The sequence below is a fragment of the Mustelus asterias genome, chromosome 23, assembly GCF_964213995.1.
Source record: "Mustelus asterias chromosome 23, sMusAst1.hap1.1, whole genome shotgun sequence".
Lineage (NCBI taxonomy): Eukaryota > Metazoa > Chordata > Chondrichthyes > Carcharhiniformes > Triakidae > Mustelus > Mustelus asterias.
Genome location: NC_135823.1, coordinates 64,892,881 through 65,167,880, shown reverse-complemented (window position 1 = coordinate 65,167,880; position 275,000 = coordinate 64,892,881). Strand labels below are relative to the sequence as shown.

The following is a 275,000-nucleotide window of genomic DNA, read 5'->3' as shown; positions in this document are numbered from 1 at the left end:
CCGGAGCACCCGGAGGAAACCCACGCAGACATGGGGAGAACGTGCAAACTCCACACAGACGGTGACCCAAGCTGGGAATCAAACCCGGGTCCCTGGCACTGTGAGGCAGCAGTGCTAACCACTGTGTCACTGTGCCACCCACCTCATTGCATTCTGAATGCAATGCCACTTGTGACATTAATAAATAAAAAAAGACAGATGCTGCTTGATTTCCTTACCAAAGCATATAACATGCAGAAACAGAGAATGCTGGAAAATCTCAGCAGGTCTGACAGCATCTGCGGAGAGAGAATAGAGCCAATGTTTCGAGTCTGGATGACCCTTCACCAGAGCTAAAGACAAAGAAGATCATAGAATCATAGAGTCTCTACAGTGCAGAAGGAGGCTATTCGGCTCATCGAGTCTGCACCAACCACAATCCCACCCAGGCCCTATCCCCATAACCCCACATATTTACCCTGCTAATCGCCCGGTTCCTGCAGGCAGCAGGGACCAGTTTCGCTGCCTGGAGGCAACTTCCAAGCAGCAGATTGGGGCAGGGGTGCAGTGCACCAGACAGGCCTACAGGCCCTCTCTGCTGGCTTGGCTGCATAGGCCACACCGCAGAATGCCTGGATCTCAAACATTAATAATCGTATACACCTATCTCAACTATGTCTATGATGTGGCAGAGGCAACATTTCCATAGAATCATAGAATCCCTACAACCCCACCCAGGCCATATCCCCTTAGCCCCATGTATTTATCCCGCTAATCCCCCTGGCCAATCCACCTAACCTGCACATCTTTACACTGTGGGAGGAAACCGGAGCACCTGGAGGAAACCGACGCAGATACAGGGAGAACGTGCAGACTCCACACAGACAGTCACCTGAGGATGGAATTGAACCAGGGTCCCTGGCGCTGTGAGGCAGCAGTGCTAACCACTCTGCCGCCCAAAATAGGGCGAGATCCATACTGTAAGGCTGGGGGGATGTAATGGACAATGATGTCATAGACAAAAGTACAAACGGAATGTAAATGGTGGTGATAAAGACTGAGAATGGTGCTAACAGTGTCCATTAAGAGGTTGGAATGTGTAAATGTAAAAGTATAGAGTGTCAAAGGACAACCTGAGGGAACGTGGCACATGGCCCTAGTGGGGTAGTGAGGTTGGCATCCAGCATACAGACTGGATGGGTGTTAGATCGGGGATTTGAACATAGATAAAATTGTAGCAGAGGTCGGAATTTCATTCATTTTTGTCAGAGGCCATTATCATAATGAATAATGAATATTCTACCTGCACATCTTTGGACCGTGGGAGGAAACCGGAGCACCCGGAGGAAACCCACACAGACACGAGGAGAATGTGCAAACTCCACACAGACAGTGACCCAAGCCGGGAATCGAACCCAGGTCCCTGGCACTGTGAGGCAGCAGTGCTAACCACTGTGCTACCATGCCGTCCACCTCATTGCATTCTGAATGTAAGCCTACTTGTGACACTAATAAATTAAAAAAAAACAGATGCTGCTTGATTTCCTTACCCAAACCTGAGGCCAGAATTGAACCCAGGACCCTGGCGCTGTTGAGGCAGCAGTGCTAACCACTGTTCCACTGTTCCCACCAGTGGAGATACTGGTGTCATTTTGCAACACTTGTGTTGAAGGCACACGCCTTCAATTTTCCCGTACAAATTGGATATCCAATTTTGATCCGCTGTGAATTTCAATGCAAAGTTATTTGAAGGAATGGCCTGCAGGTTAAAGTCATGCGTCCAAATCACTTTTGCAAAATTTGTGATTATTTTTGGCCAATTTTGCGACTGAAAAATGTATGTTTGGCTCATGAGAAACCAAGATCGCCCTTTGTCCAAAGGTGTGCAGGTTTGGTGGATTGGCCATCCTAAATTGCCCCTTGGTGTCCCAAGGTGTGTCGGTTAGGGGGATTAGTGGGGTAAATGCGTGGGGTTATGGGGATGGAGTGGGCCTGGGTAAGATGCCCTGTCGGAGAGTCAGTGCAAAGTCGATGGTCTCCTTCTGCACTGTAGCGATTCGATGCTTCTATGGATTTTGCAGCCTTGGCTCATAATGCTTTGCTAACTTTTACTGTAGGAGCCCGTGATTTGTATAGCCCCACTCTACCGTGCTGATGCAATGTCTTATCATGACCGCTTTGGGCCTTTGCACTTCACTGGGCCTTTGCTCAGCTGGGGGTGTGGCCAGTAGCTGCAGAGGTGGCATGAGCCATGACTGAAAATTCTAACAGGGTTAGACAGGGTAGATTCAATAAGAATGTTCCCGATGGTGGGGGAGTCCAGAACTAGGGGTCATAGTTTGAGGATAAGGGGGTAAATCTTTTAGAACTGAGGTGAGGAGAAATTTCTTCACCCAGAGGGTGGTGAATGTGTGGAATTCACTCCCACAGAATGTAGTTGAGGCCAAAACATTGTGTGATTTCAAGAAGAAATTAGATATAGCTCTTGGGGCAAAAGGGATCAAGGGATATGGGAGGAAGGGGGGGATCAGGATATTGAATTTGATGATCAGCCATGATGAAGATGAATGGCGGAGCAGGCTCGAAGGGCCGAATGGCCTACTCAAAGAACAAAAAGCAAAGAAAACTACAGCACAGGAGCAGGCCCTTCAGCCCTCCAAGCCTGCACCGACCATGCTGCCCGACTGAACTAAAACCCCCTATCCCTCTATTCCCATTCTATTCATGTATTTGTCCAGACGCCCCTTAAAACTCACTATCATATCTGCTTCCACTACCTCACCCAGCAGCAAGTTCCAGGCACCCACCACGCTCTGTGTAAAAAAACTTGCCTCGTACATCTCCTTTAAACCTTGCCCCTCACACCTTAAACCTATGCCCCCTAGTAATTGACTCTTCCACCCTGGGAAAAAGCTTCTGACTATCCACCCTGTCCATGCCCCTCATAATCTTGTAGACTTCTATCAGGTCGCCCCTCAGCCTTCGTCGTTCCAGTGAGAACAAACCAAGTTTCTCCAACCTCTCCTCATAGCTAATGCCCTCTATACTCCTCCTCCTAGTTTCTATGTTTATATGTAAAAGGTAATCTTTGTCAGCAAGGAGCCAGAGTTGCGTTCTTCAGGCACAGAACTGGCCACAAACAAAGATCAAAAAGAATTTGAAAGCATTGCTTAAATTTACTAGCTAGTTCTTTAAATAAGGTTTTATTCAAAGTCACAACTGATCAATACTGGGTGTCTGATTTATATGCACCAAATGAGGAAGGAGTATAGGCCTTGAAGGCGTGCAGATTCTACCCACGAATATGTAGGTTTCTCAATGTTTTTGCCAAGGGTTCAGACACAAAGTACAAATTAGGCCGATCCTGGAAGTGTTTGCGAGCCCGGAACACTAATGGTTAGCTATAGGCTGGCAACATGTCTCATTAGAGAGCAGACATGACAATTCGGCACCCGGGTTTCCAATACCTGCTACCTCTGATATGGATGTCGGGTTGGTGAATGTAGGACACAGAAGCCAAGTCGGTTATCACTCTGCGCACAAAGCATCATCCTTTTTAATAGGCACTAACATCCCCCACGTTGCTGCCCTTGCTCACACATCCATCCACACAATCATTACCAAGTCAGAAACCTCTCAGAACACTGCAAACTCCTACAGAATTTGCTCAGGTGAAGTCAGGTGAATTATTATTGTTTTGCTGTGTTTTTAAAAAAATCATTTATGGGATGTGGGTGTTGCTGACTGGGCCAGTATTGCATTTGTTGCCCATCTCTGAGGGCATTTAAGAATCAAATACATTGCTGTGGGTCTGGAGTTACATGTAGGCCAGACCAGGTAAGGACGGCAGATTTCCTTCCTTAAAGGACATTAATGAACCAGATGGGTTTTTGCAACAATCAACAATGGTTTCATGGTCATCCGTAGATTCTGAATTCCAGATTTTTATTGAATTCAAATTTCACTATCCTGCCATGGTGGGATTCGAACCCGGGTCCCCAGAGGCATTACCCTTGATCTCTGGATTACTAGCCCAGCGACAAAACCACAACACCACCACCTCCCCCAAACTTGGACGGCTCCAAATAGACTATGAAGCAAGTGCAATCTATTGAAAGATTGGAGATATAATGATGAGGAGCTTCCAGTTCCCCTGAAGGTGCCTTGTCAGGTGACCTGGTCACGTGTCTTGATCTGGTGGAACACAGGTTCGAATCCTTGCTCAACCTCTGTTGCCAGATATTTGGCTGGAATTTTACCGGAACGCCCACCCCGGAATTGGGGCAGGCAGAACTGCACTCTCTGTTGGCCTCGGGCAGGATCTTACGAGCCTCGGGCAGGCGAGGCGGTAAAATTCCGGTATTTGTTGGGGATGATTTCAGTGCTCCAGTAAAAGTTAATGGAACATTCGCCTATGAGGTCAACTTGAATTAGGAACAGAGCGTTACCTCCATGGCAGAAAGGTGAGTTATGTATCATATTCTACCTTGGGTAACGGCTAAAGTCAGAGAACATCGAAACATAGAAACAAGAAGCAGGAATAGGCCATTTGGCCCTTCGAACCTGCTTCACCATTTATCTTGGTCATGGCTGATTATCAAAATCAATATTTTAGGGGAGGTGATGGCCTAGTGGTATTATCACTAGACTATTAATCCAGAAACTCAGCTAATGTTCTGGGGACCCGGGTTCGAATCCCCGCCGCGGCAAATGGTGGAATTTAAATTCAATAAAAAGAAAAATTACCTGGAATTAAGAATCTACTGATGACCATGAAACAAAGAACAAAGAAAATTACAGCACAGGAACAGGCCCTTCAGGCCTGCACCGACCATGCTGCCCAACTGAACTGAAACCCCCTACCCTTCCAGGGACCATATCGCTCTATTCCCATCCTATTCATGTATTTGTTCAGATGCCCCTTAAAACTCACTACTCTATCTGTTTCCACTACCTCCCGCGGGGATGGGCAATAAATGCTGGCCAGCCAGCGATGCTCATGTCCCACGAATGAATAAAGAAAAATATTCTGATCCCATCTTCCCCCATATCTTGATCCCTTTAACACCAAGAGCTATATCTAATTTCTTGAAATCGCACAACGTTTTGGTTTGAACTACTTTCTGTGGTAGTGAACTCCAAAGATTCACCAGTCTCTGGGTGATGATATTTCTCTTCACCTCAATCCTAAAAGGTTTACTACCCCTTATCCTCAAACTATGACCCCTCATTCTGGACTTCTGAATGATTGTTGGCAATCTTATCCATTCCTTATAGCCCAAGTGCTGGACTGCCGGTAAATTAGACATTAATGGCTATTTTCTTTATCCATTTGATGACTTTGTCAAAAGTGCAAATATGTGTGAAGTAATGATAGGAAAGGCTAATGAACTACTTATCCAGGTTTAGAATTTCTGTGATCATTCCTGTCCATAAACATATTTAGAAAGGTTGTTAGCAGTCTTGGGCAGAGCAGGAGCCATACCAAGCTGTGATACAACCAGAAAGAATGTTTTCTATGGTGCATCTGTAAAAGTTGGTGAGAGTCGTAGCTGACACGCCAAATTTCCTTTGTCTTCTGAGAAAGTAGAGGCATTGGTGGGTTTTCTTAACTCTAGCGTCACACTGACTCAAAACAGTAACTCTGTTTCTCTCTCCAGATGCTGCCAGACCTGCAGAGATTTTTCCAGCATCTTTTCTTTCTTTTATTTCTTGGAGGACAAATTAGCCTGTCTCCATTCTTGTTGCAAGTCTCTCCTCATGACGACAGTTTTTGATCCCATTGTCCTCTAAGGGAAGCTGGATCTACCACGCAAAATAATTCATAATCTAACCATGAGTCAACTCTCATCTGGGAGGTAGTTTTCTCTCCGTGCTGTTTGTTTTCAAACACACCTACTAATACATCCATTTTCAATTCAGGTTTGCACTGTTTTAACATTAGCACTTAACTCACTTATTATTTTGTTTATTAGTGCCACAAGTAGGCTTACATTAACACTGCAATTAAGTTACTGTGAAAATCCCCAAGTTGCCACACTCCGGCGTCTGTTCGGGTAACACTGAGGGAGAATTTAGCACGGCCAATACACCGAACCAACACATCTTTTGGAGTGTGGGAGGAAACTGGAGCACCCGGAGGAAACCCATGCAGACGCGGGGAGCACGAGCAAACTCCATACGGACAGTGACCCAAGGGAATCGAACCCCGGTCCCTGATGCTGTGAGGCAGCAGTGCTAACCACTGTGCCATCATGCTGTCCATAATTCAAAAGAGTTGGGTAATACAGAAGGGTAATGTTCGTGAAGTCATCACCCAAGGTGCCAAAGTTGTGCATAAAAGAAATTAAACAGCTTGATGTAGAATTGTTTGTATGAGAAATGGAAATATTGCATTGGCCCTCTGCTTTTCCGAGATTAAGATTGAGAAATATTTTTCAAACTGCTTGATATTGAAAGTGAAAGACGTCCCGCGTTAACACACTTGCCTTTCTTGCCTTCATTGTGCTATTTCCCAGGAAGTAGAGTGACCATATACTGTTCATGGATGCTGCCAATGATGCTTTGTTACTGGCTATTGGGAGTGAGATCCCAGCGCACCTCCGTTATGTTGAATGCCACAGCAGGCATCCAAAACTGGAAATACTCAGCTGTTCAGGCAGTCTCTGTGGAGGCAGAAGCAGAACTAATGTTTCCGGTTGATGACTATTCATTGGAACTGGAAGTACTAAGAAAATTGCCAGCTTCTGCGCAAATTCAACAACACTGGCATCTACCCAAAATATGTGGCACATTGGCCAGGTATGGCACATACGCAAAAAGACAAAGTCAGCCTGGCCAAATTACCACCTCGTCAGTCTACTCTGGATCATGTGCAAAGTAATGGAAGGTATCATTGATAGTGCCCTTGAACAACACTTCCTCAGCAATAACCTTGTTCACGGATGCTTAGTTTGGGTTCTGCCAGGGTCACTCAGCCACTGACATCATTACAGCCTTGGTCCAAACATGGACAAAAGAGCTGAATTCCAGAGGTGAGGTGAGAGTGACTGCCCTTGACATCAAGGCAGCATTTGACCAAGTGTAGCATCAAGAAGTCCCAGCAAAACTGGAGTCAATGGAAATCAGGGGGAAAATTCTCCGCTAGTTGGAGTCAACCCAACACAAAGGAAAATGCTTGTGGTTGTTGGAGGTCAATCATCTCAGTCTTGGGAATGAGGATGAGGCAAGGGGAATGGGAGGAAAGAATAAGCACAGTAAGAAGTCTCACAACACCAGGTTAAAGTCCAACAGGTTTATTTGGTAGCAAATACCATAAGCTTTCGGAGCAATGCTCCTTCGTCAGATGGAGTGGCCTCTGTTCTCAGTATTTGCTACCAAATAAACCTGTTGGACTTTAACCTGGTGTTGTGAGACTTCTTACTGTGCTTACCCCAGTCCAACGCCGGCATCTCCACATCAGGAAAGAATAAAGACAGAGATCATTATTATTAGTGACACGGAAAGACGAATGGTTGCTTCCAAACAGAAAAGACAATGCTATTGAAGAGATGTGGAGGGATCATTGTCATGCAGCTAACATAACAAAATGTATGATTTCTACATTCTTGGGGAATGTTTGTCCTTGAAGAACTCAACTGAGAGCCTCACAGTCCGCTAACATGATCCTGTTGCTGCTGAACATCTGAACTAAAGAAGATGTTATGGTGGATCACTATAAACACACTGAAGAGGATATCAATTCAAAAAGAGCAGTGTTCCTCGCCTATCTCTGCATTGTGATGCTCCTACAACCAGGGGGGCTTCAATACGTCCCAATCCATAATTAAAATGGGGCATGATGTGGAGATGCCAGCGTTGGACTGGGGTGGGCACAGTAAGAAGTCTCACAACACCAGGTTAAAATCCAACAGGTTTATTTGGTATCACAAGCTTTCAGAGCACTGCTCCTTCATCAAGTGAGTGGCCACTCACCTGATGAAGGAGCAGTGCCCTGAAAGTTTGTGATACTAAATAAACCTGTTGGACTTTAACCTGGTGTTGTGAGATTTCTTAAAATAGGACAGGCAAGGTAGCCGGAATATTACACTGATTTAAAATCTATTTTAATTTTGCATTTCATAGTTGGCACCTTGATAGAGTCAACAGCTGTAGTGAATCAAAGAGTTCCTACAGTGCAGAGGAGGCCTTTCGGTCCATCGATTCTGCACTGACTGATGTCCAGGCTTATCTCGTAACCCCACATATTTACGCCGCTAATCTCCCTAACCTATATATCTTGGGACACTAAGGGACACTTTAGCATGGCCAATCCACCTAACTTGCACATCTTTAGACTGTGGGAGGAAACCGGAGCACCCGGAGGAAACCCACGCAGACACGGGGAGAACGTGCAGATTCCACACAGACAGTCACCCAAGGAATTGAACCTGGGTCCCTGGTGCTGTGAGGCAGCAATGCTAACCATTATGCCACCGATGTCAGGGTGCTCTCCCTAAAATAATTCAAGTTTCTATCCCTCCCCCATCTTCTCCTCCATTTCCAGCCCTCTGCCTGGATCCCATGAACCATTCCTGGTGTAAGAGAATACACGGGCAAGATGTTCACGGGCCTCCGAAGATGCTACTTGGTCTGGCTCTTCGGCCCTGCTTCTATGGGGATTAAACTAAACAATGGTGCCCATTGCTGGTGAATGGTGGCAGTCAGAAACTCAGCCCATGGGAAATCATTGCGGGGCCTCAAGAGTCCTTCTTCTCAGAGGGATAAAAAGATTCCTGTGCTGCTTCAGTTTATTGGCTTTAATCGGAGCCTGGAGTTCAAAAACAGGGAAGTTATGATAAACTTGTATAAAACATTGGTTTAGCCTCAACTTTTTGTTATTCTTTCATTGGGATGTGGGCATTGTTGGCAAGGCCCATCTCTAATTTCCATTTCAGAGGGCAGTTGAGAGTCAACCACATTGTTGTAGCTCTGGTGTCACATGTAGGCCAGACCAGGTGAGGATGGCAGATTTCCTCCCTTAAAGCTCATTAGTGAACCAGATGGGTTTTTCCGACAATCAAGGATAATTTCATGGTCACCATTACTGAGGCTGGCCTTCAATTCCAGATTTTACTAATTAAATTTAAATTCCACCAGCTCCCTTATCGGGATTTGAACCCGTGTCTCCAGTGCATTAGACCGAGTCCATTTCAGAACACCAGACTTTAGGAAGGATGTGAAGGCATTGGAGAGGCTCCAGAAAAGATTCATGAGAATGGTTCCAGGGATGAGGAACCACAGAATCGCCGAAGTACAGAAAGAGGCCATCCAGCCCATCAAGTTTGCACTGACTCTCTGAAGGAGCATCCTACCCAGGTCCACCCCTTTACCCTATTCCCATAACCCTGCACATTTATCATGGCTAATCTACCTAACCTACACATCTTTGGACACTAATGGGCAATCTTGTCATGGTCAATCCACCCAACCTACACATCTTTGGACACTAAGGGGCAATTTTACGATGGCCAATCCATCTAATCTACACATCTTTGGACACTAAGAGGCAATTTAGCATGGCCAATCCACCTAACCTATACATCTTTGGACTTTAGGTGAATAGATTGGAGAACCAGAAGAAAAAATGCTGGAAAATCTCAGCAGGTCTGGCAGCATCTGTAAGGAAAGAAAAGAGTTGACGTTTTGAGTCCAGATGACCCTTTGTCAAGGCTCGGTTGGAGAAGTTGGCATTGTTCTCCTTGGAGAAGAGGTTGAGAGGGGATTTGATGGAAGTGTTCAAAATCTTGAGGGCCCTGGACAGAGTAGATGGGGAGAAACTGTTCTCATTGGTGGAAGGATCGAGAACCAGAGGGCACAGCTGTTAGGTACTTAGCCAAAGAAGAAAAGGTGACACCAGGAAAAAGCTTTTGGGAAGAAGTGAGCTTGGAATGCACTATCTGAGAGTGTGGTAAAGGTCGGGTCCACTGAAACTTTCAGAAGGGAATTGGATCATTATCTGCAGACAATAAGATTGCAGGACTGTGGGGAAAAGGTGGGGGCGTGGGGGAAAGGTGGGGGTGGAGGAAAGGTATATGGGGGAAGGTGTGAGGGGGGGAAGGGGTGGGGGAAAGGTGGGGGGAGGGGGGTAAGGTGGGTGGTGGGGGGAGGGGTGTAAGGTGGGGGTGGGGAGAGGGGTGTAAGGTGGGGGTGGGGGGAGGGGTGTAACGTGGGGGCTGAGGGGAGGGGGTAAGGTGGGTGGTGGGGGGAGGTGTGTAAGGTGGGGGGAGGTGTGTAATATTGGGATATATTGGCCATGGAGGGAGTGCAGAGAAGGTTCACCAGGTTGATAGCAGAGATGAGGGCTGTTGATTATGAGGAGAGACTGAGCAGATTGGGTTTGTACTCGTTGGAATTTAGAAGGCTGAGGGGGGATCTTATAGAGACCTATAAGATAATGAAGGGGCTGGATAGGGTAGAGGTGGAGAGATTATCTCCACTTAGAAAGGAAGCTAGAACTAGAGGGCACAGCCTCAAAATAAAGGGGGGTCAGTTTAGGACAGAGTTGAGGAGGAACTTCTTCTCTCAGAGAGTGGTGAATCTCTGGAATTCTCTGTTCACTGAAGTGGTGGAGGCTACCTCGTTGACTATGTTTAAATCACGGATAGATGGATTCCTGATCGGTAAGGGAATTAGGGGTTATGGGGATCAGGCGGGTAAGTGGAACTGATCCACTTCAGATCAGCCATGATCTTATTGAATGGCGGGGCAGGCTCGAGGGGCTAGATGGCCTACTCCTGCTCCTATTTCTTATGTTCTTATGTAAGGTGGGGGAAGGGGGGTAAGGTGGGTGATGGGGGGAGGGGTGTGAGGTGGGTAGTGGGGTGTAAGGTGGGTGGTGGGGTATAAGGTGGGTGGTGGGGGGAGGGGTATAAGGTGGGTGGTGGGGGGAGGGGGGTAAGGTGGGTGATGGGGGAGGGGTGTAAGGTGGGTGATGGGGTGTAAGGTGGGTGGTGGGGGGAGGGGTGTAAGTGGGGGTGGGGGAGGGGTGTAAGGTGGTGATGGGGGAAGGGGAGTAAGGTGGGTGGTGGGGGTAAGGTGGATGGTGGGGGAGGGGTGTATGGTGGGTGGTGGGGGGAGGGGTGTAAGGTGGGTGCTGGGGGGAGGTGTGTAAGCTGGGGGTGGGGGGAGGGGGTAAGGTGGTGGTGGGGGTAAGGTGGGTGGTGGGGGAGGGGTGTATGGTGGGTGGTGGGGAGGGGTGTAAGGTGGGTGGTGGGGGGAAGGGTGTACGGTGGGGGTGGGGTGGGGAGGAGGGTAAGGTGGGTTGTGGGGGGAGGGGTGTATGGTGGGGGGTGGGGGAAGGGGGGTAAGGTGGGTGGTGGGGGAAGCGGGGGGGTAAGGTGAGTGGTGGGGGGAGGGGTATACGGTGGGGGTGGGGGAAGGGGGGTAAGGTGGGTGGTGGGGCAAGGGGGGGTAAGGTGGGTGGTGGGGGGAGGGGTGTAAAGTGGGGGAGTGGCGTTCGGTGAATTGCTCTTGCAAAGACAGCCGGCATAGATACGACGGGCCGAATGGCCTATAATTCTATCTCGGTTCTCCCAGTCTTTCAGGACTTGCTTCTCAAATGGATTTAAATCTTGATTAGAAAAAAACTCCTCCCTCCCCCGAAATAAAGCAGCAGAAAAATCGAATTTATAACAAGTGTGTTGTAAAAATTGGAGAAGGCGCCTCCCCCTCCCCCCACCCTCACCCCCACTCTAACCCTCCCCCCCACCCTCCCCTCACCTCCACCCTCCCCCCCCACCCTCCCCCTCACCTCCACCCTCCCCCTCATCCCCACGCTCACTCTCATCCCCCCTCACCCCCACCCTTACCCCCATCCTAACCCTCACCCCCCACCCTCACCCTCACCCCCCACCCCCACCCTCACCCCCACCTCCACCTTCACCCCCATCCTCCCCCTCCACCCCCTCGAGGTTTACTGGTAATTTCGTGCTGGTGATTTCATGTGGGGGAAAAGGGGGAGAGGAAGATCCCAGAGCCGCGAACACAAGAGACAGACAAGGGGAGGAAAGCGGGACAAGTGGCCTGTGCCATCGATTGGAATCTCCCCCAAGGGTTAAAGCGATGTATCGGCGGAAAGAAAATGAATTAAATAAAAGGAAAGGGAGTGTGAAACCGGAAGAAATGTGCGGCTGACGTTACTGAGTTGTGCTCCAGCTCTGAATGATCACTGGGCTTTGCTGCTGTTTCACTCCTCCGGCTCTGGGCTCCCTCGCCAGGCAACTCCAGCTCGCCTCCATAAGCTTCAGGATACAGGATTCCCTCGGTATCCAGAGGGCGACCTCCCTTCCTCAGCCATCTCAGAATCCACTCTCCTTTTCTCCCCCCTCTCTCTCTCCTCCTCCTCCTTTCTGATTCTTGGGAGAGGAAAGGCAGGAGGTTGTTTTGGATTCCGGAGACGCCTTTCTTGCTGGCGTTGTGCGTGACATAGAGACAGACAGACACAGAGAGAGAGAGAGAGCTCGGGGCGGTTACATTGCGAGGGACTGGTTTTAAAAATTTTAAATAATAAATATTCGCCACATTCTCCGGGGAGCACACCGAGGAAACAATGGAGCAGGGACAATTCTGAACGGGTAAGAGGTTTGCCTGCTGAAATCATGCTTGTCCCTTTCCTGGCGTTGTGTTGCAGAGCAGATGTTCATTTCTGGTTTAATTGTATATAAACCGCGACCATGTCCAGGGTGCGCAGAAACCTGGTCCTGGCAGATGTGATGTGGCAGAGCATGTTGCAATATTAGATACAAGGAAAATAGTGTTGGAATGAGATAGCTAGCGTGTGTTTGTGTGTCTGTGTGTTTCTCTGTGTTTCTGTTTGTGTGTGTTTGTTTGTGTATCCGTATGTGTGTGTGTTCGTGTATCCGTATGTGTGTGTTTGTTTGTGTATCCGTATGTGTGTGTGTTCGTGTATCCGTGTTTGTGTTTGTGTGTTTGTGTATGTATGCCTTTGTGTATGTGTGGGTGTATCTATGTGTTTGTGTATCTGTGTGTGTATCTGTGTCTGTGTGTGTATCTGTGTGTGTGTGTATCTGTGTGTGTATTTGTGTGTATCTGTATATGTGTGTGTTTGTGTATCTGTGTGTTTGTGTATCTGTGTTTGTGTATCTGTGTGTGTCTGTGTGTATTTGTGTGTGTGTTTGTGTGTGTGTGTGAGAGAGATATGCATAAGAGTGAATTGAATAAGATAATGCTCTGCATGTTAGAGAGTGAATGTGTGAGAATGGCTGTGTTGGCTGTCAGAGAGAGTGTGTATGTCTGAAAGGTATTATGTGTGAGAATTTAATTCAGAGAATAGTAGATGATATATGTGCGAGACAGGTGTGTATGTCAGAGTAGGATACACATGCCTGAGAATGTATGCCCGTGTGTGGGAGAGAATGAGTGGGCGAGAAATGTAGGAAGAATTGACGGCGGAATGATGCCAACATTGAGAAGGTTGGATTAGTGAATGAAGGGGGATTGGGGGAATGAGCGAAATGGGAGTAGCAGAAGCAGATAGGATTAGAACTACTGCTTCTGGAGCAGATAAGCACCAACGCGGACTGGTTGGGCCGAACGGACTTTTTCCGTTATGTAATTCTATGCATTATGATGTGGTAGGAGAGAACATGTGTGTGGAATATAAGAAAGGGATGCGTGTACATGTGTGCATGAGACAGCGGAGTGAGATGTATAATTCTGTCTCTGCGGGCGAGAGAGAGTTTATAGGGATGAGGTTATTCAAAAATGCGGGAACATTTCGCGTTGGAGAGTAAGGATTTGTGGGTGAGGGTCTGTGACAAAGGTTGGAGAGGGGGGAACAGGAATGTGTGTGTGACGAAGTGTTCTGGAATGAGTATCTGGCCATGTGAATAAATGCCGAAGATTGATAGGCTGTGTTTATGTGACGGTCAAGGTGCATGACATGGAGAGTGTGAGGGAACATGTGGGCAGTTGAGTTGTGAGTAAACCCTTTCTTCCTTGTATATTTGTTTCCTTATTCGTTCGTATTGGGTGGGAGATGGTCTCCCAAATTGTCCCATGGTTTGGCATTGAGAGTGAGCAACGCCCCCCCCCCCCATCTCCCCATCCCCCCTCCCCACTCCTCCGCCCCCATCGCGGGACACAGGCAGGGGGGAACTGGGCACCAATCCATGTTGTTTCAGTTCAGGCGCTGGATGGTAGAAATTCCAACATCAGTCAGAGCTGACGGTGAGAATCCAACTGGAACTGAAATGTGGACACCTATCACTGGGTCAAACAATGTGATTTATTGAATTGAAAAAAAACCCACCTTAATTATCAATGCGTTAAATATTGGACAGTCAGTCAGTGTATGTGTGTGTTTTAGTGTGATGGGGTTTCTCTCAGTTAATCTTTATGGACCTTGAGTTTGTGTGTTGCTACCACCGTTCCTGTTGTGTCAATAGACTGAGACACCTGTGGAACTACCAATACAGGGTCCCTGGCTGATATGGTATGCGGCGAATATTTTTCACAGTTTCAGAATTCACGCAGCTTTTGGTGAAGGTTGCTGGCTAATTACTGTACTGTTCCGTGAATGCTTCAATCTGCTCTCCTTTAAGTGATGGGTCTGAGCAGGTCTGTTTATCGAATAATCTTAGTGTTGCATGGGGGAGGTCAGATTAGTGCGCCTTCACACACATCTTTAGTGCCACATTTTTTTCGACCAGGGGCCTGCCTAACAGTCAGTCAGTGGACGGGGCTGAATTACAGTCCACGGACCGAAAATGAAAGACTGGAGGTGCTGAAAGGACAGCTCCCTTTCAATATATTGTTCCTAGGGCAGAACCCAACGAGCAGGAATCTGATTGGAACGAAAGCTTTATCTCGAGTGCTCAAATCCATAGAATGCAAGAAACAACAATCACATACTTTCTGGAAATGTATCGTAATCGTTCTTATTTTAATAAAATCGCCTCAACTCCCACAGGCCACATTCTCTTTATTTGAACCCAGCCTTTTCCCATTTAAGTATATTTATGGAGCCGTTTTATTCATATTAATATGCTCGAGAATCTTTCTTTTATTAAGTTCCAATAATTTTACTTTGATTTTGAAATATACCATTCTTAACAGGGGGACAACGGTAATAACGCAACTTTCATTGTAATTGGTTAGTTTCAGAATTGAGATTGATCTATATTTAAGTTTTAAGTTTATTTATTAGTGTCACAAGTAGGCTTACATTAACACTGCAATGAAGTTACTGTGAAAATCCCCTACTCGCCACACTCCAGCACCTGTTCGGCTACACTGACGAAGAATTTAGCATGGCCAATGCACCCAACACCATGGGGTGGTACGATGGCACAGTGATTAGCACTGCTGCCTCACAGTGCCAGGGACCTGGGTTCGATTCCCAGCTTGGGCCATTGTCTGTGTGGAGTTTGCACATTCTCCCCGTGTCTGGGTGGGTGTCCTCTGGGTGCTCCGATTTCCTCCCACAGTTCAAAGATGTGTGGGTTAGGTTGATTGGCCATGCTAAATTGCCCCTTAGTGTCAGGGGAATCAGGAGGGTAAATATATGGGGATAGGACCTGGGTGGGATTGTGGTCAGTGCAGACTTGATGGGCCAAGTGGCCTCCTTCTGCACTGTAGGATTCTATGATTCTTTGTATCCTTGGTGCCTATTAGCTCCTTTGGACAGTAAATCTCCTCAAACCTTAGTGTCAGGGAGATTAGCAGGGTAAATATGTGGGGCTACAGGGATAGAGGCTGGGTGGTGTTGTGGTCGGTGCAGACTTGATGGGCCAAATGGCCTCCTTCTGCACTGTAGGGATTCTATGATTCCAACCAGCATGTCTTTTGGACTGTGGGAGGAAACCAGAGCACATGGAGGAAACCACACAGACATGGGGAGAACGTGCAGAACAGGCAGTGACCCAAGCCGGAAATTGAACCTGCATCCCTGACACTGTGAAGCGGCAGTGCTAACCACTGTGCTGCCAATTTATTGGGAATTAAAGGGATATGGGAAAAAGGTGAACAAGTGGAATGAAGATGTACAGATCTGCCATGATCTAACTGAATGCAGGAACAGATGTAAGGGGCTGGATAAGTCTGCTCCCATTTCTATGTTGCTTCTATTAATGCTCAATGGAGTGAAGCTGATTTGAATTACTGATTGGAGTCAGCTGGCCACAGCCACTGAAATGATCTGAAGACAAAATAAGTGAAAACAAGAAACTTAAAACCAACAGGCCATGTTTAGAGCAATGTGATTTCTGCTTTGTTCCTCAAGCCAACTTCATTTTGGTTAGTGAGAGGCAGACAGTGAAAACTCAGCACCATTACATTCAACCACTTTTAAATAGGGCACGGTGGCACAATGGTTAGCACTGCTGCCTCACAGCACCAGGGACCTGGATTCAATTCCGGCCTTGGGTCACTGGCTGTGTGGAGTCTGCACATTCTCCTCATGTCTGTGTGTGTTTCCTCCGAGTGCTCCGATTTCCTCCCACAGTCCGAAGATGTGTGGGTTAGGTGGATTGACCATGGTAAATTGACTCTTAGTGTCAGGGGATTAGCTAGGATAAATATGTGGGGATACAGGGATAGGGGCTGGGTGGGATTATAGTCGGTGCAGTCTCAGTGGGCCGAATGGCCTCCTTCTGCACTGTAAGGATTCTATGATTCTTCTATGAACCTTTATCTTTCTGTAATTTTGTCACTCACAGAATCCCCGCGTCAGGTCTCCTGAACTCTTTTAAAATATGAAACCTCCAGTAAAAAAAGGGGCTGAATGGCTCGATTTTTTTGCATCATTGCTCAAAGTAAACAACCCCCTCTCTCTACCCCCAACCTGCACCCACAGACTGGAATGGCCCAACCTTTCCCAACACACTTAGATTTCCTTGAAGTGTTGCATTTTACCTGCATCATCATTCAAATGTATCTACTTGTCAATAGCTCATCTCCTTTAGTGTTTCCTTTCTGGAGCTCAGCTCCCCAGGCACCCTTAATCCGAGGGGCCATTAGTCAGGTGTCACCCTTGAGAGGATGCTGGCGGTCTAATGGGCTGGGGCATGATATCTGAGCCAAGTTCCAACGTTCATCTAACACATCATTTTGATAAGGATCAGGAAGGCTTGCCTCACTTTCTTGTCGCTCAGTGGAGAGTGTTGAGTTTTTTGATTATTGTTGGAGCTGCACTCAATCAGCAAGTGGGGAGTGTCACATCACACTCCTGACTTGTGCTTCTAGCTGGTGGACAGGCTTTGGAGAGTTGGGAGTTGAGTTACTTCCTGTGGATTCCTAGCTTCTGATTGGCCTGCTTTTGTAGCCACGGAATGTGCCAGTTCGGTTTCTGGTCAATGGTAACCAATAGATCTTGATAATAGGGGATTAAGTGATGGTAATGCCATTAAATGTTAAGGATTCTCTGTCAAATGGATAGTCTTCCTGCTTTATGATTCAGACCTGTCCGGTTAATTAGGATGGACTAGAGACAGAGGTGGGGCGCTAGTTAGATTCCCAGGGAGTCACCGGCTTGTTCATGGACGAAAAGAAATTGGTTTAGGTTGGAGGGTCACAGTTTTTTTTTTTAACTGGTCGGTGCAACATCGTGGGCCGAAGGGCCTGTTCTGCGCTGTAATGTTCTATGTTCTATGTTCTATGTGTTTCACTGCGTTCCTGCTATTTTCTGATGCCATAAATGTTGGGCTTGATTTTCTGCCTGTTGGATTTATAATCAACTCAAGGCATGAATTAATAACTGGAACTGGCGGTGATGAGGTCGGCACATCGACGGCTCTGTGAAGATCACGGGTTATATGGGCATCTGGCACCGTCTGCCAAGCAAAGGTCAAAGCGTCTCTCGCAACAAATGATCCATTAATCTCCACTGTTCAGCCGGGGGGTGGGGTGGGGGGGGGGGCGGTGGTGGGGAGGAGAGGGATTGCAATCCATCCAGGCACAGCGGCGCCTCGGCTTTCCCAGTGACTCGAGTCAGTTCAGTGGCTTGTCTTGGGTGCAATCATCAGTCAGCGAGCTCTGCTCAAACACAGCTCGACACATCAAACACAGCGTCCCAGGGAGTGGTGGTGCTGGCTGGGCAGTTTGCTGGAGTCTCTGGCTCGGTGGTCGCTGTCCATGGTGCTGAAGCAGCTCCGCTGTGTATGGATGTGAACGAGGCGCTGTCCGCGGTGCTGATCTCCGCGGTGCTGAGCGACTCGCCGTTCAGGGAGGCTCTTGGCTGACTTCCTGGCTGCTCCTCAGCCCTTGTGATTGGAATTTGGAAAATTTTCAGCCATATTCCGAGCTTTGTGGCGTGTCTGTGCTTCTCTGTGACCCTCCCCCCCAACTTACACAGCGACCGGAGAGGGACATTTCCAGGCAACCGCCCCCCTCTCTCCACGCCCTCTCCTAACTCCTCTGGGCACTGGCCGCCTCCTCTTGAATTTACTGAAAGGTTGGCATGATTGCGGGCTTAAGCAAGACTGGCACGGCGACCAGAATGATCCCAAATTGACCGGGAAGACCACGGAGAGTCGAGGCCCCTCCCCCCCCCGCCCCCCAAGGGAACCGGGACAAACGGAAAACCGACTGGAGCGACTTGTGCCTGGAATCAGAATTTTTGATGAGCGTTTGAGAGTGGAAAGGGACCTTGATACATTCAAGGCCTGTGAATATTTATATATGTCACCGCTCAGTTAAACTGAAACCGAGTCCTCGCCAAACTGACAGATTCAGAATTCGGTGAGATTTTAATGTTTTTTTTTAGCCCCGCTTTATTATTCCCCTGGGTAATATTGTTCAGTAAATACTAAGATTGCGATCGAGACGGTGCGTGAAAGAAAGATTAAATGGACAATTGGCAAGTAAAAAGAGAGCAGATATTGAAAGATGAGAAGACGGTCTATGAATAGACAGGGGCATTCATGCTGACAGGGCAAGAGATGATTATACTGTATGGAGCCAGAGAGAGAGAGAGAGAAAGGGAGGGCGTACTAGGCTGGTTACTGAGAAATAATAGCGTGCCAGTGTCTGTGAGTGAGTGAGTTAAGGGGAGATGCGTTGTGTAAACGTGAGAATGTGCGCTGGCCTACATACGAAGGAGAAATGGAGAGGGTCAGCTGAAAGAACATGTGTCAGATACACAGAGGATTTCCAACAAAATAGAAGTGTACACCTCACCGTGAAAGCCGACGTGGCAGCAATGTGTTTATATGCATCTGCGAAATTGTATGCGACTTTATATGACTATATGCGTGAAATCACTTTTGCAATTGAAAATATATGTTGTGTAGATCTCAGCGTTCAAATGAAACACTCACAGTGTGCTGGTGTGTGAGTGCATGTTGTGTGCAGGAGTTCTGATTACTCTGGGTGTGTATGAGCCTGAGACTGTGTGCGTCTGTAAGGTTCTGGGGCGTGTGTTGGTATGGGAGTGTGCATGTAAGTATAGGCCAGACGGGGTATATAGGTCTGAGAGTGTGTATGAATTTGGGAGTATGTTTGAATCTGGACTTGTATATATATGTCTGGGGATGTATATAAATCTAGTGATGCGCATGAGTCTGGAGGTGTATATGAAACTAGGGGTGCATATGTGCCTGGTCTATATGAGCCTGGGTGTATATGAGTCTTGGTGTATATGAGTCTGGGATGATATGAGTGTTGGGTGTATATGAATCTAGGGGTATGTATGAGTGGGTTGTATAAGAGTCTAAGTTGTATATGAATCTTGGGTATATATGAGTCTGGGGTTGTATATTAGGCTGGGGTGTATATGAGTCTAGGTTTTCTTTATTCAGTTAGAGGATGTGGGTGTCGCTGGCTAGGCCAGCCTTTGTTGCCAATCCCTAATTGTCCTTGAGAAGGTGGTGGTGAGCTACCTTCTTGAACTGCTGCAGTCCATGTGCTGTTGGTACACCCATAGTGCTGTTAGGGAGGGAGTTCTAGGACTTTGACCCTGTGACAGTGAAGGAATGGCAACATATTTCCAAGTCAGGATGGAGAGTGGTTTTGAGGGGAACTTGCAGGTGGATTGCTGTTCCCACCACCCTTTCTGCACCCTCTCCTATCCTTCTCCACTATGTACTCTATGAATGGTATGCTTTGTCTGTATAGCACGCAGGAAACAATACTTTTCACTGCATACCAATATATGTGATAATAATAAATCAAATCAACTCAAAATCATAGTTGTCTGCTGCTTTTGTCCTTCTAGATGGTTGCAGTCATGGGTAAGGTAGATTGTGGCCTAAGGAGCATTGTGAGTTTCTGCAGTGCATTTTGTAGATGGTACACACTGCTGCCACTGTTCATCAGTGATGGAGGGAGTGAATGCTTATGTAATGGATGCCAATCAAATGGGCTGCTTTGTCTTGGATGGTGTTGAGTGTTTTGAGTGTTGTTGGAGCTGCACCCATTCAGCAAGTTGAGAGTATCCCATCACACTCCTGACTTGCGCCTTCTAGCTGGTGGACAGGCTTTGGAGAGTTAGGAGTTGAGTTACTCCCTGTGGATTCCTAGCTTCTGACTGACCTGCTTTTGTAGCCACAGACGGGGGCAGTTCAGTTTCTGCTCAATGGTAACCCCCAGGATCTTGATAATAGGGGATTAAGTGATGGTATTGCCATTAAATGTTAAGGGGCGATAGTTAAATTCTCTCTTGTTGGAGATGGTCATTTCCCGGTACTTCTGTGGCATAAATGTTACTTGCCACTTGTCAGCCCAAGCCTGAATATTGTCCGGGTCTTGCTGCATTTAGACCTGGACTGCTTCAGTACCTGAAGAGTCATAAATGGTACTGAACATTGTGCAATCATCACATTTTCACATCTGACCTTATGATGCGTGGAAGGTCATTGATGAAGCTGCTGAAGATGGTATAATCAGACAAAGTCAGCATGGATTTACAGAAGGGAAATCATGCTTGACTAATCTATTGAAATATTTTGAGGATGTGATTAGTAGAGTTGACCAAGGAGAATCAGTGGATGTGGTTTATTTAGACTTTCAGAAGGCTTTCAACAAGGTCTCGCATAATAGACTGCTTTATAAAGTTAAAGCACATGGGATTGCAGGCAATATTTTGAGATGGATAGAAAACTGGTTAGCAGATAGGAAGCAAAAAGTTGGCATAAATTGATCTTTTTCTGATTGGCAGTGAGTGACTAGTATGTTTCCGCAGGGATCTGTGCTGGGACCCCAACTGTTCACATTATATATTAATGATTTGGAAGATGGAACTGAATGTATTATCTCCAAATTTGCAGATGATACAAAGTTGGGCGGGAGGGTGAGCTGTGAAGAGGATGCAGAGATGTTTCAGCATGATTTGGACAGGCTGAGTGTGTGGGCATATGCATGGCAGATGTAGTATAATGTGGATTAATGCGAGGTTATCCACTTTGGGAGCAATAATAGGAAGACAGATTATTACTTGAATGGGTGTAAATGGAGAGAACTGGATACTCAATGAGACTTTGGAGTCCTCATGCACTGAAAGTAAGCGCGCAGGTACAGCAGGCAGTAAAGAAGGCAAGTGGTATGTTGGCCTTCATAGCAAGAGGATTTGAGTATAGGGATAGGGATGTTTTGCTGCAATTATATAGGGCGTTTGTAAGGCCACACCTTGAGTATTGTGTGCAGTTTTAGTGTCCTTGTCTAAGGAAGGATGTCCTTGCTATAGAGGGAGTACAGCAAAGGTTTACCAGGCTGATTCCTGGGATGGCATATGAGAAGAGACTAAGTCAGTCACTGGAGTTTAGAAGAATGAGAGGGGACCTCATAGAAACTTATACAACAGGGTTAGAGAGGTAGATTCAGAAAGAATGTTCCCAATGGTGGGGGAGTCCAGAACTAGGAGTCATAGTTTGAGGATAAGGGGAAAACCTTTTAGAACTGAGGTGAGGAGAAATGTGTGGAATTCACTCCCACAGAAAGTAGTTGAGGCCAAAATGTTGTGTGATTTCAAGAAGAAATTAGATATAGTTCTTGGGGCTAAAGGGATCAAGGGATATGAGGGAAAGGGGGAATCAGGATATTGAATTTGATGATCAACTATGATCAAGATGAATGGTGGAGCAGACTCGAAGGGCTGAATGGCCTACTCCTTCTTCTGGTTTCTATGTTTCTATGGTTGGGGCTAGGACACTACCCTTTAGGAATTCCCGCAGTAATGTCCTGCAATTGAGTTGATTGACCACCAACAACCACAACCATCTTCCTTTGTGCCAGGTATGACTCCAACCAGCAGAGGGTTTCTCCCCTGATCCTATTGTCTCCAGTTATGCTCTGGTTCCATGATGCCACACTCAGTCAAATGCTGATAAGGGCAGTGACCTCACCGCACCTCTGAATTTAAGCTCTTTTGTCCATGTTTGAACCAAGGCTATAATGAGGTCAGGAGCTGGGTGACCCTGGCAGAACCCAAACTGAACGTCAGTGTGCAGGTTTTTGCTAAGCTTGTGCCACTTGATAGCACTGTAGTTGACCCTTTCCATCATTTTACTGATGATTGAGAGTAGACTGATGGGCAGTAATTGGTCGGGTTGGAATTGTCCTAGTTTTTGTGTATAGGACATAATTGGGCAGTTTTTTACAATGTCAAGTAGACGCCAGTGCTGTGGCTCTACTGGAACAGCTTGGCTAGGGGCACGGCAATTTCTTGAGCACTGGTTCTCAATATTATTGCTGGAAAATTGGCAGAGCCCAAAACCTTTGCAGTATCCAGTGCCTGCAATCATTTCTTGATATCATGTGGTTGAAGACTGGCATTTGTGATGCTGGGGAACTTCAGAGGAGGAAGAGATGGATAATCTACTCGGCATGTCCGTTTTAAAATTATTGCAAATGCTTCAGCCTGGTCTTTCTCACTAATGTGCTGGACTCCTCCATCATTGAGGAAGGGCTATTTGTGGAACCTCCTCCTTTAGTGAATTGTAAAATAGTCCACCACCATTAATGACTGAATGTGGCAGAACTGCAGATCCATTGGTTGTGGGATCACGTAGCTCTATCTATCACTTGCTGTTTATGCTGCTTGCCACAAAAGTAGCCCTGTGTTGTAGCTTCACCAGACTGACACTTCATTTCTAGGTATGCCTGGTTCTGCTGATGGTACGCCGTCTTCATTAAACCATCTTGAGGTGTATAGATATCTGGGAGTGTGTATGAGTATAGGAGAGTATATGAGAGTCTGGAGTGTATATGGGTCTGGGGATGTGTATATGAGTATAGAAATGTATATGAGTCTGAGGTCTATATGAGTCCGAAGAGTATATGAGTCTGGGGTGTAAATGAGTTTGCGGTGTAAATGAGTTGTGGATGATATCTGGGTGTGTATATGAGTCAGGAGTGTAAATGGATCGGGGGGCATGTATATGAGTCTGGGGGTGTATATGTTTGGGGGTGTGTATCTGATTCTGGTGATGTGTTTATGAGTCTCGGGCTGTATATATGAGTTTGGAGGTGTGTATATGAGTCTCGAGTGTAAATGAATCTGAGGCGGATATATGTTTGGGGTATGTATATGAGTATAGAGGTATATATGAGCCAGATATGAATATGTGTCTGGGGGTGCGTATGAACCCAAGGTGTATATAAGTCTATGGTGCAAATGAGTCTGGGGTTGTACGTGAGATCTGAATGTGTAAATGAGTCTGGGGATGGGTATATGAGCCTTGGATTGTGTATATTAGTCTGGCAATGTGTGTATGAGTGTGGGTGTAAATGTGTCTGAGGTATATATGAGACAGGAACTAAAATGGGTGTGTGGCTGTGGACAAAAGTCTGGGTGTGTGTGTATATATCTGGGGTGAATATGAGTCTTGGATATATATGAGTCTGGATGTGTATATGAGTCTGGGGAGTGTATCTCAGTCTGGGAGTGTATATGAGTCTCAGGGTTTGTATATGGGACTGAGTGTACATATAAGTCTGGATGTGTATATAAGTCTGTGGTGTGTATGATATGAATCTGGTGGTATATATGAATCAAGAGTGTATATGAGTCTTGGTTAAGTATGAGCCTTAGGTGTATGTGAGTCTGAGGGTATGAATATTAGTCTAGGGATGTGTCAGTCAGTCTGGAGACTATATGATTCTCTGGTATACATGAGTCTTGGATGTATATGAGTCTTGGGGACTATATGAGTCTGGGGGTGTATATGAGGCTAGGGTGTATTTAAGTCTGAGGTGTATATGAGTCTGCGGATGTGTACATGAGCCTGAGGTGTATATGAGTCTATGGTGTAAATGAGAATGAGATATATATGAGTCTGGGGGTGTATTTGAGTCTGGTGGACTGTATATGGATATGTGGTGTATTTATGTGTCTGAAGTGTATATGAGTCAGTGGGGTAAATGAGTTTGAGGTGTATATGAATTTGGGGGTGTATTTGAGCCTGGGCGAGTGTATATGAGTCTGTGATGTATATAAGGCCTCAGGTGCATATGAGTCTGTGGGTGTGTATATGAGTCTCAGAGTATTTCTGAGTCTTGGAGTGTATATGAGTCTGAGGGAGTTTATGCATCTGGTATATATGAGTCTGAGGTAAATTAATCTGGGTTGGATGTGGATCTCAGAAAGTATCTGCTTTTGGGATGCATAGGAGTCAGGTGTATATTAGTCTTGGGTATATATGTGTCAGAGGCGGTTTTTAAAAATAAATTTAAGGAATGTAAACATGGCTGGTGAGGCAAGCATGTATTACCCATCCCTAATTGCCCTTGAGAAGGTGGTGGTGACTTGTCTTCATGAACTGCTGCAGTCCATGTGGTGTAGGTACACTCACAGTGCTGTTAGGGAGGGAGTTCCAAGATTTTAAGCTAGCAACAGTGAAGAGGCTGCTATATTTCCAAGTCAGGATGGTGAGTGACTTGGAGGTGAACTTGCAGGTGGTGGTGTTCCCATGTATCTGCTGCTCTTGTCTTTGTAGATGGCAGTGATTGTGGGTTTGAAAGATGCTGTCGAAGGAGCCTTGTGAGCTTCTGCAGTGCATCTGTAGATGGTTTGCACTGCTGCTACTGTAAGTCGGTGGTGGAGGGAGTGAATGTTTGTGGAAGGGATGCAAATCAATTGGTTGCTTTGTCCTGGATGGTGTTCAGCTTCTTGAGTGTTGTGAGCTGTACTCATCCAGGCAAGTGAAGAGTATTCCATCACACTCCTGACTTGTGCCTTGTAGATAGTGGGCAAACCTTTGGGGATTTAATTTCTGCAGAATTCCTAGCCTCTGACCTGCTCTTGTAGTCGTAGTATTTATATGGCTGGTCCAGTTCAGTTTCTGGTCAATGGTAACTCCCAGGACGTTGATAGTGGGAGATTTAGTGGTGGTAATGCCATTGAATGTCAGGATGATGGTTAGATTCTCTCTTGAAGGAGTTGGTCGTTGTCTGGCACTTGTGTGGTGAAAATGTTACTCACCACTTGTCAGCCTAAGCCTGGATATTGGCCAGGTCTTGCTGCATTTGGACATGGATTGCTTCAATATCTGAGGAACTGCGAATGGTGCTGCACATTGTGCAGTCATCAGCAAACATCCCCACTTCAGACCTTCTGATGGAAAGAAGGTCATTGATGAAGCAGTTGAAGATGGTTGGGCCTTGGACACTACACTGAGAAACTTCTGCGTAGTCCTGGAACTGGTCTCCAATAACCGCATCTATCTTCCCCTGTGTTAGGTATGACTCCAACCAGTGGAGCTCTTTCCCCCAATCTTCCTTGACACCAGTTTTGCTAGGGCTCCTTGATGCCACACTCAGCCAAGTGCTTGAACCAAGGCTGTAATGAGGTCAGGAGCTGAGTGACTCAAACTGAGCATCTGTGAGCAGGTTATTGCTGAGTAAGCGCCACTGGATAATACTGTTGATGCCCGCTTCCATCACTTTACTGATGAGTGAGGGTAGACTAATTGGGTGGCAATTGGCTGGGTTGGATTTGTCCTGCTTTTTGTGTACACGAATTACCTGGGCAATTTCCTACATTGCCGGGTAGATGCCAGTGTTATAGCTGTACTGGAACAACTTGGCTAGATGTGTGGCAAATTCTGGAGTGCAAGTCTTCAGTACTATTGCTGGAGTATTGACAGAGCCCACAGCCTTTGCAGGATCCAGTGCCTTCAACTGTTTCTTGATATCATGTGGAGTGAATCGAGTTGACTGGAGACTGGTATCTGAGATGCTGGGGACCTCTGGAAGAGCCTGAGATAGATCATCCACCCGGCACTTCTGGCTGAAGATTGTTGCGAATGTTTCTGCCTTATTTTTTGCACTGATGTCCTGGGTTCCTCCATTATTGAGGATGGGGATATTTGTGGAGTTGTTTAATTGTCCACCACCATTCACATGTGGCAGGAATGCAGAGCTTAGATGGTTTTGGGATTACTTAGCTCTGTCCATCGCTTGCTGTTTATGCTGTTTGGCATGCAAGTAGTCAGGCGTTGTAGCTTAACCAGGTTGACACCTCATTTTAGGTATGCTTGGTGCTGCTCCTGGCATGCCTTCCTGCACTCTTCACTGAACCTGGCTTGATGGTAATGGTAGTGTGGAGAATATGCCGGGCCATGAGGTTACAAATTGTGGTGAGTACAATTCCGCTGCTGTTGATGGCCCACAGTGCCTAATGGATACCCAGTCTTGAGTTGCTAGATCTGTTTGAAATCTATCCATTTAGCACGGTGGTAGTACCACCATGTTTATGAGTCTGGTGTGGCTATGAGTCTGAAATGTATATGATTCTGGTGTGAATCTCAGTCTGGGGTGTATATGCATCTTGGGTGTATATTAGTCTGGGATCGTATATAAGTCTGCGGTTGTATTTGAACTTGTGAGTGTATATATTAGCCTGGATGTACCCAGCAACCGCCAGAGTGTGGCGACTAGGTATTTTCACAGTAACATCATTGCAGTGTTAATGTAAGCCTACCTGTGACATTAATATCTTTAAATTTTAAACTTATGAGTTTGGGGTGTATATGAATCAGGTGTATGAGTCTGGGGTTGTATATGAGTCTGAGAGTCTATATGAGTCAGGTATATATGAGGCTGGGAGTGTATATATAAGCCTGGGGTGTATATGAGCCTGGGTTGTGTATTAGTCTGGGGTGTATATGAGTCAGGTATATATGAGTCTGGGCTTGTATCTGAGTCTGGGGGATGCTCATGCATATGGGTTATATATGAGTCTGGGGATGTAAATTAGATTGGGGTTGTGTAGGAATCTAGGAATATTTATCAGTTAGGTATGTATGAACCTGAGGTTGTATCTGAGTCTGGGAGTGTAAATAAGTCCTTGGATGTACTTGAGTCTGTGGGTGTATCTGACTCTGGGGTGTTAATGAGTCTGTGGCTGAGTATATGAGTCTATATCTTGAATGTACATGACTCTGGGGTTAGACATGAGTCTGGGGTTTTGATGAGTCTGTGGATGTATATATTTTTGAGTGTATATGAGTCTGGATTGTATGTGTATCTGGGTGTGTATATATTTTTGAGTGGATATGAGACTGGGTGTACATATATTTTTGAGCGTATATGAGTCTGGGTGTGTATATATTTTGAGTGTATATGAGACTGGGCTGTATGTGAGTCTGTGGGTGTATATATTTTTGAGTGTATATGAGTCTGGGTTGTATGTTGAGCCTATATAACTTTGTGTTGGGTGTATATAAGTGCGAGTCTAAGGGGCTGTAATTGAATCTGAGTGAGAGTGTGCGAGAGCTCAGAGTGAGTCACAGCCCCTCTGTCTCCAGAGAGCCGAGCGGTAAAAATATCCTCCAAACGGTTCAGTCTGACGTGGGGATCTGCAGCTTGGAGCCGATGGGCGGAGAGGAGAGAGAGAGAGAGAGAGACCCACACGGCACCAAAAAAAAACACCGCAGTCCTGCCGCAGTCTTCCCAGATTTCATGTTCCAATGGATGCGATCGGGGGGAGGAGGGGGGGGGGGCGTGGTGGTATCCCTGTGATCAGCAACATGGGGATGTGTTTGGAACTGAACAGACAGTAAGGGAGGTGTGAGCTCTCTCTGAGAGAGAAAGATAGAGAGATAGCGAGCAGATGGCAATTGCAGCTCTGAAGACGCCCATTCAGAAGCTGGTGTGTGCTGAGCATCTGGATGGTTTACTGGGGGGGGTGGAGGGGGGGGGGTGGAGAAGGTGACTGACCCTCCCACATTGTCAACCACATTTGGAAACAAGACTTCTGCTCTGCAAGGAGTGACACAAAGTTGCCACTCCCTTCACCCAGGACATTTATTCCCCCCCCCCCCCCCATCCCCTCCCCTTTAATGAGTCCAGCCCAGGCTGAAATACTATGTGCTTTTTGTGTGTCCCTTTAAAAAAAAGAGCAACATCGAGAAGGAACACTGGGGAGTAATTTAATCCATCAGATACTCCCCCCCTCCACCCTCCCCCCCCCCCTTTCCCCTGGGTGTAACCAAGTCACTGAACACTGAGTGAATTGAATGTGTCCAGGGTTAGGGCAATGGGCCCCCGCTCCACAAATCATTCAAACACAGTAACACTGATCTGTAATGAATGTAATGTCTTGTAACTGAGTATTGTAAATATGGATGTTTTTGGCACTGTTTGTAATTATTAGAAATGTCGTTTCTGCAATACTTTATTTCAGAGTATTTATGAATAAAGTATATTTTGAAATTAAAATAAAAACACGGCAACCTGGGGCTGCTTACAAATATAAAACAACACACAGCCAACATATTCTGGAAATATATACAGGGGGGTGGGGGAGGGGGGGATTAACAGAGGCGTTTGTCTGCTAAATATGACTTTTATTTTTCTTCCCAAATTCATCCCTTCATTCCTTGTAGATAAAGGATGCTGTACTATTGGTGGAGGTGATATAACAATTCTAATGGCAGGAGTTCCATTGATAAAGTGTGTGCTTTGTAATTCAACACAACTCTTGGTGTGTCTGAGTGTGTTGTTGGATTAGTGTGTGTGTGGGGGGTGTTGAAGGGGAAGAAGCCACAGTCGCTTTATTCTGAACTCATTCCTGTTCCCGCCCAGGGCTTCACTCATTCTCTGCCATCAGCACTTGTGGCGATGCCTCCTCGGACTATTTTTAGCTGCAGCATCGGGACTGTCAGCGCCTGGTGTCCCTGGGACTGTGGGGCTGGACACCGGAGCCGGCTCTAGGTGAGAGCGGCAAGTAAGACAAACTGCCTTCTCTCTCCGGCTTGGATGGAGGGAGAGGCTGGAGGGAGATGGAGATTTAAATGTCTGCAGGTCCATCACACAGAGGCTCCGGGGGGCAGGCGGAAGGCTGCAGGAGCAGAGAGATTGGATTGCTTTGTTTGTGTGTGTGTGTACGACAGAGTCAGTGTGTTTGCATGTGAGAGTCAGTGTGTGTGTGAGAGAGGGTGTGTGTGAGTGTGGGGGAGAGGGTGTGTCTGAGAGAGAGGGTGTGTGTGTGTGTCTGTGCATGAGGGTGTGTGTGAGTGAGTGTGTGTGTGTTTGTGAGTGTGTGGGCGGATGAGTGTGTGTGAGGGTGTGGGTGGATGTGTGTGTGTAAGGGCGTGTGTGTGTGAGCGCGTGTGTGTGAGGGTGTGTGCGTGCGTGTGTGAGGGTGTGAGGGTGTGTATGTGTGAGAGGGTATGTGTGTGTGAGAGGGTGCATGTTTGTGTACATGAGAATGTGTGTCTCTGTGTATGTGTATATGAGAGGATGTGTGTATGAGAGGGTATGAGTTTGTGTATGTGAGACTGTATGCATGTGAGAGAGTTTGTATTTGTGTGTGTATGAGAGGATGTGTTTGTGAGTGTGTGTATTAGCATGCGAGTGAACATGTGTGAGTGACTGTGTGAATGAGTGCATTTGTGTGTGTGAGTGAGCATGTTTGTGTTCATGTGTGTTTGTATGAGTGTGTTTCTGTATGCGTGTTTGTGAGTGTGAGTGAGCATGTTTCTGTACGAGTGCGTTTGTGTATGTACGAGTGTGTTTGTGAGTGCTTGTGTTAGTGTCCCTGTGTTTAAACAGTCAGATGTAATGAAAGCAGCTCAAGCATCATGAAACTGTAAAGAGGGAGAGAAGCCAGAGGGAGCGTGAGGAGAATATTCTTTCCTAAATTCAGGCGGAATATCTTATGCAATCCTTTAATTTTCTGAAATCAGTTGCATTGCACCAATATTGATATCTTATTCAGACAGTTTCCCCTCCCCTGGAAGTTCTTTAATTTCTTCCAAGGACATAGAAACATAGAAAAAACTACAGCACAAAAACAGGCCCTTCGGCCCCACAAGTTGTGCCGAACATACCCTACCTTCTAGGCCTACCTATAACCCTCCATCCTATTAAGTCCCATGTACTCATCCAGGAGTCTCTTAAAAGACCCTATTGAGTTTGCCTCCACCACCACTGACGGCAGCCGATTCCACTCGCCCACCACCCTGTGTGTGAAAAACTTCCCCCTAACATTTCCCCTGTACCTACCCCCCCCCCCCCCCAGCACCTTAAACCTGTGTCCTCTTGTAGCAGCCATTTCCACCCTGGGAAAAAGCCTCTGAGAGTCCACCCGATTTATGCCTCTCAACATCTTATATACCTCTATTAGGTCTCCTCTCATCCCACATCTCTCCAAGGAGAAAAGACCGAGCTCCCTCTGCCTACCCTCATAAGGCATGCCACTCAATCCAGGCAACATCCTTGTAAATCTCCTCTGCACCCTTTCAATCTTTTCCACATCCTTCCTGTAATGAGGTGACCAGAATCAGGTAGGAAAGCTGTGAGGAACCTCATTAGAATGAGCGTGACTGAGGCCCATGAGAGTCACCTCTGAAACTGACTATGAGCCAGTGCAGGAGGTACTTGGTGAAGCTGTGAAACTAAATCCATCTTGTATTATCAGGGCCTGCCTTTCAGAATGTGAGATATCTGTTCAATAGGATTCCTTCTCCAAATTCACCAATTCTCCCTCACTAGCCTTCAATTGTGTTTCCTACTCGGGGTCCTTGAGGGTCAGGGGGTGGAAGCAGGGGGGAGGGGGTGGGAGTGGGGGGGCGGGGTTGGGAGGGGGGTTGGGGCGATGAGAAATCTATTGTTTTACTTTGCTGTGTGGGGCTCTATCTGGATCCTTTGTCAAGCTGACCGATTTGAAACAAGTTCTGAACAGACCTCAGTTTGATTTGAGAATTAAGTTGGTATCGAATCACTTGCATTTCTTGGCTATATAAAGGGAAGGGGGTTTCACCCCCCTCCCCCTGTTAGTGGACAGGTAAAATATCAGCCATGATTGAATGGCGGAGCAGACTCGATGGGCCGAGTGGCATAATTCTGCTCCTATGTCTTGTGGTCTTATAGGTACGCCCCTACATTTCTCCCTTAAATGTTGTCAGAGTCGTACTGTTACTCTAAAGTAGATTTATCACCGGGTGTTTCCTGGAATTCTCGGGGAAGAGCCTGATCTAAGATAGACGTTTGCTGCCTTTCTCACAACCTCTCATGGTATTGAGTAGATTAAATCAACTGAATGGCTTTCATGGAAGCTTTCTGCAAATCTGGAGCTTGTACCGTGTGCGTTCTCAACAGATTTACATCATGTCTGTGCCTTTGGTCATTTTACAGTGGACATTTTTCTGAATCAGTCATTGCTGTAACATAGATTGGGAATTAAGGTCGACTGATGTAAATAGGAAGTGACAATTGTCTACTGGCCCCTGGTTAGATTGGAACTGAATGCTGCCTAGCAACAAAAGAGCAGAAAATGTTTGATTGGTTGAAAATATCAAAGGGGAACCAATGCTATATTTTAAGATATAATTAGTCGTTTCTTTACACCAGATTGGAACTGGATTGAGTGACTTTAAAGAAGTGATGCATTTAAGTATCATCAGAGAAATGCTAGAATTGAACAGCTGTAATACTGTCCCAGAACAGTGGCGATCGGTGGGTATGTCGTAATGGAGCACCAGGACTTGATCTCTTAATTGCAGAAGATAATGGAGGCACGTAATGTACAACAGGTACAGTCCAGGCAATGGACATTCTAATGGAGACATGTAACCTACAGCAGATACTGTACAGGCAATAGACACACGAATGGAGATAGGTAATGTACAACAGATACAGTACAGGCAGAGACTGAGACTGAGATTTATCATTTGATCCACAAACATCCACAGGGATAGTCAATGAACACCCAACATTAGATCAATCCTCCATCAAAATATTACACCACAGGCATTCACCATGGTAACCAACCTGCCGTTTACTTTTAAATGTAAGATTGAAGCAATGTTAGTTTCCCCTTGGAAGTTTCTTCCTACAATATATTTTCTTTCCCTTCCTAGGCTGTATGATATATTTTTCACTGCCTTACTAATTTCAGATTGATTATGTTTGTTTCTGTATCTTTGTTCGTGTTTGCCAGTATTGAACTCTTCCTTCTATAAAGTATTTCCTTTATGCCTGTATAGTTCCTCTGCAACTATTATCCAGGATTTCTTTTGTCATGAAATTTCTCCTGCATGTCACACCAGGATAAAACTGAGTTCATAGAATCCTACGGTGCAGAAGGAGGCCATTCGGCCCATCGAGTCTGCACCAACCACAATCCCACCCAGGCCCTATCACCGTAACCCCATGCATTTACCCTAGCTAGTCCCCCCTGACTAAGGGGGCAATCTAGCATGGCCAATCCACCGAACCCGCACATCTTTGGAGTTTGGGAGGAAACCCACGCAGAGGGAGAATGTGCAAACTCCACACAGACAGCGACCCAAGCCAGGAATCGAACCCAGGTCCCTGGCATTGTAAGTCATAGAGTCATAGAGGCAGCAGTGCTAACCATTGTGCCACTGCTACTGCTGAGTTCTGTCAACCAGTAGCAAGTCTGGTTGCATGGCATTTCCTTCACCTGTTTAAGAGGCTGTCTTCGCTCTTTATAGAAACACAGATATCACTGCAACAGAAATGACCAACACTTGCAATCTCTACAGTTGTTGCGGGGGGAGCTGGGGAGACGGTGATGTGAATGGTGCCACAGTGGGAATGCCACTGGATGAGTAATCCGTAGACCCAGGCTCATGTTGTAGGGACATGGGTTCAAATCCCACCATGGCAGCTAGTGGAATTTAAATTCAGTAAAATTAAGAACATAAATTTCATAGAATCCCTACATTTGGCCCATCGAGCCTGCACGACCACAATCCCACCCAGGCCCTATCCTCATAACTCTGCTAATCCCCCTGACACCAAGGGGCAATTTAGCATTGCCAATCCATCTTGTGGAGATGCCGGCATTGGACTGGGATAAACACAGTAAGGAGTCTAACAACACCAGGTTAAAGTACAACAGGTTTATTTGGTAGCAAACGCCACTAGCTTTCGGAGCGCTGCTCCTTCGTCAGGTGAGATCTCCCACTCACCTGACGAAGGAGCGGCGCTCCGAAAGCTAGTGGCATTTGCTACCAAACAATCCATCTTCACATCTTTGGACTGTGGGAGGAAACAAGAACACTCGGAGGAAACCCATGCAGTCACAGAGAATGTACAAATGTGACACAGACAGTCACCCAAGGTTGGAATCGAACCCGGGGCCCTGGTGCTGTGAGGCAGCAGTGCTAACCACTGTGCCACCGTGCCACCCTCAGTCTCAGAAATCTCAGAAGAGGCGACAAAGAAACTAGCATCGCATTGTCGCAAAAACCCATCTGATGTCCATTAGGCAGGAAATCTGCCCTCCTTACCCGGCCTGGCCTACACGTGACTCTAGATCCTCAGCAATGTGGTTGTTTTCAATTTTGTTTGATTTGTTATTGTCACATGTATTAGTGTACAGTGAAAAGTATTGTTTCTTGTGTGTTATACAGACAAAGCATGCCGTTCATAGAGAAGGATAGGTGAGAGTGCAGAATGTAGTGTTACAGTCATAGCTAGGGTGTAGAGAAAGATCAACTTAATGTGAGGCTGGTCCATTCAAAAGTCTGTTGGCAGCAGGGAAGAAGCTGTTCTTGAGTCGGTTGGTACGTGACCTCAGACTTTTGTATCTTTTTCCCGAAGGAAGAAGGTGGAAGAGAGAATGTCCGGGGTGCGTGGGGTCATTGATTATGGTGGCTGCTTTTCCCGAGGCAGCGGGAAGTGTAGACAGAGTCAATGGATGGGAGGCTGGTTTGCCTGATTGATTCGTTGACTCTTAACTGAGAGATTGCTCAGTCCAAGAGCAACTAGGGATGGGAAACACGTGCTGACATGACAGCACGTGATTATTATTATTGTTATTATCTATTATTATTATCTAAATGGAAAGAAATTACAACATGCTGCTGTGCAGAGGGACCTGGGGGTCCTTGTGCATGAGACGCAAAAAACCCAGTCTGCAGGTGCAACAGGTGATCAAGAAGGCAAATGGGATGTTGGCCTATATCGCAAGGGGGATAGAATATAAAAGCAGAGATGTCTTGCTGCATCTGTACAGGGCATTGGTGAGGCCACAGCTGGAATACTGTGTGCAGTATTGGTCCCCTTATTTGTGGAAGGATATATTGGCCTTGGAGGGAGTGCAGAGAAGGTTCACCAGGTTGACACCAGAGATGAGGGGTGTCGATTATGAGGAGAGACTGAGCAGATTGGGTTTGTACTCGTTGGAATTTAGAAGGCTGAGGGGGGATCTTATAGAGACCTATAAGATAATGAAGGGGCTGGATAGGGTAGAGGTGGAGAGATTATTTCCACTTAGAAAGGAAGCTAGAACTAGAGGGCACAGCCTCAAAATAAAGGGGGGTCAGTTTAGGACAGAGTTGAGGAGGAACTTCTTCTCTCAGAGGGTGGTGAATCTCTGGAATTCTCTGCCCACCGAAGTAGTGGAGGCTACCTCGTTGAATATGTTTAAATCATGGATAGATGGATTCCTGATCGGTAAGGGAATTAGGGGTTATAGGGATCAGGCGGGTTAGTGGAACTGATCCACTTCAGATCAGCCATGGTCTTATTGAATGGCGGGGCAGGCTCGAGGGGCTAGATGGCCTACTCCTGCTCCTATTTCTTATGTTCTTAAGAATAAAAGGCAAAATCGGTATAAAATTGTGTAATCCACTGCTGGATGAACAAGGTTCAACATTCAAATACTGTTACCTGCAAAGTGTTGAAGGATCATTATTGTGCATGGATGATAACTGGTTAATAATTTTTGATTGCTGCCTGGAGGTTTCAAAACCCACATATTGCCGCAGTTTGTTCATTACCCTGAAAGAAAGCATTTCTCTAATGAAAGAGCAAATCAGTCCTTCAACCATTCTAATGTGACAACGGGAAACAGATACATAAGTCAAAAGAATAAATGGAAATTAACCTTCCTTAAACCTGTACATGGAAATCAGAATTGAGACTAAACTAATCCAGATGTGATTGTGAGTTGAGCTCTTGTTTTGTCAGATCAAAAACAGAACTGATATGTAGCCCAAAGCACTACGATGTTAACTTTTAACCAGAATGTTACATTTTCCCTCTTATTTCCTTGAATTCTTCATAGAATCATAGAATCCTACAGTGCAGAAGGAGGCCATTCGGCCCATCGAGTCTGCACTGACTACAAACCCACCCAGGCCCTAACCCTATAACCCCATGCATTTAGCCTAGCTAGTTTCCCTGACACTAAGAGAGAATTTAGCCTGGCCAATCCACCTAACCCACACATCTTTGGACTGTGGGAGGAAACCAGAGCACCCGGAGGAAACCCACACAGACACGGGGAGAATGTGCAAACTCCACAAACACGGTGACCCAAGTGGGAATCGAACCCGGGTCCCTGGTGCTGTGAGGCAGCAGTGCTAACCACTGTGCAGTCTTCTTGTGATTTTCCTTCGTGATGACAAAAAGGCAAAATTATTACCATATTTTCCGAAAGAGTCAGTGTCAGAAATTCGTAGCAGAATTTTCCTGTTTGGCCCGCCACGGAAACTGGATTTTCCGGTCTTGGGGCGAGCGCGGCTGGAAAATCCCGCCCTCTGTTTGTCACTAGATCGGTTCTGCGATTCTTTTTTAATTCGTTAGTGGGACGTGGGTGTCGCTGGCCAGATCAGCATTCATTGCCCATCCCTATATTTGTCCTTGAGGAGATGGTGGCGAGCTGCTTACTTGAACCGCTGGCTCATTTTAACAAGTCTGTACTTGTGTCGCTGGGACCATTTCAATCCGCAATCTACATGTGCTACTCCCAGATTGCTGAAAAATTCTTCGTGTAACATGCACAGAAATGTACTTTCGCCACATCAGGTATTTAACAAGAAAAGGCACCAGTAGGAGACAAATCCATCTTGGACAGTCCAGTATTAATGAACGACAACCTGACATTCTCCCCTATCTCACAAGGGTGGCACGGTGGCACAGTGGTTAGCGCTGCTGCCTCACAGCGCCAGGGACCTGGGTTCGATTCCTGGCTTGGGTCACTGTCTGTGTGGAATTTGCACATTCTCCCCGTGTCTGCATGGGTTTCCTCCGGGTGCTCCAGTTTCTTCCCACATTCTGAAAGATGTGCTGGTTAGGTACATTGACCCAAACAGGTGCATGAGTGTGGTGACTCGGGGAATTTCACAGTAACTTAATTGCAGTGTTAATGTAAACCTTACTTGTGAAGAATAAACAAAATTTTAACTTTTATCTCACACAGGCGGCACGGTAGCATAGTGATTAGCACTGCTGCCCCACAGCGCCAGGGACCCAGGTTCGATTCATGGCTGGGGTCACTGTCTGTGCGGTGTTTGTCCGTTCTCCCCGTGTCTGCGTGGGTTTCCTCCGCGTGCTCCGGTTTCCTCCCACATTCTGAAAGACGTGCTGGTTAGGTGTATTGGCCGTGCTAAATTCTCCCTCAGTTACCCGAACAGGTGCCGGAGTGTGGCAGCTAGGGGATTTTCACAGTAACTTCATTGCAGTGTTAATGTAAGCCTAATTGTGGCTCTAATACATAATCTTTAAACTGTTCAGTAGGATCAAATGGCCCTCAGACATTTTCCTCCCTCCAAACAGGGAAAAAATTATCAAATTTAAAATAATATTGTATTTGGGAGGAGGGGGGGGGGAGCAAAAGATCACAACCCCCCTCTTCTTAACCCTGGTGCTATTACCTCAATTCCACTCACGGATTTCACTTGTATTATGATGCAACTAAACTAATTTGAAAATCACAATTTATATTCCATGAGGAAAAGTTATGTGAGGAAACTCTTATGATATAAAGACTTAAGGTAAGCCGGTTAATAGTAATTGTCTTTGGGTCCCGATTTCTCGTGGCTCCCACCAAGGTGTAGAATGTCACTGATGGAGGGCACAAATTGGAAAGTCTGTCCCAAGCCCTCTGCTGTCATCCTGCTGTGTAAACCAGCTTGTGATCTGAATGATAAACTGGCACTGGGTTTGAGCCTGGTTAGTACACATTATTCACTTTCGGTTGGGCACAAACATTTTGTAGCCTTGGGTAAATGTTTGACCCTGTCACGCATGTCACCTTTATCTGTAGGTGCATGAGGCGTTCTAGAATCTGGCTCACTTAAGTAAGTAACTTTCTTTAAAGGGCATTGTTGTTTGAGTGTTTTTCAGTGTTGTATTTATAAATCAATGTTGCCTCAGTTTGCTCTGAATGTTGGTTGGTTTTTCTGGGCGGTTGACATGTTTTGTATTTTAGTCCAATATTTTCCTTCAATATTTTTATTGCCATTTTAAATTGCATCATTCAAAGTGGTGAGCATGGCAATGTGTGTGTGTGAGTGTGTGAGAATGTGTGTGTGTGATGTGTGTGCATGTGTGTGTGCGTGTCTGTGTGCATGTGTGTGTGTGTATGTGTGTGTGCATGTGTCTGTGTGCGTGCCTGTGTGTGTGACTGTGCGTGCCTGTGTGGGTGTGTGAGTGTAAGTGTTTGTGTGATGTGTGTGCGTGTGTGTGTGTGTCTCTGTGCGTGTATGTGTGTGTATGTGTGTTTGTGCATGTGTCTTTGCGTGTCTGTGTGTGTGTGTGTGTGTGTTTATGTGTGTGAGTGTGGGTGTGCGTGTGTGTGTGAGTGTGAATGTGTGTGAATGTGAGTGTGCGTGTGAGTGTGTTTGTGAGTGAGTGAGTAAGCGAGTGTGTGTGTGTGTGTGTGTAGGGGTGGGGGGTTGCTTTCTCATAGTACCGTACTGGTGAGGGTGAATGGTTAACAAAGACAGCCGCCAGTGTTCTGGGACTCGGATTAATTGGACTTTTTACACATACTTGGACATGGAAGTAGATTTAATCATAACTTAAAAAGGGATTTATATAAATGATTTGGTTGTGAACGGTTAGTAAGTTCTGGATGATACTAAATGAGGAGGTATCGTTGACTGTGAAGAAGCTTATCAAAAATTACCGGGGGATCTTGATCAGTCAGGGAAGTGGGCCGAGAATTGGCTAATGGATTTCAATACAGATCAGTGTGAGGTGTTGCATTTTGGAAAGTCAAACCAGGGTAGGATTTTTACAGTGAATGGTAGGGCCCTGGGGAGGGTTGAGGAAAAGAGGGACCTAGGAGTACAAGTGCATAGATTGTTGAAAGCGGTGTCACAGGTAGACAAGGTGGTGAAGAAGGTGTTTGGCACACTGGCCTTCATCAGTCAGAGCATTGAGTATTGGAGTTGGGAGATTATGTTACAGTTGTATAAGTCGTTGGTGAGGCCGCACTGGGAGTATTGTGTACAGCTTTGGTCGCCCTGTTATAGGAAAGACATTGATAAACTGGGAAGGGTGCAGAGAAGATTTACCAGGATGTTGCCAGGACTAGTGGGCCTGAGTTATAGGGAGAGGTTGGCCAGGCTAGGACTTTATTCCTTGGAATGTAGGAGAATGAGGGATGACCTTATTGAGGTGTATAAAATCATGAGGGGCAGAGATAGGATGAACACACAGTCTTTTCCCAGCGAAAGGAATTGAGGGCATAGGTTTAAGATGAGAGGGGGAAGATTTAAAAGGGACCTGAGGGGCAACTTCTTCACACAGAGGGTGGTGCGTGCATGGAATGAGCTGCCAGAGAAAGTGGTTGAGGCGGGTACAATAGCAACATTTAAACAGCATTTGGGTAAGTACATGGATGGGAAAGGATTAGAGGGATATGGGCCAAACGTGGCAATTGGGACTAGCTGGAAGGGCACCATGGTCGGCATGGATTAGTTGGGCCGAAGGGCCTGTTTCCGTGCTGTATTGTTCTGTGACTCGATGACTCTATGTACTTGAAAAGAATCAGAAAATGCCAGGCTATGGGAAAAGAATGGGACTAAATGGATAGCTCTTTCACAGAGCCAGCACAGGCACGTCAGGCAGAATGGCCTCATTATGTGCTGTGTGAATCTACAATTCTATGACAAAGGAGGCCTGTCTTTTGGCCACTTTTACTTCCCCAGACAGACTGTCGCAGAGATGTACCATCTGTTACTGAAAGACCTGCAGACAATAGCTGGAACTGCAAGCTTTTCCACATCAAAGTGAAGGCTACACTAACGTGTGTGGACTCCATGCTATCACATCTGCATCTCAGGGGACATCTGCACCACATAAGGCAGCCTATAATAGAGTACACTGATATCAAGCGGGTGACATAATGTCAGACTTACAGTTGTATGCGGCTGTGCTGTCACCACTTTGTCGTGGCAGGGAGGCATCAGCTGGAGAGGGTGCAGAGCTTTCAGTGTTCCCTTCAGTGTGAAGTGCCAGGGCTGGTATTATGTGGGCATCTGAGCTCCTCGTCACAACCACATTGTCAACATGACAATGTCAAGTTATGTTCAACTGATATCTGACCACAGAAGCGTAACTACGCATAACAATGCTACTGTTATGTATATGACATAAGGTGACTGCCATTGTGTTATGTACAAAGCAATGGCGATTGGTATTATATGTGTGTGTATGTATATATATATATTCTATATATATAGAATCCGTGCCTAGTATATATATATAAAATCCCAACAGTGCAGAAGGAGGCCATTCGGCCCATTGAGCCTGCACTGACAACAATTCCACCCAGGCCCTGTCCCAGTAACCCCATGTATTTACCCTGCTAATTTCTCTGACATTAAGGGGCAATTTAGCATGGCCAATTCACCTAACCCGCACATCTTTGGAATGTGGGAGGAAACCGGAGCACCCGGAAGAAACCCTCGCAGACAGTGGCCCAAGCCGGGAATCAAACCCGGGTCCCTGGCACTGTGAGGCAGCAGTGCTAACCACTGTGCCACTGTGCCACCCTGTATATGCAGTAGATATCTGAGTGTGTTAAATGATTGTTGCTAAAAACTTTCAGCTCATTCACACCTTGTTTCCCATGTCAAATCCCACACCAATCATCTCCACTCACTACCCTTATGCTGACATTAGGTCCCAGATCACCAAAGACTACAGTTTAAAGATCTTACCCTTGTGTTTAACTTTCTTCATGGCGCCACATCTCGATATCTCTGTCCAACCATATTCCGAGCTGAAGCGGGCAATTTATTAGATGTAATTCATGCTAAATGTGCCAGAAGTCGCTGAAACCCTCAGGCTCAGGTTGAGAATAGTATGCATGACAAAAACACAGAGATTAGCCCCTTTTCTTTTGGAAAACAAACTCTTAAGCTCTGAAGAGATTTTGTTTAATATACAGTACTCCTCCATGTTGAACACCACTTGCAGTGAAGGCGGCAAGGGTGCAGAATGTACTCTGGGTGGGGACTTCAATATCCATCTCTGAGCAGCTCAGTAACATCACTAAAAACCAAGCTGACCGGGTTCTAATGGACATAACTGCTCAACCGAGTCTGTGGCAGGCGGTGAGGGAACTAATAAGGGGGAAAAACATACTTGACCTCACCCTCACCAACCTGCCTGCCGCAGATGTATCTGTCTATTACAGTATCAGTTAGACCATAAGACCATAAGACATAGGAGCAGAATTAGGCCACTCGGCCCATTGAGTCTGCTCCATCATTCAATTATGGCTGATATTTTTTTCATTCCCATTCTTCTGTCTTTTCCCCATAACCCCTGATCCCCTTATTAATCAAGAACCTATCTATCTCTGTCTTAAAGACACTCAATGACTTGGCCTCCACAACCCTCTGTGGCAAAGAGTTCCACAGAGTCACCACTCTCTGGCTGAAAAGTAATCCTCCTCAGCTCTGTTTTAAAGGATCGTCCCTTTAGCCTGAGGTTGGAGCGACCACCACACAGTTCTTGTGGAAGTGAGGTCTCACCTTCACATTGAGGATACTCTCCATTGTGTAGTGTGGCTCCACACCCTGCTGAATGGGACAGACTTCAAACAGATCTAGCAACTCAAGACTGGGCATCCACGTGGCGCTGTGGGCCATCGGCAGCAGCAGAATTGTATTCAACCACAATCTGTAACCTCATGGCCCGGTATGTCCCCCACTCTACCGTTACCACCAAACCAGGGGATCAACCCTGGTTCAATGAAGGATGCACAAAGGGATGCCACGAGCAGTGCCAGGCATTCCAAAATATGAGGGGTCAACTTGATGAAGCTACAGCTTTCTTGCCAAACAGCCCAAGCTTAGATATTGCTAAAGTCTTGCTGCATTTGGACATGGGCTGCTTCAGTATCTAGGAGCTGTGAATGGTGCTGAACATTGTGCAATCATCCATGAACATCCCTACTTCTTACCTTATGATGGAAAGAAGGTCATTGATCATAGAATCACAGAATCCCTACAGTGCAGAAGGGCCATTCGGCCCATTGTGTCTGCACCAGCCACAATCCCACCCAGGCCCTATCCCCGTAACCCCACATATTTACCCCGTTAATCCCTTGACACTAGGGTCAATTTAGCACGGCCAAGCAACCTAACCCGCACATCTTTGGACTGTGGGAGGAAACCGGAGCACCCGGAGGAAACCCACGCAGACACGGGGAGAATGTGCAAACTCCACACAGACAGTCATCCAAGGCTGGAATTGAACCTGGGTCCCTGGTGCTGTGGATCAGCAGTGCTAACCCCTGTGCCACCTTGCCTCCAGGGACCTGGGTCAATGAAGCAGCTGAGGATGGTTGGGCTGAGGACACTATACTGAGGAGCTCCTGCAGTGATGTCCTGGAATTGAGATGATTGAGGCTACACCTCAGGTTCCTCAAGATCTCCAATATCACAGATGCCTTTAGTCAATTCAATTCACTCCACGTGAAGTTAAGAAATGGCAGAATGCACTGGATATTGTAAAGGCTAGTGATCCTGACAATATTCTGGGAATATTACTGAAGACATGCTTCAGAACTTGCTGCACCCCTAGCCAAGCTGTTCCAGCACAGCTACAACACTACACCTAACTGTCAATTGGAAAACTTGATCATAGAATCAAGCTTTATCATGCGATCCTAGAATCAGAATTTATGTCACACTATTTGTAACTCCCACAGTTGCGTGGACCTGCAGAGTTTCACTGGCTGTCTTGTCTGGAGACAATACACATCTTTTTAGCCTGTCTTGATGCTCTCTCCACTCCCATTGTTTTGTTTCTTAAAGACTGGATTAGTTGTAAGTATTCGCATTCCAACCATGTAAATTGAGTCTGTGTCTTATAAGTTCTGTTTGTGAACAGAATTCCCACTCACCTGAAGAAGGGGCTCAGAGCCTCGAAAGCTTGTGTGGCTTTTGCTACCAAATAAACCTGTTGGACTTTAACCTGGTGTTGTTAAACTTCTTAATTGGAAAACTGCCCAGGTATGTCTTGCACACAGCAAACAGGACAAATCCAACCTGGTCAAAGACTGCCCCATCAATCCACTCTCGATCATGAGTAAAGTGATGGAAAGGGTGAGCAACAGTGCTATCAAGCAGCATTTACTTAACAATAACCTCCTCACTGACATTCACCTTGGCTTTCACCAGGGCCACTTAGCATATGACCACATTACAGCTTGGTTCAAACATGGACAAAAAAGAACTCCAGGCAGACAGTCATCCAAGGCTGGAATTGAACCTGGGTCCCTGGTGCTGTGAAACAGCAGTGCTAACCCCGGTGCCACCTTGCCTCCAGGGACCTGGGTCAATGAAGCAGCTGAGGATGGTTCAAACATGGACAAAAAAGAACTCCAGAGCTGAGGAGAGAGCGACTGCCCTTGACATTAAGGCAGCTTTTGGTCAAATATGGCATTAAGGAGCCTTGGCACAACTGAAGCCAATGGGAATCGGGGGAAAACCCTCTGCCGGTTGGAGTCACTAGAGTTGTTAGGGGTCAATCATCTCAGCGCCATGTCCGTATCCAAATGCAGCAAGGCCTGGACAATATCCAGGCTTGGGCTGACAAGTGGCACTCATGCCACACAAGTGTCAGTGACCAGCTCCAACAAGAGAGAAAAACTGACCATCTCCCCTTGAAACCCAATGGCATTACCATCATGGAATCCCCCATGATCAACATCCTGGAGATTACCACTGACCAGAACTGGACTAGCCACATAAATCCTGCAGTGAGGAACTTACTCCCAGCTCTCCAAAGCTTGTCCACCATCTACAATGCACAAAAAAGGTCAGGGTGGAATACTCACCACTTGGCTGGGTGAGTGCGGCTCCAACACCAGTCAAATGGCACCTTAAATCTTCACTCCCTCCACCACCAATGCACAGTAGCAGCACTGTGTGCCATCAACTACATGCACTGCAGCAACTCACCAAAGCTGCTTTGACAGAGAGCATATTACAGCGGTGCAGAGGGAGGACAATTCGGAGGAGTCGTGTAGCGAGTCACTCTGGGTGGAGCTTAGAAACAGGAAAGGCGCAGTCACTATGTTGGGGGTGTACTACAGGCCCCCCAACAGCCCAAGGGAAGTGGAAGAATGGATCTGTCAGGAGATACTGGATAGGTGCAGGAAATATAGGGTTGTTGTAGTGGGAGACTTCAATTTCCCTGGTATAGACTGGAAATCGCTGAGGGCAGGGACTCTGGATGGTGAGGCATTTGTAAAATGTGTACAGGAGGGTTCGTTGGAACAATATGTGGACAGCCCAACTAGAGAGGGGGCTATACTGGACCTGGTGCTGGGGAATGAGCCCGGTCAGGTCTTCAAAGTTTTGGTAGGGGAACATGTGGCAAATAGTGACCACAATTCTGTTAGCTTTAGGATAGTGATGGAAAAGGATGAGTGGTGTCCCAAGGGTAAGGTGTTGGATTGGGGGAAGGCTAACTTTATTGGGATCAGGCAGAAATTGGCAGCTCTTGATTGGGAGAGGCTGTTTGAGGGTAAATCCACATCTGGTATGTGGCAGTCTTTTAAGGAACGGTTGTTAGGGCTACAGGACAAGCATGTGCCTGTAAAAAAGAAGGATAGGAAGGGTAGGATTAGAGAACCGTGGATAACCAGGGAAATTGAGGGACTGGTCAAAAGGAAAAGAGAGGCGTATGTTAGGTCCAAGCAGCTAAAAACGGAGGGAGCTCTGGAGGAGTATAATGAAAGTAGGAAAATACTCAAACGGGGAATTAGAAGAGCAAAAAGGGGTCACGAAATGTTCTTGGCAGACAGGATTAAGGAGAATCCCAAGGCATTTTATTCATACGTTAGGAACAAAAGGGTTGTAAGGGAAAAAATCGGACCTCTCAGGGACAAAAGTGGGGACTTATGCTTGGAGCCCAAAGAGGTAGGGGAGATCCTAAATGAATACTTTGCGTCGGTATTCACTAAGGAGAGGGATGTGTTGACTGGGAGTGTCTCGGAGGGGAGTGTTGAACCGTTGGAGAAAATCTCCATTACAAAGGAGGAAGTGTTAGGTTTGTTAGAGAATATAAAGACTGACAAATCCCCAGGGCCTGATGGAATCTATCCAAGGCTGCTCAGGGAGACGAGAGGTGAAATAGTTGGGCCTCTGACGCAAATCTTTGTCTCGTCACTGGACACAGGTGAGCTCCCAGAGGATTGGAGGATAGCCAATGTGGTCCCGTTATTTAAGAAGGGTAGGAAGGATAACCCGGGTAATTATAGGCCGGTGAGCTTGACGTCCGTGGTGGGGAAGTTGTTGGAGAAGATTCTTAAAGATAGGATGTATGCGCATTTAGAAAGGAATAAACTCATTAACGATAGTCAACATGGTTTTGTGAGAGGGAGGTCATGCCTCACGAACCTGGTGGTGTTTTTTGAAGAAGTGACCAAAATGGTTGACGAAGGAAGGGCCGTGGATGTTGTCTATATGGACTTTAGTAAAGCATTTGACAAAGTCCCTCATGGTAGGCTAGTGAAAAAGGTTGGATCCCATGGGATAAAGGGGGAGGTGGCTAGATGGGTGGAGAACTGGCTTGGTCATAGAAGACAGAGGGTGGTAGTGGAAGGGTCTTTTTCCGGCTGGAGGCCTGTGACTAGTGGTGTACCGCAGGGCTCTGTATTGGGACCTCTGCTGTTTGTGATTTATATAAATGATCTGGAAGAAGGAGTAACTGGGGTGATCAGTAAGTTTGCGGACGACACAAAACTGGCAGGACTTGCAGATAGTGAGGAACATTGTCAGAGGCTACAGAAGGATATAGATAGGCTGGAAATTTGGGCAAGGAAATGGCAGATGGAGTTCAATCCTGATAAATGCGAAGTGATGCATTTTGGTGGGAATAATGTAGGGAGGAGCTACACGATAAATGGAAGAACCATAAAGGGTGTAGAGACGCAGAGGGACCTGGGTGTGCAAGTCCACAGATCTTTGAAGGTGACGTCACAGGTGGAAAAGGTGGTGAAGAAGGCATATGGCATGCTTGCCTTTATAGGACGGGGCATAGAGTATAAGAGTTGGGGTCTGATGTTGCAGATGTATAGAACGTTGGTTCGGCCGCATTTGGAATACTGCGTCCAGTTCTGGTCGCCACACTACCAGAAGGATGTGGAGGCTTTGGAGAGAGTACAGAGGAGGTTTACCAGGATGTTGCCTGGTATGGAGGGGCTTGGTTATGAGGAGAGATTGGGGAAACTGGGGTTGTTCTCCTTGGAAAGACGGAGGATGAGGGGAGACTTAATAGAGGTGTATAAAATTATGAAAGGCATAGATAGGGTGAACGGTGGGAAGCTTTTCCCCGGGTCGGTGGTGACGTTCACGAGGGGTCATAGGTTCAAGGTGAAGGGGGGGAGGTTTAACACAGATATCAGAAGGACATATTTCACACAGAGGGTCTTGGGGGCCTGGAATGTGTTGCCGGGCAAGGTGGTGGAGGCGGACACACTGGGAACGTTTAAGACTTATCTAGACAGCTATATGAACGGAGTGGGAATGGAGGGATACAAAAGAGTGGTCTAGTTTGGACCAGGGAGCGGCGCGGGCTAATTGTTCCTTGTTTCTCGTTTCAAGGCTTCATTCTACGATCATCTTGCTGGTGCCAGTACAGAGTGAGACTGCGGATAGTTGGGAACCTGTCTCGGGGGCAGGGAATTCATATGGTGTTCGTGGAAGTGGAAATGACTAGGGTTGGGAAGCATTTTCCGATCGGGGCCATTGTGATCTCCTGGATTCGTTTCGATCGCCTCAGGGGGTCGGAGAGGAATTTCCCAGATTTTTTTTTCCCCATATTGGCCCTGGGGTTTTTCACTCTGGGTTTTCGCCTCTCCCTGGAGATCACATGGTCTGGAATGGGGGGGTGGGGGTAAGTTAATAGGTTGTAATGAACAAAGCATCGTAGCTGTGAGGGACAGCTCGGTGGATAGGATATTGGTATGTAGATAGGCTGGAAAATTGGGCGGGGATCCTGGATTCAGGATTCAATCCTGGACCGGGGAGCGACGCGGGCTTGGAGGGCCGAAGGGCCTGTTCCTGTGCTGTATTGTTCTTTGACAGCACCTTCCAAATCATTGACCTCTACTACCTTGAAGGACAAGAACACGTGATGCATGGGAACACCACCAACTGCAAAATCCTCTCTAAGCCATTCTCATCTGGAATTGTATTGACATTTCTTCACTCTCACTGTATCAAAATCCTGGTCCTTCTTTCTTAACAGCACTGTGGGTGTTGCTCCATCAGATGCACTGCGGCAGTTCAAGAAGGCAAATCATCATCACTTTCTCAAGGGCGGCATGGTGGCACAGTGGTTAGCACTGCTGCCTCACAGCGCCAGGGACCCGGGTTCGATTCAGGCCTCGGGTCACTGTCTGTATGGAGTTTGCACATTCTCCCCGTGTCTGGGTGGGTTTCCTCTGCGTGCTCCGGTTTCCTCCCACAGTTCGAAGATGTGCGGGTTAGGTTGATTGGCCATGCTAAATTGACCCTAGTGTCAGGGGGATTAGCAGGGTAAATATATGGGGTTACGGGAATAGGGCCTGGGTGAAATTGTAGTCGGTGCAGACTCGATGGGCTAAATGGCCTCCTTCTGCACTGCAGGGATTCTATGATTCTATGAATTAGGGATGGAGCAATAAATGCTGGCCTAGCCAGCAACGTCCTTGTCCTGTGAACAATAAAAATAAAGCTGGGCGTACTTAGATCAATTTGAAACCTATTTCTTCATTAACAAGCCATAGTTCCTCTTGAGTAAACCATGCCCTTGGGTTCACATCCAGCTGAAATAGAGATTTGCTCTGTCTAATGCTGTCTATCCCAGGTGTTGAAATGAATTGCTCCCTCCCAGTTGAAACAGTGAATGGATTCTTCACTAAATAGTTGGTTCAGAACCTAAATCTGTATTTATCACTTTTATGATGCTGTCTATTTTCTTTAGTGGGAAAAATAAATCCAAGAGTTAATTGAATAGAGCAATGTTAACAAGAGATTAATTTCTAATTGAGCAAGTGTTATGACCAGGATGGGAGGGGTGCACAGTTTATATAGCCCCACACTTCACAGGTAGAATCATCAGTTTAAAAGTTTAATTCACTCACCAAAATGGAAAATTATCTACCTTCACTACTGTTAGACCCAGAATAAAATAAATTTTAACTCAGCTTCTTTCAGTAAACTCAAAATAATTTATTACGAAGCAAAACCTATTTTTTAAAACAAGTTGCAAGAACTGGTTGACACATAATTGTAATCTGGAAGTATTACTATCTAACCCCTTTAAAAATCCCCAGCATACATATACAAACACAGGACAAATAGATAAAGATCTCTGCAGAGTTGGACAGTTGAAGAGTAGGCTTTGAAAGAAAAGGATAATGCTCGCAGGGCTCTAATGTTGTCGATCTGGAGCTCCTTCGTGTGCAGATAGACCGCAAGTCCCAGTAGAGGGCTGGATGTTCTCATCAATGGAGCCTAGGCGTGGAGGAGAATATGACCGGATCAATTAATCTTGTCTCAATCTCTCGGGTTTCCCGAAGCCATAGAAACATAGAAGATAGGAGCAGGAGGGGGCCATTCGGCCACATAAGGAGATATTAGATCAATGACCTAAAGCTTAATCACAAAAGTTAAGTGTTGAGGAGTATTTAAAGGAGGAAAGCAAAGTATAAAGTCAGAAACATAGAAACATAGAAGATAGGAGAAGGAGGAGGCCATTTGGCCCTTCTAGCCTGCTCCGCCATTCATCACGATCATGGCTGATCATCCAACTCAGTAACCCAATCCTGCTTTCTCCCCATAATCTTTAATCCCAATCGCCCCAAGTGCTATATCCAGCCGCCTCTTGAGTACATTCAATGTTTTGGCACCAACTACTTCCTGTGGTAATGAATTCCACACGCTCACCACTCTCTGGGTGAAGAAACGTCTCCTCATCTCCGTCCTAAATGGTCTACTTAGAATCCTCAGGCTATAACCCCTGGTTCTGGACTCCCTCACCATCAGGGACATCCTCCCTGCATCTACCCTGTCTAGTCCTGTTAGAATTTTATAAGTCTCAATGCGATCCCCCCTCATTCATCTGAACTCCAACGAAAACAATCCTAACCTAGTCAATCTCTCCTCATACATCAATCCTGTCATCCCCGGAATCAGCCTGGTAAACATTCGCTGGACTCCCTCGAGAGCAAGAACATCCTTCCTCAGAAAAGGAGACCAAAACTGCACACAATGTTCTCAGTGTGGCCTCACCAAGGCCCTGTATAATTACAACAACACATCCCTGCTCCTGTACTCAAAAACCTCTTGCAATGAAGGCCAACATATCATTTGCCTTCTTTACGCCTGCTGTATCTGCATGCTTACCTTCAGTGCCTGGTGCACAAAGGATACTCAGGTCCCGCTGCACACTCCCCTCTCCCAATTTACAGCCATTCATGCAGTAATCTGCCTTTTTGTTTTTGCTCCCAAAATGAATAACCTCACATTTATCCACATTATACTGCATCTGCCATTGATTTACCCACTCATCCAACCTGTCCAGATCATCCTGGAGGATCTCTGCATCCTCGTCACAGTTCACCCTCCCACCCAACTTGGTATCATCTGCAAACTTTGAGATGTTACATTTTGTTCCCTCATCCAAATCATTAATATATATTGTGAATAGCTGGGGTCCCAGCACCGATCCCTGTGGCACCCCAATAGTTACTGCCTGCCAATTTGAAAAGCACCCATTAATTCCTACTCTTTGTTTCCTCTCTGCCAAACAGTTTTCTATCCTTTTTAATACACTTCCGCCAATCCCAGGCGCTTGCATGATAATCTCTTAGATAAGTTCTACTAAAATAAGGATACCCAGCTGAATACTGGTAACCACACTATCTCAGGCAGGACAAGGAGAATACAGACTGGGCAGCTTCTCACTTTCTCAGTTCAGTCCCAACTGAATTCAAAAAAACAAGTTCAAAACTTCAAGCTCTTCTCTGCCGTGTGATTTCCAGTAAATCTAACCAATTACGATAACTGCAGTGCAAACAAGCACAGAGCTCTTCCCTCTCAGGTACCATGATGGGCAGAGGATTTCTTGGTAAAGGTATTCTTGCTTTCAGTTCAAAGGTGACCTAATGCCCTTTTTGTAAACCATATCCAAGTGTCCAAATAATGCCATGTCCTTCCATATTTTAAACAAAATATTGTTGAAATAACTCCTCCGAGGCCGGTGTCCCTGCATCAAATTTAGATTTATTCACATAGTAAGCAACACTCAGACAGATACTTCCTCATACAGAGTACCCGGAGTGCCTGACACTCCACATTATGAACACATGCAGGGCTCCCTGATTGAACAAGTTATTACTGCCTTAATCAGGGAGCTCGTATTCCAAGAGGGCCACATCATGGGCCTCATTATAGTCATTACAGTTGTCCTGAAAGATGTGAGTCATAAAATCATAGTGGTTTACAGCGTGAAAACAAGTCCTTTGGCCCAACTTGTCCATGCCGCCCAGTTTTTACCATTAAGCTAGTACCAGTTGCCTGTGTTTGGCCCATATCCCTCTATACCCATCTTACCCATATAACAGTCTAAATGCTTTTTAAAAGATAAAATTGTACCCGCCGCTACTACTATCTCTGGCAGCTTGTTCCAGACCCTCACCACCCTCTGTGTGAAAAGAATTGCCCTCTGGACCCTCTCCCCTCTCACCCTAAACTTATGTCCTCTACTTTTAGACTCCCCTCCCTTTTGGAAAAGATGTTGACTATCTAGCTGATCTATGCCCTCATTATTTTATAGACCTCTATAAGATCATCCCTCAGCCTTCTACGCTCCAGGGAAAAAAGTCCCAGTCTATCCAGCCTCTCCTTATAACTCAAACCATCAAGACACGGTAGCATCCTAGTAAATCTTTATGCATTCTTTCTAGTTTAATAATATCCTTTCTATAAGAGGGTGACCAGAACTGTACACAGTATTCCAAGTGGGGCCTTACCAATGTCTTGTACAACTTCAACCAGACGTCACAACTCCTGTATTCAATGTTCTGACCAATGAAACCAAGCATGCCGAATGCCTTCTTCACCACTCTGTCCACCTATGACTCCACTTTCAAGGAGCTATGAACCTGTACCCCTAGATCTCTTTGTTCTGTAACTCTCACCAATGCCCGATCATTAACTGAGTAAGTCCTGCCCTGGTTCAATCTACCAAAATGCATCACCTCGCATTTATCTGAATTAAACTCCATCTGCCATTTGTCAGCCCACTGATTCCAACACAGGTTACCTAGGTGTGATACTGCAATTTAGAAAACTTCTTCTGCATCTTAAAACTTTCAATGCCATCATCATCCCATCAACTTTGCTTTATCCAATGAAAATGTGCGTGTGGGTGGACTTGGTGCGATGCATGCCTTGGTCAAATAGCTTGCATCTGGCTTCACCGTAGAAGGCTGAGCTTATTTTTTCACATAACAGTCACGAATGCGGCGCACATTAAGCTCACTCAGAAAAATCACGAGTACCTAGAGGATGGGAAATACCAAAGTCACATTGTTGCATGGGACAGTAGTCCCGATCTTTGCTAAATCATTAAAAATAACAATGGCATAGTTCATAACTCAGTTAAAGAATGAAAAAATCTTTTTGATGCAGCCTTGCACATTATGTATAGAATAAGACAAATGATTCAGTGCAACAAAGAGTGAATTTTGACGCAAAGCCCATGCCTTTTGGGCCTACATCTGTGCAGAGGTAGAGAGTGGCATTTGATACGATAAATGCACTGTGTCAGAAGGATTGGGGAGTAGGGAGAGGGATAGGGAGGTGATGATTGGAGCACTGCTAAGTTATGACAGATATGCTTCTTATGATTTATCAGGGGAGCTTGCTTTCCAGCTGGTTTGTCAGACATTGGGCCTACTCAAAGGGAATCGGAAGGCCAATCATAATGCGTGCAGCCTCCTCTGCTGCTGCAATGGTTGACTAATGTATCCAAGTGGAAGCCTGAAACAATCATTAGGCCCCTCACCTCTGCCAAGTTGATGTGTCTGGCTGCTGAAGGAACAGAATTCAACTCACACAGAGTGGGGCAAAGTAGAACTGGGGGTCTCTTGCTGACTCCACAGTCCTGGCATCCCATTATTGTCTGATCCATGCCCCCCTCCCTTAACTCAGGGCATCTGTTATAGTGGTCTGAAATTTATTATTCTGCTGGGAAGCAGGACACTAAAATGCAAGTGGATGCATATGTAGTTTATAGTTTATTTATTATTGTCACAAGTAGGTTTACACTAACACTGCAATGAAGTTACTGTGAAAGTCCCCCGGTTGCCACGCTCCGGCATCTGGTCGGGTACACTGAGGGAGAATTTAGCATGGTCGATGCACCTAACCAACACGTCTTTCAGACTGTGGGAGGAAACTGGAGCACCCGGAGGAAACCCACGCAGACACGGGGAGAACGTGCAGACTCCTCATAGACAGTGAGGCCGTGAGGCAGCAATGCTAACCACTATGCCACCCTTAGTTGAGGCCTACAGGGGGCCTATCTTCAGGCTGACTTGGGGTCTCTCTGTCACGCATGTTCTTCTTGCACCAAATTTGGGCCTGGATGCTATGACTATACTCTTCCTGGTAATGATTTGATTTGATTTATTTTATTGCCACATGTATTGGTATATACAGTGAAAAGTATTGTTTCTTGCGCGCTGTACAGACAAAACATAGCATTCGTAGAGTAGAGAAGGAAAGGAGAGGGTGCAGAGTAAAGTGTTGCAGAGAGGGTGAAGAGAAAAATCAGCTTAATATATAATTGGACCATTCAAAAGTCTGATGGCAGCAGGGAAGAAGCTGTTCTCGAGTCGGTTGGTACGTGACCTCAGACTTTTGTACCTTTTTCCCAATGGAAGAAGGTGGAAGAGAGAATGTCCGGGGTGCGTGGGATCCTTGATTGAGTGGGCTGTTTCTCTGAGGCAGCAGGAAGTGTAGACAAAGTCAATGGATAGGAGGCTGGTTTGCGTGATGGACTGGGCTACATTCACGACCCTTTGTAGTTTCTTGCGATAGGAAGGATGCTTTCTATGGTGCATCTGTAAAAATTGGTGAGAGCCGTAGCGGACATGCCGAATTATGGTGCATTTTGAGATGTTCTGTAAGGCGATGAATTAATGCAAATTTGTGCTTTTAAACCAGTACTATCCACCCGCTTGGCTCAATTCCTCCAGCGCTTGGATATTTAAATGATAAACTCTCACTCCTGTCTCCCTTACTGTTTCCAAATGCAGTCTTAACCGTCCTCTGCCCTGTATCAGGTTGGGATGTCTCCTATCTTTATGTCAGCACTGAGCACCTTGGTAGGAGTCAGCAAGAGGGTTGTTCACAAGTGGTCTGGAGGAGTGGCAGCTGACAGGGAAAGCTGCCAGGAGTGCACAGGTTTTATAAAGATACAGAGCGCTCACTGGAATGCAAGGCATTCGAAAAACCCATCAGATAAAAACACCCCACCCTCGATCATCATCTATTTAGCCTGAGGGTCAGCCGTGTTCAGTAAGGAGTGTGAACAGACAATGGCCGTAATTGTTTGCACTGGATCCGCATGCTTTAAAACACTGATTTACATTTCTAAATTTAAACGCAATCTATTCAATGGTGAGCCAGTTAATGAAGAAATGCTGGAGGCTCAGATTTCAATGAGCAACAAATGTGAGTGCTGCTGTCTGACCTGCTCTATGTCTCCAAACCTCCCTGTTTGGTTAAGGGGGGGTGTGGAAATGCTTGTGATGTCCTTTGTACCTACAGAGATACCATTGCTGCCAGAGGGTTGATGCTCCCAATGTCTGGCAGATGACATGTCAACCCCTTTGCCATCACAAGAACAAAGAAAAAGTACTGCATCCGAACAGGCCCTTCGGCCCTCCAAACACGTACCGATCATGATGTACCGAACTAGACTAAAAAAAAACCTTCTGCCCTTACTCGGTCCGGAAGGAAAGCATCCTTCCTATCGCAAGAAACTACAAAGGGTCGTGAATGTAGCCCAGTCCATCACGCAAACCACCCTCCTATCCATTGACTTCGTCTACACTTCCCGCTGCCTCAGAAAAACGGTCCACTCAATCAAGGACCCCACGCATCCCGGACATTCTCTCTTCCACCTTCTTCCATTGGGAAAAAGATACAAAAGTCTGAGGTCACGTACCAACCGACTCGAGAACAGCTTCTTCCCTGCTGCCATCAGACTTTCGAATGGTCCAATTATATATTAAGCTGATTTTTCTCTTCACCCTCTCTGCAACACTTTACTCTGCACCCTCTCCTTTCCTTCTCTACTCTACGAATGCTATGTTTTGTCTGTACAGCACACAAGAAACCCATCCAGATACCTCTTAAAGGTTGCTAATGTGCCTGCTTCCACCATCTCCTCTGGCAGCGCGTTCCAGGCACCCACCACCCTCTGCAAGGAAAAACCTCCCCGCACATCTCCCTTAAACTTTCTCCCTCTCACCTTGTACCTGTGCCCCCTTGTAATTGACATTTCCACCCTGAGGAAACAGCCTCTGACTGTCCACCCTGTCTATGCCTGTCATCATTTTGTAGGCCTCTATCAGGTCTCCCCTCAGCCTCCATCTTTCCAGTGAAAACAATCCTAGTTTATTCAACCTCTCCTCATAGTCAACACCCTTGAACCAGGCAACATCCTGGTGAACCTTCTTTGCACTCTCTCCAAAGCTTCCACATCCTTCTAAAGTAAAATAAAGTTTATTTATTATTCACAAGTAGGCTTATATTCACACTGCAGTGAAGTTACTGTGAAAATCCCCCAGTCGCCACACTCCGGTGCCTGTTTGGGTACACTGAGGGAGAATTTAGCATGGCCAATACACCTAATCTTTGGAATGTGGGAGGGAACCGGAGCATCCGGAGGGAACCCACACAAACACAGGGAGAACGTGTAGACTCTGCATAGACAGTGACCCAAGCCGGGAATCAAACCCGGGTCCCTGGTGCTGTGAGGCTACGCTGTGAGGCAGCAGTGCTAACCAATGTACCACTGTGTCGTCCTGTAGTGTGGCAACCAGAACTGCACACAATACTCCAAATGCGGCCTAATCAAGATTTTATATGGTTGTACCAGCCTGAAACACGGAACTGATTCCTGGCCTCGGGGACCTCACATGTCCATCATTCCAAGCAACAGCTGACATGAACGGTATTTGCCGTCATTTTTAACCTTTCTCTTTTTGTGGAGGAGAGAAAATTAATGTTACGAAAGGGCAGAAATGACACACCAATTCCCATTAGCCACCTCCCCTGTACAGTGAAATTGGAGCTTCCAGCCTTGCAGTTGCCCTCAAATGCTGTTGTTTGGTTCCAGGCATATGAGAGCGCATTGTTTAATCCCTTTGAAGCCCAATCCTTCTCTAATTCCAGAACTGAGCCCCTTTCTTGGCAACTGCACAATCTTAATTTATGGATATGGCTTGTCAGTGCCTGATTCTGTGTGGTATTAGAAACTCATCCTGTTTGAGACACTGAAACAGTAAAGTTGCATCTATAATAAAGTCTTGCCATAATGAAAGTCAGCCAATGATCCTCCAGCTCAGCAACAGACTATGAGTCTATTTTACAGATGCACCATAGAAAGCATTCTTTCTGATTGTATCACAACTTGGTATGGCTCCTGCTCTGCCCAAGACCGCAAGAAACTACAAAAGGTCGTGAATGAACCCCAATCCATCACGCAAACCAGCCTCCCATCCACTGACTCTGTCTACACTGCCCGTTGCCTCGGCAAAGCAGCCAGCATAATTAGGGACCCCACCTACCCCAGACATTCTCTCTTCCACCTTCTTCCCTCAGGAAAAACATACAAAAGTCTGAGGTCACGTCCCAACTGATTCAAGAAGAGCTTCTTCCCTGCTGCCATCAGATTTTTGAATGGACCTACCTTGAGTTGATCTTTCTCTACACCTTAGCTATGACTGTCACACTACACTCTCTCCTTTCCTTCTCTATGAACGGTATGCTTTGTCTGTATAGTGCGCAAGAAACAATACTTTTCACTGTATGTTAATACATGTGACAATAATAAATCAAATCAAATCAAATCAAATGAGTCACCTGGCCTGAGCTGATATGTTTTTGATTTGATTTGTTTTATTATTGTCACATGTATTAACATACAGTGAAAAGTATTGTTTCTTGCGTGCTATACAGACAAAGCATACCATTCATAGAGAAGGAAAGGAGAGAGTCGTAGAATGTAGTGCTACAGTCATAGCTAGGGTGTAGGGAAAGATCAGCTTAATGCAAGATAAAGGCAAGTACGTTGTCATTTAGATCCCTTTTTAACAGTTACACAGGGTGTTTTTAGCCTCAATCCTTTTGTTTTAAACAAAAATTGCTTAAACAATGATTGCTAATGATATAAAAGCAAAATACTGCAGATGCTGGAATCTGAAACAAAAACAGAAAATGCTGGAGAAATTCATCACCTCTGACAGCATCTGTGGAGAGAGAATAGAGGCAACGTTCCGAGTCTGGGCAGGGTCATGGTTGACTCTATTCTCTCTCCACAGAGGCTGTCAGACCTGCTGAGATTCTGCAGCATTTTCTGTTTTTTTTATTGCGAGTGATATCGTTGGAGAACTGAGAGTTACCGGGGGACAAATGAATATCAGGGAAAGTGCATCCATGAGGAGGGAAAGCTGCAACCTTTTGGCAGCACAGTAGCACAGTGGTTAGCACTGCTGCCTCACAGCGCCAGGGACCCGGGTTCGATTCCCGGCTTGGGTCACTGTCTGTGTGGAGTCTACACGTTCTCCCCGTGTCTACGTGGGTTTCCTCCGGGTGCTCCGGTTTCCTCCCACAGTCCAAAGATGTGCGGGTTAGGTTGATTGGCCATGCCCCTTAGTGTCAGGGGAATCAGGAGGGTAAATATGTGGGGATAGGGCCTGGGTGGGATTGTGGTCGGTGCAGACTTGATGGGCCAAGTGGCCTCCTTCTGCACTGTAGGGATTCTATGATTCTTTGTATCCTTGGTGCCTATTAGCTCCTTTGGACAGTAAATCTCCTCGAACCTGTCAGCATTTGCAGTGAGATCTACGAACACAAAGCACGAGGCAGAATGCAAATCACGTTTAAATGTGAGTGATGTAAAATGGGTGAAATTTCTAAACTCTCATAAGCAAACCGTTTGCCATATGAGTGAGGGTTGACAGGTTTGCAATAAACAGAAATGATTAAAGATGTCCAAACCAGAAGCATGTGTAACAGCAATGTTCATAGTTACAAATTAAACTAGTTATATATTGGCAGGAACCCATTACGCATCAAGATTAGCTATGAGGAGAGGTTGGAGAAACTTGGTTTGTTCTCACTGGAACGATGGAAGTTGAGGGCGACCTGATAGAAGTCTACAGATTATGAGAGGCATGGACAGAGTGGATAGTCAGAAGCTTTTTCCTAGGGTGGAAGTGTCAATTACTGGGGGGCATAGGTTTAAGGTGCGAGGGGCAAAGTTTAAAGGGGATGTACAAGGCGAGTTTTTTTACACAGAGGGTGGTGGATACCTGGAACTCACTGCTGGGGGAGGTAGTGGAAGCAGACATGATAGTGACTTTTAAGTGGCATCTGGACAAATACATGAATGGGATGGGAATAGAGGGATATGGTCCCCGGAAGGGTAGGGGGTTTTAGTTCAGTCAGGCAGCATGGTCGGTGCAGGCTTGGAGGGCTGAAGGGCCTGTTCCTGTGCTGTAATTTTCTTTATTCTTTGTTCTCTGTGAGTTCTTGATTTTGACATTGGACCTCTAAAAATCAGGCCTGTGAGTGTGAAAGAATGTTCTGGAGGGTTCATTCGATCCCAGTGGCTGAGCATTTCTTCAAAATGTAATTATACCTCTGTTGCTACTTTAATCTAAATGTGTGTCCACAGTGGGTGTTACATGTCGATTTCTTGGGTCTGCCCATATTTGCATTGTGAATGGAACCAACCACATGGAGATCAGGTGTAAACCCAGCCTTTTGGTTAAGACCCACATGACAGATCAAGCCCGAGATCAGGTTCTTTTTTTAAATTCATTTGTGGGACATGGGCGTCGCTGGCTGCCCATCATTTATTGTCCATCCCCGAGGGCAGATGGGAGTCAACCACATTGCTGTGGCTCTGGAGTCACATGTAGGCCAGACCAGGTAAGGACAGCAGATATCCTTCCCTAAAGGACATTAGTGAACCAGATGGGATTTTCTGATAATCGACAATGGTTTCATGGTCATCAGTAGATTCTTAATTCCAGGTAATTTTTATTGAAATCAAATTCCACCATCCGCCATGGCGGGATTCGAACCCGGGTCCCCAGAATAACAGCTGAGTTTCTGGATTAATAGTCTAGCGATAATACCTCTCGGCCATCGCCTTCCCTATATCATATGAGGAGCAGTTGAGGAGTCTGGGTCTATACCCGATGGAGATTAGAAGGATGAGGGGGGGGGATCGAATTGAAACTTACGGAATACTGAGAGGCCTAGATAGAGTGGACGTGGAGAGGATGTTTCCACCAGTGGGAGAGACTAGAACTCGAGGGCACAACCTCAGAATGAAGGGACACTCCTTTAAAACTGAGATGTGGAAGAATTTCTTCAGCCAGAGGGTGGTGAACCTGTGGAACTCATTGCTACAGAGGGCTGTGGAGACCAGGTCATCAGGTGTCTTTAAGACAGAAATAGATAGGTTCTTGATTAATAGTCTAGTGATAATACCACTAGGCCATTGCCTCCCTCTTGTTAGCTTGGATCTGGTTTGGCTGGGTTAGGTTGATTGGCCAATGCTAAATTGGCCCTTAGTGTCAGGGGGCTTAGCAAGGTAAATATGTGAGGTTACGTGGGGATAGGGCTTGGGTATGATGGTTGTTGGTGCAGGCTCGATGGGCTGAATGGCATCCTTCTGTAGAGGTTCTATGATTCTAGTCTGTCTCTCTTGTGGGTGACTGTGATTTGGATTCTATTTGATTTGTTTTTTGGGGCAGAACTTGAGGAAACCTATTTCTTCAACTGCATTCCTATTCAGGAGACTCTTCTCTGGGTTGTTGCTGTAACAAGGCCACCTGTAAATGAGCACAAGTCCTTACCCTGACTCCCATTTCTCTACCAGCAGAACTGGCCAGGTGGGATGTTGGAAGGGTGGGTGGGTGAAAGTGGCATTGCCAGTTCACTGCCACTGAGTGTAAGTAAACTGCTGGATTTTAGACTAGTACTCTAGGATCAGGTGGCACGGTGGCACATTGTTTCACACTGCTGCCTCACGGTGCCAGGGACCCGGGTTCGATTCCAGCCTTGGGTCACTGTCTGTGTGGAGTTTGCACATTCTCCCCGTGTCTGCGTGGGTTTCCTCCGGGTGCTCCGGTTTCCTCCCACACTCCAAAAATCATAAAATCATAGAATCCTACAGTACAGAAGGAGGCCATTCAGCCCACCGAGTCTGCACCGACCACAATCCCACCCAGGCCCTATCCCTGTATCTCCATGCATTTACTCCAGCTAATCCCTCTGACACTAGGGTCAATTTAACATAGCCAATCCACCTAACCCACACATCTTTGGACTGTGGGAGGAAACTGGAGCACCCGGAGGAAACCCACGCAGACACGGAGAGAATGTGCGAACTCCACTCAGACAGTGACCCAAACCAGGAATTGAACCTGGATCCCTGGCGCTGTGAGGCAGCAGTGCTAACCACTGTGCCACCGTGCCACCCTAAGATGTACAGGTTAGGCAGATTGGCCATTCTAAATTGCCCCTTGGTGTCCAAAAATGTGTAGGTTAGATAAATTAGTCATGGTAAATGCAGGGATAATGGGGACAGGGCGGAGGGGAGGGTGTGGAAGGGATGCTCTTTCGGAGAGTCGGTGCAAACTTGATGGGCTGGATGGCCTCTTTCTGAAGCTAGAGATGTGCAAGTTAAATTGGACATGCGCAAGGATGCCAAACAGTAAAAATAGTATTCTTGAAAAAAGACACATGTTGTTGAAGCTTTTAAACTTACACTCATCAGGACAGAATCACGAGAATGCTAAATTTTGAAGGGAACACTAATTTGAGGGAGCTAATTGATTGGCAAATGGCCTCCACCAATCAGAATCCACTGGCCAATGAATCAGCACTTTCTTCTCATGCAGTATAAATTGTTGTTTCCTTTGGGATTCTTGTGATTCAGTCCTGATGAGTGCAAAATGAAAAGTTTTAGCAACATAACTGTTTCATCAGCAACAGTACTTTCCCACTGGTGTTAAGATGTCTGGTATTCAGTCCTATGAAGCCAATGGAACAGAACATGGAACAGGGGGTATACCAGGTGGTGCACCAGTGCACTGTCCCTATTTAATAATGCCACTGAGATTGGAACTCACTTTCTAACAGCACTGTGGGTCTGGCACAAGATGGACCGAAGTGGTTCAAATCAAGGGCCATTAGGGATGGGCAACAAATGTCAGCCTTGCCAGCGATGCCCATATTAAGTTTAAGTTTATTTATTAGTCACAAGTAGTCTTACATTAACACTGCAATGAAGTTACTGTGACAATCCCCTCGTCGCCACACTCCTGTTTGGGTACATTGAGGGAGAATTTAGCATGGCCAATGCACCTAACCTGCACATCCTTCAGACTGTGGGTGGAAACCGGAGCACCCGGAGGAAACCCACGCAGACACGGGGAGAACGTGCAGACTCCCCACAGACAGTGACCCAGCCGGGAATCGAACCCAGGTCTCTGGTGCTGTGAGGCAGCAGTGCTAACCCACTGTGCCACCGGGCTGCCTCATCTCATGAAAGAATGAAAAAGAAGTCCAATTTCACACTCCCTCTTTCATGTCAGAGGTACAATGGGAAGGGACACTCGGTTCCTATTGGAATCTCACTGGACATCATCCCCGTATTCAGGGATTTGATCTCTTGTTTCTTCCCATCTAGACAATACTTTTCATTACATTTGTTCAGAATTCTGACTTCTGAAGCATCACCAGTTCCCAGAGAGCAGCAGGTCCAAGCCCCATCCAATAAAGAAGAACCCAAAGCTTGAACAGGCGCAACCCTCTTCAAAGATCTTGAAGGCATGGGACGCAGATTCCTGGATAAATGCCCACCAAATCAGCCAGGGATCTAATCAGTGCTGCCTGAAGGGAAGTAAAACAACCCTTGGACTGCAAACCACAACACAAAAAGTTCAGCAATCCCACCAGGTCTATCAAGGCATCAAGGAGCCCGAGCAAAACTGGGATCAATGGGCATCAAGGGGCAAACTCTCCGCTGGTTGGAGTCATACCTGGTACATAAGAAGATGGTTGTGGTTGTGGAGGGTCAGTCATCTCAGCTCCAGAACATCGCTGCAGGAGTCCCTCAGGGTAGTGTCCTAGACCCAACAATCTTCAGCTGCTTCATCAATGACCTTCCCTCCATCATAAGGTCAGAGGTGGGGATGTTCGCCGATGATTGCACAATGTTCAGTACCATTCGTGACTCCTCAGATACTCAAGCATTCCATGTTCAAATGCAACAAGATCTGGACAATATCCAGGGTTGGGCTGACAAGTGGCGAGCAACATTCACGCCACACAAATGCCAGGCAATGACCATCATTAATAAGAGACACTCTAACCACCGCCCCTTGACATTCAATGGTGTAACCATCACTGAATCCCCCACTGTCAACATCGTTGAGGTTACCATTGACCAGAAACTCAACTGGATTCATCACATAAACACAGTGGCTACAAGAGCAGGTCAGAGGCTAGGAACACTGCGGCAAGTAACTCACCTTCTGACCCCCCCAAAGCCTATCCACCACCTACAAGGCACAAGTCAGGAGTGTGATGGAATACTCCCCACTTGTCTGGATGGGTGCAGCTCCATCAACACTCCAGAAGTTTGACATCATCCAGGACAAAGCAGCCAGCTTGATTGGCACCATGTCAACAAACATCCAATCCCTCCACCACCGACGCTCAGTAGCAGCAGTGTGTACTATCTACAAGATGCACTGCAGCAATTCACCAAAGATCCTTAGACAGCACCTTCCAAACCCATGACCACTTCCATCTGGAAGGACAAGGGCAGCAGATACATGGGAACACCACCACCTGCAAGTTCCCCTCCAAGACACTCACCATCCTGACTTGGAAATATATCACTGTTCCTTCGCAGTCGCTGGGTCAAAATCCTGGAATTCACTCCCTAACGGCATTGTGGGTCAACCCACAGCACATGGACTGCAGCGATTCAAGATGGCAGCTCACCACCACCTTCTCAAGGGCAACTATGGATGGGCAATAAATGCTGGCCAGCCAGCAATGCCCGTGTCCCATGAATGAATAAAAAAAAGGTAATAGAATTGTAGCATACCTACAGTGCAGAAGGAGACCATTTGGCCTATTGAGTCTGCACCGACTCTCTGAGAGAGCATCTTACTCAGACCCTATCCCCGTAACTCCACATATTTACCCCACTAATCCCCCTAACCTATACGTCTTGGGACACTAAGGGGCAATTTAGCATGGCTGATCCACCTAACTTGCACATCTTTGGAGTGTGGGAGGAAACTGGAGCATCCGGAGGAAACCCATGCAGACATGGAGAGAACATGCACACTCCACACAGACAGTGACCCAAGGCTGGAATTGAACCGAGGTCCCTGGCACTGTGAGGCAGCAGTGCTAACCACATGCCACCATGCCATCCCTTGTACAACTGTGCCACCCCTACACTTGGTAGTCTCTCCCTTTCCTTCCTACCTAAGCTTGGGCATCAAAACACTCTTCACCCTCTTAAAGCAACACTTGCATAGTTAACATTTCACCCGGTTTATTGGTGACTCTAATTCCATGTCCTGCACAATGGTTACTATTTCCTTAACACCAATTACTGTCTACAACTCAAAAACACTTCCTCTACTTTACCAGCTACATACCTGCCCATCATACCTCTCCCCCCATGCTAATTGACACACACATCTCACTGAAGGACTTGCTCACATTAATGCCCTCAAAGGTAGGCCACCACGATGGGCATATCCACCTTTAAACCTTCACCTCCTTTCCGGCAAAGACTGCTGAGCTAATGGGCACTCACTCTGACTTCTGTATTTAACTCCTGCATTTCTAAGTGAGTGGGAAAACCCCTCCAGGGTCCATGATTCAAATATGCTAAATAGGCAGTTGACTATATTTTTGACCATGAACTCTGACTTTAACGGCCAGGTTTTCTGTATCATGTGCAACTGTACAAGACATTGGTAAGGCCACATTTGGAGTACTGCGTACAATTCTGGTTGCCCTGCTATTGGAAGGATGTTATTAAACTAGAAAGGGTGCAAAAAAGGTTTACAAGGATGTTACCAGGGCAGGAAAGTTTGAATTATAAGGAGAGGCTGGATAGGATGAGACTTTATTCCCTGGAGCGTAGGAGGATAAGGGGGTGACCTTATAGATGTTTATAAAATCATGAGGGGCAGAGATAAGATGAATAGCCAAGGTCTTTTCCCCAGGGTGGGGAGTCCTACGGTCATCCTCATTGAGATGGCCATTGGAAAGGGGCTCATTGAGATGGCCATTGGAAAAGGGACTCATTCAGATGGTCTTTGGAAAGGGAACTCATTGAGATGGACATTGGAAAGGGCACTATGGCCATTGGAAAGGGGACCCATTGAGATGGCTGTTGGCTGAAGATGCGATTCAGGTATCTGGACTACTCTGGGGTTTCAGTAGCAGCAAGGATGTCCAGAATAATGGTGATACCCAGTACCTATCACTGCAGACAGGACTGGGCAGCAGGGGGAGCAAGGTGAGACCCACACTGCACCTTCAGAGGAGGAGGAAGAGCAACAGGATGAGGAGAAGTCTGATGTGGCCAGGGTTCCTGTGACCCCCTCAGCTCATGGCCAGCGTTGCTTGGGAAGGATTCGTACAGGCATGATTGAGTGAGTCCACGCCTGTGCTGCCAATGGCACACCAATGCTGAACAGATCGGGCAACCTCCTGCCCCTTTAACACAGACCATTCCCATAGTCAATAATCCAGCGATCCCACTGACACTCTTCCTCCTTTCTCAAGGCTGATGTCTACTTGAGAGATGAGAGACAATCACGGACTTGACTGAATGATGCAGATACAAAATGGACGTTATGGTACAGAAATATTGACAATAAAAGTGACAAATTAACACACTTTCAAAAACATTTGAGTGATATCCCCTGTGAAACTATAAAACATTCCCCTTCCTTTTCCTTGTGGACATTCTCTCTTCCACCTTCTTCCATCAGGAAAAAGATACAAAAGTCTGAAATCATGCACCAACCGACTCAAGAACAGCTTCTTCCCTGCTGCCATCAGACTTTTGGATGGACCTACCTTGCATTAAGTTGATCTTTCTCTACACTGTCGAGAAAGTCCTCCAACTTTCTCTATGACTGTAACACTATATTCTGCACTCTCTCCTTTCCCTCTCTATGAACGGTATGCTATTGTCTGTATAGGGCGCAAGAAACAATACTTTTCACTGTATACTAATACATGTGACAACAATAAATCAAATCAATGAATGCTATTCCCTCAGCTCAGGGCAAACTGCTTGTTCCTTTACTCTGGGGGCTGAAATATCTGTGCTGAGATCTTCAGGGATCTGGAGCTTGTGAATATCCCAAAGAACACTGCTCCACCTGCACCTGTGCAGAGGCAGACTCGCTCTCTGGGGCAGGAGGGCAGCATGTGGAGCCCTGGCTGAGGGGTTGATGGAGGGGGGAGGGTGGCATGGAAGGGGAGAGGAATGGGAGTAATTTCAGCAGGGTTCTGTGTGTCCTTTCTCCATCTTTCTTCGCATGGTCCACCTAAGCTTCTCCAGAAGTACAAGCTGGAGAGCACTTTGCTGCATTTGATTGAGGCACGGAATAGCCAATGTTGGGCTTTCCCCATCCTTATTTGAAGTGGCAGATTAAATGTGGATACTGTTGGTGAGGGACAGCATACACACAGTTGCTCCATGGAGGTGGATTCCAGAGAAAAGGCTTGAGACGTCATGAGGCTCATGTAGAGATGGACTCCTCCAATCCCTCCAATCGTGTATACTGCCCCTAGAAAGAATGACAGGACCTCACATGTTTTCTGCTGCTGCTCCAGAATAGTCCTTTACATCAAGAACATTAATTACTGATGTTCAGAATCTCTGTCCAGCTAAGCAGAGCTGGGAGGGCCCTTTGCCAATTCTGTAACTAGGCATCTGGGAGATTCCCATCACCATGCATTCTCCACTCCACTGTTCATCCTCTCCATCTGTCAGGGGAAGATGACTGAAGGGCTACACCAACTCCCCCCCCCCCCCCCCACCCCACCACTCCCCAATGCCCCCCCTCCATCCCCCATTCCAACCCCCATGTAATCTCTCCAAATTGTTTTGATTTGATTTGATTTATTATCGTCACATGTATTAGTATACAGTGAAAAGTATTGTTTCTTGCGCGCTATACAGACAAAGCATACCGTTCATAGAGAAAGAAAGGAGAGAATGCAGAAGGTAGTGTTACAGTCATAGCTAGGGTGTAGAGAAAGATCAACTTAATGCAAGGTAAGTCTATTCAAAAGTCTGATGGCAGCAGGGAAGAAGCTGCTCTTGAGTCGATTGGTATGTGACCTCAGAGTTTTGTATCTTTTTCCCGACGGAAGAAGGTGGAAGAGAGAATTGTACTCTCTTCTGCAAAAAAAAGATGAATGAGTCTGAGAAATGGCCTTTATGTAGTGGATGGAAGGACAATTGTGGAGGGTGGTGGTGAGGGATGGGTGTGAGATGGCAAAAAGATGAAGGTGAGTTGTTAGTGGTGGCTGGTTAGCTGGAAGGTGCAACAAGAAGGGGTGGCACGGTGGCACAGTGGTTAGCACTGCTGCCTCACAGCACTAGGGACGCGGGTTCGATTCCTGGCTTGGGTCACTGTCTGTGTGGAGTTTGCACGTTCTCCCCGTGTCTGCGTGGGTTCCCTCCTGGTGCTCCGGTTTTCTCCCACAGTCCAAAAGATGTGCTGGTTAGCTGCATTGGCCATGCTAAATTCTCCCTCAGTGTACCCGAACAGGCGCCGGATTGTGGCGACTGAGGGATTTTCACAGGAACTTCATTGCAGTGTTAACGTAAGCCTACTTGTGACTAATAAACTTTTTTATTTTAAAGAGAGAGGAATAAGTGGAGTTGCAAAGTGTGTTGGTTTGAGGTGTACTGTACAGGAGAAGGCTTGGGATTTCAGTGTGAGGGGGTTAGCTCTTTAATCAGGAATGCCACAACTTTCCCATCTTGACAAGGTCATTGAGCCATTTGCGGCACTCTATCCATGAATGAGGGCACACACTCCTGCAGCTCACCATCTCAGTCACATCCAGCCACGCCTGCTTTGTCTTCAGAGGCTGACCTCTCCCTCTCATCTGATCACTGAATCATAGAATCCCTACAGTGCAGAAGGAGGCCATTCAGCCCATTGAGTCTGCACCGACCTCAATCCCACCCAGACCCTACTCTTGTAACCTCTCATTTTCACCCTGCTAATCCCCCTGACACTAGGGTTAATTTAGCATGGCCAATCTACCTAACCCGCACATCTTTGGAGTGTGGGAGGAAACCGGAGCACCCGGAGGGAACCCACGCAGACACAGGGAGAATGTGCAAACTCCACACAGACAGTGACCCGAGGCTGGAATTGAACCCGGGTCCCTGGTGCCGCGAGGCAGCAGTGCTAACCACTATACCACCGTGCCACCCCAATACTGATGGGAACAATATTTCTCTGTGTGTCCCTATAGCTTGCAGCACGTCCTTCAGAGAAGTCTCAGGAAACTGGCTTTCCATGTTGGAACTCTATCAGTAAAGTTGTGTGTGTGTTTTTCTCTCTTGCAGAATGGATTCATTCTGTCACCCACTGAGTATCTTTTAATGATGAGGCTTAACCATTCTGGTATGGGTTGCAATCACACGTTCAGTTCTAATTGGCCGGGACGCTGAGAGTCAGCGTGTTAATACTGTAGCTCAGTTAAAGAACTGCGGCAAAATATACTCGGGTTCCTGACCTGCTGCCGACCTCTCCCACCATGAGCGGGTTCAAGCATTAAAAATCAAACTAACTCTATTCGCAGTAAAAGTTCCAGGTCAATAAAGGCAGTAGTCCAGGCTGATAAATCTGTTAACAAAAATTAATGGAATTCCACATTTTATCTCAAGATGCATAGAATATAAAAGCCATGAAGTAAGGAAAACCTCATTTTCTGTGCACATTCTTTTTGATTCATTAATGGGATGTGGGCGTCACTGGCTGGCCAGCATTTATTGTCCATCCCTAATTGCCCTCGCGAAACCATGAGACTTGATTACCTGTAAAGACTCGCATTCCAAACATCCTTCACATTCCAATCTGTCATTATCTTGCGATTGTGTCTTTGCCTATATATGCCGTGTTTGTGAACCTACCTCTCCACTCACCTGATGAAGGAGCAGCGCTCCGAAAGCTTTCAAATAAACCTGTTGGACTTCAACCTGGCATTGTGAGACTTCTTACTGTGTCCTTGAGAAGGTGGTGGTGAGCTGTCTTCTTGAACTGCTGCTGTCCATGAGGTGTAGGTACCACCACGGTGCTGTTAGGGAGGGTTGTTACTTGCCACTTGTCAGCCTAAGCCTGGATATTGTCCGGGTCTTGCTGCATTTGGACATGGACTGCACCAGTATCTGAGGAGTTGTGAATGGTGCTGAACATTGTGCAATCATCGGTGAACATCCCCACTTCTGACCTTATGATGGAAGGAAGGTCATTGATGAAGCAGCTGAAGATGGTTGGGCCGAGGACACTAACCCTGAGGAACTCTTGGAGAGATGTCCTGGAGCTGAGATGACTGACCCCCAACAACCACAACCATCTTCCTTTGTGCCGGGTATGGCTCCAACCAGCGGAGAGTTTTCCCCCGATTCCCATTGATTCCAGTTTCGCTAGGGCTCCTTGATGCCACACTCAGTCAAATGCTGCCTTTATGTCGTGGGCAGTCATTCTCACCTCACACTAATGGAAGATTTGATTTGATTTATTATTATCACATTGTTTCTTGCGTGCTATACAGACAAAACATACGATTCATAGAGAAGGAAAGGAGAGAGTGCAGAATGTAGTGTTACAGTCATAGCTAGGGTGTAGAGAAAGATCAACTTAATGCAAGGTAAGTCCATTCAAAAGTCTGACAGCAGCAGGGAAGAAGCTGAAGATATTGAATCAAAGCAGTTAAAGAGTTTAAAAGCATTAGAATGAAGTTTGAGAAGCATAGAGCGAGAGTAAGAGATAGAATTAGAACGTATGCTGGGCACAGCTTGCAAGAAGTCTCCTCACTCCGGCTCCATCTTGGAAAAATAGTGCTGCAAATCTCACTTCATTGTTGAATCAAAGATAACAATGTGGCTCAGATAAAATGATAATTACTACTCGCCCTGGACTACTAGAATGTTGATGCTTTAGGGAGTGTACCATTCAGTTCATTGGGGTGCTGCTTGGTATGAGGAAATACAAATATAACTTGAGAAATTAACATAAAAACATAAAAGATAGGAGCAGGAGGAGGCCATTCGGCCCTTCGAGCCTGCTCCGCCATTCATCACGATCATGGCTGATCATCCAACTCAATAGCCTAATCCTGCTTTTTCCCCATAACCTTTGTGCCAGTTGGTGCTCTTTGTTCCTTGGAAGGGCCATATTGGACCTGAAATATTAACTTGTTTCTCACTCCACAGATGCTGCCAGACCTGCTGAGTTTTTCCAGCATTTTCTGATTTCACTAAGGAATTGGGGCATTTTTGTTAGACCAATGCAGATTCCAGGATGATACGGTAGAAGTATTTAAATGATTGAAGTATGGGACAGGGTAGATAGATCGAATCGTTACAACAGTTCCTGTTTCTGGTAGTTGAGGAGTCAAAAATGAAAGGATACAAGATTAACTTTGGAGTATTTGAAACAGAGAGCAGGAGAAACCCCTTTGCACAGAGAGTTGTGAGGGTGTAGAATTCCACAGTTAGTGGGCAAGACAAAAGTCAGGCTAAGATTAAATACTACATGGAATAGAGTGGCACAGTGGTTAGCACTGCTGCCTCACAGCGCCAGGGACCTGGGTTCACTTCAGGCCTCGGATCACGGTCTGTGTGGAGTTTGCACGTTCTCCCCGTGTCTGCGTGGGTTTCCTCTGGGTGCTCCGGTTTCCTCCCACAGTCCAAAGATGTGTGGGTTAGGTGGATTGGCCATGTTAAATTGACCCTAGTGTCAGGGGGCTAGCAAGGCAAATACGTGGGTTTACGGGAATTGGGGCTGGGTGGGATTGTGGTCGGTGCAGACTGGATGGGCCGAATAGCCTCTTTTTGCACTGTAGGAATTCTCTGATTTTTGATTCTATGAATAGAGGGAAGAAGTAAAAAGATTTGAGCTCCTTCCTTGAGGAAGGATGTGGTGGCACTGAAGGCAGTTCAGAGGTTCACCAGATTGATTCCGGGGATGAAGGGGCTGTCGTACGAGGAGTAGTTGAAGAGCTTGGGCTTGTACTCGCTGGAATCCAGAAGAATGGAGGGGGTGGAGTGGGGGGATCTGGTTGAGGTATATAAAATGTTAAAGGGGATTGATAGGGTGGACGTTGAACAGATTGTGGTGGACCTCAGTTGTGCCTTTGTCCTATATGGACCACCGTTGTGTGTGCTTGTCATACCTGGACACATCCCCTTCCAGTTTGGGTCCTCTCCTCAGCACCTAGTATAAAGGTGGCTGTCTCCTCCCCCTTGTTCAGTCCAGGTCGGTTATTTGTTGGGATCTGCTCCTGATTCTGTTGTGAATAAAAGCCTACACTTATATTGGCATATCGGTAGTCTTTCGCCTTATTGATAGCGCATCACAGATGTTCCCCCTTGTGGGACAGTCCAGAACAAGAGGTCATAGATATAGAGTGAGAGAAAGTGGGTTCAAAACTGAGAGGAGGAGAAACGACTTCTCTCGGAGAGTTGTGAATCTGTGGAACTCGCTGCCCCAGAGCGCAGTGGAGACAGAATCAATCAACAAGAAAGACATAGATATGTTTCTGAGAAAAAGCAGGATGAAGGGCTATGGGAGCAGACAGGAAAGTGGAGCTGAGACCAGGGTAAGATCAGCCATGGATCACGTGAAATGGCGGAGCGGACTCGAAACGGTGAATTGCCTATTCCCGCTCCTACTAATGTCCCTTCAGGGAAGGAAATCTGCCGTCCTTACCTGGTCTGGCCTACATGTGACTCCAGAGCCACAGCAATGTGGTTGACTCTCAACTGCCCTCAGGCAACTAGGGATGGGCAATAAATGCTGGCCAGCCAACAATGCCCATGTCCCACAAATGAATTTTTAAAAATTCCTGTGTTTCTATTTGATTGACTATGGGAACAGAGCAGGTAAATGTGAGCTGCTCATGTGGAGGTAAACACTAACATGGACTGCTTGGGCAGTGTAGACAGTTTCTGTTGCTGTAGCTTTTTAATATTTCTATGTATTTTGATAATTATTTCTCATGTATTGACCTATGATCTTGGTTTGCCTGCAGTGAATTTGAGAAATGTCTACACATAGCTCCAGTGACATCAAGCCTCCCTGCATGCCTAGGAACGGACTAGTCAAGATTCCAGCTCAGTCCAATGGATTAGGATCAGCCAGTATCACCAAAGGAACCCCTGCCGCTAAAAACCGACTGTGCCAGTCCTCTTCCATTCCGACAGTGCTACCGCCACCTCTACCGAACCACAGTGAACTGGCTTCACTGGCACAGGCAGCCCACGTGCCTTCATCGTCTCTGTGCGGAGTGACTGACACGATTCCACTGGTGGAACCAAACTCTAACAAGACCTTGCCAAGTACATGCCAGCCATCAGGGTCCAAAAGGAAACTATCGATCTCCTCAATGGAAGGACAATTGCCCATATTGGACGAGAAGATCATTAATCGGCTTTTCTGGTACTTTTCCTCTTGCGAGAGATGTGTTTTGGCACAGGTGTGTAAAATATGGAGAAAGGTCCTGTATCAGGTCAAGTTCTGGGAAGGCATCACACCCATCCTTCACGCAAAGGAGCTGTACAATATCCTTCTCAATGGAGAAAAGGAGTTTGTCAACCTGCAAGGATTTGCTATCCGTGGCTTTGATTCTTTCTGCCTGATTGGAGTCTCCGACCTGGACATCTGCGAGTTTATAGATAACTACCCTCTGTCCAAGAAAGGCGTGAGGTCTGTGAGCCTGAAAAGATCAACCATTACTGACGCAGGACTCGAGGTGAGATGGCAATATTCCTATTTAATATTGACTCGGTTACTCTGTGGTAGAGTCTCCCCCCCGCCGGCATTCATAGAGTCATTGAGGTTTACAGCATGGAAACAGACCTTCGGCCCAACTTGTCCATGCCGCTCTTTTTTAAATCTCTAAGCTAGTCCCAAATGCCTACATTTGGCCCATATCCCTGTATACCCATCTTACCCATGTAACTGTCTAAACACTTTTTAAAATACAAAATTGTACCCGCCTCTATGACTGCCTCTGGCAGCTCGTTCTAGACACTCACCACCCTCTGTGTGAATAAAATGCCCCTCTGGACCCTTTTGTATCTCTCCCCTCTCACCTTAAACCTATGCCCTCTAGTTTTAGACTCCCCTACCTTTGGGAAAAGATATTGACTATCTAGCTGATCTATGCCCCTCATTATTTTATAGACCTCTATAAGATCACCCCTCAGCCTCCTACGCTCCAGGGAAAAAGTCCCAGTCTATCCTGCCTCTCCTTATAACTTAAACCATCAAGTCCCGGTAGCATCCCAGTAAATCTTTTCTGCACTCTTCCTAGTTTAATAATATCCTTTCTATAATAGGGTGACCAGAACTGTACATAATATTCCAAGTGGGGCCTTACCAATGTCTTGTACAGCTTCAACAAGATATCCCAACTCCTGAATTCAATGATCTGGTCAATTAAATCTTGTAAGAAGTTTAACAACAACAGGTTAAAGTCCAACAGTTGGACTTTAACCTGGCGTTGTTAAACTTCTTACTGTGTTTACCCCAGTCCAATGCCGGCATCTCCACATCACAATTAAATCTTGCCAACCCAGGGTAAGATTCTAATTTCCTTCAAGGTAGTCTCCCATGGGCCATATAGGGAGTGGGTCATATAAACCATTACCCTGAAAATAGTTAATAAGTACACATCGCAACCAGGTTTCCATCTCCTTAAATGTTGACCCTTCATCCATTTGGTCCTGGTGTGTTTTGGCTGTTGGGAGGCAGGGGGTGGTGAGGTGGCTGGGGAGGGGTAAGGGGTGGGGAGGGGGCTGGTGGAAAACATCTTTCTAAGAGATACACACAATAAATGAAAACACCAAAACTCTGTTGACGGCTGAAACATTTCTTTCTGTTTGTAGTTAGCCTCTATGTGGTGTCATTGATTCTGCTGAGCTGCTCTTTACTCAGGAGAGGTTTGGAAATTACATTTCAAATAATTTGATTTGATTTATTATTGTCACATGTATTAGTATAGAGTGAAAAGTATTGTTTCTTGCACGCTATACAGACAAAGCATACCGTTCATAGAGAAGGAAAGGAGAGAGTGCAGAATGTAGTGTTACAGTCATAGCTAGGGTGTAGAGAAAGATCAACTTAGTGAGAGATTGAATTAAAGCATTGTTGGAGAGTTTAAAATAGTTAGAATGAAGTTTTAGAGGCATAGAACAAGAGCAAAAGATAGAGGGGTTATGGGAGGCATAGACGGGGTGGACAGTCAGAGGCTTTTTCCCCAGGGTGGAAGTGTCAATTACAAGGGGGCACAGGTTCAAGGTGAGAGGGAGAAAGTTTCAGGGAGATACACGGGGCAAGTTTTTCACGCAGAGAGTGGTGCGTGCCTGGAATGCATTGCCAGAGGAGGTGGTGGAAGCAGGCACATTGGCAACATTTAAGAGGCATCTGGATGGGTCCATGAATAGGGAGGGAATAGAGGGATATGGACTGAGTAAGGGAGGAAGGTTTTTTTTAGCTTACTTAAGGCGTCATGATTGGCACGGGCTTGGAGGGCCGAAGGGCCTGTTCCTGTGCTGTACTGTTCTTTGTTCTTTGTAATTAGAAGTTATGCTGGCCACAGTTTGCAAGAGGTCGCCACACTCCGGCGCCATCTTAGCTCCAATGGTACATAGAAATAGGTGTTAGAACTATAAAAGAGGTGATTTCAATGTGGAGACAGCATATAATTTGCACCTATATGTTAAAAGCCTGGTCCAAGGTATTATTAAGATAACATAACATCAAAGGGAAAGGACAGTATAACTACAGGAGGATATCTAAGAACAGAAGGAGCAAAGCAGCTACCATCATTTGATTTTGATTTGATTTATTATTGTCACATATATTAACATGCAGTGAAAAGTATTGTTTTTTGCGTGCTGTACAGACAAAGCATACTGTTCATAGAGAAGGAAACGAGAGAGTGTAGAATGTAGTGTGACAGTCATAACTCGGGTGTAGAGAAAGATCAACTTAATGTGAGGTAGGCCCATTCAAAAGCAGGGAAGAAGCTTTACTTGAGTCGGTTGGTACGTGACCTCAGACTTTTGTATCTTTTTCCCGACGGAAGAAGGTGGAAGAGAGAATGTCCGGGATGCATGGGGTCTTTAATTATGCTGGCTGCTTTGCCGAGGCAGCGGGAAGTGTAGACAGAGTCAATGGATGGGAGGCTGGTTTGCGTGATGGATTGGGGCTACATTCACGACTTTTTGCAGTTTCTTGGGCAGAGCAGGAGCCAGACCAAGCTGCGATACACCCAGAAAGAATGCTTTCTGTGGTACATCTATAAAAGTAGCCACGTTCAGCTGGAGAATGCAGGCTCTCCCCAGAACAATTTGTTGCTCAAAGCTGCTGTTTACAAAAAACTCTAACAGAGAAAAATAGCCTTGCTGAACTGAAGGCGATCTCCCCAAAATAGACCCATCCCAGTACGAAACTGGCACGGAAGATGCTAACATGGACTCTGCTGCAGACAAATGCTTAGAACAAATATTCCAGTAATATTTTTAGGTCCTGAGTTTAATTCCAGGCTTTGAGTGGGTGATCTGTAGTCACAGACCCTGAATATTTTAACCCGTGACGCTTCATTATAATCTGACTGGCGGGTTTCCCATTGAACCGGCTGATCAGAAACGCATCCGCTTCCCGGGAGCCATTTCCCACGGATCAGCCAGTCACCTGTTTAAAGCAGGAATGGGCCACTTAAAGAGAGGTTGCTTCCCTTGTGGCTGTTGGTCATCTCCAAGGTGCCGGACAAAGATCCTTCTCTCCGCTCAGTCACAACAACAGGTCCTCAGAAGCCTCCGCGGACCGACGTGAGGAAGAGAAAGTCCCCCGGCAACTCTGTGTCCATAAAGCATGGAGGGAGAGTTCAGAGGTTATGAGCTCCAAGATTGTCATTCCCAGGACCTGGACTCAAGCACGTCACTGACCAACAGGAGCGGCAAGAGTGAGTACGACTTTTCATTTACTCTAGAATCTACACTAATGCTCTACACTATTCTCCACAACACGTGGCAGCAGTCCTTCACACCCTTCTCCTAACACTATCAACAATTCCTCCACCTTTGTCATGTTCCTCGTCACCCAACGCAGGGTCAAAGATGCTCTCACAGACATATACTCACTTCATCCATATGTCCTTCACACCAACTCTGAACAATCTTCTCCTCCCATTGATTAGAGTATGGACATTCACCAACTTCAGGGCGGCACAGTGGCACAGTGGTTAGCATTGCTGCCTCACAGCGTCAGGGTTTGATTCCCGGCTTGGGTCATTGTCTGTGTGGAGTCTGCACGTTCTCCCCGTGTCTGCGTGGGTTTCCTCCGGGTGCTCCGGTTTCCTCCCACAGTCCGAAAGACGTGCTGGCTAGGTGCATTGGCCATGCTAAATTCTCCCTCAGTGTACCCGAACAGGCGCCGGAGTATGGCGACCGGGGGATTTTCACAGTAACTTCATTGCAGTGTTAATGTAAGCCTACTTGTGACACTAATAAATAAATTTTAAGCTTTTACTTTCAACCATGATCCCTTCCTCACTTCACACTTTGCAAACCCGCAGCCCATTCAACACCGTCTCATCCTGTTTACCTCTTATGTCTTTGCACAGCCCTGCATCTCTCCATTCTCCTTTTCATTGCCTGCTCATTATCTCTTGCTCTCCCTCTCTCTCTCTGCAGGAAAAAAATGGTTCAGGGAGCAAGACTGGGGGAGGACCAGTGACCTCCTGATCTGGGAGCAGCAACCTGTGAAATCTGTGGGGCTGCCGAAGCTGTGTGCAATGGGTATATCAATATCTGGAGTTTCACTGGACAGGGTCTCTGATAATTACTTGTACCTCCTTCATTAAGCGCTGGACAAACACATATTGAATTAACTTCAACACATTAATTTACACTGTGAATGCGCATGTTTCTCTCTTTCTCCTTTCTCTTTCTTCCAGGGCTTCCTCAACAGCCTAGAACCCACAAAGTTGGCACCTCAGAGGAGGAGGATCTCTCCAAGAGGGCAACACCAAGCACTCCACCTCACCCAATCAGCAACACAGAAACTGGCACTCTGCCCAGGTTAGAGAGTGAGTTAGGGTGGTCTGTATGTGGAGATGAACCGAGCATTAATGCTCATAAATGGGCACTAATGATAGGAACAGTCCAGGAGACACCCTTGCTGAACTGTGAGCTCCTCTGCTAGGTCTGCATTGAACAGAAGGCTGTTTGCCTCATTCGAACAGTTGTACGAGATTTTGATGGTCTTGCCAAGTTATCTCTACTTCTGAACATGTGGAGGACTTCTCTGACTTTAGTGCCATCTTACATGGCAACAGCACTCTTCAATCTAACCAGAATGTTATGGCCACCTCCCAAGACACTGCACCCAGGCCCTTGCAGCATGGGTCCATGTTTGCATGTTTGGCAGCTTCTGGGGAAACTCAAGTGACTGTCTTGTAGATTCTGCAGTCAAGTCCGCACTCCACCTTGGACAGGTAGGCCTGTTGTCTTACAGAGGCAGAGACCCATCCTGGTGGGAAAGTGGACAGGGGTCAAGAGGCCATTCATCTTCTCTACATTTCCCTCTTGCAGGTAAGTAGCAGTGATGAGCCCGTCCCCATTGGAGGGACAGTGAGGTAATGGGAGCGTGGCATGTTACTCTCTCTCAGGATGTCAGCATGTTTGATCCCTTACCACCTCCCAGTTAATCCCCAAAACTGTACCAGAAAGCCCGTTCAGCCAGTCTGCTGAAGTCAAAGTGCTGCCAACCGCAGCTGTGCCTCTAGGGCTCATTCAACCAGAAATTAATGGCCGTTGCTTTCTCAAAGACCCCCGCCTGAGCGACAGCAACTCTGCACCAGCTCTGACAAAGTATGGAGTGCAGGGAAGGGAAATCTTCTGTTGAGAAAAACACTACAGGCTGAGGACTTCAATGTTAAAGGTTCTGAGTTCAATCTTCTGTTTGTAAATAAATTCAGCGCCATGTTCACATTTGCGAGATTGGTGTAGGATCTGTTTTTATTGCAGATGGTTAGTTTATAGAGGACGGAATCCTATATAAGATCCTTTCTAAGATAGAAAGGCTCATAGAATCCCTACAGTGCAGAAGGAGGCCATTCAGCCCATTGAGTCTGCACTGACAACAATCCCACCCAGGCCCTAACCCGGTAAACCCCACGCATTCACCCTACCAGTCCCCCTGACACTAATGCTCAATTTAGCATGGCCAATCAACCTAACCCACACATCTTTGGAATGATCAGGATGACACTGTTATATAGCTGGGCAGGATGGTTTGACAGTCATTTCAAACAGAATAAAGGAGGTAATGAAAGGGTTAAGAAGTATTGATAATGCAGAGGGGTTAAGGATTGATAATGTAGAAAGTTAAGGATTAATAATGTAGGGGGTTAAGAATTGATAATATAGAGGGTTAAGGATTGATAAAGTAGGGGTTAAGAATTGATAATGTAGAGGGTTAAGGATTAATAATGTAGAGGGTTAAGGATTTATAATGTAGAGGGTTAAGGATTGATAATGTAGAGGGGTTAAGGATTGATAATATAGAGAGTTAAGGATTGATAATGTAGAAGGTTAAGGATTGATAATGGAGAGAGTTAAGGATTGATAATGCAGAGGGGTTAAGGATTGATAATATAGAGGATTAAGGATTGATAATGTAGAAGGTTAAGGATTGATAATGGAGAGAGTTAAGGATTGATAATGCAGAGGGGTTAAGGATTGATAATGTTGAGGGTTAAGGATTGATAATGTAGAGGGTTAAGGATTGATAATGTAGAGGGGTTAAGGATTGATAATATAGAGAGTTAAGGATTGATAATGTAGAAGGTTAAGGATTGATAATGGAGAGAGTTAAGGATTGATAATGCAGAGGGGTTAAGGATTGATAATGTAGAGGGTTTAAGGATTGATAATGTAGAGGGTTAAGGATTGATAATGTAGAGGGTTAAGGATTGATAATGTAGAGGGTTAAGGATTGATAATGTAGAGGGTTAAGGATTGATAATGAGGTCAACAGAAGATTTGAGAGTTCAGGGGGGCGATTCTTCCCAAAAGATTCTAAGTGTCGAATTTGCATGAAAACTGGAGTAAATCCTGCTGGTTTTTTCAGCGGGATTTCAGAATGAATCTCCCACACTCTCACACTCTGCACTGGAAAGCGCCTCAGCCTGAATCATGTTTAAAATCTGTGCGTGGGGCCTATCCCCGCTGGAAAAGCCGGCAGCATAGCGCTGAGTGGGCCACTGCGCATGCGCTGATCTGTTAGCGCTGAGATCGACGCATGTACAGTGGCCCTGCATTCCCTGCCTCCCAGTTGCTGGCCAACCCCACGACCCCCCCATCAGTGCCCCTCCGAGTTCTGAGCCACCCATGGCCAGATCGCTGGCCTCCCGGACGCGTCCATGCCAGCCTCGGCCCCACGCCCACCCCCAGCCCACCTCGATGTCCCCACCACCCCCGTAGCCCTGATCTCCTGATCCCCCCCACCGATCCCCTCCCTCTAATGGCAGCCTAAAACTCTACGCCCCCCCTTCAGTCCTGACCCGCCCTGAGCAGGGTGACCCCCCCCACCACCCGCCCCGGTCCCTGATGGCCAGCCCTGATAGCTGGCCTCCCTCCCTCTGTCACTCAGCCCGAGTGCAGAGAGCAGTGGGATCTTCCCACCCCTACCGATCACCCCCAGGGGCCCCACCACCATCAGGCCCCAACCCCATTAGACCCTCCCCCCTTCTTTGGCATTGCCCGATTTCCATGGAGCAGTGCCAAGATGCTCCCTGGGCATTAGTACTTTGCCCATTGTGCAGTGCCAGGGGGCCAGGCTGGCACTGCCAAAGTGTCAATGCCCAGGGAGTACCCCGGAGCCCAACCCTCTGGGGGGGGGGCCTTGATTTTCCCCCCCTTCACTCCAGCGGGGTTGGGCCTTCAGCTTCCCGCAAGTGGGAAGCTATACTAAAGCCTGGTGGAGTGAATCACTCCTGGCGGGGAGGACAATGGTGGCGGGGGGGGACCGGAGAAGGAGACACTATGGGGCCCAGAGATTTCAGTCCCGGGCCCACTAATGATATTTAAAATCGATGGACATGGTGATTTAAATAAATTATTCAGCTCCGCGTCGATTTCTAGCAAAGAGCTGTCAGAGCCGGAAATCCAGTTACTGGAGACGCCCAGAAGCCGTGACGTCTCGCTGGGAGCCCGAGAAACAGCCTCCCCTCGAGTCTCCCAGCCCGCTGCGTTACAAAAGCAGCGCAGCGAGAGGGGAGAATCACGCCCCCCCCCCCCCCCCCCCCCTCCCTTATTCCCCCAGGCCTCGCTGGCTGCCAGATGTACCTGAACAGGCGTCGGAGTGTGGCAACTTGGGGGTTTTCACAGTAACTTTATTGCAGTGTCAATGTAAGCCTACTCGTGGCACTGATAAATAAATAAACTTTAAACTTGTGTTCACCACAGGCTTGTGGTTTTGTTTGACTTTATTTTGTGCAATAAAAGCACTCTTCCTTTCCAGCTGACTCCTGGAGTTCGGACAGACAGTGGCATCACAAAGATCATGAGGTGGAGCTGCCGCCGTTGGACTGGGGTGGGGCACAGTAAGGAGTCTCACAACACCAGGTTAAAGTCCAACAGGTTTATTTGGAATCACCAGCTTTCGGAGCGCCGCTCCTTCATCAGGTGAAAGTTGGGTTCACAAACACGGCACATATAGACAACGACACAATTGCAAGATAATGGTTGGAATGTGAGCTTTTACAGGCAGTGGAAAGAGGGATAATCACAGGTTAAAGAGGTGTGAATAGACCTCCTCTCACCTGAGGAAGGAGCAGCGCTCCGAAAGCTCGTGATTCCAAATAAACCTTTTGGACTTTAACCTGGTGTTGTGAGACTTTGCACAAAGTTCATGGTGGGACATTCACATCGGGTGTGGGCTGCCAGTGGATTTCGGTGATTTTAACTTTATGCCCAGCGCAACCCGCTGAGGGGGTAGAGTTAAAATTAGCACCTTATGATTTATTTTCCCCAAAAACGTCTGCTTATGTTATGAAACAGGGTTACTTTAAATGCTAACAAATGCATACATAACTGAACAGAACTGAACAAGCTGCAAAAAATCAAAATGCTCGTGGAACAACTGTTTAGCGGGTTTTCAATTATTGCTAAATTGCACATTAATGTAAATTATGTTTTCCATCAAAAGCTGGGAAAAGAATTCTTCTGGTGATAAAATCCTCTTCCCTGATTTATTAAGTTCAATGCAAATCAAAAATGATTTAAAAAGCACTTTAAAATAAAGTCGATGATAATTGTGTTCGAATCATTAATTGATTAACGGCATCCAACATTCCTGCAAGTCTCGTTCCTCAAATTCAAGAGTCTTTAGGTCTCAAGATCCTTCAGGACTTTGAGATTCTTAGATCTTAACAGGTCGGCTAATCGACTCAAGAACAGCTTCTTCCCTGCTGCCATCAGACTCTTGAATGGACCTACCTCATATTAAGTTGACCTTTCTCTACACCCTAGTATGACTGTAACACTATATTCTGCCCCCTCTCCTTTCCTTCTCCCCTATAGAATTCTAGAATCCCTACAGTGCAGAAGGAGGCCTTTCGGCCTATTGGGCCAGCACTGACCACAATCCCACCCAAACCGTATTCCTGTAATCCCACATACGTACCCTGCTAATCCCACTGACACGAGGATCAATTTAGCATGGCCAATCAACCTAACCTGCACATCTTTGATGTGTGGGAGGAAACCGGAGCACCCGGAGGAAACCCACGCAGACATGGGGAGAACGTGCAAACTCCACACAGACAGTGGCCTGAAGCCGGAATTGAACCTGGGTCCCTGGCGCTGTGAGGTAGCAGTGCTAACCACTGTGCCACCCCTCTATGTACTCTATGAACAGTATGTTTTGTCTGTATAGCGCGCAAGAAACAAAGGGTGGGAGCTTACGGCCTCGCTCGTCCCGAAACCATAAAATCCCGCCCGAAGTCAATGGACTGTCCCCATGTCCGCCTCTCGCCCGCTCCGATTCCCATGGTGGGCGGGGCGGTAAAATTTTGGCCAATACTTTTCACGATATTCCAATACATGTGACAATGATAAATCAAATCAAAGTCTCTCAAATTCCCATGTGCTTCAGATTCACATTGGAAATTGAATATTCTAACAGGTCCTATGCTGCCAATCCAATATTTGTTGGACCCGTTGCCACAAATCTAACATTGCTTCAAACCCTGCATTATTGATGCATTAGCTCAGCAGGTCCTACATTACAAACCTGACATCCTCCAGGTTCAGTTATCAAATCAATATTCCTTTATATCCTACCTCGCATTGGGTAAGGTTTCCTCTTTGTACCATGTGCAAGGAAATCTTAAACCTGTTTATATAAAGAATGCATTTATGATTTTGTTATTTCAAGGGCGCAGAAGGATTTGTTCCCCTCTCCCACCGACCCCCCTGGTACTTAGGAATTCCCTGCTGTGTATCTATAGTATCAGTAGCGGCTTCTTGCTGAATTGAAAACTGCCATTCAATCTTGGTGCTTAAGATGAACATAAAATGCTTGAATATTATTGAACCCCCCCCCCCCCCCCCCTCCCTCCACCTCTGAAAGACAGTTTTACTCAGGGTAGATTCGGGAAGAATGTTCCCGATGGTGGGCGGGAGTACAGAGACAGGGGTCATAGTTTGAGGATAAGGGGTAAACCTTTTTTGGACTAAGGTGAGGAGTAATTTCTTCACCCAGAGGGTGGTGAATGTGTGGAATTCGCTACCAGTCGAGGCCAAAACATTGTCTGATTTGAAGAAGAAATTAGACACAGCTCTTGGGGCTAAAGGGATCAAGGGATATGGTAGGAAGGGGGGTATCAGGATATTGAATTTGATGATCAGCCATGATGGTGAATGGTGGAGCAGGCTCGAAGGGCCGAATGGCCTACTCCTGCTTCTAGTTTCTATCTTTCTATGTTAAAATGCTGGGAAAACACGATGGATCCCAATTTGCATATATTTAAATATCATTATCAGCCCTTTATGCATGGTAATCCCGCTACATTAAATTGTCCATCTGCGTTGGCCTGAATCACAGCAGGCCTCCACAATGTACACCTGGTGATTAGAACCCATTGAAGTGAGGGTGAGTACAGTCCATGCAGGGAGAGGGTCATGCCAGGGCAGTACCCTGACACTTACCCCAGGCACTTCCTCCAGTGCTAGAGGGGTGTCCCGTGGGGAGAGTCATTTGCCCAGGGTTCCATTTTTGTAAGGGAGTGGAGGGCTCCATGATGGTTGAAGTTTAAGTTTGCTTATTAGTGTCACAAGTAGGCTTACATTAACACTGCAATTAAATTATTTTGAAAATCCCCTCGTCGCCACACTCCGGCACCTGTGCGGGTACACTGAGGGCGAATTCAGCATGGTCAATGCACCCTAACCAGCACGTCTTTCAGACTGTGGGAGGAAACCGGAGCACCCCTGGAGGAAACCCACGCAGACATGTGGAGAACGTGTGAACTCCACACAGACAGTGACTCAAGCCGGGAATTGAACCCGGGTCCCTGGCGCTGTGAGGCAGCAGTGCTGACCACTATGCCACCGTGCCCCGGTGGTGGGGGGCAGAATTCCATGAGTCCCCAGTGGTAGAGGGCCATGCCCGGGCGATACCCTGACACTTAACCCGGGCACTGCTCCTGGCACCCAGTGATGGGTGTAGGGGGGGGGGGAGGGTATGAGTTCCATAATGGGGGTGTTCCGTGGGTGGGGTGTTTCTATTTTTATTCTTTTACATTGGGGTGCCTTTCAAAAATCCGAATTTGCATGCCGGGGACTCAATCAGAGCTTACCCCGCCAGCGTTATGTCGTGGGAACCACCCTTTACAATTTTTTTCTCTCCATCAGTGTAAAAATACGGCGGGAAAACCTGCCAACGCTGACGGCATGCCACACCCACTTTTCCTGCCCATGGTGACACTTTGCCACAAAATGGCCAAATTCCATCCCTAGATTTCATAGTTTCTGCTTTGTTCAGATATTCAATTGTTAACATTTCTTTTACCATTTAGGATATAGCAAATTGGATTATTATCTAAACGGAAAGAAATTACAACATGCTGCTGTGCAGAGGGACCTGGGGGTCCTTGTGCATGAGACGCAAAAACCCAGTCTGCAGGTGCAACAGGTGATCAAGAAGGCAAATGGGATGTTGGCCTATATCGCAAGGGGGATAGAATATAAAAGCAGAGATGTCTTGCTGCATCTGTACAGGGCATTGGTGAGGCCGCAGCTGGAATACTGTGTGCAGTATTGGTCCCCTTATTTGCGGAAGGATATATTGGCCTTGGAGGGAGTGCAGAGAAGGTTCACCAGATTGATACCAGAGATGAGGGGTGTTGATTATGAGGAGAGACTGAGCAGATTGGGTTTGCATTCGTTGGAATTTAGAAGGCTGAGGGGGCATCTTATAGAGACCTATAAGATAATGAAGGGGGTGGATAGGGTAGAGGTGGAGAGATTCTTTCCACTTAGAAAGGAAGCTAGAACTAGAGGGCACAGCCTCAAAATAAAGGGGGGTCAGTTTAGGACAGAGTTGAGGAGGAACTTCTTCTCTCAGAGGGTGGTGAATCTCTGGAATTCTCTGCCCACTGAAGTGGTGGAGGCTACCTCGTTGAATATGTTTAAATCACAGATAGATGGATTCCTGATCGGTAAGGGAATTAGGGGTTATAGGGATCAGGCGGGTAAGTGGAACTGATCCATTTCCGATCAGCCATGATCTTATTGAATGGTGGGGCAGGCTCAAGGGGCTAGATGGCCTACTCCTGCTCCTATTTCTTATGTTCTTATGTTCTTATTTTAAAGAGACCACCAGTTATAATCATCCATCTACTTATTATAATACCCTGTGAATCATGTGACAGTTTTACAGTGCAACAATTATAGTCCTTCAGTCTTAAACTATTATCATTCTATCATCACCTTAGTCTATCATTACTGTGTGGTTCCCATTTTATCCAGACTCTGATAGCTATCCCACTGAATAATGTATTATAGGGTGGCACGGTAGCACAGTGGTTAGCACTGCTGCGTCACAGCACCAGGGACCTGGGTTCCATTCTCGGCTTGGGTCACTGTCCGTGTGGAGTCTGCACCTTCTTCCCGTGTCTGCGTGGGTTTCCTCCGGTTTCCTCCCGCAGTCACGAAGATGTGCAGGTTAGGTACGTTGGCCCTTAGTGCCAGGGGGACTAGTTGGGGTAAATGCATGGGGATAGAGTCGGGTGGGATTGTGGTCGGTGCAGACTTGATGGGCTGAATGGCCTCCTTCTGCACTGCAGGATTCTATACAGCCAGTGAATACAGGTTTGTTTTAGCCTAATCATGTCGTTCAAATGATTCCAGTAAACTATTCAAATTTTGCTTGAAAGATTAATGACATCACCTGAATGGTGGCACAGTGGTTAGCACTGCTGCCTCACAATGCCAGGGACCCGGGTTCAATTCCCGGTTTGGGTCTCACTGTCTGTGCGGAGTCTGCACGTTCTCCTCGTGTCGGTGTGGGTTTCCTCCAGTTTCCTCCCACAGTCCGAGAGATGTGCTGGTTAGGTGAGTTGGCCATGCTAAATTCTCCCTCAGTGTACCTGAACAGGCGCTGGAGTGTGGGCGACCAGGGGATTTTCACAGTAACTTCACTGCAGTGTTAATGTAAACCTACTTATGACATTAATAAATAAACTTTGAATCAGATTAAATTATGATCTCATTACTTTCTCGCCCTCATGCTTAATATTGTGAGAAATGTAAATATATAGAGATAAAAATATACAGGTGAACCAGTCACCTACCCCATAGCTAGGGAGGGCCAACAGCTGTGGAGAAAAATGAGAGGAAATCCTTTAATACCCAACGCTCAATGATTCAACAAAATACCTGTGAAGTTCTTCAAAAAGAATCTACAAATAGTAATTAGTTTCACATATGCAACATAATCTGTGTGTGTGGCCCTTTTATGTTCAGACCTAAGCAATGGATGTCCCCATCTTGTGTGCATCTCTCTCCAGTGCTTACTCCTGTATGTAGGAAAACATTATCAGGTTGGAGTGACTTGTTACAAGACGTGCACAGAGAATGCACTGGAACCCTGATCAAAAGTTCATTCATTTGTGTCACAAGTAGGCTTACGTTAACACTGCAATGAAGTTACCATGAAAATCCCCCTCGTCGTCACACTCCAGCGCCTGTTAGGGTACACTGAGGGAGAATTTGGCATGGCTAATGCATCTAACCAGCACGTCTTTTAGACTGTGGGGGGAAACCGGAATACCCGGAGGAAACCCACGCAGACACGGGGAGAACGTGCAGATTCCACACAGACAATGACCCAAACCGGGAATCAAACCCAGGTCCTTGGCACTGTGAGGCAGCAGTGCTAACCACTGTGCCACCGTGCCGCTCCTCTGAAGTGAATACTGCTATGTGTGATTAAAACACTTAATTATCCTGTGGTCTTTTACAGTGTCTCCATTTGGCAATGAAATGTGGAATATGTTTGAATCAAATCTTAAGTTTTGAAATATCATTGAGACCTGGGCATAGCAGCCCTGTGGCCCTGTGCTGTAATTGTATAACATGTATTATCTCGACTCCGATTAGGCAATGTCGGTATGTTAGCCAAAATAACCATCTGATTGGGGTGGGAATATGTTTTATTCTATGATCATCAAAAGAGATTCAGAGATCAGAATTTCATTTTGTGCCTTTCCACAGAGTTGATGCAAAAAATATTGCACCAATAATTTGATTTAATTTGATTTATTATTATCACATGTATTAACATACAGTGAAAAGTATTGTTTCTTGTGCGCTATACAGACAAAGCATACCGTTCATCGAGAAGGAAAGGAGAGAGGGCAGAATGTAGTGTTACAGTCATAGTGAGGGTGTAGAGAAAGATCAACTTAATGCGAGGTAGGTCCATTCAAAAGTCTGATGGCAGCAGGGAAGAAGCTGATCTTGAGTCGGTTGGTACGTGACCTTAGACTTTTGTATCTTTTTCTCATGGAAGAAGGTGGACGAGAGAATGTCCGGGGTGCGTGGAGTCCTTAATTATGCTGGATGCTTTTCCGAGGCAACGGGAAGTGTAAACAGAGTCAATGGATGGGAAGCTGGTTTGCATGATTGATTGGGCTTCATTCATGACCCTTTGTAATTTCTTGAGGTCTTGGGCAGAGCAGGAGCCATACCAAGCTGTGATACAACCAGAAAGAATGCTTTCTATAGTGCTTCTGTAAAAGTTAGTGAGAGTCGTAGCGGTCATGCCAAATTTCCTTAGCCTTCTGAAAAAGTAGAGGTATTGGTGGGCTTTCTTAACTATAGTGTCGGCATGGGGGGACCAGGACAGGTTGCTGGTGATTTGGACATCTAAAAACTTGAAGCTCTTGACCATTTCTATTTTGTTCCCATTGACGCAGACAGGGGCATGTTCTCCACTATGCTTCCTGAAGTCCATGACTATCTCCTTTGTTTTGTTGACATTGAGGGAGAGATTATTGGTCATCGCACCGGTTCACCAGATTCTCTATCTCTTTACTAATACTAAATACTCACCATTACTCTCTGATTTACCTTGTGTTCTCTTCTATATTTTGACCCGTAGTGATTTCCTGCACTATAAGCTTTGACCATCCAATTGGGCTAGCCAGTTAAAGGAATTGTTTGAACAAGAGAAGACCAGTACAAACTCCAGACAGGGGCGGCTATTGGGATAACAGCTCACTAGTTTGACATGAGTTTAACACTGGTATTGTGAATGATCGGCCTGCTTCTATGATTGTCCTTGATATACACCTTCAACTATAGGGGTTTTGATTAACAGTGATTGACTCTGATTTACAGACTCACCCATGTGGGTTCATGATTCATGCTGGTCTATCAACGTATGCATGCGGGTATGTATAGACAACGCTGCCACAGACAATATAGTAACATATCCCAAGGCAAACACGAAGAGCGATTATTAAGCAAAATTTGACACCAAGCCATGGAGGGAGATGTCAAGATATGTGACTTAAAGCTTGGTCAAAGAGGTAGGTTTTAAGGAACATCTTAAAGGAGGCGAGTGGGGCCAAGAAGCAAAGAGGTTTAGAGAGGAAATGTCTGTGCAAAACCACCAATGATGAAGCAAAGGCACGGGAGGTGGTGGTGGTGGTGTTGTGGTATTTTCACTAGATTAGTAATCCAGCAACCCAGGGTAACACTCTAGGGATCCAGGTTCAAATCCCACCACAGCAGAAGGTGAAATTTGAATCCAATAACAATCTGGAATTAGAAGTCTACTGATGACTATGAAACCGTTGTCAATTGTTGTGAAAACCCACCTGTCCTTTAGGGAAGAATTCTGGTGCATATGACTCTTCTTCAGAACTGGGCGGCACGGTGGCACAGTGGTTAGCACTGCTGCGTCACAGTGCCAGGGACCCGGGTTCAATCCCAGTCTTGGGCCACTGTGTGGAGTTTGCACATTCTCCCCGTGTCTGCGTGGGTTTTCTCTCAGTGCTCCAGTTTCCTCCCACGCTCCAAAGATGTGTGGCTTAGGTTGAATGGCCATTGCAAATTGCCCCTTAGTATCAGGGGTATTAGGACTGCAAATATGTGGGATTACAGGGATGGGACCTGGGTGGGATTGTTGTCGGTGCAGACTCGATGGGCCAAATGGCCTCCTATCTATGAAGGAAATCTGTCATCCTTACCTAATCTGGCCTATATGTGGCACCAGTTGTCACAACTCTTCACTCACCTGAAGAAGGAGCAACGCTCCGAAAGCTCGTGCTACCAAATAAACCTGTTGGACTTTAACCTGGTGTTGTGAGATGTCTTACTGTGAGGCAGCAGTGCTAACCGCTGTGCCACTGTGCTATATTGGCCTTCATGGTGAGGGGATTTGAGTACAGGAATAAAGATTTCTTGCTCCAATTGTATAGAAATCTGATGAGACTGCACCTGGAGTATTGTGTGCAGTTTTGGTGTCCTTTCCTATGGAAGGAGATACCTGCCATCGAGAGAATGCAATGGAGGTTCACCAGGCTCCTTACCGGGATGGCGGGATTGTCTTACGAGGAGAGATTGAGGAAGCTGGAGCCGTATTGTTCAGAGTTTAGTAGAATGAGAGGTGATCTCATTGAAACTTACAATATTTTTACAGGTGTAGATAGGATGGTTCCCCTGGCTGGTGGGTCTAGAACCAGGGGATATGGTCTCTGAATAAGGTGCAGGACATTGAAATGGCGATGAGGAGGAATTTCTTCACTCAGAGAGTGGTGAACCTTTGGAATTCTCTACCCCAAAGAGCTGTGGAATCTCAAGCATTGAACGTGCTCAAGACAGAAATCAATAGATAGCACAAGAAAGTGGCATTGAATTAGATCAGCCATGATCTAATTGAATGGAAGAGCAGGTTCAGTGGGCCGAATGGACTACACTTGCTCCTATATTAACTGTAAGAAGTCTCACAACACCAGGTTAAAGCCCAACAGGTTTATTTGGAATCACGAGCTTTCGGAGCGCTGCTCCTTCATCAGGTCGGGCGGCACTGTGGCACAGTGGTTAGCACTGCTGCCTCACAGCGCCAGGGACCCGGTTTCGATTCCGGCTTGGGTCAGTGTCTATGTGGAGTTTGCACGTTCTCCCCATGTCTGCGTGGGTTTCCTCCGGGTGCTTCGGTTTCCTGCCACAGTTTGAAAGACATGTTGATTAGGCACGTTGACCCGAACAGGTGCCGAATTGTGGCGACTAGGGAAATTTCACAGTAACTTCATTGCCATGTTAATGTAAACCTACTTATGACTAATAAAATAAACTTAACTTAAAAAAACTTAGGTGAATGATGAAGAAGCAGTGCTCTGAAAGCTCGTGATTCCAAATAAACCTGTTGGACTTTAACCTGGAGTTGTGAGACTTCTTACTGTGCCCACACCAGTCCAACACCGGCATCTCCACATCACAGCTATATTAACTGGTAAGCTGGAAGGCCAAATCAGGCTTAAATAGAATTACTTCTGGAAGCAAATAACTTTCAGAGCAACAGGGGTAGGTATTGTTTTTATCGCAAATGTTTTTTTTAACCGTGCTAGGAGTCAGTGGGATTTAAAAACTACATCGGGGCAGCCGAATAGATCCTTAGGGCAGATTGAGGCAAACTTTCAGAGTGTGACCGAGCTTTTAAATGGTTCATTTAAAAGTCTTCCCTTCAGTGGACAAGGCTGGGGCTTTCATTATTGGAACGTACAGTTATGAGTGTCGATTTGGATACAGATATAATGCTGGAAAGAATACGAGGTCTGAAAAGACTCTGAGATAATTAGGAACTGTGCTCGGTGATCCATTGGCTTTAACAGTTTGTTAGTCACAGCTTGTTGTGATGGGCTGCAGGGAGGCTGATGTTGTGCCAACATTCTAAAAGGGCAATTAGTCATTACCAGGAAATTAGAGAGGAATTACTTTGACTCTGGTGATTGGGAAGTTGCAGGAAGGGATCATTAGAGGTACTCTGACCACATGGACAGAGGAGATACTTCCAACATGGCTCCTTGGAAAAGGCAGACATCTTTTACTGGATCCGGCTGAATTCTCTGTGGAAGTTGTTAAATTGAGGGTTGAAGGCAGCGTAGTCGACTGAATACTTGGGGTTTTAAAAGCTATCTCTCAAATAGGCTAATTTATAAGTTCTGTGGGATTGGAGGAAGGGGGGACAACAAATTAGTTGCACTCTTAAAGGCAAAAGGTTGTTGATAATGGGATCACAGAATCACTACAGTGCAGAAGGAGGCCATTCGGCCCATCGAGCCTGCACCAACAACAATCCCACCCAGGCACTATCCCCGTAACCCTATGTATTTACCCTGTTAATAAGTGGCAATTTAGCATAGCCAATCCACATGACCCATGCATCTGTGGACTGTGGGAGGAAACCAGTACACCTGGAGGAAACCCACGCAGACACGGGGAGAATGTGCAAACACCCGCACACAGGGGGCGCTATTTTACGACCTCGCTCAGGTGAGGCTCGTAAAATCCCGCCCGAGGCCAACGGAGAATTCTGTTCTGCGTAAGATTCCAGCTAGACAGCCACCCAAGCCGGGAATCGAACCCAGGTTCCTGGCGCTATGCGGCAACAGTGCTAACCACTGTGCCACCCTGTCGCCCGTTCAGTATCAGTTCTGTACAGAGATCAGTTATTAGTGGAGTTTCGCAGGGATTGGTGGAATCATTGCTCTTTTCAATCTTTATTAATGACTAAGATGATGGAATTGGAAACTTCTCTGCTTGCTTGCAGACGGTGCAAATAATTGTGTGAGTATTAGAAACTTGGATGAGATGAAACAAGTACAAACCGATCTAGATATGATGGAGAAAGGGTCCACATCTGGCAGATGTCAGTAATGCTCTTTGCAATGTTTATAAATGACTTGGATGAAGGAATAATGAGTTGTATGTCCATGTTTGCAAGTTAGGAGACTTAGTAAGTATTGTGGATGGAAGTGGGAAGTTGGAACTAACTTTTGCTCCAGCAATAAATTAACTCGTAAATATGGGCGGCATGGTGGCACAGTGGTTAGCACTGCTGCCTCACAACGCCAGGGACCAGGGTTCGATTCCCGGCTTGGGTCACTGTCTGTGTGGAGTTTGCACATTCTCCCTGTGTCTGCATGGGTTACCTCCGGGTGCTCCGGTTTCCTCCCACAGTCCAAAGATGTGCGGTTTAAGTTGATTGGCCATGCTAAATTGACCCTAGTTTGGAGGGGATTAGCAGAGTAAATATGTGGGATTACAGGGTCTGGGTGAGATTGTTGTCGGTGCAGGCTCGATGGGTCAAATGGCCTCCTTCTGTACTGTAGGGACTCTATGATTCTACAATAACAAGGAGTAAGCAGGACAGGGAAGGAGGGAAACTTAACAGATAGAAAATCTGGAAAGACGGACCTCTCAGAGGTCCTGCTGGGTTTAGTGGCAGGGCAGGTATAATGGTTTCCTGGCAATAGCCAGCCACACTGAGAGATTGGCTGGCTGTCGGGCAGGTAGGTGGCCATGGAGTGGCCTAAAAGTGAATCGGGACATTGAGGAGGAGGGAAGACAAAAATTGGAGGTTAAAACATGAATCAGGGATGGTGGGATGACGGGTTGAGGGACTGGAGAGAGTCAGACATTGAGGATCTGATAGTTGCTCGTTGAGTGTTGACCGATCTAGGGGGGTTGGATTGTGGGACAATTTACAGGTTAGCTTGGGGGCCAACATTTCTTTATTAGTCACAAGTAAGGCTTACATTAACACGGCAATGAAGTTACTGTGATATTCCCCTAGTCGCCACACTAGGCAACTGTTCGTGTCGATGCACCTAACCAGCACATCTTTCAGACTGTGGGAGGAAACCGGATCACCCGGAGGCAACCCACGCAGACACGGGGAGAACGTGCAGACTCCGCACAGACAGTGACCCAAGCCGGGAATTGTACCCGGGTCTCTGGCACTGTGAGGCAGCAGTGCTAACCACTGTGCCACCGTGCTGCCCACGAGTGAGTTCCATATTCATGTAGTCTCTGGCTGAAGAAGTTTCTCCTGAATAACCGACTGGATTTATCAGTGGTTGTCCTAGATTTATGGCCTCAAGTGTTCTAATCAAGTGCAATCAAGCTATTTCTTCCATTTTTGTGCAAATCTAGGCAACTGGAGTTGGTATAGGGCTACCACTTTGTGATTGTACTTTGCTTTAAATGTTTAGCACTTAATTCATTGCTCTTACTAAGAGTTTCCCTTGTGAAAGGCTTGTTGGCAGGTTGCAAGGCTCCAAAATTGCTGGAGTCCTAATCGTAACCTCCTTGGGCAATGTAATGGCTCAGGGCGGCACGGTGGCACAGTGGTTAGCACTGCTGCCTCATGGCATCAGGCAGACGGGTTCAGTTCCGGCCTAGGGTGACTGTGTGGAGTTTACACCTTCTCCCCGTGTCTGCGTGGGTTTCCTCCGGGTGCTCCAGTTTCCTCCAAAGATGTGCGGGTTAGGTGGATTGGCTGTGCCAAATTTCCCTTTAGTGTCAGGGGGATTATTTTATTTATTTATTAGTCACAAGTAGGCTTACATTAACACTGCAATGAAGTTACTGTGAAAATCCCCATGTTGCCACACTCCGGCGCCTGTTCGGGTTAATGCACCTAACCAGCACATCTTTCAGAATGTGGGAGGAAACCGGAGCACCCGGAGGAAACCCACGCAGACACGGGGAGAACGTGCAGACTCCGCACAAACAGTGACCCAAGCCAGGAATTGAACTCGGGTCCCTGGCGTTGTGAAGCAGCAGTGCTAACCACTGTGCCACCGTGTCGCCTCTGCAGAGTAAATTCTTGGGGTTATGGGGATAGGGGCTGGGTGGGATTGTGGTCGGTGCAGACTCGATGGGCTGAATGGCCTCCTTCTGCACTGTAGGGATTCTTTGATTCTATTGGTGCCTAACCCCTACCGTCTCCTCCTGTGGTGCGTACACTCCTGGCGATGGTGGGGTGGGAAGAGGGCAGTGTCATCTGTCCCATTAAGGGAGTAGATTTTCTCCCCCACTATGCACAGTACAGCTTTCAGCCATCATTCCCCACTCTGTGAAACCTAACTCTGCTCCATGAACATCTGTCCCACCTCCCATTCTTAATTCAACTGTTTAAATACTTCCAAATCATACTTCACAACGAGTAAGTGAATTTCCTTTTCATTAGCTGGCACGGTAGCACAGTGGTTAGCATTGCTGCTTCACAGCTCCAGGGTCCCAGGTTCGATTCCCGGCTCGGGTCACTGTCTGTGTGGAGTTTGCACATTCTCCTCGTGTCTGCGTGGGTTTCCTCCGGGTGCTCCGGTTTCCTCCCACAGTCCAAAGATGTGCGGGTTAGGTTGATTGGCCAGGTTAAAAATTGCCCCTTAGAGTCCTGGGATGCGTAGGTTAGAGGGATTAGCGGGTAAATATGTGGGGGTAGGGCCTGGGTGGGATTGTGGTTGGTGCAGACTCGATGGGCCGAATGGCCTCCTTCTGCACTGTAGGGTTTCTATGATTTCTATGATTAGCTGTTCTGTTTAGCGAGAGATATAGTGCATATTTCAGTCTTCAGGTTGAAAATCAGCAAAATGGTATGTAAACCAGCAAGCATTAATTCCAGTCGCCGGAATTCTACCACCCCACCTGCCACGGAATTTTGATTTGATTTATTATTGTCACATGTATTAGTATAGAGTGAAAAGTATTGTTTCTTGCGCGCTATACAGACAAACCATACCGTTCATAGAGAAGGAAATGAGAGGGTGCAGAATGTAGTGTTACAGTCATAAGAACATAAGAACTAGGAGCAGGAGTGGGCCATCTGGCCCCTCGAGCCTGCTCCACCATTCAATAAAATCATGGCTGATCATTTTGTGGACTCAGCTCCTCTTGCCCACCCGCTCACCATAACCCTTAATTCCTTTAGTGTTCAAAAATTTATCTATCCTTGCCTTAAAAACATTCAATGAGGTAGCCTCAACTGCTTCACTGGGCAGGGAATTCCACAGATTCACAACCCTTTGTGTGAAGAAGTTCCTCCTCAACTCAGTCCTAAATCTGCTTCCCCTTATTTTGAGACCATGCCCCCTAGTTCTAGTTTCACCCGCCAGTGGAAACAACTTCCCTGCTTCTATCTTATCTATTCCCTTCATAATCTTATATGTTTCTATAAGATCTCCCCTCATTCTTCTGAATTCCAAAGAGTATAGCTCCAGTCTCTCCTCATAAGCCAATCCTCCAACTCCGGAATCAACCTAGTGAATCTCCTCTGCACCCCTTCCAGTGCCAGTGTATCCTTTCTCAAGTAAGGAGACCAAAACTGTACACAGTACTCCAGGTGTGGCCTCACCAGCACCTTATACAGCTGCAACATAATCTCGCTGTTTTTAAACTCCATCCCTCTCGCAATGAAGGACAAAATTCCATCTGCCTTCTTAATTACCTGCTGCACCTGCAAACCAACTCCTTGAGATTCCTGCACAAGGACATCCAGGTCCCTCTGCATAGCAGCATGCTGCAATTTTTTACCATTTAAATAATAGTCCATTTTGCTGTTATTCCTACCAAAATGGATGACCGCACATTTACCAACATTGTACTCCACCTGTCAGACCCTTGCCCACTCACTTAGATTATCTATATCCCTTTGCAGATTTTCAGCGTCCTCTGTACGCTTTGCTCTTCCACCCATCTTAGTGTCATCTGCGAATTTTGACACACTACACTTGGTCCCCAACTCCAAATCATCTATGTAAATCATAAACAATTGTTTACCTGAGGCACACCACTAGTCACTGATCGCCAACCAGAAAAACACCCATTTACCCCCATTCTTTGCTTTTTGTTAGTTAACCAATCCTCTATCCATGCCAGTACATTACCCATAACACTGTGCACCTTTACCTTATGTAGCAGTGTTTGGTGCGGCACCTTGTCAAATGCCTTCTGGAAATCCAGATACACCACATCCACAGGTTCCCCATTGTCCACTGCACACGTAATGTTCTCAAAGAATTCCACCAAATTAGTCAAACATGACCTTCCCTTCATGAACCCATGCTGCGTCTTACCAATGGGACAATTTATATCCAGATGTCTCGCTACTTCCTTGATGATAGATTCAAGCATTTTCCCTACTACAGAAGTTAAGCTAACCGGCCTATAGTTACCTGCCTTTTGTCTACCTCCTTTTTTAAACAATGGCGTCACATTTGCGGTTTTCCAATCTGCGGGAACCACTCCAGAGTCCAGCTAATTTTGGTAAATTACCACTAGTGCATTTGCTATTTCTCCCGCCATCTCTTTTAGTACCCTGGGATGCATTCCATCAGGATCAGGAGACTTGTCTACCTTTAGCCCCATTAACTTGCCCAAACTACCTCTTTCGTGATAATGATAGTTTCTAGGTCCTCACCTGCCATAGCCTTCCTGTCATCAATTTTTGGCATGTTATTTGTGTCTTCCACTGTGAAGACCAACACAAAATACCTGTTCAATGCCTCAGCCATTTTCTCATTTCCAGTTACTACCTCCCCCTTCTCATCCTCTAAAAGACCAATGTTTACTTTCGCCACTCTTTTTCGTTTTATATATTTGTAGAAAGTTTTGCTATCTGTCTCCCAGTCAAAGCTAGGGTGTAGAGAAAGATCAACTTAATGCAAGGTAGGTCCTTTCAGGGAAGCAGGGAAGAAGCTGTTCTTGAGTCTGTTGGTACGTGAGCTCAGACTTTTGTATCTTTTTCCCGATGGAAGAAGGTGGAAGAGAGAATGTCTGGGGTGCGTGGGGAATCAGAGCCGGCGAGGGAGGGCCAAAGGAAGTGCCCGTTGACCTCGGGCGGAAATTTCCCGTCTCGCTCGAGCGAGGCCGTAGAATCCCGCCCAATATTTTTTAACCCTTGATGTCGAACTTACTGATGTTCCGATCCTAATTAACAAGAAGAATATTTGGCCATTAATGATGTGACTTTTAAAAATCCACCAAACTAGAATTATGAAGAATTCTAGAAATGTTCTAGGCCAGTGCTGGACAGGATGGAGGCTGTACACAACCTGTGGGTTCCTTCATGTCTCCTCTGACTCCTTTGTTTTCCTTGCACATCCGTGGGGTATAGCTACAAACACCGGCAGCTCTCCTCATGCTTGATTTCCCCTGTTCACGGCCCTCCACTCTTGGCATTCCTGATGGTCAATTCTGACAAGGGGAAAAGACTGGATTTCTTTGCCAGTCTGTGGGCCCCTCACCATAATGCTGTCTGACATTGAACTCTGCCAATGTCTACCAGCTAATACAGTCCCATTGCCACAGTGTTTAAGGGTCTGGGGACATTTTGCTACATTAAAGACACTATATAAATCTAAGTTGTTGTTGTACGGGTGGCACGGTGGCACAGTGGTTAGCACTGCTGCTTCACAGCGTCAGGGACCCGGTTTTGGTTCCCGGCTTGGGTCGCTGTCTGTGTGACGTTCTCCCCGTGTCTGCATGGGTTTCCTCCAGGTGCTCCGGTTTCAAAGAACAAAGAAAATTGTAGCACAGGAACAGGCCCTTCGGCCCTCCAAGTTGGCACTGCCCATGCTACCCGTTTCCTCACACAGCCCGAAAGATGTGCTGGTTAGGGTGCATTGGACACGCTAAATTTTCCCTCAGTGTACCCGAACAGGCACCGAAGTGTGGCGACTAGGAGATTTTCACAGTAACTTCATTGCAGTGTTAATGTAAGCCTACTTGTGACACTAATAAATAAATGAATTGTCATTTTTCTTCCATCAGTACAGACGATTACACAGAGAAACATAGAAACTAGAAGCAGGAGGAGGCCGTTCGGCCCTTCGAGCCTGCTCCGCCATTCATTTTGATCATGGCTGATTATCGAATTCAATATCCTGATCCTACCTACCCCCCATATCCCTTGATCACTTTAGCTCCAAGAGCTATATCTAATTTCTTCTTGAAATCACACAATCGTTTGGCCTCAGCTACTTTCTGTGGGAGTGAATTCCACACATTCACCACCCTCTGGGTGAAGAAATTTCTCCTCACCTCAGTTCTAAAAGGTTTATTCGTTATCCTCAAACTATGACCCCTAGTTCTGACTCCCCCCCCCATCGGGGACATTCTTTCTGAATCTACCCTGTCTAATCCTGTTGGAATTTTATAAGTTTCTATGAGATCCCCTCTCACTCTTCTAAACTCCAATGAATACAATCCAAACTGATTTAGACTCTGGGTCTGTACCCAATGGAGTTTAGAAGGATGAGGAGGGAATCTCATTGAAACTTACAGAATACTGAAAGGCCTGAATGGAGTGGATTTGGGGAAGATGTTTCCATTAGTCGGAGAGACTAGGATCTGAGGGCACAGCGTCAGAGTAAAGAGAAGACCCTTTAGAACCGAGATGAGGAGGAATTGCTTCAGCCAGAGGGTGGTGATTCTGTGGAATTCATTGCCACAAAGGAGGCCCGGTCATTGAGTGTATTTAAGACAGAGATAGATAGGTTCTTGATTGAATCATATAATCCCTACCATGCAGAAGGAGGCCATTCGGCCCATTGAGTCTGCACCGACCACAATCCCACCCAGGCCCTATCCCTATAACCTCGCGCATTTACCCTCCTAATCCCCCTGACATTAAAGGGCAATTTAGCATGGCCAATCCACCTAACCCACACACCTTTGGACTGTGGGAGGAAACCGGAGCACCCGGAGGAAACCCACGCAGACACGGGGAGAACGTGCAAACTCCACACAGACAGATTGGTAAGCAGATCAAAGGTTATGGAGAAAAGACGGGAGAATGGGGTTGAGAAATTTATCAGCCATGATTGAATGGCGGAGCAGACTCGATGGGCCAAATGGCCTAATTTTGCTCCTATATCTTGTGGTCTTATGGTCTCATATGACAGACCTTCCCTCCCAGGAATCAACCTGGTAAACCTTCATTGTACTCCCTCTATAGCAAGGACATCCTTCCTCAGGTAAGGACATCAAAACTGCATCATTACAGGTGAGACCTCACCTCATGCAGGTACATTTGTCAAAGATTCAATTGCCTTTCTTCCATTGTTTGGAATCTACAAATGTTATGCAGATAGTCTGAGCTGATGGGTGTGTGTGCCCTTTATTGCTCAGTTATGGATTGTTTGCAGCCCTTTAACCCGTGGCTGACCTATTCTGTCCCTGGCCATGTGCCCAGGATTTGAAGGATGAGAGCATCGTTCATCCTGAAATTAGGGTCGCCGCCCTTCCTAGATTGTCCTGGAATCTCCAGGTATTGAAGATCAGACACCAGGACACTGCTGGTTTGATTTGATTTGATTTAAGAACATAGAACATAAGAAATAGGAGCAGGAGTAGGCCATCTGGCCCTTCGAGCCTGCCCCGCCATTCAACAAGATCATGGCTGATCTGAAGCGAATCAGTTCCACTTACCCGCCTGATCCCTATAACCCCTAATTCCCTTATCGATTAGAAAACTATCTACCCGTGATTTAAACATATTCAACGAGGAAGCCTCCACCACTTCAATGGGCAGAGAATTCCAGAGATTCACTACCCTCTGAGAGAAGAAGTTCCCCCTCAACTCTGTTCTGAACCGGCCCCCCCTTATTTTGAGGCTGTGCCCTCTAGTTCTGGTTTCCCTTCTAAGTGGAAAGAATCTCTCCACCTCTACCCTATCCAGCCCCTTCATTATCTTATATGTCTCTATAAGATCACCCCTCATCCTTCTAAACTCCAACGAGTACAGACCCAATCTGTTTAATCTCTCCTCATAAGCTACACCCCTCATCTCCGGTATCAACCTGGTGAACCTTCTCTGCACTCCCTCCAAGGCCAATATATCCTTTCGCAAATAAGGGGACCAAAACTGCACACAGTACTCCAGTTGCGGCCTCACCAGTGCCTTGTACAGTTGCAGCAAGACCTCCCTGCTTTTATATTCTATCCCCCTCGCGATAATGGCCAACATTCCATTCGCCTTCTTGATCACCTGCTGCACCTGCAGACTGAGTTTTTGCGATTCATGCACAAGAACCCCCAGGTCCCTCTGCACAGTCGCACGATGTAATTTTTCTCCATTTAAATAATATTCCAATTTACTATTATTTCTTCCAAAGTGGATAACCTCACATTTGCTAACGTTATATTCCATCTGCCAGATCCTCGCCCACTCGCTCAGCCTATCCAAATCTCTCTGCAGACTTTCCGCGTCCTCCACGCAATTCGCTTTCCCACTCACCTTCGTGTCATCAGCAAACTTGAATACCCTAGATTCAGTCCCCTCCTCCAGATCATCTATGTAAATGGTAAACAATTGAGGCCCCAGCACCGATCCCTGCGGCACGCCACTGGTCACCAACTGCCAACCAGAAAAGCACCCATTTAACCCAACTCTCTGCTTCCTGTTAGATAGCCAATCCCCAATCCACGCCAACACCTTACCCCTAACTCCGTGTACCCCAATCTTCTGCAGCAACCTTTTGTGAGGCACCTTATCGAACGCCTTCTGGAAATCTAAAAACACCACATCCTGTTCCCCTCTGTCAACCGCACTAGTGACATCTTCATAAAAGTCCAGTAGATTTGTCAAACACGACTTTCCCTTCATGAATCCATGCTGCGTCTGCTTGATCGAACCATTCTTATTCAGGTGCTCTGTTATTTCCTCTTTAATAATGGACTCTAGCATCTTCCCAACTACGAATGTTAAGCTAACCGGCCTGTAGTTACCCGCCTTTTTATTATTATCACATGTATTAACATACAGTGAAAAGTATTGTTTCTTGCGCGCTATACAGACAAAGCATACCATTCATAGAGAAGGAAAGGAGAGAATGCAGAATGTAGTGTTACAGTCATAGCTAGGGTGTAGAGAAAGATCAACTTCATACAAGGCTGTGTTCTCAGCCCCCTACTACACTCCTTATACACCTATGACTGTGTGGCCAAATTCCCCTCCAATTTGACTTTCAAGTTTGCTGATGACACCACCGTAGTGGGTCAGATCTCAAACAATGATGAGACAGAGTACAGGAATGAGATAGAGAATCTGGTGAACCGGCGATTTTTACATACCTTCATCTTGTAGCCTGTTATGTCTTGCAGACCTTGCCATAGTTGGCGGGAGTCGGTGTGGCTAGCCTGGGACTCTAGCTTGGTCCGGTACTGTCTTTTGGCATCTTTGATGGATCTTCTTAGATCGTATCTGGCTTTCTTGTGTAAGTCAGTGTCACCTGACTTGAATGCCTCTTTTAAACAATAAAAAAAGAGTTTTTAAACTCTTTAAACTCTAACCCTTTGAAGTCAGTGCGTCACAAGGATGGACGTGTTGGTGACTAATGGTTGGAGTGTGGGGGAAAGCCATGTGATGGAACCTCCAGGAATACATTTAATCACGATTCGCAACTCTACCTGCAGTCGGTCCATTTTTGCACAGAGGTTTTTGATTTGATTTGATTTATTATTGTCATATGTATGAATATGTCATACATTATTGTCATATGTATTGTCATATATATTGTCATATATACAGTGAAAAGTGTTGTTTCTTGCGCGCTATACAGACAAAGCATACTGTTCATAGAGAAGGAAATGAGAGTTTGCAGAATGTAGTGTTACAGTCATAGCTAGGGTATAGAGAAAGATCAACTTAATGCGAGGTAGGTCCATTCAAAAGTCTGATGGCAGCAGGGAAGAAGCTGTTCTTGAATCGGTTGCGTACATGATCTCAGACTTTTGTATCTTTTTCCTGATGGAAGAAGGATGTGGAAGCACTGGAAAGAGTGCCAAGGAGATTTACCAGGATGCTGCCTGGTTTGGAGGGTAGGTCTTATGAGGAAAGGTTGAGGGAGCTAGGGCTTTTCTCTTTAGAGTGGAGGAGGTTGAGAGGTGACTTAATAGAGGTTTATAAGATGATGAGGGGGATAGATAGAGTGGACGTTCAGAGATTATTTCCTTGGGTGGATGTAGCTGTTACTAGGGGGCATAACTATAAGGTTCGTGGTGGAAGATATAGGAGGGATGTACGAGGTAGGTTCTTTACTCAGAGAGTGGTTGGGGTGTGGAATGGACTGCCTGCTGTGATAGTGGAGTCGGACACTTTAGGAACTTTCAAGCGGTTATTGGATAGGCACATGGAGCACACTAGAATGATAGGGAGTGGGATAGCTTGATCTTGGTTTCGGAAAAGGTTCGGCACAACATCGTGTGCTGTTCTGTTCTATGTTCTATGTTCTAGAGAATGTCCGGGGTGTGTGGGGTCCTTAATTATGCTGGCTGCTTTTCCGAAGCAGCGGGAAGTGTAGACAGAGTCAGTGGATGGTTTGCGTGGTGGATTGGGTACAATTCATGACCTTTTGTAGTTTCTTGCGGTCTTGGGCAGAGCAGGAGCCACACCAAGCTGTGATACAAGCAGAAAGAATGCTTTCTATGGTGCATCTGTAAAAGTTGGTGAGAGTCGTAGCTGACATGCCAAATTTCCTTCGTCTTCTGGTTTGCAAGTGACCCTCATAAAAGATGAATGGACAATTTAAACCTTTACACTAGAGACTCCAAAACAGTGAGGAAATACTGCTGAGGTTTTACCGCAAGAAGGTTTTCTTGTTGAAACCAAAGAAGTTCCCCAGTTTCAAACAGTATACATTTTGTTAAACTTTTGAAACACTTTCCATTTGAGATATTATGCAAAAAGTAACATTCAATCCTTGGAAACCAGGAGGCGGGATTTTGCAACCTCGCTCGTCCTGAAGCCGTAAAATCCCACCCGAGGTCAAAGGGCCTTTCCATGGTCCGCTCTTTGCCCGCGCCGATTCCCGTGGCCGGCAGGATGGTAAAATTCCAGCCCATTTCTTTTTTTTGGAATTAGCTACAACTTGCTATGTGTGCACTGTTTCATTGCCTCGCCAATGATGATAATGGCCGGAATTCTCCGGCTGTTCACACCAGCAGGATTCTCCAGTCCCGCTGCAGTGAATGAAGATTTGGCTGAGCGCCAAATTCTCCGTCCTCTCTGGCAGCAGTGGCAGGACGTGAATGGCCGGAGAATTGGGGCCCATGTGTCGAGATGCTGAGGAACCTAGACTGTGGAATTTCCCCGTTAAGCCTCTCCGCCACATAACCTCTCTCTTCTCCTTTAACTCACTCCTTAACATCTTCCCCTTTGAACAAGCGTTTGGCTTTTGATATCCCTGTATACCACTCATGTCATATGTTCCCTGAAAATGTTTCAGGGAAGCACTTTGGGGATGTTTTAATTGAATTAAAGGAGCTGCACGGATGCAACTTGTCATTGTCTATTCATGTGTAATTTTTAAATATTTGTTCATGGGATCTGGTTGGGCCAGCATTTATTGCCCATCCCTAATTGTCCTTCAGAAGGTGGTGGTGAGCTGCCTTCTTGATCCGCTGCAGACCATGTGGTGTAGGTACACCCACAATGCTGTTAGGGAGGGAGTTTCAGGATTTTGACCCAGCGACTGCGAAGGAATAGCGATATATTTCCAAGTAAGAAGTTTAACAACACCAGGTTAAAGTCCAACAGGTTTATTTGGTAGCAAAAGCCACACAAGCTTTCGGAGCTCTAAGCCCCTTCTTCAGGTGAGTGGGAATTCTGTTCACAAACAGAGCTTATAAAGACACAGACTCAATTTACATGAATAATGGTTGGAATGCGAATACTTACAACTAATCAAGTCTTTAAGAAACAAAACAATGTGAGTGGAGAGAGCATCAAGACAGGCTAAAAAGATGTGTATTGTCTCTTTTTAGCCTGTCTTGATGCTCTCTCCACTCACATTGTTTTGTTTCTTAAAGACTTGATTATCATAGAAGAATCATAGTTGTAAGTATTCGCATTCCAACCATTATTCATGTAAATTGAGTCTGTGTCTTTATAAGCTCTGTTTGTGAACAGAATTCCCACTCACCTGAAGAAGGGGCTTAGAGCTCCGAAAGCTTGTGTGGCTTTTGCTACCAAATAAACCTGTTGGACTTTAACCTGGTGTTAAACTTCTTACTGTGTTTACCCCAGTCCAACGCCGGCATCTCCACATCATGATATATTTCCAAGTCAGCATGGTGAGTGACTTGGAGGGGGACTTGCAGGTGGTGTTGTTCCCACGTATCTGCTGCCCTTGTCCTTCTAGATGGTAGTGGTTGTGGATTTGGAAAGAGTGTGGACTCTTTGTGAGTTCCTGCAGTGCATCTTGTAGATGGTACACACGGCAGCCACTGTGTGCCAGTGATAGGAGGAGTGAATGTTTGTGGATGGGGTGCCAATCAAGTGGGTTGCTTTGTCCTGGATGCTGTTTTTGGAATTGCACGCATTCAGGTAAGTGGAGATTATTCCATCACACTCCTGACTTGTGCCTTGGATAGGATTTGGGGGGAGACAGGAAATGAGTTATTTGCCGCAGGATTTTGACCCTCTGGCCCGTTTTTGTACACACAGTATTTATATAACTAGTTCAGTTCAGCTGCTGTTCAGTGGTAACCATTGGGATGTTTACGGTGGAGGAATTCTGCAATGGTAATGCCATTGAATGTCAAAGGGGAGATGGTTAGATTCTCTCTTGTTGGAGATGGTCATTGCCTGGCACTTATGTGGTAGGAATGTTACTTGCCACTTGTCAGCCCAAGCCTGGATATTGTCCTGAATTTGTGCTATATTTGAATGTACATTCATATACACTCCTGCACTTGAGTGTGCCTGCACTGTAGAGACGAAGATCATGGGCATAAGATTAATCAATCAGATCTATTAATCAGACTTATTCGCATATAAAAAAGGCAGCTTTTAAGATCCTAATCTTCTGTCTGAAAATTTGGAATAATTTTAGTTTATTATTTTTCTTTATTATGTTTAGCCCTATCTTTTGCCCACGTACCATGGTTTACTGAATGCTGTCTTTGATACACCCTGTAGAAGGTTTTCAGTGAAGCAATCTATGAATTATTAAACCCTTTTTTGGTATTTTGAAATCAGCGATGACTTTATGGTTTTAATTATGTTGCCATGGAGGTGCTATCTGTCCCTTGCTATTTTGTATATTTGAACATTGCTCCTGATAGTTTATCATGCCACTTGGATTTACGCCCACGCAGAGCTATTCCCCTTAGTGTTCCGTGATGGTAATCTTCCACATGGAGGTTTGGATTGCTTTTTCTCCTCAGAACTAGGACAGATATTAATAGTTTGAGCTGAACTATGCAAGAGGGGCTTCCATACACTTCGCATAGCTTTCACGCACTCTGAAAAGGGTGGCTAGAATTTTACCGCCCCGGCCGCCACGGGAATCGGAGCAGGAGACAGACAGACAATGGAAAGGTCCACTGACCTCAGGCGGGATTTTATGGTTTTGGGATGAGCGAGTCTGTAAAATCCCTTTACGCTGTGTTGAGTCTACATGCGCTGTAGACATGAGAATCATGGGCATGAGATTGATCAATTAGATCGATTACACTGAGTTATTTGCATAAAGACAGCTTTTCAAACCCTAACTTTCTGTGTGACAATTTGGAATAATTTTAGTTTAATTTTTTCATTTAATCATGTTTGATGGGGCTGGCATTAGTGATTAGAGTTAGGGTTAGGAGTTAGGGCCTGCGTTGTGTTAGGGCAAGCATTGAGTTAGGGTTAGGAGTTAGGGCTATCGTTGTGTTAGGGTTAGGAGTTAGGGCTAGTGTTGTGTTAGGGTTAGGAGTTAGGGCTAGTGTTGTGTTAGGGTTAGGAGTTAGGGCTAGCGTTGTGTTAGGGTTAGGAGTTCGGGCTATCGTTGTGTTAGGGTTAGGAGTTAGGGACAGCGTTGAGTTGGGTTAGAAGTTATGGCCAGCATTGAGTTAGGGTTAGGAGTTAGAGCCAGCATTGAGTTACCGTTAGGAGTTAGGGCTAGTGTTGTGTTAGGGTTAGGAGTTAGGGCTAGTGTTGTGTTAGGGTTAGGAGTTAGGGCTAGCGTTGTGTTAGGGTTAGGAGTTCGGGCTATCGTTGTGTTAGGGTTAGGAGTTAGGGACAGCGTTGAGTTAGGGTTAGAAGTTAGGGCCAGCATTGAGTTAGGGTTAGGAGTTCGGGCCAGCATCGAGTTAGGGTTAGGAGTTTGGGCTATCGTTGTGTTAGGGTTAGGAGTTAGAGCCAGCGTTGTGTTAGGGTTAGGAGTTAGGGCCAGCGTTGTGTTAAGGTTAGGAGTTAGGGCCAGCATTGAGTTAGGATTAGGAGTTAGGGCTATCATGTTACGATTAGGAGTTAGGGATATCATTGTTAGGATTAGGAGTTAGGGCTGGCATTGTGTTAGGGTTAAGAGTTAGGGCTAGCATTGTGTTAGAGCTCGGAGTTAGTGCCAGCGTTGAGTTAGGGTTAGGAGTTAGGCATACCGTTGAGTTAGGGTTCGGAGTTAGAGCCAGCATTGAGTTAGGGTTAGGAGTTAGGCATACCGTTGTGTTAGGTTAGGAGTTAGGGCTCATGTTGTGTTAGGGTTAGGAGTTAGGGCCAGCGTTGTGTTAGGGTTAGGAGTTAGGGCTATCGTTGTGTTAGGGTTAGGAGTTAGGGACAGCGTTGAGTTAAGGTTAGGAGTTAGGGCTCGTGTTGTGTTAGGGTTAGGAGTTAGGGACAGCGTTGTGTTAGGGTCAGGAGTTAGGGCTATCGTTGTGTTAGGGTTAGGAGTTAGGGCTAGCGTTGTATTAGGGTTAGGAGTTAGGGCCAGCGTTGAGTTAGGGTTAGGCATTCGGGCTATCGTTGTGTTAGGGTTAGGAGTTAGGGCCAGCATTGAGTTCGGGCCAGCGTTGAGTTAAGGTTAGAAGTTCGGGCTATCATTGTGTCAGGGTTAGGAGTTAGGTTTTGGGCTGTTGTTGGTGGTTAAAGTTAGAGTTAGGGTTAGGGTTAGGGTTAGTGGTTAGCGTTAGGTTTAGGGTTGGAGTTAGGGCTGGGGTTAGGGTTAGGATTAGGGTATCACAGGACCCACAACATGAAGTGGGGAAGTCCTATAAGAAAGGGAGCTGCTACTGGAAGCATTGATGATTGACAGTCCGAGTCTATTCGGTGAAGCTCAGGGATAAATATCGTGCAACGTAACACAGCTTTGCTGAACCATTCTCTCTGCATTAGGGTTAGGGTTAGAGGTCAGAGGTTTCCATGGTTGGAATTCTATGGCTCTGTCGGCGATGGACCATTCAAAACTCCACTGGCTTTGCCGGCAGGAGAGGCTGTAAAATTCCGCCCATCCGGAGAGGCGATTGTTGTAGAGGGGCCGACCTGGAGCAGGGGGAGACAAACATTGTGGTGGAAACCTTGGGGAAGCTGGAATGTGGCCGGGAAAGTCTCATCATTAAGAGTCAGGTTCGATACTTTTCAAAAATAACCCCAGTGTTTAAACTGATTTCTGATAGGGTTCACTCTGCCCTGCTGATGACAAATCTCAGTTGTCACATTCCCCCAGTGATTTGATCTGATTTGATTTATTACTGTCACATGTATTAGTATACAGTGAAAAGTATTGTTTCTTGCGCGCTATACAGACAAAGCATACCGTTCATAGAGAAGGAAAGGAGAGAGTGCAGAATGTAGTGTTACAGTCATAGCTAGGGTGTAGAGAAAGATCAACTCAATGCAAGGTAGGTCCATTTAAAAGTCTGATGGCAGCAGGGAAGAAGCTGTTCTTGAGTCGGTTGGTACGTGATCTCAGACTTCTGTATCTTTTTCCCGATGGAAGAAGGTGGAAGAGTGAATGTCCGGGGTGCATGGGGTCCTTAATTATGCTGGCTGCTTTTCCACGGCAGCGGGAAGTGTAGACAGAGTCAATGGATGGGAGGCTGGTTTGTGTGATGGACGGTGCTTCACTCATGAATGACCTTTTGTAGCTTCTTGCGGTCTTGGGTAGAGCAGGAGCCATACCAAGCTGTGATACAACCAGAAAGAATGCTTTCCATGGTGCATCTGTAAAAGTTGGTGAGAGTCGTAGCTGACATGCCAAATTTCCTATTTCTGAACACTCATTCTGCAGTGAATGGAGCCACCCCCCCCCCCCCCCCCCCTCCTCCGAAGCTGCATCCTTGGTTAGCCCGGCTGAACTCCTTTCAAAGATTCAGGCCAGGAATTTAACACAGAAAAGCAGCATCTGAGGCTGCCTCGGCCTTGCCTGATTATGGAAGCCCCAAATGGGGCTTAGCAAATTAATTGCCTTCTGTCTCATTAAGGAAGGATGTCCAATGGCCCCCGAGAGTTGTCAGCCAATCAGAGGGCTAGCAGCTCTTCAGTCTCAGCAGCGCCACCGGCCACTGCAGGGAGTGCAGTCAGTTCTGAAACATCTACATGGTAGAGGCCCTGGAGTACAATTGAGATGGTGGTGCTCGCTGGGCCCTGGCAAGAGGGAAGGAGGGACTTGTTGGTTGCGAGCTGAGGGTCTTTCAGCTGGAAGGTCTGGGCTGCTGAGAGTCATAACAATTCCATTTCTACAAAGTCTCATCAAAAATGAAATCCATACATTTGGGTCCACGATGAATCCTTACAGTTCAGTAAGAGGCCATTCGGCCCATCAGGTCTGTACCAACCACAATCCCACCCAGGCCCTATTCCCGCCACCCCATGTATTTACCCTGCTAATGCCCCTGAAACTAGTCCTAATTTATCATGGTCAATCAACCTAACCCGCACATCTTTGGAGTGTGGGAGGAAACCGGAGCACCCGGAGGAAACCCACGCAGACATGGGGAGAACGGGCAAACTCCACACAGACAGTGACCTGAGGCCAGAATTGAAACTGGGACCCTGGTGCTGTGAGGCAGCAGTGCTAACCACTGTGCCACCGTGCCACTCTCATTTTCTGCAGTGTCCCTGTCAGGAAAGCCCCCTGCTCTGCACCAGCCGAGCATGCAGGGAGGTGGGTTAGTGGTCTTCCCATATGGCCAGGTGCCTTACCTGGGAAAACACCCTCAATTGGTCCTTAATTGTCTGCTTAAGGATCAGAAGGCAGGGAGGCAATGGGCCCGTCACCTTCACTGCTCCACCCAACTTTCCATATCCCACTCCCTCCCCACATCCCAATGAGGATGAGAATGTTCCCGATGGTGGGGGGAGTCCAGAACTAGGGGTCATAGCTTGAGCATAAGGGGTAAACCTTTTAGGACTGAGGTGAGGAGAAATTTCTTCACCCAGAGGATGGTGAATGTGTAGAATTCACTACCACAGAGAGTAGCTGAGGCCAAAACATTGTGTGATTTCAAGAATAAATTAGATGTAGCTCTTGGGGCAAAAGGGATCAAGGGATATGGGGGGGAAGGGGGGAATCAGGATTTTGAATTCGATGATCAGCCATGATCAAAATGAATGGTGGAGCAGGCTCAAAGGGCTGAATGGCCTACTCCTGCTTCTGGTTTCTATGTTTCTATGACCCTGTAACATCCTGACTTTAGGGTGCATTTATACTGCAGCTGGACTGTAGATGCTTTGCTTCCCACAGACGGGCAGCATAGTGCCACAGTGGTTAGTACTGCTGCCTCACAGCATCAGGGACCGGGTTCGATTCCCAGCTTGGGTCACTGTCTGTGTGCAGTTTGCACATTCTCCCCGTGTCTGCGTGGGTTTCCTCCGGGTGCTCCGGTTTCCTCCCACAGTCCAAAGATGTGCGGGTTAGGTGAATTGGCCATGCTAAATTGTCCCTTAGTGTCAGGGGGACTGGCTAGGGTAAATGCATGGGGTTATGGGTATAGGGCCTGGGTGGGATTGTGGTCGGTGCAGACTCGGTGGGCCGAACGGCCTCCTTCTGCACTGTAGGAATCTATGATTCTGTAATTCCACTGTGCAACCATATAATGAAGAATTCGGATTGAAGATGATGCAGGAGTAGTAAGATTCTGGAAGAAGCCGTCTGCTTCCCCTGTACTTGAGATTCACCTTGGGCAAGTGTAGTGTAAAGCTGAAACTCCCTTTATATCAACACTGCACTGTAATTACACACTTGAGTTTCATTATCCCAATGATGTTTAACGTGGTTGGGACAAACAGTTACATAGATTCCTATATTAATTCATGCTACAGGCACAATGGCAACATCAAACCATTGCAGTCTTATACACAGCAAATTAGCATCATTCTTTTAAGTCAAATGAGTTTGACAGCAGCCACCGCCAGAAGGAGAACGCCAACAATAAAATATATTCAATGTACCGGGACAGGCATTAAAATTCAAATTGCAATTGGAAGTCCAAGGAAGATAAAACTCCATCTGTTATGGTATAAACTCAGTGAGAGAAATCAAACACTGTGAAAACGTTCGGATGTAACTGATCAACATTAAGAATAAAAAGGAAGAATCATAGAATCCCTACAGTGCAGAAGGAAGCCATTCGGCCCATCGAGTCTGACAACAATCCCACCCAGGCCCTATCCCCGTAACCCCACGCATTTACTCTAGCTAGTCCCCCTGACACTAAGGGGTAATTTACCATGGCCAATCAACCTAACCCCCACACATCTTTAGACTGTGGGAGGAAACTGGAGCACTCGGAGGAAATCCACGCAGACACGGGGAGAACATGCAAATTCCACACAGACACTGCCCCGAGGCCGGAATTGAACCCGGGTACTGTGAGGCAGCTGTGCTAACCACTGTGCCACTGTGCCGCCCAACTGTGCCACTGTGCCGCCCAACTGTGCCACCGTGCCGCCCAAGAATATTGGAGGGAACTTCACCGTCACTTCTGGTTACTACGAACTTGCAAATTAGGAGCAGGAGTATGCAATTGGTGAGAAGTTCCCCCTTCCTTCACTTTTTTTTTTGCATTTTCCCCTTTCTATCCATGGTGGGTGCTGTTGGTAGTAACATTATGTCCAACAGTTAAGCATTGAGGCAGCACAGGGGCACAGTGGTTAGCACTGCTGCCTCACAGCGCCAGGGACCCGGGTCCGATTCCCGGCTTGGGTCACTGTCTGCGCAGAGTCAGTCTGCACGTTCTCCCCGTGTCTGCTTGGGTTTCTTCTGGCTGCTCTGGTTTCCTCCCACAATCTGAAAGATGTGCTGTTTAGGGTGCATTGGCCATGCTAAATTCTTCCTCAATGTACTTGAACAGGCGCTAGAGTGTGGCGACCAGGGGATTTTCACAATAACTTCATTGCAGTATTAATGTAAGCCTACTTGTGACACTAATAATTAATTAATAAACCTTAAATAAACATTACTGTGGTCAAAGTTTTTCATCTTCACTCATCAGAACAGTTTGCAATATGGTTGCGCTGTCTGATGCCTTCTGCAAATGTTAGATTAGAGAGTTCCCAAGGGCCATCAGTATGGAGGGGGCATCTTTTTTCTTGGTAGAAACTTTACTGGGGCATGAAACCTCTGGCTCTCTTAGCCTCCTTGGACTGCTGCTATGGGACCACCTCTAGTGAGTTGGCGGGCCCCACGTGTGGCGGGGAATGATCCAACAGGGGAAAAGTTCTATCCTCGTTGGAAAATGTTCCCCAATATAGCCCTTGTGGCATAATAGGCCCCCAACCTTGCTATCATCTTGAAAGTCGTGACTTTTCTCCTTGCCCACTTCTGGAACCTTTCCCCAGGACAGGGGAATGTATTGGGGAAGGGGCTATTCCAACGATATCCCCATAATTTTCCAAGTCCCACCCTACCACACAAATAACCACCTCCATCCCTGTCTCCCTGAAAACCCAGCCCCATATCTTTAGTCTAGGGCTTTGCTTAACTGTTAGGGTGGCAGAGCACTACTGCCTCACAGCACCAGGGACCCGGGTTCAATTCCAGCCTCGGGTCACTGTCTGTGCGTAGTTTGCACGTTCTCCCTGTGTCTCGGTGGGTTTCCTCCGGGTTAACCCAATGCTTAACTGTTTGACATAGTGTTACTACCAACAGCACCCACCATGGATAGAAAGGGAAAAAGGCAAAAAAAAGAGAAGGAATAGGGAACTTCTCACCGATTCCCTATTCCTGCTCCTATTCCCCAGTAACATGATTACTATGCCAAGGTCTTCTCATTTTAGTTATGAAAGACATGCATAGATCTGTAGCTGTTTGACAACACCAGATGGTTTCAACAGACTCTGAAATATTTTAGTCGTCTGAACCGTAGAGCCACAGGAAGTTTACAGCACAGAAAGAGGCCATTCGGCCCTTTGTGTCTGCACCAGAAGTTTACCATTCTGAAATCAGCTTTTATGGTTTTAATTTAGTTGTCCCTTAGGTGGTGATTTCGAAGTAAATTTGGTACAGGGTGGTCCCACGCATTGCGATAGGAACATTATCCACTGGATTGTTGTCACGTAGTCCTCGATACAAACACAACCAATTGTCCTGCAAGTCATCTTACATTGGCTCCAATTAGTTTAGTTTAGTTTATTTATTAGTGTCACAAGTAGGCTTACATTAATGCGGCAATTATGTTACTGTGAAAATCCCCTAGTCGCCACACTTTGGCGCCTGTTCAGGTACACTGAGGGAGAATTTAGCATGGCCAACCCACCTAACCAGCACGTCTTTGGACAGTGGGAGGAAACCGGAGCGCCCGGAGGAAACCCACGCAGACACGGGGAGAACGTGCAAACTCCACACAGACAGTGACCCAAGCTGGGAATCGAATCTGAGTCCCTGGCGCTGTGATAATTACAGTAAGAAGTCTCACAACACCAGGTTAAAGTCCAACAGGTTTATTTGGTAGCAAATACCATAAGCTTTCGGAGCACAGCTCCTTCGTCAGATGGAGTGGATATCTGTTCTCAAACAGTGCAAACAGACACAGAAATCAAATTACAGAATACTGATTAGAATGCAAATCTCTACAGCCAGCCAGGTCTTAAATGTACAGACAATGTGGGTGGAGGGAGCATTCAACACAGGTTAAAGAGATGTGTATTGTCTCCAGACAGAAGAGCTAGTGAAATTCTGCAAGTCCAGGAGGCAAGCTGTGATAATTATCATAGAATCCCTATAGTGCAGAAGGAGACCACCTGGCCCACACCGACCACAATCCCACCCAGGCCCTATTCCCGTAACACCAGATATTTACTCTGCTAAAACCCCTGACACTAAGGGGCAATTTAGCATGGCCAATCAACCTAACCTGCACGTCTTTCGGATTGTGGGAGGAAATCGGAGCACCCGGAGGAAACCCCATGCAGACATGGGGAGAACGTGCAGACTCCATACAGACAGTGACCCGAGGCCGGAATTGAACCCGGGTCCCTGGCGCTGTGAGGCAGCAGTGCTAACCACCGTGCCACCCTAAACTGCTCTAGGTGAGACAAACAAAATCCTGTTGAATGAAATCTGCTTTAAGGCACATAATCTCTGGTTCCTCGTGCCAAGGATCTGAATTATCTCAAGCAGGGATAAGGCAAATATCCGCGAATAGTTTTGTGGCCATGTCATTTCCACAGTATGCATGTTAGTTCGACTTCCTCCAAGATTGTTTTCTTTAAGCCAGTTCCCCTGATGTCACTGACATGCCCACAACGTCCACAGGGGATCCATCCGGTTGTACCTCTGACGAGAAGCAGCCAGAAATGCCAGGGAAACAACGTCAATAGCTGAGAGTGACCACGTGTACCTTTCTCTGGGGACCTTGCTGGTCTCCCGCCAGGGTCGGGCTGGGAAAGTCTCCATCGAATTTCAGGGCCAGCGTATCGTTTCTTATTAAAGAGATGCAAAAAAAATCAGGCTAAAGTTTATCGTATAAACAAAAGGCAATGGACTCCAGATGCTGCAAATCTGAAATAAAAACAGAACACGCTGGAAACCGCAGGCAGGTCAGGCAGAATCAGGAGAAAGAGCAGATAAATTAACATTTCCAGCATGGATCCTTTGTCAGAACTGGAGCAGGCGAACGGAAACGAAAAAGAAAGAGTGAAGAAATAGTATGACCTGTATAGTATTGAAATGGAAAACAGTCAATGGTTAAATGAATAACTGGGCTACCAGGAGTGGAGATAAATTTGAGGTTACTTATGACAGTAAGCTTAAGGGTGGAAAATGAGAAAGGAACAGCAAAAAGGAAAAAAAAAGGCATCAGAATGACTGATAGTTTGACAATTGCACTGAGGAAAGTTGGATCATAAAGCTAGATTATAAGCCTCATACACTTGAATCGAGATGCAAGAACCACAGCTACGTTGTAAAGTTCAAAAGAGTGACTTTCTTGTATCGCTGCCAACTCAAATCCATAGTAATCGCAGCCTCAAGACTCCCATTAGCTTCCTTTTGGATTGCACGTACGCTGGGCTGAATACACACCAGACATTATACTATTGGATTGGACATTTGCTGTATTGAGTTGCATGCCTTCATTGTGCTGCCCTATAGATGACATGACAAATCTTGCTTCACTTAACTGATTAAGCTCACATGGACGGACCTTTATCACGCCATACACTTAATAGGAACCAAAGGAAACTGCTTTCCCACAAACAATTGGAAGTTTTTAATTATTTACCCAGTTAATCAAGTGTGGGACTGTGCAGCGCTTAGAGCGATTCCCGAAACTAATTAGAACATTTTTTTCAGAATCCCTACAGTGCAGAAGGAGTCCATTCAGCCCATCGAGTCTGCGCCGACCACAATCCCACCCAGGCCCTACCCCCATTACCCTAGCTAGTCCCCCTGACACTAAGGGGCAATTTAGCATGGCCGATCCAACTAATCCACCAACATCTTTGGACTATGGGAGGAAACCTGAGCACCCGGGGGAAACGCATGCGGACACGGGGAGAATGTGCAAACTCCACACAGACAGTGACCCGAGACCGGGATTGAACCCGGGTCCCTGTGAAGCAGGGCCTCATTTGTTATTCTGAGCGAGTGGAGTTTCTCACGAGGGTGTAAAGTTTGAGGTGCTGGGTATGAGTTCTCTCGTTTGCACCATCTTACTGGCAGGCACATTGGCAATAGGCCCCGAGATTCCATTGCGATTCTGCTCCTGAGGGAGATTGGCAGAAACCCGAGAAATCGGCACTGATGGCCCATTGGCAGGTGTTCATAGAAAAATAGAAAATAGAAGCAGGAGTAGGCCATTCGGCCCTTCAAGTCTGCTCCACCATTCATTATGATCATGGCTGATCATCAAAATCAAAATCAATCACTTCAGGGCGGCACGGTGGCACAGCGGGTTAGCACTGCTGCCTCACAGCGCCAGGGTTCAATTCTGGTCTCGGGTGACTGTGCGGAGTCTGCACATTCTCCCTGTGTCTGCGTGGGTTTCCTCCAGGTTCTCCGGTTTCCTCCCACAGTCCAAAGATATGCAGGGTAGGTGGATTGGACATGCTAAATTGTCCCCTAGTTTCCCAAATATATAGGTTAGCAGGGCAAATATGTGGGGTTACGAGGTCAGCCTGGGTAAGAGTCAGTGCAGACTTGATGGGCTGAATGACCTCCTTCTGCACTGTAGGGATTCTATGAATATTCTGATCCAGCCTTCCCCTCCCATATCTCTTGATCCCTTTAGCCCCAAGAGTTATATCTAATTTCTTCTTGAAATCACACAATGTTTTGGCCTCAGATACATTCTGTGGTAGAGAATTCCACACATTCACCACCCTCTGGGTGAAGAAATTTCTCCTCACCTCAGTCCTAAAAGGTTTACCCCGTAGCGTTATGTTGCAACTGTACACAACTCTGGTGCGGCCGCACTTGGAGTACTGTGTGCAGTTCTGGTCCCCACATTACAGGAAGGATGTGGAGGCTTTGGAGAGGGTGCAGAGGAGGTTTACCAGGATGTTGCCTGGTATGGAGGGGAGATCCTATGAGGAGAGGCTGAGGGATTTGGGATTGTTTTCGCTGGAAAGGCGGCGGCTAAGAGGGGATCTTATTGAAACATATAAGATGATTAGAGGTTTAGATAGGGTGGATAGTGATAGCCTTTTTCCTCTGATGGAGAAATCCAGCACGAGGGGGCATGGCTTTAAATTGAGGGGGGGTAGTTATAGAACCGATGTCAGGGGTAGGTTCTTTACCCAGAGGGTGGTGAGGGATTGGAATGCCCTGCCAGCATCAGTAGTAAATGCGCCTAGTTTGGGGGCGTTTAAGAGATCCGTAGATAGGTTCATGGACGAAAAGAAATTGGTTTAGGTTGGAGGGTCACAGTTTTTTTTTTAACTGGTCGGTGCAACATCGTGGGCCGAAGGGCCTGTTCTGCGCTGTAATGTTCTATGTTCTATGTTCTATCCTCAAACTATGACCCCTAGTTCTGGATTCCCCCACCATCGGGAACATTCTTTCTGCATCTACCCTGTCTAATGTTACTTTCTGGCGGGGGGGGGGGGGGCGGGTTCCCTAGTCTCCTGCTGGTGTAACAGTGGGACCCCAGTAGAATCATTGCAGAATTTCAGGCCTAGTGCCTGCAACTGGAACTATAGTACCTCAGGGAACCATAGACCTAAAGCAAAATGTGCTGATCCTCGGTGCCACCCTAAGACTGATTCAGTCTCTCTGGGAGCTGGTGAACACAATGATTTCCACCACTTTGTCAGATGTTGTGGCACCAACTCAGGTGAAATAAAACCCTCGCTGCATGTCATCAATTTTTTTTCCCCTTGTTTGTTCTAAAATGCTTGGTCATCTGCTTTCTGCCATCTTCTGAGAGGTGGCATTTTAACCCACAGGCCCTTTTGAGATGGAGGACATCACAGCACCCATTTGGAATTTTCCACTAACTTTGATTTTTGCAAGGAATAAATGAAGACAGTAAGAAGTCTGACAACACCAGGTTAAAGTCCAACAGGTTATAGTCTAACAAGTTCGCAGAAACTTGATGTCTGTGTCGACATGCGCGATCTTCTTGGAGATCCTCTCCAATTTGAGACGGCGGTTTGCGGTGTCGGTGGTAGCCATGATGTGGAGATGTCGGCGTTGGACTGGGGTGGGCACAGTAAGAAGTCTCACAACACCAGGTTAAAGTCCAACAAGTCCAGCAGGAAGCCACAAGATTAATTAGGGATGGGCAACAAATCCTGGTCTTGCTAGCGACACCCACATCCTGTGAAAGAATCATAGAATCATAGAATTCTACAGTGCAGAAAGAGGCCATTCAGCCCATCGAGCCTGCACCGACCACAGTCCACCCAGGCCCTATCCCCATAACCCCACACATTTATCCTAGCTAGTTAGTCCCCCTGACACTAGGGGCAATTTACCATGGCCAATCCACCTAACTCACACATCTTTGGAGTGTGGGAGGAAACCGGAGCATCTGGAGGGAACCCACGCAGACACGGACCCAAGCCGGGAATTGAACCTGGGTCCCTGGCTCTGTGAGGCAGCAGTGCTAAGCAGTGTGCCTCTGTGCCACTCCAAAAGAAGTATTATTGTGGAACCTGTACTAGCCAAGGTGATTACAGTCAGTTTTCCAGTTCCTAGAAATGGTTATTTAATTTTCACTGCCTTTGAGAAACCGTGGACCTTTTGCCTGGTACTGGCCGTTGAAATACTTTATTGTTGTCATTCCATAACAGCACTGAAATCCCTCACCAAAACAACAGTTCAAACAGGTGAAAAACCTTACTCTACCAGAGATTTTCTGCAATTTCAGAAGAATGATCCAACTGCAGGAACCTACTCTAAAATAACTTTTTTATCGTAAGGGTGGCACAGTGGTTAGCACTGCTGCCTCACAGCGCCTGGGACCCGGGTTCGATTCCAGCCTCGGATAATCTGTGTGGAGTCTGCACGTTCTCCCCGTGTCTGCGTGGGTTTTCTCCGGGTGCTCCGGTTTCCTCCGACACTCCAAAGATGTGCGGGTTAGGTGGATTGACCATGCTAAATTAACCCTAGTGTCAGGGGGATTGGCAGGGTAAATATGAGGGGTTACCGGAATAGGGTCTGGGTGGGATTGTGGTCGGTGCAGAGTTGATGGGCCAAATGGCCACTTTCTGCACTGTGGGGATTCTATGATTCTATGAGCATGAACATTGATAATATTTAAAGGGACTCACTGGTCGCCTGTGGCGTTACTCATGGTGATTCAGGGTCCTGAACATTGGTGTCGTTCCAACGTTTGGGAAGGATCAATGTAAGTCAGTCTTTGATTTGATTTTGATTTGATTTGATTTATTATTGTCACATGTATTAGTATACAGTGAAAAGCATTGTTTCTTGCGCGCTATACAGACAAAGCATACCGTTCATAGAGAAGGAAACGAGAGAGTGCAGAATGTAGTGTTACAGTCATAGCTAGGGTGTAGAGAAAGATCAACTTAATGTGAGGTAGGTCCATTCAAAAGTCTGACGGCAGCAGGGAAGAAGCTGCTCTTGAGTCAGTTGGTATGTGACCTCAGACTTTTGTATCTTTTTCCCGACGGAAGAAGGTGGAAGAGAGAATGTCCGGGGTGCGTGGAATTATTCTGGCTGCTTTGCCAAAGCAGCGGGAAGTGTAGACAGAGTCAATGGATGGGAGACTGGTTTGCGTGATGGATTGGGCTACATTCACGACCTTTTGTAGTTCCTTGCGGTCTTGGGCAGAGCAGGAGCCATACCAAGCTGTGATACAACCAGAAAGAATGCTTTCTATGGTGCATCTGTAAGAGTTGTGAGAGCCTTATCAGCTGGGCTGGCATCACATGTTAAAAGATGATGAGTTAAATACCCTGTGAAGCACATTTCATAGTGAAGGAGGGTGTGTGCACTGAGTAACAGTAGAGGTTGGTTAGTGTGTTGATCCCTACGATACTCAATGGTGTAAAGGGACAATGGCAATGAAACACCTTTCCTGCCCTTCTCAGATCATTGAGCTTTTCCTGCTCATGTTTGCTGATGTTGAGAGAAGTACCAGTCAGTGCCACACAGAGCGGGAGCCATACCAAGCTGTGATACAACCAGAAAGAATGCTTTCACCAACCCCCGACCCCACCACATGGTTTGGACAACATTATTTTGGGATTCGCTCCCATAAGTTCTCAGCGGCCTTTCTCTCCTTTGCCGCATTTGATCTACGAAGAGGATGGCAGTCTCTCTCAAACGCTGTGCTTTTCCTTTTCGCCCCCGTGGACTAATCCTTTCTGTCAGCTCCTGCAGTTGGATCATTCTTATGAAATCGCGGAAAATCTCTGGTAAGACATCTTTGTACATAAGCTGACGTTTGGTACGCTTAATGATTGACGCTTACTGTTCGCACAACTGTTGCAGCTCTCCCCCTGTAACTGAGTCATTTTAAAGATTGCTGGACCAGTTTATTTCTCTGTCCCCTGGAGGAGCAGTGCTCCTGGCATAACACTGAGTTTGTGAAGGAGATAATCCCACATTTTACAGCAGGGTCAACTCTGCAACACATCGCTCGGCAGTCATCCAGTCTCTGAAGCACAAATGCAAGATAACTAGCCCCATGGACTTTGAGAGGGAATTGGATTTGGCCCCAGATTCAGCATTGTGCATGCAACACGCATCAGCTAGAAGAGAGAGACCTGGAGTGTTCCCAAAATTAGTTATTGGCTTTAGTGTTACCACCCCCTCTGTATTTTTTAGGAATGGGAGATTACTCTTCTGGACGCCACTGTGAGCAAGGCAGGAGAAAAATCATAAGGTCATAAAAAAAAAGTGTTTCCTTTCTCCATTTGCTTTCCGTTTATTATTAATAAAACATATTGGAGATGGGAAAATTGGCTGGAGTAGTTAGAAACTACAGGTCATACAAGCAACAATGGTGAATAGTTTAGCACAGAAGGAGGCGTTCAGCTCTCACCAACTTCTACAGATGCACCATAGAAAGCATTCTTTCTGGTTGTATCACAGCTTGGTACGGCTCCTGCTCTGTGCAAGAAACTGCAAAAGGTCGTGAATGTAGCCCAATCCATCACGCAAACCAACCTCCCATCCATTGACTCTGTCTGCACTTCCCGCTGCCTCGGCAAAGCAGCCAGCATAATTAAGGACCCCACGCACCCCGGACATTCTCTCTTCCACCTTCTTCCTTCAGGAAAAAGATACAAAAGTCTGAAGTCATGTACCAACTAACCCAAGAGCAGCTTCTTCCCTGCTGCCGTCAGACTTTTGAATGGACCTACCTTGCACTAAGTTAATCTACACCCTAGCTATGACTGTAACACTACATTCTGCACTCTGTCATTTCCTTGTCTATGAATGGTATGCTTTGTCTGCATAGCGCGCAAGAAACAATATTTTTCACTGTATGTTAATACATGTGACAATAATAAATCAAATCAAATCATTGAATCTACTGTTATGGTTCAGGTCAGACACTCCAATGAGTTTTATGGAGCCTGCCTGAATCATAAGTTTTGCATCTTGAATTTGGCTAGGATAATCATGGGATGTTCACTTCAGGTATGATTCAAAAGACCCACTAGGGAGCTTTTATCAAACAAGGAGAGTATAGTTAATATGTATAGTAAGAAAATTAGCAAAAACCTTAATCAATTACAAACAAGAAACAAAACAATCACTATAATGTATAACCCTTAATGAATATATATAAGCTGTCCCAATCAAACCAAAATCCTTGCCATAGACAAAACCCTTTAAACAGATTCAATACAGCTCACGTGATAATGGAAGTTGAGGCCTTTGGTTAAAGTCTGCAGTTCTCTGGATTCACTCTGAACAGTTTGAGGACAAGGCAGCTACCCAAAACACCAGAGAGAGACTCTGGTCCAGCCCCCAACAACAGCAGATTTTCATCCTTCAGGTAAAGAAGATCTTGTTTTCAGCTAACCAACAGAAATTTCAAAACAACAGGGAGAGAGGGAAAACATTTCTTTTTAGCTTGCTGTCCCTTCTAAAACTAAATTTCAAACCTGCAGCTCCAAACTGAAAATGAAAGAAAAAAACTGTCCAAAAACACATGACTGTCCTCCGAACAATGCAGGATCATAAAACTAATCCCAGAGCAAACACAAACAACCCTCTTTAAACCACTTAAGTAGCAATAAAAGGACACATTGTAGTTAGCCCGGCAACAATGACATCACTGAAGCTGTGAGAGCTGCAGGAATCATGTTTTAAAAAAATATATCTTAAAGGTATACTAATGTCACACCATACTAGCTCTGTTGAAGTCCAGTTAGTCTAATTCCCTATCCCCGTATCCTTACAATTTCTGCTCCTTCAAGTATTTATCCAAGTTTGTTGTGAAGACTACCACAGAAGCTGTACCAAGAAACTACAAAACGTCTTGAATGTAGTCCAATCCATCAGGCAAACCAGCCTCCTATCCTTTGACTCTGTCTACACTTCCCGCAGCCTCGGTGAATCAGCCAGCATAACTAAGGACCTCACGCACCCCGGACATTCTCTCTTTCACCTTCTTCCATCGGGAAAAAGATACAAAAGTCTGAGGTCACGTATCAACTGACTCAAGAACAGCTTCTTCCCTGCTGCTATCAGACTTTTAAATGGACCTACCTCGCACTAAGTTGATCTTTCTCTACACCCTAGCTATGACTGTAACACTACATTCTGCACCCTCTCCTTTCCTTCTCTATGAATGATATGCTTGGAAAAATGTTGGAGAACGCAAGATTCAGTGAGGGAAGAACTGAGGGAGATCAACATTAATTGAGAAATGGTGCTGGGAAAATTGATGGGATTGAAGGCGGATAAATCCCCAGGGCCTGATAATCTCCAAACCAGAGTACTTAAGGAAGTGGCTCCAGAAATAGTGGATGCATTGGTGGTCATCTTCCAGGATTCTATAGTCTCTGGAACAGTCCCTGCAGATTGGAGGGTAGCTAATGTCACTCCAATATTCAAAAAGGGAGGTAGAGAGAAAACAGGGAATTATAGACCAGCAAGCTTAATATCAGTAATGGGGAAAATTCTCGAATCCATTATCAAGGATTTCATAGCAGAGCATTTAGAAAGCAGTGGTAAGATCAGACATGCTTTGTCATGCTTGTTGGAATTCTTTGAAGATGTAACTAGTAGAGTTGACAAGGGGGAGCCAGTCGATGTGGTATATTTGGACTTTCAAGAAGTGTTTGATAAACTCCCACACAAGAGATTATCATGCAAGATGAATGCGCATGCAATTGGGGGAAGTGTATAGAGATGGATAGAAACCTGGTTGGCAGAGAGGAACCAAAGAGTAGGAATTAATGCATGCTTTTCAAATTGGCAGGCTGTAACTAGTGGTGTGCCACAGGGATCGGTGCTGGGACTCCAGCTATTCACAATATGTATTAACGATTTGGATGAGGGAAAAAAATGTAACATCTCAAAGTTTGCCGATGATACCAAGTTGGGTGGGAGGGTGAACTGTGACGAGGATGCAGAGATCCTTCAGAATGATCTGGACAGGTTGGGTGAGTGGGTAAATCAATGGCAGATGCAGTATAATTTGGATAAATGTGAGGTTATTCACTTTGGAAACAAAAACAAGGCGGCAGATTACTACCTGAATGGCTGTAAATTGGGAGAGGGGAGTGTGCAGCGGGACCTGGGTGTCCTTATGCACCAGTCACTGAATGTAAGCATGCAGGTGCGGCAAGTGGTAAAGAAGGCAAATGGTATGTTGGCCTTCATTGCGAGAGGTTTTGAGAACAGGAGCAGGGATGTGTTGTTGCAATTATACAGGGCCTTGGTGAGGCCACACCTAGAGTATTGTGTGCAGTTTTGGTCTCCTTTTCTGAGGAAGGAAGTTCTTGCTCTCGAGGGAGTGCAGCGAAGGTTTACCAGGCTGATTCCGGGGATGGCGGGACTGATGTATGAGGAGAGATTAACCAGGTTAGGATTGTTTTCACTGGAGTTCAGATGAATGAGGGGGATCTCATAGAGACTTGTAAAATTCTAACAGGACTAGACAGGGTAGATGCAGGGAGGATGTTCCCGATGGTGGGGGAGTCCAGAACCAGGGTCACAGTCTGAGGATTCGGGGTAGACCATTTAGGATTTGATTTGATTTGATTTGATTTATTATTGTCACATGTATTTATATAGAGTGAAAATTATTGTTTCTTGCGCGCTATACAGACAAAACATACCGTTATTGGAGAAGGAAAGGAGAGAGTGCAGAATGTAGTGTTACAGTCATAGCTAGGGTGTAGTGAAAGATCAACTTAATGCAAGGTAAGTCCACTTAAATGTCTGACAGCAGCAGGGAAGAAGCTGTTCTTGAGTCGGTTGGTGCGTGACCTCAGACTTTTGTATCTTTTTCCCGAAGGAAGAAGGTGGAAGAGAGAATATCCGGGGTGCGTGGGATCCTTAATTATGCTGGCTGCTTTGCCGAGGCAGCGGCAAGTGTAGACAGAATCAATGAATGGGGAGACATTTCTTCACCCAAAGAGTGGTGAGTCTGTGGAATTCATTACCACAGGAAGTAGTTGATGCCAAAACATTGAATGTATTCAAGAGGCGGCTGGATATAGCACTTGGGGTGAATGGGATCAAAGTTTATGGGGAGAAAGCAGGATTAGGCTATTGAGTTGGATGATCAGCCATGACCGTAACGAATGGTGGAGGAGGCTCGATGGGACAAATGGCCTCCTCCTGCTCCTATCTTCTATGTTTCTATGCTTTGTCTGTATAGCGCACAAGGAACAATACTTTTCACTGTATACCAATACTTGTGACAATATTAAATCAACTCAAATCAAAACACTGCATTCCAAACTCTAAACACTTGTGTCAAAAAGCTTTTTCTCATGACATCTTTGGTTCTTTTGCCTAATCCTACTTTACACTAACCCTTAAATCTAGGTCTTCTGAACATGGCTTTGTGGAAGTTTGGTAGGAGAGGGAGTTTGGTAAATTTCTTTTGTACTCCATGTCTCTCTTTCCAAAATCTATTTATCCCATAGAACAGAATCCCATAGAATCCCTACAGCGCAGAAGGAGGCCATTCAGCCCATCGAGTCTGCACCAACAACGATCCCATCCAGGCTCTCAGCCCGTAACCCCAAGTATTTTACCCACTAATCCCACTGACACTAAGGGTCAATTTCCATGGCCACCTAACTTGCACATCTTTGGAGAGTGGGAGAAAAGGGGAGCACCCGGAGGAAACCCACGCAGATATGAAGAGAATGTGCAGACTCCGCACAGACTGTGACCCAAGCCGGGAATCGAACCGAGGTCCCTGGTGCTGTGAGGCAGCAGTGCTAACCACTGTGCCACCGTGCCATCCTTAAAATTAGAATCCACTTGTCAATCAATCAGCACCCTTTTTTCTTATTGTATTAATTGTTGTGATCATTTGAAATTTGGCATTCTTGCATTTGTCCTGATGAGTGCAAGACAAAAAACTTTAGCAACCACTGTGCCACTGTGCCACCCATAATAATGAGGGTGGCGAGCATTACAGGAGCACCAACAAGAGGCCTGAAAGTAGACCATCCTGCAAACCTTCCTTATTTCTTCTTGTCTTTTCCATTATAATTCCACATCAGACTTGCCTGTTTGGGTACACTGAGGGTGAATTTAGCACGGCCAATGCCCCTAACCAGCAGATCTTTCGGACTGTAACTTTATAATTGGGGTTGTTCTGCTTAGGGCAGAGAAGGTTAAGGGGAGATTTGATGGTGTTCAAAATCTTTATTTGATTAAATAAAGTGTAACTGTTTCCAATGGGTAAAATGCTGATAACTGGAGAGCAGAGATTGAAGAAGCTTGGCAAAAGAATCAGAGATGACAGAAGGAAACACTTATTTAAGAGATGAGCAGTTAGGATTTAGACTGCACTGTCTGATTGGGTGGTGGATACTTTATTTTTATTCATTCGTGGGACATGGGCATCGCTGGCTGGGCCAGCATTTATTGCCCCCCCCCTAGTTGCCCTTGAACTGAGTGGCTTGCTGGGCCATTTTAGTTTATTTTAAGTTTATTTATTTATTAGTCACAAGTAGGCTTACATTAACACTGCAATGAAGTTACTGTGAAAATCCTCTAGTTGCCACACTCAGGCGCCTGTTTGGGTACACGGAGGGAGAATTTAGCATGGCCAATCCACCTAACCAGCACATCTTTGGACAGTGGGAGGAAACCGGAGCACCCAGAGGAAACCCACGCAGACACAGGGAGAACGTGCAGACTCCGCACAAACAGTGACCCAAACCGGGAATCGAACCCGGGTCTCTGGTGCTGTGAGGCAGCAATGCTAACCACTGTGCCACTCAAATTTAGGGGGCATTTGAGAGTCAATCACATTGCTGTGGCTTTGGAGTCACATGTAGGCCAGATCAGGTAAGGAAAGCAGATTTCCTTCCACTAAAGGACATTAGTGAACCAGATAAATTGTTCTGACAATTGACAATGGTTTCATGGTCATCAGTAGATTCTTAATTCCAGATATTTTTTATTGAATTCTAATTCCATCATCCCATGGCGGGATTTGAACCTGAGTCCCCAGAACATGAATGGTCTAGTGATAATACCACTAGGCCATCACCTCCCATATGGGATCAGTAGTCTTCGAAAGGGAATTGAATGAAACCTCAGTAACGTGTTTGGAGTTGTCAACCTTACTCAGGCATCACTGTCTTAACCTAGAGTTGGCAGGCACAGTTGATGCTAAAGCTTGCTGAATGGAGGAGTTCTAGCATCTACACCTCTCTTTTTTAGAGAGGTTCTTCAACAGTAGTTAGCTCCCTCATTAACATAATGTCCAAAGACGTGCAGGTTAGGTTGAGGGGCGGCATGGTGACACAGTGGTTAGCACTGCTGTCTCATGGCACCAGGGACCCGGGTTCGATTCCCGGCTTGGGTCATTGGCTGTGTGGGAGTCGGCATGTTCTCCCCGTGTCTGCGTGGGTTTCCTCCGGGTGCTCCGGTTTCCTCCCACAGTCCAAAGATGTGCGGGTTAGGTGGATTGGCCATGTTAAATTGACCCTAGTGTCAGGGGGACTAGCACGGTAAGTATGTGGGGTTACGGGAATAGGGCCTGGGTGAGACTGTGGTCAGTCATTGGGCCGAATGGCCTCCTTCTGCAGTGTAGGGATTCTATGGCTTCTAGGATTCTATTATAATTAAAGGCCAAACGTCTGAGGCATCTACCCTGGGGCCTGAAACATGTTCACTCTGACTTTAGCACGGGAACTGATGTGAAGCAGATTGGGTACGGGCTGTCCTGCTATATTTGTACATGGGCGCAATGACTCGCCTAATATCTTTAATTGATGCTTTCCCTGAAAAATGTTTGCATGGGGATTTTGGATGTTAAGCGTTGATATAAAAAGTGGAATTTTAAAGATGAACAGGGGAATTCTCTTGCCCGATATTTATCCCTTAACCAACAATTTTGTCAAATTTTACTTGAGCAGTTTTAAAAGCAAATGCTGATAATGTCATTGAGATATGGGCGGCACGGTTGCACAGTGGTTAGCACTGCTGCCTCACAGCGCCAGGGACCCGGGTTCAATTCCAGCCTTGGGTCACTGTCTGTGTGGAGTTTGCACATTCTCCCCGTGTCTGCGTGGGTTTCCTCCGGGTGCTCCGGTTTCCTCCCACAGTCCGAAAGACGTGCTGGTTAGGTTGATTGGCCATGCTAAATTGGCCCTAGTGTCAGGGGGTTAGCAGGGTAAATATGTGGTGTTATGGGAATAGGGATAGGATTGTGGTCGGTGCAGACTCGATGGGCCGAATGGCCTCCTTCTGCACTGCAGGGATTTTGTGATATTTGGCATCAAGGCTTATTGGACCTGACAATACAAAGAAGCTGGACAAATGCAATCATACTTTGCCTTTAGCTATCATGGACAGGAAGGTGGAACGTCAACTGATGGAGAAAACAGTGTCACTTGGAATGTGAAACCAGTATCATCTGGGGTATGAGGCCAGGGTTGCTTAGGATGTGTTCAATTCCTGCAGAATAATCAGTCAGTAACTGCCAGGTTGATCATAGAATCCTGACAGTACACCGAGTCTGCACCGACCACAATCCCACCCAGGCCCTATCCCCGTAACCCCACGTGTTTACCCTGCTCATCCCCCTGACACTGAGGGCAGGATTTTATGGCCTCGCTTGTCCCGAAACCGTAAAATCTCGCACAAGGTCAATGGACCTTTCCACAGTCTGCCCCTCGCCCACTTCGATTCCCATGATGGGCAGGACGGTAAAATTCCGGCTTAAGGGGCAATTTAGCACGGCCAATCCACCTAGCCCGCACATCTTTGGAGTGTGGGAGGAAACCGGGGCATCCGGAGGAAACCTATGCAGACATGGGGAGAATATGCAAACTCCACACAGACAGTGATCCGAGGCCGGAATTGAACCCGGGTCCCTGGCGCTGTGAGTTAGCAGTGCTAACCACTGTGCCGCCCTTAAGACTCGAACGAGCAATCTTCTGATTTCAGCACAATACACACCCAAGTCAGCCACCCTATCCATTAGGCCATGCGACCAACACCAGTGATTGTTGCCATTTCAATGGCTATAAAGACAAGTCAATATTATCATTGTAGATGTGATTAATTCAATCGGATTCCAAAGCACAGAAGCAGTTGGCCCAACTGCAAGCCTGTGTCTTTGCTCCTCACATTCTTCACCATTTGATTTGATTTGATTTATTATTGTCACTTGTATTGGGATACAGTGAAAAGTATTGTTTCTTGCGCGCTATACAGACAAAGCATACCGTTCATAGAGAAGGAAAGGAGAGAGTGCAAAATATAGTGTTACAGTCATAGCTAGGGTGTAGAGAAAGGTCAACATAATGCAAGGTAGGTCCATTCAAAAGTCTGACGGCAGCAGGGAAGAAGCTGTTCTTGAGTCGGTTGGTACATGACCTCAGACTTTTGTATCTTTTTTCCCAATGGAAGAAGAGAGAATACCCGGGGTGCGTGGTGTCCTTAATTATGCTGGCTGCTTTGCCGAGGTAGCAGGAAGTGCAGATCGAGTCAATGGATGGGAGGCTGGTTCATCTCCCCCTATTAGCATATCATTCTATTTCTTTCTCTCTCATTGTCCTTCACCTTAATGCACCTATGCATCTGGACACTATCCCTCTGCATTTTCATTCTTCCATCTATTTTCAGCAAACTCTTCTACCCTGTTAATTCCCAGCTTCCAGCAGCAGGAAACAGCTCAAATAAATCAATCGTTTTCCTTCCACAGCCAAGTTGGTTGCCTTCCAGAGACAGCATTACCAAGGCTTTGATATTAGTGCAGTAAAGGGTGACCAGTTGCTAGAGTGCTCAGAGATGGATTGCATTTTTGAAAAATAACTGGGATTAAAGGCTGTAGTAATCCCACTGGAACATTTGCTTCAGTCTGTTTCTTCTGCGCCTCCACCTGTATTTTATAGAAGAATCATGCTCAAAGTGCAGAGTTCCACTCGCCTCAAGCTTTACTGTTAGCGTGACTTTCAGTCCACATTTTATTTATTTTTTAAACTTGCACATAGAATCATCACAGTATGATGCAGAAGGAGGCAGGTTTTTTACACAGAGGGTGGGTGGTGACTGGAACTCGCTGCCGGGGGGAGGTAGTGGAAGCAGATACGATAGTGACTTTCAAGGGGCGTCTGGACAAATACATGAATAGGATGGGAATAGAGGGATACAGTCCCCGGAAGGGTAGGGGGTTCAGACGGGCAGCATCGTCGGTGCAGGCTTGGAGGGCCGAAGGGCCTGTTCCTGTGCTGTAATTTTCTTTGTTCTTTGATGGGGAAAAATGTTAAATGGTAATCTCTATAAAATGTCCTAATTGCTCACCGCTCCTTAAAGAGGATTAAAATACAGCAGAATCAATGGAAGTCCCACAGCCAATGAGACTGGGCATCCCATATACACGTCAGGCACATTAACGTTTAACCATCTGCTCATGCTTTTAACCTCTTAACTCTTAATAACATCAAAGCCTAAGGGACCATTCTTAATCGTCATCATTTACAAGGAGTTTTCAGTGTGGCTAGTGCTAGATGGGTACATTTAGATGTTGTAATGTGTATTGGGATCTGTTACTCTGGGGATCCTACAGAATAATTCGATTTTTTCTCCTTTTTCTTCTATTTGTTGCTTATATGACAACAATCTGGAATAGTTTCTCGGTCTTTTGGCTAAGATCAAATGTTAGATCAAGCCCAAGATGGGGTGAAATGCCTTTTCTTGTCAGCTTGGATCTTGTTTGTATCCCTTCCCTTGCAGGGACCATGAATTGGATTCAATTGGATTTTGAATTTGGTTTTTGGAGCAAGCAAGGACTGGATTTGAAGTTTATTTATTAGTCACAAGTAAAGCTTACATTAACGCTGCAATGAAGTTACTGTGAAATTCCCCTGATCGCCACAGTCCGGCGCCTGTTTGGGTCAATGCACCTAATCAGCACATCTTTCAGACTGTGGGAGGAAACTGGAGCACCCGGAGGAAACCCACGCAGACACGGGGAGAACGTGCAAACTCCACACAGACAATGACCCAAGCCGGGAATCGAACCCGGGTTCCTGGCGCTGTGAAGCAGCTGTGCTAACTATTGTGCCACCCCCTATTTGGGTTTGCCCGGTCCACTCTGAGCATCGGCTTTGTAACTTTAAGGACAGAGTAAAAAAAAACTTAGAAAAGAACATTCTGGAACAGCTTTTGTTACGAGTCTGATGTGTGATATCGGCAGATTTCACTTTGATAAGAGTGATGAACCCCCAAATAGTTTTTTTGACCTTATATTGGGAGTTTGGAGGTGGGAATCTCCAGTTCCCAGCAGGCCTCAGTGTTCCCATAGAAGCGTCGGTCGAGGAATGGCCACACATGGGGCCACACATGTGGGCGGCATGGTAGCACAGTGGTTAGCACTGCTGCTTCACAGATCCAGGGTCTGTGTGGAGTTTGCACATTCTCCTCGTGTCTGCGTGGGTTTCCTCCGGGTGCTCCGGTTTCCTCCCACAGTCCAAAGATGTGCGGGTTAGGTTGATTGGCCAGGTTAAAAAATTGGCTCTTAGAGTCCTGGGATGTGTAGGTTAGAGGGATTAGCGGGTAAAATATGTGGGGGTAGGGCCTGGGTGGGATTGTGGTCGGTGCAGACTCGATGGGCCGAATGGCCTCCTTCTGCACTGTAGGGTTTCTATGACATCTGCAGTTGGTCCATTACCACCATCTTCAGGCTGGTAAATGGCCCGGTGCACAGTTTGTTTGTGTTATCTTTTCAGCAGCAAACTGGGCTTGTGCATCTGCGCAGAAGATCAGAAATCAAACAGTGCGAACAAGAGGTCAGGTGACCGGGAAGAGGAGCGCCATTCGCAAAAAGGATGTCCAAAGGAGCAGGACATGGGGGTGGGGGCAGTGTTGGGGATAAGGGGCAGGTCCCAAATCATGAAGAAAGTCCAAAACCAGGGAGTGAGACAGAAAGAGGTCCCAAGAAGGCAGTCTAGTTAAGGTACAGAGACAGGAATCTTAAACAGGTCTTGTGGAATAAAATTAAAAGTAAGGAGCAGAGCAGTTTATTCCAAGTTAAAGAGAAAGCTGTGGAGATCAGATCTGAAGGAAAGTGGGCTTGAGAAGACCGGGGCAAGTAGCCGAAGGTCGGTGATTCCTAACTCTGGTGCAGTGGAGTTCTGCTTGGCATGGACGAATATCTGAGTGCGTGCATGGAAGGTGACGTTTGAGTCCACTCGCTGATCCAGGGGAAAGGAACAGTGGAAGGTGAGACTGAAACTCCTTGTTGAAGTGATTCTTGCAGTTAATTTCAACACAGTGGCCAGGAGTTTCTGCTTTGAGCACAGTTGGCAATTGGAGGACAATTTGTACTTAAAATGCTTGTTTCAGGAAGAAGACTTTTTGCTCAAGATTCAACTCAAACTAAGTCTTCTGTGATCCAACAAAACTGGGCAACAATTTCAAACATAATATGAAAACAATTGCATTATTGCAAATTCCTATATTTAGTACTGGTAACCAGGTGCAGTTTTAATTAATTACTTCTTTTTTTAGCATACTTTCATACCCACATTGCTTGTTACCCTTTGGGGAATAGTGGGGAAGTGGTGGAAGGATTCCAGAGCTGATTCACGGGGTGGCACAGTGGTTAGCACTGCTGCCTCACAATGCCAGGGACCTGGGTTCAATTCCCAGCTTGGATCACTGTCGGTGTGAAGTCTGCACGTTCTCCCCGTGTCTGCGTGGGTTTTCTCCAGGTGCTCTGGTTTCCTCCCACAGTCCAAAGATGATGTGGAGTTGCCTGTGTTGGACTGGGATGGGCACAGTAAAAAGTCTTACAACACCAGGTTGAAGTCCAACAGGTTTATTTGGAATCACGAGCTTTCGGAGCCCTGCTCCTTCATCAGGTGAGTGGACTCCTCACACTCCTCACTCCTCCACTCACCTGATGAAGGAGCAGTGCTCCGAAAGTTTGTGATTCCAAATAAACCTGTTGGACTTTAACCTGGTGATGTGAGACTTCTTACTGAGTCCAAAGATGTACGGGTTAGGTGGATTGTCCATGGTAAATTGCCCCTTAGTGTCAGGGGGACTAGCTAGTGTCAATGCATGTAATTATGGGGATAGGGCCTGGGGGGATTGTGGTCGGTGCAGACACGATGGGCCGAATGGCCTCCTTCGTCACTGTAGGGATTCTATGATTATCAGCCCATTTAACTGCGTTATGAACACATCTTCTGTGGACAACATGTCCCGGCGTTGGACTCGAACCTGGAGCTCCTGGTCCATGTTAGGGGTGCTACTACTTCACCACGCAGCCTGCACCGCAGTTTTATCAATGGAACTGAAAATAAGCAATTTTTAATCCAAGTGTCTCGTTCGCTACATGTGAATAATCTAATTCTTATACCTGAAAATGACTGAGAAAAACTACACAGAACCACTTGCCAGTTATGTGTGTGTACATTAGTCATCTTAGAGTAAATTAGAAAATAAAGCTTTTCAAATGTGTCTACAATTGTCTTTGTACCTAAAGAAACAGCTGAACCTCCTCAGCAACCTGCAAGTGAGGGGCTAGACCGGTTTTTGGGATGATTTGGCTTCCAAGAGACATTTTTTAACCGGTGCAAGATTAGAGCAACTTGATTTGTGTTGGATGTAAGATGTTCTTGAAATTCCCCAACATTCTGCACTGGTTTGACCGATTTGGAATGAGGGGCACTGGGGAGGAAAGTCAGTGTAACCCAGTGGAATGTCCTCCTCAGCTGTGTCCTTGGAGAATGTGCTAATCAAAGTCAAATCTGCACATTGACTGTGTGAGATCACTTTGGCCCCAGCTGCAGTCAGGTTTTAACACTGACGTATCGTTGAACACTGCCTTTGTTTTATTCAAGCACGGACATGTAGGTCTGTGCGTTCCATCATTCAGTGCAATAATGTAGTCATTCTGAGAGAGATCTGTCAAGTCTATGTAGAAAGGAAATTCAACCTACATATGTGCCAATAAAATAAGTGTTGGCAGTGCTGTGTTACAGCTCATAGAAACATAGAAACTAGAAGCAGGAGAAGGCCATTCAGCCCTTCGAGCCTCCTCTGTCATTCATCTTGATCATGGCTGATCATCAAATTCAATATCCTGATCCCCCGTTTCCCCCCATATCCCTTGATCCCCTTAGCCCCAAGAGCTATATCTAATTTCTTTTTGAAATTGCACAATATTTTAGCCTCAACTACATTCTGTGGTAGTGAATTCCACACATTCACCACCCTCTGGGTGAAGAATTTCTCCTCACCTCAGTCCTAAAAGGTTTACCCCTTATCCTCAAACTATCCTAGTCCTGGACTTCCCCAATCGGGGAGTCTGGATTGCTGTGGCAACACACACATTTTACATGGTATGTCTGGAGCGTGATTGAAATGTAGAAACGTAGAAGATAGGAGCAGGAGGAGGCCATTCGGCCCTTCGAGTCTGCTCCGCCATTCATCACAATCATGGCTGATCGTCCAACTCAATAGCCTAATCCTGCTTTCTCTCCATAACCTTTGATCTCATTCGCCCAAGTGCTATATCCAGCTACCTCTTGAATACATTCAATGTTTTGGCATCAACTACTTCCTGTGGTAATGAACACCATCGGGAACATCTCCCTGCATCTACCCTGTCTAGTCCTGTTAGAATTTTATAAGTCTCTATGAGATCCCCCCTCATTCGTCTGAACTCCAGTGAAAACAATCCTAACCTAGTCAATCTCTCCTCATACATCAGTCCCGCCATCCCCGGAATCAGCCTAGTAAACCTCTGCTGCACTCCCTCGAGAGCAAGAACATCCTTCCTCAGAAAAGAAGACCAAAATTGCACACAATCCTCTAGGTGTGGCCTCACCAAGGCCCTGTATAATTGCAACAACCCATCCCTGCTCCTGTACTCGAAACCTCTCGCAATGAAGGCCAACATGCCATTTGCCTTCTTTACTGCCTGCTGCACCTGCATGCTTACCTTCCGTGACTGGTGCACAAGGACACCCAGATCGTGCTGCATACTCCCCTCTCCCAATTTACAGCCATTCGGGTTTCTTTTTATTCATTTGTTGGACATGGGCGTCGCTGGTTGGCCAACATTTATTGCCCATCCCTAGTTGCCCTTGTTCTGAGGGCAGTTGAGAGTCAACCACACACTGCTGAGGCTCTGGAGTCACATGTAGGCCAGACTGGTCAAGGACAGCAGGTTTCCTTCCCTAAAGGACATTAGTGAACCAGATGGGTTTTTCCAACAATCGACAATGGTTTCATGGTCATCAGTAGATTCTTAATTCTGGATATTTTTTTATTGAATTCAAATACCACTATCTGCCGTGGCAGGATTCAAACCCGGGTCCCCAGAACATTAGCTGAGTTTCTGGATTAATCGTCTAGCGGTAATACCACGAGACCATCGCCTCCCCGAGTAATCTGCCTTCTTGTTTTTGCTTCCAAAGTGACTAACCTCACATTTATCCAAATTATACCTCATCTGCCATTCATTTGCCCACTCACCAACCTGTCCAGATCATGCTGAAGGATCTCTGCATCCTCGTCACAGTTCACCCTCCCTCCTCAACTGAGGGTTGATTGAGGCTCCAATGTTCTTTCCATCTCATAGCTGAACATGAATCTCTCCCACTATCACCACTTGCCAAAGGCACGTGTTGGAAAGATTTGCAGCTTGACACTCAATGTGTTTGGTTGTGTTATAAACACATTTTCCTTGGCCATCAGGTTCTGGGGTGGGACTCGAACCCAGATTTTCTGGACCAAAGAATGATAGAATCATAGAAACCCTACCGTGCAGAAAGAGGCCACCTGGCCCATCGAGTCTGCACCAACCACAATCCCACCCAGGCTCCAACCCCACATCCCCACACATTTACCCGCTAATCCCTCTAACCTATTCATCTCAGGACAGTAAGGGGCAATTTTAGCATGGCCAATCAACCTAACCCGCACATCTTTGGACTGTGGGAGGAAACCGGAGCACCCGGAGGAAACCCTCGCAGACACGAGGAGAATGCGCAAACTCCACACAGACAGTAACCCAAGCCGGGAATCGAACCCAGGTCCCTGGAGCTGTGAAGCAGCAGTGCTAACCACTGTGCTACCGTGCCACCTAAGAGGTAGGGACACTGCCCACTGTGTCACTGGATCTCCCTTAATATAAGGATTAGACCTCCAGATTTTACATCATACGTTACTCCAGAGCAAGACATAACTGCAGTTCCAGAATAGGCCACGGTTCCTGGTGGCGCTAAGAGAACTGGCAGCCATTTAATTAGCCAGCAGCTCTTGATACTGGAATTTCTTCCCCAAGCTTGGGGGGTCGGGGAGTGGGGGGTGCGGTTGGGGCGGCAGTTAGGTCTGAAGCTAATTAACACCCACTGAATGTTGGGTGGCCGCTGGGTAGCCCGTGGAAACGTGGAGAGGGCTTACCACTTACATTTATGCCTGGGTTGAAGGTCGAGGTGTGCGTAGGGATCCCTGGTGCCATGTAAAATTCTGCTCAACATGTCTGAAGCACTTTGAGATGTTTCTGAGTGAAAATGCGCCATATAGAGTCATAGAGGTTTGCAGCATGGGAACAGGCCCTTCGGCCCAACATGTCCATGCCGCCCCTTTTTTTTACCACCAAGCCAGTCCCAGTTGCCCGCGTTTGGCCCATATCCTCCTATACCCATCTTACCCATGTAACTGTCTAAACGCTTTTTAAAAGACAAAATTGTACCCGCCTCTACTACTACCTCTGGCAGCTTGTTCCAGACACTCATCACCCTCTGTGTGAAAAAATTGCCCCTCTGGACACTTTTGTATCTCTCCCCTCTCACCTTAAACCTATGCCCTCTAGTTTTAGACTCCCCTGCCTTTGGGAAAAGATGTTGAATATCTAACTGATCTATGCCCCTCATTATTTTATAGGCCTCTATTAGATCATCCCTAAGTCTCCTACGCTCCAGAGAAAAAAGTCCCAGTCTATCCAGCCTCTCCTTATAACTCAAACTGTCAAGTTCCAGTAGCATCCCAGTAAAACTTTTCTGCATTCTTTCTAGTTTAATAATATCCTTTCTATAATAGGGTGCCCAGAACTGTACACAGTATTCCAAGTGGGGCCTTACCAATGTCTTGTACAACTTCAACAAGACGTCACAACTCCTGTATTCAATGTTCTGACCAATGAAACCAAGCATGCCGAATGCCTTTTTCACCACTCTGTCCACCTGTGACTCCACTTTCAAGGAGCTATGAACCTGCACCACCAGATCTCTTTGTTCTGTAACTCTCCCCAGCGCCCTACCATTAACTGAGTAAGTCCTGCCCTGGTTCGATCTACAAAAATGCATCACCTCGCATTTATCTAAATTAAACTCCATCTGCCATTCATCAGCCCACTGGCTCAAGTGATCAAGATCCCGTTGCAATCCTAGATAATCTCTGTCACTGTCCACTATGCCACCATATAAACCTTCCTTTATTAATTAAAGGGGAGGTGATGGCCTAGTGGTATTATCACTAGACTATTACTCCAGAATCTCAGCTAAATGTTCTGGGTCCCAGGTTCGAAACCTGTCAGGGTATTTGGTAGAATTTGACTTCAATAAAAAATATATGGAATTAAGAATCTACTGGTAACCATGAAACCATTGTCGATTGTCGGAAAAACCCAGCTGATCCTTTGGGGAAGGAAATCTGCCGTCCTTACCTGGTCTGGCCTACATGTGACTACAATGCGGCTGACTCTCAACTGCCCTCTGACATGGCTGAGCCAGACACTCAGCTCAAGGGCAACTAGGGATGGGCAATGGGCCCAGCCAGCGATGCTCATGTCTCCCGACTGTATTAAAGAAGGCAGGAGAGGTAAATGGTGAAGTGGTTTCTCATTCTTGTTAATTATTTCTGATCAATGTGTTGTTCTAGTGCAGTGAAGATTCTGAGCTCACTTTGCCTGAGTGATTCACTGCAATACCTTTCTGTAGGTCGATACATTACAAATTCTCAGTCGCTGTCAGCCCTCTATGGCTTTGTTCTCTTCGAAGTACTGAAAGTGAAGTTATAGATGTGGTCCTTAAACTGCAACAGCGAGTCATTGATTATACGGCACAAGCTTTTTGTCAGAGTGATCTCAGCCTTGGTAATGCCCCAGTCTCAGTAACTGTTAGTACACGTCAATCCATTGGTTCACTGATTAAAACTTTTGATTTTGATTTCATAGAATCATAGAAACCCTACAGTGCAGAAAGAGGCCATTCGGCCCATCGGGTTTGCACCGACCACAATCCCACCCAGACCCTACCCCCATATCCCTACATATTTACCCACTAATCCCTCTAACCTACACATCTCAGGACACTTAGGGCAATTTTCTTTTAGCATGGCCAATCAAACTAACCCGCACATCTTTGGACTGTGGGAAGAAACCGGAGCACCCGGAGGAAACCCACGCAGACACGAGGAGAATGTGCAAACTCCACACAGACAGTGACCCAAGCCGGGAATCAAACCCAGGTCCCTGGAGCTGTGAAGCAACAGTGCTAACCACTGTGCTACCGTGCCACCCCATTTGATTTGATTTGATTTATTATTGTCACATGTATTAACATACAATGAAAAGTATTGTTTCTTGCGCGCTATACAGACAAAGCATACCGTTCATAGAGAAGGAAAGGAGAGGGTGCAGAATGTCGTGTTACAGTCATAGCTAGGGTGTAGAGAAAGATCAACTTAATGCAAGGTAGGTCCATTCAAAGTCTGACAGCAGCAGGGAAGAAGCTTGTTCTTGAGTCGGTTGGTGCGTGACCTCAGACTTTTGTATCTTTTTCCCAACGGGAGAAGGTGGAAGAGAGAATGTCCGGAGTGCATGGGGTCCTTAATTATGCTGGCCATTTTTCCGAGGCAACGGGCAGTATAGACAGAGTCAATGGATGGGAGTGGTTTGCGTGATGGACGTGGGTGACCTCAATATGTTTCAACAAGACAGCATTGGGAGACTATCCTTTGCTGAGAATATTGGTGTACAGATAAACTAGATAAACTATGAGATGCATGGTGGCACAGTGGTTAGCACTGCTGCTTCACAGCGCCAGGGACCCGGGTTCGATTCCTGCCTTGGGTCACTGTCTGTGTGGAGTCTGCACGTTCTCCCCGTGTCTCATAGAATCATGGAAACCCTACAGTGCAGAAAGAGGCCATTTGGCCTATCGCGTCTGCACCGACCACAATCCCACCCAGGCCCCAGCCCCATATCCCTACATATTTACCCGCTAATCCCTCTAACCTACGCATCTCAGGTCTCTAAGGGGCAATTTTTAGCATGGCCAATCAACCTAACCCGCACATCTTTGGACTGTGGGAGGAAACCGGAGCACCCGGAGGAAACCCACGCAGACACGGGGAGAATGTGCAAACTCCACGCAGACATGTCTGTGTGGGTTTCCTCTGGATTTCCACTGTGCTGCCCTTAAAATTAGTGTCCACTTGTCAATCAATCAGCACCCTTTTTTCTTATAGTATAAATTGTTGTGATCATTTGAAATTTGGCATTCTTGCATTTGTCCTGATAAGTGCCTCGATTTTCAGCAAATTCAATTTCTGCATTACCAAGCCAGAGTGAATGTTCTAAGGTCAGTGGAGAGGCCTTCTTGTTTTCAACATAAGGGGTGACCCTGCAAGAATTCCCAAACCCTTTAAGAACTTGGACCCATAGAAAAGACATCCAGATGCGGGGAGGCCTCCGGGGTCTAGTGCAGGACTCACGGCCTTTAGTCAGGTTTAGTTCACCTGCAAAGAGCAGGGAGGCCAAAACGGACATATTCAAAGAACAAAGAGCAATACAGCACAGAAACAGGCCCTTTGGCCCACCAAGCCAGCGCCGAGACGAGGGTTTCTATCCCTCTGTCCGCCTCTGTTCTGGTTGTATCACAGCTTGGAATGGCTCCTGCTCTGCCGAAAACCGCAAGAAACTACAAAAGGTCGTGAATGTAGCCCAATCCATCACGCAAACCAGCCTCCCATCCATTGGCTCGGTCTACACTTTCCGCTGCCTCGGAAAAGCATAATTAAGGACCCCACGCACCCCGGACATTCTCTCTTCCACCTTCTTCCGTCAGGAAAAAGATACAAAAGTCTGAGGTCATGCACCAACTGACTCGAGAACAGCTTCTTCCCTGCTGCCGTCAGACTTTTGAATGGACCCACCTCGCATTAAGTTGATCTTTCTCTACACCTTAGCTATGAACGTAACACTACATTCTGCACTCTCTCTTTTCCTTCTCTATGAACGGTATGCTTTGTCTGTATAGCACGCAAGAAACAATACTTTTCACTGTATACTAATACATGTGACAATAATAAATCAAATCCAATCATGTGCTGTAATGCCCCTGATCTGCAAGATAGCGTGTTTTCTGATTTAGCACGAGCAATGCCACAGGAGGTCCTCAAACAAAAAACATGCACCATCCCTTTCCTGGTTGTCGCGTTCCTCCATTGCGCTGTAAATAACAACAGCAACTTGCATTGATGTAGTGCCATTAACAGAATAAAATGTGCCATGGCGGCCGCCTCTCACACTCCAGATGTTGCAGACCAGACATCACGCCTCAGGTGTCACGTCCCAAACAGATGTTTTCACAGCTGGTTGAATTTCACGAGTGATTGACCAGAAACAGAGAAAGAGAAAAGAAAGTTCTGAGAATTAACCCTTTCCTAAACCACTGGACTGCTTCACTCCTTGGAGAAGCTGGGTCAGGTATCATCTGTGCTTGATATTTTGTCCTTCTAACTAGTTCCAGCAGGCAAATGTTTACACCTTTCTTAAGAAAACATTCACTGCTAAATACAGCACCACACATAAGATAATTCTTTGACTTCAGCTGAAGTACAAAAAATATAATTGTGCATGTAGATTCCTATGTTACTTTCTGTGACCAGTTTAAAGTTTATTTATTATTCGTCACAAATCGGCTTCCATTAATACTGCAATGAAGTTACTGTGAAAATCCCCTCGTCGCTGCACTCCTGTTCGGGTACACTGAAGGAGAATTTAGCACGGCCAATGCTCCTAACCAGTACGTCTTTCGGACTGTGGGAGGAAACCAGAGCACCCGGAGGAAACCCACGCAGACATGGGGAGAACGTGCAGACTCCGCACAGACAGTGAACCAAGCCGGGAATCGAACCCGGGTCCCTGGCGCTGTGTGGCAGCAGTGCTAACCACTGTACCACCGTGCCGCTCCATAATTGAAGTAATATAGCAAAGGATGTCTATATTTTACAGTGCGTTGGGCCTTATCAATGAGACGTTATAATATCATACTTAAAAGCATCAGCAAGCCTGGGAGATTTTCAATATAATAATTTGCTCTATCTCATTCTATTTTATTTGATTTTTAACTGTTCTCTATCTTTTCTTTCTTTATTATCTTTCTTAATTTTTCTTCCCCCCCCACTCTTTCCTCCTACTTCATCCCCCTTCCCTTACCTTTTCTCCCCCCTGCTTCCCATTTTCTACATTCTAGCTCTGTCCCATTCCCCCCACAAGTTCATCTGTCTCAGCTTACAGCTTCTCTGCTGTTTGGCCATTCACACCTTCTATTCTCTCTATGGACTGCCATTAGCAGCCTTTCCCCTTGTTTCTGTGGCTATGACTCATCTTACATTCCCTCCCCCTGCAGTATAAATATCTCCCACTTTCAATGCCTTTTAGCTTTGACAAAGGGTCACCTGGACTTGAACCGTCTGCTCTTTTCTCTCCTTACAGATGCTGCCAGACCTGCTGAGATTTTCCAGCATTTTCTCTTTTGGTTTCAATACAATGACCATCCACATGTCTATAATTTAAAAAAGTTACTTATCTGCAAGCATCGATTTATTGAGACCTTCCATTGGAGACCTCTGTTCACAGCAGGGCAAGCTTCAGTGACTTCTTGTAGATCCGCATTGCTTGAGATTGCATGAGCTTCTGATCCAGGGGTGCCCTCAGATAGAAAGATCCGCTGAAGACTGAGCGTGTTTAACGGGTCCCAACTTTTCTCGGCTAGTCCATGACACCCAGGTCGATCTGAAATGTCAACCTCTGTTGAATTGGCTGTGACCACATCAGATTAGCTCGCGGCAGCCCCCGTAACCTGTGCAATTGAAGGAGTTCCCAGTGTAAAAGGGAGATATTAAATGGAAGTCTGCAGAAGAAGAAAGCAATTGTCCAATCAAAGGTACTTGCTTTATAAAGCACATACAGTTCTGATCGCCTTTGCCTTACGGTTAGACACCTGTACATAACTTTTGCTGAAGAAAATTCCACTAATTTTCATTTCATCAATTGCATAATTCATTAAAATATGTAATCAATATTCCAGATTAACTGACTCATAGAATCATAGGCTGGAATTGTACTGGCACGCCCCCACCCAAGGCTCATAGGATCATGCCCAAGGCCAATGGTGAATGCCGTTCTGCGAACGAGGTGGGAGTGCTGGTAAAATCAGGGCCATAGAATCCTACAGTGCAGAAGGAGGCCTTTCGGCCCATCGAGCCTGCACCAACAACAATCCCACCCAGGCCCTATTCCCGTAACCCCATGTATGTACCCTGCTAATCCCCTTGACACCAAGGGGCAATTTAGCATGGCCAATCCACTTAACCTGCACATCTTTGAAGTGTGTGAGGAAACTGGAGCACCCGGAGGAAATCCACACAAGACACGGGGAGAATGTGCAAACTCCACATAGACAGTCACCTGAGGCCGGAATTGAACCTGGGACCCTGGCGCTGTAAGGCAGCAGGGCTAACATCTGTGCCACCGTACCATGAAAGCAAATTGTGGACAACCGGTTTTGCTGAGGAACTGGAGGATCATGCATCAAGCAAGATCTTCACCAATGTTGTCAGGCATCTCATGGAGAAGTTGTAAAACGCATTTGAATTGTTTTATTTTCTTCTCAGCTGTGAATACATATTATAGTAGGAATTGGCAGCTGGTCACTTTACTGCCATGACCATTTTCTTAGCTAGCGTAGAACGTATTGACGCCATCTGTTGTAAAGACTCTGCCTGTCATTTTTCGTAATCTCTTTATAATACATGCAGCAGTTGATTAATCTGTAATGTGCTTAGAGCTTAACTGTAAGCACTGGACATGGATATTTGTATGAAGATAACTTAGAGATATTGAGCTTTCCTAACATTTCCACTCATATTAATAATGAAAAGGCATAAAGACCAGCCATGATATAAGACAGTAGACTCTCTGAAGTTCTGCTGTCAAATCAGGTCCATTGTTAATTAACATAAAGGAATGTGACAACAGGCAGTCAGCTGATTGATTAAGTATTTTCATGAGGAAAATTAAATGATTCAAATCAAGAATACAATCATACATATTCATAGAATCCTTACAGTGCAGAAGGAGGCTATTCGGCCCATCGAGTCTGCACCAACAACAATCCCACCTAGGCCCTATTCCCGTAACCTCACATATTTACCCCGCCAATCCTTCTCACCTACACATCCTGGGCACTAAGGGGCAATTTAGCACGGCCAATATACCTAACCCACACATCTTTGCTCTGTGGGAGGAAACTGGAGCACCCGGAGGAAACCCACGCAGGCACGAGGAGAATGTGCAAACTCCACACAGACAGCGACCCAAGCTGTGAATCGAACCCAGGTCTCTGGAGTTGTGAGGCAGCAGCGCTAACCACTGTGCCAGCGTGCCACCCCACGCTCTAGAAATTTTATGAATTGATTCACAAATAAATTTGTTGATTCAGTTATTTATGAGTTTCAAATGCATTTATATCTGTGTAAATTAATGCAATTTAGAAATAGATTAAAAATTACACATTATCTGAACGGTGATGATTAAACTTAAATGTAAAAAACAAAATGTTAGTTTTTCTACATACATTGGAAACTAATCCTTAAGTTTTCTGACCTTCACTTGAATACTTTTCACTGTATCCCAATACGTGACAATAATAAATCAACTCAAATCATATCAAATTTAACGTTAAATCTTAAAGTAAGACAGGACAACGACCCTGAGTATGATCACGCAAGAGCTTTCTGAATCAGAAACACAGAATTCCAAATGTTACCACCTTTGCTAATCCAGCTGATCATGGTTGACTCGGGTACCAGGAAAAGAATCCATTTTGGGAAACGTAGTCATTCCAATTCAAAAGAAATGAGGTGGCACAGTGGTTAGCACTGCTGCCTCACAGCGCCAGGGACCCAGGTTCAATTCCGGTCTTGGCTCACTGTCTGTGAGGAATTTGCACATTCTCCCCATGTCTGCGTGGGTTTCCTCCGGGTGCTCCGGTTTCATCCCACAGTCCAAAGATGTGCGGGTTAGGTTGATTGTCCGTGCTAAAATTGACCCTGTCGGGGGATTAGCAGGGTAAATATATGGGGTTACGAGAATAGGGCCTGGGTGTGATTGTGGTCAGTGCAGACTCGATGGGCCAAAGGACCTCCTTCTGCACTGCAGGGATTCTATGATTCTATGGAGGATGTTCACATCCTTTCTTCAATCGTTACCACAGAAAGCAGTTGAGGCCGAAACATTGTGGGCGGGATTTTCCGGCCAAGCTCACCCCAAGAATGGAAAATTCCGCCCAAGGTCAACAGACCGTTGCATGGTATGTGTCTGCTACAATTCCCGTGGTGGGTGTTACCGGAAAATTCCATCCTGTATATCTTCAAGAAGCAGTTCGATATAGCTCTTGGGGCAAAATTGATCAAAGGATGTAGGGGTGGTGGGCGGGATCAGGGTATTAAGTTGGATGATCAGCCATGATCATAATGAATTGCGGAGCAGGCTTGAATGGCCTACTCCTGCTTCTATTTTCATTTTAGAATCCCTACAGTGCAGAAGGAGGCCATTTGGCCCATCGAGTCTGCACTGACCACAATCCCACCCAGGTCCTATCCCCATAACCCCACATTTTCACTCTGCTAATCCCCTGACACTAGGGTCAATTTAGCATGACCAATCAACCTAACCCGCATATCTTTGGACTGTGGGAGGAAACCGGAGCACCCGGAGGAAACCCACACAGACACGGGGAGAATGTGCAAACTCCGCACAGACAGTGATCTGAGGCTGGAATTGAACCTGTGTCCCCTGGCGCTGTGAGGCAGCAGTGCCAACCACTGTGCCACTGTGCCGCCCAACACTGGACAATACTGCAGTACACCTGATTGCTGTGATACTCCTCAGGAGGTGGAGGGTGCGGTGACAGTTCAGTTACCTCATTGAATAATGGGTGGCACGGTGGTTAGCACTGCTGCCTCACAGTGCCAGGGACCCGGGTTCGATTCCCGGCTTGGGTCACTGTCTGTGCGGAGTCTGCACGTTCTCCCCGTGTCTGCTTGGGTTCCCTCCGAGTGCTCCGGTTTCCTCCCACAGTGTGAATGACGTGCTGGTTAGGTGCATTGGCCATGCTAAATTCTCCCTCAGTGCACCCGAACAGGCGCTGGAGTGTGGAGACTAGGGGATTTACAGTGTGGCAACTAGGGGAATTTCAGTGTGGCGACTAGGGGAATTTCACAGTAACTTCATTGCAGTGTTAATGTAAGCCTTACTTGTGACGAATAAATAAACTTTTAAGTGCAGTGCCAATTTGAAGTGATTGGGGGTGTGCAGGTAAGGACTTGTTGCGACAGTATTTCATACTCTCTCCGCTCTCTCTGTTCTCCAGGTAATGTTGGAGCAGATGCAAGGACTTGCTCACCTGGAGCTTTCAGGCTGCAATGACTTCACAGAAGCTGGCCTCTGGTCCAGCCTTAATGCACGGATTACCTCCCTGAGCGTCAGCGACTGCATCAACGTGGCGGACGACGCCATCGCCGCCATTTCGCAGCTGCTGCCGAACCTTACTGAGCTGAACTTGCAGGCCTATCATGTGACGGACACGGCCATGGCCTATTTCACTGCCAAGCAAGGGTACACCACACACATGCTGCGCCTGAACTCCTGCTGGGAGATCACTAACCACGGCGTGGTGAACATGGTGCACAGCCTGCCCAACCTCACCACCCTCAGCCTCTCCGGCTGCTCCAAGATCACCGACGACGGGGTGGAGCTGGTGGCGGAGAACTTGCGGAAGCTGCGCAGCCTGGACCTCTCGTGGTGCCCACGTATCACCGACATGGCGCTGGAGTACATTGCTTGCGATCTGCACAAGCTAGAGGAGCTGATATTGGACAGGTAGACCAAAGGCTAAATCTGCGTTGGATTTAATAATGTGGGCAGTTGATGGGCTAAAGTAAAAAGCATTAAGTCGGGGTCTCAGGTGATTCATTCAGTAAATATGAATCAGCACAGAGTAAAGATTCACCCTTGCGACAGATTGCAGGGGCTTTAATTTCTGGCAAAAAAATCTCTAAACGCATTTCTCAAAACATCTTTGATAGGATGTGGGAGTCACTGGCAAGGCCAGCATTTATTTTCCATCCCTTATTGCACTGGAACTGAGTGGCTCGTTAGACCATTTCCAGTAGACCATTTCCAGAGGGGCAGTGAAGAGTTAAGAGTTTAAAGGGAGACGATGGCCTAATGGTATTATCGCTAGATTATTAATCCAGAAACTCATAGTATCCTACAGTGCAGAAGGAGGCCATTCGGCCCATCGCGTCTGCACCGACCACAATCCCACACAGGCCCTATCCCCATAATCCCATGCATTTACTCTAGCTAGTCCCCCCTGACACTAAGGGGCAATCTTAGCATAGCCAATCCACCTAACCCGCACGCCTTTGGACTGTGGGAAGAAACCGGAGCTCCCGGAGGAAACCCATGCAGACACGGGGAGAACGTGCAGACTCCACACAGACAGTGGCCCAAGCCAGGAATCAAACCCAGATCCCTGGCGCTGTGAGGCAGCGGTGCTAACCACTGTGCCACCGTGCCACCCATCTTACTCTTACCTCTGCCACATTCTCCAGCCTCGCGTCACTCCTGTGCTCTTCAGCTCTCTATTTCTGTCCATCTCATCCTCTGGTGAAGGCCGAAAACAGAATGTTTACGGGACTTATGCAGGTGAAGATTAGCCCGTTTGTGCTAAATACGCAAGCACTGGCCCCATTGAAGGCCCGTGCGCTGATAAGCATTTTCCATTGCTTGACAGAGCTTTATGGAACCTTAATTTTAACAATTTAACTTCCACAACAGTCGTTGGAGCAAAATCCTGGAACTCCATCCTTAACAACATTGTGGGTGTACCTCCACCACATGGGCTGCAGCGGCTCAAGAAGGCAGCTCACCACCTTCTTCACAAGGGGCAATTAGTGATGGACAATAAATGTTGACCCAGCCAGTGATGCCCACATCCCATAAATGGATAAAAAAGAACAGATGACTGGCCCCATTAGTTATTTCTTTGTCCCATGATTCACCCTGTGTGTGCACATGTCTGTGTGGTTGACTATGTTAGTATCTATTGTCGCTGCAGAACCATTTCTTTTGCTTAATGGTTTACAATCGCTGTTGTCTGTGAAGTTCAGTTGTGAATTGGGAAACTTGAAGAGGCAGGGGGGCTGATTCTGGGCTTGATAAAGAAAATGAGGAACAACAGCCACAATACACTGCAAAGCTGACAAATATTCATATTCACAAACTGTTTCAAATTGGACTTAGATTTCAGTTTCTAATTTTATTATAACGGTGTATTGTATATTCACTGCCGCTGTTTCAATGTCTTACTGAATTATGTCTTACTATTTGCTGTCATGTACACCAGGAAGTCAAACAACCAAACCCCTTTGATTATCAGAACATTGAATACAGGAGTTGGGACATCCTGTTGAAGTTGTACAAGACATTAGTAAGGCCACATTTATACAGTGTACAGTTCTGCTCACCCTGTTATGAATGGCAGCTGGAGTTTAATTTAGATAAATGCGCGGTGATGCATTTTGGTAGATTGAACCAGGGCAGGACTTACTCAGTTAATGGTAGGGTGTTGGGGAGAGTTATAGAACAAAGAGATCTGGGGGTACGTGTTCATGGCTCCTTGAAAGTGGAATCACAGGTGGACAGAGTGGTGAAGAAGGCATTCAGCACGCTTGGTTTCATTGGTCAGAACATTGAATACAGGAGTTGGGATGTCTTGTTGAAGTTGTAAAAGACATTAGTAAGGCCGCACTTGGAATACTGTGTACAGTTCTGGTCACCCTATTATAGAAAGGATATTGTTAAACTAGAAAAAGTGCAGAAAATATTTACGAGGATGCTACCAGGATTTGATGGTTTGAGTTATAAGGAGAGGCTGGATAGACTGGACTTTTTTCCCTGGAGCATAGGAGGCTTAGGGGTAATCTTATAAAATAATGAGGGGCACAGATCAGCTAGATAGTCAATTTCTTTTCCCAAAGTTGGGGAGTCTAAAACTAGAGGGCATAGGTTTAAGGTGAGAGGGGAAAGATACGAACGGATCCAGAGGGGCAATATTTTCACAGAGGGTGGTGAGTGTCTGGAACAAGCTGCCAGAGGTAGTAGTAGAGACGGGTACAATTTTGTCTTTGAGGAAGCATTTAGATAGTTACATGGGTAAGATGTGTATAGAGGGATATGGGCCAAACGTGGGCAATTGGACTTGCTTAGTGGTTAAAAAAAAGAGGGCGGCATGGACAAGTTGGGCTGGACGGCCTGTTTCCATGCTGCAAGCCTCTATGACTCTACGACTCCATCCACAACATAACACATGCAGATGGATCAGCGAGTATGTTTCTCCGTATCTCTTCTAATTAACTTATACCAGCACTACTGCAGACCATCGGAGATGTTTTAAATCTGTCAGACACTTTCAACGGATTAGCAAAGAATGCCAAACACTTTGTTTGAGTGTGCTTTACACTGGACAGAGAATGTACCCAGTTTTGGTTCCTCTGCCCTTCAGCAGGCGGTTGGAAGAAATGGCAACCATTCGAACAGATGTTGGCTCATTTATACAAGTTTAATAGTTTTATCCATGCAAATGAGCCACTCGGCCTACGTAAGTGATCTGCCTCAGTAAAGACGTGTGCAACATGGTACATGGGGTCATGCTTCAGCATGGGGTGAGGGGGTGGAATAATCCCCTGATAATCAGATACAGAGAAAGAGCCTTTTCCAGGAGTCAATGCTGCTTGATCCATAGCACATGACCATTGCTAAGGCATAGCTCAGCATTACTAAAGGAGGGAATCATTGCTCTGAAGACAGGAAATGCTATTGATTGTTGGGAGGAAATCAATGATGTTAACCATTCAGAAAGATCAAACCTACATCATTGAACGACAAAAGGCCACCCAGGATATTTGCCCACAAGGCTTGAGCAAATCATTGCCCTGATCATCCACTTTCACTGCGACTATGATGTAATCTGTACCTCGAAGGCTGTTAAATCATAGAATCCCTACAATGCAGAAGGAGACCATTCAGCCCATCGAGTCTGTACCGACCACCATCCCACCCAGGTCCTATTCCTGTAACCCCATGCATTTACACTGCTGATCCCCCCTGACACTAAGGGGCAATTTATCATGGCCAATCAACCTAACCTGCACATCTTTGGACTGTGAGAGGAAACCGGAGCACCCGGAGGGAACCCACGCAGACACGGGGAGAACGTGCAAACCCGAGGCAAGAATTGATCCCGCGTTCCTGGCGCTGTGACGCAGCAGTGCTAACCACTGTGCCACCGTGCCAACAAAAGATCTGGTAAGTCGTGACTAAGTTCTGACTTGCTTTTCAATAAAAACGGCTATCTTTGTTGTAAAATATGTTCAATCACTTATATTTACTAAGAATATGCGGTAAAGTCAACTGATCATTTCTTGTTAATCACTTATAGTCAATCATTTAGAATATATTGCTGTTGTGATATTAGAAAGCTATGCAAAGTTCAAATTCTGATTATGTTAGTTATTTTATCTTTCCACAGGTAAGCTCACCAATGAGATGATGCAGGAGAATGTCACAATTTCAGAAGATGAAGGAATAGGCATTAGGATGCCTCCATCAAGAAGGACTAGGGCATATGGTCAAAGACCCAAGCTGGCTGCAGTGCTGTTTAGTAACAGGGAACATATCACATACGACTAGAACCTTCCCTTGAGTCATTATGTTCTGCAGTGCATGATGTAAGCGATGCACCGAATATTAGGGGTTGGGCCTTGCTGACTGGACAAGCGCTGCCATTTCCCACCGTTATTTCACACTGAACGTGTTGGAGCAGGCCTTTTGTCATTTACATGTTCTAATGTAATGTGCATATCGTGCCAGACTTCATAAAATCCATGCAGTGCAGAAGGAGGCCATTCGGCCCCTCAAGCCTGCACCAACTCTCCAACAGAACATCTTACCCAGGCCCTATCCCCGTAACCCCATGTATTTACCCCCCTAATCCCCCTAACCTACACATCTTGGGATACTAAAGGACAATTTAGCATGGCCAATCCTTCTAACCAGCACACTAGGAGTGTGGGAGGAAATCGGAGCACCCGAAGAAAACCCACACAGACACGGGGAGAATGTGCAAACTCCACACAGACAGTCACCCAAGGCTGGAATCGAACACGGATCTCTGGCACCATGAGGCAGCAGTGCTAACCAGTGTGCCACGTGCCACTGCTTAATGCTCCAGCAGGAATGCCTACGGCCTGGTAGCAGTGGAGACTGATCTATAGGATGCTATAGTTAAGAAAGCCCACCAACGCCTCTACTTTCTCAGAAGACTAAGGAAATTTGGCATGTCAGCTACGACTCTCACCAACTTTTACAGATGAACCATAGAAAGCATTCTTTCTGGTTGTATCACAGCTTGGTATGGGCTCCTGCTCTGCCCAAGACCGCAAGGAACTACAAAGGGTCATGAATGTAGCCCAATCCATCACGCAAACCAGCCTTCCATCCATTGACTCTGTCTACACTTCCCGCTGCCTCGGAAAAGCAGCCAGCATAATCAAGGACCCCACGAACCCCGGACATTTTCTCTTCCACCTTCCTCCGTCAGGAAAAAGATGCAAAAGTCTGAGGTTACGTACCAACCAACTCAAGAACAGCTTCTTCACTGCTGCCATCAGACTTTTGAATGGACCTATCTTACATTAAGTTGATCTTTCTCTACACCCTAGCTATGACTGTAACACTACATTCTGCACTCTCTCCTTTCCTTCTCTATGAATGGTATGCTTTGTCTGTATAGCGTGCAAGAAACAATACTGTGGCTGGCCTCTTGGAAGTAGGAAACTCCCCCTGCAGGACCCAGAAAAACCTGACAGCAGACAGCTTGACTGGGAACTAACCCTGATGAGGTTCCCAGAAGTGGCTGGAGCAAGATTAATACTGGCACCCAGCTGGCAGACAAGCCCACCGAGGCAACTGTTAAATTCCACCCATTGTTCAAGACATCGCTGTTCGTAGCATCCTTTTGGTCCATCAGTCTAATACACCTCATACCTTGACTGTTGCTTTGTGGAAATTCACTGAATGAGGATTCCTTGCAGAAATCAACCCAGTTCTTGGAAAAATGTTGATGATTAGAACAACTGCACACAGCTTACATGCATAATAACTAACAATATGCCATGCATAATTAGTATTCAACCGCTTCATATTTTTACATTGTGTTTATCTTTTTGAATATAGGGGCAACTAATTATAACACTTTGTAGAGAATTGCTAATTTATACTATTTCATTTTTATACAAAAATAAGAGGAAGATCTATAATTAAGTATTACAGTAAGGTTATCCAGTACATAGAATCATAGAGTGCAGAAGAGGCTCTTTAGCCCATTGAGTCCGCACCGACGTATTAGAAACACCTGAACTCCCACCTAATCCCATCTGCCAACACTTGGCCCATAGCCTTGTATTGCGCCTATAATATTTACCAACTAAGCTGAATAAAGAACTTTGTTTAATCATTTCTTATTGTTGTTTGGTGGCACTGAACGTGAGTATCAACTAAACAAGAAGTTGTGAGATAGCCATTCCCTGGTTCATTCTCCATGGCAATGACTTGACCAGTCAGGGATGACCTGCATGGTTTCAATTTAAACAGAAGCTTGGCAGTTAACTGTTACCTGGTGCATACTCCGTGGTGGCAAAACTTCTGCCAATCAGAGTCCACATGCCAACCAATCAACACTCGCTTCTCATGCAGTAAAATTCTTGTTCCCTTTGGAATTGGTACTCTTGTGAATATGTCCTGATGAGTACAAAACAAAAAGCTTTGACAGCATTTCCCTTTTTTCAGCATTAATCATTTCTTGTTTGAAAGTTTCCCTCTTTATTACCTCCTTCATTTTGGAAATGTGCATCAGAATGAAATGTCCTCAAAGCAAAATAGCTTCTCCTCTATTTGACACTCGTTACTCTTGTTGAACCTGTAGTATTCCTATAATGGATATATGCCACATAAAGTTTTACATATAAATTTTACACAAATCGTGTTCAAGTTTTCTTAGTGGGGCATCTTCCCTTAACTTTCAACAGCATTACTCACTGAACCCCTCACCATCAACATCCTGGGGTCACTATTAATCAGGAACATAACTGGGTCAGCAATATGAATGTAGTGGCTACAAGAAAGGATCAGAGACTGAGTATTCTGCTGTGAGGGACTCGTGTCTAGACTCCCCAAAGCCTGTCCACCCCTTACAAGACACAGGTTTGGATAAGTCTGGATAAGTGAAGCTCCAACAACACTCAAGAAGCTCGACACCTTCCAGGACAAAGCAGCCTATTATGCTGGCACTCCATCCACCCCTTTATATATTCACATGTGTACTATTTACAAGATGTGGTGCAGCAACTTGTCATGGCATCTTTGACAGCACCTCCCAAACCTGCCTAGAAGAACAGAGACAGCAGGTACATGGGACTTCCAGCACTTGCAAGTTCCCCTCCAAGTCATACACCACTTGAATATATATTACCATTCATTTACTGATTAAAATGAGCCAATACTTCAGACTCTTGCAAAACATCTTTGACATCCTTGTATGCTCTCTCATATGCTGTTGTACAATCCCATGACTGTTCCACATGTAGTAAATTATGCAATGGCTTTAATAATGTAGCTAAATTAGAGACAAATTTGTCATAATAATTTACTAACTCTAGAAAGGGCCTCAGTTGGGTCAAATCATCGGACGGGGTACTTCTAAAATAGTGTCCATCTTTTTAGGTGCTTTATGTAGGCTTTTACTATCAATAACATGACCCAAATACTGGGCTGATGTTGGAAAAAGTCACACTTTTTTTTCTTGATTCACAGACCATGTGCTTGGGGACGTTCCAATGTTGCTTCTAAATTATTCAAGTGCTCTTGTTCACTGGACGCTATAATTTGAATATTATCCAGGTAACATTGTGCACTAGAGAGCCAATTAAAATCTGATCCATTGATCTTTGAAAGGGAAGATTGCCAAAAGGCAATCTTTTTCAATGAAAGAGACCTGTATGAGTTACGATGGTAAGCAACGGTTGTGATTCAGTGGCTACATTCATCTGTAAACGTGCTTGTGAAAAATCAAACTTGCTGAATTTCTGCCCACTCGATAAGCCAGCAAACAAATCTTCAATTAAGGGAAGCAGATATTGTTCAGCACACAGCTTGATTTATGGTGGCTTTAAAACCACCACAAATACGAACTGAGCCATCTGGTTTCATGACAGGTACGATGGGGGTTGCCCAGTCGCTCATTGTAACCAGCTTTAACATATCACTGTTAACAGTAAGCGTGCAGGTATAGCAGGCAGTAAAGAATGCAAATGGTATGTTGGCCTTCATAGCGAGAGGATTTGAGTAAAGGAATAGGGATGTTTGATTGCAATTGTTTAGAGCATTGGTGAGGTCACACCTTGAGTATTGTTTTCAATTTTGGTGTCCTTATCTGAGGAAGGATGTCCTTGCTATAGAGGAAGTACAGCAAAGTTTTACCAGGCTGATTCCTGGCATGGCAGGTCTGTCATACGTGGAGAGATTAAGTTGGTTAGGATTATATTCACTGGAGTTTAGAAGAGTGAGAGGGGATCTCACAGAAACTTATAAAATTCTAACAGGGTTAGACAGGGTAGATTCAGAAAGAATGTTCCCAATGGAGGGGAGTCCAGAACTAGGGGTCATAGTTTGAGGATAAGGGGTAAACCTTTTAGAATTGAGGTGAGGAGAAATTTCTTCACCCAGAGGGTGGTGAATGTGTGGAATTCACTCCCACAGAATATAGTTGAGGCCAAAACGTTGGCTGATTTCAAGAAGAAATTAGATATAGCTCTTGGGGCTAAAGAAATCAAGGGATACGGGAGGAAGGGAGGGATCGGGATATTTAATTTGATGATCAGCCGTGATCAAAATGAAAGACGGAGCAGGTTCGAAGGGCCAAATGACCTTCTCCTGCTTCTAGTTTCTATGTTTCTATGTAGCAAGCCGTACTAATCTTCTTCGAAGTTGGGACGAATTGCATTTAGCACCATTCTTGGATTTGAGACATTTTGGTTGAATATTAGGCTTTATCCCCTCCAAAAACTTCCCCAGGCCTCTCCTGGGCCTACTTCCGGTTTTGAAAAAAACCTCCGATTTTAAACCCAAAATTAACTGAAAAAATAAATAATTAATTCTGCACTGTAGATTCTATCATTCGAATGACATCACCACCAAATCATATAATCAGCTCTTAAAGCAATTGTGCAACCATTTAAATATATAACAGTTTATTAAGGTTTAAATTAGTACAGCAAGGAGGCATTAAATTAATTCAAAATTAACTAAGAAAATAATTAATTAGTTATTTAATTAACATACAATAAGGATGGCAGAGCAGGTGATGAGATTTAACTGAAGGGTGTCGGGGCTTCTGGATGCCAGTGTGATCCAGAGCAAATGCATCTGCAGTTAAGCGTCTGTAGCTTCAGGAATTTTAGCTCAGAATTATTGATCTGCAGTGGACACTGCTACACATCAGGAAGGGGGAAAGTTAACAGGATATTTTGTTCCAGAAGGTGGAAGGGTAGGATCTTCTGTTTTGGTCAGCGGTCAGGGATAGGAGGGTGTAAGTAAGGCAGGTAAGGGGAATGGGAAGGTAGAGAAGGTGGAGAAGCCTCAGCCTCTACAATTTTCCGACAGGCTCGAGGTGCTTGCAGCCTGTAAGAATGAGAGTGGGGACTGTAGTGTGGATGAGCAAACTGACCATAGCACAATGGTACAGAAAGCCATAGAAGCTGGGGAAGCTAACAGGAATGTAGTGGTAGTAGGAGGCATTATAGTGAGGGGAAAGGACACGTTTCTGTGCCGCTGTGAGTAAGAGTCCTGACGACTGTGTTGCCTGCCCAGAGTCAGGGTTCAAGACATCTGCTCTGGGTTGGAGAGCAATTTGCAAAGATTCAGTAGTCGTGGTTCACGTTGGTACCAAAGAAAAAGGTAGGATTCGGAAACAGATTCTGCTTAGAGAGTATAAACAGCTTGGGGTTAAATTAAAAATCAGAGCCTCAAAGATAATAAGCTCTAAATTCAGGCCATTGGAGCTTTCCGAAGATGGTACTAGTAGGATAGATAAGGGAGAACCAGTGGATGTGGTCCATTTGGATTTTCAGAGGATTTTCGATAAGGTCCCACATGGGAGGTTAGTAAACAGAATTAGAGCACATGGGTTGGGGGAAATATACTGGCATGGCTTGAAGATTGGTTAATGGAGAGAAAACAGAGCACAAGGATAAACAGATCATTCTCAGGTTGGTCGGCTTTGACTTGTGGGCGACTGCAAGGATCAGAGCCTGAACCCCAGCCATTCACAAATGATATCAATAATTTGGATGTGGGGACCAAATGTAATATTTCCAGATTTGCTGATGCCACCAAACGTGATGGGAATGTGAGTTGTGAGGATGCAAAGCTGCTTCAAGGATATTTGTGATGTGGAGATGCCGGCGTTGGACTGGGGTAAACACAGTAAGAAGTTTAACAACACCAGGTTAAAGTCCAACAGGTTTATTTGGTAGCAAAAGCCACACAAGCTTTCGGAGCTCTAAGCCCCTTCTTCAGGTGAGTGGGAATTCTGTTCACAAACAGAGCTTATAAAGACACAGACACAGACAATGGTTGGAATGCGAATACTTACAACTAATCAAGTCTTTAAGAAACAAAACAATGTGAGTGGAGAGAGCATCAAGACAGGCTAAAAAGATGTGTATTGTCTCCAGACAAGACAGCCAGTGAAACTCTGCAGGTCCACGCAACTGTGGGAGTTACAAATAGTGTGACATGAACCCAATATCCCAGTTGAGGCCGTCCTCGTGTGTGCGGAACTTGGCTATCAGTTTCTGCTCAGCGACTCTGCGCTGTCGTGTGTCGCGAAGGCCGCCTTGGAGAACGCTTACCCGAATATCAGAGGCCGAATGCCCGGTCTTGGGTAGGTGCCTCCCGGAACTCACACTGGGATGTAGTTTTTGCAAGGCTTCTTTCTGTATTGTTTCCTTATTTTTAGAAGATGTGTGCTCTTTAAGTCTCAGGATAATAAACTGATTTGGACAACCTTAAAGGTTGCCCACCATACTTCAGGGGAGAAATACAATTTGTGATTTCTAAATCAGTGGAATAGCTTTCTGAAAACTAAGCTCAATTTATATTACCAATCTGAGCCACAAATGGCCCAAAGTATCAGTGACATGTTGCAAAGCTTCAAGAAATGTACATTTGCAGAAAACAAGTGCAGGTATCTAAAGCATTTATCGCTCAAAGGAAACACACTGGGAGATTATAATCTGTGGTGTTGTGCCCCAAAACACATTGGCCGGACTTTTACCGCCCCGCCCGCCACGGGAACCGAAGGGGGCGAGGGGCGGGCAATGGAAAGGTCTGTTGGCCTCGGGTGGGATTTTACAGTCACGGGTTGAGTGGGGCCATAAAATCTCACCCGGTCTCTCAGATGTGGGTTGATGGCTAGTTTAGGATTCTGGTGGTTGAATCCAGATGATTGGTGACGCCATGCCTGGAATATTGTGTGCAGTTTTGGTGTCCTTATCTGAGGAAGGATGTCCTTGCTATAGAGGGAGTACAGCGAAGGTTTACCAGGCTTTGACAAAGGGTCATCTGGACTCGAAACATCTGCTCTTTTCTCTCCTTACAGATACTGCCAGACCTGCTGAGATTTTCCAGCATTTTCTCTTAAGGTTTACCAGGCTGATTCCTGGGATGGCAGGTCTGTCATATGAGGAGAGGCTAAGCCGGTTAGGATTATATTCATTGGAGTTTAGAAGAGTGAGAGGGGAATCTCATAGAGACTTGTAAAATTCTAACAGGGTTAGACAGGGTAGATTCAGAAAGAATGTTCCTGATGGTGGGGGTGTCCAGAACTAGGGGTCATAATTTGAGGATAAGGGGTAAACCTTTTAGAACTGAGGTGAGGAGAAATTTCTTCACCCAGAGGGTGGTGAATGTGTGGAATTCACTATCACAGAATGTAGTTGAGGCCAAAACATTGTATGATTTCAAGAAGATATTAGGTATAGCTCTTGGGGCTAAAGGGATTAAGGGATATGGGGGGAAGGGGGGATCAGGATATTGAATACTATGATCAGCCATGATCATATTGAATGGCGTAGTGGACTCGAAGGGTCGAATGGCCTACTCCTGCTTCTAGTTTCTATGTTTCAGTGAAGGTTGAGAGGCCTATTCCATCCAGGCTGACATGTCTCCACTACTTGGAATGTGAATGTGGAATCATAGCAAAATTCCTCAGTTGAAACTTACAGATAATCAAGTCTTGACAGGTACAGACAGTGCGAGTGGAGAGAGGGATAATCACAGGTTAAAGAGGTGTGAATTGTCTCAAGCCAGGACAGTTAGTAGGATTTTGGAAGCCCAGGCCAAATGGTGGGGGTTACACATAGTGTGACATGAACCCGAGATCTGGTTGAGGCCGTCCTCGTGCGTGCGGAACTTGGCTTACTGACTTCTCACTGTACCCACCCCAGTCCAACGCCAGCATCTTCACATCGAAGCTTACAGAGTAATGAAGAGTTGTTAGACCTCTTCCATCAATAATTTAATTTTTTTATTAAAAAGGGGATATGGGGAACAGGTGGGGAGGTGGATTTGAGACCAGGGAGAGATCAGCCATGATCTGATTGAATGGCAGAGCAGGCTCGAAGGGCTGAATTTGCCCACTTCTCCTCCTAATTCTATGTTTTCCTAATAGATGTGATTATTAAATTTTAGAATTAAATAGGACAAGAAGGCATACGGCATGCTTGCCTTCATCGGCCGGGGGATTGAGTTTAAAAATTGGCAAGTCATGTTGCAGCTTTATAGAACCTTAGTCAGGCCGCACTTGGAATATAGTGTTCAATTCTGGTTGCCACACCACCAGAAGGATGTGAAGGCTTTGGAGAGGGTACAGAAAAGATTTACCAGGATGTTGCCTGGTATGGAGGGCATTAGCTATGAGGAGAGGTTGGAGAAACTTGGTTTGTTCTCACTGGACGACGGAGGTTGAGGGGCAACCTGATAGAAGTCTACAAGATTATGAGAGGCATGGACAGAGTGGATAGTCAGAAGCTTTTTCCCAGGGTGAAAGAGTCAATTACTAGGGGACATGGGTTTAAGGTGAGAGGGGCAAGATTTAGAGGAGATGTACGAGGCACGTTTTTTACACAGGGTGGTGGGTGCCTGGAACTCGTTGCCAGGGGAGGTAGTGGAAGCGGATACGATAGTGACTTTTAAGGGGCATCTGGACAAATATATGAATAGGATGGGGATAGAGGGATATAGTCCCCGGAAGGGCAGGGGGTTTTAGTTCAGTCGGGCAGCATGGTCGGTGCAGGCTTGGAGGGCCGAAGGGCCTGTTCCTGTGCTGTAATTTTCTTTGTTGTTTGGGAATAAATAGTGTGAGATATTACACTCATTAGGGTAGAAATTATGATGATTGCCATGTAAATACGAAATACATTTCTCCCTCTCTGTGCTGTTTTTTGCTGCACTGTTAATTCTCCAAGTCTCATATAAGAACAGCACCAATTGTAATCTCTGCTCTGTTTTGTCAAATCAGCTCATTCTAAAGCAAAGAGAAGGGACTCAGCATTGTTTCTCGCTTTGGTTTGCTATAATCTAGCCATGTGATGCTGGCTGACACAGAAGTAAAGAGACAGATTGGTTAATTACAAAATGTGAGTCAGTTCATGTGACCAAGAGGATAAAGATGGCTTTGTAGCCTTTCGATGAGGCTGCAGAATCAGATTCTATTCTTGTGATGGGTTGGGGATCAGATTCCACCCTTGTGACTGAGCATCAAGTCCTTGTGATGGAACATAAAGTGCAATAGTTGCCACAGCTTTGCTGGGAACTTGTATTACATGAGGCAAACCAAAGAAAGTCACCAGTCACCTTTATTGAAATTGGCAATAAAATGGTGCATTGGGCCCACACGAGGAGTTGGTCATGTATCATGATGCTGACAGTAGCAGTAGCTTTAGCCCCTGGGCAATAATAAAAATGAAACACCCGCTCTGTGCATATAAAAAAATGCTTACTTTCCCTCCAACTGATGTTTAACAGAACAGCAAGGGAAACAGCCTTGGCCAGTGTTGGAACAAAGAACAAAGAAAATTACAGCACAGGAACAGGCCCTTCGGCCCTCCAAGCCTGCACCGACCATGCTGCCCCACTGAACTAAAACCCCCTACCCTTCCGGGGACCATACCCCTCTATTCCCATCCTATTCATGTATTTGTCAAGACGCCCCTTAAAAGTCACCACTGCATCCGCTTCCACTACCTCCCCCGGCAGCGAATTCCAGGCACCCACCACCCTCTGTGTAAAAAACTTGCCTCCTACATCTCCTCTAAACTTTGCACCTTAAACCTATGCCCCCTAGTAATTGACTTCAACCCAAAGCTTCTGACTATCCACCCTGTTGTTGCCTCTCATAATCTTGTAGACTTCTATCAGGTTGCCCCTCAACCTCCGTCGTTCCAGTGAGAACAAACCAAGTTTCTCCAACCTCTCTTCATAGTGTTAATGAACGCATGCACAGTAACCAACAATACCAATGTCTCTGGAGCGGTTACAGACGGTGCCTCAGTGAGACCAACAGTCTCAGTTCCCTCCCACTACGATGAAGATAGCATTTGACTGATATTGTCAAAAATCCTTTTGCTTCCCCAATTTCATAGAATCCCTACAGTGCAGAAGGAGGCCATTTGGCCCATCGAGCCTGCACCGACCACAATTCCACCCAGGTCCTATTCCCATAACACCCCATATTTACTCTGTTAATCCCCTGACACTATGGTCAATTTAGCATGGCCAATCAACCTAACCCACGCATCTTTGGACTGTGGGAGGAAACCAGAGCACCTGGAGGAAACCCACGCAGACACGGGGAGAATGTGCAAACTCCACAGACACTGCCCCAAAGCTAGATTTGAACCCAGGTCCCTACAGTTGTGAGGTAGGAGTGCTAGCCACTGTGTTACGGTGCCACCCAAGTAAAATTATAAAAAAATAGACTGTTAAATTTTGGGCGTTTGCAGTTCTACCATCTGGATTGCCTTTCAAAACATAACATTTTCAGGTTGACATAATTTTATTGGTTAATTCCTGATTCCAATCAAATTGAGAGTTTGAACCACATAACCAAGATAATAACTGCATCTCACGATCACAGACAGCAGTAGGAATTGAGGAAATGGGAGCCGGAGTAGGGTACTTGGCCCTTATTGCTCTGTCAGTCAATCCGATCACCACTGGATCTTCCATCTTAACTCCATCTTTCCACTGTATCCCAACATCGCTTAAATTAAATTTGGCATGGTGATGGTTACACCTCGTGGGGTTAGGAGTCAGGGCCTGAGTTGCACATTTAAAGAAGGACCCCACTTGACTTCTGCCAGGTGTCTTTGTTGCCCCCCTGAATAGAGCAGGTTAAAGTCGAAGGCGGCACCAGGATCACTGTGGGCCATCAGTGAGTGAGTCCCAGTGGTGATTTTAACTGCCCACCAGGAATCCATCCAGTGAGTGGTGGTTACAATTTCCCCGACAGTTCCGTTTAGTCTCAGCTGGATTTGACCTCAGGCTTTAAAGCTAGCTGCCTTTTTAGTTTTTAACTGGCTGTCTTGTTGAGTTCTCTATCGAAGAAAAGGAGCAAGGTTTCAGTTCTTAGAGTCGAAAGGCAGTGTTGAAAGTCATCGTGGTACGTAGTGCGAACACTGCACAGGAGGTTGGATCGAGACAGCGTTCATCTTTTGTCTAGCTATCACATTTGTCTATCTTGCTAGAGGTCAGTTTTATCACGGATCTTTATCATACGGCCTGCGCGGGGAATGGGTCTTGCTGGTTAATCAAAAATGTCAGTTAAAAGAGAGTTCCGTTTACCAATAAAATACAACTTAATACATGTAGCCTGAACTGATATGCAAGTACTCAGGAAGTAAAGAACATTATTTTGGAACACATACATGGGCGCCACGGTGGCACATGATTAGCACCGCTCCCTCACAGCGCCAGGGACCCGGATTCGATTCCCGGCTTGGGTCACTGTCTGTGTGGAGTTTGCACGTTCTCCCCGTGCTCCGGTTTCCTCCCACATTCTGAAAGACGTGTTGGTTAGGTGCATTGATCTGAACAAGCATCGGAGTGTGGTGACTAGAGAAATTTCAGAGTAACTTCACTGCAGTGTTAATATAAGCCTACTTGTGACTAATAAAAACTTTAACTTCTCATTTCTAATCTTCAACAATACATTAAAACATAAATGAAACTATAAAACAACACTGTTCTGTAGACAGCTATGGACTCCGGATAACTTTGTAATTACTTTGGGGTTAGTAAAGGGACGATTATTTTTAGGGAAGCTTCAGAAATTCCAGTTAGAAACATAGAACATAGAAGAAACATAGAAAAACTACAGCACAAAACAGGCCCTTCGGCCCCATAAGTTGTGCCGAACATATCCCTACCTTTTAGGCCTACCTATAACCCTCCATCCTATTAAGTCCCATGTACTCATCCAGGAGTCTCTTAAAAGACCCTATTGAGTTTGCCTCCACCACCACTGACGGCAGCCAATTCCACTCGCCCACCACCCTCTGTGTGAAATCCTTCTCCCTAACATTTCCCCTGTACCTACCCCCCCAGCACCGTAAACCTGTGTCCTCTCGTAGCAGCCATTTCCACCCTGGGAAAAAGCCTCTGAGATCTATGCCTCTCAACATCTTATATACCTCTATTAGGTCTCCTCTCATCCTACGTCTCTCCAAGGAGAAAAGACCGAGCTCCCTCAGCCTATCCTCATAAGGCATGCCACTCAATCCAGGCAACATCCTTGTAAATCTCCTCTGCACCCTTTCAATCTTTTCCACATCCTTCCTGTAATGAGGTGACCAGAACTGAGCACAGTACTCCAAGTGGGGTCTAACGAGGGTCTTATATAGCTGCATCATTATCCCTAGGGAATTGGTGGAGTGTTGGATGACACAATTTTGTGTAGTGGATTCAATAATAAGATTTGGAATACTCGGAATTAAAGGTACTTTCAACGGGGTACATATGAGTTATTTTATGAGCTTTATTTTTATTGAAGAACTCAACCTTCTTATTCATATTTGCTGTGCTTTTGTGTTACCCTGGCGATGGTCAAATATAGCATCCATAAGGTACCATACTCATGTTGTCACACAGCCCTACAAGCGCCAGCTCTTTTCATTATGTTGTATATTCTCCAACTCAGAAATACATGAGACCACAAAGCTACTTACCTGACCTTGCTATAGAGGGAGTACAATGAAGATTTACCAGGCTGATTCCTGGGATGGCAGGTCTGTCATATGAGGAGAGATTAAGTCGGTTAGAATTATATTCATTGGAGTTTAGAAGAGTGAGAGGGGATCTCGTAGAAACTTATAAAATTCTAACAGGGTAGATTCAGAAAGAAAGTTTAAAGTTTATTTATGAGTGTCACAAGTAGGAATGTTCTTGATGATAAGGGGAGTCCAGAACTAGAGGTCATAGTTTGGGGATAAGGGGTAAACTTTCTAGGACTGAGGTGGGGAGAAATTTCTTCACACAGAGAATAGTGAATGTGTGGAATTCACTACCACAGAAAGTAGTTGAGGTCAAAAGGTGTGATTTCAAGAAGAAATTAGATGTTGCTCTTGGGGCTAAAGGGATCAAGAGGTATTGGGGGAAGGGGGGATCCAGATATTAAATTCGATGATCAGCCACGATCAAAATGTGATAATAATATCATAATAATCGTAATGTTTTCTGTGCCACAATTCAAGCATGGGGATTTATTTAATTTTATTCTTAAATGCAAATTTGATTTCCTGACAAGCCTATTTGGCACTCAAAACTTAAAGTTAAAGTTTATTTATTATTGTCACAAGTAGGCTTACATTAACACTGCAATGAAGTTACTGTGAAAATCCCCTAGTCGTCCCAGTCTAGCACCTGTTCGGGTACACTGAGGGAGAATTTAGCATGGCCAATGCACCTAACCAGTACGTCTTTCGGACTGTGGGAGGAAAAGTAGTTTATTTATTACTCACAAGTAAGGCTTACATTAACACTGCTCCTCAGCACGTCTTTCGGACTGTGGGAGGAAACCGGAGCAACCGGAGGAAACCCACACAGACACGGGGAGAACGGGCAAACTCCGCACAGACAGTGACCTGAGCTGGGAATCGAACCCGGGTCCCTGGCGCTGTGAGGCAGCAGTATCGCCCTCATTTCTATGTATTCTTTAAGTATCGTCCTCCTTTGATGTTCATGAAGGGTGCTAACTACAGAGGTCCTCTATGCGGAGGAATTGTGTTCGCAGGCAGGCAGTTAGTCTGCCTCTGTACTCTCACTTTAACTTTAATTGGAAATGTGAAACTGCCTGGTGATGGCTGATGAAATAATGATGTATGATCGTGTTTCGCAATGAATGAGGTCACAGTGGCAGCAGCTTTCCTGGAGAATAATAGGAACCTGTTTCATGTGTTGGGCAGACAAGTGATTGATCAACGACCCCACCCAAATGGATCATGTTTTTCCCGGAATCCTAATCCTAGCACACAACAAGGAACCTTCTCGCGAGGATGGTAACCAATTAGCACATAAACGATACCCTCCCGCCAATGCATTGCTTGTATCCTATTGAACGTAGACATGTCCTTTAAACTTCTACTTGCTGGGCAACTCAACTATTATAACGGGGTCATTAGTTTATTTATTAGTGTCATAAATAGGCTTACATTAACACTGCAATGAAGTTATTGTGAAAATCCCCTAGTCGCCACACTCCCGGTGCCTGTTCAGGTACACTTAGGGGCATTTTAGCACGGCCAATCCACCTATCCGCACGTCTTTCGGACTGTGGAAGGAAACTAGAGCACCCGGAGGAAACCCATGCAGACACTGGGAGAATGTGCAGACTCCGCACAGACAGTGACCCAAGGCCAGGAATCGAACCCGGGTCCCTGGCGCTGTGCGGCAGCAGTGCTAGCCACTGTGCAAGCGTAGGTCAATAATCGAATTCTGGGTGGCATGGTGGTACAGTGGTTAGCGCTGCTGCCTCACAGCGCCAGGGACCCGGGTTCGATTCCCAGCCTTGGGTCGCTGTCTGTGCGGAGTCTGCACATTCTCCCTGTGTCTGTGTGGGTTTACTCCGGGTGCTCCGGTTTCCTCCCACAATCCAAAAGATGTGCTGGTTAGGTGCACTGGCCATGCTAAATTCTTCCTCAATGTACCCGAACAGACGGTGGAGTGTGGCGGTTAGAGGATTTTCACAGTTACTTCATTTCCCATCCATTGACTCTGTCGACGCTTCCCGCTGCCTCAGCAAAGCAGCCAGCATAATTAAGGACGCCACGCACCCCGGACATTCTCTCTTCCACCTTCTTCCGTCGGGAAAAAGATACAAAAGTCTGAGGTCACGTACCAACCGATTCAAGAACAGCTTCTTCCCTGCTGCTGTCAGACTTTTGAATGGATTTACCTCACATTAAGTTGATCTTTCTCTACACCCTAGCTATGACTGTAACACTACATTCTGCACTCTCTCGCCTCCTTCTCTATGAACGGTATGCTTTGTCTGTATAGCGTGCAAGAAACAATACTTTTCACTGTATGATAATTCATGTGACAATAATAAATCAAATCAAATCATTTTTAATGTAAGCCTACTTGTGACACTAATAAATAAACTTAAATAAATTTAAAATAAACTTAATCTGGTTAACTAACGGTCAAATACATGATTCACACTGGACCTAAGGATAGAAAGCTGATCAGATACTAGATTTTGCCGCACCTTTTAATCAGTTCCCCGACTCAAATCTAGCATAAAACATTCTACCGCATTCATTAGATATTCATTAATACGGTATTAGAGGGTAGATTTCTAATCAAGGGGCTCAGGTCAAGATTAGTAGTCATGATATCAATCTTTCAGGTTCTGAAAGAAATAATCTGTAGTTGATTGTCAGAACGTAGATTACCGAGAGAATAATGGCTATCTGAAAGTGATTGCGAGAATGTAATCTCCTCAAGAGTCCAGCTGGCATTTATATTAACTCTCTGAACGCTGTGATGAGATTACACTCGCAATCCTCTCCTGTGTAGCCATTATTTTTACTTAGGATTTTTCAGGACAGGTTTAATTCTATCTTCATTTTGGAGTTTTCTTTCTTCCCTGGGTGTAGCAGAAATAGAATTTAAAGAGTCAGATTCCTCGTGAAATAGCGCTCAAAACACAATTATTTACTATTAAGTTCCAGGTTAGTGACAGTCGCGATAAGAATGCATTGTTTTCATTACACGGAGAATCCGATGAGACGGTGTAGTGTTTTACATCATTTCATTATGTGTACCTTTGTAAATAAATTGGCAAAGGTTTACCAAATACGTTTTCATTAGGCTGGTGCCCTTTGAGTTTGCAGTTGATTACTGGGAAATAAAACACTGTGTTTATTATAACCAACAATGAAACAGCTTTCGGATATAGAGTGCATGAATCATTGGAGCTAACGGTCGTAACACAGAGACAAAAGAGATATACCATTCCAATCAAAGTGTGCAGATCGTGCTTTCTGCTTGACTTGCAAGATTAATGTGACTGGTACGGAAGCTGAGGGGCGACTTGATAGAGGTCCACAAAATTATGAGAGGCATAGACAGCGTGGATAGTCAGAGGCTTTCTCCCCAGGGTTTAAGGGCCGACTACAAGAGGGCGCAGGTTTAAGGTGAGAGGTGGTAAGTTTAGGGGAGATGTGCGGGGAAATGTTTTTCACACAGAGGGTGGTGGGTGCCTGGAACGCGCTGCCAGTGGAGGTGGCGGAAGCAGCACTTTAGCAACGTTCAAGATGTATCTCGATAGCCACACGAGCGGGAAGTGAACAGAGGGATAGAAACCGTGTATCGGCGCGGGCTTGGTGGGCTGAAGGGCCTGTTCCTGTGCTGTAATCTTCTTTGTTCTTTGGTGGATCAGACATCAGAAACTAACCCCTTAGGAAGGTGTATGGAATCTTAATAGAACCAATTTTAATTTAACCTGCCCATCGAGAACTTGAGGTTATGGAGACCACTGGTTTGATGTTCCTTATTCACTTGTTCACTTTAAAATCAATGCAGAATAATATCAGATGGAATGTAACCCCAGCATTCCACCAGATCCCTTGGGATTCCTGTCCCATGCGTTGGGTTAAGATTACACCCCAGTTTGAGTCTGTGCAGTTCTAGGGCCCACGCTTCCTCACTTCACTGAGATGCTATTGATTTCTATTACGCTTCCACCATTAAGGCCGATCCTGTTTCACCTAGAAATGAATTTGACCTCAGGTCACCAAAGGTCAGTGAAACTGATACACGTTAAGCATTAAATGCACTTTTTTACTTACCCGCAAAAGCTACACAAGCTTGTGGCACTAAATATTAGAGTGATGCGGTCAGACACTCAATGTAAAACGATCCACACTATTTTAGGTTCCAATGAACGTATCTTATATTCTTATAGAAATAAAAGTGTGAGCATTAAAAGTTAATAGAATAAAATGGAGAATATTGGAAATGAAGAGGAGATACAGTCAGCATCTAAGAGAGTACATTAAAATCATAGAATCCCTATAGTGTACAAGGAGGCCATTCGGCCCATCAAGTCTGCACTGACCACGATCCCACCCAGGCCCTATCCCCATAACCCCATGCATTTACCCTAGCTAGTCCCCCAACACTAAGGGGCAATTTAGCATGGCCAATCCACCTAACCCGCCTATCTTTGGACTGTGGGAGGAAACCGGAGCACCCGGAGGAAACCCACGCAAACACGGGGAGAACGTGCAAACTCCACACAGACAGTGATCCAAGCTGGGAATTGAACCCGGCTCCCTAGCGCTCTGAGACAGCAGTGCTAAGCAGTGTGCCACCGTGCCGCCATTAGGTAAACGCCTTCACCAGAACTCCTGACTTAATCCCTTGCTTGGAAAACCTACTCGAGGTTCTGAAAGATTTTATCCTGCAATCATCAAAATGGTTTTTCAGATCCGTATGAAATTCTGTTTTCAAACAATTTGACATTTGAATAGATCTTATTATTGAGGGAAGTAGGACTGTAAAGCAAAAGCTTGCTCGATAATTTGGCTATGCTGCAAAAGTGTCATTATTAGTAACTAATTCTGAATTAATAGCAGAATTTCTTGCAAAATTGGCTATTGCAGCTTCCTGGAGAGAGACTGCAGCAGCAAGATATGAGTGTATTGTGAAGCAAGTTTAACCCTGTGCTGTAACCTCAACTTCAGGTAGTCAAGAAGGCATACGGCATGCTTGCCTTCATCGGTCGGGGCAATGAGTTTAAAAATTGGCAAGTCATGTTGCAGCTTTATTGAACCTTAGTTAGGCCGCACTTGGAATATAGTGTTCAATTCTGGTTGCCACACTACCACAAGGATGTGGAGGCTTTGGACAGGATACAGAAAAGATTTACCAGGATGTTGCCTGGTATGGAGGGCATTAGCTATGAGGAGAGGTTGGAGAAACTTGGTTTGTTCTCACTGCATCAACGGAGGTTGAGGGGCGACCTGATAAAAGTCTACAAGATTATGAGGGGCATGGACAGAGTGGATAGTCAGAAGCTTTTTCCCAGGGTGAAAGAGTCAATTACTAAGGGGCACAGGTTTAAGGCACGAGGGCAAGGTTTAAAGGAGATGTACGAGGCAAGTCTTTTACACAGAGGGTGGTGGGTGCCTGGAACTCGCTGCTGGGGGAGGTAGTGGAAGCAGATACGATAGTGACTTTTAAGGGGCATCTGGACAAATACATGAATATGATGAGAATTGAGGGATATGGTCCCCGGAAGGGTAGAGGGTTTTAGGTCAGTGTCGCCTGACTTGAACACCTCAGACCTGGACTTCAGCAAGCAGTGCATATCCCTGTTCATCCATAGTTTCCGATTGGGAAACACATGGATTTGCTTCTTTGGCACACAGTCTTCTACACACTTACTAATGAAGTCAGTTACTGTAGTGGCGTACCCGTTCAGACTGGTTGCAGAGTTTTTAAATACAGACCAGTCCACTGACTCCAAGCAGTTCCGTAGGAGATCATCCGATTCCTCAGACCGACATTGCACGACTTTCTTTGACGGATTCTCCCACTTCAGTTTTTACTTGTAAGCCGGGAGCAGGAGCACAGCCTTGTGGTCTGATTTACCGAAGTGTGAGTGGGAGAGCTGTAGGAATGTTTGATACTTGTGTAGCAGTGGTCTAGGATGCTTGGGCCTCTGGTGGAACAGGAGACGTGTTGGTGGTAACTTGGTAGTAAGCTCTTGAGCTTGGCCTGATTGAAGGTGATGGCCTAGTGGTATTATCGCTGGACTACTAATCCAGAAACTCAGCTCATGATCTGGGGACCTGGCTTCGAATCCCGTCATGGCAGATGGTGGAATTTAAATTCAATTAAAAAAAAAATCCAGAATTAAAAATCTACTGATAACCGTGAAACCATTGTCGATTTTCGGAAAAACCCATCTGGTTCTCTAATCTGCCATCCTTACCTGGTCTGGCCCACATGTAACTCCAGAGTCACAGCAATGTGGTTGACTCTCAACCGTCCTTTGAAATGGCTTAGCAAGCCACTCAGTTGTACTGCAGCGTTTCAAGAAGGCAGCTTGCCACCACCTTTTCAAGAGCAACTAAGGCAGTGATGCCCATGTCCCACAAATGAATAAAAGAAAAAAGAAATTGACACAATGGGCAGAATTTTACAGCCCCACACCAGACAGAAACAAAGTGAGGCAGGGCTGGTAAAATTGTGGGGTTCCGTGGCAGATGGAACTCTGTCACAGCTGCCTGCCCATGCCCTGCATCTGGAAATGTTACTGATGGCGGTGTTGAGATTGGGTGGGGAGGGGTGAACCGGTTCCCCTTTATTCCTCCTCGATTGGTCACAACAAAAGTTTGCTTTAAAATGTATTTTCCCCTCTCGATAAGGGGCCAATCAAACCTGGCTTTCCTGAGTCAAAGAAACGACAAGTTTATTAGTTACTAAACGCAAGAAAAATAATAGATGTGAAAACACACACACAGATATCAGAAATTAGAGTCCAAATAAAAGTTAAAAGGATAGTTGATCGAGTTCTTTGCTTGTCCCTGAGGTATAGATTGTTGACACCATGGCCATTCGTAGTTATCTGGTTTCCTTTAAAACCTGGAGTTGAATTGAAGTTCAGGTAACTGCTGGAGAAAATCTTAGTGTCAGAGAGAGAGAGATTCCTTACTGCTTCCTTCAGCAGGTCTTCCAGAAGACACCAATGTCTTCTCTCTGTGACTGGCTTGGCAAAACTAGTTCTTAAACCTCCGGTTTGTATATTCTAAGAAAGGAATTTGATTAGCCTATCTTGCGGTCAGTGTTGTCAAACAAGTAATCACAGTTCTGACCTTTTGTCTCTGAGACTTTTGACACATTTCGAGATAGTAGGAACCTACAGGAGATGGGGTTATTTTGTCCTCCACAGGTGTCTGTTGGCATCTAAGGAGCTCGTTGGCAAATTCCGTTGTCTGAGCAGAATTACTGTTGATTTAAGTCTAGCACTTGTTATTTTAATGCCTTCCTTTCAAGACTCTCATTTTGAAATGGACCTTGACACCCCCTGGAAGATAAAAAGCAAATGTTTTTCTGTCGACAATTCCACTAACTCTCCCTTGGAAGTTTAGCATCAGCAAGAGTAAGCTACATTTTTATAGTTTCCAGTCTATGGCCAGTCATAGAATCCCTGCAGTGCAGAATGAGGCCATTCGGCCCATTGAACCTGTACTGACAACAATCCCACCCAGGCCCTATACCCACAACCCCGTATTTACCCTAGCTAGTCCCCTGACACTAAGGGGCAATTTAGCATGGTCAACGCACCTAACCTGCACACCTTTGGACTGTGGGAGGAAACCAGAGCACCCGGAGGAAACCCACGCAGACACGGGGAGAACATGCAAACTCCGCACAGACCCAAACCAGGAATCGAACCCGGGTCCCTGACGTTGTGAGGCAGCAGTGCTAACCACTGTGCCACCGTGCCGCCCAGTTCTGAGAATCCCCTTTCACTATGACAGTCAGAAGCATCATTGGAAACAAACCCGTTGCTAATCCCAATTCTCTGGGTCTCAATATGTGGCTTCCGAGTTGAACAGAAAGAAAATCAAATTAATAATTCATCTATTCAATTCAGGAACCTTGTGACCGTCTGATTCCTTGAACAGCAAGCCTGCGGTTCTTTACTTGCAACCCTACATTGCTGATTAAATCAAGTCGGCAGTTAGTCGATCCATGCAACCATTGTTGAAACTCTTCTTCCTGGGCGGCACAGTGGCACAGTGGTTAGCACTGCTGCCTCGCAGCGCCAGGGACCCAGCTTGGGTCACTGTCTGTTGCGGAATCTGCACATTCTTCCCGTGTCTGCGTGGGTTTCCTCCGGATGCTCCGGTTTCCCCCCACAGTCCGAAAAATGTGCGGGTTTGGTGGATTGGCCATGCCAAATTCTCCCTTAGTGTCAGCGGGACTAGCAGGGTAAATCTGTGGGGTTGTGGGGATAGGGCCTGGAGTGGGATTGTTGTCGGTGCAGGCTAGAAGGGCTGATTGGCCTCCTTCTGCACTGTAGGGGTTCTACGGTTCAAAGCGCCTCCACCATTTTGCACAGTCTGCCAAAATGGTCAAGCACAGAAAACCCATTGTTCTTCAGTGAATGGATATGTCTTGTTGGAAACCTGTAACCTCTTAGTACCCAGAGAGTGGTGAATGTTTGGAATTAACTACCACAGAAAGTAGTTGAGGACAAAACATTGTGCGATTTCAAGAAGAAATTAGATATAGTTCTTGGGGCTACAGGGATCCAGGGATACGGAGGGATCAGGATATTGAATTTGATGATCAGCCATGATCAAAATGAATGGTGGAGCAGGCTCGAAGGGCCAAATGGTCTACTCCTGCTTTTAGTTTCTACATTTCTAATGTTGTATGCTTTCAAAAATTTCAACATAGATCACAATTCCACACTTCCAACTTAACTGGGTCTCACTCATGGCCCAGACTAGTCACAAAATTGGAGTCTTTGGAGGAAAAGATTTTTAAGATACAGCATTGCCTCAGGTCTAAATAAAAAAATCAGAAGCAGAACGGGTAAACACACTTCTTTATTCAATTGGGTCAATTGCAGGTGACGTCACTGCATGACAAGATATTGTTGAGTCATCTGCCAAATTTGTCATGTTGTCTTGTCCAGGGTGAGATCATCTTTTGCTTGTAGATCAGAGAGTGAATGATCTGCAACACCAATTCTGTCGTGAATGAGCTCAGACTTTAAATCTCCATATTCACACAGAGTCATAGAATCCTGCAGTGCAGAAGGAGGCCATTCGGCCCATCGGGTCTGCACCGACCACAATCCCACTCAGGATCAATCCCCATAACCCCATGCATTTACCCTAGCTAGTCCCCCTGACACTAAGGGCCAATTTAGCACGGTCAATCCACCTAACCCGCACATCTTTGGACTGTGGGAGGAAACCGGAGCACCCGGAGGAAACCCATGCAGACACGGGGAGAATGTGCAAACTCCACACTCAAGCGGGAATTGAACCCTGGTTCCTGGCGCTGTGAGGCAGCAGTGCTAACCACTGTGCCACCGTGCCACCCTCTGCAATCCAGCAGAGATCAGAAATGAAGGAGGTTCCCTGGGAATCTCTTAAACTTAGCTCTCTTTCCAATATTTTGTTGAATTTCAAGTTGAAATAAACATCAAAGGATCTAAAAACCTCTTCAAATTTCAGTTTTTTTTACAAAAACAACAAAATATTGGAAAGAGCTAAATTTAAGAAGGAATGATGAGGAGGTGCCAGCGTTAGACTGAGTTGGACTCAGTAAGAAGTCTCACAGCACCAGGTTAAAGTCCAAGAGGTTTATTGGGAATCACGAGCTTTTGGAGCACTGCTCCTTCATCAGGTGAAAGTTGGGTTCACAAACATGGCACATATAGACAACGACACAACTGCAAGATAATGGTTGGAATGCGCGTCTTTACAGGTAATCAAGTCTTTACAGGTACAGACAGTGGAAAGAGGGATAATCACAGGTTAAAGAGGTGTGAATAGACCTCCTATCACCTGATGAAGGAGCAGCGCTCCGAACGCTCGTAATTCCAAATAAACCCGTTGGATTTTAACCTGGTGTTGTGAGACTTCTTACTTTAAGATGAGACTCCTGGGGAACCGGTTGCCTCCTTCATTTCTGATCTCTGCCGGGTGGCAGAGGGTGTGAATATGGAGATTCAAAGTCTGAGCTCATTCGCGACAGAATGTGTCTTCCAGATGATACACTCTCTGACCTACAAGCAAAAGGTAATCTTACCCTGGTCATGACAATCCAGCTGGTTTTGACTGTCTGAGCCACGTGAACAACACAGTACCATCCTAAATGGAGAAAATACAACCTGGGGCAAAAGACAACCTTCAGTTCAGCTTATCAGGTCACAAAGACACAGGGACGATCCAAGTCAGGGAAAGTAATTCCTGAACCACCCAGCAGGGTGGCACAGTGGCACAATAGTTAGCACTGCTGCCTCACAGCACCCGGACCCGCGTTCGATTCCCGCTTGGGTCACTGTCTGTGCGGAGTCTGCACGTTCTCCCTGTGTCTGCGAGGGTTTCCTCCGGCTGCTCCGGTCTCCTCCCACGGTCCAAAAAATGTGCTGGTTAGATGCATTAGCCATGCTAAGTTCTCCCTCGGTGTACCCGAACAGGCGCTGGAGTGTGGCGACTCGGGATTTCCACAGTAACTTCATTGCAGTGTTAACATAAGTCTACTTGTGGCACTAATAAATAAACTTAAACAGAATGACTTGCCAGTGCTGTAATGTGAAGTGTCCCAACAGGAGAGATCGGTGTCCTATAAGTACAGCCCAAGGGACACTTTAAATTATGCAAGTCAAAACTCCAGCACTGCACAATACCCCAAAGATAAAGCCAAGTGAGTGGATAAGAACACGGCAGGTAGAATATAATATGGGTAAGTGTGAAGTTAACCACTTTGGTGGGAGAAATGGAGGTGCAGAGTATTTTTTAAATAGGGAGAGATTAGCAAGTGTTAATGTCAAAAGGAACCTGGGTGTCTTTGTTCATAAGTCACTGAAAGATAACATGTAGACGCAGCGAGCAATTTGGAAGGCAAATTGTATGATGGCCTTTATCACACGAGGATTCAAGTACAGGACTAAATATGTCTTACTTCACATCCAAGATGGCACCGGAGCGAGGCGACTTCTTACAAGCTGTGCCCAGCGTACCTTCTAATTCTATCTTTTACTCTCGTTCTATCCTTCTAAAATTTCATTCTAACTCTTTCCATTGAGTTGATCTTTCTCTATACCCTAGCTGTGACTGTAACACTACATTCTGCACTCTCTCATTTCCTTCTCCATGAACGGTATGCTTTGTCTGCATAGTACGCAAGAAACAATACTTTTCACTGTATACTAATACATGTGACAACAATACATCAAATCAAATTATATAGAGTCTTGGTTAGACCATGTCTGGAGTATTGTGTACAGTCTTGATCTCCTTGCCTGAGGAAGGATATACTTGCCATAGAGGGACTGCAACGAAGGCTCACCAGACTAATTTTGGGATGCCATGACTATCCTATGGGGAGAGATTGAGGAGACTGGGCCTGTATCCTCTAGAGTTTAGAAGAACGAGAGGTGATCTCATTGAAACTTACACAATTCTAAAGGGTAGGGTAGAAGCAGGAAGGATGTTTCCCCTGGCTGGGAGAGGAGCAGGGGTGCTGATGGGTCTAGAACCAGTGGACACAGTCTCAGAATAAGGGACCAGCCATTTAGGACTGAGATGAGGAGGAATTTCCATTTTCAGAGGATGGTGAATCTTTGGAACTTTCTGCCTCAGGGGGTTGTGGAAGCTCAGTCATTGAGTCAAGACAGAGATCAATAGATTTCTGGATAAAGAACAAGGAACAGTACAACACAAGAACAGGCCCTTCGGCCCTCCAAGCCTGCGCAGACCATGTTGTCCTATCTAGACCAACCGCCTGTATCCCTTTATTCCCCACTTGTTCATGTGTCTATCCAGATAAGTCTTAAATGTCGCTAACGTGTCTGCCTCAACCACCTCACTTGGCAGTGCATTCCAGGCCCCCACCACCCTCTGTGTAAAAGACTTCCCCCGCACATCTCCGCTCACCCTTTCCCCCCTTATTTGAAGTTGTGCCCCCTTGTAATTGTCATTTCTGCCCTGGGAAAAAGCTTCCAATTGTTCACCCTATTCATACCCCTCATAATTTTATAAACTTTATAAACTTCTATACTAGTGACAGCAAGGCATATGTGAATAGCACAGGGAAATAGCATTAAGATAGACGATCGGTCATGATCTAGTTGAATGGTGGAACAGGCTCGAGGGGCTGAATGGCCTCCTCCTGCCTTCCTATAGGTTTGCAACCTGAAATACTTAAGGATTTGAGCCATGACATCTTCGAGGTCCTCACCAGTGAACTAAAGACAAGGGATTCAGCTTGCTTTGTCCTGCCAGGTGTGTGTTAATAATACATTTTTAAAAGTAAGCGTATTTTCTTGAGCTGTACAGCAACAGAGTAGAAGCTTTTCAAAGAGAAGGCTTGTAATTTGGAGACAATCTGTTGAGATGAGCACGGGGGCCGCACACTGCGGAGGAGGGATTAATTTTGCCAAGAGAAACACTTCCATGCGGAAGCTTAACTCAACCTGCACACGCCTATGAAGGGACTATAATGAGGACATTCTTTCCTATGTTAATTCATTATTAAAGTAACTTCCATTCCGCTGACAACAAGCATAATTAAACATCCGTTCTACAAATTTGCCACCAAATATAATGAGAACTGTCTTTCCAGAATATAAACTTCTTATTCCTCAGAGTGCCATTCTAACGGTGGAGGCTGGGCTTGGCTTTGCATGGAAGTAGCAGAGGGCACGAGAAAAGACAAAAATTTCTCTTAATGTGGATATTGCATATTCAATTAAAATGAGTTATTTGAGTTGGGTCAGAAAGGAGAAAGCATAAAAGTTATCTGTCATGCAGCACTAGCCATCAACTGCTCCTTCAGAAATGTGCATACAAATTTGGTTTGATAGAGAACGGACAATTAATCAATCTTTTCATGAAGGGAAGTGAGTTAGAGCATTCATCCTTTCCCATTATTTAGCAATACGTAGGCCATTCAGCCCATTCTACCAATCAGTTAGATCATAGCTGATCCGTAACTTAATTCAATTTAGCTGGTTTAGTTCCACATCTTTTAAGTTTTTTTTTAGTCATTGGTAGGACATGGGTGTCGCTGGCAGGCCAGCATTTATTGACCATCCTTAATTGCCCTTGTTCAGAGGGCAGTTGAGAGTCAACCACATTGCTGTGGCTCTGGAATCGCATATAAGCCAAGTAAGAATGGCAGATTTCCTTCCCTAAAGGACATTAGTGAACCAGATGGGTTTTTCCGACAATCGACAATGGTTTCCTGGTCATCAGTAGATTCCTCATTCCAGATTTTTAAAATTAAATTCAAATTCCACCAACTGCCGTGGTGGGATTCGAATCCATGTCCCCAGAACATTAGCTGAGTTTCTGGATTAACGGTCTAGTGATAATAAGACTAGGCCATCGCCTCCCCAATATAATACCTTTCCTCCTCCAGGTACTGTGCCCTAAGGGGGCATTGGTGACCATGGACTTTCATTGGATTGGTTCATGCTTGGCAAAATATTGCAGTGGCTTGCCATTGCCTTCTGCTGACCAGGAAACTCTGACTCCCGCTCTTCCCGCCTTCCATCAGGTGCATTGGAAGGATTTATGGGCTGTTCGTCAATCCCGTTTGGCTATATTCAGAAACATGTTGTGTTGCCATCACGTCCTGAAGTGGGGCTTGAACGTTGAGCCTCTGGCCCAGAGGTAGGGCCGCTACCACTTACCTGACATTTTCAGTTTTTAAATTTTTGATTCGATTTGATTTATTATTGTTATTATTGTCACATGTGTCACAATGAAAAGTATTGTTCCTTGCACGCTATACAGACAAAGCATACCGTTCATAGAGAAGGAAAGGAGAGAGTGCAGAATGTAGTGTTACAGTCATAGCTAGGGTGTAGAGAAAGAGCAACTTAATGCAAGGTAAGTCCACTCAAAAGTCTGGTGGCAGCAGGGAAGGAGCTGTTCTTGAGTCGGTTGGTTCGTGTCCTTAGAGTTTTTATCTTTATCCCAACAGGATAAGGTGGAAGAGATTATGTCTGGGGTGCGTGGGGTCCTTAATTATGCTGGCTGTTTATCCAAGGCAGCGGGAAGTGTAGACAGAGTCAATGGATGGGAGGCTAGTTTGAGTGATGGACTGGGCTTCGTTCACGACCCTTTGTACTTCCTTGTGGTCTTGGGCAGAGCAGGAGCCATACCAAGCTGTGGTACAACCAGAAAGAATATGGCGCATCTGTAAAAGTTGGTGAGAGTCGTAGCTAACACACCAAATTTCCTAAGTCTTCTGAGAAAGTAGAAGCATTGGTGGGCTTTCTTAACTATAGTGTCGGTGTGGGGGGGACCAGGACAGATTGTTGGTGATCTGGACACCTAAAACCTGAAGCTCTCAACCATTTCTACTTAATTCCCATTGATGTAGACAGGGGCATGTTCTCCTTTACGCTTCCTGAAATCAATGACAATCTCCTTCGTTTTGTTGACATTGAGGGAGAGATTATTGTCGTCCCACCAGTTCACCAGATTCTCTATCTCTTTCTTCCGAGTCTCAGTAGTTTTATTTGGGGGGAGAGTGTTCAGTGTTTTCTAACATCACCCCAAAAGGTCCCGCTTTAATTTTAAGGTTATTTCTCCTCGTCCTGGACATCCTCATCATAGGAAATGCCATTTTTCTGCCTAACCGATCAAATGTTTTAATCACTTTGATCATGCCCATTAGGTCACCCATTTATTTTCCACACTCAAAGGAAATGAAGTCTACTCGACACAGCCCGTCCTCAGAATGTAAGGTTTTAGCCATGGTTATCATTGGTTATTTTAGAAATTGTGATTTCTGTTATGACAATTGTAATTTTGCCACATTTGTACATTTCTATAATTCATTCCTGGGACATGGTTGTCACTGGCTGGGCCAGCATTTATTGCCCATCCCTAGTTGCCCCTTGAGAAGGTGGTGGTGAGCTGCCTTCATGAATCGCTGCAGTCCATGTTCTGTGGGTTGACCCACAATGCCGTTAGGGAGGGAATTCCACGATTTTGACCGAGTGACTGTGAAGGAACGGCGATACATTTCCAAGTCAGGATGGTGAGTGACTTGGAGGGGAACCTGCAGGTGATGGCGTTCCTGCTGCTGTTGTCCTTCTAAATGGAAGTGGTCGTGGGTTTGGAAGGTGCTGTCTAAGGCTCTTTGGTGAATTGCTGCAGTGCATCTTGTAGATAATACACACTGCTGCTACTGAGCGTCGGTGGTGGAGGGATTGAATGTTTGTGGAAGGGGTAGCAATCAAGTGGGCTGCTTTGTTCTGGATGGTGTCAAGCTTCTTGAGTGTTGTTGGAGCTGCACCCATCCAGGCAAGTGGGGAGTATTCCATTACACTCCTGATTTGTGCCTTGTAGATGGAGGACAGGCTTTGGGGAGGCAGGAGGTGAGTTACTCACCGCAGTATTTCTAGTCTCTGATCTGCTCTGATAGCCATTGTGTTTATGTGGTGAGTTCAGTTGAGTTTCTGGTCAATGGTATCCCCAAGGATGTTGACAATGGGGGATTCAGTGATGGTTACACCGTGACACCATTTGTGATATTCATCCAATCGAGTCTTCAGCGATTTCACGGCATTTTATGGAATTGGTCAGGGAGTTCATTCACAGACGAGATTTGCAACAGTTTTCAGCCACTTAGAATTGTGGATAAACGTTCACCCTTCACTTTGCTGTCCATTTCTCTTGGTGAGGAGCAGTTGGTACCCGTCAAAAGCTCTACCCTCTCAATTGAGAAATGTTTTCAGATTAGTCTCTTCCGCTAAAATTAGACTGTGTTGTTGCCGACGCCACCCCTAGATAGAGCACTGCACGCGTAAGCGCTGAATCAGAGGGTGGAATTTACTGGCACGTGTGCCCGAGGTTCGTACGATCCCGTCCGAGGCCAACGGAGAATTGGGGGGGGGGGGGGGGCTGGGGGGGAGCGGTGGGCGTGCCGGTAAAATTCTGGTCAGAGTGTTGCCGTGCCATGCCAGTGCCAAGCAACAGGGAGGGAGGTGGCTTTCTGCAACAAAGATGGTGTTGCTCATATATTCACAGGGCGGAAACCCCGGAGCAAACCCAGCAACTACTGCAAACACCAACAGTCGGGGCACGGTGCTGCGGTGGCAGAGCATGGCAGAGTTGGTTGGCTGGTTTGTGCGACTTAAAGGCAGCGGCGGCATTTCCAGGGCGGAGAGGAATTGGGTTATGGAGGAGGAACTGGTGATGACTTCAAGGAGGCCCATGTGATTGGCCTCTTGGAGTATGAGCTCCCTGATTGAGGCTGCACAACCTTTTCCGTTTCCTCAAAAACCCTTTGTTGATGTTTTGTTTGCACTTCAGTCCCACGTTCCTGATCTACGGGCACCCAGTGCGGAGGTGGGGGGGGCGGCAGGGAAGGAGGAGGACCTCTTCATGTACCTGCTCCTGGGCCTGGTGAGGCAAGCCATCTACAGGTCCAGGCAGCGGGCGATCGAGGGGGTCGTCCAACCCAACTGTCTGCCCCGCTACCGCGGCTATATTCGCGGCCGGGTGTCCCTGGAAAGGGAGCATGCGGTGTCTGAGGGCAGTGTTGAAGCCTTCCATGCCCGCTGGGCACCACAGGGACTGGGGTGTATTATTGACCCCGTTAATCACATTTTAATTTGATGTTTAAGTTTCCTTTCTGCTTTGTTTTTTGTTTCGGGCGGTTCCCCTCCTTTTAAGGAGCTGCCCCTTTTTGAGTTGTCCCGAAGTTAATTTGATTTTGTTTATTTGATTGGGGAAAGAAAGAGTTCCCTGATTGAGGTCATGATTGCCTGTCCAATCAGGGAGCCTCACCTCTATATAAAAATGGGAATGTCAGGGCTACTGGCACTCCGGATTCTGACTGTGTACCTGGAGCATTCTTGGAGTGGAATAGAGTTTGCAAATAAAGGGAATCTGGTGAAAGGACCCTGGACTCTGAGGAGTTATTTCAGAAGCTCTTTCTTTCCCCAATCAAATAAACAAAATCAAATTAACTTCGGTCACCCGGAGGAAACCCACGCAGACACGGGGAGAATGTGCAGACTTCGCACAGACAGTGACCCGAGGCCAGGAATTGAACCCGGGTCCCTGGCGTTGTGAGGCAGCAGTGCCAACCACTGTGCCACCGTGCCGCCCATATAGATCATCATAGATCATGATCATAGATTTTTGATTTGCATATTTTAACAGCCTCCCCCCGAAGTCTGTGAAGGAGTAGGTAGCGCCCATTTAAAGTGGATTCAGGTCGGTGCACAACTGTCAGTTGACTGCTTTCGGATTGAGAAAAATGAGATTGGAAGTGTTTCCACTGAATGTTAATGTTGACACTGATTTCACATCACAGTTAGCAGGGCCAAATATTCTCCTGTTGCACCAGAGTGCGGACATCTGAAGCTCCTTCCCTGAAGTCCTGCTGGAGGCAATGTTGCGTCTGGAATATGTACGCTGCCCATCGGTAGTTGGGTGCATTACCAAACGATGAAAATGATGGAAACATGTCTTGCAACCTATTATGTGTCTTTGCTGCAAGGCAATGTTGGATGTCAGAAATGCCACACGATCCTAGCATCAGAATCTTAACTATCTGGCCCTCGGGCGATTGAAAATTTAACAGGCCTTCTTTGTCTGGTTCAATCAATCACACTCAGCAAACTGGGAGAATTTAAAACATATTTTTTCACCTCACCTGAGGTAGGTCAACAAAACGAAGGAGATAGTCATCAACTTCAGGAAGCGTAGTGGAGAACATGCCCCTGTCTACATCAATGGGGACGAGAGCTTCAAGTTTTTAGGTGTCCAGATCACCAGCACCCTGTCCTGGTCCCCCCCATGCCAACACTATAGTTAAGAAAGCCCACCAACGCCTCTACTTTCTCAGAAGACTAAGGAAATTTGGTATGTCCACTGCGACTCTCTCCAACGTTTACGGATGCACCATAGAAAGCATTCTTTCTGGTTGTATCACAGCTTGGTATGGCTCCTGCTCTGCCCAAGACCGCAAGAAACTGCAAAGGGTAGAAAGAAAGAAACTTAAGCAAGGAGGGCCAGAAGGGGTCACGTAAAATCATTGGCCAGCAGGATTAAGGAAAATCCCAAGGCTTTCTATACATACATAAAGAGCAAAAGGGTAGCCATGGAGAGGGTTAGTCCTCTGAAGGACAGGGGAGGGAATCTATGCATGGAGCCAGAGGAAATGGGCGAGGTATTAAATGAGTACTTTGTGTCAGTATTCACCAAAGAGAAGGACTTGGTGGATGATGAATTTGGGAAAGGGTGTGTAGATAGTTTGAGTCATGTTGAGATCAAAAAGGAGGACGTATTGGGATTCTTGAGAAATATTAAGGTGGACAAGTCCCTAGGGCCTGATGGGATATACCCCAAAATACTGAGAGAGGCAAGGGAGGAAATTGCTGGGGCCTTAAGAGAAATCTTTGTATCCTCACTGGCTACAGGGGAGGTCCCAGAGAACTGGAGAATAACCAATGTTGTTCCTTTGTTTAAGAAGGGTAGCAAGTATAAACCAGGTAATTACAGGCCGGTGAGCCTGATGTCAGTGGTAGGGAAATTATTGGAGAGGATTCTTCAAGACAGGATTTACTCCCACTTGGAAATAAGTGGATGTATTAGCGAGAGGCAACATGGTTTCATGAAGGGGGGGTCATGTCTCACTAACTTGATCGAGTTTTTCGAGGAAGTGACGAAGATGATTGAGGGTAGGGCAGTGGATGTTGTCTACATGGACTTCAGTAAGGCCTTTGACAAGGACCCTTGGTGCAGAAGGTGAAGTCGCATGGGATCAGAGGTGAGCTGGCAAAGTGAATACAGAACTGACTCGGCCATAGAAGACAGAGGGTAGCAGTGGAATGGTGTGTTTCTGAATGGAGGCTTGTGACAAGTGGCGTTCCTCAGGGATCAGTACTGGGACCTTTGCTGTTCGTGATATATATATAAATGATTTGGAGGAAAATGTAACTGGTTTGATTAGTAAGTTTGCGGACCACACAAAGGTTGGTGGATTTGCGGAAAGCGATGACGACCATCAGAGGATACAGCAGGATATAGATCGATTGGAGACTTGGGCAGAGAGATGGCAGATGGAGTTTAATCCGGACAAATGTGAGGTAATGCATTTTGGAAAATCTAATAAAGATAGGAAATATACAGTAAATGGCAGAACCGTTAAGAGCATTGATAGGCAGAGGGATCTGGGTGTACAGGTACACAGGTCAATGAAAGTGGCAACGCAGGTGGAGAAGGCAGTCAAGAAGGCATACGGCATGCTTGCCTTCATTGGCCGGGGCATTGCGTTTAAAAATTGGCAAGTCATGTTGCAGCTTTATAGATCCTTAGTTAGGCCGCACTTGGAATATAGTGTTCAATTCTGGTCGCCACACTACCAGAAGGATGTGGAGGCTTTGGAGAGGCTACAGAAAAGATTTACCAGGATGTTGCCTGGTATGGAGGGCATTAGCTATGAGAAGAGGTTGGTCGTGAACAAAGCCCCATCACTCAAACCAGCCTCCCATCCATTGACTCTGTCTACACTTCCCACTGCCTCGGAAAAGCAGCCAGCATAATTAAGGACCCCACGCACCCCGGGTATTCTCTCTTCTTCCATTGGGAAAAAAGATACAAAAGTCTGAGGTCACGTACCAACCGACTCAAGAACAGCTTCTTCCCTGCTGCCATCAGACTTTTGAATGGACCTACCTCGCATTAAGTTGATCTTTCTCTACACCCTAGCTATGACTGTAACACTACATTCTGCACTCTCTCCTTTCCTTCTCTATGAACAGCATGCTTTGTCTGTATAGCACGCAAGAAACAATACCTTTCACTGTATACTAATACATGTGACAATAATCAATCAAATCAAAGGAAACTCTGGTCAGAGAAATACAGCCAAAAGGTGGAGTGAGGAATGTGTGGACGAGGTGGTTCTACCCCCATGGTAGCCAACGAGAAAATGTGCCTCAAAACCGTTAAGCAACTAAAGGGACAAGGTTTAAAGGAGATGTACGAGGCAAGTTTTTACACAGAGGGTGGTGGGTGCCTGGAACAAAAGAAAATTACAGCACAGGAACAGGCCCTTCGGCCCTCCAAGCCTGCACCGACCATGCTGCCCGACTGAACTAAAACCCCCTACCCTTCCGGGGACCATATCCCTCTATTCCCATCCTATTCATGTATTTGTCAAGACGCCCCTTAAAAGTCACTATTGTATTTGCTGCCACTCCCTCCCCCGGCAGCGAGTTCCAGGCACCCACCACCCTTTGTGTAAAAAAACTTGCCTCGTACATCTTTAAACCTTGCCGCTCGCACCTTAGACCTATGCTCCCTAGTAATTGACTCTTCCACCCTGGGAAAAAGCTTCTGACTATCCACTCTGTCCATGCCCATCATAATCTTGTAGACTTCTATCAGGTCGCCCCTCAACCTCCGTCATTCCAGTGAGAATAAACTGCCCATGCAGAACCTGCAGGTGCCTCTTTGCAGCAGCCCCTACATCTGTACACATCCATTCTGCACTACTGATCAAAGCTGATTATCGAGCTTATGGTCAAATTTGCTTCCCAACTATTGCACTGAAACTGAAAGCACAAATAGACTGATGAAAATGTTTGGCTTTGTTACAGGCAGCGACTGAAAGGTAATTGAATTATTTATACAACCCGGCTACACATCTACTGTCAAAGTGAAAGGCCAGATTTTCAAACATTCACTCCCTCATTGCATGGCTGTCGCATTGCAGGAAAAAAATATGATTTGGGTTTTTTTTCTTTTTGCTTCCTCTGTATTTTTTCAGCAACGAATTGCAAAATGCCGGCTGTAATGAATCTCCGCAACCAATTAGAAACAGGTCCTCTAACTTATAAGTCGATGCAACTTTTACAGATGCACCATAGAAAGCATTCTTTCTGGTTGTATCACAGCTTGGTATGGCTCCTGCTCTGCCCAAAACCGCAAGAAACTACAAAAGGTCGTGAATGCAGCCCAATCCATCACGCAAACCAGCCTCCCATCCGTTGACTCTGTCTACAGTCCCCACTGCCTCAGCAAAGCCGCCAACATAATTAAGGACCCCACACAGCCCAGACATTCTCTCTTCCACCTTCTTCCATCGGGAAAAAGATACAAAAGTCTGAGGTCACGTACCAACCGACTCAGGAACAGCTTCTTCCCTGCTGCCATCAGACTTTTGAATGGACCTACCTCGCATTAAGTTGATCTTTCTCTACACCCTAGCTATGACTGTAACACTACGTTCTGCACTCTCTCTTTTCCTTCTCTATGAACGGTATGCTTTGTCTGTACAGCATGCAAGAAACAATACTTTTTACCGTATACTAATACATGTGACAATAATAAATCAAATCCAAAAATCAAATCAAATTCGGTGCAAACAGATACCAGGAAGGCAGAAGAAAAATTGATTCTTGTACATTGTTGGAAGGTCAACATTTGTTGCCAATCCCTAGTTGCCACAGAGAAAGTGCTGGTGTGCCACCTTCTTGAAACACTGAAGTCCATGTGGTGAAGGTACTCCAACAGCAATGCAAAGTAGCGAATTCCATGATTTTGACCCAATGACAAATCTGTTCAAGACTGGATGATGTATGACTTGGGGAACTAGGAGGAGGTGATGGTGTTCCCACACGACTGCTGCCCTTCTTCTAGGTGTGATGCGGAGATGCCGCCGTTGGACTGGGGTGGGCACAGTAAGAAGTCTCACACCAGGTTAAAGTCCAACAGGTTTATTTGGTAGCACGAGCTTTCAGAGCGCTGCTCCTTCATCAGGTGAGTGGAAAGGTGGGTTCACAAGCACGGCATATAGAGGCAAAGACACAATTACAAGATAATTACAGATTGGAATGTGAAGAATGGTTCGAATGCGAGTCTTTACAGGTAATCAAGTCTTTACAGGTACAGAAAGTGTGAGTGGAGAGAGGGGTAAATACAGGTTAAAGAGGTGTGAATTGTCTCAAGCCAGGACATAAGAACATAAGAAATAGGAGCAGGAGTAGGCCATCTAGCCCCTCGAGCCTGCCCCGCCATTCAATAAGATCATGGCTGATCTGAAGTGGATCAGTTCCACTTACCCGCCTGCTCCCCATAACCCTTAATTCCCTTACCGATCAGGAATCCATCTCTCCATGATTTAAACATATTCATCAAGGTAGCCTCCACCACTTCAATGGGCAGAGAATTCCAGAGATTCACCACCCTCTGAGAGAAGAAGTTCCTCTTCAACTCTGTCCTAAACTGACCCCCCTTTATTTTGAGGCTGTGCCCTCTAGTTCTGGTTTCCTTTCTAAGTGGAAAGAATCTCTCCACTTCTACCCTATCCAGCCCCTTCATTATCTTACATGCCTCTATAAGATCACCCCTCAGCCTTCTAAACTCCAACGAGTACAAACCTAATCTGCTCAATCTCTCCTCATAATCTACCCCCCTCATCTCCAGTATCAACCTGGTGAACCTTCTCTGCACTCCCTCCAAGGACAATATATCCTTTCGCAAGTAAGGGACCAAAACTGCACACAGTATTCCAGCTGCAGCCTCACCAATGCCTTGTACAGATGCAGCAAGACTTCTCTGCTTTTATATTCTATCCCCCTCGCGATAAATGCCAACATCCCATTTGCCTTCTTGATCACCTGTTGCACCTGCAGACTGAGTTTTTGCGACTCATGCACAAGGACCCCCAGGTCCCTTTGCACAGTCGCATGTTGTAATTTTTTTCCATTTAAATAATAATCCAATTTGCTATTATTTCTTCCAAAGTGAATAACCTCGCATTTGCCAATGTTATACTCCATCTGCCAGATCCTCGCCCACTCACTCAGCCTGTCCAAATCTCTCTGCAGACCTTCCGCTTTCTCCACGCAATTCACTTTCCTACTTATCTTCGTGTCGTCAGCAAACTTTGTTACCCTATCCTCAGTCCCCTCCTCCAGTTCATCTATGTAAATAGTAAACAGTTGAGGCCCCAGTACCGATCCCTGCGGCACGCCACTAGTCACCATCTGCCAACCAGAAAAGCTTCCTGTTGGATAGCCAATCCCCAATCCACACTAACACCCTACCCCCAACTCCGTGTGCCCCAATCTTCTGCAGCAACCTTTTGTGAGGCACCTTATCGAATGCCTTTTGGAAATCCAAAAACACATCTACCGGTTCCCCTCCGACAACCACACTAGTCACATCTTCATAAAAATCCAGTAAGTTCGTCAAACACGACTTTCCTCTCATGAATCCATGCTGCGTCTGCTTGATTGAACCATTCTTATCCAGATGGCCTGCTATTTCTTCTTTAATGATGGATTCCAGCATTTTCCCAACTACAGACGTTAAGCTAACTGGACAAACTGTACAAAACTCTGGTGCGGCCACACTTGGAGTATTGCGTACAGTTCTGGTCGCCGCATTATAGGAAGGACGTGGGAGCATTGGAAAGGGTGCAGAGGAGATTTACCAGGATGTTGCCTGGCATGATGGGAAGGTCTTATGAGGAAAGGCTGGACTTGAGGCTGTTTTCGTCAGAGAGAAGAAGGTTAAGAGGTGACTTAATAGAGGCATACAAGATGATCAGAGGATTAGATAGGGTGGACAGTGAGAGCCTTTTTCCTCGGATGGTGATGGCTAGCACGAGGGGACATAGCTTTAAATTGAGGGGTGATAGATATAGGACAGATGTCAGAGGTAAGTTCTTTACTCAGAGTAGTAAGGGCGTGGAATGCCCTGCCTGCAATAGTAGTGGACTCGCCAACATTAAGGACATTTAAATGGTCATTGGATAAACATATGGATGATATTGGAATAGTGTAGGTTAGATGGGCTTTAGATTGGTTTCACAGGTCGGCGCAACGTAGAGGGGGCGAAGGGACTGTACTGTGCTGTAATGTTCTATGTTCTATGTAGGACAGTTAGTAGGATTTTGCAAACCCAGGCCACATGGTGGGGGTTACATGTAGAGTGACATGAACCCAAGTGATGACCTTCTAGGTGATGAAGTTAGGATATGCTGCAGAGGAAGTCTTGCTGACATGCTGAATGAAGTGCATCCTATAGGTTGGACATGTGACAGCCATACTCGGCTGATGGTGAAGGGAGTGCATGTTTAAGCGAGTGAATTGGGTACCAATCAAACTGAATGCTTTGTCCTGCATGGTGTCGAGCTTTTCAAATGATGTCGCAGCTCCAGCCATCCAAATGTGGCGTATATTCCATCACAATCCTGACTTGTGGTCTTGTAGGTAGCGAAGAAGCTTTGATAATTCGGAGGTGAAACTCCCTCCATCCACTTCACTGATGATTGGGAGAGGCAATAGGATGGTAATTGGTTGGGTTGGGTTTATCATGCTTTTTGTAAATGGGCCTTTTGATACCTGGGAAAGTGTCCAGCACTTCCTGTATGGCGACTAGGGATTGCCAACAAATGCTGACCTTACCAACAATGCCCAAGATTCGATTTTCTGCCTTCCTGGTATATGTTTGCACCTGATTTGCATTGACTTATAACTTGGAGGACCCGCTTCTGATCATAAGAAGTCTCACAACACCAGGTAAAAGTCCAACAAGTTTATTTGGAATCATGAGCTTTCGGAGCGCTGCCCCTTCCGCAGGTGAGTGGATGAAAGAGCAGCGTTCCGAAAGCTCGTGATAGCAAATAAACCTGTTGGACTTTAACCTGGTGTTGTGAGACTCCTTACTGTGCCCCACCCCAGTCCAACACCGGCATCTCCACATCAATGGCTACCACTGTTTCTGATTGGTTGTGGAGATTTATTGCAATCTGAATTTTGCAATGCGTTGCTGAAAATGCAGAGGAGGCAAAAAGAAAAATAAATACAAAACATAGATTTGCTGTGATAGGTTGGCTCAAGTTAGTTCAGGAGCACAGGTCTGTAGCGTTACTGGTCTGTTTTTGGGATTTGTGTGCGATTAACACAGCCATTTCGTGCTGTTACTTGCAGTGAATTGAATTAGCTAAAGATTAGCATCTTTGATGGTTGGGGACCTCTGGGAGGGGAAGAAAAGAAGCAGAACATTTGGTAACAAAGAAATGACTCAGGAGGATTCAATGCAATGTTTGCATATGTTTGCTTTGCCTTGTTTTATAAGAGAAACTTCAAGGACTCTAGAGGGAAGGTGGCACAGTTATGACAGCACATTGGAGTGATAGGAATTGGGTCTGTGCCTAGCGTTCCGTGCACAGTGAGTTCTCAATCTTTTCGAGGCTATCATTGGTAGGTGGTGAGCAATTAAGGTGAGGTTGTAGACAAAAATGCGTGTGTCAAAATGTGCTCTGGTATTCCTCCTGGACCAGTGTGTGAGCGACGCTGATACAGGATTTGATGCAGGTCATCTGTCTGTTTCATCCACTGGGGAATAGCACACAGCCAGAACTCAGGATGTGGATGTGACTGGGGATCTAAAAAAAGAAATAGCGGAGGTAAATAATGAAAGTGGAGAATTAAGAGGGATCATAAATTTAAGGAAGTGTGCACGTCAATATTCTGATTTTAACTTCAGATCATTTGGGCAGTTTAATTGCAAGATTCAATTCCTTTGGGTCTATTTTCGTTATTCTGGTTCCCCTGATTCTCATGGAGGCTTTGTTTCTGTGTTATATGGAAAACAAAAACTCAAGGATATAGAATCTCAGCATTTGCCACGTGCCAGTCACAGCAAGCAGCACCCCTTGTTCATGGCTCCTGTCACTGAATAGGGTATGAGTGCCCCCTGCAGTCAGGATTTGTGTGTGCTCCAACTATTCTATTTGGTCGTTCATATGGGAGGGTTGTGCCCAGCCCTCCCATATGAGCGAACTGGGACATAAAAGGCACTAACAACAAAAGGTTAGTATTTTGAATAATGTTGGTAATAATTATCCCCTTAGAGAATACAGTGTGTTCAGTCAGTGATTAAATTCTGCCCTCGGGGCACAGGAGTGGGATGCATGAAATTGTAAACAAGGTTTTTGGCTTCATGCTCTCATGTTATCTTCCTGCCCTTACTGTTCCTCCCCTCTCCGGCCCACTATCCTCCTCAGCTAGTTCAAAAACCCAGAAACATGTTCCATTCAGGTACCATTGGGAACCAGAGTTCTTGTTGCAGCAACATTGGAAGGGAGAGCTCCACTTATTTACAGAATCCTATCTGACACCGGTCTCCTGTCCTAGCAGCAGTTTAACAACAATAGCAAGAACAGTGTAATCTTGGAGGGTCAGGGTCCAACCAGCAAGCTTCGTGATTTCACAGAATTGAATCATAGAATCCCTACAGTGCAGAAGGAGGCCATTCGGCCCATCGAGTCTGCACCGACCACAATCCCACCCAGGCCCCATCCCCATGCATTTACCCGAGCTAATCCCCCTGGGCAATTTAGCATAGTAAGAAGTTTAACAACACCAGGTTAAAGGCCAATCCACCTAACCCGCACATCTTTTGAATTGTGGGAAGAAACCGGAGCACCTGGAGGAAACCCACGCAGACACGGGGAGAACGTGCAGACTCCCCACAGACAGTGACCCAAGGCCGGAATTGAACCCAGGTCCCTGGCACTGTGAGGCAGCAGTGCTAACCACCTTGCCGCCGATTTGGTGTGTGACATCCCCCCCACCGCACGCTGATGCTGCATTTGTTATTTTAATTATGTTTGTTCCGCCACTTGGGTTATGTATTCAGAATCCCTAAGTTAATTTATCAGTGTCACAAGTTGGCTTACATTAACACTGCATAGAACATAGAACATAGAAAGCCACAGCACAAACAGGCCCTTCGGCCCACAAGTTGCGCTGATCATATCCCTACCTCTAGGCCTATCTATAGCCCTCAATCCCATTAAATCCCATGTACTCATCCAGAAGTCTCTTAAAAGACCCCAACGGGTTTGCCTCCACCACCACCGACGTCAGCCGATTCCACTCACCCACCACCCTCTGAGTGAAAAACTTACCCCTGACATCTCCTCTGTACCTACCCCCCAGCACCTTAAACCTGTGTCCTCTCATAGCAACCATTTCAGCCCTTGGAAATAGCCTCTGAGAGTCTACCCTATCCAGACCTCTCAACACCTTGTAAACCTCTATCAGGTCACCTCTCATCCTTCGTCTCTCCAGGGAGAAGAGACCAAGCTCCCTCAACCTATCCTCATAAGGCATGCCCCCCAATCCAGGCAACATCCTTGTAAATCTCCTCTGCACCCTTTCAATGGCTTCAACATCTTTCCTGTAATGAGGTGACCAGAACTGCGCGCAGTACTCCAAGTGGGGTCTAACCAGGGTCCTATAAAGCTGCAGCATTATCTCCCGACTCCTAAACTCAATCCCTCGATTAATGAAGGCTAGTACGCCGTACGCCTTCTTGACCGCATCCTCCACCTGCGAGGCCGATTTAAGAGTCCTATGGACCCGGACCCCAAGGTCCTTCTGATCCTCTACACTGCTAAGAATGGTACCCTTCATATTATACTGCTGCTTCATCCCATTGGATCTGCCAAAATGGATCACTACACACTTATCCGGGTTGAAGTCCATCTGCCACTTCTCCGCCCAGTCTTGCATTCTATCTATGTCTCGCTGCAACTTATGACATCCCTCCAAACTATCCACAACACCACCTACCTTGGTGTCGTCAGCAAACTTACCAACCCATCCCTCCACTTCCTCATCCAGGTCATTTATGAAAATGACAAACAGCAAGGGTCCCAGAACAGATCCCTGGGGCACTCCACTGGTCACTGACCTCCATGCAGAGAAAGACCCCTCCACAGCCACTCTCTGCCTTCTGCAGGCAAGCCAGTTCTGGATCCACAAGGCAACAGCCCCTTGGATCCCATGCCCTCTCACTTTCTCAAGAAGTCTTGCATGGGGGACCTTATCGAACGCCTTGCTGAAGTCCATATAGACCACATCCACCGCTCTTCCTTCGTCAATGTGTTTGGTCACATTTTCAAAGAACTCAACCAGGCTCGTAAGGCACGACTTGCCCTTGACAAAGCCGTGCTGACTACTTTTGATCATACTAAACTTCTCTAGATGATCATAAATCCTGTCTCTCAGGATCCTCTCCATCAACTTACCAACCATTGAGGTTAGACTCACCGGTCGGTAATTTCCCGGGCTGTCCCTGTTCCCTTTCTTGAATACAGGGACCACATCTGCAATCCTCCAATCCTCCGGAACCTCTCCCGTCTCCATCGACGATGCAAAGATCATCGCCAAAGGCTCCGCAATCTCCTCCCTCGCCTCCCACAGTAACCTGGGGTACATCCCATCCGGTCCCGGCGACTTACCAACCTTGATGCCATTCAATAGTTCCAACACATCCTTTTTCTTTATGTCCACATGCTCGATCCTTTCTGTCCACCGCAAACCAGCAGTACAACCACCCAGATCCCTTTCCACCGTGAATACCGAGGTAAAGTATTCATTAAGCAGCTCTGCCATTTCTAACGGTTCCGCACAAACTTTTCCCCCTTCACCTTTTAAGGGTCCTATGCCTTCACATCTCATCCTTTTACTCTTGACATATTTGTAGAAAGCCTTGGGATTCTCCTTAATCTTACCCGCCAAGGTCTTCTCATGACCCCTTCTCACTCTCCTAATTTCCTTCTTAAGCTCCTTCCTACATCCCGTATACTCCTCTAAATCCTTAACACCTCCTAGCTCTCTGAACCTTCTGTACGCCTCTCTTTTCTTATTCACCAGGTTCATCACAACCTTCGTGCACCACGGTTCCCGTACCCTACCAACACCCCCCTGTCTCATCGGAACGTTGTCATGCAGAGCTCCAGACAAACATTCCTTGAAAATCCTCCACTTTCCTTCGGTACTTTTCCCCAAGAATGCCTCCTTCCAATTTACCCGTCTAATTTCCTCCCTGATGACACTGTATTTCCCTTTACTCCAGAGAAACACTTTCCTAGCCTGCCTAATCCTATCTCTTTCCAATGCTATCGTGAAGGAGATAGAATTATGATCGCTATCCCCAAGCTGCTCACCCACCGAGAGATCCTCCACCTGTCCAGGTTCATTAGCCAGCACCAGATCAAGTACAGCCTCTCCTCTAGTAGGCTTATCCACATACTGTGTCAGGAAACTCTCCTGGACACACCTAACAAACTCCTCTCCATCCAAACCCCTAGCCCTAGGGATATTCCAATCTATGTTTGGGAAATTAAAATCTCCCATCACGACAACTCTGTTATTCCTACATCTCTCCAGGATCTGTTTCCCCATCTGCTCCTCAACATCTCTGTTACTATTGGGCGGCCTATAGAAAACACCCAGCAAAGTTACCGACCCCTTCCTGTTCCTAACCTCCACCCACTGCAGTGAAGTTACTGTGAAAATCCCCTAGCTGCCACACTCCGGCGCCTGTTCGGGTACACCGAGGGAGAATTTAGCACGGCCAATGCACCTAACCAGCACGTCTTTCAGACTGTGGAAAAAACCGGAGCAGCCGGAGGAAACCCACGCAGACTCGAGGAGAATGTACAAACTCAACACAGACAGTGACCCAAGCCAGGAATCGAACCCAGGTCCCTGGCGCTGTGAGGCAGCAGTGCTAACCACTGTGCCACCATACAGTGCTGAAGGAGGCCATTCGGCCCATCGAGTCTGCACTGACCACAATCCCACCCAGGCCCTATTCCTGTAACCCCACATATTTACCCTGCTAATCCCCCTGACACTAGGGGCAGTTTAGCCTGGCCAATCCACCTAACCTGCACATCTTTTGGACTGTGGGAGGAAACTGGAGGAAACCCATGCAGACACGGGGAGAACGTGCAAACTCCACACAGACAGTGACCCAAGCAGGGAATTGAACCCGGGTTCCTGGCGCAGTGAGGCAGCAGCGCTAACCACTGTGCCACTGTGCCGCCCCTTGAACTCCTATTACAACTCGCACTGCCCTACGCATGCTACCCAATCCCACTGCCTTTCGCTGTTGCTTCTGGAGAGAGGGAATAAATTCTGGCAATCTATAGTCTTATTTGTTTGAGAGTCCTCAGTTGTGTACTCAATTTACATCGACATGCTTCAAGCCTCAGCATTTTTAAGTGATTAATTTTAGTAGACTTATCAGAATAATTTACTAAATCCACATTGGCTGCTTCTCTTAAGCTTTGGAGTTTGAACATTCATGGCTTTCCAATAAATGTTGTTCGTCATTTTCCCCAAGAGAGATGCAAAGATAACTTGCCCATAATTCTTTGAACCATATTTTACTGCATTTTGAGTACCAGGGTAACCACGGCAATGATGATTTGCATTTATTTGAAAACACAAAATATTCCAAAGCACTTGACAGAGAAGGGGAAATGGACAACAAGCCATGGGAGATAGGTTAGCGGAGCTGACGGAAGGTTAGGAAATATGGCTGAGGTGACTGTAATCTCTGCCAACACAACTGGGGTACAGGAAGGACAGAAATAAAGAGCTGAAGAGCACAGGAGTGACGCGAGGCTGGAGAATGTGGCAGAGGTAAGAGTAAGATGGGCGGCACGGTGGCACAGTGGTTAGCACCGCTGCCTCACAGCGCCAGGGACCCAGGTGTGATTCTCGGCTTGGGTCACTGTCTGTGTGCAGTTTGTACATTCTCCCCGTGTCTGCGTGGGTTTCCTCCGGTTTCCTCCCACAGTCCAAAAGATGTGCGGGTTCGGTTGATTGGCCATGCTGAATTGCCCCTTAGGGATTAGTAGGGTAAATAGGTGAGGCTACGGGGATAAGGGCTGGGTAGGATTGTGGACGGTGCAGACTCAATGGACCGAATGGCCTTCTTCTGCACTGTTGGGATTCTATGATTCTATGAATGTGGCAAAAGTAAGAGGGATCAAAGCTGTGGAGGAACTTGAAGACAAGGACAAAGATTTGTAATTGGATGTACTGGCCAACCAGGTGCCAATCACCAGGAGTGGCTGATCGATATTCCGAGTTTAGTGCAGCACTGTAAGTATTCCAGTCGAGAGGTGACAAGAGTCCAGATGAGGGTTTCAGCATTGACAGGTTGGTATGAGGTGGAGGCGGGCAATGTTTCGGTCGTGGAGAAGATGAGGGCAGTGAACCCGAGGTGATGCTTGAAAATTAATCCAAGGTTGCGCATACTTTGCCAGGGAGGGGGGAATGGTATAACTGACAAGGGATTAGAGATAACAAGATAACCTTCACACTGCTCCAGTAAATTAGACACAGTTCAAGTTTATGCTATCCTTTAGATCACTAAACAGAGCCTCGCCTACTTTCATTTCCCTGAAGATTCGAGACTGTACACCCTTTAATGTAACGAGGTCAGTTACAGAGGGGACACAAGTTAAAAGTGAGGGGTGGGAGGTTTAGGGTGGGATTTGAGAAACAATTATTTTACTCAGAGGGTGGTGACGGTCTGGAATGCACTCCCTGGGAGGGTGGTGGAGGCGGGATGCCTCACATCCTTTAAGAAGTACCTGGATGAGTACTTGGCACACCATAACATTCAAGGCTATGGGCCAAGTGCTGGTAAGTGGGATTAGGTGGGCAGGTCAGGGCCTTTCATGCGTCGGTGCGGACTCGATGGGCCGAAGGGCCTCTTCTGCACTGTAGTATTTGATGATTCTGTGAACATAATGTGAAAAATAATTCCTTAAGTTCTACAATAATGTGTATTCCACTGATCTCTACATTAGTTATTAGTTGCTGAGTCAAAATGGCTAAAGCTGGTAAGTGCCATTGTTAGTAAAGAATATCGTGAATAATCAATACACGTTTCTGTCACTAACTCATCCTGCGTAATTACAGGGCTCTTAACATAAAAACATAGAAGATAGGAGCAGGAGGAGGGCATTCGGCCCTTCGAGCCTGCTCTGCCATTCATCACGATCATGGCTGATCATCAAACTCAATAGCCTAATCCTGCTTTCTCCCCATAACCTTTGATCCCATTCACCCCAAGTGCTATATCCAGCCGCCTCTTGAATACATTCAATGTTTCGGCATCAACTACCTCCTGTGGTAATGAATTCCACAGGCTCACCACTCATTGGGTGAAGAAATGTCTCCTCACCTCCATCCTAAATGGTCTGCCCCGAATCCTCAGACTGTGACCCCTGGTTCTGGACTCCCCCACCATCGGGAACATCTCCCTGCATCTACCCTGTCTAGTCCTGTTAGAATTTTATAAGTCTCTATGAGATCCTCCCCTCTATGAGATCTCCCCCCTCTTCCTTTGGTTTAGTTGATAAAGGCAGTATGTACCTGGTCCAGGAACACCAGAAAATGCATCTTGCTGTGCTTGTTTAGTGGGTTTAAAATGGATGCTTAATGCTCCAATATGGCACGTGGTGTACATGCACTCAATCTGTACAATGTGTGCCCTCTGCCATATTAACAATGGCTCCTCCATAATGTCTAGGATATATGACTGAAATTGGAATGAAAATTCATTATGAGAACTCTCACTATTTTTATGTTCGTGTGGTTTTCCCCAAGTGGCAAAAGATGCAGGCTCGACCTGTTCACAGAAATGGGGCAATAGTTATTTCTGTCTTCTCACTTCAGTTGTGGGCAGTCCAAGGAGCAAGATCTGGTGACTTTCTTGAACCAGAAGATCCCTCAGTTCAGAGAATCTAAGGTCCCAGCAGAAAGTTAAAGAGGACCATTCTTTGAGGTTAACCCTTGACTGTGTTCCAGCTTGTCCTGCAGGAGGAATGGGAATAAGTTCATGTATTCCCTCTTGAAGAGTTCCAAAGATGTGTACGGCAGCTTAGCACAGTGTGCATGTTAAGAGGGAGAAGCAGTGGGCAACAAAAGGGGTGTTGTTCTGAGGGCAGTAGCTGGCATTGAGAATCTGAGTGCAAATGGCAGGCTCGGTGGAAGTGACCATTATGGACTGAAGAAGATTGGCTTTGCCCCCCCAACAACTGGGAAGGGAGTGCACTAGACCACCCATGATGGCAAGCTCTGCTTCACCAAGGTGTAGCTCAGTGGTTCCCAAAGGGTGCGGCACGCCACACTGGCGAGAGAGGATGGCAAGTGTGGCGGGAAGATTCAAGGACAATCAAAGAAACATTTAAACATGGTTTAAACAAGCATTGTTTTATACTTTCTGGATGGTCCCATGATCGTATTATAAAGTAGTTGTGTTCTATGTTATGAATCAAGCACTGCTAGGAGTTGTTTTTTTTTAAATGTATTTCTTATCAATAAAAAATTCGGTGTGGCGCGAGCAAATTTTTATTCCGAAAGTGCGGCCCAGTGAAAAAGGTTTGGGAACCACTGGTGTAGCTGGTGTTGAAGCAGGACAAATGATAAAGAGCGATGACATGTGAACAAGAAGAAAGCTTAAGAAGGGTCAGAGCCTTTCATTGACCATGGACTGACCGACTGACTGACCAATAACTGACTGCTGACGTGGGGTGTGGTTTTTGGATTTCTTTCGTTTCTCCCTTAGCCTTTTACTTTCCCTTTACCACCTCCTCTACCTTCCACTGCGTTTACCCTCCCTCTTATTCTCACCCCCTTTTTCTCTCTATCTCTACTCTAGGATTCCATGGCAAGCATTTTCCTCACTCTGAAGGACCGCCATTAGACTAGAATCAGGGATGCTTCAAAGAAGAATAGGAAAATTCTCCCCGGTGTGCATTTATCCCTCAACCGATACCGCCAAAATAGATTCTCTGGTCTTTCACCTCATTGCTGCTTGTAGGTTTTACTGTGCACATGTGGACTTTCATGTTTCCTATATTACAACAGGGACTACACTTCAAAAGTTCTCATTGGCTGTACATTGCTTTGGGACAGCCAGATTAAAGTTTAAAGTTTATTTATTAGTGTCAAAAGTAGGCTTACATTAACACTGCAATGAAGTTACTGTGAAAATCCCCTCATCGCCACACTCCAACGCCTGTTGGGGTACACTAAGGGAGAATTTAGCACGGCCAATGCACCTAACCAGCACGTCTTTCGGATTGTGGGAGGAAACCGGAGCACCCGGAGGAAACCCATGCAGACACGGGGAGAACATGCAAACTCCACACAGACAGTGACCCAAGCCAGGAATCGAACCTGGGTCCCTGGCGCTGTGAGGCAGCAGTGCTAACTAGATAGGTCAAGATAGGACAACGTGATTGGCGTAGGCTTGGAGGGCCGAAGGGCCTGTTCCTTTGCTGTACTGTTCTTTGTTCTTTGGAGTCTGTGAAATGTTGCAGGGAATACACAGGCAGCATTTTTGGCACATTTGCCACTTGCATCTCTCCGGCCAGTCTGTTTGGAGCAGATTTGTTTCCAGGCTGCTCCTGTTTCTGCTGCTATAATTATCAGGAGTTGACCTTGAAACCCGTCCACAAACACACTTCGCCTGAGAAAATGAGCCATTTTGTTGCTTCTTAAGCTGATTAATTGAGTGCTCAGCAGCAGACACTTTTGTCACACGATAGTAAACAAAACTTTGATGAATGGGCTCAGGTTCCTGTGTAATTTATTCCAATAATTCTGACCATAGCTGTTTCTTCCTGCTCCTGCCCATCCTGCTTAGAGAAAGGGACTGAGGAGGAGAGTGTTTTTGGCATTGAAACTGGACTGGCTTTATCACAGGAACTTAATTATGTTTTTTAAACGTACTGGTGAAAGCAATAGCTGTGCCGAGGAAACAAATGTTTCAGGATTATTGATCATAAAACAATAATGTCTAATGGGTTTTTGCAAAGTAAAGGCGTGACATTATTGTAAGCCAGGTGCCAGAGTCAATCAAATTGATATTGACACATAGAGAGAATATAGTCGACTGAAAGCTGTTTCTTGCTACCTGCATGACCCACAACCCTTTTACCCCCGGGACCCAGTTTCATTGATAACGGCACAGTGGCACAGCGGTTAACACTGCTGCCTCACACTGCCAGGGACCCGGGTTCGATTCCCGGCTCGGATCACTGTCTGTGTGGAGTTTGCACATTCTCTCCGTGTCTGCGTGGGTTTCCTCCGGGTGCTCCGGTTTCCTCCCACAGTCCAAAGATGTGTGGGTTAGGTGGATTGGCCATGTTAAATTGCCCCTTAGTGTCAGGGGAACTAGCGAGGGCAAATGCATAGGGTTATGGGGATAGGGCCTGGGTGGGATTGTGGTTGGTGCAGACTCGATGGGCCGAACGGCCTCCTTCTGCACTGTAGGATTCTATGATTCTATGTTCAGCATTATGTGAATTAATTTCTCCGCACGTGCCCAATATAAGAAAGCCATTCTGTAACCTGCTGCTTCTCAATCGAAAAATAGGAGGCAGCAACAAACGAGATAACCCTAAATGCACACTTTGGGCGAAATCTTCTCACGTTCAGGATTCCGATGGTAGGACCGAAGGTGCACGGCACTGCCACCTGGAGGCGGAGCAGTTGGGCACATGCAGTCACATGGCAGCCAGCCAATTGGATACGCAGAGACGAGGGCCTTGGCCAATCACGCGGCAGGGACGGCCAGGAAGTCGCCAACCCCGCTGCTACCCAGTGGGGCCGAATGGCACCTGAAATCAGCATCCACCTTTCCCCCATTCAGCAGCATTAGTTTGGCAGTTTGTGAGGAATTTGTAATCTCTGGATCTGCTGACACTTACACACGGACCTTTGTAAGATTACTCTCGCTGGAATCTGGATGCAATGATGGTGCCGCGGCCTGCCTGGTGTGTTGCTCTATCGTGCCTACCCTACCTTTGGTGACACTCTAACCCCCACCCACCCCACCCCACCCACTCCAGCCCAGCACTCCTCCCTCCCCGGAGGAAACCCATGCAGACACGGGGAGAACATACAAACTCCACACAGACAGTGACCCAAGCCGGGAATCGAACCCGGGTCTCTGGCGCTGTGAGGTAGCAGTGCTAACCATTGTGCCACCGTGCCGCCCAGAGCTAGGGTGTAGAGAAAGACCATTGTTAGAGAATTTAAAGGAGTTAGACCTTCTATCCACCCCAGCAAACTCCCGCCACTGAATTATTCACCTTACCCACCATGACTCATTGGTCATCCCCCCAGCACACTGGAACTGCCCAACAGTCACCCTGACTTCTCATCCGTGATCCTTGATCTTTCCTCCATCATCCTTGACCTATTTTCTGTTACCGTCAACTCCCAGCACCTCACCCTTCACCTTTCCTGTATAACCCTTGATTTTGATTTATTATTGTCACATGTATTAGTATCCAGTAAAAAGTATTGTTCCTTGCGCGCTATACAAAGCATACCATTCAGAGAAGGAAAGGAGAGAGTGCAGAATGTAGTGTTAGTCATAGCTAGGGTGTAGAGAAAGATCAATTTAGTGTGAGGTAGGTCCATTCAAAAGTCTGACAGCAGCAGGGAAGAAGCTGTTCTTGAGTCGGTTGGTACGTGACCTCAGACTTCTGTATCTTTTTCCTGACGGAAGAAGGTGGAAGAGAGAATGTCCGAGGTGCTTGGGGTCCTTGAGTTGGCTGCTTTTCCGAGGCAGCGGGAAGTGTAGACAGAGTCAATGGATGGGAGGCTGGTTTGCGTGACGGGCTGGGCTACATTCACAACCTTTTGTAGTTCCTTGCGGTCTTGGACAGAGCAGGAGCCATACCAAGCTGTGATACAATCAGAAAGAATGCTTTCTATGGTGCATCTGTAAAAGTTGGTGAGAATCTCAGCTGACATGCCAAATTTCCTTAGTCCTCTGAGAAAGTAGAAGCGTTGGTGGGCTTTTTTAACTGTACTGTTGGCATGGGGGGACCAGGACAGGTTGTTGGTGATCCGGACAGCTTAAAGCTCCCCATATTCCAGATTGATCTTTCCTGTGTGGTCCTATGTTTCCTCTCTACGTCCCCTTTTGGGCGGTCTCTTGATTATTACCAACCAATCGATCAGGGTTTGATCACCCTGATCAATAGAGTCCAATCAAGTGGTGCTACACCGATCTCTGGATATGTACCCAATGGCCATGCCTGGAGGTGCTGGAGGCACGTAGGTCACATACCTCCCTCCCAAATAAGCGGTTAAGGCTCCCTTATGTCTGGTAAACAAGTATGTTTGAATAGAGAGTGTCCATTGCCTTTGGGATGGCCTATTTCCCGTGTATTCTGTAGTTTGGAGCTGCAACCTGGTTATCTTTGTCATTTAAGGCTACAGCCTGTCTGTTTCTGTATTTGGCCAACTGTCCCAGCATGCTTTGTAAATCGCCATCTTAGATGGCCCGTTTGGCCACATATCATTTATAAAACACCCACAAACTCCCTGTAACTGTATAAAATTTAGTTGTACAGTTAAACAGATGAAACGTGTGATTTAAACATACAGACTGCAAGAAAGAAACTATTTACAGAGAACATTCACTGCTGATGGCTCCAGGTTTCTGTCTTATGCAGGGCCTCGGTTCCTCAATGCAGTCACTGATGAGGCTTTTCAGGCTTGTTCTGTTGCCCAGCACCTGGCCGCGGCCCTATTCTCTCACTCGATCTCTCCTGAGGCCTCTCAGACTCGGGTGCCTCCAGTTGGTTTGACTAGAATTAATCAGGAATTGTTTTTAAGAAGATACCACCAATCACCAGCAAGTAAGAGGAAGGATAAATAAAGGGAAGTTATGGGCCTCGCACCTAGTGGCTTCCCTTGGAACAAATACATGGGAACACATGGATCCATGGGAACACCACCACCTGCAAGTCCCCCTCCAAGCCGCTCCCCGTCCTGACTTGGAAATATATCGCCGTTTCTTCGCAGTCGCTGGGTCAAAATCCTGGAATTCCCTCCCTAACGGCATTGTGGGTCAACCCACAGCACGTGGACTGCAAGAAGGTGGCTCACCATCCCATTCTCAAGGGCAACTAGGGATGGGCAATAATTGCCAGCCAGCGACGCCCGTGTCCCACGAATCAATAATTTAAAAAAAATCAAGTTATCTGATGAAGAGTTGGAGGAATTTAATGAGTGAATATGAAAGTGTTATTTCTCCGATTCACTGACTAGATTTTCAGCTTTTATCTTCAGGGGATTTCCAACTGATTCTGAAATAGTAAATATAGAATAACAACTTCCTCCTGTTGCTTTCTCATCGAACTCTGTTGATATCCTGAGGTCATCTCTGCCAGGTAACTATTCTCAAATCTAAAAATCAATGCAACATTTATACTGTACCCCCCAACCCCTTGCAAATATGAAACAGCATTTATTTTCTGGGAGCTTTGCCAATTTGACCAAAAGGAAATTCCTTTGCATTGGAAGGTATTCCTTGAAGGAAATATTTAATGTGGTGGCCTTACACAAGATGGCGCTGGAGTGTGACGACTTCTTGCGAGCTGTGCCCAACATGCCCTCTAATTCTATCTTTTATTCTCATTCTATACTTCTAAAACTATATTCTAACTCTTAAACTCTCTCACAATGCACTATTCCTACCTCGTGTTAAGTTGATCTTTCTCTGCACTCTAGTTACAACTGTAACACTACATTCTGAACCCTCTCCTTTCCTTCTCTATGAACGGTATGCTTTGTCTGTGGGTCAGCAATGCTAACCACTGTGCCACCATGTCACCCTTAGAAAATCAGAAAAGATTCAGGGCAATGGTTTGTGTCAGTGAATACTTTTCACTGTATCCCAATACATGTGACAATAATAAATCAAATCAAATCAAAGGATTTCCAATTCCCTTCCAAGCTCCTTCGTAAACCCTCAGGGCCTTCAAACTCCTGCCACTCACATGCCCCAGATTAGTCCTTCTCCCTCATGTCATCGCAAACATTGCGCTCTGGCAGCCACAGGAATCAACCAGTTTCTGCCCTCCCCCAACATCGCCATCTGCCACCGGAAGTCCCGCCACAAATATATTGGTTCTTATTTTCTGTTTTGCTGGATAGGAAACTTGTCACTGATGTTGAACAACGATTCTCAGTTCAATTGCTGGAAACGCAGACAATATCTGTGGGAAAGAGAAGGAGTTTCAGAATTGATCATCAACCTGAAACATTAACTCTGCTTCTCTCACCATCTGTGGAGTGTCTCGGTTTCACATTCGTAGCATTCATAGTATCTTGCTTGCGTGTGTACAATGGCTTTAACGCGGGATCTTAAAAACACAATCATTTGTAAATGGAAACTGAACAGATGGAGGAAAGAGGAAAAAATGATGAAAGGGCTTGCGAATCTCATGCATTGGGCATGAGTCACTCATGTTGGTTCACTATGGATGGCATTGGTGAATAAACACTGCTTCATTGTATTGAGAAGGACTGCAATCCACCTTGTTGCTTGGTGATACCTGACTCAAACCATTGCCCTGAATCATTTCTGATTTTCTAAGGGTGACATGGTGGCACAGTGGTTAGCACTGCTGACCCACAGCGCCAACGACCCGGGTTCAATTCCGGCCTCGGGTCACAGTCTGCGTTGAGTTTGCACATTCTCCCCGTGTCTGCGTGGGTTTCCTCCGGACGCACCGGTTTCCTCCCACAGTCCAAAGATGTGCAGGTTAGATGGATTGGCCAAGCTAAATTGACGCTAGAGTCAGGAGAATTAGCAGGGTAAACGTGTGGGGTTATGGGGATAGGATCTGGGTGGGATTGTGGTCGGTGCAGATGTGATGGGCTGAATGGCCTCCTCCTGCATTGTAGGGATTCTATGAATAATTGCTTGTTTTCTGCCGCAAGTGTGGTCCTCTCATCATAGAAATCATAGAAATCATAGAAACCCTACAGTGCAGAAGGAGGCCATTCGGCCCATCGAGTCTGCACCGACCACAATCCCACCCAGGCCCTACCCGCTAATCCCTTTTTTTTACCCGCTAATCCCTCTAACCTACGCATCCCAGGACTCTAAGGGGCAATTTTTAACCAGGCCAATCAACCTAACCCGCACATCTTTTGGACTGTGGGAGGAAACCGGAGCACCCGGAGGAAACCCACGCAGACACAAGGAGAATGCGCAAACTCCACATAGACAGTGACCCGAGCCGGGAATCGAACCCGGGACCCTGGAGCTGTGAAGCAGCAGTGCTAACCACTGCGCTACCGTGCCGCCTCTCGTCTGGAGATTAAATTGTTTGCACGCAGTAAAGGTCAGGGGCTCACAATTCTGGGGTGAGTAACTCACCTCTGAATCCTTAAGGCCTGTCCACCATCTACAGGGCACAAATCAGGTGCGCAATGGAATGCTCTCCATTTCGCTGGATGATTGCGACTGGGCGAACAAGGGCGACTGCAGCGATTGCAAGAAACATTGAGGCACCTCCCTGCTTAGTATCATGGGAAAAGCGTGTCGCTCCTGTCAGACTGCAGAATGATACGGCATTGGTTTTTAGATGGAAGGGCTACTCACGGTGGCACAGTGGGCAGCACTGCTGCCTCACAACGCCAGGGACCCGGGTTTGATTCCCACCCTGGGTCACTATCTGTGCGGAGTTTGCACGTTCTCCCCGTGCCTGCGTGGGTTTCCTCCGGGTGCTCCGGTTTCCTCCCACAGTCTGAAAGACGTGCTGGTTAGGGTGCATTGGCCGTGCTAAATTCTTTCTCAGTGTTACCCGAACAGGGGCTGGAGTGTGGCGACTAGGGGAATTTCACAGTAACTTCAGTGCAGTGTGAATGTAAACCTTCCTTGTGACGAATAAATAAAAATCCTTTCTACTCGATTTTATTTCAATTATGCATCCGCAATCCAGTGGCAGGGTCCAGACAGAGCAGTTCGACAATGCCCAGAATGTTAATATCGAAGAACCATTTAATCTTTCTTGCCACATTTTATTTTATTGCAAGTGACATGCGAACAGAATGCTTATTGTGCAATTCTGTCAGGCTTATTGCTTACTGTTTTTAATAATCACTTGATTAATATAAGTCTTGCACTTTCCTCTCAACTGAATCAAGTTGAATTCTACATGTCGCAGTACTTCTGAATATTGAAAACCATTCAATTCCATTTGGATAATGATCTGATTTGACAGTGGCTAGTTGTCAATCATACTTAACTATAGTTCCTTGTTAATCTTACTTGAATGCTGCTGCTATGTTTGTTTCCTTCACCCCTTCTAATCATTCCACATACCATTGACATTGTAGATGCGTGCGGATCACTGACACTGGACTTGGCTATCTCTCTACAATGTCTTCCCTGCGCAGTCTGTACCTGAGATGGTGTTGTCAGGTGAGTATTACGATATTCACACATTCAGTTATTTTCATATAATGGTAACTAATAGAAAAGCCATAGAAAGTCAATTTGTATACCATAGTAAGACTAAGCACTGTCGGAATTAATGATCTGCGATGTGATTAATATACCATGTTCACGACGAAAGACATGTACAAATATATAATACAATGCTGTTGGCAGTGCGCCTAGTACTTGTGTTAATAAAGATAGGTGATAACAATATTAAAAGGTACAACATTGAGAGTGGGAGTATTAATACAGATAATTTCCAAGTTGATAGATTCAATAATAAGCAAAGTGCATACCGACAGAATCAATGTAAGCACAGAGTTTTCAGTAACTTCATGTGCGCAGTACATTTGCCTTGTAAACAGTGTTGGGAAAAGCAGGCAGCCAGTATAATACCAACATAGGCAGGTATTGAAAGAAAGAACTTGCAGAAATGTTGCTCCATAAATAAAGGCTGTTTCCAAACATCTGGATTTAGATGAACCAGGGATGGGCAATAAATGCTGGCCAGCCAGCGACACCCATATCCCATGGGGCGGCACGGTGGCACAGTGGGCGGCACGGTGGCACAGTGGGCAGCACGGTGGCACAGTGGGCAGCACGGTGGCACAGTGGGCAGCACTGCTGCCTCTCAGCACCAGGGACCTGGGTTCGATTCCCAGCTTGGGTCACTGTCTGTGTGGAGTTTGCGCGTTCTCCTCGTGTCTGCGTGGGTTTCCTCCGGGTGCTCCGGTTTCCTCCCACAGTCCAAAGATGTGCGGGTTAGGTTGATTGGCCATGCTAAAAAATTGCCCTTAGTGTCCTGGGATGCGTAGGTTAGAGGGATTAGTGGGTAGGATATGGGGGTAGGGCCTGGGTGGGATTGTGGTCGGTGCAGACTCGATGGGCTGAATGGCCTCTTCCTGTACTGTAGGGTTTCTATGATCTATGATCTAAATATGTGGGGTTTCAGGGATAGGGGCTGGGTGGGATTGAGGTCGGTGCAGACTCGATGGGCTGAATGGCCTCCTTCTGCACTGTAGGGATTCGATGATTCCATGATTCTATGAATGAATAAAAATAAGATAAAAATAAACACCCATGCAAAATATCTTATTTACTGCAAACCTGCAGGAGAGTTGATGGATTGGAAACCATCTTATGATGCGACACCACCAGATAGGATACGGGAAATATCAGGGAGTGTTGTCAGTTTTCTTGTTGAATGTACTCTTGCGAAATGAGCTTCCTGACATTATCTGCACATTCCTCATGTTACCTCATTCTTACCCCATACCAATAGACGCCGATGCAATTCATATTTATGAAATAATATCTTTGTGAATAACTTATTCATATCCTTCTTTCCACAGGTACAAGATTTTGGTTTACAACATCTTTTCGGAATGAGGAGCTTACGATTACTTTCATTAGCAGGTGATTAATCTTAGTTTTATTAACCACTGCAATATCTGGCAATTTAGTGGAAGGGGCTTTTCCCCAAATTTCTATTCAGGTGACCTACTTCATAATCAAAAAAATATACAAGGATATTCATATGCTCCACTTGAGGGATGAGAGTGTGAAACAATAAACCACTAGGTCACATTCAGAGTATATTACAGAGCACACCTCGCTCTGCTTCTACAGGGGGAGGCGATGGCCTGGTGGTATTATCACTAGACTATAAATTCAGAAACTCACGGTGGGACCCGGATTCGAATCCCGCCACAGCAGATGGTGGAATTTGAATTCAATTTTAAAAATCTGGAATTAAGAATCTACTGATGACCATGAAATCATTGCCGATTGTTGGAAAAACCCCATCTGGTTCACTAATGTCCCTTTAGAGAAGGAAATCTGCCGTCCTTACCCGGTCTGGCCTGCATGTGACTCCAGAGCCACAGCAATGTGGTTGACTCTCAACTGCCCTCAGGCAACTAGGGATGGGCAATAAGTACTGGCCAACCAGCAATGCCCACGTCCCATGAATGGATAAAAAATAGGTAACTACAATTTGGAAAACAGGCATAGCATAAGAAGAATATGAATTCCTGATTCCATAACTATCAAGAATGGGTAAGTCATTCCTTAGTGGGCCAATCAGTGAGTCATTCCTTAGAGGGCCAATCAGTGAGGAATGACTCACCTAAAAGGTGGTATCATTATATATCAAGATCAAGATTTTGAACTGTGCATTTGTTGGAACTTTCAAATAACAAGCATGGAGGGAAAAGGCAGCTCTGAGTTTCAGGTGCCTCCCTAAAGATGTTATTAACTGAGGTGAAGACAGGAAGGGTCTCACAACAACATGGGAAGAAAGTGCCCGACAATGGTGAGGAAAGTGCAGCTAGAAATCACAGATCAGATCCATCGCAAGGACTTCATCACAGAGACTTGGGTACTATCCTTTAAGATATTTAATGATCTCACAAGTACAGCAAAGGTCAGTCCAGCCACTCGTTTAAACATCTCTTACCCCTACTTACAGTCACTCTCCTCCAGCACTTGCAGCAGCAGTGATCACTCCTACAACCCATCCCTCAGAAGCAAACACAAGGCACCTCCTTTCGCTCTCACCTTTCCCTGGAGTTGGGATCACTGCTGCCTCTACTGCTTCCACTCACATCAAATACCAACTCCCCTCATGAGTCCTTTGTCAGTTCATGTTCAACCCATTTACTTCCCACTCCAAACCTTCTGTAATGACTTCAATCAGGCCACTGAGGTTGGCCTACTGGGATATGAACTCCCTGATTAAGGAGGGAGGGCCAATCAGTGAGTCTTCTCCTTGTATTCAACTGGGAGTGTCAGTTCCTCTGGCGCTCCCAAAGGTAGACTGCTGACTGATAGCACTCTGTGTACCGCTGTTGGAATTGTAAATAAAGGGATTTTGGTGAAGGGGCTTCTGCCTCCAAAGATTAATTACACCTTCCCAATCTCCTAGCAGCAATCTTAATCCTCTTCCCATCTTTGTTACTGTGGTACATATAGAATCCCTGCAGTCCAGAAGGAGGCCATTTGGCCCATTGAGTCTACACCGACCCCACCTTTTTAATGTACCCAGGCCCTATCCCTGTAACCCCATGTATTTACCCTGCTAATCCCCAAATCTACACATCTTGAGATACTAAGGGGAATTTAGCACGGCCAATCCATCTAACCTGCACATCTTTGGATTGTGGGAGGAAACCGGAGCACCCGAAGGAAACCAACGCAGACGTGGGGAGAATGTGCAAACTCCACACAGACAGTGACCCAAGCTGGAATCGAACCCGGGTCCCTGGCGCTGTGAGGCAGCAGTGCTAACCACTGTGCCACTGTGCCGCCCAAGTCAGTTTATGCATTACATGCAGAAACATCAAACTTTCCTTCTGGGTAGCTGCAGGAGCAGACAGGACACGACAGAAGGTAAAGAGATACGAGCAGTGGAGGGACACCTGTTATTGTGGCCCTCATCCAAATGAAGCAGGAGGCAACAGAAATCTGGGGCACAGCAAGAGTGACAGCTTTGGAGATGGCAAGACTGGCAAGACTACTTTCGTGGAGATGCCGGCGTTGGACTGGGGTAAACACAGTAAGAAGTTTAACAACACCAGGTTAAAGTCCAACAGGTTTATTTGGTAGCAAAAGCCGCACAAGCTTTCGAAGCTCTGAGCCCCTTCTTCAGGTGAGTGGGAATTCTGTTCACAAACAGAGCTTATAAAGACACAGACTCAATTTACATGAATAATGGATGGAATGCGAATACTTACAACTAATCAAGTCTTTAAGAAACAAAACAATGGGAGTGGAGAAAACCGCACCGACCTCCTCAGAAGACAAACACGGGACACAGTGGACAGAGTACCCTTCGTTGTCCAGTACTTCCCCGGAGCGGAGAAGCTACGGCATCTCCTCCAGAGCCTTCAACATGTCATTGATGAAGACGAACATCTCGCCAAGGCCATCCCCACACCCCCACTTCTTGCCTTCAAACAACTGCACAACCTCAAACAGACCATTGTCCGCAGCAAACTACCCAGCCTTCAGGAGAACAGTGACCACGACACCACACAACCCTGCCACAGCAACCTCTGCAAGACGTGCCGGATCATCGACACAGATGCCATCATCTCACGTGAGAACACCATCCACCAGGTACACGGTACATACTCTTGCAACTCGGCTAACGTTGTCTACCTGATACGCTGCAAGAAAGGATGTCCCGAGGCATGGTACATTGGGGAAACTATGCAGACGCTGCGACAACAGATGAATGAACACTGCTCGACAATCACCAGGCAAGACTGTTCTCTTCCTGTTGGGGAGCACTTCAGCGGTCACGGGCATTCGGCCTCTGATATTCGGGTAAGCGTTCTCCAAGGCGGCCTTCGCGACACACGACAGCGCAGAGTCGCTGAGCAGAAACTGATAGCCAAGTTCCGCACACACGAGGACGGCCTCAACCGGGATATTGGGTTCATGTCACACTATTTGTAACTCCCACAGTTGCGTGGACCTGCAGAGTTTCACTGGCTGTCTTGTTTGGAGACAATACACATCTTTTTAGCCTGTCTTGATGCTCTCTCCACTCCCATTGTTTTGTTTCTTAAAGACTTGATTAGTTGTAAGTATTCGCATTCCAACCATTATTCATGTAAATTGAGTCTGTGTCTTTATAAGCTCTGTTTGTGAACAGAATTCCCACTCACCTGAAGAAGGGGCTTAGAGCTTCGAAAGCTTGTGTGGCTTTTGCTACCAAATAAACCTGTTGGACTTTAACCTGGTGTTGTTAAACTTCTTACTGTGAAGACTCCTTTCAGTAGAGAGTGATTGTTTAATACACGAGCCTCTTCTCAAGCAACCGCACTTTCAAACAACAGTAAAAGGTGAATCAGCACAGTGATGCGCGATATAACACACGAGAGGCAGGATGTACTCGGGAAATAAAGGCTTTTATTGTCAACAATAACAGAGCTACTATATACAGTATACGATCCCAGACTAAAGGGTCACCAGGCAGAGCAGTGATCTTTATACCTCTCCTAGGAGGCGGAGCCAACTGGGGTGTACCATAGGACTATATTAACAGGTAGAACAGCCCAACCCTAACCCTAACAGTAACATATCTACAGACTCATAGTACTGGCCAGACCATGGCTCAGCACTACCTGGTGGGAACCAACAATGGTTCACCACACACAGTCAAGCTTTGTATCTCTGGAGTCATACCAGGTACATAGGAAGATGGTTGTGCTTGTGGAGGGTCAGTCATCTCAGCTCCAGGACATCTCTGCAGGAGTCCCTCAGGGTAGTGTCCGAGGCCCAACAATCTTCAGCTGCTTCATCAATGACCTTTCTTCCATCATAAGGTCAGAAGTGGGGATGTTGACCGATGATTGCACAATGTTCAGCACCATTCGCGACTCCTCGGATACTGAAACAGTCCATGTTCAAATGCAACAATATACAGACTTGGTTTGACAAGTGGCAAGTAACATTCATGCCACACAAATGCCAGGCAATGACCATCATTAATAAGAGACACTCTAACCACCGCCCTTTGACATTCAATGGTATAACCATCATTGAATCCCCCACTGTCAACATCCTTGGAGTTACTATTGACCAGAAACTCAACTGAACTCACCACATAAACACAGTGGCTACCAGAGCAGGTCAAAGGCTAGGAATACTGCGGCGAGTAACTCACCCCCTGACTCTCCAAAGCCTATCCACCATCTACAAGGCACAAGTCAGGAGTGTGATGGAATACTCCCCACTTGCCTGGATGGGTGCAGCTCCAACAACACTCAAGAAGCTTGGCACCATCCCTGACAAAGCAGCCCGCTTGATTGGCACCACACCTACAAACATTCAATCCCTCCACCACCGACGCTCAGTAGCAGCAGTGTGTAATATCTACAAGATGCACTGCAGCAATTTTCCAAAGATCCTTAGACAGCACCTTCTAACCCCATGACCACTTCCATCTAGAAGGACAAATGCAGCAGATAAATGAGAACACCACCACCTGCGAGTTCCCCTCCAAGCCACTCACCATCCTGACTTGGAAATGTATCGACCGTTCCTTCGCAGTCGCTGGGATAAAATCCTGGAATTCCCTCCCTAACGGCATTGTGGGTCAACCCACAGCACGTGGACTGCAGCGATTCAAGAAGGCAGCTCACCACCACCTTCTCAAGGGCAACTAGGGATGGGCAATAAATGCTGGCCAGCCAGCGACGCCCATGTCCCACAAACGAATGAAAAATAATCAGCCTCTTAAAGCCATCTTAACTCTATTTTACTCTTCTTCCTTCGAGAAATAAATCTGGGCGAACCTGATCAGCAAGCTGCTGAAGAGAAAGCCTCAGGAGGACATCTTTCTTGAGGAATCACCGTCATGTGCTACATCCTTCCCAAACACCAAAACAGCACAGCACGCCTGAGGGGGAGGAGGGAGGGGGAAGCAGAGACAGTGAGTTTGAAAGGCTTGCAGCTGTTGAGATGCACAGCGCACGTAAGGAACAGCTGCTGAATCATGGCATGCTCCAAGTCAGCAAATACTGTACAGATGTGATGAGGCTGGTGGCAGGACTGCCCCGAATGGCCCACTGTCCCAATTTCTGTACCATTAGCAAACTGCGGTCACCGGAGGTGGCCACGGAGGCAGCGAGTAGGTCCCTGGAAGAACAAAGGTAAACGAATTTGAACATTGTCCGAGGCAGAATGCCGAGTCTAGAAGTGGCAGTGGGACAAGGTGGTGGCAGGAAGTGGGAGAAGGCAAGTGGTGTTTGCCTGCGATCAAGAGAGTTAAGTGGAACCCAAGTAACACACATGCATCTCCTGTATTCAAATTATCCAAGTATAAAAAACCTGCCTGTAAGTTCCAGTGGTTCCGTTAATGATCCCTGCTTCAACTCAGTGACCAAAACACTTTAATGGGGGCTTGAGACAAATGTTGCGCACCCGATTTGCGTAAACAAAAGGCCTAATACCTGTTCTATGATCAAAGGTTATGGGGAGAAAGCAGGATTAGGCTATTGAGTTGGATGATCAACCATGATCGTGATGAATGGCGGAGCAGGCTCGAAGGGCCGAATGGCCTCCTCCTGCTCCTATCTTCCATGTTTCTATGTTAAGGTTTGGGTCCCAGATGGTATACAACAAACCTTTATCTATATAGTGGGCTGTGCACTTATGGTGTAAGTTAGTTAAGTTTCAGCCTTTTGGCTAAGATCAAGTGTGGTATCGACATCCTGCACTTGGTTGAAGTCATGAGGTTACATTGCGGCTTCATTTGAAGCAATTTTTAAAAGCGGCGTCTCGGCCTTTTGGCTAAGATGCAAATGAGATCAAGCCTTGGAGGAGATGCAACGCCTGCTCCAACCAGCTTGGATCATGTAGATCAAACCCAAGACATGAAGCGAGAGGCCTGTCTTGTCAGCTTGGATCGGGAATGTCTCACTTGCTGAGACTCTGAATTCAACTTTGATTGGATTGAATTGGATAATTTATTAGTGTCACAAGTAGGCTTACATTAACACTGCAATGAAGTTACTGTGAAAATCCCCTAGTCGCCACACCCGACACCTGTTCGGGTACACTGAGGGAGAATTTAGCATGGCCAATGCAGCTAAACAGCAGGTCTTTTGGACTGTGGGAGGAAATCGGAGCACCCGGAGGAAACCCATGCAGACACGGGGAGAACAAGCAGACTTCACACACACAGTGACCCAAGCCGGGAATCGAACCCGGGTCCCTGGCGCTGTGAAGCAGCAGTGCTAACCGCTGTGCCACCGTGCCGCCCCAATAGGCCTTTCTGTAGGCTCAAGTGTGAAGAATGGCCAATTAACTGAAGTATCAGGGGACAGTGAGTAACCATGGTATTATATTCCACTGGCTTCTGAAAGGATGGTGATAAAAAGAGAAAAAATAGAAAAAAATTGAATTAATTTATATTAATAGGTTACTTAATGAGGCCATTTATACCTAGGCTACATAACTCTCACAAAAAAAGAGATTATGAGTGGATGATAATGTCCTCATTTTTGGGATTAACAGTTTCATCTTCAGCTGTGAAGATTTACCAGGATGCTACCGGGACTTGATGGTTTGTGTTATAAGGAGAGGCTGGATAGACTGGGACTTTTTTCTCTGGCGCGTAGGAGACCTAGGGATGATCTTATAGAGGTCTATAAAATAATGAGGGGCATAGATCAGCTAGATAGTCAATATCTTTTCCCAAAGGTCGGGGAGTCTAAAACTAGAGGGCATAGGTTTAAGGTGAGAGGGGAGAGATACAAAAGTGTCCAGAGGGGCAATTTTTTCACACAGAGGGTGGTGTGTGTCTGGAACAAGCTGCCAGAGGTAGGTGTAGAGGCGGGTACAATTTTGTCTTTTAAAAAGCGTTTAGACAGTTACATGGGTAAGATGGGTATAGAGGGATATGGGCCAAACATGGGCCATTAGGACCAGCTTATAAAAAAAGTGGCGGCATGCACAAGGACAAGTTGGGCCAAAGGGCCTGTTTCCATGCTGTAAACCTCTATGACTGTGCAATCCTCCATGACTCTATGCAAGAACAGCTTCTTCCCTGCTGCTGTCAGTCTTTTGAATGGACTTACCTTGCATTAAGTTGATCTTTCCCTACACCCTAACTATGGGGAATGGAGGGATATGGACCCTGGAAGGGTTTTAGTTCAGTCGGGCAGCATGGTCGGTGCAGGCTGTGAGGGCCGAAAAGGGCCTGTTCCTGTGCTGTAGTTTTCTTTGTTCTTTGACTGTAACACTACATTCCGCACTCTCTCGTTTCCTTCTCTATGAACGGTATGCTTTGTCTGTACAGCGCGCAAGAAACAATACTTTTCACTGTATGCTAATACATGTGACAATAATCAATCAAATCAAATGAAAATCAATCCTATCAAATATTTTCCCATGCAAGTGGCTTGTTTGCATTTTTAAGCCAGGTGATAATGATGTTCTTTTGTCTTGCTAGGGTGCCCTTTGCTGACCACTGCTGGCCTTTCAGGCTTAATTCAGTTGCAAGACTTGGAGGAGCTGGAACTCACCAACTGCCCTGGCGCCACACCGGAGCTTTTCAAATATTATTCGCAGCACCTGCCTCGCTGCATGGTGATCGAGTAAAGACAGCAGGGCAGTGGCTGTTTACATTGAATTACCACCTCCAGCCAAACCCCAACACTGATTGCCAATCAGAGTGAAGCGTGGGAGACGAATGCGCATCGGCTCAGCGAAAGGAAAATGTTTTTTTTTTTAAAAACCCGGTGTCGGGGAATGAGAGAGAGCAAACTGTGAATATTTAACAAACTTGAGATTCTTTTTTGCTTTGGTGCGCACCGGGGTCATTCCCATTCTCTGTCTGGGTGTGTGAATTCCACAATCATCTCTGCTCATCACAATGCTCTTTTTAACTAAATGTGGAGTGGTTGTGACCAGCCTTGTTCTGAGCATGTTTGCAGGTAGCTGCCAGTCACATGCTGCTGCCGTTAACTCTTGTGTTCCAGTGCCGGATCTCTGTATTGTGTCTTAACGTCTCTGTAGAATTCCGTTTGCTGAAATGTTTCCCTCTGCGGATGCGAGGCTATATTTCTCTTATTAGAAACAAGTTGTGGTGGATCATCCCTTGTACCAGGGGGTGGGGATGTCCAACATCTCTTCTGGAAAGCCGTTGTCGACTGATACCATTAACTCTTATCTGACTTAATGACAGAGGGAGACCTAGGCCCTCCCCCAGCATATTGGCAGATATTTCTCTTTTAACTTGTTTTTTTTTTCCTTTTTCAGTTTCTAATGCTGGCTGGTTCATTGCTGGAATCTGTAAGAGGAACAAAGCGTGGCGGTGAGGGGAGGGGAACTGGGTTTAGGATATAGATGATTGGGTGCAATGCGTGACTTTTTCGGTGCAGGTTGAAGGACGTAAGGGAGAAGGGTCAGCATCAGCGATGGTCCATTTCATTCCTGAAGATGTCGGAGATGGGCTGAGCTGGACTGTTTTGATATCTGCAGGAGTTTGCTTTCATACCGACCAAAAGAAGCCCACTCTGATTCAGCGCCTCCTGCACACAGCAGGAAGCCTTTTGGACTTTCTTACTGTATATATTTTTCTGTCTGTTTGGATACTCTTTAAACAAAAAAAAGTTATAGCTTATATTTGCTAAGTGTTTTCCTGTGCTGTCGCCTACTGCCTCGCCTGTGATTTATATAATGCATCGCTTTAAATGAATAAAAAGATACAAGAAGAGATGAGACAAGAAGGTGAAAAGGAAGGAATGCACTCCATATGTCATCTGTAAAAACACCAAGCTCCTCCACTCCCCTCCTCCTCTCTCCCACAACATTTTACAAAGAAACTCAAAGCAGAAGCAGAAATATTATTTCTAACATTGCTTTCAGCTGGATTGTGATGCCTTTGTTGTGTACAGTGTGATGTTTCCTTGCTGCAGTATCCTTTCGGAAAGTCAGTCCACTGTCAGTACAAATATTCTTAAAATAAATATTCCAAACAAAACACCTAGGCCTCGCTAATCTTATTGAAAAAAAAGTGCTTGCAAAATAACGGATACATTAAAAGCCATTTTCAAACTAGATCACCATCCTGGGTTTACTGCCAGCCTAAAGCCAAACACTTGCTAAAGCACAGTGCCCTTCATTGCTGGTATTGTCCTAATCTGTGGAATTCCCTGCCCAGTGAAGCGGTTGAGGCTAACTCATAGAATAGATCACAGAACGATTCAACCTCGTTGAATGTTTTTAAGGCAAGGATAGATAGATTTTTGAACAGTAAAGGAATTAAGGGTGAATGGGTGGGTAAGTGGAGCTGAGTCCACGAAAAGATCAGCCATGATCTTATTGAATGGCGGAGCAGGCTCGAGGGGGCAGATGGCCCACTCCTGCTCCTAGTTCTTATGTTCTTTATGGCCCATTCCGCCTGGCTTAAGCAAATGACCACCCTTTCAATGTTCAGCTATGGATGTTGCATTAACGTGGTCATTGAATTTATTTGAACTCTTACATTGATGCCATTATGAAAGAACAATAGTATTTTAAGGCTTCATTTGGATTTTTTATGCTTATAAATCGATTGAAGAGCTTGGAAGATTAAATGAGCTGCATTGATTATCATCGATTTGAACTGCAGAGACCTGACCGGGAGGAGGGAGGGAGGAATGGGCAGGGGAAATGTGTGGGTGAAGTAAAAATATTGCTATAAAGAGTAGTTTAAATTTTGAATATCATAGAGCTTTCCAGAAAAGAAAAAAAGGAAAGTTTTCCTTCTCTTTTCATATTGTTCTAATCATATTTTTAGTCTGTTTCAGTCTTGTCTGAATCGTAGGGTTTGGGCTCAAACGTCACTCTATAGACTTGAGTCTAGGCTGCAGTACCGAGCGAGTGCTCTGATCCTGTCTGCCTTCTCAGCGGATTATCAAAGATCCCATTGCACTATTTGAAGAACAGCAACTGAGTTTCCCAATGTTAAGGTTGACCCGAATGAATTTTTTAAAAATTCCCATGTCCCACGAAAAATTCCCATGTCCCACGAATGAATTTTTTAAAAATTCATTCGTGGGACATGGGCGTCGCTGGCTGTCCAACATTTATTGCCCATCCCTAGTTGCACCTTGAGAAGGTGGTGGTGAGCTGCCTTCTTGAATCGCTGCAGTCCATGTTCTGTGGGTTGACCCACAATGCCGTTAGGGAGGGAATTCTAAGATTTTGACCCAGTGACTGCGAAGGAACAGCGATATCTTTCCAAGTCAGGACGGTGAGTGGTTTGGAGGGGAACTTGCAGGTGGTGATGTTCCCATTTATCTGCTGCCCTTGTCCTTCTAGTTGGAAGTGGTCGCGGGTTTGGAAGGTGTGTACCCTCAGATTATCCTTCTGAGGGTACAAAGAGGTGGAATAATGATCTCTTTCAGGGCAGAGCTAATGTAGGAAAAGGATCAGGAACAGTAAGGAGCATCTAATCAGCCCAAAACAATGTAGGGCAAAAGCTTATTTATTAGTGCCACAATGTTCAACACCATTAGCATCACAATGACACTTTACAATAAACTCAATGTTTCCACCAGAAAGCTTCACTGCCCTTAAATGCATAAACCACACGTACTATACATGTAAGCATGTTGGGGCAGCACAGTAATTAGCACTGCTGCCTCACAGCGCCAGGGGCCTGGGTTCAATTCCCAGCTTGGGTCACTGTCTGTACGGAGTCTGCGCGTTCCCCCCGTGTCTGCGTGGGTTTCCTCGCACAGTCCAAAGATGTGCGGGCTTGGTTGATTGGCCATGCTAAAATGACCTATCAGGGGGATCAGCACAGTAAATATATGGGGTTACAGGGATAGGGCCTAGGTGGGATTGTTGTCAGTGCAGGCTTGATGGGCTGAATGGCCTCCTTCTGTGCTGTAGGGTTTCTATGATTCTATGTCAGGTATCAGTACCTCCCCCCTCCCTCCTACGCCCACTCCCTCTCCGTGTCCCTGATCTGGTTTCAGCCCTTTCAACCTCACCAGCCTCCTACAATCTCACCTCTGCTGATGGACAGGCTTATTCCTCCTCCTGCTGCAGCCTATGGATTGCCGGATTGGGCACTCCACCACCAGTCCTGCTTCTTTCCATTGAATTGTGGATGTAACACTGCATTGAATATCATTCTTAAGTAACTTACCGTCAACCTGCTCCCAAGGTGAGAGAGGAGTGAATGATCTGCGCAATGCTGGTCAGCCTGGACGCTGCGCACCTTTCTCATGTCAAAGGCCTTCCGCCACCCTCCACTCCCCTGCATCCTATCCCCCACCCCAGAACCACAACAACACCTCCAGGGAGGCTTTGGGCCACAAAGAATCATATTGCTACACAAAGCTGCCTTGGACCTCAGACATCCTCACCAGACACATTTTCAAACCTTCCTGTGGCTTCCTGGCACAATAATATACCTAATGAGGACTTGCTCATCCTTGCCAATCTCAAGAGGTCATTCAGTCTCTTTCTGCATTGCCTCCAGGTTCAATGCCCATGCTGCTGACTTCTGTGGCCACCTCCTCCCTAAGGAAATTTGGCATGTCAGCTATGACTCTCACCAACTTTTACAGATGCACCATAGAAAGCATTCTTTCTGGTTGTATCACAGCTTGGTATGGCTCCTGCTCTGCCCAAGACTGCAAGGAACTACAAAAGGTGGTGAATGTAGCCCAATCCATCACGCAAACCAGCCTCCCATCCATTGACTCTGTCTACACTTCCCGCTGCCTAGGCAAAGCAGCCAGCATAATTAAGGACCCCACGCACCCCGGACATTCCCTCTTCCACCTTCTTCCGTCGGGAAAAAGATACAAAAGTCTGAGGTCACGTACCAACCGACTCAAGAACAGCTTCTTCACTGCTGCCATCAGACTTTTGAATGGACCTATCTTACATTAAGTTGATCTTTCTCTACACCCTAGCTATGACTGTAACGCTACATTCTGCACTCTCTCATAGAATCATAGAATCCCTACAGTGCAGAAGGAGGCCATTCGGCCCATCGAGTCTGCACCGACCACAATCCCACCCAGGCCCTACCCCCACATATTTTACCTGCTAATCCCTCTAACCTACGCATCTCAGGACTCTAAGGGGCAATTTTTAACCTGGCCAATCAACCTAACCCGCACATCTTTGGACTGTGGGAGGAAACCGGAGCACCCGGAGGAAACCCACGCAGACACGAGGAGAATGTGCAAACTCCACACAGACAGTGACCCGAGCCGGGAATCGAACCCGGGACCCTGGAGCTGTGAAGCTGCAGTGCTAACCACTGTGCTACCGTGCCTCTCCTTTCCTTCTCTATGAACGGTATGCTTTGTCTGTATAGCATGCAAGAAACAATACTTTTTACTGCATAGTAATAACGTGACAATAATAAATCAAATCAAATCCTAAGCTGAACGGGTTACAGAGAGCTCGTCCTGTCTGCTGGCGGAAACAGCCTTGGGGGAGGGCGCCAAGAAAGTCATCATCAAAACACGGGGCCGTCCTTTCCCTCCTTCCCTGCCTCTCCCCTCGCTTAATTATCTTGGCCATCTATGGAGGAAAACATGCCGGGACTAAACAACTCCTTTTTGTTCAGGTCTCAACACCATGTTCATGGTCAAATTTTATGCCATCGATGTTCACTGGCAAGAAACAACTCAAAGCTCTGCAGCATTTAAAAACTTTACTTAAGAATCGCATCCAGTGTCAACAATGCCTGCTGCACAAAATATTGCTTTTGACTGTCGTACGGTGACCTGACATTGCCCCATGCCCCATGGCCTTTAGGAGTGGCCATGACCTCCTTCCTGGCCATAGAATCACTACAGTACAGAAGGAGGCCATTCAGCCCATCGAGTCTGTCCTGATCAAAACCCAGGCCCTATTCCACTAACATATTTACCCTGCTAATCCCCCTGACGCTAAGGTCAATTTATCACAGCCAATCAACCTAACCCGCACATCTTCGGACTGCGGGAGGAAACCGGAGCACCCGGAGGAAACCCACGCAGACACGGGGAGGATGTGTAGACTCCACACAGACAGTGACCCAAGTCGGGAATCGAACCCGGGTCCCTGGCGCTGTGAGGCAGCAGTGCTAACCACTGGGCCGCCTTGTTGATCATGGCCAACGACTATAGACATTGGACATCACTCTAATTGGATTGATGTCTGACAGACATTCAACACTGTGGGCTTCAAACCTGCTCATAGGCCCCTCAATTTCTGTTTTACACAGCGTGCAGCAATGGAGGTAGTGGGAGTCTCAAATCACCCACTCCGGGTGTAAGTCTGCGATGATATATATTATTCAACCATATGTTGTAACATATTAAGGTCCTGATGGCATTAATTAAACTGTTTTGGTTATGGTATCATCGTTCCTGAGTGTTGTTACAATTCTAGACTTGCTACTGCCTTGTAACAACAGTGATAACTTGCATTTGTACAGAACCTTTCACACAGTAAAACATCCAATGTGCTTCACAGGAGCGGTTATCAAACAAACTATGACAACCAAGCCACATCAAGAGGAATTAGAACAGGCAATCAAAAATGGTCAAAGAGGTAGGTTTTATAGAGTAATTAATGGGGGAGAGAGAGGAAGGGAAGCAGAGTGATTTAGGATGGCGATCTCAGAGGTTAGGGCTATGGCAGCTGAAGGCATAGCTACTAATCCAGAAACTCAGCTAATGTTCTGGGGCCCCAGGTTCGAATCCCACCACGGCAGATGGTGGAATTTAAATTCAATTTAAAACATCTTTAATTAAGTATCTACTGATGACCATGAAACCATCGTCGATTCTGGGAAAAACCCATCTGGTTCATTAATGTCCTTTAGGGAAGGAAATCTGCCATCCTTGCCCAGTCTGGCCGACATGTGACTCCAGAGCCACAGCAATGTGGTTGACTCTCAACTGCCCTCGGGCAACTAGGGATGGACAATAAATGCTGGCCCAGCCAGCGACGCCCATGTCTCATGAATGGATAAAAAAAATTGAACATGCAAATTATTGTTGGACAAATTTTCCTCTTCATCATTCCTGCAAAGAGTTTTGAAAGGCCAGACACGCATTGAGAATTTGGGATTGCAACCTTTCTACCATTTCCATTTACATAAATGGATAGAAAATAATTGGAGACACTTGCCTGAAAAATCTATAATTGTGCTCCTGGTTTGGAGTGCAGATGAAAGCTTACCCCAGTGTGTGCCATACTCCCAATTCCACTGCTCTATGTATCACACTTTGCAGGTGTCCTTATTCTTTAACTAAGTCTATGGAAAATATTAACTTAATTCAAACTGAACCAGGACAACTGGATACAGTGCAAATAAACAAAATCAAACTTTAGGGAGGAGGCCACTTCTCCTACCTTAGCCTCACTGAGAATCATAGAATCATACAGTGCAGAAGGAGGCCATTCGACCCATCGAGTCTGCACTGAACACAATCATACCCAGGCCCTATCCCCATTACCTCATGCATTTACCCTAGCTAGTCCCCCTGACACTGAGAGGCAATTTAGCATGGTCAATCTGCCTAACCTGCACACCTTTGGACTGTGGGAGGAAACCGGAGCACCCGGAGGAAACCCTGTGCTGCATGTTCCATGTAATGTTATGTAAGAATCCACTTTATGCCTAATTTCCTTTTTCATGGCATTAAAAAGTATCTTGGAAATCTTCTTAAAGTAACATTTTTTAAAGTTTATTTATTAGTCACAAGTAGGCTTACATTAACACAGCAATGAAGTTACTGTGAAATTCCCCTTGTCGCTACACTTCAGCACCTAACCAGCACGTCTTTCAGACTGTGGGAGGAAACCGGAGCTCCCGGAGGAAACTCACGGGGACATGGAGAGAACGTGCAAACTCCACACAGACAGTGACACAAGCCGGGAATCGAACCCGGGTCCCTGGCGTTGTGAGGCAGAAGTCTCACCTCAAGGAAGGTATCATGGAACAATATCACTTGTTGCTGCAATAATTGCAACCTCACGTTAAGGTCTGCACAGAACTATCTGTTGCAGTCCAGATCTGCATAGCTCTACAACAGATTCCTTCCTGGGTTCAACAGGCAACATCGGGGAGAGGGTAGTGGCCTAGTGGTATTGTCACTAGATTATTCATCCAGAAACTCAGCTAATGTTCTGGGGACCTGGGTTCGAATCCTGCCACGGCAGATGGTGAAATTTGAATTCAATAATTAAAATCTACTGGTGACCATGAAACCAATGTCAGAAAAACCCATCTGGTTCACTAATGTCCTTTAGGGAAGGAAATCTGCTGTCCTTACCTGTCTGGTCTACATGTGACTCCAGAGCCACAGCAATGTGGTTGATTCTCAACTGCCCTTGGGCCATTAGGGATGGGCAATAAATGTTGGCCAGCTAGGGACACCCATGTCCCATGAATAAATAAAGAATTAGTGATTCTTCCCACTTTGCTGTACATCACAATATCAGGATGGTCGCCGGGTGCATGCCAGGAAGAACACCTACATCACTTTCCAAATGGGCAGAGCAAAGCAGGATGAGAATGGGCGGCATGGTGGCACAGTGGTTAGCACTGTTGCCTCACAGCGCCAGGGTCGTGGGTTCGATTCCCGGCTTGGGTCACTGTCTGCGTGGAGTTTGCACGTTCTCACCGTGTCTGCGTGGGTTTCCTCCGGGTGCTCCGGTTTCCTCCCACAGTCCAAAGATGTGCGGGTTAGGTTGATTGGCCATGGGAAATAGCCCCACAGTGTTGGTGGGACTCGTAGGGTAGCTACATGGTGTTAAGGGGATAGGGCCTGGGTGAGATTGTGGTCGGTGCAGACTTGATGGGCTGAACGGCCTCCTTCTGCACCGTAGGGATTCTATTCTATTCTATGAGAAAGCCCTATGCTTCAACTACACTGCAGGTTTTCCCCAAAGTCCAAGGAGCCATTAGCTGCAACCATTTGCCTTGCGTCCTCCCCATCACTCCCCCAGTGTCCAGCTTGTTTGTGACCAAGGGCAGTGGATAATGCAGGCTTGTGCCAGATTTCCAGATTCATTCATCCTTCATCAGTCCTTTGTGCCACATTCACTCCAACAGAATTTCAGGTCACAAGCGGACTTCCACAAGAAACAACATCAAGCAGCCCATCTGCCCTCTTGAACAATGCTTCCACATGGATTCATCATGAAGAAATTTGCAGAAATTCAGATGTGTGATTGTTTGCTGCAATGACCTCTTCATAATGAGGATGTATCCCCTTCCAGCACCTGGGCATAAAGAGGTACAAGGAGAAGGTGAAGAGAAGGATGAACTACCCTGTAAGAAGATAGAGCAGGACCAAATTGAGGTATACAAGATGATAAAAGGGATGGATAAAGTAGACGTGGAGCGGATGCTTCCACTGGTGGGACATTCTAGGACGAGAGGTCATAGTCTTAGGATAAGGGGTAGCAACTTGAAAACAGAGTTGAGGAGAAACTACTTCTCCCAAAGGGTTGTGAATCTGTGGAATTCGCTCCCCCAAAGTGCGGTGGATGCTGGGACAGTGAGTAAATTTAAGGAGGAGTTAGACAGATTTTTAATTGGTAATGGGTTGAAGGGTTATGGGGAGAAGGCAGGAAAATGGGGATGAGGAGCATATCAGCCATGATCGAATGGCGGAGCAGACTCGATGGGCCGAATGGCCTAATTCTGCTCCTATATCTTATGAACGTATCATTGTCGGTCATGACCACCAAAAAGCTGCCAAAGCTCTTATCGAAAGCAGCTTATGCAAGTGCTTTATTTGAACTAATCCTCCCATCTCCAAAACACCCAACAGTCTGGCAATCCTTTTTTTCCTTATGACTGCCATCCACTTGCCTAACCAGTTTGTGATCATGACCTCCAGCATGCTGACACATGCGGTGCTTATTATCCCTCTGTCCCAGGTCCTGTAGGTTTGAAGTCTCCTAATGTTCTTCCCGGCTCTAAGTCAGGCCACTTTTTGAAAAAACACTTACCTATTCCATGATGACCTCATGTGTTCCCCTTATGGACCACTGGTCAGGCTGTCATTACCTGAACATAGCCAGTCCAGCACCAACTGCATTCGGGCAGTCCAATTTTACAAAAAGGGGCTGGAAATAAAATTGGATTCCTATTTGCATATATATATGGGGGTCTAATGCCTGTCTCATATGTGAGCTCTGGATACTACTTCTTCTGTCTTTATCAAAATGGTTCGGGGCGGCACAGTGGCACCGTGGTTAGCACTGCTGCCTCATAGCGCCAGGGACCCGGGTTCAGTTCCTGGCTTGGGTCACTCTCTATGTAGAGTCTGCACGTTCTCCCCGTGTCTGTATGGGTTTCCTCCGGGTGCTCCAGTTTCCTCCCACACTCCGAAAGCTGTGCTGGTTAGGTGCATCGGCCATGCTAAATTCTCCTTTGGTGTACCCGAACAGGCACCGGAGTGTGGTGACTAGGGAATTTTCACAGTAACTTCATTGCACTGTTAATGTAAGTCTACTTGTGACAATATTAAATAATAAATAAATAGTAGACCTGGCAGCTTTGGGCAGTAACGGGCCACTTTCTTCATCGCTTAGATGCCTATTTTGCTCCTGAAAAACAGACACTGTGCCATTAAATTTCTAGGCCTCAAATTGTACGTCATATATTCATGGCTCGTACTGCGGGAGAACGATCTTGTTGCATTCATTACCACCCCATACCAGTCCCCGTTGAAATTTCTCCTTTGTCTTTTGGATTATCAGCAGGTCAACAAACCAAACATCTTTCACCAATCTAGAGCAAGGACATTTATATCCCCAGGGATTTAGCATCTAAAAATAACTAAGCATGTATTGTGCTTTAGTACGTAGGCTGTGTACTAACACAGAGCTGCTCCCTCACAGTGGGGTATGCACAAAATGTGAACAGGATATGTACTCAACGTTACCTCCTCATTTGTTGGAATTTGACATTTTTCAGCATATCTGTTGACATTTGTGAATTGATCGCTAATTTGTTGACCTGTGGAGTTTACACTAGGGTGTTACTAATGAGCTACTGACAGTGATGGATGAGGTTTCTGTTTAGAACTGACAAGACTGGCGACAGTGTCCCTTGCTGCAAACGCTGTCACGCATCTTCAGCACATAGTCCACATTCAAATTCCTCTTTTGTCTGTTACATTATCTGCGGGGCAGGTCAACAGGTTTAAAATTCACCCGCCTACCCACCACTTTCCAAATTTGCCCATGCTGTTTAAGATGTGTCACAAGCCAACCCACACATCCATGTCAGAAATTACATCCGTCAAATTATGTAAAGCCATATCTTGTGGGTTTAATTAGCTTGTTTCAACAGTCACTTGTCTTGAATGAACATAAGAACATAAGAACATAAGAAATAGGAGCAGGAGTAGGCCATCTAGCCCCTCGAGCCTGCCCCGCCATTCAATAAGATCATGGCTGATCTGACGTGGATCAGTACCACTTACCCGCCTGATCCCCATAACCCTTAATTCCCCTACCGATCAGGAATCCATCCATCCGCGCTTTAAACATATTCAGCGAGGTAGCCTCCACCACCTCAGTGGGCAGAGAATTCCAGAGATTCACCACCCTCTGGGAGAAGAAGTTCCTCCTCAACTCTGTCTTAAACCGACCCCCCTTTATTTTGAGGCTGTGTCCTCTAGTTTTAACTTCCTTACTAAGTGGAAAGAATCTCTCCGCCTCCACCCTATCCAGCCCCCGCATTATCTTATAAGTCTCCATAAGATCCCCCCACATCCTTCTAAACTCCAACGAGCACAAACCCAATCTCCTCAGCCTCTCCTCATAATCCAAACCCCTCATCTCCGGTATCAACCTGGTGAACCTTCTCTGCACTCCCTCCAATGCCAATATATCCTTCCTCATATAAGGGGACCAATACTGCACACAGTATTCCAGCTGCGGCCTCACCAATGCCCTGTACAGGTGCATCAAGACATCCCTGCTTTTATATTCTATCCCCCTCGCAATATAGGCCAACATCCCATTTGCCTTCTTGATCACCTGTTGTACCTGCAGACTGGGCTTTTGCGTCTCATGCACAAGGACCCCCAGGTCCCTTTGCACGGTAGCATGTTTTAATTTGTTTCCATTGAGATAGTAATCCCATTTGTTATTATTTCCTCCAAAGTGTATAACCTCGCATTTATCAACGTTATACTCCATTTGCCATATCCTCGCCCACTCACTCAGCCTGTCCAAATCTCTCTGCAGATCTTCTCCGTCCTCCACACGATTCACTTTTCCACTTATCTTTGTGTCGTCTGCAAACTTCGTTACCCTACACTCCGTCCCCTCCTCCAGATCATCTATATAAATGGTAAATAGTTGCGGCCCGAGTACCGATCCCTGCGGCACGCCACTAGTTACCTTCCTCCAACCGGAAAAAGACCCATTTATTCCGACTCTTTGCTTCCTGTCGGATAGCCAGTCCCCAATCCACTTTAACACACTACCCCCAACTCCGTGTGCACTAATCTTCTTCAGCAGCCTTTTATGGGGCACCTTATCAAACGCCTTTTGGAAATCCAAAAACACCGCATCCACCGGTTCTCCTCCATCAACCGCCCTAGTCACATCTTCATAAAAATCCAACATGTTCGTCAAGCACGACTTTCCCCTCATGAATCTATGCTGCGTCTGATTGATCGAACCATTTCTATCCAGATGCCCTGCTATCTCCTCTTTAATAATGGATTCCAGCATTTTCCCTACTACAGACGTTAAGCTGACCGGCCTATAGTTACCCGCCTTTTGTCTCCTTCCTTTTTTAAACAGCGGCGTAACATTAGCCGTTTTCCAATCAACCGGCACTACCCCAGAATGCAACGAGTTTTGATAAATAATCACTAACGCATCCACTATTACCTCTGACATTTCTTTCAATACCCTGGGATGCATTCCATCCGGACCCAGGGACTTGTCCACCTTCAGTCCCATTAGTCTACCCAGCGCTGCCTCTCTGGTAACATTAATTGTATTAAGTATTTCTCCTGCTGCCAACCCTCTATCGTTAATATTTGGCAAACTATTTGTGTCCTCCACCGTGAAGACCGACACAAAAAACTTATTTAAAGACTCAGCCATATCCTCATTTCCCACTATTAACTCCCCCCTCTCGTCCTCCAAGGGTCCAACATTCACTCTAGCCACTCTATTCCTTTTTATATATTTATAAAAACTTTTACTATCATTTTTTATATTAATTGCTAGCCTAGCTTCATAGTCTATCCTTCCTTTCTTTATCGCTTTCTTAATCTCTCTTTGTTGTTTCTTAAATTTTTCCCAATCACTTGTTTCTCCACTATTTTTGGCCACTCTGTACGCAGCTGTTTTTATTTTAATACTCTCCTTTATTTCCTTCGTTATCCACGGCTGGTTCTCCCTTTTCTTACAATCCTTGTTTTTTGCTGGAATATATTTTTGCTGAGAACTGAAAAGGATCTCCTTAAAAATCCTCCACTGTTCCTCAGCTATCCTACCTGCCAGCCTGCTCTCCCAGTCTACCTTAGCCAATTCATCCCTCATCCTATCATATTTCTCTCTGTTCAAACAGAGGACACTGGTTTGGGACCAAACTTTCTCCTCTTCCATCTGAATCAGAAATTCGACCATATTGTGGTCACTAGACCCAAGAGGGTCCTTCACAATAAGATCCTTAATTCTACCTACCTCGTTACACAATACCAGATCCAAAATAGCTCGTTCCCTCGTCGGTTCCGTAACATGCTGTTCAAGGAAACTATCCCGACAGCATTCTAAGAACTCTTCCTCCATTCCACCCTTACCGACTTGAGTCTGCCAGTCAATGTGCATGTTGAAGTCCCCCATGATTATTGCCGTTCCGTTTTTACACGCATCCCTTATCTGCTTGTTTATAGCCCTCCCTACCTCAACATTATTATTTGGGGGCCTATATACCACACCTACTAGTGTCTTTCTCCCTCTACTATTCCTCATCTCTACCCATAATGATTCCACGTTTTGTTCCTCAGAGTCTATGTCATCCCTCAGTACTACCCTGATATTATCTCTTATTAATAGCGCGACCCCACCACCTTTTCCTTCCTGTCTATTCTTCCTAAACGCCTGATACCCCTGGATATTCATCTCCCAGTCCTGGTCACCTTTCAGCCACGTTTCTGTAATGGCCACTAGATCGTACCCACTTGTGCTGATTTGCACCATCAACTCATTTACCTTGTTCTGAATGCTTCGTGCATTCAGGCAAAGTGTCCTTATTCCAGCTTTTATCTGGACCCGCTTTGATGAGTCGTGAACACCCTCTCCCTCTACTCCCTTATCTAAATTACCGCCTTCATTCACTTGCACCCTCTCCTCTACCATTAATTTTGTAATTCCCCTTACCCCTGCATCCTCCCCCCCATCAATTAGTTCCTTGATCCTAGTCAACTCTTCTAGCTCCCCTCCCCCCAACCTATCTAGTTTAAATTCTCCCCAGTAGCCTTAGCCAACCTACCGGCCAGGATATTGGTCTCCGTGTGATTCAAGTTCCACCCGTTTTTTGTATACAGATCACCCCTGCCCCTAAAGAGGTCCCAATGGTCCAGGAACCTGAATCCCTGCCCCCTGCACCAGTCCCTCAGCCACACATTCATCTTCCACCTCACTCCATTCCTGCCCTCACCTTCCCGTGGCACAGGCAGTAATCCTGAGATTACTACCTTTGCTTTCCTCTTTCTCAGCTGTCTCCCTAATTCCCTGTACTCCCTTTTCATGACCCCTTCTCCCTTCCTACCCACATCAGCGGTACCAATATGTACCGCTACCTCAGGCTCCTCTCCCTCCCACCTCAGGATTTCCGGGACGCGACTAGCGACATCCTGGATCCTGGCCCTAGGGAGGCAGACCACCATGCGAGAATCCCGCCTACCTCCGCAGAAACGCCTGTCTGTCCCCTTCACCATCGAGTCCCCGATTAATACCGCCTTCCTCCTCTTTTCCTTAGCCCTCTGAGTTACAGGGCTGGACTCCACTGCGGAGACACGGCCACTGCTGCTTCCCCCAGGCGGGCTGTCCCCCCCAGCAGTACTCAAGCAGGAGTACTTCTTGTGCAGGGGCAAATCCACCGGGGTGCTCTCAACCACCCTAGCCTTACCCTTCCTGGCCGTCACCCACTTGGCCTCCTCCCGTGGCCCTGGTGTGACCACCTGATGATAGCTCTTGTCTATCACCTCCTCATTCTCCCTCATCAGCCTAAGATCCTCGAGCTGCAGTTCCAGCTCCCTAACACGGTCCCTCAGGAACCGCAGCTCGACACACCCCTCACAGATGTGGATGTCCGGGAGGCCAGATGCCTCCAGGACCTCCCACATCCTACACTGGGAACAACACACTGGTTTCACACTCAGACTGGACACTTTATGTCAAATAAGACAGTGAAAAGTTAATAAGAATGTAAGGAAACAAAAACTCACCCCTGCTCGTCCAAGCCCTGTGAGCCAAAGCCCTGACAGCTCACTCAACTTCCCACTCACTCTGCTGCCCGCTACGATGCTGCCCGCTGTATACTTTGGTGCACTTTTAAACCCTCCAAAAACTTCCCCAGGCCTCTCCTGGCCCTACTTCCGGTTTTGAAAAAAACCTCCGATTTTAAACCCAAAATTAACTGAAAAAATAAATAATTAATTAAAGTCAGAAAACCCACTCTCTTACCCTCAGCCTGCTCTGGGAACAATGAAGCATATGAGAAGACACTGCAATGCCACTGACTACTTACACTGATTAAATGCATTAAAATACTGGAAATACATTCATCTCATCTCTGCGGGTTAGGTGAATTGGCCGTGCTAAATTCTCCCTCAGTGTACCCGAACAGGCACCGGAGTGTGGCGACTAGGGGATTTTCACAGTAAATGTAAATCTACTTGTGACTTGTGGTGAACCATCGTTGGTTCCCACCAGGTAGTACTGAGCCAGGGTCTGGCCAGTACTATGAGTCTGTATATATGTTACTGTTGGGGTTAGGGTTGGGCTGTTCTACATGTTACTGTTGGGGTTAGGGTTGGGCTGTTCTACCTGTAATATAGTTCTTATGGTACATCCCAGTCGGGCTCCGCCTCCTGGGAGAGGTATAAAGGTCACTGCTCTGTCTGGGACCCTTCAGTCTGGGATCGTGTATTATATATGGTAGCTCTATTGTAGTAGTCAATAAAAGCCTTTATTTCCTCGAGCATCTCTAGCCTCGTGAGTTATATCGCGCATCATGACTAATAAATAAATAAAATAAACTTGTGATGAACGAATTTAAGGTTTTTAAAGGTTTATTTATTTAGTTACAGGTAGGCTTACATTCACACTGTAATGAAGTTACTGTGAAAATCTCCTAGTCGCCACAATCCAGCGCCTGTTCGGATACACTGAGGGAGCATTTAGCACGGCGAATTTACCTAACCTGCACATTTTTGGACTGTGGGAGGAAACCGGAGCACCCGGAGGAAACCCACACAGACGCGGGGAGGATGTGCAGACTCCACACAGACAGTGACCCAAGCCAGGAATCAAACCCGGGTCCCTGGAGCTGTGTGAGGTAGCAGTGCTAACCACTGTGCCACTGTGCCGCCCCCTTCACGCTGGATCGCTGGGTATTTATCCATCAGCTAATTCCAGAAGAACCAACACAAAAAGGGTGGAAAAACACAGCAACAACATGTTAACTATTCCAACAGCACATGACTGCATTGTTAAATTGTGAATATGTCATTTGCTTACACTGTCATTTTGTTTGAATTCAGTGTGATATTCATTCCAGTAGTACCTTTCTGATCTTGTATTTGCATTTCAGAACCAGATTTCCTGCAATGTGTGTGTTGGGGAAGATATTCTGTACATAAAAGGGAACCAGTTGTTCATTTCTGGTAAAGAACTTCAAACCGTTCTAAAGCAGATCGGAATGTAAACGTTTCTGATGACCTGATAGTTGCAGAGAAGATGTTGCCTTAAATATAAGATCGTCACCAGGAGAAATTTCTTTACCCAAAGCGTGGTTAGATTGCGAAACTTGCGATCACAAAGAGTAGTCGAAGAGTAGGTGAATAGCAGAGATATGTTTAAAGGCAAGCTGGACAAAGACACAAAAGGAGAATTGAATAAAAAGGCAGTGTTAATAGAATCATAGAATGCCTACAGTGCAGAAGGAGGCTATTCAGCCCATCGGGTCTGCATCGACCACAATCCCAACCAGGCCCTATCCCCATAACCCCATGCATTTACCCTAGCTAGTCCCCCTGACACTAAGGGGCAATTTAGCATGGCCAATCCACCTAACCCGCACATCTTTGGACTGTGAGAGGAAACTGGAGCACCCGGAGGAAACCCACGCAGACATGGGGAGAACATGCAAACTCCACACAGACAGTGACCCAAGCCGGGAATCGAACCCGGGTCCCTGGCGCTGTGAGGCAGCAGTGCTAACCACTGTGCTACCCTACCGCTCTCATGTTGATTTTGCTTCTTTTGGCCGGTTCTCGATCCTTTCACGGGTGGGAACAGTTATACGCTGCAATCAATGTTAGGGGTAGATGTTGAAGCTAAAGGCCTCTTTCTGTGCTGCACATTCTATGTAATGTTATGTAAGAACCCACTTTATGCCTAATTTCCTTTTACGCCATGGCTTTGAAAAGTATCTTGGAAGGCATCTTCACAACACCATTGTTCTCTGCGATTACTTCATAATATAACTTCATGATTGTGGATTCAACCTCCACAGGCTATGAAGTAAATGTGTAATTTTGCTACACACTGACTATTAATTTGCGATGAGTAATTGTGGTTAATTGCACCGCAGAGGAACCTTTTCATCCCATTATGTTGCAAGCACGAAGGGTCAGAAAATTTTGATATAATTCTGACAAACACAACACATCAAACTGGTAATTTATTGACAAAAGTACTTTGGAAGAACTTCCAATTGAAGTCACGCAGTGTTGGTGGGCATCACAGCCACAACGGTTATGATGGGCCATTCTTCTGTGCCTATGTACTATCCTAACAGATAGGGAGAGATAGAAGAACCTGAGACAGGGTAACAAATAGGAAAGACACTCTATATTCGACTTAACTCTTCCTGCCCGGTGGAAACCAGGTAGGCTGGCACCTGAAAATGACTTGGTTACTTAACCTTTTAGGACTCAACTAACTTACAGCTATCTGATTCTGTAGGCAGATGTAGAGTGGCATGATGCACAGTGGTTAGCACTACTGCCTCACAGCGCCAGGGACCTGGCTTGGAAGACTGTTTGTGTGGAATTTGCACGTTCTCCCCGTGTCTGCGTGGGTTTCCTCCGGGTGCTCCAGTTTCCTCCCCCAGTCTGAAAGAAGTGCTGGTTAGGTGCATTGACCCGAACAGGCGCTGGAGTGTGGCGACCAGGGGAATTTCACAGTAACTTCATTACAGTGTTAATGTAAGCCTTACTTGTGACTCATAAATAAACTTTAGATGATATCCCCAGCATCACAGATAGCAACCTTCAGTCAATTCAATTCACTCTGCGTGATATCAAGAAACAGCTGAAGGCACAGGATAGTGCAAAGGCCCTGACAATATTCCAACAATAGCACAGAAGACATGTGCTCCAGAACTAGCTGTGCCCCTAGCCAAGCTGTTCCAATACAGCCACAACAATGGCACCTACTATGTGGAAAAATTGCACAGGTATGTCCTGCAGGAGAAATCCAACCCAGCTAATTACCATCTTATCAATCTACTCTCGATCATAGCAAAGTGGTGGAAAGTGTCGTTGACAAGCAGCACTTACTCAGCAATAACCTGCTTACAGACACTCAGTTTGGGTTCTGCCAGGGTCACTCAGCTCCTGATTTTATTACAGCCTTGGACCAAACATGGACAAAAGAGCCGAGATCCTGGGGTGAGGTGAGAGTGACAGCCCTGGGCATCGAGGCAATATTTGATCAAGTAAGGCACCAAGGAGCCCCAGCAAAGCTGAAGTCAATGGAATCAGTGGGTGGCTCTTCACTGGTTGGAGTCAGATCGAGTACAAAGGAAGATGATTGTGATTGTTTGTGGGCAATCATCTCTGTCCTGGGATATCGCTGCAGGAGTTCCTCAGGGTTAGTGTCCTAGGCCCATCCATCTTCAGCTGTTTCATCAATGTCCTTCCCTCCATCATAAGGCCTGAAGCGGGAATGTTCGTTGATGACTGCACAATGTTCAGCGCCATTCACGACTCCTCGGATACTGAAGCGTCAGTGTCCACATGCAACAAGACTTGGACCATATTCAGTCTTGGGCTGATAAGTGGCAAGTAACATTCGCGCCACAAAAATGCCAGACGATGATCATCTCCAACAAGAGAAAATCTAACCATTGCCTCTTGTTACCATCACTGAATCCCCAATTATCAACGTGAGTCACCTTTGACCAGGTCAATGGTAACTGGTCATCAAATGGTCATTGCACTAGTCATATAAATACTGTAGCTACAAGAGCAGGTTAGAGGCTAGGAATTCTGTGGCAAGTAACTCACCTCCTGACTTCCCAAAGCCTGTCCAAGTCAGGAGTATAATGAAATACTCTCCACTTGCCTGGATGAGTGCAGTTCCAACAGCACTCAAGAAGCTTGACACCATCCAGGGACATGGAAGCCCACTTGATTGCCTTGTCCCCCACCATAAACATTAACCCCTTCCCCCCCATCACCGACAAAGTGGCAGCTGAATGTACCATCCACCCGATGCAATGCAGGAACTCACCAAAGCTCCTACGATAACACCTTTCAAACCTGCAACCTCTACTACCCAGAAGGTTGAGGGTAGCCGATGCATGGGAACACCACCACTTGGAAGGTCCCCCCTAAGTGACACACCATTCTGACTTGGAAATACATTGCTGTTTCTTCACTGTCACTGGATCAAAATCTTGAGCTCCCTCCCTAACAGCACTTTGGATGCTCCTATACCACATGGACTGCAGTGGTTCAAGAAGGCAGCTCACCACTATTTTCTTAAGGGTCATTAGGGATGGGCAATAAATGCTGGTCGAGCCAGTGAAGCCCACATCCCATGAGAGAATAATTTTTTAAAATTAGGTGCCTGTCCATACGGAAGCAGCCTGAATTTATGCTAATCTGGGTCCTATTAACTGAATTGGACCCAATGGCACTTTAATTGAGGCCTGAGCGGGGAAGCATTCAAGATGAAAGCAAATCAGCAACTGGTGAGAAGGATGAAGAGGTCTGCGAGATAGGTCGAAAAGTTTCCATTTTGGGGTCAGGAGGAATTGACATGCTCCCCTAAATCCCATCACTTGAGGAGCATCAGAACCAAAGGGAGGCGATGGCCTAGTGGTATTATTGCTTGACTATTAATCCAGAAACTCAGCTAATGTCCTGGGGACTGGGTTCGAATCCCACAGCAGATGATGGAATTTGAATTCAATAAAAAATATCTGGAATGAGGAATCTACTGATGACCGTGAAACCATTGTCAGTTGTTGGAAAAATCCATCTGGTTCATTCATGTCCTTTAGAGAAGGAAATCTGCCGTCCATACCCGGTCTGGCCTACATGCGACTCCAGAACCACAGCAATGTGGTTGACTCTCAACTGCCCTCGAGCAGCTAGGGATGGGCAATAAATGCTGGCCCAGCCAGCGACGCCCATATCCCACGAATGAATAAAATAAAACAAGTGGGAAGTTTTAATTGGGTTTTGGGTGAGTTGAATGTCAAACTGGCCCATCGCCAGTTTTATATCCTGGGCCTTATTTACATCCAACCACCCAGTTGTCCTCTCGACCACTTTGTGAAGAGGCTATTAGCTTGCTTCAGGTAGTTAACGAAAACATGGCTTGGAGGCTTCCTCAGTATCAATCTCAGTTGTGAGGGAGGATCGGGTTTGTTTGGAAAGCAGGAAGAGGAGATGTGGGGAGTCCAAGGTGTAAAGACGCAAGCTTTTTTTGTGGGTTCTGAATGAAAATTCCTGAAATGGGGGTGAAAGAAGACTCTCAACTGCCCTCTGAGGGCAACTAGGGATGGACAATAAATGCAAGTTTTTTACACAGAGGGTGGTGGGCACCTGGAACTCGCTGCCAGGGGAGGTAGTGGAAGCAGATACGATAGTGACTTTTAAGGGGCGTCTTGACAAATACATGAATAGGATGGAAATAGAAGGATATAGTCCCCGGAAGGGTAGGGGGTTTTAGTTCAGACGGGCAGCATGGTCGGTGCAGACTTGGAGGGCCGAAGAGCCTGTCCCTGTGCTGTAATTTTCTTTGTTCAAATTGGAAGAATAGAGAAGATGATTTTCCAGAAAGATCACTATTATTCTTAATTTGCATATATGATTTGGATATGGGGCAAGGAACTCAATCAAAATTTTCAGCTGATCAACTCTGGGGTTGAGGTATAGTTAACACAAGGAAGAATGCAACATAAAGCAAGGTTAGAAAATTTGCAGACAGGTCAGTGAAGGAAGTAACAAATGAACTCTAACCTCAAAAAATGTAAGATGGTGCACTTTGAGAGACAAAATAGAAACACCACCTGGACCTCAGTCCAAGGGTCTTCAACCTGTAGCTACAGCATCACAGACGGCTCATTAAGGACTCCTGCACAACTCTCAACGCTGATCAATCAAACTCATTTCAACAGTAATTAAATGTCTTGTATCATTCTTTTAAACTTTTATTAACATTGAACAACATTTTGTAAAAACCTTTAAAATAGTGATCGAATTTTCCCAAGATGGCGACTCCTTGCGAGCTCTGCCCAGCATACCTTCTAATTCTATCTTTTACTCTCATTCTATGCTTCTAAAACTTCATTCTAACTCTTTTAAACTCTCTAACAATACTCTAATTCAATCCCTTACACATTTGGTGATCCTTTGGACCCTGGAGACACCCAGCCTGACCGACCTGAAATTGACCCGGACCAGCCGCATAATTAAGGACCCCACACACCCCGGACATTCTCTCTTCCACCTTCTTCCATCGGGAAAAAGATACAAAAGTCTGAGGTCACGTACCGACCGACTCAAGAACAGCTTGAGTGGCACAGTGGTTAGCACTGCTGCTTCACAGCGCCAGGGACCTGGGTTCAATTCCCGGCTTGGGTCACTGTCTGTGCGGAGTTTGCACGTTCTCCCCGTGTCTGCGTGGGTTTCCTCCGGGTGCTCCGGTTTCCTCCCACATTCTGGAAGACATGCTGGTTAGGGTGCATTGACCCGAACAGGTTCTGGACTGTGGCAACTTGGAGAATTTCACAGTAACTTCATTGCAGTGTTAATGTAAGCCTTACTTGTGACTAATAAATAAACTTTGACTTTAAAGCTTCTTCCCTGCTGCCATCAGACATTTGAATGGAACTACCTCACATTAAGTTGATCTTTCTCTGCACCCTAGCTATGACTGTAACACTACATTCTGCACCCTCTCCTTTCCTTCTCTATGAATGGTATGCATTGTCTTTATAGCGCGCAAGAAACAATACTTTTCATTGTAAACTAATACGTGACAATAATAAATCAAATCAAATCAAATTCAAATTAAAAGTGCCTGTCTTTTTTTTTGTTATTCATGGTATTTGAATAGCAACACCTGAGCCCTTAAAATATTCTGTTTTTGACTAAATTTTAAAAATTGCTCTTATTATGAAGGTTGCCAATCCCCGTCTTAGAACATAATAAATTGGATAGAAGAGAGAAAAAGGGATTGGAGATACAGCTGAAAAAAAATCCATTAAAAACGGAACTCAGGTCAGCAAAGCAATTAAACAGGTTAACCAAAGAGTGGGATTTATTTCTAAGAATGTAGAATTCAAAAGTAGTGAAGCTGTACTAGACTTGTAGAGGACCCTGATCAGTCCACGTATCAGCTCAGGTTTCCATACAATAAAAAAGTAAAGAAACATTGGAGAAACCGTAAAAAGGGATTTACAACGATGAGACTAAAACTGAGGGATTGCAACATTTGGGAAAGATTGAACAGGTTGGTGCTTTGCCCTTGAGAAAAGAGACCTGAAGGTGGTCTTTCAAATTATGAATGGGTTGGATGTGAGAGATATGGAGAAAATTTAGATTTTTTGATTGATTATTGTCACATGTATTAGTATACAGTGAAAAGTATTGTTTCTTGCGCGCTATACAGACAAAGCATACCGTTCATGGAGAAGGAAAGGAGTGGGTGCAGAATGTCGTATTACAGTCATAGCTAGGGTGTAGAGAAAGATCAACTTAGTGCAAGGTAGGTCCATTCAAAAGGCTGATGGCAGCAGGGAAGAAGCTGTTCTTGAGTCGGTTGGTACGTGACCTCAGACTTTTGTATCTTTTTCCCGACGGGAGAAGGTGGAAGAGAGAATGTCCGGGGTGCATGGGGTCCTTAATTATGCTGGCTGCTTTTCCGAGACAGCGGGAAGTGTAGACAGTCAATGGATGGAAGGCTGGTTTGCGTGATGGATTGGGCTACACTCACGACTCTTTGTAGCTTCTTGCAGTCTTGGGCAGAGCAGGAGCCATACCAAGCTGTGATACAACCAGAATGAATGCTTTCTATGGTGCATCTGTAAAGGTTGGTGAGAGTCATAGCGGAGATGTTTGCACTTGGGGGGAGAATCTAATACTAGGGGCCATAAATACAATGAAAATAAGGAGAGATTTCTTTACCTGGCGAGTGGTTAAAATGTGGAACTTGCTACCACAAGTAGTAGCTGAGATAATAGCTTAGATGCTTTAAGAAGAAATCTAGTCAATTTTGTGAGAGGAAAGGGAATTGCAGGATATGCTCTAAGGCTGAGATGGAGTAAACGGAAAGGGCGGAGACTCTTGTGGGATATAAACAGCAGAACAGACTAACTTCATCTCAATTGCATGTTCCTCCTCTGTATATTTCTACTCTTCAAACGACTAAAACTAGTAATTTTGATTTATATTTCTGACTTCAATAATGCTGCAATCCTCAAAGGAAGCATTAACCAATGATATATTGTTCAAATTTTGATACTCCTACACGTTCGGAATGAAGATCACAACATAGCTACAGCAACAATCAAGGGACATATATTCCAAAACTCGCACACATAATAACAACATGATTAAGTTGAACTGGAATTGCATTGATAGCATTTTCTAGTTGTGAAAAGTAACGCAATAAATAACAGAGGTATTGTTTGTGTCACTGTCATTGAAGTGCTGAACAAAATGTTGTTCTGATGTCAAAGTAGACAGTAAAACGCTCTGAATACGGAGATTCACACGGATGATCCCAGGAATGGTAGGCCTGACATACGATGAACGTCTGAGGATCGTGGGATTATATTCATTGGAGTTTAGGAGGTTGAGGGGAGATCTAATAGAAACTTACAAGATAATGAACGGCTTAGATAGGATGGACGTAGGGAAGTTGTTTCCATTAGCAGGGGAGACTAGGACGCGGGGGCACAGCCTTAGAATAAAAGGGAGTCACTTTAGAACAGAGATGAGGAGAAATTTCTTCAGCCAGAGAGTGGTAGGTCTGTGGAATTCATTGCCACAGAGGGCTGTGGAGGCCGAGACGTTGAGCGTCTTCAAGACAGAAATTGATAAATTCTTGATTTCTCGAGGAATTAAGGGCTATGGGGAGAGAGCGGGTAAATGGAGTTGAAATCAACCATGATTGAATGGTGGAGTGGACTCGATGGGCCGAATGGCCTTACTTCCGCTCCTATGTCTTATGGTCTTATGGTCGAATACAGAACCATTGTTCGCTACATGGAATGTCTCATTACTTCATTCCCACATATATGAACATAAATGTGGTAAAAATCTGAATCGAGGATGGGAGACGATGAAATCTGCAGCACATCAATATGCAATGTCTAACAGTTTGACCATTTTACTTACACTCTTACACTTTTACTGACACAACTTAGAAAGGGCGTGTTCCTTAGTGATGACAGGTAGCTGGAGGTAGGATTTACAGGTGGGATGTCATAAAAAGAAACACATTTATAGAGATATTCACCAGTGTCTATGAATTTAACATAATAACCAGCAGCTAGAGGGCAGAGTCATAGTCATAGAGTCATAGAGGTTTACAGCATAGATACAGGCCCTTCGGCCCAACTTGTCCAGGCTATCCTTTTTTTTAACCACTAATTTAGTCCCAATTGCCCGCATTTGGCCCATATCCGTCTATACCCATCTTACCCGTGTAACTATCTAAATGCTTTTTAAAAGACAAAATTGTACCCGTCTCTACTACTACCTCTGGCAGCTCGTTCCAGACACTCACCACCCTCTGAGTGAAAAAAATTGCCCATCTGGACCCTTTTGTATCTCTCCCCTCTCACCTTAAACCTATGCCCTCTAGTTTTAGACTCCCCTACCTTTGGGAAAAGATGTTGACTATCTAGCTGATCTATGCCCCTCATTATTTTATAGACTTCTATAAGATCATCCCTAAGTCTCCTATGCGCCAAGGAAAAGAGTCCCAGTCTCTCCAGCCTCTCCTTATAACTCAAGTCCCGGTAGCACCCTAGTAAATCTTTTCTGCTCTTTCAAGTTTAATAATACCATTTCTATAATAGGGTGACCAGAATTGCACACAGTGTTCCAAGTGTGGCCTTACCAATGTCTTGTAAAACTTCAACAAGACGCCCCAACTCCTGTATTCAATGTTCTGACCGATGAAACCAAGCATGCTGAATGCCTTCTTCACCACTCTGCCCACCTGTGACTCCACTTTCAAGGAGCCATGAACCTGTACCCCTAGATCTCTTTGTTCTATAACTCTCCCCAACGCCCTACCATTAACTGAGTAAGTCCTGCCCTGGTTCGATCTACCAAAGTGCATCACCTCGCATTTATCTAAATTAAACTCCATCTGCCATTCATCGGCCCGCTGGCCCAACTGATCAAGACAATTGGGCCTTATTCATTTTACTCATTCCCATAATGTTCTCTCCAGCAAATGCCTATGTACAATCTCCCTTGCCTGTCTAATATCAGCAGCATGTGTTAACAAAGAACAAAGAACAAAGAACAGTACAGCACAGGAAACAGGCCCTTCGGCCCTCCAAGCCTGTGCCGCTCCTTGGTCCAACTAGACCAATTGTTTGTATCCCTCCATTCCCAGGCTGCTCATGTGACTATCCAGGTAAGTCTTAAACGATGTCAGCGTGCCTGCCTCCACCACCCTACTTGGCAGCGCATTCCAGGCCCTCACCACCCTCTGTGTAAAAAAAGATTCTAGTAGAAAACAATAACTTTAAAAAAGAAATATGGATTTGCGTTGACCAACCCAAATCGCACAACTAGCAGGAAGGCTTAAAAATACACTCAGAAAAGCATTGTATAATTAGAACTAGTCAACACGGTTTTACTAAAGAGAAATCCTGTTTGACAAGTTTATTTGAGTTTCTTGAGGATGTAACTTACAGGGTAGATAATAGATAGATGTAGATGTAGTATACCTGGATTTCTAAAAGGTAGTCTGGAAGATGTTGCACCAATGGTCAGTAGGCAAAATAAAGGCTCACGGAGTTGCGGGTAATATATTAGCATGGATTGTGGCTGCTCGATTGTCAAATACATTTAAGGCTGGCATAGACAGATTTTGGCCCTTCAGGGAATTAAGGCATATAGGGTGCAGGTGGGAAAATGGAGTTGAAGCCCATGATGATTTTGAATGGTGGAGTAAGCTCGGTGGGCTGTGCAGTCTACTCCTGCTCCTATTTCATGTGTTCTAATGTTCTTGACAATATTTCATGTTCTTAGACTTTTACAGTAAAAAACAAATTAAAATCAATACAGATTAAACACTACATAGTAGAATCATAAAATCCCTATAGTGCAGAAGGGGGCCATTCGGCCCATCGAGTCTGCACCGACCGCAATCCCACCCAGGCCCTTTTCCCATAATCCCACACATTTACTCTGCTAATTCCCCGACACTAATGTCAATTTAGCATGGCCAATCAACTTAATTTGCACATCTTTGGACTGTGGGAGGAAACCGGAGCACCTGGTGGAAACCCACGCAGACACGGGGAGAATGTGCAAACTCCACACAGACAGTGACCCAAGCCGGGAATTGAACCCGGGTCCCTGGCGCTGTGAGGCAGCAGTGCTGACCACTGGGCCACCATGCTGCCCCAGGAAACTGGGAAACTAATACACTAAACCACAGGAAATATACCCCCCTTTAACTTCTTAACACTTATTCACATGTTGTAATAGCTGTAATACTAAAACATCTGCTCCCCAGAGGAAACAATGTTTGATTGACAGCTCAGGCTCTTTGATCTCTGCAGTCAATTTCATAATGTTTAATAACACAAGTTAAGTGGTTTCAAGGGTTTGTGGTTTTTGAAACTTCAAAGGGACTGGATGACTGACAATTTCATTAGTTTGTAGCACAGTATTGTTTCAATGATAGGAGAACCAATGAATTACATTCTTGCAAAACTTGTTTTAAACACATGTCACTATGCGCTGATGTTCATTCATTCTACAAAGTGTACAGTGGGTTCAATGGACATGGGAGTGCTAGAGCTTGGGATACGGGGCATAGGGGAGCTGAGGGGGTGGGTGGCAGGGCAGAACTTGGCATAGGGGGCATGAAGGGCCATAGGCAGTTAGTGGAAGGGCAGAGCTTGACATCGGGGACAGAGAGCGGCATGGAGGGGCTTTGTAGGATGAAGGGGATGTGATGGGCTAGGGTCAGAGGGCCTTTGTGTTTTGTTTCATTGGGACAAAGTCCATTGGTACCAAGGTGAGCCTGTAAGCGGCCTGCCTCTAAACCTGGCAGCCCCGTGGCTGCTTCTACACTTCTTTCCAGGTCAGCTGGCCTTACTCTAGCCTGGACTTGGCACCCAACAATATCGATCCTACCTTTGCGTGCATTTTCCTGAGGTGGGCATGCTAGGCTGGGAATTTTCCCCTACCTGAAAATCCAGGCCGTAATTTAAAGTCCAGCTCCTTCTGGTAATAATTGGATTCTTTTTTCCTAGTTCACCCAGGTGAATCTTCCCTGTGTCCTTTTAAACAAAGGGTCCCCTTCACTTAACCCCCATAATTGAATGGACTCTCCCATTGTAAGGTTCACTTTGGTGATTCTGTGGTCTCCAACTTTTCTCCACCCTTCTTTCCTTGAATGTGGCTCCTGCCCCCCCAGCCCTACACTGGGTGGTTAACCCAGAAGCAGTCCCTTCCTTCAGCCTGGCCTAGCTGCACCTGCTTTTGGTCCCACTGCCTCTGCGAGTCTGGAGTTTCTTTTATTAAATGTTCACAGGACGTGGGCGTTGGTGGCTGATCCAGCCTTTATTCCCCATCCCTAATTGTCCTTGAGAAAGTGGCGGTGAGCTACCTTCCTCAACCACTACAGTCCATGTGGTGTAGGTAAACATGATGTGGAGATGCCGGCGTTGGACTGGGGTAAACACAGTAAGAGTTTTAACAACTCTTGATTAGTTTCTCTTTCATTAGTTTGTAGCACAGTATTGTTTCAATGATAGGAGAACCAATGGATTACATTCTTGCAAAACATTTTTAAAACACATGTCACTATGCGCTGATGTTCATTCATTCTACAAAGTGTACAGTGGGTCAATGGACATGGGAGTGCTAAAGCTTGGGATACGGGGCATAGGGGAGCTGAGGGGGTGGGTGGCAGGGCAGAACTTAGCATTGGGGGCATGAAGGGCCGTCGGCAGTTAGTGGAAGGGCTTACAAACTAATGAAAGAGCAGATATCCACTCCATCTGACGAAGGAGCAGGGCTCCGAAAGCTAATGTCATTTGCTACTAAATAAACCTGTTGGACTTTAACCTGGTGTTGTTAAAACTCTTACTGTGTAGGTAAACACACAGTGTTTAAAATTTATTTATTAGTGTCACAAGTAGGCTTACATTGACACTGCAATGAAGTTACTGTGAAAATCCCCTAGTCGCTACACTCCGGCCTGTTCGGGTACACTGAGGGAGTATTTAGCATGGCCAATCCGCCTAACACAGTCTTTCCGACTGTGGAAGGAAAATCCAATTCATGGTCCCCACAAGAGAGACAAATAAGATCCAAGATGCCAGGAGAAGGCACTGCGCCCCCATCTTGGGCTTGATCTGACGCTTGATCTTAGCCAAAAGGCCAAGAATGTTTTCATAGAATACTTACAGTACAGAAGGAGGCCATTCAGCCCATCAAGTCTGTACCAACCACACCCCATCCAGGCCCTATTCCCATAACCCTACAGATTTGCCCTGTTAATCCCTTTGACGCTAAGGGCCAATTTAGCATGACCAATTAACCTAACCTGCATCTTTGGACGGTGGGAGGAAACCGGAGCACCTGGAGGAAACCCACGCAGACACGGGGAGAATGTGCAGACTCCGCACAGACAGTGACCCAAGCCAGGAATTGAACCTGGATCCCTGGCACTGTGAGGCAGCAGCGCTAACCACTGTGTACTGTGCCACCCTTAGGGAGGGAGTTCCAGAACTTTGACCCAGTGACGTGAAGGAATGGCGATGTAATTTCAAGTCCGGATGGTGTGTGGCTTGGAGGAAAACCTGGATGTGGTGGTGGCCCATGCATCCGCTACCCTTGTCCTTCTTGGTGGCAGAGGTCACAGGTTTAGAAGGTGTTGTCAAGGTGGTCTCGATGAGTTGCAGCAGTGCACTGCTACCACTGTACGTCGCTGGTGGAGGGGGTGAACATTGCAGATGGTGGATGGGGTGCCAATAAGGCAGGCCTGCTTTGTCCTGGAGCTGCACTCATCCAGGCAAGTGGAGAGTACTCCGTTACATTCCTGACATGTGCCTTGTAGATGGTGGACACACTTTGGGGAGTTAGGGGGTGAGTTAGAAATCATAGAAATCATAGAAACCCTACAGTACAGAAAGAGGCCATTCGGCCCATCGAGTCTGCACCGACCACAATCCCACCCAGGCCCTACACCCATATCCCTACATATTTTACCCGCTAATCCCTCTAATCTACGCATCCCAGGACACTAAGGGGCAATTTTAGCATGGCCAATCAACCTAACCCGCACATCTTTGGACTGTGGGAGGAAACCGGAGCACCCGGAGGAAACCCACGCAGACACGAGGAGAATGTGCAAACTCCACACAGACAGTGACCCGAGCCGGGATTCGAACCCAGGTCCCTGGAGCTGTGAAGCAGCAGTGCTAACCACTGTGCTACCGTGCCGCCCCTGTTGCACTCTGTAGAATTCCTAGTCTCTGTCACGCTCTTGGAGCCACAGTATTTAAATGGCTTTCAGTCTGTTTTCCATCAGACCACAGTCCTGAGACCACCTTAGTCAAAGTCACCAATGGCATCCTCTGTGACAATGAGCTCCCTATCCTACTTAAACTCTCTGCAGCCTTCAACATAATCACCCACATCATCCATATCTCCCCCCTCCACCATCTATCCTTTCAGGAGGGTAAACTGTGACGAGGATGCAGAGATCCTTCACCGTGATCTGGACAGGTTGGGTGAGTGGGCTAATCAATGGCTGATGCAGTATAATTTGGATAAATGTGAGGTTATTCACTTTGGAAGCAAAAACAAGAAGGCAGATTACTACCTGAATGGGTGTAAATTGGGAGAGGGGAGTGTGCAGCGGGACCTGGGTGTCCTTGTGCACCAGTCGCTGAAGGTAAGCATGCAGGTGCAGCAGGCGGTAAAGAAGGCAAATGGCATGTTGGCCTTCATTGTGAGAGGTTTCGAGTACAGGAGCAGGGATGTGTTGTTGCAATTATACAGGGCCTTGGTGAGGCCACACCTCGAGTATTGTGTGCAGTTTTGGTCTCCTTTTCTGAGGAAGGATGTTCTTGCTCTCGGGGGAGTGCAGCGAATGTTTACCAGGCTGATTCTGGGGATGACAGGACTGATGTATGAGGAGAGATTGACTAGGTTAGGATTGTTTTCGTTAGAGTTCAGATAAATGAGGGGGGACCTCACAGAGACTTATAAAATTCTAACAGAACTAGACAGGGTAGATGTAGGGAGGATGTTCCCGATGGTGGGGGAGTCCAGAACCAGGGGTCACAGTCTGAGGATTCGGGGCAGACCATTTAGGACGGAGGTGAGGAGACATTTCTTCACCCAAAGACTGGTGAGTCTGTGGAATTCATTACCACAGGAGGTAGTTGATGCCAAAATATTGAATGTATTCAAGAGACGGCTGGATATAGCACCTGGGGTGAACGGGATCATAGGTTATGGGGAGAAAGCAGGATTCGGCTATTGAGTTGGTCGATCAGCCATGATTGTGATGAATGGGGGAGCAGGCTCGAAGGGCTGAATGGCCTCCTCCTGCTCCTATCTTCTATGTTTCTATGTATTTTAAAGTGTAGCCACTCCCTGTCAGGTTTTCTGTCCAATGCCTACGTAAGTATATTATATCCTGTTATTGATTCCAGAACCATCTGACAGCTATCTGTGATGACCTTCTGAATATGCCCAAATGTTTACCGAATGGGTCTGCTAACATATAGGTATTGTTTGCAGCTGGTATCTGATTTGTAAAGAGAATGATCTGTTCTGACCTTGTGGAAGTACAATTCCCCCAAAGGTGAAAATTGTTATTTTGTTTGCTTTCTAAATGAAGTAGCTACCTCTGCTGGACAGTACTATAACTGCAGCTGCAGTTCAAAATACACTTTTCTACTTTGGCACAACCCCAGCTTTTTATTTTTGACCTCTGAATGGTCATTGGGACTTAATACCGGAACAAAAACATCGGTAAGTGGAATCCCAATTACTACTTACTCTCTCCTGTATATTTGTTTCCTTCATTAATTCTAGAAGATTGGCTCCCATGTATCTCCACCTCTGTCTATCCTGGGCCGCCCTTGCAGATTTCCGCAAAAGTCAACAGCATCCAGTCCATTTTATCCATCATTCAATTTCTCCTCTGCTTCCCTCTCTCTGAACTTTTTTTTTAACCTTCCCTCCATCTCTATTATCTGCTCTAATTTTTATACCCCAAGCCAATGGACTGGGCGAACGCAAATCCAATTCCTTGCTTGCTCCAAAAACCAAATTCAAAATCGTGGTCCCCACAAGAGAGACAAACAAGATCCAAGATGCCAGGGGAAGGCATTGCACCCCCATCTTGGGCTTGATCTGAGCTTGATCTTAGCCAAAAGGCCGAGAATCATTTCATAGAATACTTACAGTACAGAAGGAGGCCATTCAGCCCATCGAGTCTGTACCGACCACATTCCACCCAGGCCTTATTCCCATAACCCTACGCATTTGCCTTGTTAATCCCCCTGACACTAAGGGGCAATTTAGCATGGCCAATCCACCTAACCTGCATATCTTTGGACAGTGGGAGGAAACCGGAGCACCCGGAGGAAACCCACGCAGACACGGGGAGAACGTGCTATCTCCATACAGACAGTGACTCAAGACGTGAATTGAACCCACGACCCTGGCGCTGTGAGGCTAACCACTGTGCCACCATGCCACCCATTCTCATCCTGCTTTGCTGTGCCTATTTGGAAAGTGATGCAGGTGCACTCCACATAAAGAGTGACCCGAGGCTGGAATTGAACCTGGGTCCTTGGCGCTGTGAGGCAGCAGTGCTAACCACTGTGCCACCCTGTGGTGAACCATAGTTGGTTACCACTATGAGTACTGAACCATAGATGGTCAGCACTATGGGTATTTGTAGATATGTTACTGTTGTCACTGTTGGGGTTAGGGTTGGGCTGTTCTACCTGTTGATATTGTTCTGTGGTACACTCCAGTTGGCTCCGCCTACCTGGAGAAGTATAAAGGTCACTGCACTGCCTGGTGACCCTTTAGTCTGGGATTGTATTGTATATAGTGTGCTCCATTCTTGTTAGTAATAAAAGCCTTTATTTCCCGGGTATGATCTGGCCTCCCGAGTGATTTAATCGCGCATCACACCCTTTGACCAAAGAATTGCATCTTTCTCTCTTTGCTGTTATGCACTGGGTTCCTCTTTTCTCCAGCCATTTCCAGCACTTCTTCATTAGTCTTTCTGTCTGTGTAGGATATGCAAATCAGTTATTGACACAGATAATTGGATTTTTTTTCAATCGTTGTCAGGGCACACCTCTGTTCTTCATGGATGTTAAGTTGGATTCCTCTGAGGATAGCAAGCTACAAGATGAAAATTTACTCATTTAGTACTGCAAGGCACCATCGTGAGATTCGTGGGTGGCACAGTGGCACAGTGGTTAGCACTGCTGCCTCATAGCGCCAGGGATCCGCGTTCAATTCCTGGTTTGGGACACTCTGTGCGGTGTTTGCACGTTCTCCCCATGTCTGCGTGGGTTTCTTCCAGGTGCTCCGGTTTCCTCCCACAGTCTGAAAGACGTGCTGGTTAGGTGTATTGGCCGTGCTAAATTCTCCCTCAGTGTACCCGAACAGGCACCGGAGTGTGGCAACTAGGGGATTTTCACAGTAATTTCATTGCAGTGTTGATGTAAGCTGACTTGTAACAACAATAAATAAAACTTTAAGATTCAAGGAACAAATAAAGAAATACTGTGCATTTATATGAGCGATTTCCAGACCTTATGGAGATTCTAAAGTATTTCACACCTCACAGAACATTTTAAATTATTATTGTCATCATAAGGCAAAAAGCACAACTGCCAACATCTGCGCAGTAAGGTCTTACAGTCAGCAATGAGATAAATGACCATGTTATCTGTCTTCGTACTCTTATTTAAGAGATAAACATTAATGAGAGACACTCTTATTCATCTTCAAATTCTCCCTAATTTAGATGAGACCTTAGCTTAAAGTAAAGTTTATTTATTAGTGTCACAAGTAAGGCTTACATTTACACTGCAATGAAGCTACTGTGAAAATCCCCTAGTCGCCACACTCCGGCGCCTGTTCAGGTACATTGAGGGAGAATTTAGCATTGCCAATGCACCTAACTAGCACGTCTTTCGGACTATGGGAGGAAACCCACGCAGACACGGGGAGAATGTGCAGACTCTGCACAGACAGTGACCCAAGCTGGGAACCGAACCTGGGTCCCTGGCGCTGTGAGGCAGCAGCGCTAACCACTGTGCTGCCGTACTGCCCATGGCAGTGCTAACTGCTGTGCTGCCCACAGCTTAACACAGAGATCCAAAATATCTCATCCAACAATTCAGCACTCTCTAAGTACTGCTCGCGAAGTGTCAGTCAGGATTATCACTCATGATAAGCAGTTGTGGTGGAAGAAACACTTCACACTGGTCTATACGTTCAAGCTATTTTGTTGAAAGCCTACGAGGAGCTCAACCAGCAAAGTGTTACCATTTATACCGCAATCAATATCACAGCTTTTACTGGCAATTCTCTTAACAAGGTAAGGCCATTGCCACACTCTGATCAGTGGCACATTGACACAGATTGTGTGCTAAAGTTGGCTTGAAGCCACAAACTTTCTACTCAGAGATGAGATTGCTGCCTTTGGATTAACGCTTGGACCTTAACCAATTCATACTTCAGCAGCTCAACATGTTATAGAGCAGGGTCGAGAAGGAGGACGATGGGGATGAACGTGGGGAGGGGAGGAGAAGTGCATACTTTTGGGTTCTGCCAGCTACCTATCCTGCTGTAGAAGTGACAACCAATTACCCTTGATTTTTCATTCCATCATAAACATCAATTGCAATGCAAATATCATCAGAAACAAATACCACTGGGGTGGCACAGTGGCACGGTGGTTAGCACTGCTGCCTCACAGCACCAGGGATCCGGGTTCGATTCCCGGCTTGGGTCCACTGTCTGTGTGGAGTCTGCACCTTCTCCCTGTGTCTGCGTGGGTTTCCTCCGGGTGCTCTGGTTTCCTCCCACAGTCCGAAGATGTCCAGGTTAGGTGGATTGGCCATGCTAAATTGCCCCTTAGTGTCAGGGGAACTAGCTAGGGTAAATGCATGGGGCTATGGGGTAGAGCCTGGGTGGGATTGTGGTCGGTGCGGACTCGATGGGCTGAATGGCCTCCTTCTGTAGGGATTCTATGATTCACTGCAATATCTGCTACCTCCTGTTAATGTATCCCCTAACTCTGCAGCAAGTGTGGCATCTCTTTCCAATCCCATCCCCAGACATTTCATCATTATCTTTTTCCAACACTTCCACCACTTCAATTCTAACTCTCATGCCGTAGCTATTTATTCATTGCTGAGTTCTTTTGAATTTTAGTGGTAGAACATAAGAACTAGGAGCAGGAGTAGGCCATCTGGACCCTCCGGTCTGCTCCGCCATTCAATAAGATCATGGCTGATCTTTTCATGGACCTCAGCTCCACTTACCCGCCCGCTCACCATAACCCTTAATTCCTTCACTGTTCAAAAATCTATCTATCCTTGCCTTAAAAACATTCAATGAGGTAGCCTCAACTGCTTCACTGGGCAGGGAATTCCACGGATTCACAACCCTTTGGGTGAAGAAGTTCCTCCTCAACTTAGTCCTAATTAGTCGTAGTGTTATATTTGCTTTAAGCTGTCAACAAATCACACACTCTTTGTTGCTTTTTCTGGCCTGACTTCTGCTTTCACTTTTCTGTGCTTCTTTCTGTGCCAGTGGGTTATTCTAGAGCTGGCATGGTTAGTCTCGGCATGATTCTTCCTCTTTTGCACTGCAGTCATGTGTGGATATTGCAGATTCTGGTTAAAAACAATTCTCCTCAAGTCTGAAATAACCAACCTACCTTATCACTGTCTGTAACCTTGCCAAGTCAACTATTACGGCGATACAGGCAACTTTACTGAAAAACATCCCGCCCTCCTCAGCGACTTACCAATGAATGCCAAATGAAATCTACCATTTTATCTCATTTTTAATCTCTTGTGAGCTCTCCGAGAAGCAAAGCTAACCTGCTCATGTCCTGACCTCAATTTTCATCCCCAATTCTAATCTTTTTAAAAGAACCTCCCTCCATTGCAATGGTTTGATTTGATGGTTTGAGTTATAAGGAGAGGCTGGATAGACTGGGACTATTTTCTCTGGAGCGTAGGAGACTTAGGGATGATCTTATAGAGGTCTATAAAATAATGAGGGGCATAGATCAGCTAGATAGTCAACATCTTTTCCCAAAGGTAGGGGAGTCTAAAACTAGAGGGCATAGGTTTAAGGTGAGAGATACAAAAGTGTCCAGAGGGGCAATTGTTTTACACAGAGGGTGGTGAGTGTCAGAGGTTTGTCTTTTAAAAAGCATTTAGACAGTTACATGGGTAAGATGGGTATAGCGGGATATGGGCCAAATGCGGGCAATTGGGACTAGCTTAGGGGTTTTAAAAAAAGGGCGGCGTGGACAAGTTGGGACAAAGGGCCTGTTTCCATGCTGTAAACCTCTGTGACTCTATGACTCTATTTTCTACCTTCATGAGGTGGCACAATGGCGCAGTGGTTAGCACTGCTGCCTCACAGCGCCAGGGACCCGGGTTCGATTCCCGGCTTGGGTCACTGTCTGTGTGGAGTTTGCATGTTCTCCGCGTGTCTGCGTGGGTTTCCTCCGGATTATTTGGTTTCCTCCCACACTTCAAAGGTGTGTGGGTTGGGTTGATTGGCCATGGTAAATTGGCCCTTAGTGTCAGGGGGATTAGCAGGGTAAATGCATGGGGTTGTAGGGAGAGGGCCTGGGTGGGATTGTGGTCGGTGCAGACTCGATGGGCCGAATGGCCTCCTCCTGCACTGAACGATTCTATGATTTCGATGGACACATTACATCTCCAAGAGAATTTGTTTTCTTGTCTCTGCTCTGACGATATCCCTTCCATGATGCTAAAGATGTCCCTTGACCTGACAGCACCTGCTTGGATTGGTACAACACATCTCTAAGTCAGAAGTTTGTAGGTTCAAGCCCCACTTGAGGACATAAGTGCATAACTAAGCAAAGGAATGCTTCCAGTGACTAAAAAAATGACATAATTGATACACTATATTTGTCCTTCTATAATCCTCTGCTGTGTTTCCATGGTAGTATAATTCCCCTTTTCCATTCAACCTGTATCCTTCATGCCTCATTTGATGATCCTTCTCTCATATTGTCTCTTCTCACAGCTATCATTATTTCTTCAATTAATATCCCTCATTTTTTTATCCTCCTGACTATCGCATTTGAAAACCCTGTCAGCAGGAATGTTGAGCTGCCTTCCTGTGCTTTGTTTAGCCATGACTCAGTAAAAGCTATATCATAACTCCCACGTGCCAATCTGTGCTCTCAGCTCCTCTGCTTCATTTCCTACACTTATTGCTTCGAAATATATACCATCTAGCACTGCCAAACTCCCTCGCTGTCTAATTTTCTAGCCTTTCTTTCTCCTGCCTTCTAAACATGCTTACTATTTTTTCTACCTTACATTTTCTACTTCTATTTTTCTCCCTTTTGAGTCCACTCTCAAGCTACCATCTCCCTTCCCCAGCTGCACTAGCAAAATACCCTGTCGGGATACTTGCCCCTGTCCTGTTGAAGTGCGACCTGTCCAGCTTGTACAGGTTCCACCTCCCCGCGAAGCAGCCCTTAATGCCTCAGGAGTCTAAAACCCTTGATCTTGTCAATTCCTTTCGATGAGGCAATAAAATTGTGGCTGGAATTCTCCAACCTTGCCCGTGGCTGGGATTATCCAGTCCCGCTGCTGTGATTTGGCTCAGCGCCAAATTCTCCGTTCTCGCTGGCAGTGGTAGTGGGCCCTACAGGACTGGAGAATCGTGTTGTGTCTTTTAATTCTTTATAGTTTTTTCCAGTCTCTTCTAGGTCAAACCAACAGTTATTTCCTCTTAACCATAGAATCCATAGATCATAAAATCCTTACAGTACAGAAAGAGGCCATTCGGCCCATCATGTTTGTACCAATCACAATCCCACCCAGGCCCTATTCCCATAACCCCATATATTTACCTTGCTAATCCCTCCGACACTAGGGTCAACTTAGCATAGCCAATCAATCTAACCCGCACATCTTTGGACTGTGGGAGGAAACTGGAGCACCGGGAGGAAACCCACGCAGACATGGGGAGAATGTGCAAACTCCAAACAGACCCAAGGCTGGAATTGAACCCAGGTCCCTGGCACTGTGAGGCAGCAGTGCTAACCACTGTGCCACCGTGACACCCCTTCTTGTTTCACATTTAACCTTTTTCATCTGCAATACTCATCTCCTCTGATCCTAAAAAGGACTCACACATCTCTCCCGTCGTTAAACTGCCTCCAAAAAGCTTAGTTTTTTTTATCATTATATAAAATGATGGCTGTTCAAGACTTGAATATTGCTCCCATAATGGGGAAGTGTTTTCTAATGTATTCCCCACAGTCCAGCCTACAACACACAGGGTTGTCACAGTATGTTAGGATAAAGGTGGACGGTGTGGTAGCACAGTGGTTACCTCTGCTGCCTCACAGCGCCAGGGACCCGGGTTCGATTCCCAGCTTGGGTCACTGTCTGTGCGGAGTCTACACGTTCTCCTCGTGTCTGCGTGAGTTTCTTCCGGGTGCTCCGGTTTCCTTCCACTATCCAAAAGACGTGTGTGTTAAGTACATTGGCCAAGCTAAATTCTCCCTCAGTGTACCCGAACAGGCACCGGAGTGTGGCAACTGGGGGATTTCCACAGTAACTTCATTGCGGTGTTGATGCTGTGACTAATGAATAAATTTACTTTCCTTTAGGTGTATTGGGCAGATCCGCGCCATCAAGACCGTCATGAGCTGAACTGATGAGGTTCTGCAGAAATGTGGCATTTTGGTGAAGATCGTGTCCATGGAACTCGAGTCGTTTCGGAGTTGCTGTCGGATGAGAATTGATGACTAAATCCTGGAAGAACAGGAGATAGAATTCTAATTGTCTTCAAAGTCTTGAAGGGTTTTGTGGCTCAAATTGGTTCCATATGCTAAGGGGACTGTCTAGAAACTCTGTAAGCTGTTATGAAGGCTGCACTTATCTTACTGGAGAAGCAGAGTTCGGGAACTCCAAATCCCAACAGACTTTGGAGTCTCTGTGCATGTGCAGACCTGGAGTGGGCTGTGCATGTGCAGTTCTGCACTTCTGAGTTCTTTTGGCCCAATGTGCATGTGCAAAAAGAAACACAGCGTGCAAACCCAGGAGCAGAGAGCTATTGCAGGTTAGTGTCCCAGGCAGGGGAAAGGGCGAAGAGACAGGAAGAGGTCCCAAATGGAAAAGGGACTCTTGGCAAGAATCCACAGCTTCATCGCCCTTGTCAAGAAGGAAAAAAACATGCCGGGAGATCTCAAATTCGCCTTAATCGTGACCACCTTCAAGAAAGGAGACTGGACCGACTGCGGAATTTACAGAGGGATTTCCCTTCTCTCCACCACGGGAAGGGTCACTGTGAGAATTCTCCTCAACTGCCTCCTCCCAGTGGCTGAAGAGCTCCTCCCTGTGTCTCAGTGCGGCTTCCGCCCATCAAGAGGCACAATGGACATGATCTTCAGTGTGCAGCAAATCCAGGGAAAGTGCAGGGAGCAGCATCTGCCTCTGCACATGGTCCTCCTCGATTCCGCAAAGACCTTTGACTCTGTTAACCGTGAGAGATTGTGGAACATCCTCCGCAAATCTGGCTGCCCACAGCCATTCTCCGGCTGCTCCACGATTACACTCAAGCCCTGATCCTCACCAGTGGAACCACAACAGACCCAACATGAGTGCAAACTGGGGTCAAACAGGGCTGCATTATCACACCAATGCTCTTCTCCATCTTCCTCCCCTCGCCTCGAAGCTCCCCGCTGGAGTGGAGCTAACCTACCAGACAAGCGGGAAACTGTCCAACCTCCGATACCTCCAGGCCAGAACCAGGAAGGACCACCCCAACTTCTGTCATTGAGTTGCAGTGCGTAGATGACGCCTGTGCATGCGCACACTCAGAGGCCGAGCTCTAAACCATCATCGGCACATCCGCTGAGGCATATGAGAGAATGGGCCTCAGACTAAACGTGCGGAAAACAAATATTCTCTCCCAGCCTGCTCCTGCTACACAAAACTGCTCCCTAACCATCAAGATCCACGGTGAGCCCTTGGAAAACGTGGATTATTTCCACACCATGGGAGCCTCCTCTCAGTGCGGGCAGACATCGACAGTGAAATCCAACGTCAACCTCAATGTGCCAGTGCAGTCTTCAGCTGCATGGGGAACAGAGTGTTCGAACACCAGGAACTCAAATACAGCACCCAAGCTCATGGTCTACAGAGCAGCCATGGTCCCCACCTCTCTGTATGCATCAGAAGCATGGACAATGTACAGCAGACACCTCAAATCCCTGGAGAAATATCACCAATGTTGCCTCTGCAAAATCCTGCAAATCCACTGGCAGGATAGATGTACCAACATGAACATCCTCTCTCAGGCCAATATCCAGTATTGAGGCACTGCTCTCACTCTGTCTGAGCCTCGAGGTTGCAGCTCAGTAAAGGAGACACGAGACACTGTCCGCCTGCCTGACACAAGTGCTCTATTCTGAGCTCCGCAATGGCAGGTGATCACTAGGAGGGCAGAGGAAACACTACGAGGACACTTTGAAAACCTCCCTAAATAAATGCATCATCCCCGTCAACACGTAGGAATCGCTTGCCTTAGAACATACAAACTGGAGAGGAGGCAATCGTGAAGGCACCAATGACCGGGTGGAACATGTGGAAATTAAGTGTGAACAGCAGAAAGAGAGCGCAGAATCCAGAGTGTCTCACCCACCAGCCAAACCTGTGGCAGAGTCTGCAGCTCCAGGTTTGGACTATTCAACCACTGCAGAACCCACCTCCCTGGAGTGGAAGCAAGTCACCCTCGACCCTGAGAGACTGACAAGGAAGAGAAGAGCAGGTGGCAACAGCAACTGATGACATCACACACTTACAGATGACATCAGCAATGGATTTAAATAAGATGCATAATAATAAGACTCTATAACCCTTCTCCCATTTTTACCCCCTTCCCCTTTAATTTCAAGCCCCCTTAAGGACACAAATACAATGAAACTGATGCCTTAATTATACACCAATTGTTCAGGAGCTTTGCGTCTACACTGTGACCTGTGCAGTACCACTGGTGATTCCGTCAACTCTGGTGATGCTCGACTTAGTTCAACTGAATGTGTGGGCACAGGAGTAGGTTGAGTATCTGTGCGTGAGTGCCCCTCTCCACAAGCAGAGTCCACTGGAAGTCCTGGTACAACAGCAACTACTTCTTGTTGAATTCCCACAGCAGCATTTCTTTCTTTCATGTTATCTGGAAGTTTTGCTGTCACTGAGTCATGGCGTACAACTCTTTCAGTGTTCAAATTCACTCCCAAAGACACTGCATCACTTTTGTTCAGAATCATAGAGGTTTACAGCATGGAAACAGGCCCTTCGGCCCAACTTGTCCATGCTGCCCTTTTTTTTAAATCACTAAGCTAGTCCCAATTGCCCGCATTTGGCCCATATCCCTCTATACCCATCTTACCCATGTAAGGTCTAAATGCTTTTTAAAAGACAAATTTGTACCCATAAGACATAGGAGTAGAATTAGGCCACTCGGCCCATTGAGTCTGCTCCGCCATTCAATCATGGCTGATATTTTTCTCATCCCCATTCTCCTGCCTTTTCCCCATAACGCCTAATCCCCTTACTAATGAAGAACCTATCTATCTCTGTCTTAAAGATACTCAAATGACCCGGCCTCCACAGCCTTCTGCGGCAAAGATTTCCACAGATTCACCGCTCTCTGGCTGAAGAAATTCCTCCTCATCTCTGTTTTAAAGGATCATCCCTTCAGCTTGAGGTTGTGCCCTCTGGTTCTAGTTTTTCCTACTAGTGGAAACATTCTCTCTACGTCCACTCTCTCCAGGCCTCGCAGTATCTGGTAAGTTTCAATACGACCACCCTCATCTTTCTAAACTCCAACAAGTACAAACGCAGAGTCCTCAACTGTTCCTCATACGACAAGCTCTTCATTCCAGGGATCATTCTTGTGAACCTCTTCTGGACCCTTTACCTGTCTCTACTACTACCTTTGGCAGCTCGTTCCAGACACTCACCACCCTCTGCTGAAAAAGTTGCTCCTCTGGACCTTTTTGTATCTCTCCCTCACCTTAAACCTATGCCCTCTAGTTTTAGACTCCCCTACCTTTGGGAAAAGATGTTGACTATCTAGCTGATCTGTGCCCCTCATTATTTTATAGACCTCTATAAGATCACCCCTCAGCCTCCTACGCTCTAGAGAAAAACGTCCTAGTCTATCCAGCCTCTCCTTATAACTCAAACCATCAAGTCTCGGTAGCATCCTAGTAAATCTTTTCTGCACTCTTTCTAGTTTAATAATATCCTTATCCTGGAATTAAGAATAACCCCAGGTAGCCAATGCTGGTTATTGCCAAGATTCCTGATACAAACACAATCATTTGGGTTAAAACGTCTTGCCTTAGCATAATAATCGTGTCTCTGTTGCTTTTCTTGTCTCCTTCCCACTCTTGGATCTGGATGTAACAGATCCAGGTGAGATTTCAGTCTTCTACTCATCAATAATTCAGCTGATAAAAGTCCCCCAGTTGTTTGTGCTGTGATATGATTCTGAAATAAGAACCTCAAGAGCTTGATACTTGAAGTATCACTTGCCATTCTCTTCAATTCTTCCTTGAGTGTCTGAACAGCTCTCTCTGCTAAACCATTCAAAGCTGGATCAAAAGGCATGGTACACACAGGGTGTATTCCGTCCCTTTGCATCAACTGTTGGAACAATTCAATCGTAAACCAGGGGGTCACAGTCTGAGGATTCGGGGTAGACCATTTAGGACAGAGATGAGGAGACATTTCTTCACCCAAAGAGTGGTGAGCCTATGGAATTCATTATCACAGGAAGTAGTTGGTGCCAAAACATTGAATGTATTCAAGAGGCGGCTGGATATAGCACTTGGGGCGAATGGGATCAAAGGTTATGGGGAGAAAGCAGGATTAGGCTATTGAGTTGGACGATCAGCCATGATCACGATGAATGGCGGAGCAGGCTTGAAGGGCCAGATGGCCTCCTCCTGCTCCTATCATCTATGTTTCTATGTTGTACCGTTATCAGAAACAAGAGAATCCGGTAACCCATGAGTTGCAAAACCTTGGCGTGGCTTCTCTATTGTAACAGGAGTTGCAATGTTGCTCATGATGTGTGCTTCTATCAAGTTAGAATGAACATCCACGATGACTAAAAACACGTGGCCTGCAAAATCCACATGAAGACTTGACCAAGGACGATCAGGCCACTCCCAAGGAGGTAGTGGTGCTGGTGGCATCATCTTTTGGTGGATCTGACACGCAGAAAAGGATTTCACCTTATTCTCCAACTCCTCCTCCACTTTGCCTTTCATGGCGTAGGGCACTGACCTCGGTTTGAAAAAGCGAGGAGTAGCCTGAAGATCTACAAACAATTTTTCTTATTCATATGTCGGATATGGGCGTCTCTGGCTGGGCCAGCATTTAGTGCCCATCCCTAGTTGCCCTTGTTCAGAGTGCAGTTGAGAGTCAACTGCATTGCTGTGGCTCTTGAGTCACATATAGGCCAGACCAGGCAAGGACGGCAGATTTCCTTCCCGAAAGGACATTAGTGAACCGGATGGGTTTTTCCGACAATTGATAATGGTTTCATGGTCATCATTACACTTTTAATTCCGGATTTTTTATTGGGTTCAAACTCCATCATCAGCCGTGGCGGGATTCGAACCTGGATCCCCAGAACATTAGCTGAATAATAGTCTAGCGATAATACCACTAGGCCATCGCCTCCCCAATTTAACTAGCATGCCCCGCAATGTGCCCACCTTGTCTTTGAAAACCTCAGGATATTTCTGAATGACATTCTCTGTCACTTTTGTGTGCTTTATCTCACCCCAGTTCAACTGAATTTTCCTGAGCCGGTCACGTGCTGGTCGACGAGGACCAATGCTCTTTTACCACCAGGTGCCATACTCATGCTGTTATATGCAATGTCCACCTCGAATGCCCCAAGCAATGGTAGAGCCTCGCTGGTTAACGTCCAAAGGTTGATCCCTGCCCGAGTAAGGGGCTGCTTCGAATCTCATGTCTTCCTATAGGTCTCTTCACTAATTATCAATGCAGATGCTCCTGTATCCACCTCCATCTTGAGTTTCTGTACATCGACCTCCACTGTAGCATAGATAGGCTCTGCATGCCCCTCACTCATATTAAACACATCGAAAGAGTGCTCCTCTGCCTGGTCTGATCTTTCCCTGTGATGCATCGTTGACTGAGACTTCCTTGCATTTCAGGTTCCCCGCTCAACCTTCGACTTGTTCTCACCACCCCGGCACCTCATATCTAAATCCCCTTCTTGTTGCAGCAGTGACAAAAACTGTCCGTTGTCCATTAACTTGCGATGAGTTGCATAGTGTGATCCTCCACACCTAAAACATTCCAGTGTCTTCACCTTTTTACTTGTAGCCTATTTCTTCACTTGATGTAGTGTGCCGACCTGCGAGCCACCAATGGCCTTCCGAATATATTTTGTATTACTGGCAGCCATTTCCACGCCCTGTGAAATTTCTTGTCTTCTTAAAAGTAAGTGTGGCTTCTCCTAGCAAACACCACTGAATGCTGTCCATTAATGCCACAAACTAGTCTGTCCCGAAGCATGTCTTCCAAAACTTCTCCAAACTTGCCATGTTCAGAGCGCTGGCATAATTCAGCAACAAGGTTAGCTACAGACTAACCCGTCTTCCGAAAATGATTATGAAACTTGCAACGTTGAATGATCACTGAGGGCTGAGGACTGTGTGATTCTGAACAAGTGCAACTAAATCCATAATTGGAGCAACTGCAAAAGCTAGGAACCATTGAGCCCATTCAGTTTTCACATTGGGCAGTCCAATTGTTTCTGTTCTTAAAAGTGATGGTACTGTGTGCATTTGTGGCGATTACAAACTTACCATTCTGATGATAGTAGTTACTATAGATATAAACATGTATCTTTTTGTGTTTAAGGGGACTGTTTCAAAGTTTTTTTTCCACATGTAGTCGGTATGTCTGGAAGGAATATAGCTCTGCTGCTGGAAGAGCAGGTTAATTACTCATTTTAGCAGAGTAGTGTTTACTTAGGAAAGAGCTAATGGCTTTTGTTTACAAAAAAAGGATTAAATGAATGGAAAGTGGGTTTAGGTATGCAGGGTTATGTAATAATGTGGTTAATGGGGGGAGCTAGGTACGCAGCAGAGAATAAACAGCTTTCAGGTTCTGGCTGGGGTTTGTTTAAAACCAGAGGTCCGTAAGCTACTCACTGCACAAAATCTTTCTGAAAGCTTCAAAGCTGTTTACACTCATTATAGCAAGTTTTTTAAAAATTCATTTGTGGGACATGGGCATTGCTACATGGCCAGCATTTATTGCCCATCCCTAGTCGTCCTTGAGAAGGTGGTGGAGAGATTGAACAATCTTGAACAACTGAATGGCCTGCTAAGCCATTTCAGAGGGTAGTTGAGAGTCAACCACATTGCTGTGGCTCTGGAATTGCACGTAGACCAGACCAGGTAAGGGCGGCAGATTTCCTTCTCTAAAGGACCTTAGTGAACCAAGTGGGTTTTTCCGACAATGGGTGCTAACTGTATTTAAAATGGTTTTTGAGTCTGTTGCTTATTTGGAACTGAAACAGTGATATGTTAGAAATTAGAGTTGTTTATTTTCCTGTTTAAACATTGTTCAACGGATAATAGTTAAGTTGCTTCATTTGTTAGAGATATAGGTAAACTGTGTTGTTAAATAAAGTTTGTTTTATTATTTAAAAATCCCTAATTTGTCAGCGGAATTACTCCTGGAGTAAAGTATCCTATCCTCACATTTATGCCAAAATAGAAATATTGTTGGGGTGCAGTCTGGCTCCTAATGTAATCTGGGATTCTGATTTTGATTTGATTTATTATTGTCACATGTATTAACATACAGTGAAAAGTATTGTTTCTTGTGTGCTATACAGACAAAACATATCGTACCTAGAGAAGGAGAGAGTGCAGAATGTAGTGTTACAGTCATAGCTAGGGTGTAGAGAAAGATCAACTTAATGCAAGGTAGGTCCATTCAAAAGTCTGATGGCAGCAGGGAAGAAGCTGTTCTTGAGTCGGTTGGTACGTGACCTCAGACATTTTCCAGACGGAAGAAGGTGGAAGAGAGAATGTCTGGAGTGCGTGGGGTCCTTGATTATGCTGGGTGCTTTTTCGAGGCAGTGGGAAGTGTAGACAGAGTCAATGGATGGGAGGCTGGTTTGCGTTATGTATTGGGCTACATTCACAATCTTTTGTAGTTTCTTGCGGTCTCGGGCAGAGCAGGAGCCATACCAAGCTGTGATACATCCGGAAAGAATGCTTTCTATAGTTCTAACACCGTTAATCAGGTTTCCAAGTTAGATGCTTAAATGGGTAGATCTATTTTCAACCCTTGTAGGAGAAAGACGTTTTCAAAACTGAATATGAGTCAGGCATATCAACAACTCTTACTAGAGGAAGATTTGAAGCAGTATTTGACCAACTACATGCATAAGGGGTTGTTCAAGGATAATCATTTGGTTTTTGGTCTATCCTCCAGTCTGGCGATTCCCAAAAGGACAATGACAACCTGTTACAAGGCATTCCTCATGTTGCAGTCTACTTAGATGCTATTTTAATTGCGGATAAGCCTGAGGAGGAGCATCTCAGCAACCTGAATTGAGTTTTAAAAAGTGTTTTCAGAGGCGGGACAGTGTCAGAAGCAGAGCAAGTGCATTTTTCAGACACCGAGCATGGAGGATCTAGGCCACAGAATCACTACACAAGGTGCATCTTCAAGCAATTAAAGAAGCTTCAGAGCCCAGGAATTTGGCCAATCTCAGGTCATTTGTAGGTTTGATAAATTATTACGAATTTATTTTGCCAGACCTGTCTACAGTGTTGGCTCCACCGTGTCGACTTCTGCACTAAGAAACCAAATGGAAGTGGGAGTTTGCACAAAAGAAAGCTTTCGAAGTTGTGACACGCAGTGACAATTGGCAAATCCACTCATTCATTTTGATCCAGGGAGGGAACTTATTCTGTGGTGCAATGCCTCCTCCTATGGTGTGGGGGCGATACTTCCTCATGAAATAGAGGACTTGTCCAAAAAGCCCATTGGTTTTGCATCTAAGATGCTGACAAAGGTTGGAAAGGGATATTCTCAGTTGGACAAAAGGTCTAGCAAGATCCCATCCGCGTCGCCAAAAATATCTGGTAACTTGGCCACAAAAAGGTAGTCAAAATACATTTATAGAATCCCTACAGTGCAGAGGAGGCCATTCAGCCCGTTGAGCCTGCACCAACAACAATCCCACCCCATCCACATCATCCTATGTATTTACCCTGCCACTCCCCGACACTAAGGGGCAATTTAGCACGGCCAGTCAACCTAACGAGCACATCTTTGGAGACACGGGGAGAATGTGCAGACTCTACACAGACACCCGATGCCGGAATTGAACCCGGGTTCCTGGCGCTGTGACACAGCGGTGCTAACCACTGTGCCACCGTGCCACTCCACCGTGCCGCTTTGTGAAAGTTAATCTTTATTATATAGAAATGATGAAGTTTAAAATACAGTATGGACTCGATTGGAACAGCTAGTTAAACATTGAAAGTAACATTAACAGTTAATATATCGATATACAAAGGTGGCAACCACAACTGTTACAGCACTTACGAATGTTATCAGCGATGGATTTAAGTAAGAAAGTGCATAATAATAACACTTATTATATAGCTTCAATTTAAACACCTCCCAAGCATTCCAGTTTAATGAGACAAACAAGGACAGTCATTCAATTCTTTCTTTATTTAACACTTCTAGTACCAACTCAAACAGAAACTGTTGCAACTCATTAACTCTTTACTGAACTTTAACTCTAACTGAACATCAACTTTCAACTGAACTTTAACTCTTTAATTATTTAACTGAAAATAGATACTACCGAGTTTAGGAAAACCTTTGCCAAGAAATATCCTCGATGTAGAATCTATCTTCTCCTTCTCTGAAGTATCCTTCAGGATACAGGTCTTGTTGTGATGGTTGGTCTTTTCGAGTTATCGCTGCCAAACAAAGGACTCTCATGTCTTTTTATCCACAATTCTCCACTCGCTTCCGCAAGATTCTCTGTCATCCAGCCAACTATGTAACCAGAAACCGATCACATGATTCGAACATCCAATGAAATTACTTTTGAACGACGCCATTACACTTAGCTCATTTGACATGACCCATACATAGCAGTGATGCAATGTTTGGCTCAATGTAAACAACTTTCCTGATCTGACCAACACAGGAAGCTTCAGGTCACAGCTCCCAGACCAGAGACTCTTTACGACCTGCATCTGGTTTTAATCTATAAAGTGACCAAAATTCCCAGCATGCTTAGCTCTCAGCCAGAATAGCAACTTTAAAGCCACTATTGCCATTACTGTTGTTAAATTATTGTTGTAGCCGTTCTTTCTCCATCCACACATTCTAAAGCATTGAAACATCCGTGGGCTTTTTGGTCACATTTGTTATTTAATGTGCAATGTGGTGTATTCAACCACAGTTGGTTGTGTTAATTCACATGTACCTCATATTAACCCCGAGTATAAGACATATTGAAAATTGTTTCATCCTTCCGGCCTTGTACGGTAAAGGTTTTCTTTGCTTGTTTAAAACCCATGGTTTTCATCACTGGGCAAGTATCCTGAATGTCAATTTTTTTGTCTATTTTAAACACAACATTATTGGTCCTTAACCCAATCTTACTTAAAAACTTGAGGGGGTGGGGGGTGGTCTGGTCAGGATTGCAACAGAGCTCTAACTTTGTTTTCTCAGCTATTTAACTTGGAATTTAGAGTTTATGTTGACCACAATTTGCCAGATAGTTTACACCAATTTTGGTTTAATTGTTAAAGTAAAAGTTCTAAAAAGTGATATCTTGTCCTTTGGTTATTTTTTGGTCTCCATGGGGATCCTAAGATTTTGAATCTAAAATTGTCAAGTACGTTAATGAACTTTACTCTCTTATTGTTCTTAAACTGCAACTGTGCAATCCTACCTGGATTCATCCCCCTCTCGATCCAATTCACACTGTGCTGTAATCAAATCTCATTGCACACATTCTTATTCTTACTCATCCTTTCCCACAACCCACTACTAATAGGCCCTTTAGCCTATTCTGCCTCCTACACTCTTTCGGTTTATAACACCTAAGCTTAGCATTTGCTGCTTCGTCATTTGCTTCACCTTGTCCTGTTCCCAACCTTGTCAATGTGCTGCAAGTTTCTTCCTTTTGGTTTCTTGTTTCTCAATAAAAAAATAAGTTCTATTCTTGCCTTTTACGCAGCTTTAAATTACACAGCTATAGTGTAGAAACATAGAAACTAGAAGCAGGAGTAGGCCATTCGGCCCTTTGAGCCTGCTCCACTATTCATTTTGATCATGGCTGATCATCGAATTCAATATCCTGATCCCCCTTCCTCCCATATCCCTTTAGCCCCAAGAGCTATATCTAATTTCTTCTTGAAATCACACAATGTTTTGGCCTCAACTACTTTCTGTGGTAGTAAATTCCACACATTCACCACCCTCTGGGTGAAGAAATTTCTCCTCACCTCAGTTCTAAAAGGTTTACCCCTTATCCTCAAACTATGACCCCTAGTTCTGGACTGTCTCACCATCGGGAACATTCTTTCTGAATCGACCCTGTCTAACCCTATTAGAATTTTATAAGTTTCTATGAGATCCCCTCTCACTCTTCTAAACCCAAGCGAATATAATCCTAACCGACTTAGTCTCTCTTCATATGAAAGTCCTGCCATCCCAGGAATCAGCCTGGTAAACTTTTTTATTAATAAGACACATAAAATAGAGCAACTAACTCTAAGACTTGAGAACAGCAAATGTTGTTCAGTGAGAGGAATCGAAAAAAGGAAACCAGAGATGCAGGAAAAGAAATACAATAAGAAAATGTGCGAGAGAGGGGAAATAGCGGGGAGAGTAAAATCCTACCACGTTCAATTATTTCATTGAGCATTTCAGTTTCGCTTATTTAGTGTGACAATTAATGTATGACTCAGCCACGGAGGCAGCTGATCCTACCACTTTGCTCTCCTGTTGAAAATAGTGTGGGTGTGATTGCTAAATATTCCACCTGAGCTGATGAGTTACCCTGCATTTTAACATTGTTAACTAATCAAAATGCATGCTTGGTGAATTATAATACCCTGTGTTGAATTTAAATTTGAGTTGTGACTCTCTATTTCTACATAATTAGCAAACAAATTGGAGGAAAAATATTAGTATATAATTTCTTGACACAACATAAAATGGAATAAATTTTAGAAGAAACGTGCATGAAGGATTAAGTTGTTAGTGGAAAATATCATGGGCTTAATGAAGTGGCAGTGACCAGGTTACATCAGGAGTGGAATGGGGGAGAGATGGAGCTCCATAGCTAGAAGGTCCTGGAAAGAAATGAGTTACATTATGATACTATGAAGAGTCTTCACTTTACATAAAAGGAGTGCAGCAATGAGTAAAAACAGGGACAAATGCTCACTATTATCAGCATTAATGCTGTTATTACACCACTATTGCGCTAAAATTATCAAGGTGATTTGCATTTTTACACCTTTGTGGGTTAAACATGTTTCCTCGATCTTTTCAACAACGCAAATCTTGTGCCCATCAAAGCCCCACAGGGTTCATTTGCCGACCTCCACTGTTCAATTACGTAGAGGTTTCCAGGCTTACTTTGATTTGATTTTGATTTGGTTTATTATTGTCACATGTATTAGTATACAGTGAAAAGTATTGTTTCTTGTGCGTTATACAGGCAAAGCATACCGTTCATAGAGAAGGAAGCGAGAGAGTGCAGAATGTAGCGTTACAGTCATAGCTAGGGTGTAGAGAAAGATCAACTTAATGCGAGGTAAGTCCATTCAGAAGTCTGATGGCAGCAGGGAAGAAGCTGTTCTTGAGTCAGCTGGTACGTGACCTCAGACTTTTGTATCTTTTTCCCGATGGAAGAAGGTGAAAGAGAGAATGTCCGGGGTGTGTGGGGTACTTAATTATGCTGCCTGCTTTTCCGAGGCAGCGGGAAGTGTAGACAGAGTCAATGGATGGGAGGCAGGTTTGCGTGATGGATTGGGCTACATTCACAACCTTTTGTAGTTTCTCGCGCACTTGAGCAGAGCAGGAGCCGTACCGAGCTGTGATACAACCAGAAAGAATGCTTCCTGTGGTACGGCTGTAAAGGTTGATGAGAGTCTCTGTTCCTGCACTCCCTGTAAGCTACATCCAAAAAGAAATGGTCAAACTACTTCCCTCTATAATTTCAGAGCAGTGTAAATAAGGAGTTGGGGAGTAAAAGAGGGCACCAACTTCACTGATTGGCTGCAAGCTTCAACGTTACTTCTTTTAAACTGTTCCTTAACATTTTTACTGACTGACTGACACTTGCAACTTGTTTTCCTGTATTGAGCTTCCAAGTGTTGTATTTTTCATAACCATTAAGCAGTCAAATAACTCCACTTAGGCATCACCAGCCTCCAAGCAGCTGAGGGACAGGGTCAGGGAATACTACCAGAGAGCTGGATTGCCCAGGGTGTCTTAAGATAGTCATCAACTTCAGGAAGCGGAAGTGGAGAACATGCCTCTGTCTACATTAACTGGGATGAAGTGGAAACGGTCGAGAGCTTCAAGTTTCTAGGTGTCCAGATCGCCAACAACCTGCCCTGGTCCCTTCACGCCGACTCTATAGTTAAAAAAGCCCACCAACACCTCTATTGGTGAAGAGTAATTTGATTTTCAATTGAAAACCTGCTCACTGCGTTGTACCAGAGAGTCACTCAAATATTTATCCACGTTGCCTTGATGTAACAGCGTGAAATAGGATTTTCTTCACTTACATTAATATCAAATATATTCTGAATATAGAGACTGATTTGTGGTTGAAACACCCTGTGATCAATCTGAGATGACATTCATTGTTGGAATTCGCTTTTAATTGGGGTGTGTGCAGTCAGCACAAATCACTGTCCAATTCATGCAGTCAGCTCCACCAATGATTTGATTTGATTTATTATTAGAACATAGAACATTACAGCGCAGTACAGGCCCTTCGGCCCTCGATGTTGCGCCGACCTGTGAAACCAATCTAAAGCCCATCCAACCTACACTAGTTCAATATCATCCATATGTTTATCCAATGACCATTTAAATGCCCTTAATGTTGGCGAGTCCACTACTGTTGCAGGCAGGGCATTCCACGCCCTTACTACTCTCTGAGTAAAGAACCTACCTCTGACATCTATCCTATATCTCTCACCCCTCAATTTAAAGCTATGTCCCCTCGTGCTAACCAAAACCATCCGAGGAAAAAGGCTCTCACTGTCCACCCTATCTAATCCTCTGATCATCTTGTATGCCTCTATTAAGTCACCTCTTAACCTTCTTCTCTCTGACGAAAACAACCTCAAGTCCCTCAGCCTTTCCTCATAAGACCTTCCCACCATACCAGGCAACATCCTGGTAAATCTCCTCTGCACCCTTTCCAATGCTTCCACATCCTTCCTATAATGCGGCGACCAGAACTGTACGCAATACTCCAAGTGCGGCCGCACCAGAGTTTTGTACAGCTGCAACATGACCTCATGGCTCTGAAACTCAATCCCTCTACCAATAAAAGCTAACACACCGTACGCTTTCTTAACAACCCTATCAACCTGGGTGCCAACTTTCAGGGATCTATGCACATGGACACCGAGATCTCTCTGCTCATCCACACTACCAAGTATCTTACCATTAGCCCAGTACTCTGTATTCCTGTTACTCTTTCCAAAGTGAATCACCTCACACTTTTCCGCAATAAACTCCATTTGCCACCTCTCAGCTCAGCTCTGCAGCTTATCTATGTCCCTCTGTAACCTGCAACATCCTTCCGCACTGTCCACAACTCCACCAACTTTAGTGTCATCCGCAAATTTACTAACCTATCCTTCTACGCCCTCATCCAGGTCATTTATAAAAATGACAAACAGCAGTGGCCCCAAAACAGATCCTTGCGGTACACCACTAGTAACTATTGTCACATGTATTAGTATACAGTAAAACGTATTGTTTCTTGTGCGCTATATTTTGATTTGATTTGATTTATTATTAGAACATGTACTAACATACAGTGAAAAGTATTGTTTCTTGCGCGCTATACAAAGCATACCATTCATAGAGAAGGACACGAGAGAGCACAGAATGTAGTGTTACAGTCATAGCTAGGGTGCAGAGAAAGATCAACTTAGTGCAAAGTAGGTCCATTCAAAAGTCTGACGGCAGCAGGGAAGAAGCTGTTCTTGAGTCGGTTGGTACGTGACCTCAGACTTTTGTATCTTCTTCCTGATGGAAGAAGGTGGAAGAGAGAATGTCTGGGATGCGTGGGGTCCCTAATTATGCTGACTGCTTTTCTGAGGCAGCGGGAAGTGCAGACAGTGTCAATGGATGGGAGGCTGGTTCGTGTGATGGATTGGGCTACATTCACCACCTTTTGTAGTTCCTTGTGGTCTTGGGCAGAGCAGGAGCCATACCAAGCTGTGATACAACTAGAAAGAATGCTTTCTATGGTGCATCTGTAAAGGTTGGTGAGAGTCGTAGCTGACATGCCAAATTTCCTTAGTCTTCTGAGAAAGTAGAGGTGTTGGTGGGCTTTCTTAAGTATAGTGCCGGCATGGGGGGACCAGGACAGGTTGTTGGTGATCTGGACACCTAAAAACCTGAAGCTCTCAACCCTCTCTACTTCATCCCCGTTGATGTAGACAGGGGCATGTTCTCCTTTACGCTTCCTGAAGTCAATGACAATCTCCTTCATTTTGTTGACATTGAGAGAGAGATTATTGTTGCTGCACCAGTTCACCAGATTCTCTACCTCATTGCTGTACTCTGTCTCATCATTGTTTGAGATCCGACCCACTACGGTGTTTATAGACAAAGCATACCATTCGTAGAGAAGAAAAGAGATAGTGCAGAAGGTAGTGTTACAGTCATAGCTAGGGTGTAGAGAAAGATCAACTTGGTGTGAGGTAGGTGCATTCAAAAGTCTGACAGCAGCAGGGAAGAAGCTGTTCTTGAGTCAGTTGGTACGTGACGTCAGACTTTTGTATCTTTTTCCCGATGGAAGAAGGTGGAAGAGAGAATGTCCGGGGTGCGTGGGGTCCTTAATTATGCTGGCTGCTTTTCCGAGGCAGCGGGAAGTGTAGGCAGAGTCAATGGATGGGAGGCTGCTTTGCGTGATGGACTGGGCTTCGTTCACAACCCTTTGTGCAAAAAGGCAAATGGTATGTTGGCCTTCATAGAAAGAGGATTTGAGCATAGGGATATTTTGCTGCATCTGGAGTATTTTGCGCAGTTTTGGTGTCCTTATCTGAGGAAGGATGTCCTTGCTATAGGTGGAGTACAGCAAAGATTTACCAGGACAGTGGATGCTCAGTTGAGTATCTTCAAAACAGAGATTGATAGGTTTTTTTTGGAAACTAGGGGAGTCAAGGGATGTAGGCTCGGTGTGGCAAGGCAGAGTTGAAGTAAATGATCAGCCATGATCGCATTGGATGGCAGAACAGGCTTAGAGTCATGGTCATAGAGTTTTACAGCATAGAAAGAGGCCCTTCAGCCCATTGTGGCTGCAACAGCCATCAAGCACCTATCTGTTTTAATCCCATTTTCCAACACTTGGTCTGTAGTCCTGCATTCTATGGCATTTCAAGTGCTCAGCTCAATGCTTCTTAAAATGTTGTGGGGGTTCCCACTTCTACCATCCTTTCAGGTGGTGATTTCCACATTCCCATTACCCTCTAGGTAAAAATATTGTTCCTCAAATCCCCTCCCCTTTACTTTAAATCTACACTCTCTGGTTTTTGATTTCTCTAAGGGGAAAAGTTTCTTCCTATCTACCCTGTCTATGTCCCTCCTAATTTTGTACACCTCAATCAGGTTTCTGCTCAGCCTTCTCTGCTCTGAGGAAAACAACCCCAGCCTAACCAGCCTCTCTTCATAGTTGGAACGCTCCAGTCCAGGAAACATCCTGCTGAATCTCCTCTGCACCCTCTTTGTGCAATCACATCCTTCCTATAGTGTGGTGACCAGAACTGCACACAGTACTCTAACCGTGGCCTAACGAGCGTTTTATACAGCCTCATCATAACCTCTCTACTCTCATATTCTATGCCTCAGCCAATAAAGGCAAACATCCCACATACCTTCTCAATCGACCTGTGCTGCTGCCTTCAGGGACCAACGGACACGTACCCCACGGTCCCTCTTGTCCCTGTACTTCCTAGCATTCTACTGTGTATTCCCTTGCCTTTTTAGTCCTTCCAAATGCATCACCTCACACTTTTCAGGGTGAAATTTTATTTGCCACTTCCTGCCCATCTGACCAGATGTCTGTATCATTCTGTAATCTAAGGCTTTCTTCCTCGCTATTTACCACACCACCAATTTTCATGTCATCTGCAAACTTACTGATCATACCTCCCACACATTCACGTCTTGATCATTAATGCACACTACAAACAGCGAGTGACCCAGCACTGATGCCTGTGGTATACCACTGGACAGAGGCTGCCAGTCACAGAAACAACATTTGATCATTACCTTCTCCCTCCTGCCACTAAGCCAATTTTTAATCCAATTTGACAAATTGCCCTGGATCCCATGGACTCTTTCCTTTTTGATAAGTCATGCAGGACCCTATCAAAAGCCTTACTGAGGTCCATGTAGACTACATCAACTGCACTGCCCCATCTACACAGCTCATCACCCCTTCCAATATTCAATCAAGTATGTTAGACATGATCCATGCTGACTATCTTTGATTAGTCCTTGCCACTCTCTAAGTGGAAGTTTTAAAGTTCAAAGTGTTTATTTATTTATTAGTCACAAGTAAGGCTTACATTAACACTGCAATGGAGTTACTGTGAAATTCCCCTAGTCGCCACAGTCCGGCGCCTGTTCGGGTCAATGCGCCTAACCAACACATCTTTCAGACTGTGGGAGGAAACCGGAGCACCCGGAGGAAACCCACGCAGACACAGGGAGAACGTGCAGACTCCACACAGACAGTGACCTAAGCCGGCAATCGAACCTGGGTCCCTGGCGCTGTGAGGCAGCAGTGCTAACCACTGTGCCACCCGTTAAGTTAATTCTGCCCCTCAGATTTTTCCAATAATTTCTCTATCACTGATGTTAGACTCATTGATTTGTAATTACTTGTATTTTTCCCACTACCCTTCTTGAATAATGCTACCACATTAGCTGTTCTCCAATCCTCTGGCACCTCTTCCTGGTGTTGTGAGACTTCTTACTGTGCTTACCCCAGTCCAATGCCGGCATCTCCACATCACCTCTCCTGTGGCCAGAGAGGATCTGAAAATTCACAGTCCCCGCAATCTCCTCCCTTGTCTCATACAGCAATCTAGGTTACATCTCATCTGCCGCTAACACCTCCTCCCTCTAAATGCTAATTTGTTCAATTATATCACAGCCCTCCTGCCTGATTTCTATCCCTACATTGTCCTTCTCGTGAACAGAGGAACCTTGGAGTTCAGGTGCACAGTTCTCTAAAGGTTAAGTCACAGGTAGATAGGCACAGTAAGTAGTCTCACAACACCAGGTTAAAGTCCAACAGGTTTATTTGGTAGCACGAGCCAACGTTGTCTACCTGATACGCTGAGGAAAGGATGTCCCGAGGCATGGTACATTGGGGAGACAATACAGACGTTACGACAATGGATGAATGGACACCGCTCAACAATCACCAGGCAGGAGTGTTCTCTTCCTGTCGGGGAACACTTCAGCAGTCACGGGCATTCAGCCTCTGATTTTCGGGTAAGCGTTCTCCAAGGCAGCCTTCCTGACACACAACAACGCAGAATCGCTGAGCAGAGACTGATAGCCAAGTTCCGCACGCATGAGGACGGCAACTGGGATCTTGGGTTCATGTCACATTATCTGTAACCCCCATAACTTGCCTGGGCTTGCAAGGACATTTAAAAAGCATTTGGACAGATACATGGATAGGAAAGGTTTAGGGGGATATGGGCCAAATGCAGGCAAATGGGGTTAGCGTAGATGGGCTTTTTGGTCGGCATGGACCAGTTTGGGCCAAAGGGCCTGTCTCCGTGCTGTAGATAATATGATTCTCTATAGTGAACACAGCTGCAAAATACTCATTTAATACATCACCTACGTCTTTCAGCTCCATACAGATTGCTGCTTTGGTCCCTAATGGGCCCTACTCTTTCCCTGGTTACTCTCTTGCCCTTAATACACTTATAAAACACCTTTGGATTTTCCTTTGTCTTGCCTGCCAGTGTTTTTTCATGCCACCTTTTTGCTCTCTTTTTTGTTAGGTATCCCTGCAATTCCTTGACAAAGCTTGATCAGGGATCGTCAGCGTGGCTTCGTCAGAGGGAGGTCATGCTGAACAAATTTGATTGAATTTTTTGAGGAGGTGACCGGGTGTGTAGATGAGGGTAGTGCAGTCGATGTAGTTTATATGGATTTCAGCAAAGCCTTTGACAAGGTCCCACATGGGAGACTTGTAAAGAAGGTAAATTCACATTTGATAAAGTGGATAAATTGGCTCAGTTGTAGGAGACAGAGGGTGATGACAGAAGGCTGCTTCAGTGACTGGAAGCCAGTGTCCAGTGGCGTACCATAAGGATCTATGTTGGGCCCCCTATTATTCGTCATTTACATCAATGACACTGATGACTATGTGGGGGGTAGGATTGGTAAGTTTGCGGATGACACAAAGATTGGCCGGGTGGTTAACAGTGAGGCGGAGTGTCTGGGGCTACAAGAAGATATAGACAGAATGGTTAAATGGGCAGATAAGTGGTAGATGGAATTGAACTCTGAAAAGTGTGAGGTGATACACTTTGGGAGGAGTCATTTGACAAGAAAGTACTCAATGAATGGTAGGAGACCGGGAAGTTGTGTGGAACAAAGGGACCTTGGCATGTTTGTCCACTGATCTCTGAAAGCGGACGGTCATGTTAGTAGGGTGCTGAAAAAGACATATGGGACATTTGCCTTTATGAATCGATTCATAGACTGCAAAAGCAGGGAAGTCATGTTGGAGTTGTATAGCACTTTGGTGAGGCCACAGCTGGAGTACTGTGTGCAGTTCTGGTCACCACAGCATTATGGGGAGGATGTGATTGCACTGGAGTGGGTGCAGAGGAGATTCATCCAGAGGATGCTGCCTGGGATAGAACATGTAAGTTATGAAGAGAGGTTGGAGAGGCTTGGGTTGTTTTCGTTGGAGCAGAGAAGACTGAGGGGCGACCTGATTGAGGTGTTCAAGATTATGAAAGACTTGGACAGAGCAGCTGTTCCCCTTAATTGAATGGTCAGTCATGAGAGGACATAGGTTCAAGGTGAGAAGCAGGAGGTTTAGGGGGGATGTGAGGAAAATCTTTTTTACCTAGAGGGTGGTGGTGGTCTGGAATGAGCTGCCTGGGAGGGTGATGGAGGCGGGTTGCCTCACATCCTTTAAAAAGTATCTGGATGAACACTTGGCACATCATAACATTCAGGGCTATGGGTCAAGTGCTGACAGATGGGATGAGGTGGGAGTTCAGGTGTTTCTAATGTGTCGGTATGGGCGCGATGGGCTGAAGGGCCTCTTCTGCGCTATATGATCCTATGCCGTCCTAAACTCCACTGGGGCATTTGTTCCCACCCTTTACCTTTATGGGAATATGCTCCTATTTAAGCAAACAAACTATTTTACTTACTGAAAAAAGGGTGATCACAAATACTCTTGTTCAAGTTTATTCAATGGTATAGATTTGGTGCAATGCAATTTTTGTAGTTTGCTGCCTTGAGCAACATGCTATGTAAGCCAAAAAAAAACCTTGTTCCATCCAAAATCGTTAATAGTAATTTTAACCTTACCTGCCCCGTACCCATTTTAAATGTTAACTTTAGCGAAACATAAATTTGGATTGAGTCCAAAAGTGATGACTGACCCACGGGCCGGACCTTTCCTGTGGGGGTAAATTAAATTAAATTAGGCACTTTCCAGCCTTCTGACTCAACACTGAGTTCAACAATTTCAGATCATAACTTCTGCACCCCAATTTTTAGCAGGCTGCTAATGGTGATGATTCTGCTAATGCCATTTCCGCCTCCTCTAAATCCATTGTTTCTTTACCTGTCCCATTGCCACCTCCATCTGTCTTGCACCATCATCCCTTTTGTCATTTAATTTCCATTGCTTTTCACCCGATATCGGAGCTTCCGATTTGTTCTACAATTCCAACTTTCCCTGCCTCTGTGTTTTTGAAAAATCTGTTAAATATCTTAACTTTTTCCAGGTCTGATAAAGAGGTCACTGATGTGAAGTATCGGGCTGCATTTTTATTCCCATTTGCCAATCCTACCACGAGGAAGAAATGAGGCTCAGGAACCCTTAGATGCCAATGCCAAGACCCAGAGGGCGATTTTTGAGGAGCTGGCCATTCTCCCGGGACCCCTAGTCAATTACAAATGAAAAGCAAACTCCTGAGGTCTGAAGTGCAATTGGGTGGCATGGTGGCACAGTGGTTAGCACTGCTGCCTCACAGTGCCAGGGACCCAGGTTCGATTCCCGACTTGGGTCACTGTCTGTGTGGAGTCCGCACGTTCTCCCCCCCGTGTCTGCGTGGGTTTCCTCCCACAGTCTGAAAGACATGCTGGTTAGGGTGCATTGATCCGAACAGGCGCAGGAGTGTGGCGACTGGGGGAATTTCATAGTAACTTTATTGCAGTGTTAATGTAAGCCTTACTTGTGACTAATAAATAAACTTTTTAAAAGAAGACGACAATTGTGGCTGGAGAGGGTGTTAAATTCAGTGGCCATCCTAATTCATTGATTGGATCAGCCTCAATGAGCAGCCCAGTTGATTCCAGATGTGCCAGTCTTTTTGGCAAAATAATTAAACTAAATCAAATTAATTGAAGGACGAATTAAAAGGGGCAACCCCAAAGAAGGGAACTGCCCGAAACAAAAAAACAAAGTAGAAAGGAAACTTAAGACATCAAATTAAAATGTGATTAAGTGGGTCGATAATGCACCCCAGCCCCTGCGGTGCCCAGCGGGCACGGGAGGCATCAACAGTGCCCTCGGACACCGCATGCTCCCCCTCCACGGAAACCCAGCCACGAATGTAGACAAGTGCCCATAGATTCATAGATTCCCTACAGTGCTGAAGGAGGCCATTTGGCCCATCGATTCTGCACCGACCACAATCCCACCCAGGCCCTATTCCTGTAACCCCACATATTTTCCCTGCTAATTCCCTGACACTAAGGGACAATTTAGCGTGGCCAATCAACCAAACTCGCACATCTTTGGACTGAGGGAGGAAACTGGAGCACCTGGAGGAAACCCACACAGATACGCAGGAGAGAATGTTCAAACTCCACACAGTGACCCAAGTTAGGAATCGATCCCGGGTCCCTGGCGCTGTGAGGCAGCAGTGCCAACCACTGTGCCACCCATGATGGATAATTTAATTGGCTACTCACCACTGACAGTTAGCGACCTGAGTATTAAATACGAAGCGGTACTCTGATGAGATACTGTTAAAGTACACTCTGTACTATATATGGGGTCACCTGACTTGGGAGTGAAGGTCAGATAACATGCGTTATGTAGTTAGCCAGCAAGGCAGATTAAATTACTTTACCGTCGCAGTTAAATTTGTGACGGGGTGTTCTTTCAGCCTGAGATGTAATGCCTGGGCAGCCATCACAACTACCGTCTACCCTCAAATCCATCCTCAAATTGTCCAGAAACCAACCCCTGATGTCAGATCAGCACATGGGTCAGTCGCGGGAAATTACAGACTTGCTCATCTCCGAATGCAATCGAAAGTTCAGCCATCAGCCCTGTTTGTCTCTCAACAAGTGCTGCCTGACCTGCTGATTACAGGGTGACACAGTGGCACAGTGGTTAGCACTGCTGCCTCACAGCGCCAGGGACCTGGGTCAATTCCAGCCTCGGGTCACTATCTGTGTGGAGTGTGCATGTTCTCCCCGTGTCTGCGTGGGTTGCCTCCCACAGTCCAAAGGTCTGTGGGTTAGGTTGATTGGCTATGCTAAATTGACCGAAGTGTCAGGAGGATTGGCAGGGCAAGTATGTGGGGTTATGGGAATAGGGCCTGGCTGGGATTGTGGTCGATGTAGACTCGATGGGATGAATGGCCTCCTTCTGCACTGTAGGGATTCTAGGATTATATCCAGCATTTTCTGTTTTTAGTTTGATATTTCCAGCTGTATTTTCCTTTGGCATGAGGTCAAAATTGCCCCACTGTTATTTAAGAAGAGAGGGGAATGGGCATGAGCCAAAAGTAGGATTGTCAACACTCCTGGATTTGCCTGGAGTAAACACAGTAAGAAGTTTAACAACACCAGGTTAAAGTCCAACAGGTTTATTTGGTAGCAAAAGCCACACAAGCTTTCGGAGCCCCAAGCCCCGTCTTCAGGTGAGTGGGAATTCTGTTTGCAAACAGGGCATATAAAGACACAAACTCAATTTACATGAATAATGGTTGGAATGCGAATACTTACAGCTAATCAAGTCTTTAAGATACAAACAATGTGAGTGGAGAGAGCATCAAGACAGGCTAAAGAGATGTGTATTGTCTCCAGACAATAGAGAGGGAGGTGGGGGAGGGAGAATGTTTTGCGGGGAGGTGGGGGAGGGAGAATGTTTTGGGGGGAGGTGGGGGAGGGAGAATGTTTTGGGGGGAGGTGGGGGAGGGAGAATGTTTTGGGGGGAGGGAGAATGTTTTGGGGGGAGGTGGGGGAGGGAGAATGTTTTGGGGGGAGGTGGGGGAGGGAGAATGTTTTGGGGGGAGGTGGGGGAGGGAGAATGTTTTGGGGGGAGGTGGAGGAGGGAGAATGTTTTGGGGAGGGAGAATGTTTTGGGGGGAGGTGGGGGAGGGAGAATGTTTTGGGGGGAGGTGGGGGAGGGAGAATGTTTTGGGGGGAGGGAGAATGTTTTGGGGGGAGGGAGAATGTTTTGGGGGGAGGGAGAATGTTTTTGGGGGAGGTGGGGGAGGGAGAATGTTTTGGGGGAGGGAGAATGTTTTGGGGGGAGGTGGGGGAGGGAGAATGTTTTGGGGGGAGGTGGGGGAGGGAGAATGTTTTGGGGGGGAGGTGGGGGAGGGAGAATGTTTTGGGGGGGAGGTGGGGGAGGGAGAATGTTTTGGGGGGAGGTGGGGGAGGGAGAATGTTTTGGGGGGAGGTGGGGGAGGGAGAATGTTTTGGGGGGAGGTGGGGGAGGGAGAATGTTTTGGGGGGAGGTGGGGGAGGGAGAATGTTTTGGGGGAGGGAGAATGTTTTGGGGGAGGTGGGGGAGGGAGAATGTTTTGGGGGGAGGTGGGGGAGGGAGAATGTTTTTGGGGGAGGTGGGGGAGGGAGAATGTTTTGGGGGAGGGAGAATGTTTTGGGGGGAGGTGGGGGAGGGAGAATGTTTTGGGGGGAGGTGGGGGAGGGAGAATGTTTTGGGGGGAGGTGGGGGAGGGAGAATGTTTTTGGGGGGGAGGTGGGGGAGGGAGAATGTTTTGGGGGGAGGTGGGGGAGGGAGAATGTTTTGGGGGGAGGTGGGGGAGGGAGAATGTTTTGGGGGGAGGTGGGGGAGGGAGAATGTTTTGGGGGGAGGTGGGGGAGGGAGAATGTTTGGGGGGAGGTGGGGGAGGGAGAATGTTTGGGGGGTGGTGGGGGAGGGAGAATGTTTTGGGGGGAGGTGGGGGAGGGAGAATGTTTTGGGGGGAGGGAGAATGTTTTGGGGGGAGGGAGAATGTTTTGGGGGGAGGTGGGGGAGGAGAATGTTTTGGGGGGAGGTGGGGGAGGGGGAATGTTGGGGAGTGGTTGAGGAGGGAGAATAATTTGGGTGGAATTTGGTGAGGGAGTGTGTGGGGAGGGGTGGGGGGTGGGGGGGTGGGGGGGGTGGGGAGGGGTGGGGAGGGGTGGGGTGGGGGTGGGGGGGGAGGGGTGGGGAGGGGGGGTGGGGAGGGGTGGGGAGGGTGGGGAGGTGGGGAGGGGTGGGGATGTGTGGGGAGGGGTGGGGAGGGGTGGGGGTGGATGTGTGGGGAGGGGTGGGGATGTGTGGGGAGGGGTGGGGATGTGTGGGGGGGGGTGGATGTGTGGGGAGGGGGGGATATGTGTGGGGAGGGGGGGGATATGTGTGGGGAGGGGGGGATATGTGTGGGGAGGGGGGGATATGTGTGGGGAGGGGGGGATATGTGTGGGGAGGGGGGGATATGTGTGGGGAGGGGGGGATATGTGTGGGGAGGGGGGATATGTGTGGGGAGGGGGGGATATGTGTGGGGAGGGGGGGATATGTGTGGGGAGGGGGGATATGTGTGGGGAGGGGGGGATATGTGTGGGGAGGGGGGGATATGTGTGGGGAGGGGGGGATATGTGTGGGGAGGGGGGGATATGTGTGGGGAGGGGGGGATATGTGTGGGGAGGGGGGGATATGTGTGGGGAGGGGGGATATGTGTGGGGAGGGGGGGATATGTGTGGGGAGGGGGGGATATGTGTGGGGAGGGGGGGATATGTGTGGGGAGGGGGGGATATGTGTGGGGAGGGGGGGATATGTGTGGGGAGGGGGGGGATATGTGTGGGGAGGGGGGATATGTGTGGGGAGGGGGGATATGTGTGGGGAGGGGGGATATGTGTGGGGAGGGGGGATATGTGTGGGGAGGGGGGATATGTGTGGGGAGGGGGGATATGTGTGGGGAGGGGGGATATGTGTGGGGAGGGGGGATATGTGTGGGGAGGGGGATATGTGTGGGGAGGGGGGATATATGTGGGGAGGGGGGATATGTGTGGGGAGGGGGGATATGTGTGGGAGGGGGGGATGTGTGTGGGGAGGGGGGGATGTGTGTGGGGAGGGGGGATGTGTGTGGGGAGGGGGGATGTGTGTGGGGAGGGGGGATGTGTGTGGGGAGGGGGGATGTGTGTGGGGAGGGGGGATGTGTGTGGGGAGGGGGGATGTGTGTGGGGAGGGGGGGATGTGTGTGGGGAGGGGGGATGTGTGTGGGGAGGGGGGGATGTGTGTGGGGAGGGGGGGATGTGTGTGGGGAGGGGGGATGTGTGTGGGGAGGGGGGGATGTGTGTGGGGAGGGGGGGATGTGTGTGGGGAGGGGGGGATGTGTGTGGGGAGGGGGGGATGTGTGTGGGGAGGGGGGGATGTGTGTGGGGAGGGGGGATGTGTGTGGGGAGGGGGGGATGTGTGGGGAGGGGGGATGTGTGGGGAGGGGGGATGCTTTGGGGGGAGGTTGGGGAGGGGGAATGTTTTGGGGGATTGTGTGGGGAGGGGATGGGCCGGCTGTGTTGACAGGGGTACCTGCTCTGATCAGCTGGAGGAGCTGCGCCTCTCCTCACCGCCTGCCCCACCTCACTGAACTCTGCCTGCGTCTCCTCCTCACTCACCTGAAGAAGGGGCTTGAGGCTCCGAAAGCTTGTGTAGCTTTTGCTACCAAATAAACCTGTTGGGCTTTAACCTGGTGTTGTTAAACTTCTTACTGTGTCTCCTCCTCCCAGTAAGAAGTCTCACAACACCAGGTTAAAGCCCAACAGGTTTATTTGGTAGCAAATACCATAAGCTTTCGGAGCGCTGCTCCTTCGTCAGATGGTGTGGGAATCCATCCATCCACTTCCTGGTGTTGTGAGACTCCTCACTGTGTTTACCCCAGTCCAACACCGGCATCTCCACATCGCTTCCTCCCGCCAGTGGGCGGGTTCCGGCCCTCTGATTGGCCCCCGCTGCTGTCAGTCACTCACCCTGACCCCTGACCCGGAAGCGGAGAAGGGACCAGCCGGTCCCTGATTGGCCCACGGCCCTCAGCCGTTGCCAGGGCGCTGTTGACATCACGTGCCCCCCCCCCGCCGGGTGGGCCAATGGCGAGCGGCGGCGGGCCTGCGCGCGCTGGGCGCCGAGCGAGGCGGCTGCGGCTGGATGTGAGAGAGAGAGCGGCCCTGTGGCGGCGGCACGGAGCGGAGCCGGGAGAGGGTCGGCGGTAATCGGCCTGGGTTTGCTCCAGGTACGTGTGAGACATACCGGCGGCGGCGGGCGAGCGAGCGACAGGCCCGGGCTGCTCCCCATCACAGGCCCGGGCCGCTTCATCAACGGCAGACTGGGCCCCGGAAATCAGCAGCTTCCACCCCCCACTTCACCAGATATCTGCCCCCATCCCCACTTCAGATATCTGCCCCCCCCACTTCAGATATCTGCCCCCCCCACTTCAGATATCTGCCCCCCCACCTCACCAGATATCTGCCCCCCGCGTCACCAGATATCTGCCCCCCCACGTCACCAGATATCTGCCCCCCCCACGTCACCAGATATCTGCCCCCCCACGTCACCAGATATCTGCTCCCCCCACGTCACCAGATATCTGCCCCCCCACGTCACCAGATATCTGCCCCCCCCACGTCACCAGATATCTGCCCCCCCACGTCACCAGATATCTGCCCCCCACGTCACCAGATATCTGCCCCCCCACGTCACCAGATATCTGCCCCCCCACGTCACCAGATATCTGCCCCCCCCACGTCACCAGATATCTGCCCCCCCACGTCACCAGATATCTGCCCCCCCACGTCACCAGATATCTGCCCCCCACGTCACCAGATATCTGCCCCCCACGTCACCAGATATCTGCCCCCCCACCTCACCAGATATCTGCCCCCCCACCTCACCAGATATCTGCCCCCCCACCTCACCAGATATCTGCCCCCCCACCTCACCAGATATCTGCCCCCCCATCTCACCAGATATCTGCCCCCCCACCTCACCAGATATCTGCCCCCCCACCTCACCAGATATCTGCCCCCCCACCTCACCAGATATCTGCCCCCCACCTCACCAGATATCTGCCCCCCACCTCACCAGATATCTGCCCCCCACCTCACCAGATATCTGCCCCCCACCTCACCAGATATCTGCCCCCCCCACCTCACCAGATATCTGCCCCCCCCCACCTCACCAGATATCTGCCCCCCCCACCTCACCAGATATCTGCCCCCCCCCACCTCACCAGATATCTGCCCCCCCCACCTCACCAGATATCTGCCCCCCCACCTCACCAGATATCTGCCCCCCCACCTCACCAGATATCTGCCCCCCCACCTCACCAGATATCTGCCCCCCCACCTCACCAGATATCTGCCCCCCCACCTCACCAGATATCTGCCCCCCCACCTCACCAGATATCTGCCCCCCCACCTCACCAGATATCTGCCCCCCCACCTCACCAGATATCTGCCCCCCCACCTCACCAGATATCTGCCCCCCCACCTCACCAGATATCTGCCCCCCCACCTCACCAGATATCTGCCCCCCACCTCACCAGATATCTGCCCCCCCACTTCACCAGGTATCTGCCCCCCTCCCCACTTCACTAGGTATCTGCCCCCCTCCCCACTTCACCAGGTATCTGCCCCCCTCCCCACTTCACCAGATATCTGCCCCCCCCCCCCACTTCACCAGATATCTGCCCCACTTCACCAGA

The 275,000-nt window shown here is 46.2% G+C and overlaps 1 protein-coding gene across 1 annotated transcript; it reads left to right on the top strand.

Annotated features, from left to right (window-relative positions):
• The first annotated feature begins 70,289 nt into the window (after window positions 1–70,289).
• On the top strand, window positions 70,290–209,093 carry fbxl16 (F-box and leucine-rich repeat protein 16). Its single transcript, XM_078240829.1, has 5 exons — window positions 70,290–70,997; window positions 141,788–142,296; window positions 199,877–199,961; window positions 201,332–201,395; window positions 208,945–209,093. The coding sequence occupies exons 1-5, from the start codon at window positions 70,290–70,292 to the stop codon at window positions 209,091–209,093; spliced, it is 1,515 nt and encodes a 504-aa protein (XP_078096955.1).
• Window positions 209,094–275,000: the final 65,907 nt, after the last annotated feature.

Excerpts from the sequence above, each read along its gene's own strand:
- fbxl16 (XM_078240829.1), top strand. The coding sequence starts at position 70,290 with ATGTCTACACATAGCTCCAGTGACATCAAGCCTCCCTGCATGCCTAGG. Across the intron at positions 142,297-199,876 it reads GAGGAGCTGATATTGGACAG|ATGCGTGCGGATCACTGACA; the intron begins GTAGACCAAAGG and ends TTGACATTGTAG. Across the intron at positions 199,962-201,331 it reads ACCTGAGATGGTGTTGTCAG|GTACAAGATTTTGGTTTACA; the intron begins GTGAGTATTACG and ends TTCTTTCCACAG.